The sequence below is a fragment of the Lynx canadensis genome, chromosome A2 (assembly GCF_007474595.2).
Source record: "Lynx canadensis isolate LIC74 chromosome A2, mLynCan4.pri.v2, whole genome shotgun sequence".
NCBI classification, from domain to species: Eukaryota; Metazoa; Chordata; class Mammalia; order Carnivora; family Felidae; genus Lynx; species Lynx canadensis.
This window is the reverse complement of record NC_044304.2, coordinates 116,408,639-116,654,037: the sequence shown is the minus strand read 5'-3', so window position 1 is coordinate 116,654,037 and position 245,399 is coordinate 116,408,639. Positions and strand designations below refer to the sequence as shown.

The 245,399-nt window shown below is 41.7% G+C and overlaps 1 protein-coding gene across 5 annotated transcripts; it reads left to right on the top strand.

Annotated features, from left to right (window-relative positions):
* The first annotated feature begins 67,302 nt into the window (after positions 1 to 67,302).
* OSBPL3 (oxysterol binding protein like 3) lies at positions 67,303 to 242,696 on the top strand. Of its 5 annotated transcripts, XM_030308113.1 has the most exons (24): positions 67,303 to 67,607; positions 113,991 to 114,112; positions 153,811 to 154,049; positions 175,703 to 175,819; positions 176,000 to 176,053; positions 177,020 to 177,133; positions 180,445 to 180,612; positions 181,168 to 181,291; positions 183,135 to 183,238; positions 183,427 to 183,519; positions 184,563 to 184,719; positions 195,466 to 195,596; positions 198,878 to 198,985; positions 206,589 to 206,723; positions 207,630 to 207,723; positions 211,351 to 211,601; positions 214,298 to 214,435; positions 224,990 to 225,053; positions 229,453 to 229,531; positions 230,950 to 231,094; positions 234,022 to 234,166; positions 235,857 to 235,983; positions 237,589 to 237,711; positions 241,393 to 242,696. In XM_030308113.1, exons 3-24 carry the CDS (start codon positions 153,957 to 153,959, stop codon positions 241,487 to 241,489), a joined length of 2,661 nt encoding a protein of 886 aa, XP_030163973.1. In that variant the 5' UTR covers positions 67,303 to 67,607; positions 113,991 to 114,112; positions 153,811 to 153,956; the 3' UTR covers positions 241,490 to 242,696. The 5 variants fall into 5 exon arrangements, with proteins under 5 accessions (XP_030163973.1, XP_030163972.1, XP_030163974.1 ...); XM_030308112.1 differs by lacking the exon at positions 113,991 to 114,112; XM_030308114.1 differs by lacking the exons at positions 113,991 to 114,112; positions 183,427 to 183,519.
* The last annotated feature ends 2,703 nt before the right edge of the window (positions 242,697 to 245,399 follow it).

Genomic DNA, 245,399 nt, shown 5'->3' with positions numbered 1-245,399 from the left:
CTTGCTAAATGTCACCTAGTAATTTTTTAAGTTTGCTTATTTATTTTGAGAGAGAGAGCAAGCACATGAGCAGGGAGGGGCAGAGAGAGAGAATTTCAGGTACAGTCCACACAACCCCATGGCTTGAACCAATGAACCGTGAGATCATGACCTGCCTGAGCCAAAATCAAGAGTCAGACACTTAACGACTGAGCCACCCAGGCTCTCTAGTAATTGTTTTTAAGATTTTATTTTTAAGTAACCTCCACACTCAATGTGGGGCTTGAACTCTCAAACCCCGAGATCAAGAATCATATGTTCTACAGACTGAGCCAGCCAGGCGCCCCTACCTAGTAATTATTGTTACAGGAAAAATATTAAAAGAAAATACACCAACATTTTAAGCATATTTGTTTTAGCGTGGAGGGATTCTGTTTTCTTCTCTTTTTTCTATATATTTTGCATTTCTTGGTAATGTGGTTTGATCATTGAAGATTGTGGTAAATATACATATGTACATTTTAGCTACTTTTTATTCTCTCTCCATCTTTTTACTAATACATGTTGCCTCAACCTCTTTCTTTAATGGTCTTTCTTAAAAGCATAGACTATTGTTCAGTTTGGTCTGAGAAAGTGCTGCATTACATTCTTTGCCCAGCTGGTGGCAGTATCAACACTTGATCCTTCCTGCCACCTGTATCCTCATAACCCTAGCCCGGATTAACATACGCTCCGATTTGTTACAATCTTAGAAATGTAGGCTGTAGTTATCTACTTTTTACAGACAGTATTCTATACTGCCAACATCAAAGTCTCCAGCGCCAGATTACATCTGTGCCTGTGAATTTGCACCTTTCCTGGCTCTCTCCTCAGTTGTCTCCCGGGCCTCCCAGCCCTGTCACCCATGGAGTTGCCAGAGTCATCCTGGCGCCTGGAAAAGAGGGAAGCAGAAAGTATGGGCAAGGAAAGAGAGAAGCTGATTTTTCCTTTCTTTCTTCATCTAGGGTAGAGGAAAGTCTTTAATATTAAAATTAAATTTAGCATTAGGGCTAATATATGAGATAAAATTTTTGGTTGTTTGTTTGGTTTTTGTTTTAATTAAGTAGGCCCCATGCCCAACGTGGGGCTTGGGCTTATGACCCGTAGATCAAGAGTCACATGCTCTACCAACTGAGCCAGCCAGGCACCCCTATATGAGATAAAATTTTAATCAAGGACTTGGCATTGGACATGACTAGTTGATTTTTTATTACTTAAGAATAAGGCTGAATCCGAGCCAATCTACACCAGTAGGGCTGAACCAATCATCAAAATACGTAAGTAGTCCTATACCAGAAGGTAAATATTCCAGCCTATTCTCCCTGAGGTGTGTGTGCGCGCGTGCACACACACACACACACACACACACACACACACAGAAAACATGACCCTTCTTCTGGGACCTTCCATCAGCTGCAAGATGCAGAAATTAAAGAAGTCTCACCTGGCCCAACAGAGGGGCTTCCAGAAGCCTGCTCCGGCACTTGGGCCAGCCTGAGTTTTGATAGATTTGGAGCCAAACCCAAACAACTGTTAAGGACTTTTACTATCGAAGGGTTTTTAAAAACTGAAGACTGAGCTGAGAAATCATGAGACCTACCACAGATTTTGTCCAGAGGCAGAAACAAAGAGTGATTTAACAGGTAGTGGGAGAAAGAATAAAGTCGTTTTCTGATTGTGCTTGTTTTCAGCTAATGTACCTGTTACACAACTATTTGTATACTTAAGCAAGTCAACAAACACAATGACAAAATGAAGGAAATGAAAATTAGTGAGAGTTGCAGAATATAAGAGAAAACCATGCAAGTCAATTGCATTGCTACACGAAGAAATGCAAATTATAAAATTTATAAAAATTCCACACATAACAGAGGGGAAAAAACCTTAATAACTGAAGACAGGAGATTTTGTCAAGGAAATACTTTTAAAATTTTGGTAGTGATAGAAAAATAAAAGCAAGAGCCATCATTGTGAATAAGTTTATGTCCTGTTTAAGGAAACACAATATAGTAAGATGATAGTACGCGCTAGGCTCTGGTTCTCAAAGTGTGTTCCTCGGACCAGCCACTCCACCAAGAACTTGAATATGGTATCACTTTCACTCCTCCGTAGCTGGGTAGCATCTCCCATATTTTCTAATGAGGAACAGAGGTTAGAGGGGTAAAGTGTTCCCCTCTGGAGGTCCCAGAGTTGCTGAGTAGGAGCCCCAGAGTTAAAATACAGCTGTGCTTTACTCGAAAACATGTCTTCCCCACCAAGCTGCCTGCAAATTAATAGGATGCTGTAAAAATTATTTAACATATGTACGGCCAAAGCAAGCACACACACAAAGAACAACAACGTTGTAAATAGTGCAGAGCTGCATAATAACAACCTGATGATGAAGTACGGTATGACTTGCTCCTCTGCTTCTGAATGCCAGGAAGTCCTAGAGACTCACATGTTCTATTAGCATAACCTGACATCACAGTATTTTTGGAGCAGGTAAATGGGCTGATTTGCCTGCATTTGAGCAGTAAATGCAGAATGAATAGCTACCCCGTGGCCAGTTGGATGGCTCTCACTGGAAAAAGGGAGAAAACCAAGATGCATCCCTGGATGTCCTGGAGCTGAGGAGGAAGACAAGCCTAATAAGTAACTCAGAGGAGGCTTCTGCGTGAGTTCACATGCTGGCTCCATGCAGACAAGCCCTTTCAAGCCCTGCCACGGCCCTAACACGGGTATCTCCCACTGTTCGGAAGTGCACGCGACACCACTTTTACGAAAGAGCTACAGAAGTACGGGTTTTTGCTAACCGAAAGTAATCTCAAGAGGATTTTTGCTTTTAGGAAAAAAGGGTGAAAGTGAAAATAGTATTTGGCATTGGTTTTGCAGTGAGGCTTGTAGAGGCAGTGAGAGTGACCCCACCAAACTCCTTCTCTGGGAGCTACATTTCAGCAGCAAGCCGCCTGGCTTTGAACTGTGTCCAGTGAGTATCTGTGCTTTATCTTGATTTATGCTGTGCATCTGTTAGCAAGATGCATCCTAAGGTATTAGAGAAACCTAAGAGAGGTTCTGGTTTTGGTCTGGGGATGCTCAATAAAGTTTCCATATAGATTAGTGGTAATTGCTTCAATTTATGCCATTCCCGCTTTTGGAAGTTTTCGTAAGAACACTCCAATTTCAGATAACTGGGGAAAACTACTCTTTTTGGGTCTTCTCTGCCCCTGGTGAAGCACAGAGGTAGTACAAGTTTCTCTGGTGGCTACACTTGGTGATAGTAAGCATTTAATCCCCTGGGGAAAATCCTGGAGCCCAATGTGGCCAGTTCACTGACAACACCGAATAACGAATACCTCACCCTTGAATTTTTCTCATTGATCAGGCATTAATCAGCATGATGCAGACCAGTGACATGTGGCTCTGGCAATTTCCAGAATAAAAGTTCATGCCTACCTATATATATATATATATATATATATATATATATATGTATTTTAAGGGGAATTTTCTCTTACAACATTATAACATTTATTTTTTATTTTTTTTTTTTTTAATTTTTTTTTCAACGTTTATTTATTTTGGGACAGAGAGAGACAGAGCATGAACGGGGGAGGGGCAGAGAGAGAGGGAGACACAGAATCGGAAACAGGCTCCAGGCTCTGAGCCATCAGCCCAGAGCCCGACGCGGGGCTCGAACTCACAGACCGCGAGATCGTGACCTGGCTGAAGTCGGACGCTTAACCGACTGCGCCACCCAGGCGCCCCTATAACATTTATTTTTAAAAATTACCTTAAGTAGAACCCTATGAGTTTAGCAACTAATGTATGACATTCTGTATTTCAACTCTCTAAATTCCTGTGTCTTTTGCAAAATTTATCAAGATTTGCCACAGTTAGGGTGCCTACATGGCTCAGTTGGTCAAGCGTCCGACTCGATCTCCGCTCAGGTTGACTCTTGATCTCAGCTCAGGTCTTGATCTCATGGTCGTGAGTTGAAGCCCCACATTGGGCTCCACGCTGGGTGTGAAGCCTATTTAAAAAAAAAGAAAAAAAGATTTGCCACTCTTGCCTTTGTTCAGGACTGATATCCCCAAAGCCCCTGTTTTCACTACCACTAATTATAAATGGGCTTTTCATGATTCTGCTCTTCCCCATGGAGTGAAGACAGAAAGGGCTTCCAGGGAGAAAACACATCTTCTCAGATTCTTCATCCTTTTATCCTTTGTCTTCTCTCTCAAATGTTTTTGCCTGACATCTCAAGAGTTGGAGACTGATAACCAGTAGTAAAAGTAACACCCACCACCAGACTAGCCATTCAGAACCACCCACTGAGTGAATCATAGGATTCCTAGCAGTTTTGCTCAATAGGGTCTCACCTCTGGCTTTAGCTAATAGCTGGAAGGGAGTCCAGGAACAGAATGAAGAAAGGAAAGGAAGTCTTCCTTGCAAGAACTGTCAAGCAGGTTAAATGCATCCTTAAAATTACACGTTTAAAATGATTCATGTTGGAAGAGAAAAATGTCTGATTCTTCCCCTTCTTTACAATTCTGAAATTTTTAGTCTATGCTTTTTATTCTTTTCCATTTAGATCCACGAAAAACCACACATTTATCCAGAGAAGCCTGGGACACGGGTCAAAGGCTGATGGCCCGCTTTGGGGATACAAAATAGCAGCTCACGGTCAGATATGTCATCAGCAGGAGCAGCTTAAGCTTAAGTGAGAGGCGCATCTTCCAAATCAGGACTTCCCTAGGGCCCATAAGAAACCAAGGGTAAAGATAGTCCATGTCTTAGGGCCTCTTTCTGAGCACATTAGAAATGTTGAAAATGGGGACAGGCTCTGATTTTATTAGATTTAAGGCCCGGGTGCCATCTCTGGTCTCCAGGAGATCCTTAAAAATAGGCCATTAGCGGAGAGCACTTGCAAGGCTCCAGGGGAAAAGGCACTCCAAGTAAAAAGGATTATGATACTTAACAGGCACATTTTGCACATTCCAAGAGGCTGGGGGTGAGGAGGGAGCATTGCTGAGTGCATCGGTTGCGTATATTATAGCATATAAATGTCATTGTAGTCGGGTTTCAGCCAGCAAATCCTGAATTAGACCCACAAGCATTAGCCATTGGAAATGTCTGGAGTCTCTTCACAGAAAATAAAGTGCTGCCTGTGCATATGGATGTTGGAAATGGTGATGGGTGAAATCCATCAAAGCTAGGGAGTTGGTGGGTGCAAAGGGTCCTTGAACACTGTAGCAGGTACAGTTAGGCTTCAGGGCCCACTTGAGAGGTTGTGTTATCTCACCCCATGAAAGGTAAGGGCTGACTATTGTATTTATAGTCAACTCTAGGATCTCTTCCCTTCCTATTGCTGCAATTTTCTGTACATGGTGTCTGGAGCTAGACTGCCTGTATTTGAACGGAGATTTCATTATTACAGCTTTTCTATCTCTGATAATGGAACAATCTCGCTGCTTCGTGTTGGTTTTGATAGTGTGCTACTTGAACTTGTTCTGGACTCATTCAGAAGCTTGCTTGCTGTCCTCTAGAAGCACACTGAAATGCAACATTCAACTTAATAGCTTTGCCATCCATCAATGGACATTTGGGCTCTTTCCATACTTTGGCTATTGTTGATAATGCTGCTACAAACATGGGGGTGCATGTATGCCTTCAAAACAGCACACTGTATCCCTTGGATAAATACCTAGTAGTGCAATTGCTGGGTCATAGGGTAGTTGTATTTTTAGTTTTTTGAGGAACCTCCATATTGTTTTCCAGAGTGGCTACACCAGTTTGCATTCCCACCAACAATGCCAAAGAGATCCTCTTTCTCCATATCCTCGCCAACATCTCTTGTTGCCTGAGTTGTTAATGTTAGCGATTCTGACAGGTGTCAGGTGGTATCTCATTGTGGTTTTGATTTGTATTTCCCTGATGAGGAGTGATGTTGAGCATTTTTTCATGTGTCAGTTGGTCATCTGGATGTCTTCTTTGGAGAAGTCTCTATTCATGTCTTTTGCCCACTTCTTCACTGGATTATTTGTTTTTTGGATGTTGAGTTTGGTAAGTTCTTTATAGATTTTGGATACTAACCCTTTACCTGATATGTCATTTGCAAATGTCTTCTCCCATTCTGTAAGTTGCCTTTTAGTCTCATTGATTATTTACTTCTCTGTGCAGAAGCTTTTTATTCTGATGAAGGTCCCAGTAGTTCACTTTTACTTTTGTTTCCCTTGCTTCTGGAGACATGTTGAGTAAGGAGTTGCTGTGGCCAAGATCAAAGAGGTTTTTGCCTGCTTTCTCATTGGGGATTTTGATGACTTCCTGTCTTACATTTAGGTCTTTCATCCATTTTGACTTTATTTTTGTGTATGATGTAAGAAAGTGGGCAAAGGTCATTCTTCTGCATGTCGCTGTCCAGTTTTCCCAGCACCACTTGCTGAAGAGACTCTTTATTCCATTGGAATAAATCTTTGTCAAAGATGAGTTGCCCATACGTTTGTGGGTCCATTTCTGGGTTCTCTATTCTGTTGCATTGATCTGAGTGTCTGTTCTTGTGCCAGTACCATACTGTCCTGATGATTACAGCTTTGTAGTATAGCTTGAAGACCAGGACTGTGATGCCTCCTGCTTTGATTTTCTTTTTCAAGATTGCTTTGGCTATTTGGGGTCTTTTCTGATTCCATAAAAATTTTAGGATTATTTGTTCTAGCTCTGTGAAGAATGCTGGTGTTATGTTGATAGGGATTGCATTGAATATGTAGATTGCTTTGGGTAGTATCGACATTTTCACAATATTTGTTCTTCCTGTCCAGGAGCATGGAATCTTTTTCTTTTTCTTTCTTTCTTTTTTTTTTTTTTTTGTGTGTGTGTGTATCTTCTTCAATTTATGTCATAAGCTTTCTATAGTTTTCAGTGGATAGATTTTTCACCTTTTTGGTTAGATTTATTCCTAGGTATTTTATGGTTTTTGGTGCAATTGTAAATGGGGTTGATTCCTTGATTTTTCTTTCTGTCGCTTCATTGTTGGTGTATAGGAATGCAACCGATTTCTGTGCATTGATTTTATATCCTGCCACTCTGCTGAATTCATGAATCAGTTCTAGCAGTTTTTTGGTGGAATCTTTAGGGTTTTCCATATAGAGTATTATGTCATCTGCGAAGAGTGAAAGTTTGACCTCCTCCTGGCCGATTTGGACGCCTTTTATTTCTTTGTGTTGTCTGATTGCAAAGGCTAAGACTTCCAATACTATGTTGCATAACAGTGGCGAGAGTAGACATCCTGTCTTGTTCCTGACCTTAGGGGGGAAGGTCTCAGTTTTTCCCCATTGGTGATTATATTAACATTGGGTCATTCATATATGGCTTTTATGATCTTGAGGTATGATCCTTCTATCCCTACTTTCTTGAGGGTTTTTATCAAGAAATGATGCTGCCTTTTGTCAAATGCTTTCTCTGCATCTATTGAGAGGATCGTATGGTTCTTATCCTTTTATTGATGTGATGAATCATGTTAATTGTTTTGCATATATTGAACCAGCCCTGCATCCCAGGTATAAATCTCACTTGGTCGTGGGGAATAATTTTTTTAATGTATTGTTGGAGCTGGTTGGCTAATATCTTGTTGAGGATTTTTGCATCCATGTTCATCAGGGAAATTGGTCCATAGTTCTCCTTTTTAGTGGGGTCTCTGTCTGGTTTTGGAATCAAGGTAATGCTGGGTTCATAGAATGAGTTTGGAAGTTTTCCTTCCATTTCTATTTTTTGGTTCAGCTTCAAGAGAATAGGTGTTAACTCTTCCTTGAATGTTTGGTAGAATTTCCCTGGAAAGCCATTCAGCCCTGGAATCTTGTTTTCTTGGGAAATTTTTGATTACTAATTCGATTTCCTTACCGGTTATGGGTGTGTTCAAATTTTCTATTTCTTCCTGTTTCAGTTTTGGTAGTGTATATGTTTCTAGGAATTTGTCCATTTCTTCCAGACCGCCCATTTTATTGGCATATAATTGCTCATAATATTCTCTTATTATTATTTTTATTTCTGCTGTGTTGGTTGTCATCTCTCCTCTTTCATTCTTGATTTTATTTATTTGGGTCCTTTCCTTTTTCTTTTTGATCAAACTGGCTAGTGGTTTATCAATTTTGTTAATTCTTTCAAAGAACCAGCTTCTGGTTTCATTGATCTGTTCTACTGTTTTTTTTTGTTTGTTCCTTTGTTTTTTGTTTTGGTTTTTTTTTTTTTAAGATTTTTTTTTTCAACGTTTATTTATTTTGGGGACAGAGAGAGACGGAGCATGAACAGGGGAGGGGCAGAGAGAGAGGGAGACACAGAATCGGAAACAGGCTCCAGGCTCTAAGCCATCAGCCCAGAGCCTGACGCGGGGCTCGAACTCACGGACCGCGAGATCATGACCTGGCTGAAGTCGGACGCTTAACTGACTGCGCCACCCAGGCGCCCCTGTTTACAGTCTTAATGGAATTTAAACTGTCTCCTTTCTCCTTTCTCCCTTTTTTAGTTTAGTCCCTGTGGCTGTTTCCAATTTTCCACTTTCTCTCCAGCTGATTTTGGGGGGGAAGGGTGCTTTTCCTGAAACCTACCCCCCAACCCCGTCTCCATCCTCTCTCTGCATGTAAAAGTGGCTCCCTGCCCTCCGCGCCTTCTCTCTCCCCAAGTTCATCTCTCCGCACCGTGTACCTGCTGAATTCTGTGGTTCAGGTTGTGCAGATTGTTGTGTTAATCCTCGGATTAGTTTTCTAGGTGTGCAGGATGGTTTAGTGTTGGTCTGGCTGTATTTCACGGACGCAAGACACACAAAAAACTTCCATGCTGTTCCGCCATCTTGGCTCCCTCTCGGCTTGTGCACTTCTAATGAGCAAATATTAGTTTTTGTAACTAAATTACACTTTGCGCTTTTGTATTCAATTACAAATTAGTAATTAGCAATGATTCTTTATTATTTATTACTACTTAGTAATTTGTTAATAATTAAAACATATTAAAAATTCTTTTTTTTAAGTCTTAATATGCTCTAGAAGTGAGGCCCTCAGTGGAGAAGGTCATGGATAGTAAAGAGATAATGAGTAGATTCTCTAAAGGCCTGGTAGCATGAGAAAGGCTGTAGCAGTTCTTGGAGTCACTAGTTCAGGTCCTCAAGCCCCGCCCCAAAGAGGTCAGCAGGAAATGCTAGTCACACTCTTCTCAGTCTGTATTTTCCCAGTGTCAGAACCATCCTGGGCACTGAGTCCACCTTAGAGATATGGGGAATCATCCTTAGTAGAAAGCAATAAAGCTGGATAATGGAAAGCCACATGCTAGTACTTTGGAAGAAGAGAGGAGAGGATGTGGTATATTATTTTTCAATATACAGTATGTTTTTAAAATAATTTTAATCAGACTCCATTTATAATTTTATATCCTTTTCACTTGTTTTATAATAAGCATTTCTATGACGTTATATATAATTGTAAAATTTTCTAATAAGATTTTAGTATTTTCTTGGATAGGCAAATGCTACTTTTTATTTAGGCTACATTAATTTTTCTTTCATTAATATGGATGGTGACAGAGAGATCACCTTGGTGCATACACTTTCTCATTTTTTAAAATTATTTCTTTGGGGGGCGCCTGGGTGGCGCAGTCGGTTAAGCGTCCGACTTCAGCCAGGTCACGATCTCGCGGTCCGTGAGTTCGAGCCCCGCGTCAGGCTCTGGGCTGATGGCTCAGAGCCTGGAGCCTGTTTCCGATTCTGTGTGTCTCTCTCTCTCTGCCCCTCCCCCGTTCATGCTCTGTCTCTCTCTGTCCCAAAAATAAATAAATGTTGAAAAAAAAAATTTTTTTAATTATTTCTTTGGGATAGAATTCTTATCCTACAGTGATAAAACTGAGCCACTAAAAAATATCATATTGGCCATGTTACAGAGCTTGCTCAGCTCGGTCCCTATTTCAAGAAAGGAAACCCAAAATCACAAATAATGCTTTATAGAAGTGATTTATGTACGAAAAATGAAAGTATACAAATACATTATGTACATATTATTTTATAATAGGTCAAATGAGAAGTTTCTTCAGTATTACCTATTTTTCTCAAGGGAAGTATAGTCAACATCTGTGTGTACCTTCCCAAAACACAGAGTATGACTTTGTTCTTCAGAAGGGTATTTGTGATGTTTGCAATTTTCCTATGAAGAACATCTCTATAAAAATATTATGCTGGTTATTTAAAAAGTATTTCCATTAAGGAAAAAATTTTTCATCCATCATTGTCTCTGAGAGTTATGACTGTCTCTTCTAGTTCACATTTTATGTCCCAAAGAAAGAAATGAAAGCCTTCAGGACACCTCTTTTTGGAACAGTCTCCTGCTCAACTTGGCAGAGATTCAATGGCCTGGGGTGGGGACAGCCACATCCCTGCATGACCCACCCCATTTTCCGGGGTCCTGGTGCTCTGGACTATTTGGATAATTAAGACATGCTCCTTCAGGCAGAGGTGCAATAACAGTGCAGATGAGCTCAGGGTAATAACGTCTGGTCTCGTATTTCATCAAAGACAAGAGGGATAGTAGCATCCTTTTGTCCATCCTGTGTCTTCAGTTTCTTCATCAATAATAATGCCAATGATGACAACAATGATGAAAGGTCTGTCCCAGGCAATGAAAGCACCTTCAATTTTGACAGATCATAAAATGGAGTCTTTTCTAAAACCACTAAGACATTTTTTTCTGTCTTGAGCTATACAGATGATTAAAAACCCTGGCCAATCGCAAACTAGTCCTTCCCTCATTTTTTCCAACTTCCTGAAGCAAAACCAACAGTCAGCATATATCACAAGTGTCCTGAATGAAGTTGAGTACTCTGATTGCTTTTTCCCTGCCTAACTATTGTCACAGGTAGCGTGGTCATTACAAGAAACTTCATAGCTGAATTTTGTCTTCAAAAACTTATTTAAATCAAGCATTTGTGGTTTCCAACAGTGACAGTAGGAAGTGGGGTAACCCACGCTCTGTCTACCCAACCACAACATGTTATTAATGCCCTTTGTTCTAAATCATGAAAAGGGACTGGTGGAGCACCCCAATGGCAGATTGGAGGGGGTGTCAAATTTTGAACTTGGGACATGGCTAAGACATCGCTGTTTCCTGGATTAATTGTATATTCTCGGGGAACTCTCATACCCTCCTTTTTTTTAAAGCATATGACTTAAGTGGCTTGGTTGGTTAAGCAGCTGACTCTTAGTTTCCAAGCAGGTCATGATCTCATGATCTTGAGATCAAACCCTGCCCCAGGCTCTGCACTATGCATGGAGGCTGCTTAAGATTCTCTCTCCTCTCCCTCTGCCCCTCCCCAGCGCTCGCTGGCTCTCTCTCTCAAAAGCATATGGCTTAAAAGATGATTAAAATGGTAAATTGTATGTTATACATATATTTTACCACAACAAAAGAAAAGTTGTATCAGAAAAAAAAGGTTTACTCTGAACTTCCTGTTCCCAGATGAATAGACTATCAAAGAAGGAACTTTAGAGATCACCTAAACATTTTGATTGTCAAGTGCTTACTCTTTATTCATTTATACCCCAACTTATTTCAGAAAGGATTTAAGGCAACTTAAAAACTATATAAAATATAGTAAGGCAATAGAAAATCAAAGTAACATAAGATTTTTTTTAGAAAAAGATAGAAACAATGACAATTTTCAAAAATATTGTTTTCAAAATAATTTCATAACTTCAGAAGTGATCATTTCAAAATATAATTTTCAAAATAAGGCAGAACCATGACATAAAATATAGATATACAGTGAAAATGTGTTAAAAGATTTTTTTCATGAAACTGGTAAGGGTCTTACGATGAGTTTAAGGAAGAAGTTAAAAAAATTAAATATTTAGGAATGTCTTGGTGGCTCAGTCAGTTAAGTGTTGGACTTTGGCTTGGGTCATGACCTCACAGTTTGCGAGTTCGAGACCCATGTCAGGCTCTGCTTCAGATTCTGTGTCTCCCTCTCTCTCTGCCCCTCCCCTGCTCATGCTCTATCTCTGTCTCTCTCTGAAAAATAAATAAACATTAAAAAGATTTTTTTAATTAAATATTTAAAGAGCAGGAATATTGAATGTACAAATAGAGGCAAAACCAACCCCTTTCACTGTAGGAGTAGGAAGTCCATTGAGCCTCTCCTAGACGGGATTTGCATGTCTATTCACAAGAATTATTCTGCATCCCTCCTGCATTATTACTATCAATAATCTACAGTTTGCAAAGTTACAAAATGGCTTCCATGTCATCAGAATCCTGTAACAGCCAGAGGGGTATCCTCTAGAGTATAAACAGCATACAATTTCCAACGAAACACAAATTTTTCCCTAAATATTAAAAGTGCCAAGAATGAAGCTAATATAAAAATACACACCAGGCTGGAATAGAATGGGAAGCAACCTGTTTTCACAAAGTACTTGAAAACCAAACTACTGCAAATCTAGAGAGTTACCAGCACTTTGCCTTGTGTTTTTCTTTTGCCTCAGAATCCAAATGAGAAGTTGATTTCCAAGCTCAACCCGTGAATTTTATTCATCTCCTAATCCCTGTAATACTCCCATATGTGTCATGATCTTTTATGGTATTATTATGGTAAATACTTCAGGGTAGAAACATTTTTTCAGCTGTGTGAGTTTCTTCCTTTATCATTTTGGATGTTTTCATTTATTTGCACAATTTATTCGTTTCATTATTTAAAATAAAGACTCAGAATATGATGTGCCTGTGACACTAATAAAATTGCAGGAGCTCTCGCATCTGGGGAATCGTAGATTGTTGAGGACATTCTGCAGCATCAAGCGAATGGCAAAAAAAGATGAAATTCAACCCTGCCTTTAAAATTGACTGTGGTGCTCCTCTATGTTCTTGAGAGAAGCTGTAAATGAAGAGCCAACCAAAATTCATCGGAAACGAACACCTGCTATGCCCCTACTCCATGGTTCGAAGTCGTAAGATGAGACCTGTAGACCAGTCTATTCCAACACTCAGCTCAGTTTATTTAGCATACGAGTTGTAGGTAACAGCCCAAATTATTTCTCAGAAAATTCAGGTCAGGGGAGAACCTAACCCCCCAAATTACTCAAAGAGCATTTAAGCTCAGAAGAATTTTTTCCTAAATTATGACTCTCAACCGCACCCCCCCCCCCGCACCCCTGCCCCGGTCCTATCCACCAAGTAAGTGGCTTTTTCCCTTCTCTGGGGACTTCCCTCCTCAGACGACTTCAAGAAACTTTATGGATGTTTATTCAATACACAGGGTCGGTCTCAGTTACTATTACCTGAGGAAGAAAAAAATGGAAAATTGGCTCAGTCAGGAATTCAATTCTTTTCAGCTAGAGCTACTTACTGCCACTAGGTGTCGCTATTGAAACCTGAGTTATCCTACAAGGGTCCAATTAACTCTTTTTCATGTTTTAAGAGATTTTTTTTAAAGGAACAGATTGAAGAATGTAAACATAAATGTATAATCCTGTTGTTAAATGTCAAGATATAATAAGATTATAATTTACAAGAGAAATTTGAACATTTGAGTACATGTGTTACCTATGATTACCATCTACCTGCTCTAGATCTGGGACCCTTACCAATTTATACTCTTGATGTTAGTGAAGCAGGTGGGGAAGGAAGGGAGCATACATCCTGGGATCCAAAAGCTTTGAGTAACTGGGTTATTTGTTTTGGGATTCATTTGGACTCTTGCATCATCACATTTTTTCTGTTCTACTGAATCATTCCAATCAGCAAACAAACATGCTACAATATCTCCCATTTTTAAAAAAGTCCTCCCTTGGCCCCACACCACCTCCAGTTTCTGTCTGATTTCTCTGTTCCGATTCAGAGGAAAATTCAAGAGTTTATTACACTCAAGGTGTCTACTTCCTCTTCTCCCATCTTCTTCCCCCATCAGGTTTTATGCCCACTATGTACCCTGAAAACCCCTCTTTTCTCTCTGTTGCCCAATCCAATGGTCAGTTGACTCATAGTCCTCATCGATCGTGATTGTAATTGTCAGGGTTGATCACACTCCAGTTCCTGCTGAAACCCTCTCATCTCCAGGTTGCACTCTCCTGACTTGCCTATGACTTCCCTGGCTTCTCCTTCTTAGTCTTGGCTAACTCCCCCTCACCTTCATGATCCCTCACTGAGGAGTGCTGGGCCATGGACATCTTCTCTAGCTGTGCCTCTCCCTAGGTGATCTCATCCAGCCCAGTGACTTTGGATATCATCTATACTCTGTAATTCCCAAATTAATATGTTATTCCTGACCCCTCCCTCTGCCCCAGCCTCTGTATCTAGCTGCCTGTTTGACATCTCCACTTTGTCACTGAACAGGTGTTGCAAGCTTAGCCTATCAATGACTAACTCTTACCTTTCCCTTCAAAGCCTGTTCTTCCTCAAGTCTTACCCATTTCAGCGAAGAGCATCTCTATTTACCCAGGTGCTCAGGTCAAACGGCGGAGTCATCCTATGCTCTTTTCTCTCAGATTCCATCATCCAATCCAACCCAACCCAACAGGAACTCCTTACTGGCTTCAGCTTCAAAACAGATCACTTCTCACCATCTCCACTATCACACCTCCACAAGACACGTCACCACTGTCTTACAACTAGGACTGGCCCAGCTGTCCTGACCTTACCCACCACCTGCAAGCCAATTTTTGCATGGCAAACAGGGAACTTCTTCCCGAAAACTGATTTAACAAAGTAAATTCGATCAGGTCGCTCCCCTGATCAAAATGTTCCAGTGGCTTCCATTCCACTGAAGACGACATCCAAATGTCTTACCGGGGCCTGCCTAGGTCTACCTGACCTCACTCCTGGTTCTCTCTTCCACTGTAGCTCCTAGGGCTCTTTCATGTACTCACCTCCCTCATGTCACGGGAGTTTTCTGACAGCCTCAGGAGCCACTAGGGGCCTTTCACTGGCCATGTATGTTCAAAGTCCTCTTCCCCCTTCAGGACCTGGCTCCTAGGTGGCCTCATGAGGGAGGCCTCCCCTGATCATGCTATCTAAGATGACATGCCCCTCCCCACTGCCCTGCTTTATTTCTCGTCAGAGCACCCATCACCTCCTGACATTAGGTTATATGTTAACATATTTGTTTATTGTCTGTTTTCTTCTGCTACAAATGGAAGGTACATGAGGTCAGGACTTTGCTGAGTGCTCTCTCTCCAGGACCCAGACTAATAGCTGAGATAGAAAGGCCAATCAGTAGATATTTACTACAACAATGGATGGAAGGGAAGCCAGCTATAAGCGGGGGCAGTCTGCTGGAATTGGCTCCACCAGGATATATTGATCTGGGGCGTTAACCAGAACATTACCTGGTGCTGACCTGTGTTGTGCCTGGGCCTCAGAAGCCAGCCAGTCAAATTATGTATTCCCCACATACTCGCAGTGCCACACATAAGTGCTTCCAACTATTTATTTGTTTGTTTGTTTGTTTTTAATGTTTGTTTTTTTTAAGTAATCTCTATACCCAACACAGAGCTCAAACTCACAATCCCTAAATCAAGAGTCACATGCTCTACCTACTGAGCCTGCCAGGCACCCCTAATGCTTCCAACATTTAAATCCTCTCACATGCTGACACTTCCAACAGCCAATCAGCCATCCACAGTTCTGACATCATCTTACCAAACATCCTCACAAAATCAATGAAATTTATTGCATTTAAATATTTAGTTATTGTTAATAGTCAATAGAAAACAATTGTAATTGATTTTCTTATAAATTCACAACTGTTTTTGGTATGATTTACAAACTCACTAATAATATCCCTAAACTGTCACTGCAAACATTTTCAAAGCGTCCTGTCCAGGGTAAAAATGATCCCTATATGAGCCAGCTGGGGATGCCTGGGTGGCTCAGCTGGGTAAGCGTCAACTTTGGCTCAGGTCATGATCTCACAGTTCATGAGTCCAAGCCCCACATCGGCCATCAGGCTCTGTGCTGACAGCTCAGAGCCTGGAGGCTGCTTCAGATTCTGTGTCTCCCTCTCTCTGCCCCTCTCCCACTCACGCTCTGTCTCTCTCTCTTCTCAAAAATAAATGAAGATTTAAAAAAGTAAAAAAATAAACGGGGCCAGCCAGTCACCTGATACCCTCTTTCTAGTCACCGTGTGATCATCTGTGGTGATTTAGGCAGATTTCCCACCGATACCTGTTGATAGTATAGTCTGATATGATCTCTGTTCACCCAAGTGGAGGCTTTGATGAGTTAGAACCACTGATGAGCTCATGATTGCTGGTCTACCATCATGCCTCTGAGTCCTGGGTCACTGTGGGTGCTTCAGGCCAACACTATAGCCCTTTAATGACATATCTCTTTAGGTGTAAACACACACATTTTTCCCCAAAGACATCCCATCAGCACCAAGGTGGCTGGGTCCACAGAAGGTTACCGACTGCAGCCCCAGAATGTCCTGGGGAATCCCCTCTACCCTGACCTGTGCATCTTGGGATCCACAGTCGGGGGAATCCTTTCTCTCTTTTCATCCTCAAGCCTCAGACCATTTCATATATGTAACATTCCTGGGGGGTAAGGGAATTTGCCCATTATTATGTAATCATCAGTGGTTTTCAGGCAAATATCAAATAAGCCAAAAAAGCAAAATGACAAAAAGTACAAACTACCTTTACTTGTTTAAAGACAGGGGGTCACCACTAACCTGCAAATGTGTAACTTTGAAGTAAGGTAGTATTACCTCAGAGCCAGAAGGCAAGCAACAAAAATTAACTATTATACCTGGCTTGTTCTTTTGGAAAACAAGTAAATCAAAATGTAGGTGGTTCTTAACCTTTTAGATTATATGCTAATTACACGGTTGTTAAAAGGGTAATGGAAAAAAAATATCTCCTGGGTAACGTTTCCTACCAGAGGGTGAGATGGTCTGAGGTGGGGTGGGGGTGGGTCCCCCCAGGAGAAGCATGACTCTGTGTATTGGCTAAAAGGTCAAGAAAAAAAAAAAAAGTCATAAAATGACTTTGTGAAGGGGTTGGTGCAATTAAATGTTAATCTTGCACTCTGTTCCTGGCTAAGGAGCCTGTTTGAAGCCATCCTATCCACTTGCTTTGAAACCTTTGCTCTCCTCCTTTTGGTTTAGCACAGCAACATTTTTAAAAGACAGAAGGACAATTTAAAGGGGGGACTCCTGTTAACAGATTTTATGGTGGCTTATTTATGGTGAAAGCCCCTAACATGGCCTCAGGCTCCTTTCCCCTTCGGGATGAAATGCACTCGCCCCGAAAAGCACAATCTCCAGAACTGTAGCCTGACATTATGGCTTCAAATCAGAACATCTGAGTTCTTCAACCTTTTTTTTTTTTTTTTTCCAAAGTTGTTTTCTTTGTTTTTCTAGATCCTGTGCAGTTTCATATAACTTTTGGAATCAATTTGTAGATTTTGCTTGGGATTCAGTTGAAACTCTTGATTGATGCGTAGATAAATGGTATGTTAGGGTTGATGAGTATTCCAGGGCACAGATATGACATCTTCGTTTATTTAGCTTTTATCAGTTTATCTTAACAATATTATAATTTTCGGAGTGTAAGTCTTGCACGTAATTTGTGAGATTTACACCTAAGCATTTCATGGTATTTTTTTAAATGTAAAAAGTATTGTTAGAAAAAAAATACTACCGGGATGAAGGACAGATATTTAATTATTTACAAAGTACTTTGCAACACTTTTATTTACTTTTCCTCATAGCACCCTAATACTGATAGCTTCAGATGGGGTAATGCATAGGAAAGATTTTAAAGTAGAGTCAGATGGTATTATTATATCATTATTACTACTATTATACTTCATTATATCACTGTTAGAACTATTCATCTTTCCAGAAAGCAGTGGTTGGAAAGTGGCGGCTAGCTGAGACTTGCTCCATTTCAGAGAAGAAGCTCGGAAATGGAGAACACAGCTATCTTCCTAAAACTGCTCTCTGACCACAGTGTAGACGACATAAGGAAACTGAAGAATCCCCCCCACCACCACCAACCCTCACCTTCACTGAGCATGCGCATGCATGTGCATTGTGTGCACACGTGCCCCTTCATCCACTCCTAGTCTTGGGAAGAAAGGACGAAGAGGGTCTGGAAAGTTTTTCCATTGTAGAAATCTCTTTGCTGATGTTTGCTGACTTGCCACTCATGGCCAGTTCATCATTAATTTCACCCTTAACTTCATCACTAATTTCTTTATCAGTCACTAACCAGCTCATTCCCCACACAGACTGGGTCCTTCGCAGAAATCATCTTCCTCTGGTGTCACCTGTTCCACCAACCCACGCAACCACTAATTGACATAATGGGCAACTGACAACTTGTTTTCTCTGTGGTGACAGTCTGCTTGGCCCTGGTCACCTAAGCCTCAGTGTCTGCGACTTCCTGCCACCCCACGCAGCGCAGCCCTGCTTCCTGGGGCAGTGACTGGCATTTAAACTATCAGAGTGCTCTGGGCTGAACTGTTTAATATTTCACACCCTCTGCTCAGTGTGACTCATTCTATCCAAACAGACAGCCTGAGCTTTCTCACGCCTCTGGTTTCACTCTGAGCACGTTCAAGACCACCTAAGGGACCCTTGAATGTCACTCTTTAAGACGTGTACAGGCACCCCCTTATTTGCAGTGCTTTATGGAGTCACGGAGCAAGAAAGGAGAAACTTTTGCTACCCAGGCAAAGGAAACCAATCCGCCCCCCCCCCCCATACATCTGAGAGGTAGCACCTGCAGCAGCTGGGGGCAGGGCAGAAAGGGAGAGTACTAGGCTTCATCCTGCCCACATTTCAGACAGAGGCCTTCTTCTCCAGGGACAGAAAGGGGTTGAAGGTCCTTGGGGGGCAGCACAGCAGGGGCACTCCTCTCCTTTAACCTGGGTGGGAGGGCATGCTGGGCACCTTTGTGCTTAGTGATGCTAGCCCTTGCTCTCCCGATCCTTTGGGCTGATATCAGCAGTTGAAAGCACAGGATCCACAGGGCTGAATCTGCCTCACATGTTTCAGGAGGGGGATAGTAAGCTCTCGAGGCCCCTCTGTGTCAGGGACACTGCGGCTAGTCCTTCTGGTACCTTTTTGTGAAATAGAAAGGATGTCCCTAGTTGACGGTATTGTAATAGAACTGAATGGTGATAGATGGTAGCTACACTCGTAAGCATAGTGTGATGTATAAAGTTGAGTCAGTACCGGGGCGCCTGGGTGGCTCAGTTGGTTAAGCGTCCGACTTCGCTCAGGTCATGATCTCACAGTCCGTGGGTTTGAGCCCCGCGTCGGGCTCTGTGCTGACCGCTCAGAGCCTGGAACCTGCTTCAGATTCTGTGTCTCCCTCTCTCTCTGCCCCTCCCCTGTTCATGCTCTGTCTCTCTCTGTCTCAAATATAAATAAACATTAAAAAAAAATTTTAAAGTTGAGTCAGTATGTTGTACCCCTGCACCTATACTCAAAAACAAAAAGCGTCCCTTCCTGAAGGCTCCAGACTACCATCTGTTGGAGTGTTTTTATAATTGACATGCACATGTACAGCCTCGGGGGTGTGAATGGTGCTGTAGAGATTTACAATGTGTGGTCAGAGGAGTGGGTGAGGGGACGGTAATGAGGCCTGGCTTCGGGGACCTCATTGGACACCAGGCCTGGGTGGGCACACAATCCTGCCGAACTGGCCTGTGGGTGGTAACAGCAACAGTGTAAACCCTATCATGGGGCCCCCACCAGGTAACAGGTGGAGACCTGGAGAAGGTAGGTGTTCATGGGTCCGGCTGTGACTTGGCTCAGGACGTGGCCCTAATCTCACCAGTTTCGCTGAGGCTGCCGGCACATCAGCAGAGGACGGAGGGAGGTGCTGCATACAAGGGAGCACAGGCAGGGTCCACTGCTAGGGAGTAGTGGTTAGAAATGTAATCTGCAAAAGGGATAGCTTGTGCACTGCCCCATGTCTCCATTGGGACTGAAAGGCTCTTGTGGGGATGGGAGCGTAGTTTGGAGGTCCTATAATTCTGCAGGCCGGGGCTTCCCCAGAAAAACGCCCTTTGGTTGCTATTATGGTAGCCAGTTTTGCTCCCAGGACCCTGACCTGGGAAAACACATGTTAAGCCATGAGTGAAAATGGAAGAGGCCACCAGCCAAGGAGTGCAGGCAGCCTCTAGAAGCTGGAAAAGGCAAGGAGACACAGGGGGATGGCAGCCCTGCTGCCATCTTGATTTTAACTCAGTGAGACCCACTCGCGACTTCCACCCTCCAGATACATACATTTGTTTAAGTCACCACATTTGTGTAAGTTGTTAGAGCATCAGTAAAAAACTAATATGGTAGGTATTCTTGTCTCCATTTTACAGGTGAGAAAAACAAAACCTGAGTCAGGATCAAAATCTAGTTCTCTATGACTTCAAAGGCCACACGTTCCCTATACTCCTCTGATGCCTTCTTAAATTTTTGTAACTAATTTCCTTACTGAAATCATCAAATATTTAATTGCTAGAACAACCACTTTAGAAAGAATCACTAATGGCATACCCCTGAATATATCTGCTTGCTACAAATAATTTGTTCGACAGCAAAGAAACCGTCAGTTGAATCTTGCCTGGAGAGTTCATGCAAAGAAAACCAGAATATCCACATTTTCCTGCGGAAGCCCTTAAGTCTAAGGATACTAACAAAATTATCACTCTTTAGCTTGTTTGTTCATTTGGTTGGATTTATAAATTATTCTGTATATGCTTAATAGTACATTGGTCATAATAAGATGGATTTTATTAATCATCAGCTAAATATAAATTAAAACTGTAATAAGAGAGCACTATACAGTCGCTAGATTGGTTAAAATTTAGAATACCGAGCATACAAGTGTTGGTGAGGATGTGGAGAAGCTGGAGCTCTCAAAGTTATGTATCTACCCTATTACCCATTATTTGACTCCAAGATACAACTTTTACGGTGATTTTATTTGTCAAGATTCATCGATCTATTTGCTTAAAACCTCTGTGTATAATTTATATCTCAAGAAAAAAGAACCAGGAATTGAAACAAGAACCCCACCCCCACCCCTCACACAGGGATTTTTCGAATAATCAGTGCGGCAAAATTAGGACTTTTAAAAGGGAGACCGCTAAGTGGAGTGGTAGAAAGAGCACCAGGTAAGAACCAGAAGCTTCCTTCTGGTCTCAGTCCCTTCCCTGACTTAGATATATACATGACCTTGTGGGGTTCATTTTGCCTCTCTGGGTCTCAGGGTCCTTATCTGCAAAATAAATGAACTGCGTTAGATGACCTCACAGTTCCTTCTAACTCTAAAATTCTATTATTTGCCACTTTAAGCGGTAAATCAGATAGCTTTAGAAATTTCTACTTGATATAAAACACTGCTTTTCCAACACACTCTGATTCTAATCTGTGATTCAGTTGATACTGGGTCATTGGCAACGTAATTCTCAGAGATTACATTTTTCTACGGGAAACTTGGATCGGCTTTATCAGATAGTTTCCAGGAATATATCTTTGAGCAAAGCAACCATGGGCAACATACATTCAGATTATGGGCATTTTCCATATTTAGATATAGCACATTCGTGTATATTAATAGAGATATGGGGATTACTAAAGAACACATTTTTTTTTTTAAAGCTTTAAGCAAAAGGGTAATGTGACCACAGTAATGATAACACTGGACTGAAAGGCTCTGTGGCCTCAGACAAGCCATTTTCATGTTCAGAGGACATGTCGATATCTGCACTGTCTGCTTCCCTAGGGTTGTTTAAAGATGAAGTGACGCTTTGTCAGATAGGTAAAGCACGTTTTAACTTGCAAAATGTTGTACAATTATAAAGTGACTTGTTCTTATAGAGAATGAGGAGAGGGCAGGAAAAAGTGTCCAGGAGAGACCACTCTATTAACAAGCTGAGGTCTGGTCAGTACCAATCACTGCTCTAATGTGATGTAGGACATAATGAGAGAGGTGAGCTTTTTAAATTTTCCTCATGTTTATTCATTGCTGAGAAGGGGGTGAGGGGGAGAGAGGGAGACAGAGGGTCCAAAGCAGGCTCTGCACTGACAACGGTGAGCCTGATGCAGGACTCAAACTGACGAACAGTAAGATCATGACCTGAGCCGAAGTTGGCTCCTCAGCCAACTGAGCTACCCAGGCACCCAGAGAGAGGCGGACTTTTTAAGGACACAGAGATAAAGGTATTTTAGGTAGTTTAGGATTCCCTTGGTTTCATGAACTCATGGTGATTTCAGCTGCTTCCTGCAGTCTCTCAGTTCATCCCTCAGATTGTGTCTGAAGAAAACCCAGCCTTGCGTCATCTGCAAGATGACCAGTCTTTGGTTTGCCAGGTTAGATTGGGAAGACTCACGAGAGCCGAGTGACCATAGCTGGAGGTAGGGGAAGGAAAATAGAGCGTCTTGGGGAAACTGACTGCATAAGCCCTCTGAGGCTCTGCCCAGGGTGGAGTGTGGACGGAGGCGGAAAGGTTGGATGGGAGGGTGGATTGGTGGAGGGATGACCCAAAGAAAGCACAGTGGGGAGGTTGTAAGGAAGAGGGAAGAGAAGGGAGGGATGGCGAATGACTCTCCCACAGAGCACAAACTCTCCCAACAAACTGTTGATATTTGATGGTGTTATTTCCCTCCTGCTGTAGTCCCAAGACCTAAAACAGTGTTAGCCGTGCAGGAAGTGCTTAATAAATACCCGTTGAATGGGTTGAATGGATGCAGAGTGAAAGAGGATCAGAAGGCAGCACTAGGCAGTGCCCCATCACCTTTCCTGTGCCTGGAGAATGACAGTCTTGGCTCATCTCTCTGGTCTTGGAGGCAGGCATAAAGAAGGATTCAGAAGGATAATACAGCCAGATATCAAAACATGCACCATTAATACCCTTTGTCTGACTATCCAAACCCAGGAGGCCTATTTGATTCTTTCCTTTCCTACACATCCAGTCAAGGAGCCCCATCAGCAGCACCCCCAAAATGTTTTTCGAATCTTCCAGTCTTCACCGTGGCTCTTTCCCAAACCCCATCATCTCCCACTGGGACTGCTACAGTGGCCTCCTAACTGGTCTCCCTTCTTTCTCTCTGCCCTCTCATCTGTTGTCCACCCAGCTGCCCTACAGTCGTTTATAAAGTCAGTCCTCTGCCTGAAGTCATCTAGTTGCTTCCAACGGCACAAAGAACAGTGCTCTAACTCCTCATCGTAGCCCTTGAAGCCCTGTGAGGACTGACCTCCACTTTCCTTCTCTCCTTGGTCACCCACCACTCTGCTCCTCGCTCACTTTTCCTATAGCCACACTGGACTTCCCTCTGTTCCTCAAACTTGCCAACTCTGTCTGCGTCAGGACCTTCGCACCTATTTCCCTGGCCCCAGCTCATGTGGCTGGCTTTTTCTTGTCATACTTTCCCAACTAACACGCCTTCCCCTCGTCACCCAGTACACCTTATCTCCTCATCTTGTTTTATTTTCTTTATAGGACTTATCTCTCTCTGGAGATAGTTTTAATTGTTGTTTACTTGTTTCTTGGCTCCTCAACCTTAGGAATGTGCCCCCTCCTAGGCAGGGATTTGTAAATATTGTTGCCGGTTGTAACCTCTGTTCCCAGAGGTTTCTAGTACCCCTAATAGGCACTAAGTAAATTTTTCAGAATGAATGCTTGCTCACCAAGTGACCTTCTGACTCCAGTATTGTTTTCCAAATAGACTGCTTATAGAGAATGTGCCAGCCAGAGGACACGAATATCTCCTGTTCCCTGCATTTTTCATATAAATAAATACAGGCATGCTTGTGTTTGTGTACTTTAGCTTCTGTGGGTTTAGTTAATGTGAGCCTGTCCCCAAAAGATGGATTCTCTTTTGAGGCACTAACAAATCAGGTATCTGAGCTTGTGGACCTGAGAGCGGTGTTCCACAGTGAGAGAGGCATTAACAGGAAAGGCACACTGCCTGAATGAGCCCTGACCTTCCACTCATGACCTTTATGGCCTTACCATGAGTGTTCCCTGGGCTTCTTTTTGGAACTCCTCTAGGAACAAGAGAAGAGCTCCTGATAGAGAAAAACCTCCAAAGAGGAAAGGAAGGCTGTATAGATATTCAACAGGTCTTCATGTCGAGCGTTTGTATTTGTGAAATCTTTCAACTCTATCCCACATGCCACTACCACATGGTGCCCTCTCCTGTTTTCCAACAGCATAACTGAGACAAGCCTACACATCTGAAGAACAAGAAAGAGGATAAACTAATAGTATTGAGTGCTGTACTATGTATCAGGCACAAGGATTTTACAAATATCTCACCTAAAGCGATATTTCTAAAAAAAATAAGGGAAATAAAGAAAATATAAACTATGTATAAGACTTGGATATTCAAGATAAGATAGCACAAAGGGTCAGATTGTCAAATCAGACTCACAGGAGATACGATCTTGCCCAGTAATAAGAGTTACTAATAATTTCTTTTTTTTTTTTTTTTTTTTTAAATTTTTTTTTTCAACGTTTATTTATTTTTGGGACAGAGAGAGACAGAGCATGAACGGGGGAGGGGCAGAGAGAGAAGGAGACACAGAATCGGAAACAGGCTCCAGGCTCTGAGCCATCAGCCCAGAGCCTGACGCGGGGCTCGAACTCACAGACCGCGAGATCGTGACCTGGCTGAAGTCGGACGCTTAACCGACTGCGCCACCCAGGCGCCCCACTAATAATTTCAAGAGTAAAGGTAATTATGGGGTACAGGTGAATTCTGGAAACCCTGGGTCTGTGAAAACTGCCCTGTGGGTCCTTTCTTGCTATGTTAGAATTTGCTCTGGCCCAGATTTAACATAGGAGATCTTCAAGTGATACATGTTGTCATTACTAAAGCAAAAAGAACCACACGGGGCATGAAATACCTCAGTGTTATACTCACATAGTTACATAGTTTCCATGTCATTTTCCAGAGAGCTCTGCCCTATAAATCCTTAGATTCCAGGCGTGTTTATCATAAGCCACCCTAGATTGACCAGGTACATCCTGCTAAAAAGTTTTCATAGATAAGGACTCTCTCATTAATAAGTACCTATTAGTTTCCTTTCCAGGAAGCATATCATTAGAATTTCACAAGGAGATTTGATAGAGTCAACTGCCTTTATTTTCCTTCTTTCCTTTGTTTCTTTCCAGTGGCTTCTCAAGGAAAAAGGGAATAGCCAGCTGCTAATCCTTTCCTTCCCCCAAGGAAGAGATTTCTGATCCTAAGAATTCTGTTGAAAGCAGCGCAGTGATTATTTTCCTATGCCCCTAAAGCCTTTCACCCCAAATTAACTCTGTCCCCGTCTTCTTAACCAGCCTCTTGTCCTCTGTGGCTTCCAGACCTTTGCTGCTGCAGGGTTTCTATGTCTCATCACTAACTATATTTCTACCACTAAGTTCACATTTGGTTATTTTTCCACATAGTTATTAGTTTTTTGTTGTTTTTTGGTTTTTGGTTTTTTTTGTTTTGTTTTGTTTTGTTTTTAAGTAAGGCTTATCTCATGCGGAGCCAACAGCACGGCTTGGACTCATGACCCTGAGATCAAGACTTGAGCTGCAATCAAGAGTCAGACACTTCTGGGGCGCCTGGGTGGCGCAGTCGGTTAAGCGCCCGACTTCAGCCAGGTCACGATCTCGCGGTCCGTGAGTTCGAGCCCCGCGTCAGGCCCTGGGCTGATGGCTCAGAGCCTGGAGCCTCTTTCCGATTCTGTGTCTCCCTCTCTCTCTGCCCCTCCCCCGTTCATGCTCTGTCTCTCTCTGTCCCAAAAATAAATAAACGTTGAAAAAAAAAATGTTAAAAAATAAAAATTAAAAAAAAAAAAAAAAAAAAAAAAAGAGTCAGACACTTCACTGACTGAGCCACCCAGGCGCCCCTGAAGAGCTCTTAATAGTAATGTTTTGTTTCTGTTGTTCCACTGACGGACATATACCACCACTAACCAGTAGGACCGGGGTGATGGAAGCAGTGTTAGCACGCTGAGTCCAAGTTCTAGTAAAATGTTACCGAAAGCTCACCACGTGCCTACTAGCGGATACGAAAGACGCAATTCCTGTCTTCAGGAAACTAACAGTCCCCTGGGAAATGAAAATGCGTCTATCCCCAAAGCTTCCAATGTTATGGAGTCACCTTGCTTTTAATATCTAAGTAAAAATGTCTTGTGCCCTCAAAGAGGACACAAAGACAATTCTGTCCCCAATGGTATTCTGAAACCAATTTAAAGCTAACATTTGTTCTTAATACACTGATAAATAAATAGTAGCAATGGAGTGTGTTTGGAAGGAGGAAGCAAATAATAAATCCTAATTGGAGATGTAAAAGAAGGCTCAGAGAGGTGATGGTTCAGCTGGGGCGGATGAATGACTAGGAATTTATCAAGTGGGGGAAGAGCCTTCCAAGCAGCAGGCTTAACATATACACCAGAGGTATGAAAAGGCGAAGAATATTTGGGACCTTCCCAGGGTTTAGTAGGACAAAAGCATTCTGTAAAAGAGGAGACTGAAGAGTGGCAAGGATGGTGTCATAGACAAAAGACAGCTTGCTGTCCTCAGCTAAACCTAAAAGCGAGTTGGCGATAGTATCTTAAACAATCCAGGAGTATCCCAGCCAGGGCCAGGGCTAGGGTAAGGCAGGTGAAGGCGAGGCAGAATTTAAGGGGGTGCCAAAGCCTCAGTCATCAAGATAATATTTTAACACAAAATTTTTAAAATAAAGATAGGATCAGAGTTACTGAGTTTTCCTTTTGCCTCAGGCTCTAATATGGCTCAGCAAGGTACTTCTTTATTTAAAACTTTGGCATTTGCTCATCATTTCGCACTGATTTTTATTTTTAAAAGATATTGCATTAGGAGCACCTGGGTGGCTCAGTCAGTTAAGTGTCTGACTTTGGCTCAGGTCAGGATCTCATGGTTCCTGGGTTCGGGCACCCGTCGTGTTCCCCCCATCAGGTTCTGTGCTGACAGCTCAGAGCCTGGAGCCTGCTTCAGATGCTGTGTCTCCCTCTCTCTCTCTCTGCCCCTCCCCCCCCTCACACTCTGTCTCTCTCTCTCTCAAAAATAAGTAAACATTAAAAACAATAAAAGAATTGCTGAATCACTGTGTCGCATACCCGAAACTAACATAGCCATTATATGTCAACTATACTTCAGTAAAAAATTAAAAACAAAAACAAAAACAAAAACACCTTAGCACTCAGATCTCAGTTTCTCGATAATGATTTTCCAGTACAAGGAATCAAGGCTTCTTGGAGAAGTGGTTGATTCCAGAGTTTGGGTAGGAAAAATTCAAAATGAGCTTGGAACATTTTATGGTACCAAAAAATAAAGAAGTGCCTGAAAAAGTTTGGGGGCTTCTCAAAAAAACTATAAAACCAACTGAAAGTGGGCTCCAAGAGGGCAAAGATGGAACAATTTAACCAACAAAGTAAATGATGCCACATTGATTATAATCCATAAAATAAAATGAATCCGTGATTTTAAGTAATTAACTTTTAAAAGGAAAAGAGGGGATGAGTCTTTCTTATAGAAAAATTCTCATTTAAAAATGTTGAACAAAGGAAGAAAATAGCAAATCACCATTGCAGGAAAGATCAACCTGGATGTTAAAATCAGTGGGTGAAAGCTTGAAAAAAACAGTATGTAAGCATAGTCTCAAAGCCTCTCCTCTAGGATATTGGGTAACTTTACAGTAAAAAAAAAAAAAAATCCAGCAGACATCCCCTTAACCAAGCAATCAAAGGTTTAATATCACTAGTTGCGAGACATCTGGACATCACGTGCCCTCGATACTATGCACTCAGAAAGTCCCAACATCATTTCTGGGGGATTCCTCCCCCAAGTGTGGGATCTCAATCTATTAAACATCAGACAAACCCCAAATGAGGACCATTCCACAAAATCACTGACCAGTACTCTTCAAAAGTGTAAAGGTCATGAAAGTCTCTGGAATGATCACAGATTAGAGGAAAGTCAGGAAACATGACAACTAAATATGACGTGGATCATGTATTGGGTCCTGGGACAGAAAGAAGACATTAGGGAGGAAATGGGTGGAATTCAAACACTGTGCTAATTTAATTAACAATACTATACTAATGATAATTTCCTGATTTTTATACAGGTACTAAGGTTATGTAAGATGGTAACATTGGGGGAAGCAGTTTGAATGCTATACGTGAACTCTGTACTTTTGGGAGCATCTTTGAATTTTTTTTTTCTTAATGTTTATTTCTGAGAGAGAGAGAGCATGAGCAGGGGAGGGGCAGAGACAGAGGGGGAGACACAGAATCTGAAACAGGCTCCAGGCCCTGAGCTGTCAGCACAGAGCCCAACATGGGGCTCAAACCCACAAACCGTGGGATCATGACCTGAGCCAAAGTCAGACCCTTAACCGACTGAGCCACCCAGGTGCCCCCTTGTTGAGCAACTTTGTGTGTTTAAAGTTATCCAAGAAAAAGTGTTTTTTCTTTTTTTCTTTTTTTTAGGTTTACTTATTTTTAAAGAGAGTGAGCAGGGAAGAGGGAGAGAGAGATAGGGAAACAGAATTCCAAGCAGACTCCACGCTGTCAGCACAGAGCCTGACATAGAACTCCAACTCACAAACCGTGAGATCACAGCCTAAGCCAAAACCAAGAGTCAGGGCCTTTAACTGACTGAGCCACCCAGGTCCTCCTCAAAAGAAAAAAGTTTTTAAAATTCCTAATGGACATAACTTTATGAGGGAAACCTCCACAATACATTTCATTATTTTATGAATTAACTACAAACGCTCTTCTGATATTTTGCTGAAGACACGTTTCTCAATATATAGTTATAGCCAATGTTTACATACTGGTGTGGGTTTTTTTCTCCCCTTAAATACATTTCACACATTCTTTAAATAATTTGACTAAACAGTGGTATTTTCTCACTATAAGTGGCCCTGTGCTAGGCACTGAGAACATAAGGATGCTCTTGGAAAATGTACAGAATAGTGGGGATGATAAACATGAAAAGAAGAGAACTCGGTATCATATATCAAGCTTTATAAAGGGTAGATAAGCAACAGGCCATGAGATATAGAGAAGCTACTGTCTTTCCCTTTTTAAAAAGAATTCAGAGTTGAGGCACCTGGCTGCCTCAGTTGGAAGAGCATGTGACTCTTAATCCCGAGGTCGTGAGTCTGAGCCCCATGCTGGGTGTAGAGATTACTTCAAAAATAAAATCTTTAAAAAAAAAAATTCAGGGTCTAACGTGTTGATAGCATCTGCATAATTATGTGTGAAGAACATATAATCGTCTGCAATGTAATATACTGACGTTGGCAGAGCTGTTCTTTCCTGGGAACAGAAGTGTTGGGAATCTGGTTCTCTTCCCGCTGTTTGAAGAAAGAGAACATCACCGCAGGCCGCCCTTGGGATCAGAGGGTAGAGGAGGTAGAAAGACTGTCTTCTGCAGCGGGGAGAGGGTTCCCCACCTCCCAGCTCTGTACTTACGGGCTGTGCCTATGCTATTGACAGCCATCAACTGCAACCGAAATCAATTTTCCTAAAAGGAGACAAGGGATGGCCAGAGCTCCGCTAAATGAAGGGAGAGGTCAGTGAGATTCTCATCAAGGAGCTCAGCTAATCTATCTCAGTTTTGAATTACAGCTTCCCCTGAGCTGCCTCTTGCAGGTACCAACTATCATGCCAATTTGTATAAGTGCAAGTAATTGAATAATTGGCACAATTCATTTCTGTGAGAAGACTTTCCCACCAATTCTGTCCCTAGAAGCCTGTAAGGACCTGACGCATCACTGAGGATTGCTGCTCTCAGTCTCCCATCCAGCAGACGCCCCGTGACTCCCCTTGCTCCGGTGTCTGCAGCATCCTCCTCTTTTCTGGTTCCTCTCCTCCTACTGGAAACATGCTGTCTCTATCTCCCTGCTTCCAGGCACCCATCTGAGTTTGACTGCACTCTCCTTGGACAAAAGGCAGGTGGCTGGGAGCAGAAAGGAAATACAGGAAAACCTTGGTTTGCGAGCATAATTCATTCTGGAAACATGCTTGTAATCCAAAGCACTTGCATATCAAAGCCAATTTCCCCGTAAGAGATAATGGAAACCCAGATGATTCATTCCACAACCCAAAAATATCCATATAAAAATGATGATAATACTGTAATATAATATGAAATAAAGAAAATACAAAATGTAAAGAAAAATAAATTAACCTGCACTTACCTTTGAAAACCTTCGTGGCTGGTGTGAGGGAGACAGGAGAGAGGAGAATTATTGTGTAGGATGATTTCACTATCACTAACGGAATCACTGCAATCTTTTAGCTCAATGGAATCTTTTTCTGGATGAGGGCCATTGGATATGCTCACACAGATGTTGACTACAGTACAGTATTCATAAACTTTTGTCATTTACTGTATCTAATGTAACTGGCAATAAGGCAGCAGAGAAAAATGGTCTATATCTGCAGGCAGCCTGACCTAGAAGGAAGCAAAGCATTCCTAAGCTTACTCTTGTATGGAAAAGCAAAGGACCATCCATAGGTGCTTTGAAGTGACAAAAAATACACTAGTGCCAGCTGTGGGCACCTTCCAACGTTCTGAAACATCACTGATTTCTGCTAAACACCGTGGCCTGAGACCGAGCATCCGAGTATGGGAGATGATCACCCACAATCCCACAGGGAGAGAGAAAGGAGAGAGACAGAGAAGAACCATTGGCTCAGTTGTGATCACGTGACATTTGGCATCACAAACTACGTGTATTGCAAGACATTGCTCATTTATCAAGTTAGAATTTATTAGAAATGCTTGTTCATCTTGTGGGACACTCGCAGAACAAGTTACTTACAATCCATGGTTTTACTGTATCTTGCTCCACTCGAGTAAATAAATAAAGGTAGCAAATAAATGTACAAATAGAAAAATCCCTTCCTTGATCCTTTACCCATCTATAGCCACTCCCCTATCTCCTTCCCATCTCGTAGGTAGCATTTGGTGCCTCTAAGTCATTGGGTCAAACACTGAATCTGTGGTTTATCTCCACATTGGCAAACAATCTCACCAAACTGCTCTGCCCTGGCTTCACCAGGCTTTTGGTTGCAGGACTCAACATGCCTTTCTCTCCCTTGAGAACTATGCCCATGCGGGTCTTCTACCCAGAACGTTCACCCTGTCCCTGCTGCCCGCTGTGCCCCGTTGCCTCCTGCTTGCTCTTTGGGTTATAGCTTAAATCTTGGATCCTTCAAGGGATCTTTCCTGGCTCTTCAGGCTTTCAGTGCCCCCCGACTGCACTTCTGTGCCACATTGAACTCATCCGTGAGGATTTGTTCAATATCCGGCATCCCCTCTAAATAGTATGCTTCATGACGATGGGGCCGTGACTGGCTGTTCACTGCTATCTCCCCACCACTTAGCCCAGTGCCTGGTATGGGAAGGGATTAACAAATATTTGTTTAATACTTGTTTGTTAAAACCCACCTAAGGATTTTAAGTAGGTTTAAGAGAGATGATCTTATGTAGGATTTTTAACAGAGGTTCTCAACGCTGATGTGCGAACATGTCTGGGGGCATTTCCTTTCTCACAGTGACTGAGGGGTGCCTCTGCTAACAGTGGTCCAAGGCCAGGCCTGCCAGACATCCTCGATGCTCAGGACAGCTCCCTGGAGAAACACTGTTTACAAAAATCACTCTACCTGTGCCGGGGAAACATGTCAAGCGTGGAGGGAAAGGAAGTGGAGGAAGTCAGAGCTACTGGTAGGAACACTATTGCAATCATCCCAAATCAGGAGCTGGCCAGGTGGCTGGGGAGGAAGCCTGAACTGACTTGAAAGGAGACAGGTGGAGAGGTAACTGAAAAATAGAAGCAACAAACTCTGTCATCAGTGGGATGAATCACCCTTCAAGGAACGAGAAGGGATGTAAACACAAAGGAAGGTAGACAGATAGATAGGAATTGTGCGACCTTGGGCAAGTGACTTAATCTCTCTGTGTCTAATTTCCTCATCTGTAAAATGGAGATAAAAACAATGCATCACAGGGTCGCCTGGGTGGCTCAGTTGGCTAAGCAACCGACTCCTGATGTTGGCTCAGGTCATGATCTCATGGTTTGTGAGTTCAAGCCCCGCATCAGGCTCTGCGCTGACAGCGCAAAGCCTGCTTAGAAATGTCTGTCTGTCTCTCTCTCTCTTTCTCTGCCCTTCCCCAACTCATTCTCTCTCAAAATAAGTAAATTTATAAAAAAAACAATACATCACAGGGATGTGAAGATTACAGGAACTGAGTTCATTCACATAAAGTGCACTGCCTGACATAGGGGAAGCACTAGGTGAGGATTTGACATTTTATAGCTGTAGATACATGAATAAATAGATACATAGAAATATTAGCAGATAAGTGGTGAGAAGGATAGGTGGGTGGATAAATGAAGGGATGGAAGGATGGACAGTTGGACAGATGGATGGGTGGATGGATGGATGTTGAAGAGACTGATAAATGATTTTTGGATGTGGAGGATGAAGGGGAGAGCATAATCCCCACAATTTTTTCCAAAAGCAGCTTTGAGCACAGATCTGAGTGATTCTACCGACCGAGAGTCTCTCTCGTCTTCTTCCTTTATGTCCAGTGATCAGGATACCAAGGCGTCTTTGGTTTACAGAAGAGCCGTGACGACTGACCTACATGGACCACTGGAAGCATGCATTAGGCAAAGGGCAGATGGACAGGAATGTGCCACAGGAGTCTGCTACACGGAAGAGCGAAGTCAGAGAGTTCTTGCCACTTTGGCTCAGGGTACTCACAGGGGCTCCTAAACAGCCTCGCCCTTCTCAGCTCTTTGAACATTTTGTCACTCACCCACTTTCTCTATTCTGTTGTTTATAACATTCACCACTGCACGATACATTTAGGAATTAACACATAATACCTAGAAGGACACTGACCTGGGAGTCGGAAGATCTGTGCTCTAGCATGGACATGGAAGCTAGTTTTTTGGTCTTGACCTGGTCAATGTCACCTCTCTGGCTTCAGTTTTCGGATATGTAAGATAAATGGATTGCGCTAGAACAGGTCCAAACTTTCTTGTAGCTCTAACACACACACACCTGCAACCTGACCAGCCTCTTCTCTCGTTGTCCTTGCCCCTCAACTCAACTCTCTAACTCGACCCTCTCATCTGTATCTTTGCCATTTCCTTGGTGTGCAATGCCCTCCTTTTCTTGCGCTTCTGCTAACCTCCTCAGTGTTTCAGATTTCAGTGCTGCCTTCAGTGAATCATTCCTTTGCACCCTCAAGTTTAGATATTTGCTCTTCTTTGCGTCCAGGGTACTCTGTATGCACCTGAATTACAGCAACATCCTCAGGGACGTGTTCACATGCCTCTCTTCCCAAAAGGCTGCAATGCCTTTAATGCAGAAATTACATTTCTATCAGTCAGGGCTCAATTTCAGAGAACAGAATCCACTCCAACCAGTTCAAGCAGGAAAGGATTTACTGCGGATATATTACGTGGCTTATCAAGTCATTGGGAGGGGAAAAGTAAGCTCAAGACTAGGCTTTCAGGAACCACTCACAAAGCCACACTGCAGATAGTAAGCCACTGAGAGAATTGCTACCTCTCTTGGCATCAGGAAATCTCCACCTTCACAACAGTACCACCACTAGAACAATCGGAAACTAAATTCTCTCCACATATATCTCATAGTCAAATTCTCAAAAAGAACGAGAGGCCGCGGAGCCATCGCCATCCCTGTTTAGACAATGTTTCTTACACCAGGGCCGACCCTGAACTTCTGACCAACTTGGACACTGATTACACGGGGGTCAAGTGATGCATGTGGTCCAAAGAACTGCAGCCAAAGGAAGTTATGTTCATCTGGCACAAACATGGTGAAGGGGTCTGCAGGGGATGAGGGTGTGGCCGCTACGTTTCCTCTTTCCTTTGAGGAGAGCAATTTTCCTGCTGCCAATAGTGGTGATGGATGGTGAGTGAATCACCTGGCAAGATATCAATTAAATATAAATCTGCTCTTAACTCTAGGAATCTGTTCAGCTTGTGCCTTCTACAGAAAACAAGCTGTGTTAACAAAATAGGGCAGGATCACAGAATCTTGGGACTAGGAAGAGGTTCAGGGGTCATAAAATCCGGTAGTTACCAAATAGCTTTGTAGCAAAAGGAGAAAAATCAGACAACATAGTGTTATTTTATCTAAACGTATTCAATCTAAAGGCCTGGCCTTATTCTAAGATTTTTCTTATCTTACTATTTTTTAGTGATATACAGTATTTGTAGTTCATAGGTTGTTTGTTTGTTTAGGCTTTTCTTGGCCAAATAACAATTAGGATATCACTGTTAGTCCTCCCTTTGAGTTGCCTGCCGATTTTTAATCATTCTGATCACATCCCTAGAGGTCTATACCCCAACTTCATCATGACCCCTTGTGGTACTGTCGCTTTGTCCATTTCATCCTTTATTTCTGATCATTTATCAGGATATAAAGTCCAGAGTCTCTGGATACTGAACATGTGCCTGGACATGCAGTTAAGACTTCAAGATAGAGAATCATACCTTCTATGATTCTTTGTCACTGGCCCCAATCACGTCATAGCGCAGGGAATTACTTTGACACTCTACTGTTATGAATAAGGCCCAGCTCATTTGTGAGAAAGTAAACCGTAGTGTGTAGTTTGCCTTGGCTTGTTTTCTCTGTTTCGGCCAGGGTTATTCCCCTCTCTGTCTCTTATTACTTACAAATATGTATTCTACTTTCATCTATCTGAACTCTAGCTTTTATTCCACATATATTTGTTACATTTCCGGGACCTCTTTTCCTGGAGTGCTTCTGATGATCTCGTTTCTCTTAAATCTAAACTCTTTGTAAGAAGGGACAGGCATCTATGACCTCACCTACCCATTTGCAAGCAATTTACTTATCAAAATACATATTGTTTCACTCTAGGTTGCTTTCCTGGGCCTGTGAGCCCTCAGAGCCACTTCTTGCCCTCCCTGAGGACTCTGTGTCCCTGGCAGTGGGAAGACCCTGCAGGCTGGCCTCCTCAGATTCCTGTGTCCGTCCATTTCCAGGGGGACTTGTCCGGTGGGAGGTAAGAATGGGAGAGGGTGGAGGGGCCTTGGGCTCCTGCACTGAGTCTTTCTCTCCTCAGTGGTCCCACCACTGCCCGGCAGGTGCATTGAGGTCCTTGCTTCCATCAGGTGACCCTAGACCCTGGTCCTCTCACCTACTTCCTCAGCTAGGGAGCTGGAGAGGCTTCTTGACGGTGCTCCGCTCTGGACAGCCCTGATGTAACCACTGAGAGAGATTGCTCTTTTTCAGGTTAGACCCCCACTGATGGAAGGATAAATTCTCAGAAGTGGAATTGCTAGGTACAAGACTAGGATTTTTAGAGTGAAGTTTAGGGGGCCTGGGTGGTTCAGTCGGTTGATCACCTAACTCTTGATCTCTGTTTGGGTCATGATCCCAGGATTGTGGGATCGAGCCCCATATTGGGCTCTGCTCTGAGCATGAAGCCTGCTTAAGATCCTCTATCCTTTCTCTTTCTCTCTAAACTACAAAAAAAAAAAAAAAAAAAAAAAAAAAAAAATTGAAAAAAATAAAGGCAAAGTGTAAGGACATTTATTCCTGCTGTCTTTCTTTCGTGTAAGTCCTGTCTCCCACCTATAGATCTCCATATACAGTCAGGGCCCTTCTCCTTCTGCCATCCCAATCTGTTTACATGTCTCAGCCTCTGGGCACTGGAACTATCCCTCTGATCACATTACACTTTCAAAAAAATGATAAAACAAAGACGTAAGGGGGAAAACCACTTCCTGGTGGTAATTGATATCTATGCTTTTAGAACATGCTCAGGCAAGTGGAAAGAATAAGCAATTATCTGGGTAGTTCAAACAAACATTGACTCCCCTTTGTCTGGCATGAGTGAGTGGTGGAAGGGAGGGAAAATTGGAATTAATTATTAACATCTTTAAAGTTGCTGGAATTAGGTAGAGAGTTACTGAATTCACCACTTTATTTTCTATGAGGAGTCTGGTAAAAGAAAGACATCTGCTCTGCCATTCCAACGCCAGGTTTTTAATTTTGGTAGGAGTCAGTTAAGGAGCGACATGTCCTTTGCTATCTGTGGAACTGAACCAGTTGGTGACTTTGACTCCAGCTGCTAGTTAGGAAGTCTCCAGGCACTGCATCCGGGGCAGTGGTGATGGGTCTGTAAATCTTTTCATTGCATCAGTCTCGGCTCTCAGGAGAAATGAGTCTATCACCCAAACTTGGGGAAATGTCTGACTTAGTGTTGTAATTTACCAAATAAAAGCTACCAAGTGTCTTTTACAGGCTGCTGATTTATCTTTAGCTTTCCCTGAATTTGTGGCCCTCAAAGACTCTGCGTATTTAGCAACACAACATAGTTATGAAAAATAATTATTATAGCAAAACCATCCTTTGAATGTAAAGATAGAGAGTCAGGTGCAGTGGGAAGAGCCCTGATCTTGGAGCCTCGAGGTCTGAGTTTGAATTCTGGCCTTGCCACACTAACTAGCTGAAGAACCCAATCCAGCCATGTATTTCATCATGGTGAGTTTCTTACTTACTAGGTGCTGTGAAAGTGAAGACATTAGGGACATTAAGAGTAATGTGCAGGCATGAACTAATCAATAGATGAAACAACACATGTGTTAGGGTAACAAGTGAGGAGCCATCATTAACATTGGTATATGCATTAGGGGTGGGGGACAGGACCTACAAGCCATAACCAAAGTGACTCCCTGTTTAATAGTGCGGTTTCAGAATGACACAGTCAAAGAGCCTGGAGAGGCTCCGATGAGAGCATGGGCTATTTTGTCTGCCTCCTCCCTCAGCTTCCAAGTGAGTCTCCAGGAGGTTTCCTCCCGGAGGGACGGGGTACCCTCAGCAAGCCAGAACCTGCCTCAGGCTGACACGTGAGCTCAGGGACAGTGAGAATGACAAACGTGAGCATCCTTATGGATCGGACCCAGAAAATAATATTAACCCAAGAGCAAAGTAGATGTCGTTTGCAATTTAACGTGTGGCAGCATGGGAACAAGAGTACTTTTACTGTCATTGGAGCTCTGTTTGCCCAGGCCAGGGAACTAACTAGGAGACAACAGCTGGAGATGAATTTACCAACTTTCAGTTCGGTTCATATAAATGCTGGGCCACAGCATGCTGCCTCAACTTCCCTCATGCCTTCAGTACCTGCGAATAGCAGCACTTCCCTTTGTGAAGATGCGCCAACTTTCCCCATGCCCTTCAGACATGAATTTCATCCTTAATCCAGTGGTTCTAGAATTGTATCATGCACTGTGAGACCATGAAAATAGCATGGAAGTCAGAAGCAGATCAGAGTTGTTGTTGTTTTTTTCAATGTTTATTTATTTATTTTTGAGAGAGAGAGTGGGGTGGGGGAGGGGCAGAGAGAGAGAGAGAGACAGAGAGACAGAGACAGAGAGACAGAGAATCCCAAGCAGGCTCCACACTGTCAGCGCAGAGCCCAACATGGGGCTTGATCCCATGAACCATGAGGTCATGACCTTAGCTGAAATCAAGAGTTGGACACTTAACTGATACCCAGGTGCCCCAAACAGATTGGACTTTAATGAAGTGGTTAAACAAATATTTGTTGGGTGCCTTCTGTAAGTCAAATACTATTCCAGCCAGCGTACTGAAAATATGACGATGAACAAGAGTTGATCCCAGCCAAGGAGCTTATATTCTGGTGGGAGCAGATAGAGAAATAACTATGTAACATAAATTCAGGTAGTGATAAGCGTTGGGGAAAAAAATCATAATAAAACAGAAAGAGGCTGGAGAGTGACTATTTTAGGTGAGGTTGTTAGGGTAGGTATCTCTGAACGACAATTGAATTGAGACATAAATGTGATGAAGGAATGGCCTTTAAGCCTGTTCTGGGCAGGGGGAAGGGACCCCACTAGGCTGGGCATTAGCTTGTGTTTGTAGGATAAACAGTCTGGCCAGTGTCAGCAGAGCGTGAGGGGGAGAGTGCACCAGGGTCTGAACCCCATCTCCTACCACTAAGTAGCCACAGAACTTTTCTCAACCAATTTAATCTCTAGCAACCATAGATTCCTTGTAACTATGAAGATTTTCAGCCACAACCGTACCCAACTTTGAGCTAGGCTGAACTAAAAAAGAGAATTTATAGTAAGTACACAGTATGTCATCCAGAAAGCAAGGGCAGGAAAGAACTTGAACCAAGACCTGGGAATAACAAAACACCACCCACAAAACAAGACTTTTACTCTGTTACTCACCTTTTTTTCTCTTTTCATGTCAGATTTCCTCGCTCTCTGTTATCCAGCTTTACCCATTCCCTCTCCACATGGACCTTCCACAGCCCCTGAGTTTACCCACTCAGCCCAAATAATGCAGGTTGTCCCCATGTTCACTCCCTGTTCTTGTCCCACCCCTGACACCTGACTTAGCACCACTCTGGAAACAACCTGCTCTCTGGAGTCTCTCATGAGCAACTCAGCCACTTGTACTGTGGAGTTCAAGGGAAGGACAGAGAAGGGGTCACCCTGCACACTGCCCAGGGTATTTTCCAAACCTCTCCAGTGTTCCCAAAGTTTCCCAGCAATGCGCCAATCAAGGGCTCCTCTCTTTTGTCCCTACACATCATCAAGTTTGCCCCGGAGTTTCCCCTTCCCCACCCACTTCACCTCCACCAGACTTATCCATCTCTCACCCTTTGTAAGCAGGGGCATGAACTTCTCCCAGCCTCTAGAGTTGACTGAATTCTCAACACACGACCCGACCCTCCATGGCAATCCTCCAACAACGATTCTCCAGACATCAGGACCCACTCTCAGAGAGGGTTAATTGTCTTACAAGTTCTGGTTCCCTCTCGGAATCGCAATTCCAAATTTCTGCGAGAGAATATCTGATTGGCCCACTTTGTGTCACATGCTCACACCTCTGGTCCAGTCAGAGCTGGCCAGAGAAGCCAGTCCCTTTGTGGACCAGGAATTTGACAGGACAATCCCTGGAGAACCCGGGGCTCCTTAGGAGATGGATGGACAGATACACTAAAGGTGTCTGTTACATTTCTCACATATAAAATGTTCTTCTCAGGGTTGTTGTGCCAGTTGAATAAAATCACATGTGAATGGGTCATTCCACAGTATCTTACACTCAATACATGTCACTTTCTTCCTCTTCTTAAGAAACAAACAGACCACAAAAAAACCTCTCCCGTGATTTTCCAAAATAATCTGAGCTTCAATATGTTGTCCTATTGTCGACTGTGCATATAAATTGTTCATCTGAAAAATATAGTCATGGTAGGTTTGGTTAACATGCACAAAAAATATATTAAGCAGAACTATCTAGGGGCGCCTGGGTGGCGCAGTCGGTTAAGCGTCTGATTTCAGCCAGGTCACGATCTCGCGGTCCGTGAGTTCGAGCCCCGCGTCGGGCTCTGGGCTGATGGCTCGGAGCCTGGAGCCTGTTTCCGATTCTGTGTCTCCCTCTCTCTCTGCCCCTCCCCCGTTCATGCTCTGTCTCTCTCTGTCCCAAAAAATAAATAAACGTTGAAAAAAAAAAAAAAAAGAACTATCTAGATTTTGTCCCATCTCTCATGCCTTCTCCCCTCCTGCTAGGTTTATTTTGGTGTTGTCTGATGGGATTGTGCCCTTCCTTGTCTGCCCCCTACTCCAGGGTTCCAAAGAATGCATCGGGGACAATTCATTGGGAAGAACAGAGAAGCGAGGATGGGGATTGGCTTTGGAAAGGAAGACACTAGAGAGAGCTACAGGAAGAAAGGCATTTAGGCAGACTTTTGAGAAAGATAGGTAATGCAGATGACTAGGGAAAGAGCATTTGGAGAACTGTCACCATAGGCTATGATTTGGATCCACTTTAATGATATTTGAGAGATGCCAGTAAGATTGGAATTACTCCTAATTACTCTTGACTGCTGGAATCAGTCTGCAACTCCCTGTTGAGACAGAGCCAGGTGGGTGCCTGGGTTTTATTTTGTCTACATAGAGATTCAAGAATCCTTTTCTCCAAGAAATTACCATATTTGGGGGATTCAGGGCTTAAATATTTAAATGAAATGATTGGAATATATAATATAAGACAGTATGCAAAAATGTATGGAACTGAGTATAATCAAAGATTTAAGCTATATCTAGAATGACAGAGGCAATTGTGAATCACAAAATATTCAACCAACTGTTTTCTGGGCATGAGAAATATTTACAAAAATTATAGAGAGTCCTTTGACATTTAGACAAATAATCCATTCTGTGCAAAAAGCAAGTTTCCTCAAGGGAGTTTCTAAATAATAATTTGGCTTTTCCACTGTGCAAACAGGAGTCTTTCTTGATGTAGCATTCAGTATAAGAACACCTTCCAGATCACTGATGCACCCTTTCACAAACCATCTTTGATGAAAAATTAAACAGGGACTAAAAGACTTCCTGCTTCATACCTAATGAGCTATGTGAGACAAGAACACATTCTGGAAACTTGAATCATATTGAAAATTTGCATCTAAACTCCTTTAAAATAAGATATGTGCTTTCCAAAATCTTGATTATAAAAATAATGGGTACTATGGAATGCTAAGTGGAAAAGAATGAGGCAGATATAGTGATATGCAAACATATTTATTATTTGGTGTTTTGTGGGGTTTTTTTGTGTGTTTTTTTTTAATTTTACAAAGCAATATGTTAAAGAGATGAGGGTGACAAAGACCAAAACCTAGGTAGGTCAGGCGCGTATTAAAACCATGAAGTGCCCGGTACATGACAACAGGTGACAAGCTGTTTATGTTGTAGAAGAGTACTATTTGTGTAGCTATGCAACCTTTTAAATCATTATGTCTGTCAAACAAAACACTATACTGGGAGTAGCCAGTTTCCTGAAGGCTGTTCATAAGTAATAATTTAAAAAACACTAACTAAAGAGGTAAAAGATCTATACTCTGAAAACTGTAGAGCACTTACAAAAGAAATTGAAAAGCATTCCATGCTCCTGGATTGGAAGAACACATTTTGTTAAAACGTCCATACTGTCCAAAGCAATTTACACATTTTATGCAATCCCTATCAAAATAGCACCAGAATTTTTCACAGAGCTAGAACAAACAATCCTGAAATTTGTGTGGAACCACAGAAGACCCCAAAGAGCCAAAGCAATCCTGAAAAAGAAAAACCAAGCTGGAGGCATCACCATTCTGGATTTCAAGCTATATTACAAAGCTGTAATGATCAAAACAGCATGGTACTGTGCAAAAACAGACACGGAGATTGATGGAACAGAATAGAAAATCCAGAAATGGACCCACAACTATATGGTCAACCAATCTTCAACGAAGCAGGAGAGAATAGCCAACGGGAAAAAGACAGTCTTCAACAAATGGCGTTGGGAAAACTGGACAGCAACATGCAGAAGAATGAAGCTGGGCCACTTTCTTACACTACACAAAAATGAATTCGATATGAATGAAAGACCTAAACGTGAGACAGGAAACCACCAAAATCCTAGAAGAGAACACAGGCAGAAACCTCTTTGACCTTGGCTGCTTCAAGTTCTTACTAACCACGTTGCTGAAGGCAAGGGAAACAAAAGCAAAAATGAACTAATGGGACCTCATTAAGATAAAAAGCTTCTGCACAGAGAAGTAAATAATCAACGAGACTAAAAGGCAGCCTACAGACTGGGAGAAGATATTTGCAAATGCATATCTGATAAAGGGTTAGTATCCAAAATCTATAAAGGACTTCTCAAACTCAACACCCAAAAAACAAACAACCTGGTTAAGAAATGGGCAGAAGGCAGGAATAGACACCTTTCTAAAGAAGACATCCAGATGGCTAAAAGACACATGAAAAGATGCGCAACATCACTCATCAGCAGGGAAATACAAATCAAAACCACGATGAGATACTACCTCACACCTGTCAGAATGGCTAAAATTAACAACTTGGGAAACAACACATGTTGGTGAGGATGCAGAGAAAGGGGAACCCTCTTGCACTGCTGGTGGGAATGCAGACTGGTACAGCCACTCTGGAAAACAATATGGAGGTTCCTCAAAAAACTAAAAATAGAATTACCCTGTGATCCAGCAATTGCATGACTGGGTATTTATCCAAAGGATACAAAAATGCAGATTCGAAGGGGTACATGCACCCCGCTGTTTATAGCAGCATTATCAACAATAGCCAAACTATGGAGATAGCCCAAGTGTCCATTGACTGATGAATGGATAAAGACGGGGTATGTATACACACACATACACACACACTTTGGAATATTACTTAGCCATCAAAAAGAATGAAATCTTGCTATTTGCAATGACACGGATGGAGCTAGAATGTATTGTGCTAAGCGAAATAAATCAGAGAAAGACAATTACCATATGATTTCACTCATATGTGGAATTTAAGAGAACAAAATCGATGAATATATGCTAAGTAGAGGAAAAACAAGAAGAGAGGGCAACAAACCACAGAGACTCTTGACAGAGAACAAACTGAAAGTTGATGGAGGGAGGGAGGTGGGTGAGAGTTGGCTAGATGGCTGATGGGTATTAAGGAGGGCACTTGTGATGAGCACTGGGTGTTGTATGTGAGTGATGAATCACTGAATTCTACTCCTGTATGCTAACTAAAATTTAAATAAAAGTAAATAAATAAAATAAAAAACTCCGATATGCATATTTACTTATATATGTATGCATGTTTACAAATACAAAATAAAATACCTGGAAAGATACATATAAATTTTTCTTGGTCCTTATCTTTAAGAAACCAAACTTGGGGAAGGGGGATTGGTGAGAATATGTTAAAGGGGACTTATCATGTTTTACTTTATCTTTCTCTTGTTTGACTTGTGCAATGGGGTTTAGTCACTCATGTGTGAATGAATAATTATGCTTTATAGAAATAAAAACTTAGGGGCGCCTGGCTGGCTCAGTCAGTGGAGCATGTGACTCTTGATCTCAGGGTTCTGAGTTTGAGCCCCACTTAAATGTATAGATTACTTAAATAAAGAAATATATCTTAAAAAGAAATTAAAAAGTAATTCATAAAGATTGTAGAAATTTTGAAAAAAATGAAAAGAATAGATTAAAAAATATTCATAATCTCATAAACCCAAATCTGACTATTGATCACTGCCCTAATTTGCTCTGTTAATTTGGCTGTTATAACAAAATACCCATAAGCTGGGGTGGCTCCAACAACAAATATTTATTTCTCACCGTTCTAGAAGCCAGGAGGTCCAAGATCAGGGTGCCCGCATGGTCTGGTGGAGAGAGTGAGAGAGAGAGAGAGAGAGAGAGAGAGAGCGAGAGCGAGTGAGCGAGTGAGAGAGCGAATGAGCGAGTGAACAAGCTCACACATCTCTTCTTAAAAGGGTACTCTTGGGGCACTTGGGTGGCTCAGTCAGTTAAGCATCTGACTTCAGCTCAGGTCATGATCTTATGGTTTGTGGGTTCAGGCCTTGCTTTGGGTCCTCTATCCCCCTCTTTCTCTGCCCCTCCTTTGCTCATTCTCTCTCAAAACAAATAAACTTTAAAAAAGGGGGGGGGGGGTACTACTTTCATCATGAGAACCTCACCCTCATGATCTCATCTAAACCTAAATACCTCCCAAAGGCCCCACCTCCAAATACCATGACATTGGGGATTAGGATTTGACACATGAATGTGTGTGTGCAGGTGGGGGACACAAACATTCAACACATAACAATCATATTTGGGCATGGTTCCTTCCAGTGTTTTCTTTTTGTTCTAAATGTATTTAAAATAGTTGGGATTGTATTGTGTGTACGTCATTTTAGGCATAGTTTTACATCCTGTCATAAATCTTTTTCCTTGTCAGTTTTTTGAGTGGATAATCACCTTAAGATAGATTCATGTAGATGGAATTAATTGGTCAAAGAGCATAGACTTTAGAAAAATTTATGCATATTTTTAATGTGTTTTCCAGGAAGGTAGAATCAATTTGTAGTTCTGCCAACAGTATATGAAAGTACCCATTTTCTGTTCCCTTGCCAACCTTGAGAATTATCAATTTAGAAATAACAAAAAATGCTATTTGATTATTATTTTTAACCCTTTTATTGAAGCATAAAGATATATATAGAAAAGTGTCTGATTATCACAAGGCAAACACACCTAAGTAATCAGCATCCACAACACTCACCATCTTCAGAAGCCCCCTCATCCCCCAATCCTGTTATTACTGACAAAGGGATAACCGCCATTCCGATTTCTAACAACAGATTAGTCCCATTTGGTTTCTCATTCAGGTGCAGCGTTCCATTTTATAACTACAATGTATCACAATGTACATAACTGTTCTGCTGTTAATGGACATCTGGGAGTTTTCAGTTTGGGATTAAGAACAATTCTGTACATTTCCTTTGGTGACTATATGTATGCATTTTTGATAGGCATGACCCAGGGAGTAAAATTCCTGGGCCATAGATTATGCCTATATTCTGTTTCAATACATACCACCAGAAAGCAATTTCCAGAATGGTTGTGTCAGTTTATATTTCTACCAGGAGTATATAAGAGCTCTAGCTTCTCCAAATTTTGGTTAACACTTAATACTATTAATCTTGGGGCACCTGGGTGGCTCAGTGGGTTAAGTGACCGACTCTGGATTTTGGCTCAGGTCATGATCTCACAGTCATGAGATTGAGCCCCATGCAGGCTGGGAGTGGAGCCTGCTTGGGATCCCCTCTCTCCCTCTATCAAAATAAGTAAATAAATTTTAAAAAAAGAAACAGTATCACTTTCTGACTGCTGTATCTGACTGATACACCATCTGACTCTTGATCTTGGCTCATGATCTTATGGTTCCTGGGTTTGAGCCCCATATCGGGCTCTGCGCTGACACTGGAGCCTGCTTGGGATTCTCTCTCTCTCTCTCTCTCTCTCTCTCTCTCTCTACCCCTCCCCTCCTTGCACACATTCTCTCTCTCTCAAAATAAATAAACATTTTAAAAGTAGTATCAGTCTTTTTTCGCTTTAGCTTCTTGGCTGGGCTATGTAGGGATTTATCATTGTGGCTTTAATTTGCATTTCTTGGTGATTTGTAAAGTTGAACTATTTTTCATGTGTTTAGTGACCATTTGGAAATACCCTCTTTTGTAAATAGTCTATTTGAGTATTTTGTCCTTTTAAAAAAAATGTTTTTTTTTTAAGTAGCCTTCATGCCCAGTGTGGAGCTCAATGGCTCAACTCAGAACACTGAGATGAACACCTGAGTGAGATCTAGGGCCAGATGCTCAACTGGCTGAGCGACCCAGGTGCCACGCAGGAGCCCTTATTTTGCCCATTTTTAAATTAAATTGTCTGTCTCATTGACTTGTATAAGCAATTTTAATATTTTATTTATTCTAAATGTTCATTTATTTTTCAGAGAGAGAGAGAGAGAGCATGACCTGGGGAGGGGAAAGAGAGGGGGAGACAGGATCTGAAGCAGGCTCTGCACTGAGAGAGGAGAGCCTGATGTGGAGCTCGAACTCATGAACTGTGAGATCATGACCTGAGCAGAAGTTGAACACTTAACTGACTGAGCCACCCCACAATTTTAATATTTTAGACTAAAATCCTTTGTAAGGTATTAATTATCTTCTACCTTTTGGGTTGCTGCCTTCTTCTTTAAGTGGTATTTTGATGAACAAAAGATACACTTTTTTTTCTTTTTTTTAATTAAAATTTTTTTTCCTTTTCTGTGATTGGGCAGCAGCATGTATTCAGTGTTGTTTTTTTAATTCCAATATAGGTAACATATAACATAATTCTGGTGCACAGTGATTGAACAGTTCTATACATCATTACTTAGTGCCCATCATGGTAAGTGTACTCTTAATCCCCTCGATTTATTTCACCCTGTCCCTCACCCACCTCCCCTCTGTTCTCTACAGTTAAGAGTCTGGTTTTGGTTACTTTTTTTTTTTCCTCTGTCAATTTTTTCTTTTTTTAATTGAAATATATTTGACATGAAATTGTGTGAATTTAAGGTGTGCAATATATTGATTTGAAACATTTATATATTGTACTATGATTGCCATTGTACTATGATTGCCAAATTAGCACCCCTATAGTGTCACATAATTATCCTTTCTATCCATATCTATCCTTAATGGTTGGAATAAGTATGGTCTAGTTTCTTAACATGTTTGATGATTACAATACAGTATTGTTATCTATATTCACTATACTTTGCATTAGCAAAAGATGTCCATTTCAATAGACTCATTTATCCATGTTTTCCCTTTGTAGTTAATACTTGTGTCCTTTTAAAGAAAATTTGTACACCTCAAGGTCCTGAACATATTCTCCTCTTATTAAATTTGCATCCTCTGATGCTCAATGAGACTGAACTTTTTTTTTTTAATTTTTAAAGAATGTTTGTTTATTTTTGACAGAGAGACAGAGCATGAGTGGGGAGGGGCAGAGAGAGTGGGAGACACAGAATCCGAAACAGGCTCCACTCTCTGAGCTGTCAGCACAAGGCCCGACGCGGAGCTCGAACTCACGGACCGTGAGATCATGACCTGAGCTGAAGTCGGACGCTTAACAGACTGAGCCACCCAGGCGCCCCTGGCTTGTAATTATTTTTAAAAGATTTTAATATAATCATATCATTTCTTCTTTTGTGACTATTTTCCATTTACTTTAGGTTTAAAAAGTCTTAGGAGGGGCACCTGGGTGGCTCATTTGGTTAGGCATCTGACTTCGGCTCAGGTCATGATCTCACGGTTCTTGTGTTTGAGCCCCACATCGGGCTCTGTGCTGACAGCTCTGAGACTGGAGCCTGCTTCTGATTCTGTGTCTCCCTCTCTCTCTGTTTCTCCCCTGTTCTCACTCTGTCTCTCTCTCTCTCTCAAAAATAAATAAAATTAAAAACAAAAACATTTTTTAAAAAAATAAAAAGTCTTAGGACAAATATTTTTCCTCTAATTTTGTGGTGATTTTTTTAATCTTATTTATTTATTTATTTATTTAGCTCTTAGACTCATGTAGGATTTATTTGGATGATATTGTGAGGTGAGAATCTAAATAGATTTATTTCCCACTAATACCTAAGTCAATTTCCCTTTTATTAATGGCATGATTCTTCTTTTTCTAATTGATTTATAAGGCTTCCTTTATAATAAATTGAGTCATTTTGTATACTTTGGTTTGGTTTTTAGCTATCTATCCTGATCCACTGGTTTGTATGCCAGTTCTAGTATATATAGATATAAATTAAAATTAAAATTATGTATATAAATATATATATATTTAAATTTTAAAAAATGTGTGGGCTTTTTGTGGGCAGGGCTAGGTATGTTTTCCAATCATTTTCATCTTTTTCACACACGATTTTGACTATACTAGTCTGTTTACCCTTATGAATAAACTTTGGAATCTTCTTTCTCTTTTGAGTTCCAAAACAGTCTTTTGAGATTCTAGATTCTAATACTTTAAAATTATAAGTTAACTTGTGAAGAGCTGTTTCTTTTTTGAAACATACCTTTTTTGAAGCATACCTTCAACATTTAGTCTTCTAAATACATAATTTGAGAAGTTGGTAAAATTATTATTTAAAAAAAATTTTAGGGGCGCCTGGGTGGCGCAGTCGGTTGAGCGTCCGACTTCAGCCGGGTCACGATCTCGCGGTCCGGGAGTTCGAGCCCCGCGTCAGGCTCTGGGCTGATGGCTCGGAGCCTGGAGCCTGTTTCCGATTCTGTGTCTCCCTCTCTCTCTGCCCCTCCCCCGTTCATGCTCTGTCTCTCTCTGTCCCAAAAATAAATAAACGTTGAAAAAAAAAAATTAAAAAAAATTTTAATGTTTATTTATTTGAGAGAGAGAGAGAGAGAGAGAGAGAGAGAGAGAGAGAGAGAGAGAACGCATGAGCAGAGGAGGGTAGAGAGAGAAAGGGAGACACAGAATCCAAAGCAGGCTCCAGACTCCCAGCTGATAGCACAGAGCCTGATTGAGGGCTCAAACTCAGGAACTGTGAGATCATGACCTGAGCCAAAGTTAGTCGCTTAACTAACTGAGCCACCCAGGCACCCTGAAGTTGGCAAAATTATTAAAGAGACTGCATCTACAAAATGTAATAAAGGGTCTGCAGGCAAAGTTAAGGTGCACAGAGATAGTGCATACCTCATGGCTAGAAACAGTGGAGGTCATTTCCACCCCTACATGTAAGAAGAGAGGATCAGTTACCAGAACACAGAGGAAGCACATCTTGTAGAGGCCAACCCGACAGGAGCTACACCTTTTGTGGAGACTGATGGGACCGTATGGGTGAGCAGCTGGGGAAACAAGTAACCTATGCTCAGACACCTCCTCCCTCTCACCTGCCACACGTGCTTCCTGGTTGATGAACCTAACCTGAATCCAGAGGGCAAGAGGACCTTCTGATGAAGTCTAGTGGTTCGGGCACTTGAGCCAGCATCAGAATCACCTGCAGGCAGGTCTTGCTGAAAAACAAACTTTGATTCAATGGGGGCGGATGGGGGATGGATTTTACAGTTCTTTTTTTTTTTTAATTTTTTTTTTCAACATTTATTTATTTTCGGGACAGAGAGAGACAGAGCATGAACGGGGGAGGGGCAGAGAGAGAGGGAGACACAGAATCGGAAACAGGCTCCAGGCTCTGAGCCATCAGCCCAGAGCCCGACGCGGGGCTCGAACTCCCGGACCGCGAGATAGTGACCCGGCTGAAGTCGGTCGCTTAACCGACTGCGCCACCCAGGCGCCCCGGATTTTACAGTTCTAACATGTTCCCAGGTGATGCTGATCCAGCTCATCAGGGACTCACACTTGGAGAACCATTGATGATGTCCGGGTGCAAAGGTGGAGAACGGTAAGGAGTGGCTCTGAAGGCATAAGCAGAATATGCCAGGCATAATTTTGCTAGTGTCGTTAGTGGATTAAGGAGGATGTGTGTTTAGAGTGCTTGTCATGCTGTAGGTGATCAGTAAATATCCCCTTCCCCTGACTTTGTGCCCCCAAACTAGGTCCAGAATGCTCTTAGACTTCTCCTGACCCTTTTGTCTTCTACCAACTGCTTTGCTCAGATCTCCAAGAACTGAAATAGAGGTTCACCAGGAACCTGACTCTGAAGTTAGCCTCACCATCTAGTTTCTGCAACTTTCAAGCTCCGACCCCTCCTGTGCCTGCCTCAAGTTTGCTCAAATTCTGACCCTGGGACATGTTCTTCTCTGCAAGTATCACTCTGGGCCCAGTGTGCCAACACTCTCGTTAGTGCCTGCGTTTGATGCTAACTCTCTCTTTGGTTGTGTGAAAATGAGTAGAGGAAACCTTGTTTAAAATAGAAATGGGAGGGGCGCCTGGATGGCTCAGTTAGTTAAGCATCCGACTTTGACTCATGACTGCAATTGGTGAGTTCCAGTTGCTATTTTGCAACTCTTTGTAAATTGTAGGTAACCAGTATTATGTAAATTCCATCTTGTCAGGTAGTGATTGTAACTGACTTCCTCTCCTCTGTGGAAAAACTAGTTTGTCTTTATTTGCAATTGTTATGTGAGATAATAAGTGTTTCTTATTATGTAAAGTGGGTTTTCCATCACTTGCTGCTGAAGTTCTCCTGACAGGTGCCTCCTAAATTGGGGTCAGTAATACTTCCTGCCTGTCCCAAGAGATCGTTCTTTGAAAGCACTTTGAAAGGTGTTTGACGATACATGTTCTAAAGGATGATATACGGTAGGTGGGAGGTATGACACATAGACCCTGAGGGTTCTGGATGCTTAAATATCCACTTCTCTGCTTCGAAAGATTAGAAAAGAAATTTGTTCACACGCACTCCCTCTAGGCTTTAACATAGCTGCAGTGCTTGCTTTTGATAATAAACTACAAAACCAGATCCCACGTATTTGCAGTAAATTGGAAAGTGCCTGTTGGAATTCAAGGACAAATGGTCAAGTAGGAAGGCCACCATGAGAACCACAGTGATCAATATTCAAGATTTAATTAGCTGCCACTGCCTTTCATTACCAGTGTGTCATCTGTGTTTGATCATTTGTCTCAGTCCTGCAGGTGGTTGAGTTTCTAGCTCATTGTAGAACTGAGTGCTGGTTCCTAGCAAAATATGTAAGACCCTTCTGTCATCTCTCAAGGGTGTTAGTTTGGGCAAGTTTTAGCACATAAACAAGTGACTGTTTATGAAATCCCCTTCAATGGTTAGAGTTACTACAGAACTCCTCTCCACTGTTCCCTCCCTCCAAAATAGTTGCAAGCACTTGGACATTAGAGTCTAAATTTTTTTTTCTGTTTGGCTCAGCATGTTCGGAAAATTGGGTCAGAGTTAGGGTTTATGAACATTTGGTCTTCAGACTACAAAGCCCTTCATCCCCAATGTCCTCAGTCTTCCAGCAGCATCCATTGAATGGACAGAGAGGAGGAGACACCATCAAGAACATTTTTTTTTCCTACAGGGTTTGAAATCTTGTGGTCAAAGTCACAAAGTCTTGTGATTGTTAGAGTCAGTAGGGGCCAGGCTTAGGCTAGCTAATCTTTGCTATGGTTTAGAATTTAATATTAAATCATTTTAAAAAGCCATTGCAGACTCCTCATATCTTCTGTTTCTAAGCACAAAACTCTGGCCAACCAACCCACATATCTGTGAATCTATTGTGTTGTGTTTTTGTAAAGTCTGCTTTAAAAGGGTGTGTGTGTATGTGTGCATTCACTAGTTTGTTCTGATTTTCAGATAATGTAGGTATGTTTGCTATTGATAAGAGGTTCTCATTTCCTCTTCCTCTTCCACTGTTGTGTATTTTAAAGCCAGTAGTGATTCTCAACCCTGACTGCACACCAGAGTCAGAAATATAATCAAAAATATAATCAGTATAAAAATTATTCACGGCGTATTTTACTTTTTTTTTTCATACTAAGTCTTCGAAATCCAGTGTGTATTTTATACTCAAAGTGCATCTCAATTCAGACAAGCCACATTTTAAGTGCTCAATAGCCCCATGTGTCTAGGGTGACCATATGGGACAGCACACATCTGGACCTAAGAGTGTAAATGACTTTAAGAAAATAAAGAAGTAGATGGGGAGTAAAAGCATCCTAAGAGCCTTGTCTTATTCTCAGGATTAGGTAGGTAGTAAGATACAGATCCTGACAAAAATATCAATTAGTCAACACGAATACCATGTATAAGTTCCAAAACACTGGAGAAAAAAGTAGAACCAATCAAACAAAAAGCAGGATGTGAGAAGAAAATTCAAGAAAATAAACAAGAAATCATGGCTAATAGTTAAGAAATTATAGTCTGTCCAAACTTTGGAATACTGTGTTATAACTTAAAGGAATAAGGTAGGCAGTCTCTGGTGGCCCCCGAAAATCCCTGCCTACTAGCATTCATGTCCCTGTGTCATCCCTTCTTCCTGAGTGTGGCTGGACTTATTGATTCTCTCCTAATGAACAGAATAGGACAGATGTGATGCGATGTCACTTCCAAGATTAGGTTATAAACAGGAATTGGTTTCTGTCTTGAACACACTGTCTCTCACTCTCTTAGATCACTCACTCACCCTGGGGAAAGCCAGCTGCCATGTCCTGAGGCAACCTTGTAGAGAGGCCTGTGTGGCAAAGGACTGAGGTCTGCAAGCATACGCGTGAGTCTGAGGCTCCAGAAAGTTTTGTGATGTAGTGTATCAGAGATCCCAGAGGAGCTTGAAAAGTATAGGATGTGCTGTGAATTATAGTATGTGCCCTGAAGTGCTTTAGGGCAACTTGAAGGCTTTTCATGAGGTGGGTACAAGGATTGGAAATGCTTCTTAATTAATATTTTGTGGATGAACTACATTCCTTTGAAACCAACACTATTCAGAGACTGGACTATGTGGAAAACAGACTCATCACATTGTCCAGCATCAACCCAAGGAGGTAATTTGGGCATTTGTAAACACTTCCATTATAAAGGTTACTGAGGGGAGAAGAATTAAGGGACTTACTCAAAATCAAACAGTGACCTTTTCCCCTCCCTCTCTCCCTCTCTTCATTCCTACCTAACAAATGTTTATTGAGCACTTACTATGTGCCAGGCTCTATACTAGGTTCAGGGAATAAAGAAGTTAAAAAACCCTGGCCTTCAGGGGCACCTGGGTGGCTCAGTCGGTTAAGCGTCTGACTCTTGATTTTGGCTCAAGTCATGATCTCACGGTTTGTGGGTTCGAGTCTTGAATCAGGCTTCCCACTGGTGATGCAGAGCCTGCTTGGGATTCTCTCTCTGTTTTTCTTAAAATTTTTTTTTTTTTCAACGTTTTTATTTATTTTTGGGACAGAGAGAGACAGAGCATGAACGGGGGAGGGGCAGAGAGAGAGGGAGACACAGAATCGGAAACAGGCTCCAGGCTCTGAGCCATCAGCCCAGAGCCTGACGCGGGGCTCGAACTCCCGGACCGCGAGATTGTGACCTGGCTGAAGTCGGACGCTCAACCGACTGCGCCACCCAGGCGCCCCTCTCTCTGTTTTTCTTTCTGCCCCTCCTGCATACTCTCTCTCTCTCAGGATAAATAAATAAACTTTGAAAACAAATCCAAAAAACCCAGGCCTTCAAATTTCTTGGAGCATGTAGGGGAGAAATTCCATATAATTACACAAATAAATATAAAATTATAATTTTGGTAAAGTTACAAAGGAAAACTATATCACTATGAGATTATGTCACTTCATTAAGTGGGATTTAAGTCTAGTTCGACTCCAAATTCCCTACTTCTCCTACTAACCACCCTTTGCCTTTTGCAAAGTAGACAAAATCCCATCCTAAAGACATATGACTAATCCTACTTTTGGAATTTCCATTTCTTCTTTGAGGCTGTCATGGTAGGTCACTGTGCTTGCATCATACTTGTCATTGCTGGGGTGTCCAGCATGATGTCAGGTTTCAGATTCAGAGAGCCCCAGTTTTAAATGCTGAGTTTGTCATTTCCTGTGACATGGGGCAAGTCATTGTCAGGAAACAGTCTCAGTTTCCTCAACTGTAAAATGGGAATAATAGTACATGTCAAGCACGTGGGATATGATATACATGCAATAATTGGCTGTTATTATTACTTACAACTGAGAATGTATTTTCTTTAAATCTGGACTTCTAAACCCAGGAAAATTGGGTAATATGTCCAGAGTTAGAGGCATATCTAATATCTACATTAGAATTTTGTAAGCTATGTTCACAAAATCTTTCTCAGGATAAAAAATAAATGTTGCAGGTTTGAAGACAGAAAAGCAATGGAAATATATATCCACAAAAGGAAAAGACAAGACCTTTATTACTTATGTTTATGGAGCCATCATTGTCTGTTAAAGAAACCCATTTGAGCAAGAAGCTTCTAGCTAAAGCACTTTAGCTGTTGGGTTGGCAGCAGTAAAGGGCATAGTGTTGGAAATTTTAAATACCCTAAGATTCTGAAAAGCTAGAGTCAGGGTTTTTTGTTCCTGAAAAAGTGACGTTAGATTGTTTGTCCATTTACATTCAGCAAGACTATTATTCACTGATTGCAATGCATCACCATGCTCTGGAGATACTCGGACATCAGTTCTGTTCCATTCTTGGCTTCTGGCTACAACTTTTTGTTTTGTTTTGTTTTGACACCTCAGCTTTTCCAGATGAACAAATTGTTGTCAATGGACATACAACATTGTGATTAGAGCTCAGGGAGGAGGCCAGCCGTGCAACAGGAGCTGGTCACCAACCTCTCTGAACGTCAGCTTCTATGTCTTGTTTTCCTGTGTCTGGCCCATAGTAAGCTCTTCTTAAGAGTTTTAGGTATTACTCCTGTGCCATAGGTTTTATTTGCCCGAGTTTTCATAGGGGAAGTTGGAGTGAGGTTCAGCGGGGTTAAGCTCAAGGCCATGATAGTGTTTAAACCAGGGTTTCTCAACCTCAGTACTACTGACCAAATAATTTTGGACCAGATAATTCTCTGCTGTAGAAGTTGTCCTATGCATTTTGGATATTGAAGCAGCATTTCCGGAAGTCAATTTAAGGCTAATTGTGAAGTCAGAACATCTTGTCCTAAATTCCCCCTTTTGCTCTTTGGCCTTTTATCTATTAGTGTTCCGCCTTTGACTTCAGTCTACTCCCTTCTCAGGTGGCCACTGATTTCATGGTCTTCTTTTCTCCATCAGAATCGTCTTTTTACCTTCAGATGGCTTAAACCTTTAGCTGTTAAAAGTTTGTTTGGGGGGGGGAGGGGGCGCCTGTGTGGCTCAGTTGGTAAAGCATCTGACTTCGGCTCAGGTCATGATCTTGTGACTCACGAGTTTGAGCGTTCGAGCCCCGCGTGGGGCTCTGTGCTGACAGCTCAGAGCCTGGAGCCTGCTTCGGATTCTGTGTCTCCCTCTCTCTCTATGCCCCTCCCCCGCTCACACTCTGTCTCTCAAAAATAAATAAACATTAAAAAAAAATTGGGGGCGCCTGGGTGGCTCGGTCAGTTAAGTGTCCGACTTCAGCTCAGGTCATGATCTCACGGTCTGTGAGTTCAAGCCCCGTGTCGGGCTCTGTGCTGACAGCTCAGAGCCTGGAGCCTGTTTCAGATTCTGTGTCTCCGTCTCTCTCTGCCCCTCCCCTGTTCATGCTCTGTCTCTCTCTGTCTCAAAAATAAATAAACGTTAAAAAAAATATATTTAAAAAAATTTAAAAAACACAAAGTTTGTTTGGTTGTTTAGATTTGCCTTTTGGTTTTTAAGGTGGAGTCCAACATTTTGAATTAAAAGCATGGATGCCCCACTAGCAGTTCTCAGTAGAGGTTGTTCATTCAAATCACCTGGGGCATGTTTAGAGATCATTCCCTAGACCACTGCTGGGGGCTCTGCTTCAGGTGGACAGGGGAGGTTGGGAGTTTTAAAAGCTACTCAGTTGATTCTAAAGGGATAAGTGCAGGAAAGTTCTCCAAAGGTAGCAGAGTTCATTTCCTGCATTACTAGTGCCGGTCAAGGGGCTCCTGGCTGGCTCAGTCGGTGGAGCATGGGACTCTTGATCTTGGGGTTGTGGGTTTGAGCTCCACGTTGGGTGTTGAGACTATTATTTTTCTTAATCTTAAAAAAAAAAAAAAACAAAACCCAGTGCCTGTCAATCAGAGGCACCAGGAGACTTTGTGTTAACAAACAAACAAAGATTTCTCAGGAGCAGGGATTAAGTAATTCAATAATTCTGGGTTTGGGTCCCAAACTCTTTATCCTCTCAAGTGGCTAGAATGATCCTGATGTGGCGGGCCACTGACCAAATGCGTTGAAACACTGTCCAAAGTTGAGTGTGTTGGAGCCATACTGGGTTCTGTCACATGAGAAATGTGTAACCTGGGATAAGTGGTGAAGCTTCTGAACCCCAGTTTCCTAGTCTGAGAAATGAGGATAAATTGAGAGCCATCTTGCAGAGTTTGTGTGAGATTAAATGAGATGTTACATAGGTGTAAAGCCTCAAGAAGGGTTTGTGGTCATCAATATTATTAATGGATTAGAACCTTAAGCAATCTTTTTTTTTTAAATTTTTTTTTAAGGTTTATTTATTTTTGAGACAGAGAGAGACAGAGCATGAACAGGGGAAGGGCAGAGTGAGAGGGAGACACAGAATCGGAAGCAGGCTCCAGGCTCTGAGCCATCAGCCCAGAGCCCGACGTGGGGCTTGAACTCATGGACCGCGAGATCGTGTCCTGAGCTGAAGTCAGACGCTTAACCGACTGAGCCACCCAGGCGCCCCAAGCAATCTTGATAATTACTAAGTTTTTTTTGTTTTTTGTTTTTTGTTTTTTGTTTTTTATTATTTAGTTAAACCTAACAGTATAAACTATTTATAGATACTTTTTGGGGAGAAAGGGATCCTCCTGAAAAACAGACAAAACAAAGCTGGGAGTTTGCAGGGGTGCCCGGCAGCCCGCAGTGTGTCCGCCTGGGTGTCTGTCTGTCTCTCCCCCTCCCCCTGCAGCATGCCACAGCGTGTTTTCACCCCCATGGCACCTAATTGTCTTCTCTGCCCTTTCTGGGCTCTGTTGACTTTTGTTGAATTGAATGACTCATCCTCTTAGTTTGCTAGAGCTGGTGTAACAAAGGACCACAAACACAGTGGCTTGAACAACAGAAATGTATCCTCTCGTGGTTCTGCAGACCGGAAGTCTGAGAGCAATTTGTCAGTAGGATTGGTCCTGCTGGGACTGGTGAAGAAGAACCTGCTTCACGTCTTTCTCCACCTTTTGGTGGTTTGCTGGCAATCTCTGCCATTCCTTGGCTTGTAGACATGACATCCCAATCTCTGCCTCGCTTTCCACATTGTGTTCTCCCTGTGTGTGTATCTGTGTTTGGATTTCCCCTTTTTACGAGAACACTGGTAGTACTGAACCAGGACCAATCACAATTACCTCAATTTACCTTGGTAAAGATCCTATCTCCAAACAAGGCCACAGTCTGAGGTACTGGGGGTTAGGACTTAAACACACGAATTTTGGGGGACATGATTCAATCCATAGCAATGGTCCACTCAGTTGCAAATTAAAGGCACTGCGAAAAGCCAAGATACCGATTTTTCACTGCAGAATGAAGAACATTCTATTCTTGCCACTCCCAACCTACAGCTTGAGCAACACAAATCCATCATCATACTTGGGAAAATAAATCAAACCCGCAACTACTTTGAAGGAAAGGCTCCATAGGATTGCTGGTGATCATCCTCTTCCTAAACCAGCTGCTGCACAGACTCGGCTACTATGTCCCTACCATGACACTGTGGGATATCCCTGGCATGTTGGCTGACATTATGAGGCCTTCGTTTCTCTATTATGAACATTATTTGAAAATGTGACTTCCCTTCCATTAGCGAAGGCAACGATGGCCTTATTTTCTTGCTCATTATTAAAATAAGGGCAGGTGCTGGGGCGCCTGGGTGGCGCAGTCGGTTAAGCGTCCGACTTCAGCCAGGTCACGATCTCGCGGTCCGTGAGTTCGAGCCCCGCGTCAGGCTCTGGGCTGATGGCTCGGAGCCTGGAGCCTGTTTCCGATTCTGTGTCTCCCTCTCTCTCTGCCCCTCCCCCGTTCATGCTCTGTCTCTCTCTGTCCCAAAAATAAATAAAAACGTTGAAAAAAAAAATTTTAAATAAGGGCAGGTGCTTAGAAACAATGACTACTTGGTTTGTATCTCCATGATGACCAATGACACTGATGGCAGACAAGAGAACAGACAAGATGGACATGAAGATTATATATGCCACTGAAGAGTAAGGCCCTTTAAAAAAATGATAGTGAATACGCGGACTCATTATTTTCTCATGTGGCCAAGGCCTCACTGACATGTCTTGGCTGTTCTGTGAACAGCCCTAGAAGGGCTTCCACACTACCTCCCACAGTCTAACTTTACACATTTCCCAGGAAAACGTTGCTTCATTTCGCTGAAAGCAGTTGTGTGGGTCCTGCCGTGAACACACAGCCAAGACAGAAAAGAGGTCCTTGAAAATGCACCTGCTCCGCCCACTCTTGAGAAGCAAAGAAAGTTCATGATCTTAAGGAAGTTTGTGGGTAGGTAAGACACGCTTCAAGTGTAGAGAAGATGTGCGGAAAAGAGTTAATGACAGGCCTCACACTACTATCCTGTGAAAGGCTCGCTTGCGAGGTTGACTGTTGGCCGGCATCGGGAACTTAGATGTGGGGAAAGTTCCCACAATTCCCTAACTGCAGAGTGGTTCACCGTGCCTGAAGTATTGGTACAAACCATGCGGCTTATGCTCAATACCTTCTCTCCTTCTGGGCGTCTGGAGTTGTGGCATATGCTAGGCAGGGGGTACCTATGGGACCAGCCCCCAGTAAAAACCCTGACACTTAGCTTTCCTTGTTGGTGGCCCTTCACTGGCTTGTCACAACACTCATTGCTGGAGAAATTAAGCATGTCTTGTCCCGTGTGACTCTATGGGGCGAGGATTCTTAGTTGTGCCTTGTGGCTGGTTTCCTCCAGACTTCACCCCATGTGCCTTTTCTTTTTGCTGGCTTTGCTTTGCATCCTTTTGCTGGAATAAGTCATAGCCATGAGTATGGCTGGGTGCTGGGTCCTGTGCATCCTCATAACGAATCCTCCAACGTGGAGGTGGTCTCGGGGCTCCTTGACACAGAGAAGCAGTTGTTAGCAGAAATAAAAGACTCTTTAAGCCAAATGCTTACAAAACTGGTTGCTTGACCTCATTGGAACTTTTACATCATTCAAGTGATAGTACTCCCATTGAGGTAACTATAGAATATAGTCTACTCTACAAAAAATAATTTTCTGGGTTACAAGCAGGAAAAGTCAATCAAACAAATGGGAGACTATTTTTACCTTTCGTGGAAAACACACTAAGAAAACCACGAGGGTGCTGGAAACCAGGGACTGGCCAGCTGACATTAATTAAGCCAGTTTTGTTTTCTCCTTAACCGTTAAGTGGCACCCGATCTCAGGTCATAACTCATTTGGAAAATTCAATTTTTTTCATAGATTTAGGCCAAGCTTTGTTTTTTTTTTTTTTTTTTATTTTATTTTTTTTTCAACGTTTATTTATTTTTGGGACAGAGACAGAGCATGAACGGGGGAGGAGCAGAGTGAGAGGGAGACACAGAATCGGAAACAGGCTCCAGGCTCCAAGCCATCAGCCCAGAGCCTGACGCGGGGCTCGAACTCCCGGACCGCGAGATCGTGACCTGGCTAAAGTCGGACGCTTAACCGACTGCGCCACCCAGGCGCCCCAGGCCAAGCTTTGTTTTTACTAAAGTGATAGATACTGTAGAAATATATACAAACGTTACCCAAAGCTTGAAGAGAACAAAACTTCAGAGGCGTGACATTTTAGAGAATGACCGAAAGCTCTTTAAGAAAGGGAAACAAAAATGAATAATGAACAAGGAGTATACAGGAAGCTGAGGTTGACTGTCCTCAGGGAGTTATTGGCTGAAGGTTGGACTTCTATTATGTGCTTCTCAGAGATTTCTTTGAAGTGAGTCTCTCATCCAGACTAGGTGTTTCAGAAGCTGGAACTCTGTGCCACACCCTGGAATTTCTCAGTGCACTTTTTTACCAGTTGGATCATTCTCAGGGTGCTCAGGACAGATTCAGGAACCAAATGGTCTGGGGTCAGATATGCTAATGAACAGTCCATGATTCACCCATTTCCCCTCATCTATGGTGGAGCCCACATGGCCCAGAACCTGGCAGCCCCAGGCATCGAGGGCAATTTTCTGCTGTCCAACTTTGGGAATGACAACTCCAGAATGCTTCTGGCTTTTGTGTGACTCATTTGTTTTGACTAAGGAATGGGCAGAGAGGTGACTGCAGCTGTGTTAGCCAGGAGGGCAGATCCAGCTACAATAAACAGACATGCATTGCTGATAGCCTTTGGTATACATAGCATGGTCTGAGGAAGCAGGGAGCAGTAGAGGTAGAGAAACCATTCTTGGCCTTCAAACTGTGTACAATTGAAATGTATGTAGAATAAATGTAGCCAGAAGAGAGAAGTGTGTTTTGAAGGATTGATTATCTAGTAATCCCAGCTTTCTGAAACCCAGAAAAAACTTAAAAATTAAAAACAAATGTCACTGTACAGTCCCTGTATGCTTCCCTCATGGCCTAGAGTACATTTATTATATATATATATATATCTATATATATCTATATGTATATATCTATATATATATATATATCTGTCTTTAACCTCTAAAACTGCTCTCAATAGACATCAAAGCCTTCCTTGGGAAAGTAACACTCCTTATTTTATGACTTGTTTCTCTAGGCAGCATTTTTTAAACGTTGACTCTTTCCCTGTCCCCTGACTTTTTAAAAATTACTTTATTGAGGTGAAATTCACATAACATAAAACTAACCATTTTAAGGTGAGCAGTTCAGTGGCATTTAGAATATTCACAGTGTTGTGCAACTACTACCCCTATCTACTAGTAAAACATTCCTATCACTCCGAAGTCATACCTCATACTCATTAAACAGTTACTCCCCATTCTCCCCTCCCCCTAGTCCCTGACAACCACAAATCTGCATTCCATGGATTTCTATGGATTTATGTATTCTGGGTATTCCATATCAATGGAATTTTACAATTCTTTTGGTGGTCTTTTGTAAAAGGCTCCATTCCCTCAGCATAAGTTTTCCTCAAATTTGAACCACGTTAGACATATCAGTACTCCACTCTATTTCATGGTTAAATAATATTCCATTGGATAGATATTCCAAATTTTGCTTGTCTATTCATCAGTGTAAAGATGTTTGGGTCGTCTTTACTTTTTGACTGTTATGAATAATGCTGCTAGAAACATTCATGTGTTCCCTGACTTGCCACTCTCTACAATGGTGGTGAGAATAGTACCTATCTTTTGGGACTCTTACGATTAAATGAGAATTAACCATTTAGAATAGTGCCTGGAACATGGTCAGAGTTCAACAAATTCTTATTATTGTTTTATTATTATTTTTTTAATATATAAGAACTCAAAAAGCACCAGGAATCAGTGTGCATCAGGGTGGATAACCTTATATATCCCAGTAATTCTCGAGGCCATCATTGTATCACTTCAACAATCCATGTAAGAAATAGAGACTCTGAATCATAAGTGAAAGTTTAACAGTGAAACTATGGTCAGTATTTTCTGGGTAAAAAGGCAGGGATGATTATGATACCACACTGATGCATTTCCATCAAAACTTAGTATTAGGTATGGGAAATAAACATGGCTTTACAGAGACCTGCAACAGAATGTCTTTATTATTATCATTATTTTAGAGACAGAGAGTGAGTGTGTGAGTGGGGGAGAGGGGCAGAAGGAGAGAGAATCTTTTGTGTGTGTGTGTGTGTGTGTGTGTGAGAGAGAGAGAGAGAGAGAGAGAGAGCCAGCAAGCACGAGGTGGGGGGCCAGGACCTGGGGGGGGTTGTGGGGGAGGGCGCGGAGGCGGGGAGGCAGAGAGACAGAATCTTAAGCAGGTTCCATGTTCAGCACAGAGCCCGGCATAGAGCTCGATCCCATGACCCTGGGACCATGACCTGAGCTGAAATCAAGAGTTGGATGCTCAACTGGTTGAGCCACCCAAGTGCCTTTGAGGGCTATTTCTTGAGAAGTAGAATTGTGTGTGGGGAGAAAACTGTAAATGAAGAAGAGCGTGCCAACATTTCTGAGCCCAGTGGATTTGAGTGTAAGCAGGAAGACCAGAATGGATATTTGTGCAGGAATTGCGGAGTTATCCTTGACAGGTGGCTGGGCTTAGAAGCAGCAATGTGCCTGTGAGTCACCTTTATGACAAATTGACAGCAAATGGGAAGAGACTGGCAAGAGAAGGGAAAATTCAGAACAAGTGCCGTGAACTCCGGTGAAGGGAAGGGCGGTGATGCTGTGACTGGTGACTGGAGAGTTGGGAAAGCACAACTAAGGCAGCTGCTGTGCCCAAGGGACTGCTTTGTGTCATGTCACTTCTATGTTCGTACAGGTGATACTTTCTATTAGGAATGAAAGGAAACACAGCAACCTCTGGGTTGCATTTCAATGTCTAGCTCCCACTTTTTCCTGCTATCACAGTAGGAAGGGGTTAAGATATGCTACAGTAACAATTCCAAAATTTCAATGATGTAACAACAAAAGTTTATTTCTCATTTGTGCTGAGAGAGCATTTCAGTCCAGTTGGGTCCGACTCCTGCCACTTTATCTTGCCAGGCAGATGGAGGCCCTCACTGGAATAGTGCTGGTGCCTATGGTAAGGGGACGTTTGCATAGCAAAGCAAGGACTGGCTCTTAAAGCTTCTACTGTCATTTTATTGGCTGAAGTGGGTCATGTGGCCAAGACTGAGCCTTCTTCAGTGGGTGGTAGGGATGGGGTTGTGGGTGGGAGGAAGGGGATCATAATTCTGTCTTAGTGAAAGAGGATATTGGTGAAATGTAACACATTCTACAACATTTGCTAATTGAACTCCAGTTTTTTGTTTTGTTTCATTGTTCTGGTATGAGCCTGTGGTCTAAATCAATCATGGCTGACACTTGGCCAGTGACTGCTGTAAGTGTGAATGGGCGTGTGCCCCTCTGGCCAATGAAACATGAAGATCACCTGGCTGGGGGACTTGTAGCAGAGGCTTCTTATAGAATGTGACTCAAGGAAGGGATCTTCTTTCTGCCTCTGAACATGATGTTGGTAACAGCTGCATCTGCTTCACATCCAGCCTGAGGAAGAAGCCCTCAGGGCGAACCTGGCAGAGCAGAGAGACAGAAAGAACCTGGGTCTATTGCTGACATGTTTGAGCTACTGAATAAACAGACACTGAAGTCACTATGTGTACAGACTTCCTGTTATGGGAGGTAAAACATCTCCTTCTTGTTTAAGTGATTTTGAATTGGTTTTCTCTTGAAAAAAGAGAACTTTCTGTTGAAGCCAAAGTGTTCTAGCAGACAAAAGGAATATAATTTTACTACCTTGCTAAGTGAATTTAGATTATAGTTTTGAGGAAAATAGGTCTATACGATTGTTCAATAAACAATTGTAACACATCTTTTGTGGGAGGAACACTGTGCTATGAGAAGGGAATACATCCTGGAAGAATAAAAAAAAAAAAGGGTTTATAACCCAGAGGGGAATGTAAGATGCGCACCCAATGAAATATAGGCAAGAAATGATGGTGGTTTGGACAACAGTGGTGTTGCTGGTGGAGACAGAGATGGATATTTAGGGGGATTGGTAATGGAGTAGGCCTTCTGGGTTACTCTGTAACAACTGAAACACATCAAAGAAGGTATAACATGTAAATCTTTTTTCTGCCAACACTCTTGGAGTTTTGAAGGAAAAGACACGGTGGATGCCGTGGTTTGGTTCATTCCAAGTCTTACCCAACTTCCTCCTGACGTGCCTTACTGCAGAGGCCGGAAAGCCAAAAATCCCATTTCCCAGCCTTCCTTGCAGCTACTTTTGTGACTGGGATTTGGAGTGTACCAACCAGCTACCTTTATGCAAGGCATGAACTGGGAAATGAGGTAACAAAGGAGAAGCAGGATTCGAGGCACGGGGTTTGCTGGTGTGGCTTGTAGCGGGAGGGGTGTGGTTCCAACAGTTCTGCCGAGCCTTTCTGGTTTGACAGGCGGCCTCCTGGCGGTGGCAGGAGTGACAGTCATCTCAGCAGCTTAACTGCGGCAATGGCTGCCACATAAATGCTTAATACGTGTGGGCTGTTATTATACTTAGTATTTACCAAAAAAGAATACTTACTGTTGGATGTCTGTGTGCTATGAAGATAATACCTAATGGATAATGGAACGCTCAGCCTGACTTCCGAGGTAATTCAGTCCTGAAGGAAATACTGTTCCACGGCTTAATGTATATGACGTTGATGTCCCTTCACTCTTTTTATGTTCCTTTTTACAAGTAGCCTATGCTCCCAAGGTATCAGGTGTTGAAAAACTGGTTCTGTCAGATGCTTGGGAGGAAGCTAGACTGTTGTCATTAAAGAGGAGCAGTCTTCCTCTAGAACATCCCAGAAATTTTAAACATCTGATGACAAATGCTATGAGAGTCAGAAGGAACTGTGCCTTTCAGCTGCACTGATAGGATCCACTTAAACTAAGCAGAAACTGTGTCTAAACCAGGAAGCCTAACAACATCGCAACTTCCTCTACAGGGGATAACTCGGCTGTAATACACAAGAATTTTTGGTCAAAAAGTTAAAAATGTCAACAAAGACATGCAGGAAGTGACTCTTTGCTCCCAATTCCCAAAATAATTTCTTCCTTCTCTAAACATATTTTTGGTACCTCTCTCAGGACATTTTCTATTTTTCAGCCTGTATCAGAGCTATATCTATCCATTTCTGATCTGTCCGATAGACAACACTATAAAAACATGGAGGGCAGGTCACCCACTGATTCATCTTTGGATCTCTTAAAGTGCCTGCTAAGAATGGATCCTTTTACAAAGGAAGCTGTCAATCTATAGTTAATGGAGGAATTGGTGAATTCTTGTGCCTTAGTCATGAGGACTAACACTTTTGAAAGAATGCTTAGAATGTGTTGTAACTATTCCACTAAATACTTTGATTCATACTCCAGATTAAAGTGAAGGAGAAGAAAAAATGGGTACAGGATGGGGAGGGTTGCCATACTGCTTCAGACTAGTGTTTCTTCCACCTCCCATTGACGGGGACAGTAGTAAAAAGAGGACAGACACTTTAAGAGGGTAGGGACCCAACCTCTAACCACTCACGGGCTGTATGATTTTAGTCAAGATGCTGAAACTCTTCCTCTCCCTCATAAAAGGGATTGATGAGGTGATGGTCTATCATTCCTTCTCATCACATTGGTCTCGTAGAGTCATCATTCTAGAAGATCGAAGCTCTCATCTTATAATGATTTAAGATCTTAATCTTAAAAAACTTAAAGATCATACGACCCCAGCATGATAAATCTGCATCACCTACATGCTGACACTGATCTATCAGTCGTAGCTTCTGAAAGCACAGTGTTGAGAATGATTCTGAGGCCCTTTTTGGACTCAGTGGGAAAGACAGCCTTGACTCCATAGTGATGTCTGGCTTGAGGCATGGACAGGAGTGGCAGCAAACAAGCCAAAATATGCCACCCCTGATCTAGTCCAATGCCTTTATTTCACAGGAAGAAAATGAGAAAATGAAGAAAGGTGCTCTCAGAGTCAGGAAGTGGCCATGCAGGACAGGAACCCAGGTAGTCTTGATTCGGTCTTGATTCGGTTCCCCACCATGAGCCTCTATTATCACCAGCTTCCTTTACCATCAAAATATGTATGCTCAAGACATGTCTGCTTACCTATTATGAATTTCAGAAGCTTAGAACATTCAGCCAGCTCTGCAAAATTCCCACCGTGGTGGGTATGTCTCCAAAGATAACAAGTATTTGTTCAACAGTCCAAAGGAGAAGGTCTTTAGAAGCTCTTACTATGGCACCATTGATCTCTACCAGAGTAGACCGTCAGGTCCTTGCTTTAAAATTAAACTCTGAGGAGAAAGCTAATTTAGGACATTAATGAGCTTTTTCAAGAATAATTAGCTCTGCATGGTATTCAACTTCAATTTTTTTTTTTTTTTTCCTTTTGTGTTTTAGGAGCTGGTAAGCCTGGAAGTTTGTTTAGGAGAAGAGGAAATGAAACCATGAAAAGGCACAGTACTATTCCTTTTTTTCTTGGAGGCAGGGGACAATATGAATATGAATAATTCTCTCATCCTGTCCAATTAACTGCCTCAAGTACGGATAGAAAAAAACAAATAGACACACTTGGTGAATTTGGAAGAATTTGGAAGAGAAAGCCAAGAACAGTGAGCTAGTTTCAACAATGACGCCCTATGCAAATCACTTCCTTTAGGATTTAAGGCTTCTCTCCCGCAGGGAAAAAAACAATGCTAATGAAACAGGGCGAAGAGTGGGAGGTGGAGAGAGGAAATGAAAAAAGAAAAAAAAAAAAAAAAGAAAAAAGAAAAAAGAAAAAGAGCTTGGAGGAGGAGGAAAGAGCGAGCTTCTCTGTCGGAGAGGAATCACCGAAAAATGGAGGCAGGACTGGGAAAACAAAGTCTGGGCTTCTCAGACATTCCGGGAGGGGCGTGGGCCTGGTGCCTCCTTGAATTCGGAATGAATGGCCCGGGTACCTGCCAGACAAGTTCATCCACCTGGCGTTCCTCGGGTGCCGGTGGGGGAGGGGGGTGACTTAAGAATTCCCGAGTCACTAAGATTTGAGATCTCCGCTAAGGTTCTCCGTGTGTCCGACGAGGGCAGCAGCACAGTCAGTTCGTTCTGCCGCGTGTCCGGCCTCCCAACCTCGCTCGCCGCCTGCCACATCGAAAACTGACAGTCCCAGACATTCCGTGACGGGGACGGTTCCAGAGAGCGGAAAAACCGAGAGCTACGAATGACATCTGAATAGTGTGGCTCCGGCAAGAGACTTAAACATCTCAGTTTGGGGTAGTTGGGAGACTGGGAAATACGTCGAGCGCCACAGGTCATGTGTGGCGCTGGAATTTAACATTTTGGAGCCTGTAGTCTGTGCCAAGCACGGAGCCTAGCGAGCCACACTCCTTGTTCAGCTGGGTCAGGTAGGTTAGTTACATGGGTCTTCAGGGAAGTTAAACAGCTTACATTTTCCATTTCCTTTGCCTGGAACGCTCTTCCCGGAGACTGGGGTGTGGCACCTCTTACCCGAAAAAAAAAAAAAAAAAGCCACCTCCTCCAAGAGGCCCTCAGGGCATTTCACAACTCCCTGTCTCCTACATCAACACTTTAGGAAAACTCTGCTTAGCAATTGCGTCAGTGTTCATAGTTCATCAGTACTTTCCCGTTTGTTTATATTTGTACATGTTCTTGGTTTATGGTATGTCTCCCCACCAAGACGTAAGCTCCTCGAGAGCAGGAACCTGGTGTGCCGCTATCCCTGAAGCAAGGCCACATCTGCTTCAGGCGCACATAGTCAGGCACCCCGTAACTGGTCATTCCTTTTCCACCCCGCCACCTGCGGCACTCGCACATCTTGCAGGCTCCAAACTGACCCCAGGTGAGCAGTTGCTGCATTCACGCTAGGATCAAAGGAGGCCGAGGAGCGACTGGGCAGTTAAGCCGGGTGGACTTCCTTGTCTACCAAAGGGCTCTGGCATTTTAATTGTAACGATGATGCTCTCTCTTCCTTCCCCTTTGCACAGGAACAGCATAAAACAGAACAACTACACTCCCCTCGGGTCTTCTCTTGGGGCCCCGGCACCAATCTGCGCCACTGCCTCTGGATGTTAGGGTCACCGTCTTGGGCGGAGTCCCACACCGATTCTCTGCTCTTCGTCGTCCAATGCCTGCAAGCCTCCCTTCACCACGTTTTTTCTCCGTTCTCAATCCCTTTGCCTCTGACTCCCTCAAGAGATGGAGTCCTCTTTGCCTGTTCGCACGTGTATCCCCAGGAACATTCTCCTTAAGCCCCTCCCACACCGCCCTCTCTTCTCCCTTCTTCCCTGTCCTGGAAATGCCACTCGACCAACATTTATTGAGCTCCTACAGCACGCAGGTTGCGCGCTGAGCTGCCAGTAGCCCCTCTTTGACGCTGCGGCAGCTCTCCCCTCCTTCCGCCCTTCCCACCTGCGGAAAACCAGGGGTCCCAACTGCCCCGACTGCGTCACGGAAACCGCTCGCTTTTTACGAGACCATCGCCCCACCTCCTTCCTCGGGTCGACACCCGATTGGTGGGAGTGTGGTCACTTTGCCACGCCTCCCGCGGCCCTCCTCTGTGTGGCTCCGCCCCGCAGGCTCCTCCACCTCGTCCCGCCCCTGGCTGTGCTCCTCCCGCTAATCTTCTGGCGGCGCGGAGAAGTTCTGGGCAAAGTACTGGGAACCGGCTGCGCGTCCGCAGCGCCGGCAATCCTGGCATCGCCGGGGACCCCAGCGCACCGCGGCCAGTACGCGGCGCGAACTCCGGCCCCGCTGTCCATCCGCTAGTGGCCGTCCCCGCCGCTGTCTATTGCTGCTGGCACGGGAACTGTCAGCTGCGCGTTGCAGGGGGACTGGAGAAGCCGGCTTTGCCTCCTCCCGGGTCTGCGGGCGAAGCCGGGAGACGGGCACCGGAGAACTAGGCGGAGTCCCCGACGGCGGAGCGTGCAGGTAAACGCCGGGACGCTCGCCAGAAGGGTTCTGGGGTGGTGAGGGCCAGAGGCGGTGCTGGCTCGCAAGGACCCCGGTTTGAGGGGCGCCAACAGTCTCGGTAGGACCAGAGTCTGCCTCCTGTCGCTCCTGGCTGGTGGGGCAGCCCCGAGCAGGAGAGATTGCTGTCGGGGCCGGCGCCAGCCTCCGGGGAGGTAGGGCCGGGGTGCTGCCCACCCTGGAGCTCCGTCCTGGGAGGGACGGTTTGGCCAGGATCGACGGCGAGAAGGCTCGGAGCGCCGGGGCCTGGGTCCGGGCGCCGGAGGGCTCGGCACAGAGAGGCTGTCCTGGGCAGCCGAGAGGCGCGGCGCCGGGGCGAGAGGCACAGGAAACCTGTTTAAGTGGGCCGAGCGCGCGGCCTTACCACATCCGCGGGATGGGGCGCGCTGGGGGGACGCGGGCGACGCTGGCCTTGCAGCGCCCGGCTCGCCTGGGTCCCCTGGCTCGGCCCGCCCCACTCCCGGTTTTCCCGGCTGAGGGCATCCACCCCTTCGGGCCTTCCAGCGTCCTGGGAAGCGTTTGCAGCCTCTAGAGTCATCGGAGGGCATAATGGTAGATCGTTCAGATACTTCTTAACCGGGTTAATGAACTTGCCAGCCACCTTCTGCACACTTGTATTCTTCCTCCCCCGTTTCACAAACTAACAGGCTCAGTCGGAACCCCTTAGCCGAGGGGTCTGTAAAGTTTGTGCATTTGAAGGGGTCTGCGCTGAAGTGCATCTGAAGCCTCCACCGCCTCCCCCTCCCCCGCTGATGTTGCACTGAGCCTCAGATTTTGAGAACTGGGTTGAGTCGTTTAGAAATATTTTAAGCTGCAGCTGCAAAAGAGATCCTCACACAGACAGGAAAAAATGTAGGTCTGACTTCTGATAACCACACTCTACCCCTAAGCATCATACAAGATGAAGTTCCCCCTTCTGGCCAAAGGAGACCACTCACGCAGGCCTGGGCAGAAATGCACCTAGCTAAATGACGATAACCCCTCGCCACCCCCCCCTCCCCCCCCAGCTTGCTAGCACCCACCCCCTTCCCAGTTTGGTGTTCCTCATGGCTCTGAAACGATCGCCTTGGGCTGTTTACTGTCTGGCTTCCCCAACCAGAATGGAAGTTCCAGGAAAGCGAAGACTTTGTCATGTTCATCACTGCATCCCCAAAGTCAACAACAGTGCCTGCAAGAAAAATTTATGGAATAAACGAATAAAAACTTCTCTGTAAAATATGAAAAATGGTGATTACATAGCTGGTTTTGATTTTCATGCTTTTTATCCTTTTTTTTTTTTTTCTATTCAGAAAATTAACAAATACCAGTAACTACTATTGTTTGAGTACCTACTAAGAACTGGATATGTGCTGGAAACATATTGATTACCTCATTAAACATTACTGTAATGTTATTATTAGGTATTTCTAAGCAGATGGGACGTTAGGCTCTAGCAGGTTAACCAATTTCCCCAGGATTATCCTGGCAGAACTAGAATTCCATTCCATTTTCTGTTGTGCTGGACCACTTCCAAGAAATTAAAATGTATTTTTCACCATTAAAACCAATAGATGTTTAGCTTTATTTGTTTTTTTAAATTTTTTTATTAATTTTTTTTTACATTTATTTATTTTTGAGAGACAGAGTGAGACAAAGTGAGAGTGGGGAAGGGACAGAGAGAGAGGGAGACACAGAATCTGAAGCAGGCTCCAGGGTCTGAGCTGTCAGCACAGAACCCGATGCTGGGCTTGAACCCCCACAAACCGTGAGATCATGACCTGATCCGGAGTCAGACGCTCAACGGACTGAGCCACCCAGGTGCCTCTGTTTAACTTTATTTGTGACAAAACTGTATTGCTTAGCCAAAAGAATATTTGTTGCTTTATCATTGAGGTAACAGTTTCAATAATAGCTAATAGTTATGTTGTAGGACAGATACTACCAGGCTGCAGTAGGTTGTATTATCTCATTTAATTTTTACCATCTTACAGGCAATGTTGTGAGGTTGTCTCCGTTTTTCAGATCAAAAAACCGCAGCCTAGGTTCAGGAACGTGCCCAGGGTCAATAGTAAATTGCTGAGCTCGGTTTTGTCAATGGTTTTTCTGACTCTAAATCTTTAGATCGTTCTACTACATAGAAATCTCTCCTGTTCCCACTGTTTAATTAGTTGTTAACTTATGATAGGGTCCAATGATACAATATATTAAAACCATGTGAGGTTGGGCTATAAAGTTATCACTGACGATATCAAGTGTCTAGTTGTACTATTTTCTGAATTGTTGAGACTCTTACTGCCATTGATTTTTGTGGTTGAGTTTATGGTTTTGTGGGCTTGGTAGATGGGGGACTTTTAATAATATAAAAGGGAAGGAAATTTTTCTTCCACCTAAATCTAAATTGAACCTTTCCCTTAAATCTAAAGAGAAATCTGATGGGTTTTATTCACTGTGGCAAATGAACTTTGAACGCAGTAATGCTTTATGCTTCTTTTTTTATTTTTTATTTTTAAAAATTTTATTTTCAACGTTTATTTATTTTTTTTGGGACAGAGAGAGACAGAGCATGAACGGGGGAGGGGCAGAGAGAGAGGGAGACACAGAATCGGAAAGAGGCTCCAGGCTCTGAGCCATCAGCCCAGAGCCTGACGCGGGGCTCGAACTCACGGACCGCGAGATCGTGACCTGGCTGAAGTCGGGCGCTTAACCGACTGCGCCACCCAGGCGCCCCAATGCTTTATGCTTCTTAAGGAAAGTGCTGGAAAGACAGCTAGTTCCTCTGTTCCCATATGTAGAACAGAGGAGTCAGAAATCACTACTAATTCTAAAAGCTTCTGCAGCAACCTTTTAGTAAAATAACTACATTTCAGCTCTGTACTCTTGTAATAAAACTGAGGGCAAGGAGACGTTAGATAAGAGTTTTAAGGTTACCATGCCTAAAGGGCGAATGGCAAAATAGGGTGGAAAGGAATTTGCGATCATTTGTTTTTCTTCTTCCATTCCCATTTTAGGGGGTAATATAACATTTTTCCCTGCATGAGAGTCTGGATAATCCAGTTTTATAATGTGCCTCTTGGCAGTACTATATTTTCTTAATGGTTAATTCCATTTTAGGAGTACTCCAGCGAGGGTTGGGGAACCCTCTAACCCAGAATGTCACAGAAATGATGGGGGGGGGGCGGTGCACAGGAAGATAGAGCCTTCCAGGCATAATTGAGAGCTGTCTAGTTCTCTGTGAATTTTTCTGTCTACATCTTACTCATCTGCTTTTTAACCCCTTTCTTCTGGAAAATTCCCTCTTGACTTTCCAGTCACTACTGTTCAGGCCACGTTTAAGCTCACCCCAACTCTCGTCCCTCTCTTCCTCAGCATCTTTCACACGGATCCATTCCCATTGCCCCTGCACCATCTCAGTTCGGGGTCTTAGGGACTGTTGCACTGTCCTACCATTACTTACAGGCAGATTTTCCTCCTACAGTGTCTCCTTCATATCACATTCAGGTCAATGCTTTAAGTGCTGTCCTTATGTTGCTAAAACTTCCTGAGTGGCATCTATAGTTAATAGTAATAACATTAATAACAGCAGCAGTAGTTGCCAAACGTCTTGTGCCCTATTGTCATGCGTGCCATATCTGAGTTACTACCTTTAATCCTCAGAGCAACACCAGAGCAGGCACTGTTATTATAATTCCGGGTCAGGGTTGGAAAAGTTGTGCTCCAGATGAGGCTGCTTCACAGCTAATACAGGTGGATCTGAGCCTGAAACGCCAAGTCCTTTCTCTTCCCATTTAAGTGTAGAGTCCCCAGCCTATAGTCAGGATTCTGCAGCCTGGGCTCAGGGCCCGCCTTCCCCCTTCATTCCCCAACTCTGTGCACCGGCAGCAACTGAGCACTTTATTCAGCAACTGAGCATTTTGCCTTGGCCCATACACTCTCGTTGCCTAGAAAGCTCTTTCATTGTCTCTAGCTGTGAAAAACCAACTCTTTAAAGGCTGAACTCATAAGCCACTTCTGCCACAATAATGTCTTTGAACTTAATCTCTCACAGCATTTGAAAAAAAAAATGAGCCCTCAGTTTAGTTTCTGACCACTGAATATGTTGGCTTCTTTCCTTTAGTATTTTGTTCCTTTCCTACCTCCGCCCACCCAAGCAATCCCCCCACCCCTCTGCCTCCTGGCCTAGTTATTTATTCAAATGTATTGCTTCCCTTACTAGATTGTAAATGCCTTAAAAGCACAGCTAGTACACTTTCCTCATATTTCTGTTCCTCAGATCACTAAGTGTGGTATCCTGTCCACAGCAGGTGCTCAATTAAAAAGAGAATATGAAAGGATTGTATTTGGTTATATTCTGTTAGAATATTCTGTGAAAAATGTAATTGGAATGTGGCATTTTGTTTCCTACTTTTTGATCCACAATATTGTAATGCCTTCATCAACTTATGATGAAGTAAAAGAAATCCTAGTTATTTAAATCCCTGGGGAAGTACCTATTCTGATTGTTTTCACCTTGGAGATATTGTAAGGAGATCTCAGACCCATTCACAAATAAGCATTGTAGAATAAATGCCTTTTATATGCACTATTTTTTCATATATATGGTGGTGTTATTAAAAATGAATTAAAACTTATGGAATTTGAACTATATTTTGGTCAATTTTTTATTGATAAATGAGCATTTCACATTTGTAACCTGATTTACCAGAACCTTTGTGAATCACCTCTGGCTCACAGTTCATCATTCATCACTTTGCTCTGTGGTTTCCAGTCACATTGAACTAAATGCAGCACCCTGCCTGTATCCCCAGGGCTATGCATAATGTGCTCTGGCCTCCCCGTTTTGCACAAACTTCCGTCTTCTTTGTAATCTCTTCTTTCTCACCCATATTCACCTGGTTAATTCCCACTCGTCCATCACATTTCAGCATGGATGTCACTTGCAAGAAGTCTTCCTCTCCCACCTCCAAGTTAAAGTTGGAGAACACTCTTGCCACTCTGCCTACCCATTTTATAGAGAGCCATTATCATACCGTTTTGTAACTGTTGATCACTTGACTGAATCTTCCTTGAAACCGCTGACTCTTGTTTGACTTACATTAGAATCCCTTAGGGATCTTTTAAAAAATTTTCCCTACCCAGGCCCCACTCCCTAAGCTTCTGGATCAGGTGGCTGGGGGTAAGGAGGGTTGGTCACTGGAATTATTTTGTTTTAAAGGACTATTCTCATTCTGTATTATAGCTGGGTAGTATTCCATCGTGTGTAACATACTTTATCTAGTTACTTATTTTTAAATAACAGCTTTATGGAGATATTCATATTTTATACAATTCACCCACTTAAAGTATACAAATCAATGATTTTTTAGTATATTCACAGGTGTGTAACTATCACCATAATTAATTTTAAAACATTTCGTCACCCCCCAAGGAAATCCGCCCCATCTGCAGTCTCTTCTTTCACCCTGAAACCACTAACCTACTTTATGTCTGTATGGATTCGCCTATCCAGGACATTTCATGTAATTGGAATCATACTCTGTGGTCTTGTGTGTAGCTTCTATCAGCAAACATATTGTATTCAAAGTTCATCTCTGTTACAGCATGAATCAGTACTTGATTCGGTTTTATTGCCTAATAACGCCCCCATTGTATGTAATACCATGTTTTATTTATCCATTTGCCCATTGATGGAACTATTATTGTTTATTAAAGCTGCCTTGAGTGGTCCTATTGTGCAGGCAGGAACTAAGCCACAAGTTCCTTTGAGTCTTGTTCGTGGTTGTGTCTTGGGACTAGACCAGTGTTTGACGCAAGATAGATGTGGAATAAACATCTGAATGAAGGAAGCATTTTACTAAAAGTACAACTCCTGTTATGTTGGTGTCATCAAAAATGTCATTAAAAAGAGATCCTCATAGTTGATTGTTTAGATTCCAATTTGAACAAATGTACAACTGTTAAAAAAAAAAGATGAAGGAAATTTGAACATGGATGAAATGCTATGATTTTTAGCATTTGCTTCAAAATAATCTGAGGTTGGGGAGAGAGTTTAGAGGAAACAAGGCTGTCTATGAGTTAATGATTATGGAAGTTGGGTGATGAATTCATGGGATTTTTAAAAAAATATTAATTAATTTATTTATTAATTTACATCCTAGTTAGTTATCATATAGTGCAACAGTGATTTCAGGAGTAGATTCCAGTGATTTATCCTCTATGTATAACACCCGGTGCTCATCCCAACAAGTGTCTTCCTAATGCCCCTTACCCGTTTAGCCCACCCCCCTTCCCAAACTCCTCCAGTAACCCTCTGTTTGTTCTCTATATTTAAGAATCTCTTATTTTTTGTCCCCCTCCTTGTTTTTATATTATTTTTGCTTCCCTTCCCTTATGTTCATCTATTTTGTATCTTAAATTCCTCGTATGAGTGAAGTCATATGATTGTCTTTCTCTGACTAATTTTTCTTGGCATAATACCCTCTAGTTCCATCCATGTAGTTGCAAATGGCAAGATTTCATTCTTTTTTTGATTGCCGAGTAATACTCCATTGTATATGTATACCACATCTTCTTTATCCATTCATCCATCGATGGACGTTTGGGCTCTTTCCATACTTTGGCTATTGTCAATAGTGCTGCTATAAACATGGGGTTGCATGTGCCCCTTCGAAACAGCACACCTGTATCTCTTGGATAAATACCTAGTAGTGCAATTGCTGGGTCGTAGGGTAGTTGTATTTTTAATTTTTTTGAGGAACCTCCATACTGTTTTCCAGAGTGGCTGCACCAGCTTGCATTCCCACCAACAATGCAAAAGAGATCCTTTTTCTCCATATCCTCGCCAACATCTCTTGTTGCCTGAGTCGGTAATGTTAGCCATTCTGACTGGTGTGAGGTGGTACTCATTGTGGTTTTAATTTGTATTTCCCTGATGATGAGTGATGTCAAGAATTTTTTCATGTGTCTGTTAGCTGTTTGGAGAATTCATGAGATTTTTAGTACTATTGTCTATATTAGCTGTTTACTAGGGCAGCCATGGGCCACAAATGGCTGTTGAGCGCTTGAAATGTGGCTAATCCTTATTGAGATATACAGTATGGGTAATATACAAAGTGCAAAAAAGAATAAGATTATCTCAATATTTTTTGTTTATATGTTCAAATGATAATATTTTGGATATATTATGATAATATATAATTAAAACAAATTTTACTTATTTTCTTTTACTTTTTTAAACTGGTTTCTTAAAAATTAGAATTCATATATGGGTCATATTACATTTCTTTTGAGACAGTGTTGCTGTATACTTTTGCATATGTTGGAGATTTTTCATAAGTTAAAATCAAAGACATTTGAATTTTTTTAAAAGTCTGTAGTAGGGGCACCTGGGTGGCTCAGTTGGTTAAGCATCTGACTTTAGCTCAGGTCATGATCTCACGGTTCGTGGGTTCGAGCCCTGCGTCGGGCTCTGTGCTGACAGCCCAGAGCCCGGAGCCTGCTTCAGATTCTGTGTCTCCCTCTCTCTCTGCTCCTCCCCCACTCAGGTTCTGTTTCTCTGTCTCTCAAAACTAAATAAACATTAAAAAAAAAATTTAAAAAAAAGTCTGAAGTAAAATATTTTTCAGAAATGATTCCTCTTATATGAAAATATTGATAAATATGGATTTATTCAAAGATCATTCTTTGTAGAAGCTTACAACAGGCAGACTATAGCCTTGTACAGCCCTTCCTGGGCTTCTTGTATGTGAAAATTTAAAAATTCTTTTATAATAGATGGAATAGCAGCCTAAGGGAGTTGTTCCTTTAGTTATTTATCTGATTCTTTTGTTTTAAAGTTGATTAAATATTTCCTTCATCTTGGAGAAATACAGAAAATGCAATGGTAACTTCATTGTTCTTAGTCATAGTGTTTATAGCCTGAAGTTGAATTTTTCTGGACTTGATTTATAGTCACTCTGCCTAAATTTGTTTGTTTGTGAGTCAGAATGTGATTGTTTCTAGGCTCCCCAAGACCCCTGAAATATGAGTGGAATATGATTCTTAAATAGTAATACATGGATTTACAGCTGAGAAACACATTGCCTTCATATAAAATTTTTTAGACGATTATCATGTTGCTCTCTGAATGTCTGTGTTTACTCCTGGAGAGTGGACCTGAATTGAAAAATAGCTTTACTGTAAGCAGAACAGAATTAAATCACCATGAACAGCCCAAGAGATCATCAAGGGATCTGTGACTGTCAGTATAAAATCAAGTTTATTATTTTGTTTACTCTCTACAGTTAACATATTAAAACCTGACTTTTCAAAAATGTGTGGGTCACTTTTCTCAATATAACATTTCTCCACATATGTATTAAAATATAGTGCCATTAAAGATTTCCACACTTATTTTCTTTCTTGGTATCAAATGTTATAATACAGGAAATGTAAAGTTACAGTGTAAGTCTAATAAAACAAATTTCTTTCCCCAAATCATTTGTGAGTGGGCAGTGATCTTACATGTTTCGAAGCAAGAGTTATTTTTTAAATCTCACTAAATAATATTATGTTTTTAGTCTCACAGACATTATTAAACTTGAAGTAAATGCCTCCCTGGAATGAAAACATGGAATATGATTTCTGCTCAGACACGTAAGAACTATTTATTGAGGACACACGCTGTGTCGGGTACCACATTGTGTACATAGGATATGGTGATGAATTGTCCAAACGTGGGACCTCCCCTCGAGGAGCTTACAGTTTCAAAGGGGACAGAGATATTAAACAATCACAGAGAATTTGTTTGTTACAGTGGGGATAGGTGGCTCAAAGGGAATGAGTCTGGATTTTAATTGGGGCCCTGGGGAGGAAAGTTCTATTTTTCTGTAGGTCATGATTCAGGCTGCTGATTGTCTGAAGAAGGAGGAGGGGATAGAATGGGGTTCGGGATCCTCCGAGGATGATGGTCCAAGCAAAATCTTACCCTTTTTGTGTCTTTGTACTGCTTGCCGGAGGCCAGGTGGAACTGACTAGAAGGAGGGGCTTAATGCCTGTCCTGAGCTTTTGAATTGCTTTCTTTGTTGCTACACAAGGTTTGTTTATTTGCTGCTGGGAATTGAATCCAAAGTTGAGTTTTTACCACCTTTGTAACTGAAACTGAATGAGATATAACAATCTGTTCTCTAGCATAGCCATGAAAGTAGCTTAAAATCATTTGCTGGCTCAGATTCTAGAGTTGCTCCGTTGTCTAGCATCTGGGATGCAGTGAGTGTGGGGTATTTGAAAGCCTCAAAGAATATGGGGAAGACCCACGTGGGTTTTTTCCTCACAGGTTCAGGACTGCTTCAAGCAGATTTCTGCTGTCTATAGAATTAACTGAGGTGTCCTTTGGAGTCATTGGGGAATTTGGAGCCATGCTGCCTTTAAAGGCATATAATTACAAAGAATAATGAAAATAGCAATGGCACCTAGTAACTGTGAAGCACTTAACCGCGTGCCAGCCCAAGTGATTTGCTTATACTATCTTGTTAGATTTTCAATAACTGGTAAGGTGGCTATTATCATCTTAGTTTACCAATGACTGAACAGAGGCTCAGGAGCAATTACTTGCTCTTTAGTAGTCCAACATCCACTTGCCCTTCCTGATTTCCATTTGAGGAATCACTTCTTTGTCTATAGTTTGCTGAGTCCAGAACCAGGGCTCCATTCTCCTTGGCCATGGGTGGCCCTGTGAGCCAGGCCAGTCACATGCCTCTTGCTGGACTCTGGGTGAGTGCCAAGGGCCATGGAGATTCTGCTGCTGAGGGTGTGTCCTGACAAGTCCATTCCTGTCTGTACCACATTGTTGTGGCCTGGCTTCCATTCCCAGGAAGCTATGCCAGTGCTGGCCTCTCCAGCCTCCTCTTAAATTCCTTAAACTGGTTGTAGAGAGCAAAATGGAGTCTCACATGTCAAGCAGGGGCCTTAGTCAAGCAATGACGCAAAGAGTTAAAGGTACTGCAGCTATGAGGTATCTCCGGGACCAGCATCAGCTGACAGCCCAGAACTGATAACAAACAGAAACAGAGGAGGTCTGCAGGGGCCTATGACCGATTCAATCCCTTTAAAAAGGGGAGGATTTTTGCAGCAAACTGTCAGATCCTTGAGTCCTAACCCCTTAAAAAAAGACAACTGCTGCTGAAAAGAACCGAGATCCTTCCTGCTTGAACATAATAAGCAATTAGTGCCCAGAGCTGACCTGGGCCTGCCCAAGGCCTTATCTCAACTACATGCTCGCAGATTGACTTCACATTTGGTTCGTTAACTTCCTACACCTTCTGTTGTCTCCTGTGTGGTTTGTCTTAGGTTCTGCTCTGTGTGCTGCGTAAGAAGGCAGGTTTAATCACATGGTGAAATGTCATTGAGTTTGGAATCCTGAACCTGCTTTATAATTATGATTAACTTTGCTTTAGGATTGAATAAAACCGACATCGTGGAAAGACACAAGTTGTATGTGCGCCTGCATAGCGTGCTCACGACACTGGTAGTTTTCCAAGATACTGTGTTTGGTTTCATTTGCCAGGCTGGTTTCTTTTGCTTCCACTCAACCCCTGACTGTCACAGGCCTAGAGTGGCTTAAGTAGTTTACTCACAGTCACTAAGGGAACAGTCTGGTCATTCTGCTTCTAATGCCAGGCCCTTGACCAGAGGGCCCCTCAATGCGGGGAGAGCACTGCACTGGGAGCCAGAGAATGGATCTAATCATAGCAGTGTCTCTACCTTGGTGGTCATGGGCCATTCACTACCTTTTTAGGATGAACTGGATGGACAAGAAAAAATCTACCCATATCTAAATGACACCCAGCCTGAGAAGATTTCCTTCTCCATGAGATTTTTGGACATACTGTGTCCTAGTTTCTAAAGGCTTTCAATTTGAGGTTTGTGATGTGGTTTGAGGCAGTGGTTTTCAAAGTGGGTTCTAGCAGTTGCTGTATCAGCATCACCCAGGAGCTTGTTAGAAATGTGGATTCTTGGGCCTCCCCCCAACACCTACTGAATCAGAAGTTCTGCAGGTGGGCCCAGCAATCTGTGTTTTTACAAGCCCCTCGGGTGATTCTGATATGCACTAAAGGCATTTTCATTTCATTAAAAACAATTTCTTGTGCATGAGGTGCTACGTAGAAGCAGGGAGCATGAAAAAATTAATTGGTCACAGCCACTGCTCTTAAGGAGCATTGTGAGAGACAAGGAGGGGTGGTCCTTGCTGTGAACAAGGTCTTGCCATGCTAGAGAAGCGCAGAAAGAGCAATGTGAGGTGCTTTTGCAGAGAAGTGGGCATTTGAGCCAGGCTTCAAAGGACACATAGTATTGGGACAAAGGAAGGGAACAGAGGACTATGTAGAAAGCACATCCTGCCGAGAATGCTGGATGAGTCAGGGTGTAGCATTTTTAAGGAGTGAGGAACCTTCTAGTATGATGATAAGGACTGTTTTAAGGAAAAGTGGACTGTTTTTTATGGGAAAAGTGACAGGATATGAGAATGGAGAGGTAGGTTGGGGCCCAACTGGAGTGGATCCTGGTCTCATTCTGTAGACAGTGAACAAGGAGGTGACGTGGTGGGAGCTGTCTTTGAGGAAGTATTCTATAGCTGGTGGAGAACGTCAGAGGCTAGGAGTGCTGGCACGGTGAGCCCGAACTGGGGTGGTAACAATGGAGAAGAAACAAAAGATCACTCAGAAACGCTGGAAGGTTAGGATGACGGCCCCTTGGAACTCCAGGGATCTGAGGGATGGGGTTGAGGGAGAAGGCAAATAGGATCCAATGGGAGATCATAAGCAGAGTTGGTACAATCAGGTAAAAATGTTAGAGCCTTACATCGTAACTTCCACTAAAATAAATTCCACATGGATGCAAACCTTAACATTGAAATAACTTGGAAAAAAACCAAAATGTCATTTTAATGATAATGGCGTTAAAAAATTCTTTCAAGATATGACACAAAATCTAGACCTTATAAAACAAAAGATTGAATCATTTGACTACGTGTAATGTTTGCAGGGCCAGATTTTTTTTTTTTTTTTTTTTTAACTATGTCAAGAGGTGCCTGGGTGGCTCAGTCAGTTTAGTGTCTGACTTTTGATTTTGGCTCAAGTCATGGTCTCATGGTTCATGACATTGAGCCCTGTGTCCAGCTCCACACTGGACAGCACGGAACCTGCTTGGGATTCTCTCTCTCTTTCTCTCTTTGCCCCTCCCCACCCCTCAAAATAAATAAAGTAAACTTAAAAAAAAAAAACAAAAAAACAGAACAAACAACTACGTCCAAAGGCATACATGATACGCTATGTAGAAAACCTGAAAGACTCCACCAAAAAAATTACTAGAATTGATACACGAATTCAGCCAAGTTGGAGGTTATAAAATCAATGTACCGATATCGATTGCATTTCTGTTTAATTAATTAATTTATTTGGAGAGAGAGACACACACAGAGATGCAGAGAGAGAGAGAGAGAGAGAGAGAGAGAGAGAGAGAGAGAAAATCTTAAGTAGGCTCCATGTGCAGCGTGGAGCCAGTCGGGGGCTCAATCTGATGACCCTGAGATGATCACTGGAGCTGAAATCAAGAGTTGGTCGCTTAACTGACTGAACCACCCAGGCACCCCAAGAAATCTATTACATTTCTACACACCAATAATGAAGCAGCAGAAAGAGAAATCAAGAAATCAGTCCCATTTACAATTGCACCAAAACCGTAAGATACCTAGGAATAAACCCAACCAAAGAGGTAAAAGATATATACTCTGAAAACTATAGAACACTTATGAAAGAAACCGAAGAAGACCCAAAGGAAAGGAAAAACGTTCCATGCTCATGGATTGGAAGAACAAATATTGTTAAAAGGTCTACACTACCCTAAGCAATCTACGCATTTAATGCAATCCCTATCAAAATACCACCAGCATTTTTCACAGAGCTAGAACAAACAATCCTAAAATTTGTATGAAACCACAAAAGACTCTGAATAGACAAAGCAATCTTGAAAAAGTAAAGCAAAGCTGGAGGCATCACAATTTTTGACTTCAAGCTGTATTGCAAAGTTGTAGTAATCAAGATAGTATGGTACTGGCACGAAAACAGACACTTAGATCAATGGAACAGAATAGAAAATCCAAAAATGGATCCACAACTATATGGTCAATTAATCTTTGACAAGGCATGAAAACAGACACTTTGATCAATGGAACAGAATAGAAAATCCAGAAATGGATCCACAACTATATGGTCAATTAATCTTTGACAAAGCAGGAAAGAATATCCAATGGAAAAAAGACCATCACTTCAACAAATGATGCTGGGAAAACTGGACAGCTACATGCAAAAGAAAGAAACTGGACCACTTTCTGACATCATACACAAAAATAAATTCAAAGTGAATGAAAGACCTAAATGTGAAACAAGAAAGAATCAAAATCCTAGAGGCAAACACAGGCAGCAACCTCTTTGACCTCGGCTGCGGCAACTTCTTACTGGTCTCTGGCAGTAAAGAAAACAAAAGCAAAAATTAATTATTGGGACTTCATCAAGATAAAAAGCTTCTGCACATAGAAGGAAACAATCAACAAAACTAAAAGGCAGCCAACGGAATTTGCAATGACATATCTGATAAAGGGTTACTATCCAAGACCTATAAAGAACTTCTCAAACTCAACACCCAAAAAACAAACAAGCTGGTTAAGAATGGATAGAAGGCATGAATAGACACTTTTCTAAAGAAGACATGCAGATGGCTAACAGACACATGAAAAGATGCTCAAAATCACTCTTCATCAAGGAAACACAAATCAAAACCACAATGAGATATCGTCTCACACCAGTCAGAATGGCTAAAATTAACAACACAAGAAACAACAGGTGTTGGTGAGGATGTGAAGAAAGGGGAACCCTCTTGTGCTGCTGGTGAGAACACGGACTGGTGCAGCCACTCTGGAGAAGAGTATGGAGGTTCCTCAAAAAACTAAAAATAGAGCTACCATACCATCCAGCAATTGCACTACTAGGTATTTACCCAAAAGATACAAAAATACACATTCAGAGCAGTACCTGCACCCCGATGTTTATAACAGCATTTTCAACAATAGCTAAACTATGGAAAGAGCCCAAATGTCCATTCACTGATGAATGGATAAAGAAGATGTGATATTTATATACAATGGAATATTACTTCACCATCCCAAAGAATGAAATCTTGCCATTTGCAATGACATGGGTGGAGCTAGAGTGTATTATGCCAAGTGAAATAAGTCAATCAGAGAAAGACAAATACCATATGATTTCACTTGTATGTGGATTTAAGAAACAAAAGAGATGAACATAGGGGAAGGGGGAAAAAAAGAGGGAAGCAAACCATAAGAGACTCTTAAGTGTAAAGAACAAACTGAGAATTGATGGAGAGAGGTGGGCAGGGGATGGGCTAAATGGGTGATGTGTGTTCAGGAGGGCACTTGTGATTAGCACTGGGTGTTATATGTAGGTGATGAATTACTAACTTCTACACCTGAAACCAGTATTACCATATATGTTAACTAACCTGAATTTAAATAAAATCTTTTTTTTTTTAATTTTTTTTTTTTTTTTCAGCGTTTATTTATTTTTGGGACAGAGAGAGACAGAGCATGAATGGGGGAGGGGCAGAGAGAGAGGGAGACACAGAATCGGAAACAGGCTCCAGGCTCTGAGCCATCAGCCCAGAGCCCGACGCGGGGCTCGAACTCACGGACCGCGAGATCGTGACCTGGTTGAAGTCGGACGCTTAACCGACTGCGCCACCCAGGCGCCCCTAAATAAAATCTTGAAATGAAAAAAAGAAAACTATGTCAAAGGCAATCAATAAACTTAGAAATATAATTTCAATACATGTCACAGAGATGTAATTTCATCAGGATATAGAGAACTACAGGGGCATCTGGGTGGCTCAGTTTAAGTGTCCTGCTTGATCTTGGCTCGGGTCATGATCTCAAGGTTTGTGGGTTTGAGGGTTGTGTCAGACTCTGTGCTGATGGCGAGGAGCCTGCTTGGGATCCTGTCTCTCCCTCTCTTTGCCTTTCCCTGGTGTGCACGCATGCACGCTTTCTCTCGCAAAGTAAGTAAATAAAAAAAAAAAATTTTTAAGTATATAGAGAATTACAGCAAATCAGTAAGAGAAAGAACAGTTACTATAAAGAATATGGACAGTTTACAAAAGAGCACACAATTACTCTTAAACATATGAGAACCTTAACCTCATAAATAAAAAGAGAAATGCCAATTAAAACATTCATAATATGATGCTGTTTCCAAGCTATCAGTTTGACAAATATAATGAGATGTGTTAACACTGTTGGCAGTAACCTATTTGACGACTCACTATTTAGGGTGGATGGAAGTGAAAATGGCCCTGTGTAGCGCTGTTGGCAGGATCTATCAAAATTGCAAATGCATGCACCCTTTGAACCCGCCATAACAATTCTATGAATTTTATCCTACAGATATGTGTATGTGCACAATGACCTGTGTGGAAAGTTATTTATTACAGCATTGTTCAAATAAATAAAAAATTGCAAATAATCTAATTGTCCATCAGTAGGGACTGGTTAATAAATGATGGAGCAGTTAAAAAAGAGGCAGCTCTACAGCTGCTGATTAGGAACAATCTCTGAGAATATATTTTGTATCTATCTATACATAGACATGTACATATTTATGCTTTTGTACACACAGTCCTAAACTGGTGGGCTGAAGTCAGCTTTTACCAGCTTGTGAGAACCAATTGTGTGCATCTCTTTTTAATTCCTTGGTCAATGACTTTGTATTGGTTGTTTTGACATTGGCCATGGTGGGAGTCTTTACACCATGGAAATCAGCAAAGGCAATAAATCAGGGCTTTTGTTTTTGTTTTTCCAGAGAACTGGTTGGTAAGCAGGTATTCTGATACACATACCCGCTGTGTATCAGAAATATAAATTATCTTTTGAAGGATCCGCAAGAGGTTGGTTAACATCAGATTCCCCAAGAGAAGGAGAATAGGTGGCAAAGGACAAGTGTGAGACTGAAATTGTATCTCTCAAATTTGGTTCCACATAAATGTATTATTCTGCAGTAAATATTAAAGCAAACAAAAAAAGTAACTCTAGAATTTCAGGCCTATATGACTATTTTATTTAAGGTGCCATGAACACTATAAGGGAAAATAGAAAGATGAATAGATTTTAGGGAAAAAGAATGCTTTTGGTTTTGAACAGACTAAGCTTGAAGTATATGGGTGACATCAGTGGAGATATCCAGAAGGTAACTCAGAAGAGAGGGTAAAGCTGGCCGTCACCTCTGTGAGCCTGTGGTTTTAGTTGAAATTATGGCAGTTGAGGTTTCCAAGGGAGGCCCAAGCTGTACAACCTTTTGGGCAGGTGTCTGGAGAGAATGGGGGATGGATGCATGTGGTCCCTTGGGGAAAGCCAGCTAAGAGGTAGGTAGGTTTGGGGAAGGGTAACTAGTCATAAGGTAGGAGGACCATATAATGATAATAACAGTAGCTTTCTTTAATGGATTATCTACAAAAAGTGAGACACTATTCTCAATACTTTTTGAAAAAATGTTACCTGATTTAATTCCTGGAACCACTCAATGGCGGGGGAGGGGAGTGTTACTTCCATGATTGCCAGTGAAGGCAGGAGAGTAATTCCAAAGAGTAAACTTGGAGAGAGCTCCTGGGGGGGATGTTAATAGAGCAGGTGGTAAGATTTTAAAGGTCAAGACATTTCAGGCAGAGGGAGTATTGAGCAATGGCCGAAGGAGATGCTGTCTGATGTAGCTGGAGGATAGAGATGCAGGGAAGCTTGAGGGCAGTGCACGGCTACCCCGTTTTCTGCATTCGGAGAGCCACAGAGTGTTTCTGAGCGAGGGAATATGCTTTCACTAGTCTGGCTGGTATTCAAATGCTGTGTTACTGTGTGTTCATTGGTGGGGAGGAGGGATGGTGGGAAACAGGAGAAGCTAGATCATGTAGATGGCCTATGAATACAGGTATTCTGAGTATCTGCAGGCAGGAGTTGTGATGGTTCACTCGGGGCGAATTTACCTATGAGATAGGCATGTCATTTATCTTGTTTCTTTTCATCTGTCACTAAATTATGGGATACAGTCTCTATCTTCCAGAAGACTGTCAGTGAGGAATAAGGAAAGTGGAGGTGAATGAAGGAATGATTATTGGGTGGCATATATGTTTAAGCATATGTTTTCTTTGTGAGTTGTGCTGAGACATAATATTTCTGTCTCCAGACACAAGCAAGTCCTGTGTCTGTTCTTCTGAGAGACACTGTTCGTGCCAGCAGCTCTCCTACCTTGTAAATATACCTGTGCACAAGCAGCATGAAATTCACCCTAATTAGGTGTTTAACTCCATCTTCTTTTTCTAGCCCAGTATTGTCTTACGTTTATTGTATGTGTATCCTTGGGAATAATATCAATAATGAGTTAACAAGGAAAAGGGTAATAGCTGTGGCCTAAACGTGGTTCCGGAAAGGATTGCATGGACTTCATGCAAACGTGCTAACATGCGGCTCTCTTGACTGGTAATTCCTGTTTTTCTAGTAGTATTCTAGTTTGTTTATTACTTTTCATTCTGCATTTTTTTGTGCCTTGCTTAAGGGCCTGGAAGTCTCTTTTGTTTTCTGGCATTTAAAGGTTTTGTTTTCATAGGTGCATATAGATAGGGTGGATGGATGTTTATCTACCTTTTCTGATCCACAGATTAAGACACCTTGTTTGACAAATTTGCCTGGGACCAGAAGGACAGGATGTTGGAATTTGGGTGTTTGTAAACTGGTGTATGGTCCCGAGAGGTGCCCTGATTTTCCTTTATCGCTAAGAATTTCACAGATTACTTGGGAAAAATAACCATGTACTTGTGTCTTGCTCTAGCTAGTTAACTCACACTGAGGTTTAGCATATCATGGACTTCCCTACATCCCTGTGGGTAATACTGTTTCTCCTCCACTCTCTCAGGAGTTATGAGAATTAGCCAAGTGTTAGTAGATGTGAGGGGGTTTCTGGAGAGTCGCATGGTTGCTAGTTAGGAAGCCAGCTAGAGGAATGTGGCCCATGTGAATGGGCCTCACAGTTATCACGATTATCTGTCATTTTCTCTGGGGAGGTGGGTCCAAGCTTCAGCAGCTCCAAAATGACCTTCAGGGCCTGTCAAAACACAGGTTACTGGCCACCACCCCCAGAGTTTCTGATTCAGTGGATCTGTGGTGGGGCCCGAGATACTGTGTTTCCAAGTTCTCAGGTGATACTACTGCTGTTGGTCTGGAGACCCCTTTGAAAACCCAAATACTGGTTCAGTAGGCAGAAGACTGAGTTTCAGTAACCCTGAGTCTACTCTGATTTGGGAAGGGACCAGAGAATTCTGGTTAACATCATGGTTAGGTTATCATAACCCCCATATCTTATATGGTATTCCCACATTTGTAACTCACATATGTACTTTGCTTCTCACAACAAAACAACCCTGTGAGGTAGGCTAGACAGGTATTAAACCCTGTTACATAGTTGGGGAAAATCAGACTGAGCACCTTGGTAAGTTGAGTGCGAATTGCAGAGCTGAGACTGCGTCTAGATTTTCTCACTGTAGCTTTAGAGTTCCTTCTAGTTTCACTAGCATTTAAAGCCACTGAAAAGCTTAGAGATTAGCTGCTCTGATAATCCTCAGAGTTTGTTTTAGTCACCCTCCAACTCCAAAATAGCTTTTTATTTTAGAACAGTTTCAGATCTCCAGAAAAGTTGTGAGTTCCCTTATGCCTCACACTCAATTTCCTCTGTCAATTCTGTTGGACATTTTGAAGGTCCATTTGTCACAGTGAATGAACTAACACTAATACATTATTATTAACCCAAGTCTCTACTTTGTCCAGATTTCCTTGGTTTTTACCTGCTATCCTATTTCTGTTCCAGGATTCCTTGTTTTTTATGCTCTTGACAGTTTTGAGGCATGCTGGCCAGGCATTTTATAGAAGGTCCCTCACTCGGGATTTGTCTCTTGGTTTTCTCATGATTAGATTAGTGTTAATGGGTTTCTGGGAGAAAGATTACAGAGGTGAGGTGCCATTCTTCCCGCATCATATTGAGGGTACATACTGTCAACATGATTTATCGCTGTTCGTGTTGACCTTGATCACCTGGTTGAGGTAGTGTTTGCCAGGTTTCTCCACTGTCCCGTCACTCTTTCCCCAACCCACTATGTGCAGTCCACATGGAAGGAGTGGGGGGTTATGTTCACCTCCTTGAAGGTGGAATATCTACCTACACTGTTTGGTATTTTCTGCATGTGAAGTTTGTCTTCCATTTATTGATTTATTCAGTTAAGCAATATTTATATCCGTGTGGATTCATGGATATTTATTTTACACTTTGGGCTATAATCCAATAGTACTTTATTTATTTTGTCACTATAATTGTACCAGCTTTGACTAGTAGGTGCACTTTCAGTTGGCTCTTGTGTTTTTTTTTTTTAAAACATTATTATTTTTTTAATTTTTAGATTGATTTTTAGGTGAGAGAGTGGAGGAGGGGGCAGAGTGAGAGAGAGAGAGAGAGAGAGAGAGAAAGAGAGAGAATGAATCTTGAGCAGGCTCCAGGCTAAGCATGGAACTCGACACAAGTCTCAATCCCCGGACACTGGGATCATGACCTGGGTCGAAATCAAGAGTTAGATGCTCAATCGACTGAGCTACCCAGCCACCCTTCCTGTGTTCTTTGACATAAACCCATCGTTGTCTTATTTATTTATTTATTTATTTATTTATTTATTTATTTATTTATTTTTAACATGTTCTTACTTTTTGGAACTACAAGATGCTCTAGACTCATCTTGTGTGATTCCTGCCTCAGCCCTAGAATAGTGTTTTTAATGTTGGTCTTGATCCACTAAATTGATTTCATCATCTGCTACCTGAGTCACCATCCGCGGTGAAAACACTGATCCATTTCTACCCATCACATGTGAAAAGTAAGGAAATCAGCATCTTAAACAGTGAAATGGCTTATCCAGGGTCATGCATAGTTGGAAGCAAAGCTGGTGCCAGGACCAGGTCCAGGTCCTCTAGACTTCCAGTCCTGGGTCTTTTCTATCATTTTATGTTGGCAGATTTTCCACTCAGAACCTAGTTCAGCACAGTCCCACCTCACCCACATTGTGCGTAGATAGTCAGATGTGAACTCAACCAGATGTCCTGCTGTCTACTCACAATAGATATAAGAGAGTACTGGCCAGATTCTTTGTGGAAACTGCCATGGCAAGTGTGTGTTTTCCAATTAGAATGGGATTTTGTAATGGTGGACAACTTACAAACCAATAGTATGTTACTGCTGACATTAGCACTTAGCAACTGAGGTTCAATCACACGACTGGCTTCTGTTCTCTGGGGAAGTGGAGACAGAAGGGAGGTTCATAGAATTCATGCACTCTTCAGTGGAGTTCTCCCCTTTCATTGGAGGGGGCAGAAAGAATTGAATTCAAGCAGCAAAAACCTTCAAATTTTACTTCATCCTGTGAACTCCTGGGATGCACAAAGACAGAGCTGAACAAAAAGGTTTTTGGTGTTCTAAAGGCCCAAACAACCTGTTATTAGGAGCTGGTGTGAATAATCAATTACCCTGAGAAGCTTATTTTCCTCTGTGGGAGGAAATAATCCAGTCACCAAAAGGTTCCTAAAATGTAGGGAATAATAAGGGACAAACTTATTTCATATCCATTTCTCAGAATGTTTCATTTCAAAAGGTATTTTTAAAAAATTTAATAATTGAGGGGCGCCTGGGTGGCTCAGTCAGTTAAGTGTCCGATTCGGCTCAGGTCATGATCTTGTGATCTGTGAGTTCAAGCCCCACATCGGGCTCTGTGCTGACAGCTCGGAGCCTGGAGCCTGATTCGGATTCTGTGTCTCCCTCTCTCTGACCCTCCCTCATTCATGCTCTGTCTCTCTCTGTCTCAAAAATAAATAAACGTTAAAAAAAAAAATTAAAAATAATTTAATAATTGAGGGTGAGTTCTCTGGCTGAAAAATTATTCCTACAAAGGGGTTTAAAGGACTAGGGCAGTAGTGATACATTAGGGCATTTTGTTTGTAAGTAATGAAACCCATTGAGCTTAAAGACAATTTAAAAGAAAATGTGCTGGCTTATGTTGCAAAAAGTCCAAGAGTAGGTCTACCTTCAGGCATGGCTGGATCTAGGGGCTCAAACCATGTCATCAGGGCCCTGTTTCTTGCCAACTTCCACCCTGTTCTTATCTGGCCTCATTCTCAGGCAGAATTTTTGCACCTGAGTAGCTCTTAACAGCTACTGGCTTATTTCCTACATGCCAAGCAACTGTATTCTGCAGACGTTTATTGCCCCCGATTGCCCCTGCCTTTCGTCATGCTCCTAGTTCTGAGCCAGTGACTGGAACCAGAGTTATCAGGGCTGTCATTGGCCAGGTGCATGTCTGGTGTTTCCTGTGGAACAGGGAAGGGGAAGTTTAGGTGCTGGTACCAGACAGATGAATTGGCTGGACAAGCAAAAATAATGGATGTCCATTCTTCATAGTGTTGTTAACCCTAGAGTAAATGCTTGGTGGGTGAGTAAATGCTCAGCTCTCATGCTCTCTATACATTTGTTGATTTAGTCCCTTCTCAAGCTACTCATTTATTTTGTGGACTTGTGAGTTCTTTTAGGGAGACTGCCCAGTCATTCCTTGATTAATGTACTAACTTGACTGCCAGCCCTCGTTAGGCCTTCAGCAAATACTCTTCTTGCTGTTTTTGCTCATTTCAAGGCCAGTTTCAGTTGGTCTTGGCTAGATGATGGTGATCCTCTCTTTGAACCTATGTCAAAGCTAAACAATTTATGATTGGTTTTGGCAGAATAGTCAGCATAGATGCCTGTAATAAATCTGCTTTGCTATTGGGGGAAGGGAGGTAACTTCTTATCTTTTTTTCCTTACTGCTATTTCTAGCTCAGATCAATGTAGTTACTTCTAGTCCTTCTTTCTATAAAGGGAGACCAGTTTTTATTTTTTATCATTACATGAGCCAAGCATTATAATAAAAAAAATTTTTTTTAAGGTTTATTTACTTTTTTTTTTTTTTTCAACGTTTATTTATTTTTGGGACAGAGAGAGACAGAGCATGAACGGGGGAGGGACAGAGAGAGAGGGAGACACAGAATCGGAAACAGGCTCCAGGCTCTGAGCCATCAGCCCAGAGCCCGACGCGGGGCTCGAACTCACGGACCGCGAGATCGTGACCTGGCTGAAGTCGGACGCTTAACCGACTGCGCCACCCAGGCGCCCCGGTTTATTTACTTTTGAGAGAGAGAGAGAGAGACAGACAGACCGAGCGCGAGTGGGGGAGGGCAGAGAGAGAGGGAGACACAGAATCCTAAGCAGGCTCCAGGCTCCGAGCTGTCAGCACAGAGCCCCACGAACTGCTAGATCATGACCAGAGCTGAAGTCGGACACTTAACTGACTGAGCCACCCAGACGCCCCTACATGAGCCAAGAATTATTAGTTCCAGGTTTAAGAAAAAACTTACCTGAAGGTTTGATTATGCAAATCTCTTGCTTCTTTTCCTTGTTGCTACCTGCCTTCTGCAAATTTCACTGCTTATTAGCACCTTTGCCTGAAGGTAGATAAGATAAGATCAAGGAATCTATGTAATTAAAACTTTGACAGCATCCCATCTTTTTTCTTTTCTTTTTTCCTGGAGGGCTACCTCCTTGGCAATGTTTCTGTGTAAAACCAGTTTGTACGTTGACCAACATGAACTGTGATGGATTATGTGAATTCTACTTAATCATCTTTCTCATGTCTAGTTTTACAACAGGAGTTTGAATGTTGACTGCAAAGTCACCTCCCTCTACTAGTTGCCTGGACTTCAGCTCTTTCTCTTTGCTTTCTTGAGTCCTGTTGAGGTCAAGTTAAACATGAAGTAATGTCAAATTCAGAAGAGGATAAGTGTTTGTGTCTGTTCATCAGTCTTGGAGTGTGTGTTATTTTTATATTTCACAGCCAAATAGAAAAGATTTTTCTTTTAAATTTTATTTATTTTTGAGAGAGACAGAAACAGCGCAAGTTGGGGAGAGGCAGAGAGAGAGGGGGAAAGAGAGAATCCCAAGTAGGCTCCATGCTGCCAGCACAGAGCCCAATGCAGGACTCGAACTCATGAACTGTGAGATCATGACCTGAGTTGAAACCAAGAGTCAGATGCTTAGTCGACTGAGCCACCCAGGCACCTCCAAATAAAAAAGATTTTTAAAAATCTACCTTCATTAGCACAGACAATTGAGTTTACATTTATTTTGTCTATTTCTGTGTTTACTTGAAGCACTGCTTGACTGGTTCAGTGCCATTAATTTTTTAATTTCCATTTTGAATCTCTAAAGTATTTGTATCTGGGCTATGGTCGAGATTCACAAAAACCATTTTGATTAAGTTTCTCATTCATGTATATATACTACATATGCAGGGCATGCCTTTGTATTACGAGAATATTTTTAGAACACTAATGAAGTGGAAGGGTTTGTGTTTCAATTCCCTTGGTTTTCCTCTACTCAGACACCTGCATTTGCCATTAATTACTACTCCCATGGCACTCTCTCTTTCTTTGTCTGTTGTGCAGTGTTTTAAAATAATGCTGGGACAGAAGCAGGGTTCTGAGGCACATATCTGCATTGGAATAAATAGTTGGTTTTTTCTTAGTAGCTCAACAGAAGTCTCATTTAGGAGTAATTGCTATTTTTGTGCATTTTAAGGAGCTTCTGTTTCTTTTCATCTTTTCTGCAATCTTTGCTCATTCCCTATAGCTGATCTCCTTTGGTCATCTCATTTTTTTTTTCCTTAATCAAACAATTCTGAATACCATTTGCAGCTCCTGCCTTGTTTCAGAAATAGAAAATTGCTTTTTCTGGGTTCTCTTCTTAGCAGTAGGCTCTTGGGTCAAACCGATGCACATCATGTGGGTTTCCAAGTGGCTGGTAATCACCATGACATTAAAAAGAACCCATTTATTCATGAAAGATATTTTGGGAGAAATATATTCTCTTTTGGAGGGTTAGCCTATTGCTTGTATTTTAGGTAAACTTTTTACCGAGGTAGAACACATGTGCAGAAAAGCATACAAAGCACCAATGTATAGTTTAATGAGTTTTCATAAGGTGAACACATCTGTGTAACCAGCATCCAGATCTGGAAAACCAGAATATTATTTGCTCCTCAAAAGCTCCCTCATGTATCTCCCAGTCCCTATGCCTACTCCAAAGGGCTTTCTTGATTTGTAGCACCATCAGATTAGCTTTGCCTATTTCTGTAATTTATATAAATAGGGTCGTATAGACTCTTTGAGTGTGTGAGGTTCACTCATACTCTGGTGTGAAATTGTGGTTTGTTCATTTCCATTGCTGTTAGAATTCCATTGTATGAACGTACCGAAATTTATCAATTCTATTGATAGAATTTGGGTTTTTCCCATTTTAGACTGTTATGATGAATGCTGCTGTACAGCTTTTGGTGAGCAGCATGTGTGCTTTTGTGGAGTATATACCTAGAGTAGAATTTCTGGGCTACAGGGCTGGCATATATGTAGCTTAAATTGATTTCCCCCAACAGTGTTCTAAAATGGCTGTACTCATTTGCATTTCCTCTAGTGGTATATGAGAGTTCTAGTTGATCTGTATTCACACTTGACATTTTTTGTCTTTTTCATTCCAGCCATTCTGTTTGTTGTTTAATGGTATCTTGTGATTTTTAGTTTGCATTTCCTTGATTAATAAAGAAGTCAATTCCCTTTCCTTGGGCTTATTGGGAATTAATATATTGCTTTACAAAAATACTTTGATCTTACTTATGTTCTTTAGTCATTTAAGTCACAGCCAGGATTTTGGTGTTCAAAGAAACAAACATTAAACAAAAAACTTAGAAGAAGGCTTTACTAGCATTTATTAAGTTGTGATGTGATGTTCTAGGCCAAAGAACAAGTCTCTAGATCTTTATTTTATTATCCCCATCATTAGACTTACAATGTTGTTTTGGAAGGTTAAGGATACGCATACAATTAGAAATTCATGGTTTCTATTGCTTTCTTTTTTTTTTTTTTCTTTAAGTTTGTTTATTTAAGTAATCTCTGTACCCAACATGGAGCTTGAACTCATGACCCTGAGATCAAGAGTCGCATGACCCTCGGCCCAAGCCAGTCAGGCACTCCCACAGTTTCTATTTCTAATTCAATCTTTCATCTCCCATTAGTTGAGCAAATGTGTTGGACATCATAGGGGATGCTAAGGTGGAGAATTTGGTGTTAAACTTTAAGAAGCTCCTATATGTACATAGCAGAGTGAAATGATGCTATATAAAGTTCTAACACTGCGCCCTGGGCTCCCTAAGGAAGGAGGAATTAAGTCCTGTGGGAGGAATAAACAACGAAATGCCTTTAAATTTGACTGTCAAAACATTTTGTGAGTGGAACTGGAAGGAATGGGCATTTCCCAAAATGTGGCCCATTTAGGGGTAGCAAGCAGCACAGAGTGCCTGAGTCTTAGAATGTGCAGAGGGATATAGAGGAGGAAAGTTAAATAAATTTTCTTAATATTCATAGAGCGACTATCAATCAATAAAGGACCAAAACAACTCATTAGAAAAAGCAAATTAAAACACACAGAGATACCATTTTTTACTCTCCTATTGGCTGAGACTTAACAACAGTATTCGACAAGAGATTGTATTGACAAGTATGTGGAGAAATTGTTTCCATTTATGGCTGGAAGGAGAATAAATTGCTATGAGCTCTTATGGAAGGCAATCTGGCAGTCTTTTTCAAAGTTGAAAATGTGTATACATTTTGACCCAGCAATTCCCTTTTGGAAATGTATCTTACAAATATGTTTATATATGAGCAAAAGGCTGTAACAGTAAAAGATTGGAAATAACCTAAATGTGGGAGACGGGGAAGTAAGTCATGGTTCCTCCACTCAATGGCTTCTTGTGCAGCCAGTGAAAAGAATGGCTGTCTCTCTCTCTCAATGGATATATGGAAACGAAACAATTCCCAAGATGTATTGTTAAGTTGGAAGAAAGGTGTGAAATGGTGAATAGTACAATAGCCTTTATTTAAAAATTGAGGGAAAATGCCCATGTATCTGAAAAAATAAATAAGAAGTTGATTACATTAGTTGCTCCCTGACAGGAGAATTAGGTGGGAGACTTTTTGCTATACACCCTTTGGCAACTTTTAAATTTTGAACCGAGCGAATGTATTACTCATTCAGAATAAGAAAAATTATCCCCTGCCCCCCCAGTAGGAAATGAGATCACAAAGTACTTTGAAGTGTGGTCTCAAAACTATGCTTATGTGTATTCTGTTAAGGTTTATAAACTTCTTTCTCCTGTGTTCCCTCTTTTAATCTTTACAATAGCCAAGTGAAGAAGCAGAATTTATTTTTGTTTTACAAATGAGCAACCTGAGACTTAGATCTTTAAGGGATTTGCACAAAATCTTTCAGTGGCTGATATTAGATTTGAGGCCATCAAGTATATTATTTAAGAAATGAGTTCTTTTACTAGAATTTTAATAAAAGGGCAAAAGGTGAAATGTGAAGGTAGTTTTAGGCAGAAAGAATATGTTCTGAATAATAGTAGTTGAAGCTGTGATTTGAGGAGTTTTTTTTAGCAATTTTTATCTGCATCCACTGTTAGTGCTGTGATCAGATCTCAGCTGTTCAATTTGGATTAGAGCTGGGTTTCAAACTATCTCTGGGTGAAAAAGTTGAAATTCATTAAGAAGGAGGTGGTTGAAGGCTTGATAACACTTTGCTTAATGCAACCTGTGGATTTGTTTGTTTTGGGGGTCTGGAAGTATAGTATTGTTGTATCGATGGGAAGCATTTGTTTCTCACAAATCTTAGTTGATGAGGGTGAATTTTGTGTGTGTGTGTCTGTTCTGCCATGATCTCAACAAAGACCACATGAGCGAATTATGTTGCTTCAGTAGGATTGGACCCCTTCCTTTCAGAGTATTAAATTACTCTTTTGTCAGAAGCAAAGGGCCTATTCAAGTATAAAGACAAACTTTCTAGAATGGTTTGAGAAACCATTCCTATCCAGTTGGTCTTATTTGACCAAGTGCCAGGTGCCAGGTGAGACAGATAGGACATGATTTATTCCAGTTACACTGATATGCAGTTAGAACATTCTGTTGAGTATTTAACATTGGAGCTTTGGATTGGGGGAGGCATTGATGAGGAGGAAAAAAAAATGTGAAAGGACATGCCCACGATCTCACTACTTCAGTTGGTGGAGCCAGCCATGAACCCAGGAACTAGAAATTCAGTAGAGCAGAGGGAATCTATCGTAAAAAGAAATTTCAATACCACAGGAACTCCATGAGAAGAGAGTAATAGCTGAGAGTAGAAGAGTTTTTAAAAAGTAGAGGAACAAAACAGTATGTACTCACTGAAAAATAAAATTTGATTATTAAAATGAAATTATGCAGGTAGCCTAAAGACAGTTGGGAAAACCAAAAAATTTAGAAAAAGGGCCAAATTCGCAAGGAAGAATACACAAAATCCAGAAGTTTTAAGTAGAACAATAAGACCAGCTTTGTAAACAAAACACCTTCTGTGAGAAAGACACGCATCCTGTGCACAAGACGAAGACCAAAGAAGATTCTGATTTGGTAGTTAAGAGAAGGAAGACAGGAAGAAGGCAACAGATATTCTAGTCTATGCTCTTCAGTTCTTCATAACAAGTACGTGGAATAGGCAGGTGGGCAATAAAGCCAGAGTAGAGAAAAGCTCCCAGCACATTGCAAGTGCTCAGTGTATCTTTGTTGCAGGGATAAATGAATCCCTGAATGACCTGGTGGCACCCAGTCTTACGGGAAAGGTTTAAGTGTTTTTTGCCTTGTTATTGGGGAGCTAATTGGTAAATTCATGTGCTGTTGTCTTTAAGCAAATTCACTGTAACAATGTATTAATTCAGAAGTAGTTTTTTTGGGGAGCCTCTTATGGGCCCGACACTGTTCAAGTGCTGGCGTTATGTATAGCAGTAAACAAAATAAAATCCCTATTCTCATGAAACTTCTGGTGATCAGAGGATATCATGGGTCTTTGAAGTCCTGATTATGGAGGGCATAATAACATTTCCCTTATTTGCCCAATTACTTTATCCTTGACTCCATCCCCTTTAGTACTATTGGCAAGAACCCTTGGCCAGAGTGACCACTTACCAGACGCAGTATGATATTTCTTATGCTTAAAAAAAAAAAAAAATCCTTTCGATGTGTCTTCTACCCTTACTATTTCTAGGTAACATGGTCTTGCCACCATAGTCCTGCCAAAAATTTTTCTAGGTTTGAATGCAAAGAGAATGTGTCAATGCAGAATGATTTTTTGTTTTGTTTTATTTTTGTTTTTGTTTAGGGGTGAAGTTTTAAATTCTTTTTACTATGCTATTTGGACAGAACCTAAGTTTATCTATAGGAGGTAGGGTGAGAAGGATTGTAGGACTTCCCCTTTTGCAAATCCCCTCCTCTCCTTTTCCTGATCTGTATGAGAAAATTGTCCAGGCAGCACTGAATGATATGGTTGGAATGGTGAGAGTGCTGTTTGTCTAAATACTGTCTTTGGAGTGGAAATGCTCAGGTTAAATGGGTCTCCAGGGAATGTGTTTATATGAATTCAAGTGGTGTAACATGATTCTTGGCATAAGAGTAGCTGTAACAACATTTATAATTGTATGGGACTTTTTTTTTTTTAATTATATGGGACTTTTAAAGCCATTTTGGTTTGAGGCCTTACCTTGAGGCTGAAAGATTTTGACATCCATATGGAGAAAGGATTAAAAAATAACGGTCTGTCTTGGTACAGAGAATAAATAATAAATTCATAAAAATAGAACAATCCAAAATGTTTGACTCGAAAGACTTTTTGTAACTTAATAAAGCAGCTAGTTTATTCCTGGGATTCAGGACAGTGTTTTGGCTTGAGTGACTGTATATTTGGAGCTCGTAGCTCCTTTGTTTGCCTACATGAAAACTGTAATTTTTGGGGAAGGTAGTAGAGCGGAATACAATGAAAGAGGAAGAATGGTCTTGAGTGGAAAAAAGCATCATGTGATTTAGTTGGGGCTGCTCTCCCCGGTGTTACCCAGACCCTTTCTCAGTGTGTTTCTAAAGCCTGTCCCAACGATGGAGGATGTGTTTCCGACTGTCTATCACTGTTGCCACGTTGATTAGCATGAAGATTATTTTCTTTGTGAACTGTTGTATCTAACAGTTTAGCAAGAGGTATCCTGGGCTACTTGCAGCATCCTTCTAGTTCATGCCATTGAGCATGTAATGCAGTGCCAGATGGCGTTGACCGTCTATAAAATGGAGCCTCAGCTGTGACTTGGTGTGAAGTGATGTGGGGTTTTATCTTCATTCATTCATGCAGCATTTACTGAGGATCTGTTGTGCCAGGTCCTGAAATGGGAAGTGGATATAAATCTGCAGCTTCTGTGTAAAGCAAGCTTCTGGCCATGGCCACAAAGTACTTAATCAGTGATACCATCTGACTGTTTTTTAATTCACTAAATCCTTTTTCTGTTAATCTATTTGGCTGTCATACTGAGAATAATAACAGGTGCTCAGTTAATAAACTCCTGTTTAAGGTGATGATTGAAAATTTGGTCGTAAATCAGCAGGCAGGCTATACTTCAATAAGGGGCAGTAAAACTCAAGCTCTGAGCAACCTTTCCTTCAGGGATGGGAAATTAGAACTTACTGGTGTAATTCTCCCTGAAAAACAAAAAAACAAAAAAACCCGGGGAAGAGTTGCCTGCTTTGGAGAGATACGGACTGATTCCCTGGCAAAGCTGACAAATGGTTGGGTATTGGGAATCGAGCTGTCGATGGGTCACCAGAACAGTTAGATTGATGATGCCACACTACTCAAGTGAGTTAAGGTTTTCACCTTTTAGGGTGGTATTGCGTTTGAAAAAGTGCAGAGTTATTTTGGGTGTGATGGAGGAGGGGAAAGGGAATTTGTTGGGGGGATGTTTAGATCTGGGAACTCTGACGGTATTCTTAATGGTACTCTTATTTATAGATGTAGATGGTGGTTTGCAGATTGTTAGGGTGGGGGAATCCTGGAAATTACCTAAGCATAATCTCTTTAGGGTTGAATTAAGAATAGAATTAAGAACATAGAAGTAAGAATGTTGTAAAATTTTGTCTATAAATATATGTCTGCCTGGCATGAATTACATTGAACTAGGTGAAAAATTTTAACACCTAGTAGCTTGAGATGGCTCAGGGAGGCTTTCCTTAATTAGTAGAACGACACCAAAAATGTCACCCAATTGTATGTACTGTTTAAGGATGTTAAAAACAGGGGCACCTGGCTGGCTCAGTTGGTAGAACACGCGACTCTTGTTCTCAGGGTTGTGAGTTCAAGTCCCACTTTGGGCCTAGAGCTTGCTTAAAACAAACAAACAAACAAAAACAGCAACAAAAACCAAAAAACAAAAACCACACACGAAGTGAAAAGATGTTAAAAATAATTTTTCAGACAGGGAACATTAGAGCTTATCTTCTGAGGTTTCTATCTGCTATAGTGCATCGTACTGACTGTCAAAGCAGTCACAAGATAGACCTAGATAAGCAGCTATATGGTTGCTGTCAGATCTGTCTATGGGCCTCAGTTTCCCTGCCCCTAAAATAAAAGGCGGACCTACTTATGTTTTAATTAGCTTCTTAAATTCTTTTCCTTAATTTTGTTTAGATTATTGATCCTAACCCAATCAAATACTAGCCTTATTCATAGAATTTTATGTGTCATTTTGGTACCTGGGTAGTTCAAGTGCCTCTTGACTGTTGCATTCTAAAGCTACCCATGCCTGAGCTCTGTTTTCAAAGCATTCAAAGAGTGGCTGGGAGGAGGCCCCTCCACATTCACTAATGTTCTTCCTTTTAGTTATTCGGAGATATAATCCAGTTAATAGTATCTCCAAGAATTGCTGCTATCAACAATATAAAAGCTCTCTACAGTCTCATTCATGCTTAACTAACATGACTCCCTTTTATGTTTCAAGAAAATGAAAACATTTGAGGTCTTGCGGGAAGTGTTTATTCATTCAAGCTGAAAGATGTACTGTGGGTGTTATGTCTGATTTCTGAGAGCTTTTGCAGCAGGTAGTGTCTAGAGTGTTTTGTCTCTGTTTACTTGTATTTGTTTAGACAGAAATTAATAAAGAGCTTTTCTTGCAAACCATGAGGATGATTAATACAGGTTTCTCCCCTGTGGTGTTTTTTGTCAGCCCTTACATGGGAGAAAAAAGTGAAAGAATATTGTTTCTTTAAGCTCAACTCTTACGTCTTTACCAGTAAACTAGGGAACTTGGGGGAAAAGAAAAAAAAACAGAACATGTACAATAATAAGGTTTAGGTCATAAGCACTAATAATCTTCTGGCTTTTGTAATCAGATTTTTTTTCCTGCCTCTGGGAGTGTTTTTTGTTTTGGTGTCCACATTTTTAGCCATGGGCTGTATATATATAGTTAATATCACTTTGTGACAGTTTTGGTTTGCATTTACCTTTCATTTTTCTCTTCTTTTGACTGGAAGGGATATGAAATTAAATACAAATCCTCTGTGCACAATTGAAAAAATAATTATGGTTTACTTTTTACTTGATCAAGGAGTTGTTTTCCTTTAAAAGCATTTTTATTTTTAAGAAACTTGAAAAAAGATCACCTAAGGATCCACTTATGTTAGGGCATGAAAAAAGATTTTTACATAAGATTATGAGTAATTTATTTGACAGTCAATTTCCACAATCCCAGATTTCTTCATTTTTCTCCTATCCACTTTCTATTCCCTGATGCCCCAGTTATCAGTTAATTGGTGTTAGGAAAGTCAGTCTCCCTCCCTCCTCCTCTTCCTTCCTAGAACTTTTAAGGTTTACTCTCTTAGCAACTTTTAAATATGCAATACAGTATTATGAACTGTAGTCACCATGCTGTATGTTACATCCCCAGGACTTATTTATTTCATAACTGGAGGATTTTATCTTTTTTTTTTTTTTTAATTTTTTTTTTCAACGTTTATTTATTTTTGGGACAGAGAGAGACAGAGCATGAACTGGGGAGGGGCAGAGAGAGAGGGAGACACAGAATCGGAAGCAGGCTCCAGGCTCTGAGCCATCAGCCCAGAGCCCGACGTGGGGCTCGAACTCACGGACCGCGAGATCGTGACCTGGCTGAAGTCGGACGCTTAACCGACTGCGCCACCCAGGCGCCCCAGGATTTTATCTTTTGATCACCTTTCCTCATTTTGCCCACCCCCCAATCCCCACCTCTGACAACCACCGATCTGTTCTCTGTACCTATGAGTTCATTTTTTCTTTCTTCCTTCCTTCCTTCCTTCCTTCCTTCCTTCCTTCCTTCCTTCCTTCCTTCATTCCTCCCTCCCTCCCTCCCTCCCTCCCTCCCTTCCTCCCTTCCTCCCTTCCTTCCTTTCTTCTTTTTAGATTTCACCTGTAAGTGAGATCATATAGTGTTTGTCTTTCTTTGTCTGACTTATTTCACTCAGGTCCATCTATGTTGTCATCACAAATGGCAAGATTTCCTTCTTTTATGGCTGAATGATATTCCATTGTATATAAATACCACAACTTTTTTTATCCATTCATCCAACAATGGACACTTGGGTTGTTTCCATATCTTGGCTATTGTAAATAATGCAGCAATCACCATGCAGGTAAAGATAGCGTTTTGAGGTTGTGTTTTCATTTTCTTCGGATAAATCCCAGAAGTGGAATTGCTGGATCGTGTGGTAGTTCTATTTGTAATTTTTTGAGGAGCCTCCACACTACTATCCACAGTGGCACCAATTGACATTCCAACCACCAGTGCACAAGGTTCCCTTTTTTCCATATCCTTGCTAGTATTTGTATCTTGTCGTTTTGATGATAGCCATTCTTACAGGGATGAGGTGCTATCTCATAGTGGTTTTTATTTGCATTTCCCTGGTGATTAGTGACATTGAGTATCTTTTCATGTACCTGTTGGCCATCTGTATGTTTTCTTTGGAAAAATGTCTATTCAGTTCCTCTGCCCATTTTTAATCAGATTGGTGTTTTTGCTGTTGAGTTGCATGAGTTCTTACTATATTTTGGATATTGACTCCTTGTGAGATATGTGATTTGCAAGTATCAGGACAGTCTTTTTATGAGGGTGGGTGGTGGTGGTTGGTGGTTGATTTAAATGTTAAGTGAACAAATATTATTTGTATGGTTTTTATAGAATTTCATATAGATGCAATTTTGATCTATTAATTAAGATTTAAGGCTTAACCTTATATAAATATGAAACTGTTTTTTTTAACCTCAGATTTGGTCTCTTGTGATTTTTGTAACTTGGTTTTCAGCTGTTGGGCATTGACTTTAAACAGTCCTTTGTGGTGATCTGAGTTCCATATTATATAACCACTTTAATTCTGAGCACACTTGTTCTGAATGGCCCTTTTTCTTTCCTTTTACTCTTATCTTTGGCCAAGAAGTTTTACATGTTTTATTGAACTTAATTGTCTCCGTTTTCACCTTTGAGAGCTCTGGTGAGAGTAAGGTTTTTTTTCTTGATTTACCTTCACTTCAACACCAATTATAAGGACTTAAATGAACGTGGTATAGGCATTTTGATTCTTGAGAAATCATGTTTCACCAGAATGTGTGTTTGTGGTCTTTGTGTTGGGGTGGGGTGAATATTTGTTCTGGGAGTCTTGGTTGCATAGCTAAATACTTTCTGTGGTTAAGAAATGAAGCATGGTAAAACTATGTGTTTCCTTAGGAACTTTTTTGCTGGTGCTTTTGCAGAATAAATACTTTCAATGACTTGGCTTGGGAGCCTATCATTTATAGCATTTCTGCGGGAAAAGTAAATTGCAAACGCTGAGCAGTTGATGTACAAACATACTTTTGAAACATAAAACTTCCTCTTTGTCCTACTTCAAAGGCCTGGTCCTATATTTACCAAAAAGTTTCATGATTAAGTTTCGGAATATCAGAGCTTATTGGTGTGATGATGAGTTACCAAGCTTCAGGAGAAAGTAAGAAGTAGTTTGCTCCTCTGGGTTGAAGAGGTCACCCTCATTATGATATAAAGAAGGAGATCCCTTAGAGTCTAAGAATGTGAGAGTTGGAAGGGATTTTAGTTCCATTCTCATTTTATAGATAAAGAAACAGACCTAGAGATAACCGAAATGACCGCTGCCTTAGTTTTGATTTCCCCCAAAACACTGCCTAAGGAAGAAGTTGTGTGCGTGGTAGTTTATTTGGGAGACAATCTCAAGAAGCAGTATTGAGGGAACAGGGGAAGGGGTAGGGTGGGAGGATAAGCCAAAATTAGAATGTGTAATGATGCTGATACTATAGGCAATTGGGGCTTGATCCTACCCCCTGATTCCTCCTTTGGAAAGGAAGGAGGCTAGTGCATTTACACAGCTCCCCTGCAGCCTCCTGGTTGAGGTTGTAATCTAGGCTATGAATTCCTTCATACTTCTGTCGTCAGACTTAGTTGGTGTTTAGCTTCAGAGATGGCCCTGGAAAACAAAGGAGGTCCTTGTATTGCCTGTGGTGGGAGTTGTCAGCCTGTATCTACCCCACTTGGAATTCCCTACCATGGCTATGGCCAAAATCAGAACTGGACTGGGGGAATGTGACAAGGGGCATCAAGAGTATCTGTTGTCAACACCAACACCAAAAGTAGATTGGTTGTGTAAAGTACATTTGAAGTACAGCTGACTATATCATTGAATCAAAGGCTGTTAATACTAAGATCCACCATTATGTGCCACTAAGAAAGAAAATGTACCACTAAAGAAGAAAAATATGCTGCCAAGTAAACTATGGTGGCCATTAAATGTGAGGCACACCTAATATCAGAGATATTAAAATGTAGGAAAAAGCATTTCCTAAAATTGGTGAAACACAATATATAATGAATACTATGAAGCTATGCTTTGGTCTGTATGTATCATGGAAGGATACCCAGAATGTGTTGTTAAATGAAATCTGCAGTATACATTACATACAACAATATGTAAAACATGATTCCATTAATGTAAATAAATAGATCCGTAAATTCTAGGTGGATTCCCACCGAGCTGCTAACATTAATTCTTCCCGGTGTGGTGAGATTGCCTAATCATATTTCACAGTGAGAATGTATATGGTGCCAAGAAATTGACAAGGAAGAAATGGAGCCCCAGAGAAATCATGACTGTGGTGTCTTTTGGTAACTCAATGGCAGATCATGACAGTCACGTCTAAAACTTTCTCCTGAATATTGTTCAGTTAATTACTGCTCTGTTGACTAAGTGGCGATACCGCCACTAAGAACAACTGGTTTCCTATGCTGAATCATATGCAACCGTATACTCTCCATACACATCTTAGAAAACTGTTTTCCAGAGAGTTTCCCCCATGCCCTCCCAACTAAGATGCTTTATTCAGAGTTTCCTAGCCATCTTTTTCTCTATTTTTAATACATTTTTGGAAGGATAGTGAAGTTAATTTGTAACACATTTATCGGAATTCAATTTTGCTTTTATTTTATAAATCCTATATTATGGAGTTATGGAGCTCTTGCTCAGAAAGGCCCTTGAGAGTCTTTGAGTCCAATCTCCCTGTGGTGTTTTACTCCTCTTTACACACCTTGACTTGACCACTGTCAGCAATGGGCAACTCCCCATCTTTGCTTTAGACAGCTCTAAGCCTCTCTAGAACTCAGTAGTCCAGCCTCTGTCATCCAGATTGTCTTCTTTGTTTCAGTTATTTAAAGGTATGAATGGGGCAAGAATAATGAACACTAAGTCTCTGAACACAGGTGAAAGAGCAGACCTTTTTTGGGTGGCTGCTAGATGCTGTGGGATAGAAAGAATTCAGATAGTTCTTATCCTTACAAAACTAATCACAAAGATGGAGTCTCTTCTCTGTCTCTCTCTCACTGCCTCTGCTCCCACCTGCTTCTGTAGCTCATCAGTTCCAAGTACATGATGAGAAGTGAAGGGAGCAGAGAAGAGGAGGGAGAAATCATTGCTACTTGGAGCGGGTAAGGTGGGCCTGGAGCCCGTCCTTAAGAAGTCCTTAAGAGCAGGACTTCCGTGCTCTTGTGGCCTTTTGTTGCTTAGGAGTACCAAAGTTTGAAAGCTGTTCTGTGACTCTCTTGTTAGCAAATCAATTGGGTAAGCTTAACTCATTTAACAAAAGAAGACATTTGGACTGAGCAAAGTAACAGATAATATTTCCCTCATAATGACTCATATCTAGAATGCAGTATTTTACCTAGCCACATTTTAAAAATAATTGAAACTTATCCCTTAAGAACTGTGGCAGTTTTTAAAAAGTGGCCAGGATTCTCCTGACGTTGATAGGTGGGGCCTGTGTACCCTTCTTCTTAAATATGAGTTGGCTTGTGGCTGCTTCAACCAATAGAATATGGCAGAAATGACACTATTTGACTTATAATACTAGGTCATAAAAGGCCATCAAACTTCTGCCTACTTCTGTTGGGATATTAGTTCTGGGGAAGCTAAGTGTGGTATAGAAATAGGACTACTCTGAGGTTTCCGTGCTGGAAAAGCCATGTGAAGGAGCTCCCAGCCAACAGCCAGAATTAGTTCCCAGCCTTGTGAGGGAGCCATCTTGACATCCACCCAATTGGGCCTTCAGATGACATCTGCCCCATCTAGCATCTGAGACCCTGAACTAGAACTGTCCAGCCAAGCCTTTCCTAAGTTCTTGACCCTTCTGAATTATGAGCCATATAAAATAGTTGTTCAAAGTTGCTAATGTAAATAGCAATAGTAATTGGAACAAGTACAAAGAAATAAAATTTTTCAAATCATCTGTGTCTTGCAACTCTCTAAAATGTATTATCTGCACTTTTGAACAGAGTGCAGACATAATGTGAACCTCTTATGAACCATGAACATCTGATATCTTACACTGTGACTAACGTAGTTATGTCCTTGAGCTATACAATGAGTTGCAAAGAAAGTCTAGACAGCTAAGCTTTTCAAAGTCTTGTACCTACTACTAGTTTTTTCTTTTCCCTAGCTGTCAGTAATCATGTCACTATAACACATATAAAAGTATGCCACTTTTAACACAACCTTTACATTTGGAATCATCGTGTTCAAATGCAGGTACTACATTTCATGAGAGATATTTTTTTTAATTTTTTTTTTAACGTTTATTTATTTTTGAGACAGAGGGAGACAGCATGAACGGGGGAGGGACAGAGAGAGGGAGACAGAATCTGAAACAGGCTCTAGGCTCTGAGCTGTCAGCACAGAGCCCGACGCGGGGCTTGAACTCACGGACTGTGAGATCACGACCTGAGCCAAAGTCGGACGCTTAACCGACTGAGCCGCCCAGGCGCCCCTCATGAGAGATATTTTTAAAAATAATTAGTGAGTGCTTACTTTGTGTCAAGCATTGTTCTAGGTGCTCCATGAGATGCTAAGCTTGGAGAGGGCAGTGACTTTGCCAGGGGTGTATCCCCCATTCCTAGAGTAACACTTGATGCTCACTAAGCGTTTGTTGAGTGAGTAGATACAGGACACTATGTCAGGTGGTCAGAACATGTACTCACAACAGATTCTCACCTTAGGGGAGTGGCAGGGATGGAGAAGAGACAGGAAACTGTTGTGAGAAATGAGTGAATGAAATGGAGATGCTCAGCCTGGAAAAAGAAGACTTGCTTGAAGGGAGGAAAGCTTGTCATGTGGAAGAGAAATGGTGCTTGATTTGAAATAAAGTAGATTTTCTTTTGTCTCTTTATTATCAAATAGTGCCTTCAGTGGAATTTATCAAGTAACTTGGTGGTGGCTGTTTTGGCTTATGGATGTTGCTTGCTCAAATATAAGAAATAAGCTAACCATGGAATACTTCGGGGAAAAAAAATTAGATGTTGACTCACTGGGCCAGAGTTATTGCTGGTTATTTGTGGTTTCTAAAGTATTTTTGATGACAGTGTAGATGTAGGTTGCTCATTAATTTATATGTCACTGTTAAATAAGAATGGCCACACAGAGGAGTTACGTACCTTGCCCAGATGAGAAAAATACAAATACCATTTTGTGGTACAAACCTTTGGATAAAATAGAGCCTACAGAAGAGTCCTTGGCATTCCTTGTCTTTTAGGAGGGAGAGAGGGGTCAGGTTTATTGAGGCTTTTAATTCTTTTTTTTTATATTAAAAAGATGTTTATTTATTTTGAGAGAGAGAGCATGCGAAAGAATGCCTGTGTGCAAGTGGGAGAGGGGCAGAGAGAGGAGAGAGAGAATCCCAATCTCATGAACCCTGAGATCATGACCTGAGCCAAAATCAAGACTCAGATGCTCAACTGACTGAGCCAACCAGGTGCCTTGAGATTTTTGATTCTTTTTTTAAATTTTTTTTTAATGCTTTTTTTTTTTTAATTTATTTTTGAGACAGAGAGAGACAGAGCATGAACGGGGGAGGGGCAGAGAGAGGGGGAGACACAGAATGGAAGCAGGCTCCAGGCTCTGAGCCATCAGCCCAGAGCCCGACGCGGGGCTCGAACTCACGGACCACGAGATTGTGACCTGAGCTGAAGTCGGACGCTCAACTGACTGAGCCACCCAGGTGCCCCAAGATTTTTTATTCTTAAAGACATTTTTAACACATGAAATTTCTTCTTCTTAGCATCACCATTGTAATCTAAGTAACTGAGTCAGGTAAGTTTAATGCAAATAAGAAAATAAAAGCTCTTGCTCAAAGTTTCATAAGTGTAAGTAAGATGTTACAGCCACATTTGTAACCAGAAAGTGGTATTTTAGAATATAAAGAATGTGATCACCCCATTATCCCTCCAAGTCAAATAGCTTTTTAATCTTTGGTTTCTCCCCAATAAAATTATTTTATTTATTTATTTATTTATTTATTTATTTATTTATTTATTTATTTATAACGTTTATTCATTTTTGAGACAGAGAGAGACAGAGCATGAATGGGGGAAGGTCAGAGAGAGAGGGAGACACAGAATCTGAAACAGGCTCCAGGCTCTGGGCTGTCAGCACAGAGCCCGCCGCGGGGCTTGAACTCACGGACCGCGAGATCATGACCTGAGCCGAAGTCGGATGCCCAACCGACTGAGCCACCCAGGCGCCACAAAATTATTTCCTTGAATTATTCTTGACTTCAGATTGACAAACTTTAATTTCTTCCTTTTTTTTTTTTTTGCATTTTAAAGGAAATTATTGACTACTTATAGTTTCGTATTCGTGTGGGGAAGACTGGTTGAGTAAAGGATTCTTAATTTGACTGTTATTGCCTCTTCTAGTTTGTGCTTAACCTGAAACACAAGGTAAGCATCAGACATGGATTACCCCAGAGTACAATGATGAGTGTCAAGGAAGATTCAGAATGGACCAGCCAAAGTCATATCTGTTTATAATACTGACTCTGGTTAGTGACATTTTCAGTAGTTCATCCCAATTTAGTTGTGTCATAGTGAGGATACAGTCAGCATCAGGGAACATGAAAGCTCTTCTTAGAGTCACATTTCCATTTTATTAAATTCTACTTGCCTGGTTTCTTTCAAAATTGAATCTGTTTCTTAGCATGGCTCTAATATTAGATGGGTTTCCTTGGAGATATGCATAGATATAGATTTATGGTGTTAACCCTGATCTTCTTTAATGGCCTTCTTAGAAAAGTATGTTCTTATTTAGGTCATTAAAATGTCTAGAAAAGCAAATATAGAAGCTATGAAGATGAGATTTGAGGCGCTACATTTCTCATTGTGAGTTTGGTATTTTGTTGTAGGGGTGATTTTGAAGGTGGAGGTATGGATGGGGGGAAATAATGGCATTTTTAGGTGTCACTACAGATAGGTCTTCCAAAAGGAGCAGATAATGTGGATCCATGTATCTGGCAAATCCCAAGCCCCATCCCAGCAATTTACGCAATTCATAGGACTGTTGAAAGAGAGTGAGCATTTCCTATTTATTGATATGAGAAAAAGGATTCTCCTTTCTCAGTTGTAAGCTTTGAAGACTTTAGAGAAATATAGAGAATATAGAGAAATATAGGTTTTGGTTTTGGTTTTAATATTGGGCTATGTTTCCTCCAATCTATGTCAAATACAGGTGTGCCTTTATGCCGAAACCTAATCTGTGGAAATGCAAACTGACATCACACATAAATAATGAGACAAATTGACATAAACACTTTTATTTACATCCCTGGGTATGCATGTGCCCATTTTTTTCTGGCTCATTTTTGTTTATTTCCTGTTTAAGCTTTATGCTGATGAACTTGCTGATTACTAAATACCAGGAAGCTGGGTCCTAGAAAGTTGTAAATGGGCGTGTCCTCATGCTCAATAATCTTTGGTGGAGAGGGGCCAGTTGAGAAGCTGGAGTTCTTTTTTGTGATTTTTGTTTTGGAATGAAATGACTGAATGAATGAACAGACTGAATTATTTCCTCTCTGTTCCTTGAACTTGTAGGAGTAACAAGCAGATATGTAAAGCTGCCTCTGTGACATAAGCATTCTTGCGTGGCTCACTGTGTCATGACTTGCTATGATCTGAACCAGAGCACTGTGGAATGAGTCAGATTCTCGGGTGTGAATATTGCCATACAGCACTGTGCCTAGTGCAATTATGAAAGTGGCATAAATCGGTTAAATCCTAAAACCCTGCACTGCCACAGTCAGGATACGTATTAGTGATATATAGCGCTTAAAATAACTAATAAATTGAGGAAATTTGTAAGTTATGGGGGGGAGCCCTCTGAGCATCCATCTGACCTGGAAATTTCTTGTGGTCCCTGAATCCGAGTTCTCTTCTGAGCCACAGAGGATGGCCTTTCCAGGCAGGCATTGCCATAACAGCCTGCTGTCTTTGCAGAAGGGACAATAGCAATGGTCACCTCCTTAAGCTCAGCATTGCACAGTTAGTTATAGCCCAGTCTCTTCCCACAATTGTGAATCTGGATAGCAACAGGTTTTGATTTTATTTTGTTTTGTTTTGTTTTGTTTTGTTTTATAGCTCATTTGATGGCCAAGTCTGGCCTGAAGCTATTTATGTGTGGTCTTTGTTCGAGTTAATAGGAGCGTTCACACATTTTGCTATAAAAATATTAATGTGTTGGACCATGAGATGCCACTCCAGGTCCTGCTGGAGCTGTTCTTATATGACATACATGCCATATTACCTTTCTAAAATTAAAAACAAAACCAATTCTATATATTTCTGGCCTCAAAGATTTCAGCAAAGGGACTGAAGACTTGCACCCAACAGGAAGAAGAATGGCCACGATCCTAGAAGCACAGAAACATTTGTATTTCGCATTTGTCCTAATTTCCCATTTCGGGACTTTGAATTTTCTCTCGCTGAGTAAATGAGACCTGCTACCAGGACGTTCCTATTCCGATGACCAGCAGCATGGCATATGTGGATTGTCATGCGGCAGAGTAGAGGCCTGTGAAGGATCTAAATCCAGGGAACAAAGCAGCAAAGTGTCTGGATAGGAGCTGGACGGTCATGAGTTTAGTCACCCATGGCTTCTAGTGAACTTAATGCTGTGTCAGGAGGGGCGGCTCTTCTCCTTATTTTGATCTCTGCACTCATTATTATCGTGGTATATGAGAACGTCTATACTTACCCGGACTATTTAATAAATTTGGCATAGAGTATTCCATACTCTGCAAGTTCTGTTCTTTTCAGGTAATCCATTATTTTCTTTCTAAAGTTTCATAAAATAAATTCCTGAGATTTTTTTTTTTTAATTTTTTTTTTCAACGTTTTTTATTTATTTTTGGGACAGAGAGAGACAGAGCATGAACGGGTGAGGGGCAGAGAGAGAGGGAGACACAGAATCGGAAACAGGCTCCAGGCTCCGAGCCATCAGCCCAGAGCCTGACGCGGGGCTCGAACTCACAGACCGCGAGATCGTGACCTGGCTGAAGTCGGACGCTTAACCGACTGCGCCACCCAGGCGCCCCTTCCTGAGATTTTTAAGGTAAGGTTACTTGAGTCAGGTGGACTCAACATTCATTTATGGTTGTGGCCAAAGTATGTGAAGCAGATAAGCAGCGGGCCTGCAGAGCAAAGCTTCTTCCTTCCTGTTGTGTTCTATGTGACATAGAGAAGTGTGAGCAATACGAAGCTTGTGTCCTTAGGGAGATCAGTGTGGATATAAATAACTAGGAAGCCGGTCCAGCTTGCTTTGCATTTAGGGTAAGTGGACTAAAGTGTGAGAGATAAGATTGGAAAGGGAGGTTGGTTGGGTCAGAACTGGGGAGGGCCTCAAATACCACCTGTACATAGATAGACTTTATTTTGTGTATCATTTGTTTGCAAGATTTGCACACAGAAGAATTCTATGAAATGATGTACTCATGCTTCAAGTAACTAAATCCATTATGTTACATTAGGTATCTCTTCTATTAGATGGTAATGCGGACAAGAGGGAGTTGGTGAAAAAGAGAGAAACTTAAAATGGAGGAAAAGTATCTGTTACATCTATTATTTTTTTTTCTTCTTGCAGTTTGAGAAAAGATTGCCTCATTTGATTTCCATGGTGGGAGCACGTGGAACCCTCTCAGGGAATGTAGTGGCTGTAAGAGCTCAACCTTGAAAGTCAGCGCCCTGGGCCATGATGAGTCACTGCAGATATTTGCAGGGAGGAGAGATGTGATCACAGAGCTACTCTAGGAGGACTGGTTTGGTTTGAGCGAGGAGCGCCCAGCGGTTGGCAAGCTAGGCAGGTGCTTATTATAGTCATCTAGGCAAGGATCAGTAGTTTGTACCTGAGCCTGTCAGGTGGCAGTGGGAAAAGAAAAAAGGGAAATGCTGGAAGCAGAAACTTTAAGAAACATCTTAAATGCAGTTTTCCCACTTCATTCCTCAAGGGCATTTTAAATTGGTAGGAAGGAAGACCCAATTAGGAGGACTTATCTGGTAATAGACTGGGTTTTCTAGGATTTACCTAGGGTTCATGGTCACATTTTGTATACATCTGTAAAAAGCTACCTGCCTGAAACCGTTGCCTAGGCTAGAAGAGTTCTCCTTCTTAAAAGAATCTTTGGATTTCGTAAGTGTCCAGAAACGAGAAGAAACATGAGAAGAATTGTTTGGGGCGGGTATCAGCTCTCTGTAACTGTCTCCTGATTTCCTTTGGGCTCCTGGCCTGGGCTGCACTGTTTTGGGGACTAATCTGATGTCCTCATTCACTGTGCCCCGTCTCCTTGGTGTCAGTGACCTTCCTTTCCACACCACCTCGACAACCCACTCAGTGGCCTAGGACTCTCGCTTCTGAGATACCTTTCCCTCCATCAGAGCCTCTACCTTTCCTGTCTGCGTTCTCCCACTAAACCTGTTCTTCAGACTGTCTGTGTATTTATTCCCTTGATCCCCACCCTGTTTTCTGTGTTTGGCCTTTACTTTCCCCACTCCTTCACTTTTTCCCTGGTGTACCTGGACGGCATAGTCAATAGTTTTGATTATCTGTCACTGGCAGATGACTCTCACTCTGTCAACAGCAGTTTCTTCATGATTGGCCTTCTATAGAAGTACTCCCTTCTCTTTCCATCTCTGAATTGAAACCACAGACTCTTCTAACTCTGAACTCACTCTATAACTGGCCGCTGGCTTCCTTACTCCAGTGTATGATTTTAAGGTTAACAGAAGTTAAGAGATTACTTGGAAATCTTTTTGCTGGTCCAAAGTTGCACCCCTTCCCATTTTCTGTAGCAGCTGTTCTAAACCTTTATTATTTTCTTTAAGGATGCAACTTTTGGGGTGCCTGGGTGGGTCAGTCAGTTAAGGGGCCCACTTTAGCTCAGGTCATGATGTCACTGTTCCTGGGTTTGAGCCCTGCCTCAGGCCCCACGTAGGGCTCTGCACTCACGGAGCCTGCTTGGGATTCTCTCTCTCTCTCTTTCTCTCTCTGTCCCTCCCCCACTTGCATGCATTCTCTCTCTCTCTCAAAATAAATAGACTTAAAAAAAGAAGAGATGCAACTTTCTTCCACCTCGTTCTCAGCATTTGAGCTTACCCTCATTTTATCTAGAAATAGGTCACTAAGGAGCAATTTTCCCAACTTTATATGCAGCCCCCAGAGTCATTGATACTTTCCCCCCTCAGTGACAGAACTGTGTTATTCCATTCTAAATCCCATGTCCCAGGGCCTCCCAATGACATCTTGCCCGTCTATAAGTTTGATACTGTTGACTATTCCATCATTTGGAATGATTTTGGCCTAAATTACAGGAAACCCAAACACAAGAGGCATAAATTAGAGGCTACATAAAAGAAATCTAGAAGTAGGGCAGTTTCAGATTAGCTTATTGTAATGGTTTGACAGCATCATTAGGATCCCATTTCTTTAGTCTTTCCTCCTTGTCATTCATAGCATGGTAGATGTATTTCCTCTTCAAACTGGCCCTGGGCTCCCATTGACCAGGATTGTATCACGTGCCCTTGCCTAAGCCAGTCAATGGAAGGGGAATGGGACTCACGAACTGCGAGATCATGATCTGAGCCAAAGTCGGAGGCTTAATCGACTGAGCCACCCAGGCGCCCATCCCATGACTTTATTCTTGCTGGTGGTATAGAACTTGGCTTATTGAATTGCAATTTTGACCTTGTTAAGAGCAGGATATTTGTCTTCTGCATTTTGAGGTCCGTGGAACCCTTTTGTATAAGTTAGCCCATGGTCTGTGATCATTGAAGTTTGTATCTAAAGAATGTAGTGGTTTTGTTTTGTATTTGTAAATTGTGAGAGGAAAAGTTAGCCCTAAATACAGTCTGTATTTAGTGTGTCAGGTTCCTTTGAAAAATCACGACATATTCTAACACACTGAGCTTCAGGAGGAAGGCCTTTTCAAGTTCATCTTTTACTAGAACTGATAGCCTGAGGCCCATTCATTGTAAAGTTGACTGACATTGCATTTTAGAGGAGTGATAAAAAGGATTGTATTGGAGGTATAAAAGTTAACTTTTCAACCAGGAGAAACCTAAGAATGAATTAGGTGGTGATAAAAAAAAAAAAAAAGATTCCCTCCTTGAAAATATATGCATTTTTGGGGGGGGGGGGTCTTTCCCTCTGTTTTATTAAAGTAATTCTTATACATTACAAAATAAATATTCAGAAACATAAAATATAATTTTTAGAAGATAATTAAATTTTAGCGTTTTGGGATTTCTTTTTCTGGGTACATAGAGACATATAATTATACGAAAACGGGATCCTCTCATAAAGACTGTTTTATAACTTGTTTTAACCTAATCTGAAATATTTGTCCATGTCAATCAATAAAGCTTTATCATCATTCTTAAAAAAATTTTTTTTAATGTTTATTTTTGAGAGTGACAGAGAAAGCATGAGCAGGGGAAGGGGTAGAGAGAGAGGGAGACATAGAATCTGAAGCAGGCTCCAGGCTCTGAGCTGTCAGCACAGAGCCCGATGCAGGACTTGAACCCACAAACTGTTGAGATCGTGACCTGAGCCGAAGTCAGGTGCTTAACCAACTGAGCCACCCAGGCACCCCATCATCATTCTTTTTAAATTCAGGCAACTTACATTCTAAAACACATAAATGTTAAGCATCACCCATATCACCAGATGGTGTTAACCATCACCCAGACTAAGACATGTTAACACTTAGTTGTACTTCAAAAGGCTCTCTGTTTTAGTTCCTTTGTGGTGATGGAACAATTCTGTAGGTTAGTTGTGATGGGTACATGAATATACACGTGATAAAATTTTATAGAAAACCGTGTACATGCGTACAAAATAAGTGCATGTAAAAACTGGTGAAATCAGAGTAGTCTCTAGTCTAGCTAATTGTGTTGTACCAATGTTAATTTCCTGATTTTGACTAGTTATACATAACTAGTCCCATTGATGGGAGCTGGGTGAAGGGTACACTGAACACTGCATTGTTTTGGCAACTTCTTGTGATCCTATAATTTTTTTTTAAGTTAAAGAAATCTTCCTCATTCTTGTTTTACTATTTTAATGGGTGTCTTACAGGTTACTGTATGGATATACAATAGTTTATATAACCAATTCTCCATTCATTTTCTGGAGGTTTTATTCGTACAAATAACTTTGTGATGAGTGAACTTGTACGTATTTTTCGAAAGGGATCTTATCTCAAAAAAGAAAAAGCTACTACTATGTTCTTAAAAATCACTTTTCAATGACTACAATTTTCAAGATCATGCATTACATAAAGTGAGTCAGCCCTGTGCAGTGGGGACGATTAACTCTCTTAGGAAGAAGGCATTTCAGCAAAATTGTAACTTCTGTTTTTTCCATCTGCCCAAAGCCCAAGGATATTGAACTCTGCACCAAGGAATAGAAGATATAAATGAAAGTGCATCCCGTCTAAAACATAGGTCATTACATTGCTTCTCAAGGGTGAAATTTTTCTAGAAGATTCACTCAAAGGTGAGCTGCATGGCAAACTCAGTTTTATAGTCTTTAAAGGATAAAACCATCTGAGTAGTTATACTAAGTTTTTCTGGTGTGTTCATCCTGGTTTTTTAAAAAGTAAGCTCTACCCACCCTATCGTGAGGCTTGAACTCATGACCCCAAGATCAAGAGTGGCATACTGTACCAACTGAGCCAACCAGGCACCTCTGTTCATCCTGATTTTTAATCTGATTTTAAGAAGACCAGCCTGGACACAGGTTTCTGGAAAACATAATGTACTTCTTACTCCTCAGTGCTTAGGGGGAACAAAGATATATTTTTTGGCAAAGTACCTGTTAAATGAGGGTTGTTTTCCATTTTGGCTCAGCAGGTACCTTATACTCTAATATTTGCTGTAGGTATTTTTTTCTTGTTGTTGTCTTTTGACAGTTGTTTTCATTTTACTTCTATTACTGGGCAATTTTGTCTTTGATCTCAGGAACTCAGTCATTTGTCATTAAAGCTTCCAACTCAGACACAGGAGAGGAATATAATGAAAAGATTATTGCTTCTCACATGTCCAACAAAGAAGACTTCTACTTGTCCATGAGATCAGTGTTGAGCATGCTGTGGTTATCTGGTAGCATTTGAATAAAAATGTGTTGAGGTCATGGATGTTGGTGTTTTATACCGGAGGCAGGCAGAAAAACTCATTAAAGTGGTGAGATTTACCTTTTCACATGTAAAAAACTGCTCTCACATGACCTTTTTCCTCCATCACTTCCAGACTCTTTACTTTTGACTCCAGCTGAGAAAATTGACTTTCTCTCAGAGTCCCATTTTAGAGCAATTACACATATGGCCTGCTTTTTCTCATCCGCTTCATCACATTCTGTCTCTTCCTTCTTTTAAACTTTGCTTTTCTCGTCTTATCCATGCTGCTATTTCTAGATTAAACCACTGTAATGCCAATGAATTTTAGTGTTTATTCTTTTACCCTTTCCATTTGTGCTGTATGTAACTCTTATATGTTATCTTTGCATAGGTATGTTTGACTCTCTTTGGCTGAAGTACCAAATTCTGATAGCAAAAGCAGATAGTGATTAATTTTGTGAATTACCCATCTGTGTACTTGTCTAATAGCTAATTATGTAAACGTTGACTTCAGATCAGAACTGGAAGCATATGCAAATACTTGCCTCAACTGGAATTTAAGATAGATTAATTATCAAAAAGCCAATTTTCTTTCTTTCTTTTTTTTTCTTTTTTCTTTTTTTTCTTTATTTCTTTTTTTTTTTTTTTTTTTTGCATAGCATGCTTGAACTTTTGCTCAACTGTTAGTTTTCTTTGGGAACAGAAGTATAATCAGAAATATCATTAATGACCTAAGTGTTCTGTATTGGGACATTATTCAAGTTTGGTTTTTAGACTGGCCTATGATTGTTGGTATCTTTATAATATTCTGAGTAGTTTTGTTCTCCTTTACATCTTCTGTTTCTTTTCAACTATTCATAAACATAAGATAAATTTTGAGACTAAATCAGAGAGCCTTTGAGAGAGAAGACATGCTAAAGGCTTTTGTTTGCATGGTTGCTTTTGACCTTTATGAGTCTATTGCTTTTAGAATCTAGGACAGCATTGGGGCACCTGGGTGGCTCAGTTGGTTAAGCATCTGACTTCAGCTCAGGTCATGATCTCGCGGTTTGTGAGTTCAAGCCCCGCGTTGGACTCTGTGCTGAAAGCGTGGAGCCTGGAGCCTGCTTCGGATTCTGTGTCTCCCTCTCTCTCTGCCCTTCTCATGCTCTCTCTCTCTCTCTTTCTCTCTCAAAACAAACAAACAAAGCTGTTAAACTCTAGGATGGCATTAATAAATTGTCAAGGTGAATTACCTCACATTTGATTTCCTTTTTGGGATTTTGCAGGTGGTACTAATGATCTTTCCCTCCTTGAACATGTGTAATGAATGTCCTCTTTGTTCTCTGTTGTAACCTTGAGCCATGAACCCCCCTCTCAGCTGGGCCCCAGTTCTGCAGGCATCTGCCTGCTTGGCCTGTTATTACTCCATGAATCATTGCTGGCCTTATTAAACTATTTTGGGCAGCAGCCTTTCCATTCTCCTCCTGTGAACCGTGAAGACTGGAGTGGCTGCAGCAGTGTAGGCCCAGTGTGGAATTTGAATGTGAAGGAAAGACGTTTCACTGGCTTGTGACATAGCATTTTACCCTATAGAACAGTTGGGTGTCTGCCCTCTGAGGCCACCTTGTGTCTTGAAAGGTTTCTTTTGTTTTAAAAAGTCATCCCAGAAAGTTCATTCTTGAATGTCTGGCATTTAAAATGCTTGGGTATGAGGCAGTTTAGTCTTCCCACTGCCCTGCAATGTTCTCCAGCATAACCATGCTCCTGGTTTGTGTTGGTGGCCATCAAAGACAGCACAAAACAGTGGATAAGAAGGCGGCCTCCAGTCAGACAGACCTATATCCAAATCCCAAAGATGATGAGCAAATGACATCACTTCTTTCAGGTGAGAACAGGAAATGTGTGGCCAGCCTCACAGGGTGGTAAAAGGATTCAGATAAGACATGTAAGAAGTAGGTAATGCGAAAACTTAGCCGCTGGTTAGAACTAATCAGTAGAGAAAGTCCTCTGGCCTTTGTTAAGGAGACGTTAGAATTCGTGTAGTCTGTGTTTCATTTTAAAAGTCAATCACTGAGACCTAGAGTTTGTGCTTGCCTGATGACACATAGCTGTACTTAGAGCAAGGATGAGAATCCATATTTTCTAACTCCTAGTTCAGTGTCTTTCACATAACTTTCTCATGTGTTGCTAGCTCAGAGCCACATCTGAACTATTCTTAGCCTTGTCAATGGAGGTATTTGTTGTTCATCAGAAAATACTTTTTTCATATGCAGTTTCATACTTCCCTTTGCTTCCTTACCATCTAAAAAAAAAGATGGAGAATGTATTAGTTTCCTATTGCTGCTGTAACAGAACTAAATTGTTTAGTTTCGTGGCTTCCAACAATACACATTTGTTCCCTTACAGTTCTGGAGGTCAGAAGTCTAAAATCAGTTTGTCAGCAGGGCTGTGTTCTTCTGGAGGCTTTTGTGGAAAATGTACTTCTTTGCTTTCTCCAACTTTTACAGACTACCTGCGTTCTTTGGCTCGTGGCCCCACATCAATCACATCTCAGTTTCCATCCTCACATCTCAATACATTGCTGTCTACTAACTGATCTCTTGCCTTTCTGTTGTAAGGACCCTGTGCTTGCATGGGCCCTGCGTGGATAATCCTGAATAATCTCCCCGTCTCCAGGGCCTTACTTTAATCACATCTCTAAAGTCCATTTTGCCATATAAAGTAACATTCACTGGTACCAGAGATTAGACTGTGGATATATTTGGGGGTTGTTATTCCACTTACCACAGACACTTGCCTTATGAGCCAGAATTCTCAAATTATCTTTTTTTTTCACCCAGATTTCTGAATGTCTCAACATTAAATCATATCTGTTTGTTCACATACATTTTTCTAGCCATTTACTCTCCTTCCTCTGTGCCCCATAATGAATTCCTCCTTTTAGAATAAACCTATTCTAGAAACAGAAGGCACTGACATCACCCACTCAAATGACTATGCATACTTGTTGGCTTACTCTGATGTTGGAGGGGCCATGATTGGGGAATGGATGTCCAGGAGAATCCCCAATACTCACTTTCTACCTCTGAACATATACTTCTTGAGAGAATATTCAATACTTTTTGGAATTAACAAAAAAATCTTCAGCTTATACCATGTATATATTGGGGATTTGGATTAGGAGAGGTTTGCTGCCTTCTTTTTAGATATATAGGCTATGTTTGAATTATTGTCAGCAGAAATCACACTGATGAATTTATTTCATCGGGCCCTTCTTCTAAGCTCGGGGTCCTTGAGCCTTTAAGGCTCCACAGAAGGCCTTCATGGTGCTGAACCTCTTGGGGCTATGCAAAGCCATAGGATTGTTTTTCTGGAATGTCTAATTTTCATTAGACTTTTAAAGATGTTAGTGACCCAGGAAAGGTTAATGATCAACTGAATTGATGGCAGGTGGATTATTTTCCTTTTCCCCTTGATAGATAAAAGGCCTTTGGAAGTACACTGCATACACACACACACACACACACACACACACACACACACACACACACACATGAGTGAGCAGGGGAGGGGCAGAGAGAGAGGGAGACACAGAATCCGAAGCAGGCTCCAGGCTCTGAGCTGTCAGCACAGAGCCTGATGCGGGGCTTGAACTCACAGACTGCGAGATCATGACCTGAGCTGCAGTCTGACACTCAACCGACTGAGCCACCCAGGTGCCCTGATACAAATTCTCTTTGATAACTGTGGGACATTATGCAAAAATAATGCATAACTATTTTGAAAGGAATTTGTTGCTTTTGATAAAACTCACTTATGTTCATTTTTATTTAGAGCAAGAATTTAAGACTCATTTGGGCTGACTTAACCATTTTATGGAGAGGGGGAAAAATGAGGTCAGGATGGATGGGTTTTACAGCATTATGCAACTGTTTAGGGACAAAGTTGGTGATAAAATTCAAGACTCCAGAAACTGACCCAGTGATCTTTTATTATACCATATTGCCATGTAAGGTAACATTCAGTTCCAGGACTGAATGCTGAAGGAAACAGGTTTCATACCTTGTAAATCAAACCACAGTGAGGTACACCTGTATCCACCAGCATGGCTAAATTGTAAAAGACTGACAATATCAAGTGTTGACTAGGATATAGAGCAACTGGAGAGTTCAGGAGGCATGGCTGGTAGGAGTAGAGAAAGACACAGCTACTTTGGAAGGCAGTTTGGCAGTTTCTAATGTTAAACACACTTTCCCTGTGGCCTAACAGTTCTGCTCCTATGCATTTACCCAAGAGAAAGGCCCATATACGAATATTCAATGCAGCTTTATTGTAACAACTAAAAGCTGGAAACAGTTCATATGTTCATCAGCTGGTGAACAGATAACTTGCGGTATATATTTATACAACGGAATACTAGTCCGGCAAAGAAGGGGAAGGGATTGCTGATATACCGTAGCTGGAACCCAAAACCATGTGGAAGAAAGCAGACACAAAAAGCAAATTCTGCATGATTCCATTTATATGAAGCTCTAGAACAGACAAAACTAACTGAAAGTGACAGAAATCCGAGGGGTGAGTGAGTGTGGGAGTTGATTGCATAAGGGCACTTTTTGGTGAGGGAGGTGTTCTGTAGTTGGCATAGGTGTATACCTGTGTCCAAATCATCAAATTATACACTTAACAGGGGTGGATTTTGTTGTATATAAATCATACCTCAATGTAGTTGAATTTTTAAAAAATAAGAAATAGGATCATGAGAAGCCAGCGTGTCAAACAGCAAAGCACACTTGGCATAAAGCATAAAATATTTTGACTATGCCATTGAATTTTCTGTGGTCCCATTTTCTCTCTCAAAATATCTGTGGTCCTTGTGTGGCGGTCCCTGTGGCACTTGTCTGAGAACACAGATGTAACTACAAGCAAGCCTACCGTGGTGAAAAAAACTGAACAATCCACCCATGTACATTTCCATGAGCAAGTTTCTTCTGTGCTTGAGGATATTTTGCCAACTTAAGCAGTAATCATGGGAATCATTTAGAGCTTCAGTTATTAATTCTTCTTTAGTTACCAAAATTTTACCAGCATAACTACATATGCAAATAAAATAATACCCGGAGAAATGCCAAGTGCTTTTCTGTTCTCTAGGAGGAAGTTTAGAGGATTTGTAGACTGAGTAGGTTGAATTTATAGCCATATTCTCTGCTAAAAAGTCTAAAAATAGAAATGTTGGCATCACAGTCGATGTTCTGAGTCATATTTTAAATTCTGTAAGCCTGTAGCTTAGCAAAATGCTATTATTCAGAAAAGTCTCAACTGAATATACAATATATCTTTGTCTTGCCAATTCTCCTGCAAGCTTCTTTCAGAGACTTCTTTCAGCAATATCTGAGACTAGAATTGAAGTCATCGGAGTCCCCTCGAAATGAGTTCTAGACATAAGATGAAAGCCGCATTGCTTCTAGCAGAGTCTGAGATTCCCAAGAGCTTTCCCTTTAGTGTGCTTGAGGATTATTAAGTAACTTTTAGAACCCAAGGCACCTTATGGAGAATCTAATTGAATAAAAATGTGATTTTTATTTATTGAAGTTTTCTTTTCCTCAACTGAAACAAAAGAATGCCAACAGGATCCTTTGTTACACTTTTGGTTATGTTACTTTCACAGGGGTGCGTTTATTAGTTCATTCACTAAAAATTGATTGAGTACCTATCATATGACAGGTATTTTTCCTGACAGCAGGATATCAAGAAGAAAAAGAGTGATGTGGGTTCTCCAGGAGCTCACAGTTCAGTAAGGAGGCATGCAAATAAATACTGCATCATGACAAATGTGATTGCTAGCATAAGTTATGTGCACGGGCTGTCTGGCTGGGGTATGCCAGCCTGGGGATGTTAAGTCCATCTAGTCTAACTTGTCATTTAAAGCCAATGTTTTCTTACTGATTTTCTGTCTGCATGATCTATTCATTGACAGAAGTGGGGCATTAAGACCCCCTGCCATTGTCGTATTGCTACCTATTTCTTCTTTTAGATCTGTTAACCTTTGCTCTATACATCTAGGTGCTCCTATGCTGGGTGCATAATAAATATTTACACACATTACACCTTTTGTTGGATTGACCTCTTTATCATTATATAATGACCTTCCTTGTCTCTAATTATAGTCTTTGTCTGAAAGTGTATTTTGTCTGGTAGAAGTATAGCTATCCAAGTTTTCATTTCTATTTGCATGGAATATCTTTTTCTAATTCCTTCACTTTCAGTCGATGTGTCTTTACTTGTCGTTTTTTTTTTTTGTTTTTTGTTTTTTTGTTTTTTTACCCGTTCAGACACTCCATCTTTGATTGGAGAATTTAGTTCATTTACATCTAAGGTGATTTTTGATAGGTATGTACTTATTGCCATTTTTGTTAATGATTTTCTGGCTCTTTTGTAATTCCCTTGTTCCTCTATTCTTTTCTTGTTCTCTTCCTTTGTGATTTGATGATTTCTGTAGTGGTATGTTTACATTCCTTTGTATCTTTTGTGTATCTGAAAATGTTAGGGAGGGATGGTCAGAAAGCCTCATTTGAGCTGCAACCTGGATGGTGGCTAATCTTTCATACTCACAATGGGGGCAGGGGTGGCTCCTGCAAAGGCTCAGGGACAGTTTGTGCAGAACTGCACGTGGTTTGGTGTCCTTGGAAGGTGAAGTTGGAGGTGGCTAGTTATGGGAATTGAGGCTTGTGGGTAGCATATAATGCTTGAGACCTCTTTCTGTAAACCAGTAGCCCTCGATCCAGTGTGTTTTAATCGTCTGGAAAACTTGTTTTTAAAATGTTCATACCTAGATCCCGAGACTGTTGAATTAGCATCTTCAGGAAGAGGACTTGAGCATGTTTGGTTTTCTTAAATGTGCACAGATGATTCTGATTTACAGCCAGATTGTCTGTTATTTGTAGGTCATGAGTATCCACTGAAGACGTTTGAACAGGGGCATGACACGTCCTGACATGTTCAAACCAAGTACCGCAGAGCTTTATATGAAGGGTGTCCATCTCGTAATCGCTGTTTCCATAGCTGCGAATAGTTACTATCATTTCCCTCAACTCAGAACCCTCAGAGGGTCATTGTTCTAGTCGTAAAGATGTAACAGTTTCCAGTGGCCACTCGTCCCAAATGAGAGGGGTCCACCTAGCAATCTTGTCTGCCTCTTCACCACACGGGTGCAACCCTGAAGGCTGACAAGGTTTTACTCTAGAGCTATTTAAGGATCATTTTAATGTACCAGAGTAAGTTTTATATCTTAAAACTCTGTCTTAAAAGTGTCACTCTGTCTTAAAAGTGATCCACAGAAGCCGAAACAGCCGTTCCACTCAACCTTTCTCGTGTCACAGATGCGGGGAAGATCATGGCCGTGGGCTTGTCCATGTCAAACCAGCCAGCTCTCTGGCCTCTAGCCACACTGAAGCATAAAGGAGAAAACCTGACTTAAACACACTCTTAGTAGAATCTACCTCTCTTCCTGCTTTTCTCCTCTTCTGTGCAAACCAGCTATACTGTTTGCCACAAACAGTTGACAGAGAAGGGCAGTGGAACATTCCCATGGGAGTAGGAACTGCTGAATGCATTTGTAGCCCCGAGAAGCTAGCGATTGCTCCTGCAGTGAAGTTTTCCATCCTCAGGAATTGAATCTGAAAGAAAAGCTGTCCTTGTAGAAATCATCTGTTACCTTTCAGTACTACTCGCTTCAAGCAGGCCTGCCTCCTGGCCGCTTGGAAGGAAGAAAGTTTTTGTTATTAATTGAGAGGCCCAGCAAGGAGAGGTGTAGGAAATGCCTTGGGCCTTGGAGTATTTGGGCCAGAATTAGGATATTACTTCCAGTCTTGAAAAGGCATCCGGCCATGTTATGACATAGGTAGGCATCATTTCTAGGGTTCCAAGGCCTAGATGACAAATAAGAAAGTCAGGTAAATACACCGACCTTACTACCTTCCGTCTACCCATGCTTCTGGGCTGCATGTTAAAAGGGGTGACCTACCAGGGTGATATGTTTCATCTGTTGGCTCCTTTTGCTCAGACCCCATGCTCACATATGTGGTATTTAAAATCTTGAATTCTGTGGCACTTAGTAATCTTTATTTACTTACTTGTTTTTGCCATTTAGTAATCATTAAGAACACTTTTGAATGTCTATTATATGTATAGGTCTCCTGTGCTCTTACGTTGTAAAGACCCGAAGGCATATGTAAAAACAGTAAATTACTATATGCCTCCTCCCTTGTCCCCTTTGCATGTATGCACGTATGTACATAAAAAAGAAATGAAAGAGGGGACACGAGTGACGACTATATGTAGCTACTTTGAATTGTCCCTAAAGAAGGGAAAATCAACGACCAGCCTGAGCCAGGACAAGTCTGATTCCCTGGGCAGAACTTTGAGCAGCACAGCTATAAGTCTCAATATCTGGGGGGAGAGGGGACCTTGTGGGACACGGGATAGTCTCCTGACTTCCGGGAGGTTGACAGGCCTTTCCCATAAGCCTCGGGAATGCAGATTAAGCTGGACATCATTGACATCATCAAAACATTTAAAAGTAGAATGGCTGCCTCGGAAGGTAAGAAGTCGCCCCATCAGTGTATCTGCACCAGTTAAACTCAGTTTCATACAAGGTGGGCAAGCATGTGTAGTAAATAAATGTCCACGTAACAGTATTGGCAAGAAGGTTAACTGGGCCACCCCGGTTCTTGGAGTAGCAGTTCTTTGCAGGAATCCATACCGAGACCATAGCAATAGGGGTGAGTCACAGCCTGAGAAAATCAAGTGCAAAAGTGGAAGGGAATAGATTCTCACTATTTCCTCCGCCTCATTTTAAGTGATTAGATATATCATCCTGAATATATTCTTTTTTTTTTTTTAATTTTTTTTTTTAACGTTTATTTATTTTTGAGACAGAGAGAGACAGAGCATGAACGGGGGAGGGTCAGAGAGAGAGGGAGACACAGAATCTGAAACAGGCTCCAGGCTCTGAGCAGTCAGCAGAGCCTGATGCGAGGCTCGAACTCACGGACCACGAGATCATGACCTGGGTCGAAGTCGGCCACCTAACTGACTGAGCCACCCAGGCGCCCCCTGAATATATTCTTATTAAAATGTTGAAAGTACATTAATAAGAAGGAGAAAGGGAAAAACCCCTTCAGTTTGCCATCCAAATGTAGTCCCCCATTATCTCTTTGAGTGTTAAGTATATGATCTTTATAACATATATTTTTAGTTTTCTGCACTTTTATATTTAGCATGTTTCTTTTAACATGAACTATTTACAGATTACATTCCTCACAGATGATTTTAGAGGCAGTATTACTCCTGACATGAAATAATATATTCTAGTGTTAATTTGCTTAACTTTCCCCCTACTGTTGGGCCTTAAGATTGTATCTACTTTTTTCCCTATTATAAATATTGAGTGAGAGTATTTTATAACATTTTGATAAACAATTGCTCAATAGGTTTCCCAAATATTTTTACTTATTTATACTGCTATCAGTAATAGGTGTCAAAATTTTCCAGTCCTTCCCATCATTGGGTATTGACATTTTAAATTACTTTTCTAATTTTCCATGTGGAAATAGAACATACAACTGGGTCAGGTAAGGAGGGTTTTGTTGCATGACTGGGGGGGTGACAGGTCATGCCCAGGGCAGGCCATAGGAAGCACAGCTGGAACTTGGCAAGGCCTCAGACATGGCAGCAATCCACCAAAGTCTGCGTTCCCCCGCCAGGCCTCCCACCCCGCTCGGCCTCTCCATCTGATTTGTCTCTTCTGTTCTCTTACTTTGCTCCTGGCTGTGTCTTGTTGCCTGTGTGTGTTGTCTGTCTGTCTTTCTGTGAGCCTCGTTCTGCATTCCTCTGTGTTTCTGGTCGGCCTGTCTCTCTTCGTCTTTCAGTCCCTCTCTGTCTGCCTTCCCTGCCCTGCTATTCTCTCATGTTTGCTTGGTGCCTATCGTAAGACTGTGTATAGTCATCTCTCTCTCTCTCTCTCTCTCTTTTTAATGTTTATTTATTTTTGAGAGAGAGAGAGCAGAAGTAGGGGAGGGACACAGAGAAAGGGAGACACAGAATCCTAAGTAGGCTCCAGGCTCTAAGCTGTCAGCACAGAGCCCAACACGGGGCTTGAATTCACAAACCAAAAGATCGTAACCTGAGCCGAAGTCACTTAACCGACTGAGCCACAGTCACCCCAGACTGTGTATGGTTCCGACACCATCTTCCCCCACTACCCCTGTCGTGATGAGCTCCTCTCTGCAAAGACAACTCAAAAACGTGTCTTGTGTTCTTTGTGGGCCTATCCAAGAAAGATTAGTGCACACCCTCTCTTGAAAGGTAATCTATCACAGTTGATGGAAACTATCTCTTAGGATGAAATTTGCTGTCCCTGAAGTGAAGAAGAATTTGCTGGGCTGGCCCATCTTCGACCCCATGTGTGCAGGATGGGCAGATGGGGTATACTGCAGAGTATCTTCTGATGGTCCTTTTCTCTTTTTGCTTTTCTCTTTTTCTTTTTTTCTGCTCCTAGAAGTGTTAACTCATCCCTGCCGTTTCTTTTTTCTTTCCTTTTTTTTTTTTCCTCTTTCTGTATTGACCCTAAGGTAATAAGCTCACTTTGTATTCAGAATCGACCCTGTGGCTTTCTATAAGGAGGGCAATTTGTCACTTTTACCCAAGAAGCTCCAGGTTAGTGCACGCATGGCAGGTTGTGGTTAGTGTGGCGGAGACAAAGATCCTTGACCTGAAAACCTGAAGCGGGGCTGGGGGATTAGCCAGGAGGGTGAACGGCAAGGCTGTGAGTCAGAACCAGGTGGTCAGACTAGAATGAGGTCAGACTAAACTGGGGGCTGAGCCGGCAGCTCAGGGTACATCAGAGGAGAACCAGGAGTTGGTGAGAGAAGGGCTTCGGACAGGTGGCCTTAGCTGTTCCCAGTTCTCATGTGGGGTTGTTGTAACGGTCAGTCTCCTGATGTATCCTGTTTCTTCAGTTGTTCAATGAGTGGTTCAAATTTGTGAAACCACATTCAGAAGTCACCAAGGGTATCCACTGAAAATTTAATTTCCCTCCCACCTTGGCCACTCAGCCACACAATTCCCCGAGTGAGACTAGTTCTGTGGTTGAGGAACTTGGGGCACAAAGAGGGAGCTCTTTCAAAGTCATGCCGTGGTGAGGTGAAGCCTGCCTTTCTACCACCCAAGTTTGTGCTTCCCCCAGTGTATCTCACTGCTTCCTGTTGGAATTCTTTTTTTTTTTTTTTTTTAATTTTGAGAGAGAGAGAGAAAATGTGCATGAGTGAGCAGGGGGAGGGGCAGAGAGAGAGAGGGAGAGAGAGAATCCCTAGCAGGCTCCATGCTGTCCATGCAGAGCTCGACATGAAGCTCAGTCTCACAACTGCAAGATCATGACCTGAGCCAAAATCAAGAGTTGGACACTTAACTGACTGAGCCACCCAGGCGCCCCTGGAATTCTTTGTGACACAGTCCAGACACTATAGCATTTGTGGCCAGTTATTATTTTTTAATCATTATTATCTATTTTTCACCGAAGTGGTATCTCTTCTGAGGCCAGGCCAATCCTGTTAGTCCCTGTCACAGTGTACAAACGCTAGGTATTTTAAAAGTAAATGACACGTACAATACTGATGATGTTAAAAGTACAGATTCCATGGGTGTCCTTGCGGTGTTTGCTATGTGCAGCCTCTCTACTAGGTGCAGGATACAGGAGTGATGAAAAGCGGAATCTACAGTGACCGTGGAAACATTGGAGAAGTTGCTGAAATCCACCACTTTTCATGTATCTTCTCTAAAACATGTATTTTTATTATTTTTATTTAAAAAATTTTTTTTAATGTTTATTTATTTTTGAGACAGAGAGAGACAGAGCATAAACGGGGGAGGGGCAGAGAGAGAGGGAGACACAGAATCTGAAACAGGCTCCACGGTCTGAGCTGTCAGCACAGAGCCCGACGCGGGGCTCGAACTCATGGGCCGTGAGATCATGACCTGAGCCGAAGTCGGACGCTCAACCGACAACCATCCAGGTGCCCCTAAAATGTGTATTTTTAAAAATTCAGCAATATGACTTGCTATATGAATGTTGAAGCTCAACAAAGGTTGAAAAAAACCTTGCACTGTGAGTTCTTTGGTTTGCTTTCGTTTCCAGATAAGCAGACATTTACTGAAATTAGAACTTTGGGAGAGGAGCAACAGACTCTCCCAGCCTTAGAGGTCCTTGTGAAGGACTCTTGTGTCTGCATGGGAGTAAGAAGGGGTTCCCACTGTGGACTGTGGCTTGTATTTGTCCACCAGTTTGGAACATCTGGGGAGTGATGGGACCAGAGCATTCCTACCCTATTTCTGGATGCTGCGGTTGGGGTGCTGCTGCTGAGCTGCATTCTGGAGTTGAACCTGGAAGGCATTTCCCTCCCTATAAGAAGTGCCATCGTCTCTCTACTATAAGTGCATTGCATAGGTCTCTCTAGGCTAGCCTGAGTATATGATCACAAGCTAACAGCCTCCTAGGGAAAAATGTTTTGAGTTTCAAACAGCTGAGTTACAACTGCCTTTCAGAACATAACCTCTCAAAAGTTGGAATTACTTGTGCTTGCTCAGTTTTATCCTGCTCTTTTACTGTAGCCAATGGGATTCAGGCTTTTCATTAGCCCGGCGTCCTTTAGACTGGTGATGGGTTGGCTCATGTGACTATGTGTGTACAGGTTATCTATTTTAACCTACATGGCGGTATTTCTGAGAATTAAAGTCATAGTAAACTTTTTTCTTTTTTTTTTTTGTGACGTGGGTCTGAGTCATTGCTAAATGTAAAGCAGGCGTACAGATCAAAGATCAACCGTTTCAGAGCTTGAAAGTCATTGTAATACCATATCCAGATTTGGCTTTTAATCATTCGGTGAGGGCTTTCATTAGACCCCTGATTGCTTGTAAATAGGCCCTTGGTGGGAGAGGCTGGTACTGCCTTCCAGAGAAGAATGGCTTCGAGATCTTGGAGGGAAGACCCTGTGTTTCACTTCTGGGTATGCTTGTCAGCAGCCTCTCACTTGAGGAGGCGTGTCCGTGATCTGTTCATGATTCGTAGGATGACTAATGAGGCATGCAGGGTGGGCCACTCTTGTCATTTGTAATGGTGTCTCCATGTGTTGGAGTTGACTTTGACCTTTGACTTAGCTCTTTCATTCTCTCCTTTCCAGTGCATTCACTAGAGCATCTAGATTCAGAGGCCTCATGTAGACTGATCTGAAGTGATAGGCTCCCATGTTGATATTAACATTGCTCATGTGTTTGTAATTGAATATCCTGCTTTACAGCAGTCACGGCAGGGGGTTCGTAAAACTTCCCACCGAAGCGTTGTCTCTTTCAGAATACAGAATAGTTCTTTTTTGGGTCTTAGGACTAGATCCCAGTGTCACATATCTGACTCAGCAAAAGTGGATTTACCTCGTGCCAGTGGTTGTTGTGGAGAGATGGATAACTGAGTGTCTGGTTCTGTTTCATTCAAAGGTTATTTTTAGGAGGGGGGATTATTTTATCGATATACAATTCATATACCAAAAAATTTACCCCTCTAAAGTGTATAAGTCAGTGTTGTTGTTTTTTTTTTTGTTTTTTTTTTAAGTAAATTCACAAGATTGTGTGACCATCACCATCATCTAATTCTGGTACATTTTTGTCACCCAAAAGAAATTCTGTTCTTCCCCATTTGCCCACCTTCAGACCACTGATCTACTTTCTGTCTCTGTAGATTTGCTTATTCTGACATTTCATGTAAATGGAGTCCTATGATATGTGGCCTTTTTTTTTTTTTTAATCTCTCTTCCTTCACTTAGCATGTTTTCAAAGCTCATCCATGTTGTAGCATGCCTCAATGTTTTATTCCTTTTTATAGCTGAATAATATTCCATTATATGGTATCTTAGTCAGTTTGGGCTCCTCTAACAAATGACTGTAGACTCTTTGGCTTCAATAGCAAGTAGGCATTGCTTTCTTACAGTTTTGGAGTCTGGGAAATCCAAGGTCAAGGTACCGGCAGATCCAGTGTCTGATGAGAGCCCCCATCCTGGCTTGTAGATGGTTATGGTCTTCCTATAGTTTTACGTGGCTGAGAGCAGAGAGAAGCAAGGTTTCTTTTTCTTTTTTTTTTTTTTTTTTTATAAGGGTACTAATCTCGTTCATGAAGGCTCCACCCTCATGGTCTAATTAGCTTACAATGGCCTCACCTCCAAATAACCATCACATTGGGGATTAGGCTTCAATTTATGAATTTTGGGATGACAACACATTCAACACATAACATAGATATTCCACTTTTTGTTTATCCATTCAGTAGTTGATAAGACATAGGATTTTCCGCTTTAAGTTTTTTTTTTATTTAAAAAATTTTTTTTAACGTTTATTTATTTTTGAAAGAGAGAGAAACAGCACAAACGGGGAAGGGACAGAGAGAAAGGAAGACAGAATCTGAAGCAGGCTCCAGTCTCTGAGCTGTCAGCACAGAGCCCAACGTGGGGCCTGAACTGACGAACTGTGAGATCATGACCTGAGCTGAAGTCAGACGTTTAACCGACTGAGCCACCCAGGCACCCTGTGGATTTTCTACTTTTTAATGTTTATGAATTAGGCTGCTGTGAACATTCTTGTATAAGTTTTTCTGTGGACATATGTTTTCAAGTCCCTTGGGTATATACCTGGGCGTGGAATTGCTGCCTCATATGGTAACTGTGTTTAACATTTTGAGGAACCCTCAGACGGTTTCCCAATGTATACATCCCCACCAATTTCTCTACATCCTTGCTGACATGCCGGTGGGCTTGTTGGTTTCTTTATTTATTATTGTAGCCATCCTAACGGGTGTGAAGTGGTATTTTTTTGTAGCGTTTATTTGCATTTCTCTCATGATTAATGAGGTTGAGTGTTTTTTTCATGTGCTTATTGACCATTTGTGTTGTTTTCTTTGGAGAAGTATCTCTTCAGGTCCTTTGCCTGTTTAAAAAAAAATTGGGTTGCTTTTTCACTGTTGAGTTGTAAGAACTCTTTATGTTTTCTGGATACTAGACCTGTCTCAGGTATATGATTTGCAAATATTTTCTCCCATTCTTGGATTGTGTCTTCATTCTGTTGAAATTATCCTTTGAAGCGTAAAGGTTTTTAATTTTGATAAAGTCCAACTTACTACTTTTTTCTTTTATTGCTTTTGCTTTAGGTGTCATAGCTAATAGGGCATGACCTAATTTAAGGTCAGGAAAGTTTATCCCTGTGTTTTCTTTAAAAGATTTTAGAGTTTGAGCTTTTACATTTAGGTCTTTAGTTTATTTTGAGTAAATTTTTTTATATGGTATGACATTGTGAATATCCACTTTTACATGAGAATATCCACTCTTTTTCCAGCACCATTTGTAGAAAAGACTGTTCTTTGCCCATTAAGTTGTCTTGTCACCTTTGTTCCAAATGAATTGACCACATTGTGGGTTTAATTTCTGCATTCTCAATCCTGTTCCCTACATCTGTATGCCTCCCTTTAAGTCACTGAATACTGGCTTGATTCCTGTAGCTTTGTAGTAAGTTTTAAAATTGGAAACTGTGATTCCTACAGATTTGTGAAGATTATTTCTTGATACGATGTTGATGTCCACTCTTTTACATCACACGTTTTGATACATCTTTTCTCTGCCATCTTAAAGTGCTATGAGAAATGTTGCTTTGAAGCAGGCTTGAATTCTGTTTCTGGTTGAGTCTCACTATCCACGTATGAAATGTATGGATTTGGAACCGGGCATGTTGCAAAAGTTTGACCACTAGCTTTGTCTCGGTTTCTTAACTGTAAGGATGAAGCTTAAAGCCTAAATCAAGGCAGCATTATGAGAATTAAACATCCTAACATATGTAAAAGCATCTAGCATGGTGTCTGGGAAATAAAAGTTCCAAAATAAGTATGTATTGCCTTTCCTGTCCCCTTCTCATGGATGCCAGAAAATTTTCTTTGTGCCTTATGAGATGGTTTTAAGGTCTTCCTTAAAATCAGCCTTCTTCAGTTTAGAAACTGTTTTCCCCAAGGTTATCATATGGTTAAGTTTTCTAGTCTGGTCTGTAGGATTGTTTGTAGTACGGTGTTTCAGGCTTTGTTTACTCTTTGATCCCCGCCATCTAGAATTGTCCCTGACCAATAGTAAGTGCTCAGTAAACATTTGTTAAGTAACTACTAAGTGTTGATCCCATTTTCTTCTTTATTTGGGTAAATACAGTGCAGATTACTGGAGATGTGTTTTTAAGTGAGCCTGCATAACAGTTGCATAAGTGCTTACTTTCTGAGATAATTTCCACAAGATTTCTTTTAGCAATTTGTCCAGTCAATTTACAATACCTTTCTCTGGAGTGCTACTTCTTTTCTCCAAATGATGCCATACTTCTCATTCAGATGTCTCCTCTTCGGGGCAATTTCAGACTGAAGTTGAAAGGACTGAGTCCCGAGTATAAATTTGAGAAAGCAATAGGGGAACGGGAGTTGGGAAGTTGGGTTTGGGGGAAGGTATGTGATAATGAGAGACAAGGGAAGGGCTTTTAGGGGAAGATTGGGTCAAATAGGGAACCGTGTCCTCAGTTCTGAGACTTGCCTTTGTTTTTTATATGATTGTCATGGTTTCTTGTGGTTTCTCTAGACCAAGTCTAGACATGAAATTATAAGCAAAGAATATCTAAATGTTATTTACTGGCTGTTGTGAGCCTGAATTGTAACCAAGAAATGGTGTCTGTGCATGTTAAGCTATTATCTGCATGATGGATAGACCAACCTTTAAAGGTAAAGGTTCAAATCATTTCATGGACTCAGAGGATAACTGAGTTTTAAAGCTAGACAGGATCGCCAGGCTGAGGGAATATCTTAAGTGTCACCTCAAAGAAGACATTCCATGGTCAAATAGGTTTGGAATAGGTTCAACAAAATTGTTTAACAGATTTGGTATTTGTTTTAACTGCAGGACTTCTCAGAGCCTTTAATGTGCCCACATATATTACACTGTGTCTTCAAGAGGGAAGGTAGGAGCAGTAGTTCCCAAGGTGACTGGTGTGGGGGGACTTATTTTTCTCTCCACAGAGAATCCTGTGGGTCTGGTATTTAGCAGAGCACATTTTGAATAATTATGATCCAGGGTAACACCTTAATTTTTTAGACATGAACTCTGATTTTATACTCTTTTTGAGTTGCTGTTTCTAGGCAGTCATGACTGTTGGTATACGTAGAAGCTGATTGTGTCTGTTGTGTTACTAAGAGGCCTGTCCAAAAAAGTCAGCCTTTAAACTAGGAGCTCTAATCAAACTCGTGAAACCCATATATATGTACATAAAATTTATAAAATACCTTATCTTCCAGGATCTAAATATTTATTTATTTTTAATCTGTTACATGCATAGCTTGGTTTAGGTAGTGCCTATTAATCCCTGATCTGATGAATTTGTCAAATTTAATTTCTGCAGCTTTTTTGCTCTGATATATACCCCTTAAGGTAAAGGACAGGAAGATGCAGGGGAAAGAGGACCCTTAGAGAACAAGGCCACTGACTTCTATGGCATAAACAAAGCATGGACAGCCACCTTGTTCTGGGTTGTCAGACCCAGCTTGTTACGACTGGATGCCTTCCCGGAGTTCTGGGGTAGAGCAGACTGTATCCAGTCACCAATGTGGATGCAGGCGACTCGGATCCTCCCCTTCTACCTTCCCTCCCTCCACCCAAACACCCACCCTTCCTTCTTGCTTCCAAGTCTGATGGGGGCTTATTTATTTAACTGTCTTTAAAAGAGAGGGGGTGAAGGGGTGGGGAAGAGCGGAGAGAGAGAGGGAGAAAGAGAAAGAGATAGAGGTTAGAAGAGGACTTAGTGGTATAGCTACCTTCACTTCTGGTAAATCCCGCGGGTTGGTATGTCACCCTTGTGGTGGCACAGCAGCACAGATGAGATTTCCAGTGTCAACGGTTTCCAGTCAGACCTCTAGTTAAAAGACCCAAGCACCACTGTTTTTTCTCATCTACATTCTTGGGGGTTTCTGCCTTGCCCTCCTTGATGACGGTGGAGGCAGGGTATGACACAGGCAAGTTCCCTGTCCAGGAGCAGAATGTTTTTCAAACAAACAGAGACATAACCAGAAAGAAAGAAGGATCAGAGATGAAGGACTGCTGAGGGTATTCGAGTCCAAATCTGAGGTTGGTGAGTATTGGGGAAATAAGAGAAGCATGGATTCGGTGACCATTTGGGGAAAATGGACCGTGCAAATCAGAAAAGTAATTGTTGTTTCATTTTTATATCCCCAATACGTGTTCGTTATTTTTAAAAATCAAGCAAAACAAAACAAAAAAAATTCGAAGGAGAAATTAAAACATTACCCAAAAAATCTCAACCAGAAAATAACCAGTGTTGATGTTGATTTCAGGCTTGCCTCTATGCATAGAGTGAGAGAGATGGACAGAGGGGGATGGATAGATCAACAATGGGCAGAAATAATTGTATAAGACTGAGGTCCAACTAAACAGTTATACAGGAAAACTATTCTAGTTGATCTTGCTTACATTTAACAAAAGGAAAATAAATTGCCAATCTTCTGAAAAGTTATCCTTTATCCGAAGAGGGTTAGTTCTGTTAGTTCAGAAGAAAGACGAACACCTCCAACAGCTTGGGAATCCAATGAGTTGCACACACTATGGCAATATAATAAACAATCTGACACTTTTGCCTGGCGTCCCTCCCTGATTTCAGGTGTCTGTCACTTGTTTTATTTTTAATCTTGTTAGGATTTATACTTTTTAAAATATTTCTTTTAATGTTTATTTATTTTTGAGAGAGAGAGAGAGAGAGAAAGACAAAGCATGAGCAGGGGAGGGGCAGAGAGAGAGGGAGACACAGAATCCGAAGCAGGCTCCAGGCTCTGAGCCATCAGCACAGAGCCCGATGTGGGACTCGAACTCACGAACCGTGAGATCATGACCTGAGCCGAAGTCGGACACTTAACTGCCTGAGCTACCCAGGTGCCCCCGGATTTATACTTTTAACACTCACTAGCTTTAATTCCCCTGGTTATTCCCCTGCTTCTTTAATCCTAATCAGTGCACTGTTAACCATTGGTCTTTTCTCCATGACTTTGTCGTTCTTGGTAATTTAACGTTTGGTGGGCTTCATTGTCATTAAGGTTTTTCTTTTTGGGGGGGGCGGGGGAAGGGCCTGTGGATGCCATATTTTCTGAGTTGTTTTTGGAAACTGTTACCTATTGCCTTTATTTTTGAAGGACAACCTTGCTGTGGCCACATTGTCTTCTGAAGAGGTAGTGCTGATTTACAGTCTCCTTGCAATTTGTGAGAATATGCCTGTCATGAATTGGGAACTTTTAGGAATGTCTGCTTGCCTGAAATGGTGGTGATTATACTGGGCAGTGGCTGAAAGAAGTTTAAGTTGGTAAATTAGACATCAGATTATAAAAGCCCTTGACTGTTGGGAGACTGGCTGTTTTCTTGGTGAATTTCCTATTTGCTTGCCACATTTACAGCTTTCCTGTAGGCCAGATGGTAACTACTGGACAGCTTTGTGGAACTGTTTCTAGGACCTCGTCATTTGTGCAGGACCGCTCTTAAAAGGCTTCTCACATTCACTCCCCACTCTGTGAAAAGGCACCTGGCTGGTGGAGAGTGGATTTTGATGCCTTCTGAAGATAGTAGCAAGTGGTAAATATTTTTATCTACCAAAAAAATTGGTGTCTGATAATTGTGTGAATTAACTGTTTTTGTTGTTGTTGTTGTTCCAAAATATGATTTTTTCCTATCACCGACTATTGCCTTAAAACTGAGCAGCCGTTATAAGCCATTCCTAAATGACATGTGAACTTTATACAACTTTTTGTAACATTCCTAATGGTTTTCAACTGAAGCTTTATGAGTTGGAAGATCTGATGTTTTTAATGTTTGTTTATTTTTGAGAGAGAGAGAGAGAGAGAGAGAGAGAGAGAGACAGAGACAGAGACAGAGTATGAGTGGGTGAGGGGCAGAGAGAGGGGGAGACACAGAATCCAAAGCAGGCTCCAGGCTCTGAGATGTCAGCACAGAGCCCAACGCAGGGCTCGAACTCATGAACCGCGAGATCATGACCTGAGCCAAAGTCAGATGCTTAACCCACTGAGCCACCCAGGCGCCCTGAGGATCTGATCTTTTTAAAGAAGCTCATCTCTGTACTGGCATAGTTTGAAGTACCTGTTAAAGTTGGGCTTCTTACTAAAATTCCCCACTGATCTTATGTAGAAAACTAATAGCCCATCTCACCTTTTAATTCATTCTCTCCAAACGATGGAGAGGATGGGAAGGAAAATTTCCCAGATGAGTTACAACATTTAAATTTTGGCCATCATCCTTTATGGTGATTCAGCTGTACACCAGCCATTGACTTTTCCTAGTTGGTATGGGTGAGCACACATCTGGAGGATTTCAGGAGCCAGACGTCCCGAGGTGTTCTCTCGTCTTGTGCCAAAGGAAAGCTGAGAGAAAAATCAGCCGCTCAGAATGGTGTGGTAAAGCTGTGTTTCTGACATGGCAGCTACCAGCCACATGGGACTATGTGAGTTTAAATTATTTAAAGTTAAATAAAATTTAAAACTCGGTGTCTTAGTTGCACTGGCCACATTTTAAGTGTTCAACCGCCACATGAGGGGAAGAGACTGTGGTATCAGACAGCACCTAAAGTTCTATTGGATAGCTTCGGTTTATATGCCGACCATGATTTCATGATCCTCCGGGGCTCATTATAGCCCTTATGAGTTGGTCTTCTGGGTTTTTTTCCTCCCTCCCTCTGCTTTCAGTCATTCATATGCTCCAGCTCAGATGGTGCGGCGGTGTTCTTACTGCCTCGCTGGTGCCCTCTGGGAACCCTGTGTGTGGCCCAGATTAGATCGTTGCTCCGAAGGGTCAGCTGGACAACTCTCTGGCCAAGGCCCAAGAGTTCTTAGTTCTAGTCAGGGTTCTTACCAAAGGATTCAATGGTTCTTGGGATTTTGACTCTCTAACAATAAAACCGCTCTTTAGAAATATTTAAACGTATCTGCTTAGGACTTTTACTTTGCTTTCCTCTTAGTCTCTGGACGTTTGCTCTTGATGGAGAGTACAGCCCTGGGTTCTGTCCTAATATGTCCATGGCTGACCCTATGGCCTCAGTAAGAATTTCTGTGTGGCTCATTTGCAAGCTGAGACTTTACTCCCAGCCACTCACTGCTTAAGCAGTTGATAAATGCCCAATGGTATGTGAGAAATTTTAAGGTTTGTGCTAAAAGGTATATTTAGGGGTTTTTTAAGGGTTGGTTTGTCTTCTCATCTTTGCTCCTAGCTTTAGATCCCAGTGTCCCATTTATTGTCTCTCACTATCAGGCATATACCCACCTTGATCAGCTAATTGACCCATACGCTATACTATGTACTTTGTATAAGTGACTTTCTAGGGGACGTCTGGGTTTGTTGACCAAGGAGCCCTCTTTTAAGTCTGACCTACACGACAGGAGCAGGATGCTCTGGTAGGAGGAGCCTGCTGGCCTGAGGGTCAGAAGAAGGAGACATAACCACTGAGTGAACTGTCTATTGACCCCATGTTCTCATGCTTCCCACCTGGAGGGGAGTCTGCCAGGGGTTCCCACCTAGTGTTACAGTCATCTGATGCCATGTGACAAACGACCCCAAGACTTGGTGGGTTAAAACATTGACATTTACCCCTCAAACCTGCAATATGAACAGGATTTGTGAGGGCGGGAGGGGGGGGGAGGTTGGATCCCACTCCACTCATTGTCGGTTGGGATGGTAAGAAGGCAGGGGTAGGAACCTCTGAAGACTCACTCACATGCCTCAGAGTTAGTGGTGGCTGTTAGCTGCTGTGGGAGTGTGGCTTCACTTCTTTTCAAAATGGGCCTCTCCAAGTGTTAGTCTGGGCTTCCTTATGTCATGATGGCTAAGTTGTAGAGTGAGCATCCCAAGAGAGACACAACATCAAGTGGAAGCTGTGTTAACCTTTCTTTCTTTCTTTCTTTCTTTCTTTCTTTCTTTCTTTCTTTCTTTCTTTTATTTGAGAGAGAGCAGGCAAGTGAGCATGTGCGAGCAGGCAGAGAGGGGCACAGGGAGAGAGAGACAGAGAGAGGGGGAGAGAATCTTTTTTTTTTTTTTTAACATTTATTCATTTTTGAGAGACAGAGACAGAGCATGAGTAGGGGAGGGGAAGAGAGAGAGGGAAGGCACAGAATCCGAAGTGAGATCCAGGCTCTGAGCTGTCAACACAGAGCCCGATGAGGGGCTCAAACCCATGAACCGTGAAATCATGACCTGAGCTAAAGTTGGGCACTTAACCGACTGAGCCTTCCAGGCGCCCAAGAGGGAGAGAATCTTAAGCAGGCTGTATGTTCCTCACAGAGCCTGACATGGGGCTTGATCCCACAACCCTGGGATCATGACCTGGACTGAAATCAAGTGTCAGATGTTGAACCAACTGAACCACCCAGGCGCCCCATGTGTTACCATTTCTAACATACCCTTGGAAGTCACATAGTGTCACTTCAGCCATAATGACAAGCCCACTGAGGTTCAAGGGAAGGGAACATAGACCCCAGAAATCAATGGAGTGGTGTCAGTGTTACTTTGTAAGGAATCTTTGGAGATGAAATGTATGTTTGTGTTGTCATCTTTGAAAAATATGTCTTCCACACCCGGTAATGATGAATCAGAATTGGCATCAGCTCTCTCTAAGCCATAAATAAGGCTTGAGATCTGACCTGTGTCTAGAAACTGGGGCACTTCTCCTTTTCAGGAGATGATTGTCATTGCTGGGTGCTGGAGCTGCCCTGCCTTTGGTGGGGGATTGCTATTTGCATAGCAGTGGGACTTCTTTGATGAGAGATGCTATCCAAATACAAAGTAGGGTATTGAAACACCTTCATGTGCTAACCTCCTGCACAACACAAGGGAATTCAGGATGAAGAACGGGATCCTGGCTGCTGACAATCATTTCTAATATTAATTTAATGGAATCCAGCTAGAGTTTCGATACATTATTTACACCTCACATTCTGACTTAGGTTTTCTTGTAATTTCTATTACGTACTACTCTTTCATAGTGCCTTCATAAGATACAAGCTTCTAACCAGGATCCATTCAGCCTTACATGTGTATGTTATTTTTTTAATTTTTATTAAAAAAGGTTTTTTAAAAATTTTTTTTAAATTTATTTTTGAGAGAGAAAGAGAGAGACAGACAGAGAGAGAGGGAGACACAGAATCCAAAGCAGGCTGCAGACTCTCAGCTATCGGCACAGAGCCCAACACAGGGCTGAAACCCATGAACCGTGAGATCATGATCTGAACTGAAGTCAGACGCTTAACCGACTGAGCCACCCAGGCACCCCACATTCTTACACTTGATAAATGGGGATACTTGTATCTTTTTCCAGTATTGAGATTAAAATAAATTTCAGTAAAAACCTCCTAGTGGCTAATGAAATGGGGGAGGGGACACACAGGCCATCAATTTGATAAATAACCTGCCACGTGCCAGGTTCTGTCCAGTTGTAGGCAATTTAGAAGATAAAACCAAAAAAGAATAAGACACTGCCTTCAAATAGCTTCTGGTCTGTGCACTACTGGAGAGAAAAAATAACCGTGGCATTGTCAGCATTAGTTACAGAGGTGCTTTTACGTTTTTCTTCCCTTTTTAGCTCTAGTCTCCTGATATCCACCCCAGTTTTTAAAACTCTGTTCTCTCTGCCTTTTCCATCCAGTTCTCCTTGTAATTTTGTTCAGCTTGCACAATTTAAATGTGTTGCACATTCATTTTCTTGCAACAGTCCTTCCCCTAGGAGTGTGTAAAAATTTCCTATGTCCCTTTTTCTCCCTGCCTGCATTCACTAATTTAGTGATTTCTTGCTTTCTTTCGAGCCTCTTACAAGGCATTGTTTATTTTATTGCAGTTCTGGAAGGACACCCCCAAACTGTATATCGAGAAATTCGTTTCATAGAATTTTTTTTAAAGCTTAGATTCTCCATCCTAGGGTTATTTTTAATCAGGCCGACAAAGGGACATCAAATGTGCACATCTGATACACCAGCCACTAGGTATTTAGTTTCTTGTCATTTGAGTCGGTTCGGCTAGTGCTTCTGGAACATTATTCATGTTTACGTTTAGCTTCATGTTTACATTTCTGAAAAGACAATTAGTAGATTTTTAAAGGAGATAGAGAAGTTTTTAAAATGTGTATTCACATTTCACAGTGACTCAGTTGATCGTCTTTTTAGATAAATACTGAAACGCAGCCTGTGGTTGCCAATTGTTAAAACTCTACCCCGCTTCCCCCGGCAGTTGTCAGTTAAGGATGGGATAACAACACCCACTGATAAAATTCAAACCACCAGATGTTATTTTAAGTTCTTGGGTGGCGCTCTCTCTTCTTACCCTTCAAACTGCTAAGTCACATCCTGTTTTGCATTTTAATTTGCTATAAATTAGATGCAGTAGACGTAGGTCTGGCGTTAGATACTAAAATGAAATTTAGTGCCAAAATAAAGGAAGGCAGTTCTGTGGAGTAAATCTTTCTATCATTTCTGGATGCAAGATTTAGGGCAGTGGTTCTCCACCCTCACCGTGCATCAGAATCACCTCGGGAGCTTTTCAGATGCCTTCGCCTGGGCCGAGACCTCATCCCAGAGAGCCTGCATGAATTGGTTTGAGTGGGGTGACACTGGTATTTTGTAGAAACTCCCCCAGGTGATTCCATCATGCAGCCGGGCTTGAGCACTATTACATGAGGTTTCCTCTCCGCCTCCACCTTCCCCTCTACCTGGTCGGGTCCTATTCCCATTTTGCTCCCTGCAGGCCATCTCTTTCAAGCTTTTGCTCACAACTCCAACCCCACTGAGCTGTTCACCAGTGACTGCCCACAACACCGACTTGATATCCCGCCCTGAACTGGGTTCTCATTTGTTTCATCTACACACATCTTATCTCTTTGATCAGAGTGGTTTCCTCCTTGCATTCAGCTGCAGTCACTCAGTTTCCATCATTTCGGGGTTAGCACAGCTGTGGATGTTCAGTATGTACTTTATAGACATGTACTGAGTTGGATTTTCATCAGTGTAGCCATTCTCCTTTGGCTTCTTGCATTTTTATTGTAACTTTATTAGCCCACATGCATCCATAAGTGTTTCTTCTCTTTGAGATGTGGCACGCCAAGTAAGAGTGGCCACACTGTAGGAGGAGGGAGCACAGCCCATTTCTGATTGTGCCATTCAGGCATGGAGGGGTTGACCTGTGGACTCCACCTTCTCCACACAGAACATCTTGTTCTAGAGCGGCTCTCGGGACCTCGTGGGTGAGTGGCACATACAACGTGAAGCGGGGTGTCCGGCTGGAGAAAAAAAAAAACGCTTGGGGGAGTGGATCTCTGCCCGAAAGCCCAAGAATATGGGGTTGTTCCAGGAGAAGATACCCTTAGAACTGGAAAACAGTAGCTTTCTTTACTTTGTCAAACTGTGAGGATTCTCGCTGCTGGTGTTTCAGGGGCCCCTGTTTCTGGCCCAGGAAGCTGACCAGGGAATGGCTGGTTGGTACCTTTCTGTTGACGGGTACAGAGGTGACCAAGATTCCTAATTTTTAGGTATGCTACATCATTGACATAATGATGGCATACATTATTGGCACTAAACCACCGTAACCGAGAGATCCCCAAATTCAGTGGTTTTTGACAAGATGGAAGTTTATTTCTCTCATGTAACCGTCCAGATATGGTTATTCCTGAGCTGGCACAGTGACACTACCATCCTCCACCAATGACTTTCATTTTCTGGGTCTAGTTGTCACCGTGTCTCAGCCCTCAGAAATGGGGAAAGGGCAGAGAGCGTGTGCACATCTCTTGTTAGCACAGCTTCCACGGTACCTCATTGGAAGAACTTAGTCATAAGCCCTCACCAAGCTGCAAGGACGGCCGGAAGTGTAGCTTCTATTCAGATGACCTTGTGGCCAAGTACAACCTGAGAGTTCTCTTAGTAAACAAAGAGAGAATGGATACCAGTGAGCAGTAACCCAAGTGATGCATAATAACCTGCCCAAATAGTAGATGTACCAACTATCACCCCTGTTCACTGGTTTGGTTAAAAATACACTAAACTGTCAAAAATTCAAATGAATGTCTAGTGCTGTAATGTCATGGTAGGAAATTGAAGGTCTCGAGGGGGCCATGTGGTATTTCTACCTTTCAGAGGAAGGTAGCCCGTGAGTTGGAAGAGGATATAGAAAGTGGACAAATAACCATAGCACAGGTGGTGTTGACAGACAGATTTGGTTTATGGGGAAGCCTCATGGCATCTTTGAGAATGAGCGTGTTTGGCAAGAGATTTGCCATCCTGATCAATAGAGTTCAACTGAAATTTAATGGCATGGAAAAAACATTAAAACTTGATTGGACGGAGAACAATAGGCATAGCAAAGGGGGAGTGCGGTAACAGAGGAGAACTTTAGCAATTCATAAAGACACCTGGGAAGCAGGGTGGTTGTGTATTATCGGCCTCTGTGCAGCCTATGAGGACTAAGCAAAATAAACGGGAAACATTAAAATTTGGACATAGATAAGATGGTCTGATTCATCTCATCAAGAAGGTGAGGGTGGTTCTCATGGCTAACCTATGATTCTAGAAGGGAATATTTTGCTTTAAAGAAGTAGACGAATGAGAATCCAGACCTTAAAGGTGAATTTCTGGGTAAGAGAGAAAAAAGCCACAGAAATGTTGTTGTAGTAGGACCAATATTATGGATTACTAGACAGATGATGCTTTCTCCCCAGAGACTGTAAGTCTAGAGGGGCTGCCGAATGTGCTGATAAAAGCACTGGAAGTTGCATTCCACAAATTTCTTTCTAAATTTTTTTTTTTAACGTTTGTTTGTTTGTTTGTTTGTTTATTTATTTATTTATTTATTTATTTATTTAATTTCTGAGACAGGGAGAGACAGAGCATGAACAGGGGAGGGTCAGAGAGAGGGAGACACAGAATCTGAAACAGGCTCCAGACTCTGAGCTGTCAGCACAGAGCCCGACGCGGGGCTCGAACTCACGGACCGCGAGATCATGACCTGAGCCGAAGTCGGCCGCTTAACTGACTGAGCCACCCAGGCGCCCCTCATTCCACTAATTTCTGATAAACTCTTGACTTGTTTTGATGATTGTTTAATTTTTAAGACTGAGAAAATAATGCAAGGGTTGAGGTATTTGGATTTCTGGGAACTCAGCCCAGGTATCAGCATAAAGGATGGATGAGTTTGCTCTCGAAGTAAGCAGTAGGCTTCATGTTCCAGTGACAAATCCAGGGGCCATCCACCAGGCTGTGGTCTGGAGGAGGGTGAAGATAGTAGAGTGGGTAGACAGCTGCCTTACTAAAGTCAGGGGCATGGGTGACTAAAGCTCACAGAAGGAAGTGGATGAAGGACCAAACTTGAGTCAATGCCTATGTGCCTGGAGAGAAAAACAGGAGCCAGGGAGCCACACTTGAAAGCTAAGAGGAACGAATAAGGGTGTTACACGAGCATGCTAGAATAAGGTCTGCAGAACTAATGTCAGGAAATAGCTGAGGCTTTCAAAAAGTGGTTAAAAGCTACAAAACATATATCCAGAGCCAGATGAACAAATAAAAGTAAGCTTCTGAGTGTGGAAACTCGCTCTTTGCAGAACATCATGAGTGAAAAGAATTGTTCCAATTCTACTTTTTTCCCCCCTACCTCTATTTTCAAAAGGGGAAGTACTATGAAAAGAACTGAATACACATAGAGAAGAGGAAATTGAAAACCAAGACAGGTGAAGGAATAGGAAATAGGTACCTAGCCCTGTGAAACAGGTTCTGGATGCCAGTTCAGACCAAAACCAAAACTGAATTACTTTGGTCTTCTCGAACCTCTGAGAGTAAGTAGTGTCGGATGAAAAGGATTGCGATAGGTATCAGAAGCCTAAAAATGGGTAGATGCTGTCAAGATCATTAGAAAGAGAGGAAATTTCTGGAAACTCCAGAGCAGTGGTCCTCAATCCTGGCTGTACATTGGAATCTACTGGGGAACTCTTACCAAACCACTGCTGCCCAGGTCCTACCCCTACATTTATGATTAAAGCATGCTAAGGACATGATACCACCCTGTAGGATCTTCCCACAAGCACCCAGGGGTCAGAATCCCAACTGCATACAGATGAGTTCTGTCCATCCATGGCAGAATTCTTTAATGTAGTATTCCTAATCAGGTGAACGTTTTATGTTTAGAAAAGGAGTCAGTTTGGGTTTACTTAAGACAAGTCATCCTGAATTATTCTAGTTTCCCCTTGTGGTTTGGTTACTGGATCATAAAAATGAATCAAAAATTAAAAACCTCACAGATATGATAGATCTTTCTGCCAGTTGATATGTGGGGATTGGGGGAGGGTCATTCTGAGCTCAGGAACTTGTTCTGGGAGGGTTGGGACGGACTAATACGTGTGATCTACCACCTCGGGACCACCTGGGAGGCAAAATAGTGAGAATGTGGTAGCTGGGGAGGAGGACACAGCCTCATGAAATCATGCCAGCAGTAAAAGCCACTCTCCTGATCCCTGTGAATCAGGCAGAAAACTAAGGTCTGAGTCAAAAGCTCCTCTTTTGGGAGGGGATTCATCTAGGTGTAGGGATGGGATTCATCTAGGTTGTAGGACATGGACTTTTCATAATAATCATTTGGCAGGTACCTTTACCTCCTTCCCCATATCTGTGTGCAAGTGCTCTGTCCTAGAAGCCCTGCCAGCTTTGAGTCGTCCATCTGTACACTTTGGAAAGGCTAGCGTGAGCAGCCGTGGCCACCAGGATCTCCCCCAATTGTCCTCTTCCCTTTCTTCACCAGCGGGTACCTTTGATACGCTCCTTTCCAATCCTGTGAGCTGGGGGTTATTGTGTGTCTTTCCCTCCCTCCCCGCTCACTTGTTCCAAGCATCTCGAGGCAATTGGACTGTCAGGCTGAGGCCTGCAGCTCCCCCGAAAGACAACATGGAGGCATCCTAGAGAGCTGAGTAGAAAACTGCCCACTATCAGGACATCTTGCCAACAGCAGCTTGTGTAACTTTCTAGCTTAAAATAAAAATTAAATATAAATATTGTCTTATTTCATAAAGTACTCGAAGTGGTTCCCAAGAATACACACACTACCCAGGCAAATAGTGGGAGGTTGAGAGAATTAGAACACAGTGACAATAAGGTAAGCCAGGCACAGAAATGCCCTTCTTGGCCACCGTCGTTCAGCAGCAGCGTGCCACTAACCTGACTCTGTCTGTCCTGCTACCCCAGAAAAAGAGGGGTATGTTCTCGTACATAAGTTCCCAGGGTCCAAAAGCGGAGAACACGCCTGTCATTTAGAAGTGGCACCACGACCTGGAAATTTTCTTGTGAAGGTCCTCTCTCTTCTAGAAAATCACACCACAGCCTCACAAGGGGTGGACCCCGCGGCACTGTTTCTAAGAGCAAAGAGACAACCCGAAGGAAGAGTAAGTTCAACAAGGAGACTCATACCATGAAACCGTGTTACAGGAATGAACTAGAGTGTGTGCAGGTGTAATGACTGTAAGTGAAAATAAGCCAGCTGGAGAAAGAAATGTATGCTATGATATTATTAGATAAGTTTTTTAAAAGCCAGGAAAATGGTAGATATAAAAATAAAATACTGTATAAATAAGGATGGAGACCTATTAACGTTGGGGGGATAGGAATTTGGATATTTATAAATTTTTAAAAAATGCTTTATTTTTTGAGAGACAGAGACAGAATGTGAGTGGGGGAGGGGCAGAGAGAGAGGGAGACACAGAATCCAAAGGTGGCTCCAGGCTCTGAGCTGTCAGCATGGAGCCAGACGTGGGGCTGGAACCCACGAACTGTGAGATCATGACCTGAACTGAAGTTGAATGTTCAACCGACTGAGCCACCCAGATGCCCCACAGAATATGGATATTTATAAATATCCTTTTTATTTTTCTGATGCTAAGAGAAAAGCAGCCGCTGTGATGTTGTGCACAAGAGTAACAACAACATCGTTCATACACTGGCTGTCACCTTTCATGTGTTTCTGTACACTAAGCTCCTCTAATCACCTCAACAGCCCCTTTGGGGCGACCCTTTCATTATTTCCATTTGTCACATGGAACACTGATGACATAGAGAGGCTCAAAATTTGCTGAAAGCCACTTAATACGGATGGTTGGGGACCCAGGCAGTTTGAATCCAGAGCTTGTGGCTTTAATGATCACACTAGTCCATAAAGCTTCCTAAGATCATAGGGAGGATTGTTCGTTTTTGTATATTTGACCTCTCTCATTGTAGGCCAAGGGCATAGCCCAGAGGGCACTGCTGGCAAAGAAGTTCTTCCGAGATGAGGCAGTGCCGTTTGACCAACTCCTCTATGTGATGATCTGGCATGAGCTATGTGCACACACTGTGTTAGGTTTTTGGATCAGAACTCATGCCTCTCAACTCTGGATCTGCATCAGAGACACCTGTGGAAGTTTTAGGACTTTTAAAGTCTAGCCCCACCATACTAGATCATGGATAGGGCCTGGTCATTAGCATTTTTAAAAGCTCCCCATATAATTCTAATGTGTAGTCAGAGTTGAGATCCACGGCTCTATAGAGTCTGGACAATACAGCATTCGAGGTTATGATATCTGGCAAGAGCCTCGAGCGTAGATATTTTGTGTTGAGGATCAAGGACAAATCAGTATATGGTGACTCTTGTGATCAGACGGCAGTTAGTGTCTCATGAAATGAAGGCTCCTAATCGTGAGAAAAGAGTGCAGGGGCCTCCATGTACCCCATCATGCCCATGTGGGCCTCAGCAGGATAGGATCTATCTGGCCTATTCTCTTCTTTAAGTTTTTTGAAGGGTTGTTTAAGAAAATTTGCCATGGTGAGTAAGCATGGGAATGGGGACTGGAAGCACATGTATCTGGCATTTGCCATCTCTGGTTTAAAGGAATAGTTAAGCAACAGGACAGAATCTTCCTCAGAGGAGAGCTCAGGGTCCATTCCAGTCTCCTGACAAATAGATACCAGAGGCCTCAAGGATCTATGCCATGGGTAGCATATTAACCTAGGACAGTGGTTCTTAAACTTGTGTATCAAAATCGCCTAGAAAACTTATTAAGAATGGGTTACTGGGTCCCACCCTTAGCTCCTGACCCTGCAGGTCTTTGATAGGGTGTGAGGATTTGCATTTCTGAGAAGCCCATGTGATGGTGCTGATCTGAGGACCACTTTTTGAAAACCACAGGTCTAGAGTAATAAAAGGGATTTTGGGCTTCCTATCCACTCTGCTTATCACAGACACACAAACAGAAAGATTGGCTCGGTAAAATAAGAAGGGTTAAAGACTACTGGCTGTGTCATGCACAGAATCCCATGAGGAATGTGTTACTTATATAGGTTAGCAGGCCCATCCCCAGATACTCTGATTTGATCCATCCAAAGTAGAGCTTCCAAAGTCTGCATTTTAAACGAGAATCCAGGAGACTTAGAAGAAGATGGATCTGGACACTTTGAGAAATTGGATGTGACCATACCGTTAGGGGGTTAGAGTGGGTTGGCACATTTGAACCCAGAAGTGTGAATTAAGGTGTAAATTAACATCAAGCTATGGAGAGGATTTCAGTGCCCTTCATGCTCTTCTTAGTAAGTCTTCCGGTATAATTTATTAGATGGAAGACAGAATTCACATGCCTATGCAGTCTGTGAATGCTTCCACAGAGGAAAAGCCGGCCAAATACACTGAATGGCGACTGGTCCCAGAAATGTCTTGACAGACTGGAATCATGGGTCAAAACTAATATAAGGATAGACGATAATAAAAAAGAATAGTCAAGTCCTGCATTTCAGCTAAAGGAGGGAGTCTTGTTCAGAAAGAAAAGCCCAGCTTCTCCACAGTCCCTATCACTTCAGAGTCCTGGAGAACACTGTCCAGACAGCAAGTGCCAGGAAGAGGTATAGGTATCCCCAAAGCTAAGACAAACTGAGGCATTGGGTCACAGTTGCTGTGTGCACATGGCAAGGGAAGTGAGTGTTCCCCTCTCTCCTACTCTGAGCCAGACCACACCTGGAGCTTGTTGTGAGATCTGAGCACCATTTTTGGGGAAGCACAGACAAACTGAAGTCTAATCAGAGTTGGATGTCTGATCATAATGATCTGACATACAAAATGGCGGATGAAAATGTGGCTGTGTGCTCTGGAGAGGAAAAGGTTTGTTGGATAGGATAGGGATGGTGGTGGTTCCAATGCAGGTGTTGATGAAAAAGAAATTATTCATCTCGTCCTCTGTCATGGCAGAGGGCAGGTCTAGGAACAATGTGTCCTACTGAGACAGATTTCAACTCTACATGAAAAACCCTCTAGGACAGACTTCTTTGGAGATGAGGTTGTCTCGTGAGCCTTGGTATTCATCCCTCCCCCAGGGATAGTCAGCAGCATCCCAGCATCAGGCCAGCCATCCAGGTAGTCAGATTGGCCGGCATTAAACACAGAGGTCCGGGATCAGCTATTTGAGGGCGTTGTGGTTAGAACCCACTTCCAGAAACCTCTGATCAATTTTTGGATTTTAGAGCCAAATAACCAAAGCCCTACTGTTGATCATGTAACATCTTGAAAATCAAGGTGTTTCAGTGGGCATCATTTCTAAGGATTTGGATAATTTGGATTTGAACACCCAGGATTTGAATAATTTTCTTTTACCAAAGAAGACCAGAAGATCAGAAATGGATATTCCAGTATGTATTTTTCTGGTGTTAATTCCGGAGATAATTTTTCGATATATTTTACCGGGAAATTTTAAGTTAACTAGAACTATATGCCCTCTGGTCTTCATGCGAGTTGTTTTCAAGGATGGAAGCAAAACCTGTTTCTCAGCCAAACATGACCAAGTGTGTGAGTGCAGACCCCAGGCCTAATAGAATAAAAAATAGCTGTGTTATACACCACTGTTTCAAACCCACTAGTTAATATTAAGTTGGTTTCTTGGAAAGCCAATGATGAATAATGTGGCTTTCTGTCTTTTTTTTTTTTTAATAATGTGGCTTTTATCTTTTTGCATTTATGTCTTGTTCAAAGTAAGCATGCTGCTTTGTTGATTTCAAAATCTGTTCACACTTGTGTTACGGATTTGGGGAAATGTTAATATGTTTTAAAATTCCATAGAGTCCTTATTTGTTTGTACTTATTTATTTGGTTGCAAGAAAAGTATAGGATCTAATTTGGTATTGTATATGCCACTTTCAGGGAGCCAGGAGAGGAGGAGACGGAACTAACATCTGTGGAGTATCTATTCTGTCCACACCAGACACCTCGTCCTCATTTTTCATTTAATCCTCACGATGCCCCATTTCCTCCATAAAAACCCCAAAGATCAGAGAGGTTACTACATCTGTCAGGGTGCACAGTTTATAGTAAGGGAGCACCGATTCAAACCTAGGTCTGGCTGCTTCCAAGGCACATACATCTTGCTGTGTACGTCTCCTTTGCATTTTTTCCTAAACCATGTATTCTTTTTTATGGGAAAATGGCCAAAATAAATCTTAAAATCAGCCTTGTTGCCAAAAGGCATGGCAGTGCCATGATCATTTATTCTTCCCCATTCTTGGTGGAAATCAGAATTCTGTTTTCCCTAATGGAAGCCCCATGCTTGCGTGTCTCATGCCCACTGGACTTTTAGTTGGAACGCCATTTTCACCTGGGCCTGACCCCTCTGCTCCTAAGGTGAGGAGCAATGGTGAGAGAGGACCTAGCTCATCTCAGAAGCACACAAAGGACATTTTTAAAATTGACCTAAGCACATTGAGCTTTTCACACCTGTTGGATTTGGCAACAGGTGGTTTGTTGAAATGAAAGCAGGTCCCAAACTAAAATCTGTAATGCATCACAGTTGTATGAGCAGTCATACAAGCTGTTACTGTAAGTTCGGGAAGTCCCAGCAGTCTCTCCCTGGGGATTAGACAGAAGCCCCAGCTGCCCGTCCCTGGGGCACAGACAGGTACTTGCCAGAGAGGGCAGGTACAAAGCATTCAGCAGGAGGATAGCCCCCCCTCCCCCAACTTATCAGATCAATGCCCAAGCGATGGAGGAAACTTCTGAGGAGGCTGCAGACATTCTTTTTTTTTTTTTAAGTTTATTTATTTTGAAAGAGAGTGCGTGCAAGTGGGAGACAGAGAGAGAGAGAGAGAGAGAGAGAGAGAGAGAGAGAGAGAGAGAATCCCAAGCGGGCTCTGCACTGTCAGTATGGAACCCAATGTGGGGACTGGAACTCATGAACCTGGAGATTGTGACCTGAGCTGAAGTCGGACTGAGCCACCCAGGCGCCCCTGCACACGTCCTATTTCTTGATCTGGGTGGTGATTATTTCAGTATTTGCAAATGTAAAATTTCATAGAGCTGTCTGCGTGGTTAAGATTTGTTCACTTTCCTATATGTAAGTTATGCCTCAGTAAAAAAAAATAAGGGAGGAAATAAATTATTATCCTTCACAGCATGTTCACAGCGTGTGAGCAGGGAAACTATTATATTTTATACAAACCCCTTCAGGTAGAGGTTTTCCACGGAAGGGTCATGGAGAGATGGAAGCACCAAAGCTCTTTTGTACCCGCCTCATCATCCATACACCCCTGAATCAGCAGCCCCTGGCCTATATCTGTCGCCCCTAAAGGCTTTGTCCTCCCCATTTTACTAGGTCAGCACCGTGAAGTCAGCTAATTGGAGTAGAAGACACCAACCTTCAGTATGACCCCTCTTTGTTAAGGTCCTCTGTATTGGGACTCCCATCAAGGTTTTCCCTCCGATGACCCGGGCCAGCCCTTGGGGTCCCCTAGGGGGACACAATAACGACCTCATTCCCCATGACCACTTTGGTCCTAGGGCACCTTAGTCTCAGGCCTCTGTTGCCCTCACACTTTGACCTACCGTGTTTTAAGTATGTCCTTTCCCCAGAATTTGACCTCTTTTGTCTTTTGAGCCATAAGTGAACTGAATTTTAACTAGTGATTTTAACTGAATTTCTGATGAGGCGAGGCAGGAAGGTTCTGGCTGATGAAACAAGACATATTTCCCAGGTGATAATCCCAGGCTCACTCCGGATGGATGTGGGAGGGGCTGGAGTCCCACCCTCTTATTTCTCTGAAGGAGAAAAGGAGGCACCACAAAGGGTTTCTGTACTTGAGGAGAAGCCTTACTTCTTAAGTACCGACTTAAATGAGTATGGTGGTTGGCTTGCTCACAGCCCTGGCCTTGGTAGCTCTCTCCTCCAAGGGGAAATGCAGCAGAGCTGAGAGATAAAGATGACCCTATATATCAGTTGACTCTGGGACAGGGTTATTGTGTTTCTAATTTGGCGGTTTCAGGATTCCTGTGACTCTTTTTTCCCTGAGGATTCCTTTCTGTTCTTGCTGCACCTGTTATACAAGAACCCTCATCCTGCACTCTCCCTGTCAGAACCTTTTTAAAAGAATACTGTCACACACAAACAGAAACCCTTGGTTGGTATTCCCAATCCACTGTGGAATCAGTTGTCATGGCAATGGCTGTCCCCCCCCCCCCCCCAACACACAGAGTTCATCATTTGGGCTTCCCGTCATGGTTTTTTTCCTCTTCTCTTTCTTAAACAGCAACAGCCAACATGCTATTAAACAAACTATTAATATGTCTGTACAGCCTTTCTTGGCAGTTTTGAACTCGACTGCACTGGCTTCTGACTTCAATTAGTCGTGCCCCACAAGTAAAGCTAACTTTATGAAGAAGCTGGGGTTGGTTTGGTTTTAGTTTTAGTTACTGTTGGATCTAACAAATAATGAATACAGAGATTTGGGGGGGTTTCTATGAAAGCAACATGGGAATTGAGTTCTACAGCTACAGGTACCTTTATTTTCTGAGATGTTGATATTTCTCATTGTGTTGGTTGTAGTTGATGGCTTTAGCATAATCATCTAAAACATTTTTTTTAATGTTTATTTATTTTTGAGAGAGCGACAGAGTGTGAGCGGGGGAGGGGCAGAGAGAAAGGGAGACACAGAATCCGAAGCAGGCTCCAGGCTCCGGGCTGTCAGCCCAGAGCCTGATGATGTGGGGCTCAGACCCGTGAACTGTGAGATCACGACCTGAGCCGAAGTCAGACGCTTAACCGACTGAGCCACCCAGGCACCCGAACATACTCACTTTTTTAAGCTTTTATTTAAATTCCAGTTAGTTAACAGACAGTGTAATATTGGTTTCAGGTGTAGAATTTAGTGATTCATCACTTCCGTACAACACCAGGTGCTTATTAGTATACTCAGTTTTAAAGAACTTGGTGTTAATGAAAGGCACAGGAGATTATGTACTTAATAATTAACCAAAGGTTTTTTTTTTTTTTTAATTTTTTTTTTCAACGTTTATTTATTTTTGGGACAGAGAGAGACAGAGCATGAACGGGGGAGGGGCAGAGAGAGAGGGAGACACAGAATCGGAAACAGGCTCCAGGCTCTGAGCCATCAGCCCAGAGCCTGATGCGGGGCTCGAACTCCCGGACCGCGAGATCGTGACCTGGCTGAAGTCGGACGCTTAACCGACTGCGCCACCCAGGCGCCCCTGAAGGTTTGATATAATATCTAGCTGATAGACAATTATGTAACATCCTTCTTCTAAAATTAGACTACGTGGGGGTGCCTGGGTGGCTCAGTCAGTTGAGCGTCCAACTTCAGCTCAGGTCATAGTCCCGCAGTTCATAAATTGGAGCCCCGCGTCGGGCTCTGTGCGAACAAACAGCTCAGAGCCTGGAGCCTGCTTCGGATTCTGTCTCTCCCCCTCCCCTGCTCATGCTCTGCTCTCTGTCTCTCAAAAATAAATAAATGTTAAAAAATTTGTTTTTGGATTGGATGTAATTTTTTTTTATTGTTGTTAACATGCCTGGGAAAATTGTACAGTTTATTTGAACTTAGTGTGTCACATAAAAGGCTGGCCTGCTGAAGGCAAAACCAAACATGTCCGTCACCCTTAACTCAGGGCTGTGGATGAAGGCTGTGGATGAAGGTTCACCCCTGAAGAGCGGCAGGTGGCAGGTGGCAACCCAGCTAGCTACTTGTAAGGGTGTCCCTGTGTCTGCCCTGGTCTGTCCCCTTCTCCACCGTAGACACGCTGCCATCTTAGAGATTGGTACTGTGCTGGGGGAAGGGATGGGGCAGTACTTCTGCAAAGCTGGCGTATGACATGCTTCCTCCAGAGTCTTTCCCGTCAGCTCCTCAGTTCTGTAGGTCGCAGAGTTGGGCAGTAGCGTGTATCGCCAGACCTGACTATTAAAGCACGCTCACTTCCGACAGCAAGGTTAAAGCCCTGGGGTCTAGCCTGAATTCAGTCTCTTGGCAGCTGCATGACTGGGCAAGTTATGTAACTTCTCAGAGACTCAGTTTCTTTTCTGATAGATGTCTGTGTGCTTAAGATTTGTTCACTTTACTGTGAAAAGTGAGATAATCCCCTCCCATCAAACGGTTGATTAAATGAGATCATGTTTATGGGAAACTCTTACTCTAGGATGTGGCCGTTAAGTAGTGTGGACACCACAGATGATTATCGTTTCAATTACTAGTATACTAATAGATGATACGGGAAATTCTGTTTGCCGTTACAGTTGTGTCACACAATGAAATAGTGTTTTGAGAAGATGTCTCCGAAACCCTTGGCAGAACAAATCCTCCACCCCATCCCCTCAAAAAACAGAGATTTTTTTTTAATTGTAGTAAAATGCACATAAAATCAATTTTTAACCATTTTTAAGTGTACAATTTAGTGACATTTAGTAATTCGCAGTGTTGTGCAACTATCACCATTATCTAGTTGTAGTTAATCACCCTTAAAGGAAACCCCATAGTCATACGCTGTTTCCCGATTCCCCCAGCCCTCGGCAACCACTACTTGGCCTTCTGCCTCTAAGGATTTTCCCACGGTGGGTATTTCATATAAACAGAAACATATGTATATGGCCTTTTGTGTCTGGCTTCTTTCACTTAGCATAATGTTTTCAAGGTTCATCCATGTTATATCACGTATCACTACCTCATTCCTTTTAATTCCTGAGTAATATTCTGTTGTATGAATATATAGCCTTAGTCCATTCGGGCTGCTATAACAAAATACTACAGACAGCAACAGAAACTTATTCCCCACAGTTCTGGAAGCTGGGAGCCCCAAACCTCTTCAGGTTGCAGACTTATTGTATCTGCTCGGGAGCTCTGTGTGGTCTCTTTGATAAGGGCATTGATTCCACCCATAAGAGCGGTGTCCTCAGGCCCTAGCTGCCCACCAAAGGCCCCACCTCCTAATGGCATCACATTGGGCTTAGGATTTTTAACATAGGGATTTGGTGGTGGGCAGGGGTGGGGGTGGGGGGACACAAAATTCAGACCATAGTGTATACCATAGGTAGTTTATCCATTTGTCACTTGATGGACGTTGTGTTGTTTCTGCCTTTGGCTATTGCCAATAGCATTGCTATGGACATTTTTGTACAAGTTTTTGTTTGAATACTTGTTTTCAGTTCTTTGGGGGTGTGTGCCTAGGAGTAGAATTGATGGATCAGATGATTGTGTTTAACTTAAAAAAAAACTGCCAAACTGCTTCCAGCCGTGCTGTTGTACCTCTTTATATTCCTACCAACAATGCCCGAGGGTTCCAGTTTCCTCCAGCACTTGTTATTTTCCAGTTAAAAAATGATGCTTAGGTATCTCACAGTGGTTTGGGATGGTTTGTATATACTGATTTTGTGTGGGTCTGGACCCATGTTTTTCTTACTAATGTTCGTAATTCTGTCATATCGCAAAGCTACATGACGAACCACCTATACATGATTTCCAATAAAAGATGGGTGTAAAACATCTTTTCCTTCACAGCTCCTGACATGGCTAAGCATGGCTCTGTAATCTGTAGTGTAGACAAACCACTTGTAGAGAATCAGTGGCTAATCATAGATGGTGTCTGATTCCTCTGACCTTTCTGTAATCCTTTTCTTTTGCTTTTAGAGATTTCCTCCGGGTCATCCAAAATGCTGTTAAAACATATTGGATAAGAACTGAGCCACCTGCCTGTGTGGGACTTCTGTACTCTCCTGTATTGTCTTCGGATGGCATTTTGATTTGCATCGAGGCCAAGTGACCTGCTGTTCAGGATGAGTGATGAGAAGAATCTTGGGGTGTCTCAAAAACTGGTCTCACCTTCAAGGAGCACCAGTAGCTGCTCCTCCAAGCAGGGAAGTCGACAGGTAAAGTTTAACCAGTGCAAATTTTAAGATGCAAACATATACCAAGAAATTTGCAGATTAAGATGTGTACATTTACTTGGGAACCTCTACTATTCAGTGTAATAGCATTTGCTTTCAGTCATACCTTAATTATATGAGAAGAGTAAATTTTAGGTAATTTTTAAAAATATTTGAGAGAGAGAGAGAGAGAGAGAGAGAGAGAGAGAGAGAGCTTGCATGCATAAGCAGGGGAGAAGCTGATGGGGGGTGGTGGGAGAGAGATAATCCCAAGCAGGTTCCATACTGTAGGCTGAGAGCCTGATGCAGGGCTCAATCTCATGAACCATGGAATCGTGACCTGAGCCGAAATCAAGAGTCAGATGCTTAATCGACTGAGCCACCCAGGCGCCCCAAACTTCAGGTAATTTTAATAATGCAGCTCGAGTGCTCACCAGATGGGAAGGAACTGTATTTGGCTTTTTGCGTTATTTCTTCCAATCCTTGGAACTGTCCTCTGACACAGATATTAATATCTCTTTTTTTTCCATGAGAAAGATGAGTCAGACCAACTGAGTTATTTGCCCAAGGATACACAGCTAGTAAGTAGCAGAATAAGAAACCACAGCTCAGTCTGACTCCAGAGTCCACACTTTCCTTTGTACCCTACTAACCCAAACAAAAAAACCCCACAATCACTTTTCCAGCAAGTTTAATATCCTCTTGCCCTCTTCTTCCTTCCCTTTATAAGTCATTTACGACCGCTTCCAAGCGCAGATTGCCCTGCTGGTGACTTTGAGTCTCACCTGCTTTATTTCTTCATGGATGAGGGAATCGAATCCACAGAGCAGTGGTCAAAAGGTATTAAGTAGGAAGAAGAAAGAAGTGAAGCAAAGAACTGAATCATTAACTCCTAAATAACTGTCAGCTGTAATTCTATGTTGTTTCTTGGTTTTCTTTCTAATAAATCTGTTGGCAGAACTCACGGGTTTTAGGTCAGTGGCGGTAAATGCAGATGAATCATTATAATTCTACCACCATAAGTTCAGTAGAGAGAGAAGTTGTGTCAAGAAGTTGTGGCTTCACAGTCAAAATGGCCTCTGAGCCTTTGCAGCATCTGCTGGCTGTGTTGGCATTATCTTTCCCTCATGGGAAGTGCTGGCCTAGGAATTGTCCCAGAGAGTTCTTGGTTCCAGATTTGGAAGCACCGATCAGGCGACCTCCCACGGCAGGCACGTCCGCACATTTATGACACATCATCACGGGTCTCTCCATCTGAACACTGCCTGGGCCATGGAGCTTGCCACCTCATGGTGCTGCTTCATGTCATCAGAATCTGTGATTGTAGACACATTAGATTTTGCCTGAGGCTGGACATTCACGGAGCCCTCCAAGATCTCCTGTGAGGGGTTTAGGAAGAAAAATTTTTTCAGCACAGTAATCACTTCTGTCTCTGATTAAAAAAAAAAAAAAAAAAAAAAAAAAAAAGGCTAAAATTAGTCCTTGGCTAATGCATCATGACTCCTTTTGGAGTTCCAGTTTCGTAAGGGTAGCTGTATGCTTGCCCTCCTTGCCAGCTTTCCATGGGGGTGGAGGGGTAGGGGGGGTGGTTCTTTCCCTGGCCAAAATTCTGATTGGGATTAGAGGTTGAATATGTGATCTTTCCCTCACGCTTTGCACCTAGTAGCATCCGCTGATATCTCCCTCTTGGATAAAAGGAGAAAGAACATGATTCATTTATTTTTTTATTTTTAAAGCTCATTTATTTATTGAGAGAGAGAGAGAGAGAGAAGGAGCAGGGAGGGGCAGAGAGAGAGAGAGAGAGAGAGAGGAGAGAGAGAGAGAATCCCAAGCAGGCTCCATGCTGTCAGTGCAGAGCCCGACGCAGGGCTCAATCCCATGAATGTGAGATCATGACCTGAGCCAAAATCAAGAGTCTGATGCTTAACCGACCGAGCTACCCAGGTGCTCCAAGAACATGATTCATTTCAATGGCCAGTGCTTATAACACCAGAGGAATTGGAACAGTGCAGTGACATCCTACGATTGAATACCACAGAAACTTCTTTTACTGTTTTATTTGAATTGATTAATTTTGGTTTTCAAAGGACTCTTTTGAGCTTATGCCATAAAGACTAAGAGGAGGGGCTCTCTCTCTCTCTCTCTCTCTCAAAATAAACAACAAAAAGAAATTTAATGTGAGCAATGTTGAAATCTGATAATCTGTGCAACAACCTACTTGTTTTTATTTTTTTTATTTTTCCATTTTTTAATTTTTTAAATGTTTATTTATTTTTGAGAGAGAGAAACAGAGACACAGAGCATTAGCGGAGGAGGGCAGAGAGAGAGTGGGAGACACAGAATCTGAAGCAGGCTCCAGGATCTGAAGCTGTCAGCACAGAACTCAACATGGGGCTTGAACTCATGAACCATGAGATCATGACCTGAGCAGAGGTCAGATGCTTAACTGACTGAGCCATCTAGGTGCCCCCAACCTACTTGTTTTTAAAGCCCCAGTTTAAAGTCACTATTAGCTAGTTCTGTTCTTTTCACTTCATGGGGGAGTGGTGCAGAAGTCTGATGTTGACTGTAATGGACCCTCTAAAAAGCTGGTTTTTCTCATATGCTTTGGAATTATGGTTTAGAGTGTCATCTTGAGTTTGCCTCTCCATGTTCTTTCTCTGCTACTCACCCTGCCGTATTTAGGGATCTGCTATTTCCTGCTTCTTACCTCTGGGGACCCCGGTTCAGAGCCAAGTGTTGTATTTGCAGTTTGGGGTTTCTGTTCCACATCGATGATCGAATATCCAAGATCCACCAGCAGCCAGCACACATGGGCCAAGTCTGGTGGTGGTCTGCCTCCTGCCACCTCCCAGGATAAGGAGTTTTCAAGCCCCCTTTCATTGTGGTGTGGAGCTCCCCCTCCTTATTTGCTTATTTCCAGCAGTGAGGCCAGCTCAGGTCCCAGCCTTTTCCCGTGGACATTTTTAGCCCCATTTACCCACAGAAATAGGGCTCCTGGACAGTCTGTCTACAGTATCCTTTGCCTTTCTATTTTGTGTTTGAGCGACAGAGATGTTTAATCTTGTGTTGTTGTTTTTGTTTTTTTTTAATCTCACACCCACACCCCCCCCCCCACAGACCCCCCCCCCCCCCCACATACCCTACATGCTTGTAACTTTGTATATTTTTGCTGTTTGGAGCCAGGGTGGTAATCGAGAGGGCCACTAACTGCAAACTTACAATACAGACCTAGCTGAAACACTTGGTTGTCTTAAATTCTCCTTCGTCATCACCAGGGGACATGGAGAGCCTCTATACTCCAGCTACACTGGCTTTCTTTCGGTTGCTTGCATTGGCTTTGCCCTTGTCCTTGTTTCTTGAAGTGAATTTGAACTTGTCCTTCCTGTCCCAGAGCCTCCTCACGTAAGATCTCAAGGAGCTAGGCCTTTATGTGTCTTTCATCTAAATGTCTGTTAGAAGAGCTTGCTTCCTTGAAGGACAGAATGATCGAGACCTGGGCGTTAATTGTGATTGGTGTCTTTGCTTTTACATGTGACCTAAGACAGAGTTTACAGCTTGGAACCATGAAAACCCAAGGAGAAGGGTTCTATCATCTTTTAACTTAAATACTAGGGTTTTTGATATTTTTTAAAAATTTTTTTTAACGTTTTTTATTTACTTTTGAGACAGGGAGAGACAGAGCATGAACAGGGGAGGGTCAGAGAGAGGGAGACACAGAATCTGACACAGGCTCCAGGCTGTCAGCACAGAGCCCGACGCGGGGCTCAAACTCACGGACCGCGAGATCATGACCTGAGCCAAAGTCGGCCGCTTAACCGACTGAGCCACCCAGGCGCCCCTAGGGCTTTTGATATTTTATTTGTTTTTTTGTTTTGTTTTGTTTTTAACATTTATTTATTTTTGAGACAGGGAGAGACAGCATGCACAAGGGAGGGTCAGAGAGAGGGAGACACAGAATCTGAAACAGGCTCCAGGCTCCGAGCTGTCAGCACAGAGCCCGACGCGGGGCTCGAACCCACGGACCGCGAGATCATGACCTGAGCCGAAGTCGGCCGCCCAACTGACTAAGCCACCCAGGCGCTCCAGGGCTTTTGATATTTTAAATACGGTATGCCTCATTTTGTCAGTATGGAAACAACCTGCAAATATAATCTTACCTAGATAATTTGGGGAGGAAGGTATGTGCGGTGATTAGAATCTGAACTCCCAAGTCTGAGTTCCACCCATTCATTGGTTCTCTGACCTTTAACACTGAAACTTAAGCCTCTGTTTTCTCATCAGTAAAATTGGAATAATAACAGTTCTTTTTGCATAGGATTATTGTGAAGATTGAAACTAAAGCGTTTAGGGGCACCCAGGTGGCTCAGTCAGTTGAGCGTCTGACTTTGGCTCAGGTCATGATCTCGTGATTCATGGGTTCAAGCCCTGCGTCAGGCTCTGTGCTCATAGCTCAGAAACTAGAGTCTACTTTGGATTCTGCGTCTCTCTCTCTCTCTCTCTGCCTCTCTCTCCCCTGCTTGCCCTCTGTCTCTCTCTCAAAAATAAATAAACATTAAAAAATAAAAAACTAAAAAAAACTAAGGCATTTAATCCAGGGTCAGACTCAAACTAGGTGCTGAGTTAATATTAACGCTTATTTTTGTTATTATAGTTAACATTAATTTGAACTTCATTCTTATTTATGAAAAGATAAGTGCTCATAGCAAATAGGTCTGCTTTTTGCCCCAGAAACTTGTACAGGTGTCATACGTGTGCCTACCCATACCTCTTGAGTATATAAAAGCCCACAGAAGTATACGATGTACATATGAATATATATGCTTAAAATAAAAAGTGCCTTCCTTTATACACATTAACAAAATGCTTCTAGAGAAGAATGTGATAGAATATTTAACACAGGGGCTGCATTTGATATCGTCAATACCTGGCATAATCCATACCCAAAACAAGTGAAAAGAGTTGGTGACTTCTTAACGCTATTATTCCATTCTACTGAGGCTTGTCCTTTCTGGGTGTAAATGCTTTTTGTCTCTTCCCATGCCAGCAACTGTCCATTGGTCATAGCTGCTTAGAGCATTGTGTTGAGAAGGATTCTACAGTTGAGTCTGAGTTCATTGGGAGAGAGTACCTTGCTTTTAGCTCTGGCTCCCATAGGCAGGGTGAACGGCAGCACAGGTGCCCCATTGGTCACCCCCTAGTGACATCAGAGCGTTGAAATCAAGCCATCTCTGCTATAGTCTCTGGATTCTGCTACTTGCAGGAACTTTAGGCAAGTGAAGTTTGCCTCAGTTCTTGTTGCATAAAATGGAGACAAAGCTCTCCTCCTGCTTCCTATGCAGGGTTGTTGTGAGAGAAAACGGAGGGTTTTTACTGACCAAAAAACTGTTGAAACTCTTGGGAGAAAGATCCTCTATAAATTTAAGAAGGTCTTACAATCACAGATCATCTCCCTTTGAACCCAGGCCAGCTCCAGAGCCAGAATGGAAATGGTCTTGTTTCCAGAACCCTGATAGTCTGTGGAAGAAGTGGATGTCTTTGAAGAAGAGCAGAGCATCCTTCAGATATAGTGCCTTTCTTTACCTATATGCTAGGAACCTGTTCTCCTTGAGGAAGTCCCCGGCTGACTGTCGCACTCATACCCTATTTATACAGTGTTCTACGTCAGTCTTTGCTTTGGCATTCCTTCCCTGTCTCGGGCTTTGGTTCAGCTACCCCTTTAGCTAGACTGATCCATGGGAAACTGTTCTGTCCTTTTGAATTTTGTGATTTTTTTCTGGAAAAGAATCTTCATTTATTGCTGTAACACTTTAAAAATAACTTTTATAAAAATAATATATGCTCACTCTAGATCACTGCTGAGGCACATGCAATCTATGTTAAAGTGCAGTACTTTAATTCATTTACTTTTATTTATTTAAAAAATTTTTTTTAATGTTTAGTTATTTTCGAGAGAGAGAAAGACAGAGTGCAAGCAGGGGAGGGGGCAGAGAGAGAGGGAGACAAAGAATCTGAAGCAGGCTCCAGGCTTTGAGCTGTCAGCACAGAGCCTGACGCGGGGCTCAAACTCGTAGACTATGAGGTCATGACCTGTGCCCAAGTTGGACGCTTAACTGGGTGAGCCACCCAGGCGCCCCTAATTCATTTACTTTTAAGTGGCTGCTGATAGATCACATAAACTGAAGCCTGAGAATGACTGTTGGTTGTGGAGGTCATTGGTGGCATTGTCTAGTGGGTGAGGTAGGTGTGAAAGGCGGATTAGAGCTCATTCATGACAGAAGAGGAACAGAGAAAGAGGGCACCCCAACTTTACCGGGCCTCCAGACGGGATTTGAGAGAGGCCTTCACACATGTTCTGTGTGGGAACCTCGAGCCTGACGGATGCCAGGCTACCTACCCACTGCCCTTTTCTCTCCCCACGTGGATAACCCTCTTTTGATTAATTCATTGGTTGAAAGAGTGTATAGTTTTCAGAGTCCTGGGTTTCTATTTACACATCTTTTTAGTTCTCACAGCACCCAGCACAAGGCTTTGCACATGGCAGATGCAAATTACTGAATGCCAGCAGCAAATATCCAACAGGGTAGCTTAGAATATATGGCCAGGTATACATGGGGAATGGGAGCAAAGGCCCACAAATTCCTGAGCTCCCCTCCTCCAGTGACATATTGTGAGGATCTTCAAAAATGAACAAAGGCTTCGGCATTGAGTTTCTTCTGCCAAACGATGAAATCCTTAAATGCTTTTTATACCCGTGGTCTCTGCACAAGCACTCTATTGGAAAGTATGGAACAGAAGCAAAGATTGTCTTTGTCGAAACTGACCTGCATTCCCACTCACTGGCTCTGCTTTTTGCTAGCTGGGTGACCTTGCCATGTTATATAAAACCTCTGAGTCTCCGTTCTTCAGCTGTGAAATTAGGATCACTGTGCTTACTTTGGAGAACTACATGAAATAATAAATATGAAATACCTAGGCTGGCACATGGTAGACATTAGGTAAGTGTGGATTAATGAATTGAATAAGCATGCAGTTGCTAGGTTGAAAGATGACTGTTTGCAAAGTTCTGTGGATATATTAAGTAGGTTAAGGGATACCTAAGTGGGAGAGAGAATTGCTATTTCCAAACTTGTAAAATATGAGTAATTTCCTCTCGTCTTTTTCCCACTGCCCCCTTACATTTCCTTCCTAGAACTTTCAAAATAACACATTTCAGGAGCCAGACTGAGCTAGATAAAGATGAATGAATAAGTTTTGTCTTTATCGAAAGAGGTCCTACATGCCCAAGTTTTATTTCTTCGGCCAATATGTATTGAGAAGCTATTATTAAAAGACCCTGGTCAGGGATTTGTGAAGCTACAAAGGACAGGACAGCTGAATAGACCACTATAATTAAGAAATTGCGGGGCGCCTGGGTGGCTCAGTCAGTTAAGCGTCCGACTTCAGCTCAGGTCATGATCTTGCGGTTTGTGAGTTCGAGCCCCGCATCGGGCTCTGTGCTGACAGCTCGGAGCCTGGAGCCTGCTTCGGATTCTGTGTCTCCCTCTCTCTGCTCCTCCCCAACTTGTGCTCTGTCTCTCCCTCCATCAAAAATAAATTAAAAACGTAAAAAAAAAAAAAGAAAAGAAAAAAGAAAAAAAAGAAATTGCCTCTGTGGGGAAGACTGCTTTGTAAAGAGAGCATGCTTCCTTTCTTCTTTATGTGTTGTTAGTATTTGCTGTATAATAAGCTGGAAATCAGAAAGTGAATCCTTTTAAAATACTTGGCAAGGGCTTCACTCATGATTCAAGGGGATTTGAAATGGAGAGAGCCATTACTAGGTAAGTCTCCATACAATTATGCAGTTTGCTCTTGCCACAGTCCTGCCCCTGGGCCAATCTGGGGTGGTGGTGTAGTTCTCCCAGGGTCACCGGGTGAGAGTTTATTTAGGCAGGCTATTAGATTGTGCTGTGCTTCAGGGAGCCCAGGCTGTCTGTGTTTGGTGCCAGAATCCATAAGACAGGGGGCTGAATGGGAGAGGATGTGCCAAGGGGTGAAAAGTGAGTTGAAGCTACAATGCTCAGGTGTTTATATTTTCAGCTGTCTGGGCATTGAAAATGCTTAGTCCTACTTCTTCCTTTTAAATAATCATGTCTTTAGAGACGTTGCAATTTGACAGCCGCCTTTTGTAAGTCTCAGCTGTATAAACACCACCAGGAGGGCCAGTCAAGGAGGAGGCATGTGACGATGTCATGATTGTGTCAGTTGTTCTGGGATGGTCACAAAAGGTGACAGACAACAAGCATGAACTTGCTTGGGAGCTGGATGGCCTGAGTTTAAATCTTGGGCCGTCTATAAACAGTTTGACCTTGGACAAGTTACTTAATCCCTCTGTGCCTTGGTGTCTTATAAGACTGTGCAAACTGCTTCGTTAGAAGAAAGCCTGCATTCAGTAGGTGGTGTGAGTGTCGGATACATAAACCATTCACCTTCCTTCCATAAGCAGGAGGCCCTGGAGCCCTCCAGCAATACCACATGGTGACGGCTTCCCTGCTTCCTCCTTTCAGCTATAAGGTGCAGTCAGATGGCTTGGCTGCTTCTGTCTGGGCTGTTCTGAGAAGAAGAGTATTAGCAAGGGACGTTAGAAATGATCAGTTATCTGTTAGCATTTTTACAGTTTGTACTATCCTTTCACACTGTCCCTTGGAGTCTCAAAACAACCCAGCGAGATCCATATTATTTTCTACACTTTGGGAAAAAAATATGGCTCAGAGACATTAACCGACCTGTTCATCACACCTCTCCTAAGTGGTAGGGGAGCAGGTAACCATGTATTTGGAGAAAACTGGATTTCTTTAGGTACTAGAAAGCTTCTTTATAAGTTCATTCAAGTTCCAGGTGCCTTATGTACAAATGATTGCTGTTGAAACAAACCTCTAACATCCATGAGGGAAGTGGCCTTAGGATCCCTGAGGTGTCTGTCTAGAGCTGTTTCTTTGTTTTTTGTGTTTCTGGTGGGCCCAACAGAGAAAAATAATTAGCTATATGTTTCTGTCTTAGTTTTCCAGGTTTTCGTTTTCTGGACCTTTTATGTCTTACTGCCTATCTTTCGGTCATACCTAAACAAGTCACACTGGATGTGATACACTGAAAGTAGGGAGGGCAAAGATACAAGGCTCAATTCTCATTACATTTCCACTCGAAGTCTTGGAAGGAAAAAACAAACAAACATTTGATTGAAGAGGAGAGAGGGGAAGACGTCAGCTAAAATGACATATTTGAGTTGTTGGGACCTCTTTGTTACTCTCCATGTCTGCAAACAGTAGACCGTCAGCTACATGCCACACTGAAGAGCAGGAGAAATTGAACTCTTGAAACCCTTCTGGAAGTTGCTGACCTGTCTGTGCTGTTATGCAATCCCAGGATGACTAGCTCAGCAAATATCTGCTGGCGGGTTTGAGAAACACTACTTTAGTAGAAACTACATGGGGTGCCTTAAGAAAGTCAATTTATTTATTTATGGTTGGCATCAGCCATAGTGCAGGATACATAGAAGCTGAGTGGTAACCCACAGGTTTTTGTCGAGAACGCAGCTTACTGCTATAGGTTCTAGAAGCTATACATGCAGATATGAACTGAATGGACTCAACAGCCCTTTCCTAGGAAGGAGAGAGTCTAAATCTACCTCAGTGATATGGTGATATTAAAATGCTAAAGGCCCAGAAATGACAGCATAAGAAGTAGGACAGAGGCAAAACAGAAGACTTCTCTAGATAATCTGACGTCCTCCTGAAGTCCTCCATATGCTGACCCCACGATCAAACGCAGTTGTGTCTTCCCTTCATATCTGTACACAATCCCACAGTGCAACTAAAACCCCCTTCTCTCTGTTCCACGCCAGAAGAAGCACATCCCTGGCACAACTCTGGCTTAGCAGTTCCTACTGCCGGGTAGTGGGCTGAATGTTGTCCCCATCTCCTGAATGGTATGTCCAGCCTGTTTCTTGGAACTTGTGAATGTTGCCTTATTTGGCAAGAGAGTCTTGGCAGGTGTAGTTAATTTAAGGATCTTGAGATGAGGAGATCATCCTGGATTATCCAGGTTGGCCCTAAATTCAATGACCAGTGTCCTTATATGAAGCACACAGAGGAAAATACAGACACGGAGGAAATGGCGATGTGAACACAGAGTCAGAGATTGGAGTGATGTGGCTACAGGCCAGGGAATGCCAAACGCCATGAGAAACTGGAAGAGGCAGGTCATGCTATTATGGGCTGCATGTTTGTGTCTCCCTGCTGGCCCATGCATATGTTGAAGCCTTGACCCTCAACATGATGCTATTGAGAGGTGGGCCTTCAGGAGGTAGTTAGGTGTAGACGAGGTCATGATGGTAGTGCCTTCCTGAAGGGATTAGTGCCCTTAAAGGAGAGGAAAGACACCAGAGCTCACTCTCACACACGACCACGCGAGCACACAGCCAGAGGGCAGTTGTCTACAAGCCAGAGAAAAGATTCTCACCAGGAATCAAATCTACCAGCACCTTGATCTTGGACTTCCCAGCCGCTACTGAATCTGTGGTATTTTATCATACCAACCTTAGCTAATACAAATGCAATCTCCCCTGGGGCTCTAGAATCTCTGCTGATACCTCAATTTTGGACTTCTGGCTCTGGAACTGTGAGAGACTAAATTGCTTTTGTGCTAAGCCACCCGGTTGTTAAGGCAGCCTCAGAAACCCTGCTTCTCACTCTGTGTCCATTTTCCTTTGATTGCCAGCTCAAGCTCTCCGCCTAAGGTGGGTCTGGTTCGTGTGATTGTGCTCAAGAACTCCTACAGCGTATTTCTTGGAATCTCCCATTCAGCATTTTCAGGTTTTCAGCTTCGTGGTATCTTTTTATTTTTAATATATGCTAACTTCTTAGGGGCCAGCACTGGTTTTACATCTTTTAATCTCCAGTACCTGGTGCTAAGCTTCAGACCTTTGACCAGAAGACTGCCCTATTAAATAGAAGGTCAGCGATAAACCAGAATATAACTCACTTAACAGCAAAATCTTTCCTTCCTTGAGTCATAAGGCTCTCCGGGATCTTATCCTGTCGCTAGGTTCTCGTTATGAGAACAGTTATTCTTCTACAGACTGAGGGAAAAAATCACTGATGATTTGGATCAGAACAGGAAGAGTTTATTCTGGCGCCTACTCCTGTGATTCTAAATTATATGCGCATTAGTTAGCCAAAATGTGTCTCTACTTTGATTGCAAATTTCAATTAGCTCTGAAAAAACAGTTTTGAGCACACTTGTCAGAGAAAACACTGTTATCAGCTAGCGCCACCCAGCAACGAGGTGGGTTTTCTTCAGGAGTTGTGTGCCCTGTAATTGAGGTGCAAAATGTTACGTCTGAATACAGTCTGTGATTCTCTTCAGGCTCAGACACTCTACGATATGCCAAAGACACTATGATTTTTTTTAATGAAAAGGTATAAAATATAAAGTATTAAAATGATGCTGGAAGGTATCCAACTCCCCTCCTTTGTGCCTCTGGCCAAGTTCCATTCACCTAGCAATCTGTATGGGAGATTCTCCTGGTCGTCACGTGCACCTGCTCCTGTGTGATGAGTGAGCCCTGGGGCTCCTCCATGAGGCTGTCTGCCACTGAGGCAGGGAGGCAATTCTTAGAAAGGGGCGGTGGGCAGAGCACTAGGTTGGAGTTGGAAGACTGGTCCTGGTCCTCAGAAGTCCTTCACTCATTTTTGTGGCCCTATGCAAACCATTTATCTTAGATTCCTCGTCTCTAAAATGAAAGAGCTGGGTGGGTGACTTCCACATTCTCTTTCCAACTTGGAGGTTTAGAAGAACTGTTCCATGACTCTTTGAGGGAACACAAATCATTACTTCTGCACCCTGAAAAAGAAAACGCAAAAGAGACTCTTGAGTCCCTTGAGTAGACAGAGTCTTTCTGTCCTCACTGGCTAACATGCGTGCCTATTCAGTGCAGGAACGTGCTGCCAGAGATAGACCGATTCTGCCAGAGGTAGCAGCGCTGGGGGCGAGGGGCCAGAGTGGCAGGGCAGTAGGTGGCCTTGGATGGACTCTAATGTACTGTAGGTGATCTTATCCAGGGTGGACATTGAACAGAGAGGTTCTGCATGTGGTCTGCAGCCCACAAATGGGGTCTATCACTTAATAGTTTGTAATGTTGGGTAGACTGCTTTGGAGCTTCATTTTCTTTAAAAAGATTTTTTTTAATATTTATTTATTTTTGAGATAGAAAGAGTGTGAATGGGGGAGGGCAGAGAGAGAGGGAGACCCAGAATCCGAAGAAGACTCCAGGCTTTGAGCTGTCCGCACAGAGCCCGATGTGGGACTTGAACTCACGAACCACAAGATCATGACCTGAGCCGAAGTCAGGTGCTTAACTGACTGAACCACCCAGGCGCCCCTTCATTTTCCTTATTTGTAAAATAAGAGTCATAATACCTCCATTATAAAGTCATTGGGGGCACATAGAAGATTCTCAACAAGTAGTGGTTGTTATTTGTATTACTATCATCACTACTACAGTGACGATAAATCGCCTCACTCTTTTGGTGGGCTGCACGGCCAGAGCACAGTGACATTTATGGGTTGGGTGTCTCCATCTTTTAATGGTCACTGTAGCTCTCAAGAGGCCCTCATTGACAGAGCAGAGCATTACAGAGAAAAGAGTGCACAGAAGATGCTGTCCAGAGTCTTGAATGGCTTACATACAATTAGGGGGATATTTAACAGATATTAATAACCCACAAATCTACTTGAAGATCCTAAAAAACTACAGTGTAATTGCAGCCGTAACTGCTGAGTGCTCAACGGGGTAGAAATAATATTTATATATACATTAAAGGTTTTTATTAATACTATTTTAATTATAAATCCATCAGTGGTTAGCACAGATGGATTTTTTCTCTTATTTGGACCTCAGGTGGAGTCAGCAACAGAGCTGACAGCTCACATGTTTTTTTTCTCTGCCTTGTCCATGTCATCTGCTGCCAATGACCTTCCTTTTCTTTCCCTTACCTCCTGTGCTATCTCAAAAGCTCACCCTCAAGACTGAGTGCATATGCTCCATTATCTAAGAAATCAAGGCATCAGTGTTTTGGTCTGTGACTACCCAAGTAATTAAGACTTAACACATTTGGGAGACTGAAGTCATCTGGGTGTTCCTCACCTGCCCAGGTGTGGGTTGGTGAGCTGTGTCTCTGGGGGTGAAAGGAGAGGAAAGACATGGCCATTGGCAGGTCATGACTCTATTCCCCGCGTAGCCTTCTGAGTCTGAGTGGGCTCTTCCCTTCTCAGCCTTCCCTTTTTCTTCAGCCTTCTCACTTAGATCCTAAGATCAGGGATTATACCTGAGGTTACTAGTTAGAAGCGAATGCTACTGGTTTTTTATTTGCTTTTAGTAGGCTTTATCAGTCAATATTTTTATTTTATTTCATTTCTATTATATATTTATTATGGTAAGAACACTTAACAAGAGATCTACTATCTTAATAAGTTTTTACACGCACAAGACAATATTGTTAACTGTTGGCATAGTGTTGTACAGCCGATTTTTAGAACTTTCATTCTGAATAACTGAGGCTTCGTACCCATTTTATATGACATGAGTTTGCAGTACAAGATTAGAAGGGATTTTATGGCTCATTTATTCTGACCTCCTTCCTGGTCTAGGAATCCTTCTGTAGTCCCTCTGCCAGCCTCTGATGGAGGTCTCCAGTGATTAGGGAACTGGATCTTTCATAGAGCTGCCCGTGTCACTTTTGTTATTGTTCATAGTGCTAATTATTAGATATCGGATGATCTGTCCTTGATGCAGAGGTGGGATCCGGGGCCTTATAGTTCTCACCCCATTAGTCCTGGTTTGGCCCTCATAGCCTATCAAGTGAAACCCCAATTCTTCAAGACAGCCTGGGCTCCTAGAGCGTGGCTACTCTAAGTGGCCTGTGGTCCAGCCGCAGGGGCCTCACCTGTGCTGGTGTAGAAGCTCAGAACTCGCCCCAGACCTACTGACGTGACATCTGCATTTTGACAAGATCTTCAGTGATTGGTATGCACGTTACACTTTGAGAAGCACTGCATTAGATCATCCCACCCCAACTAATTCTTTTTTTTAAAAAAATTTTTTAAATGTTTATTTATTTTTGAGAGCAAGCGAGCGAGCGAGAGAGAGAGAGTGAGCAAGCGAGAGCATGAGCAGGGGAAGGTCAGAGAGAGGGAGACACAGAATCCGAAGCAGGCTCCAGGCTCCAAGCTGTTAGCACAGAACCCGTGCGGGGCTCGAACTCACAAACCGCAAGATCATGACCTGAGCTGAAGTCAGACACTTAACCGAATGAGTTGGACCCTTAACCCAGGCACCCCTAATTTGTTCTTTTAATTGCTATTGCTATCAGGCTTGCTGGTGCTCAAAAATTTTTAGTTGAGGAAGAAACAATTGGACAAGAAGTAATAACCTCAACTCACAGCGATTGAAATATAAGTACAGAATTGATCTGGCATCAGTTAAAGCTGTCATTATATTAACTGGAAACCTATTAACAGGTATTTCCATACGTTCACAGTACAATCCTAAAAGATGATATTGATGATCCCAAGGCTTCACAAAATCAGAAATGTCCTTAGAGTCCTTAAAGACATGTGAAATTATGCTCCATATGATTTAATGCTGGGTACTGCTTTGTGAATTTTAAAAACCGGATAAGCAGATTAAATAAATAATCAGAACAGCCTACTTCCCAGTCATGCCAGATAGAGAGAGACAGCCACCAAACTTCCTTCCGCAGCAGTCTTCAGCTGCAGGAAGAATGGAAGTTTTAAGGCATTTCCTATTTCTGACATCACTACAAGGACAGTGCAGAGAATCCAGCCCTTGAAAGTTTCAGAGGAGACGTACACTGTGGAGACAGCTGTGCTGTGGGGAGGGGTGGCGGGGGAGGGGGAGCGCTTTCAACTCCTGCAGTCAGCAATATGGAAATGAACTGTGCCAGCGCGTGAGCATGGATGAATGCTTAGCTGCCTTTCCAGCCACAAAGCAGCTTTCTATATTTGGCACTTTTTTGACATTCAGTAAAAGAGACTGAATTTAATGCCGGACGACAGTGCCAGACTGTCTTCAGTTAAACTGAAGCAAAAACCTTAAGAAGCCGCTTCCCCCCCCCCCCCCCCCCCAGACCCTGTCACATTTCTCTACCTTGTATTCTTGGTGAGCTTTTAGCCTGACACCCCCAGGGCGGGAGATCGGCTCAGCTGTGTTGGGCTAAGTCAGCAGGACCTTGATCTTCGGGGGCCCAAGTCCACCCTGTGCTGCATTCAGCTCAAGGTACATATCCTACTCCTGGTCACCAGGTGTGCGGAGCACAAACAGCCACTTCAGGACACCTGGTCCCTTTAGTCCAGAGAAGCCGGCATCTTGGCTTTTTTTTCTGCCCTGAGTACCCGCTCACCCCATTCTAGCACACATGATTAAATCCCTCGCCCTGAGGGCTCTGTTGGCCCCTTTTCATACCCGCCTTGTTCTTCAGACTCATTCAATCAATGACTCATTTATTCAGGACCCCTATGTCCCCAGTAGTGAGATCTCTACAAAGAGGACCCTGTCCCTGTCCTCACAGAACCCACATTCTTCTGGCTCAAAGAGAGACTCATTTGAGATTTGCGTAAGTGCTGAGGAGGGAGAGAATTTGTGCCCTAAGGAGAAGGTTTGGGGCAAGTGAGAATTCGCAGGCTAAGAAGTAGATGGCGATGACGTTCGAAATATAAAATATGCAAAGAATTTGCTGAGTTAAAATATACAGGCTGATTTCCTGCCCCAGTTTGGTGGGACTATAGGATAGGAAACGTGGTAGCTCTGAGCAGGACCCCAGAACTTGCTTGTCTTCTATCCATAGGGCAAAGCTTTCTAACCTCTTCAAATTGCTTCAGGATCTTGGCCACTGCTTGGCATTTACTCTGGTACATCATCAGAATTTATATATTTAAATTATAGCAGAATATGCAATATATTATAAAACGTAGCAGAATGGTTAAAAATGTAGGTTCTGAAATCAGGTGGCTTTACTATTTGGTAGCTTTATAGCATTGGGGAAGTTATCTGATGCTCTCTTCCTCATTCCAAAAATTTCCGAAAGTTTCCACGTTCCAAAAATAAGGATACTAATCCAACCTCACAGGCTCGTTCAAGGATTAAGTACAATAATGTAAGTATATTACCTGGCAGATAGTACATGCTTAATATATTTAGTTATCGTGTTTCATTTATTTGTTCAACATATTGATTCATATCTACTGTGCCCTATTAGTAGTGAACAAGATAGAAAAGGTTCTTACTTTCATGGAGCTAGAAAGTGTTCTCCAGTTATTTTGTGTTATTATTGTTTATATTGTTGTATTTATGTGTTGTGTTAGTAGACCCATTTGATAGTATTTCCTGGGGCACTACCCTTTTGTGTTTTAAATGGCAGGCTATAGGGGCGCCTGGGTGGCTCAGTCGGCTGAGCATCCGACTTCAGCTCAGGTCATGATCTTGCGGTCTGTGAGTTCGAGCCCCGCATCAGGCTCTGTGCTGACGGCTCAGAGCCTGGAGCCTGCTTCAGATTCTGTGTCTCCCTCTCTCTCTGCCCCTCCCCCACTCATGCTCTGTCTCTCTCTGTGTCAAAAATAAACAATAAAAAAAAACTTTAATGGCAGGCTATATTAAAGTGTGGATACAACTTAATTCTTCCTTGTTAACCAACTACCTAGTACTGTTTACTTGGCTTGAGAACTTAATCCATTTCCTGGTTTGAAACCCCAACAATTAATAAGCCCAGGAGAATTCTTTTATTTATGCATATTTAGTTCATTGCTGGGGTTTTAAAGAGCAAGTTGAAAAGATGGTCAGGGAGAAACTATTTCAGAAACTTTTATCCTTGGGGATAAAAGTGGAAAAAAAAATGATGAATTAATTAAACCCTGAGTTATCTGGTAGCAGACAGTAATATTGCTACTGTATTTACAGGAGTATATGATTGATGTGTTTTGGATAATGTAGGAAAATTTCAGAAACTGAACTAAAATTTTGAAGCGTTTGCATAGGTGGAAAAGATCAAGAGAAGATTCCGGGAGGCTGGAACAATATAAATGTACCATAGAAGTGGAAACGAAGACAAGCGTTACATTATATTCATTTTTATATTGGATGGAGGGTAGGGCATAATGGAGCCCCATAAATATTATAGAAGTGGAGAGCCTTGGGAAACCACGTTGGATGAGGGCCTGGGTCAGGGTGGAGCCTAGGGAACAGAAGGGACACAGAAGAGACACAGAAGATAAACATTTTGAGGATAAAACCAATTGTACTTATTTATGAGAAATTAAGCCCTCCCATTTGCAAAGCAATTTCACTATGCCATGTCCTGGCCTGGCGTTTCTTCTCATCGAATTTGTGTCAGGTTTAACAGTGGTTCTTAATTCCACCAAAACAATGTCCCCTTATTATGACCATTATTTTAATAACCCCTTTACTCCCCTCAAATGAAATTTATTATTAAATTATGTTATTAATTTATTAACATCTGCACACATAATTTTGAAAATATTAATATAATGCTTTATTATAATATAAAGGAAAGCTCAAAGTGGTTCATACTAAAATATTTATTTTAAGGTATGGAAGCCCCCGTATGATTATACTAGAAGATACAATGATGTGGTCAGATATACATGTATATAAAATGTGGCAGCTACTGATGCAGACCCATACAGGTGTGTTGTGCTAATAACTTAAATACCACAAGTGGCATCGCCTTCAGTGACACAATTCTCCAAAATGGCATGTGGTGCTTGTTAAAGTCTCAAACAGAAGGAAATATACTCTTCCCTCTGTTATCTGGTAGTTGCATCACCAAGAATTCTAAGTGTATAAAAACCATGCAGAAATACTTTGGTATGGATGTGAGACAGAGTCAAGTTCTGTGCTCAAGTAATTATAAACTGGTTTCACCAACAAAAATGTCCACTGGCACTTTGGAAAGTCTTGAGTGGGACAGCTTTTTCATTGTCTAAAAGACTGAGGCATTGTGGGACATTTACCATTCCTGGATCTCGGCCATTAGACCAGAGATACCACGATAACTAAAAGTGCCCCCATGATTCCAGCAGCCGCAGAGGGGAGAGTATTGTCCTCCCCACCCCCGCCCGCTGAGAAGGCTGGCTGCATGTTGGCTCTCAGGTTTCAGCATGACTCAAGGACCGTGACAGGGAAGTTGGGAGGGGAGGAGTTGGATGGCAAGCCCAGAAAAGGAGTTGGCTACAGAGCTTTCTTCCTCAGTCAAGAAGAGTCTTCACTTTCTTAAATACTTTAAATCTGGCTTTTCCAACCTGGTAAGAGTTTTAAGTTCTGAGCCCAGGTAGAAATAAAGTGAGGAAAAAAGATCATACTTGGTTTAGAATAAATGCAAACCCTTTCTGGCTTATTTACTTTAAATGCCAACAAATGCAGTATAATTCCCTGCCCTCCACGTTGGCTCATTGGCAGGAATGTATTATGTCTGAAGATTTAGGAGAGATCTAGTTCTAACATGAATCCTTGAAACATTTTTGAAATTTAATTCTTGTTTTTCTTTCAACTACAGATATGATCTCATTCCGTTTTTTTTTTTCAGTTTTGTAAAGTATGCAATAAACGTCTAATCCCTCTCGGCACTTGCATTCTGCACAACTGAATGTGTTGAGCAGATGCGCGTGATTGTCTAGTATTATCACTGCATGTTGCCTTCTGCTTGGATATCGTAAAACAAATCGAAAGGACCTAGTCCCCCTTAGAGTACTTTCCAAAAGGTTTTGAGCCATAGATTTTCATTTCACAATGATAACGCACACGTACACCCTCTTTCACAAATATGAATGTGCTGTATTTAATTTGTAAATAGTCATTTGGCCCAAAGATACTGGGCACATTTCAAATGCATACCAATATTTGATATTCCAAGAACATAAATCTGTGTGCAGTGTTATTCCAAGACCAAGTTTACTTATTTGCCAATCAGAAGCATATTATTCACAGGACAACAGGTCAGGCATTGTGAAGAAATCAGAAGTGAACCAGACATTTGACACCCTTTAGGAGTCTGTTGTCTAGTAGGGATGATAAAATTTCACATATACTATCATAAGTAAGCACTGAACCATTGGAAAAGTAAGATGGAATGCTGATGGAGTTTCTAGGATGAAATACTACTTTCCTTTGAAGAAGGCTTCCTAAAGGAGGTAGAATTTTTAACTTAACCTTAAAAGTCCATTAACATTTTTAAATTTTGAGGAATGGCTTTTTAAGCTGAAATACATGTGAACAGAAGTTGTGTGTGTGTGTGTGTGTGTGTGTGTGTGTGTGTGCACCTGCACGTGTGTGCATGTGGCTTCTCAAAACTTAATAATATGAATTCTCCATTTATTGTCTGGATATAACTGACCTTGAATAATTGGTAATGCTATAAAGAAATCTCATTTGACATCACTACCTTTCTGAAAAAGTCCTCTAATTTAAGAACTAAAGATAAGCTTTGCTTTTTTCCATTGAAAAATTCCCTTTTACAACTCCAGATCTTGGGATGCCACTACCACATTTCAAAAGTCTGGAATGTACCTTTAACTGTACCTTTTAACTGTAAAGTGCAATCAGATATAAGGCAGATCTGCCAGGATTGTTATATAAAGAGTTCACTGGCTAAAATAGAGGAGTGTTCCTGTTATCAGGTGTTTCCCACGTGTTGAACTTGACAATACAGAAAATGAGCCAGAGCACCCAGGACCCCCTGTGGTTCCCGTGCCTTCCCATTAGACTGTTCCCTGAGACTTGAATCATAATATTTCTGCTGCCTGGTTCCGGTCCAGACTTACTGTCGCATCCCCTGATTCCTCTGGCCTCTACCTGTAATCCTTGCCTACAGTCTGGAGATTTGATGAAGAGCAAGTTAGTCAACATGAAATCTTGGCCAAAAGAACAGGTTTGTTTTTTGAAGAGAGATATTTGCACCCCACGTTCATTACAGCTTTATTCACAGTAGCCAAAACAAGGAAACAACCTAAGTGTCCATCAGTGGATGAATGGATTAAAAAAAAAATGAGTTACACAAACAAGAGGGGAATATCATTCAGCCGTTAAAACAAAGGAAATCCTGCCCTTTGCAAAAATATGGGTGGACATTGAGGGCATAATGCTAAGTGAAATAAGTCAGAGAAAGACAAATACTGTGTGTTGCCACTTATATACAGAATCTAAGAAAGCTGAACTCTTGGAAAGAGAGAGTAGAATGGTCTCTCATGGGGGTGGGAAGGGGTGGGACTGGGAAAATGCTAGTCAAATGGTACAGACTCCTGGCCCTAAGACGAATAAATCCTGGGGGATCTAATGTACAGCATGGTGGCTGTAATGAACGATGCCATATTATATACTTGAAAGTTAAGAAAGTAGATCTGGAATGTTATCACCGCTCCCCCCCCCCCCCAAATGTGGTAGTGATGGGGAGGATGGAGGTGTATCAATTCATCACATTGTATACTTTCAACTTACGTGTGTTATAGGCCAGTAATATCTGAGAAAAGCTGGAGGGTTTGGGGAAGGACATGTTCGTCCAAACTTATTTATCCTGTGTTGGAAATGTTTCTGTCTGATCTGGATGGTAGCTACTGGTGGTAGAGGTGTTGAAGGTCATCAGGCTGTACTCTTAATATCTGTACATTTCATGTATGCTAATCCATTAGTAAAATAAAAATCCATTATCTCAGCCTCTAAAGTATTGTCAATTTTGGTCTATCTTGGTAGTTTTGCAATAGTTTGTGCATTTTTAAGCATTTAAAAATAAATTTTCAGAATCTTTAGTGTTTTTCTTTAGTGTTTCCCTTTTAAATCCTTTTTCAGTCAATTAGTTGACACAACCTAGATAGCCAACAACAGAAGATTGGTTGTAATAACTGTTTGTCCCTCTTCAAAATTACAAACAGCTCAGTAGAGCAAAAATAGCCCTGCCCCCAAAAGTTTTTGAAACAAAAGAAGGGTATGGAGGACATTTCTGGGAACAAAGGGTAAAAATACTTGTTTCAAAAACACCTTTTTGATGCTTTACAATTTCCAATATTTAAATATCTGGAATTTGAAGAGATTAGCTTGCAACTGAATCGTCATTTCGACCAAATTGTGGTGTTTACCAACTTGCATTCCATCTCATACTTTTCAGCCAGTTCTTAAGCTAGTTTCCTCATATTCCCACCTGACTTATGTAGCTTTTGGTTAAAATTCAGACTGAAGTCTCGTGGCGAGTAAACAGTAAATGTGTGATGATGTCAAAGGTAACCAAAATAGAATTTAGAGTAAAAGCTTTACCATTAGCTGTGTTCAAGCACCAAAAGAGAGAGAAACATTCCCTTCTAGGCAATGTTTTTTTTTTTTTTGAAAAAAAAAAAATCAAATTTGATGCCATTAAATTACAGTGTTAAATCCATGAAGTCTAGGACCTGTATGAAAATTAAATTTTAACTTATTCTCCCCAACAAACCCAGCCAAGCTCACCGTCTTGGATGGATTTCCCACTAGGACACAGTGCTTCTGAACATGGTTATTATTTTTAAAGGTAGCCATTTAAACACGAGTCGTTTTATTGGAACAGGACAGCTGGGAGGTGGTGGAAGGGCTGAGAGGAGAGATGAGTTACACCCAGGAGCCGCCCATGCAGAAAGGATTCTTGCTGAAAAAGAGGAAATGGCCCTTGAAAGGCTGGCACAAGGTAAGACATTGGCCTTGACATTACCTTTATTTTCTCCCACATTGCCCTCATCAGTACTTAGGTGCTGTACTTAGTCGATTCTCAGGCACTTGCCTTTAATTTGAAGTTGAAAATTGGGACCCAGGGAAGGATGGATCTTTAAATGGAACATCTTAGTGAATTTTACTTTCTTCCCCACAGAGATTTTTCTATCTGGACAAAGGAATCTTGAAATATGCCAAGAGCCAAGCCGATGTAAGTCTTCTTATTAATCAAATATGTTATAAAAGTACTCTGCAGGGCTAATTGTTGTCACCCCATGGATGAAATCATACACATTTGGGGATGGCCTTTTTCTGAACTGGAAACCATAGGGAGGAATAGTTCTTTCACATGGACCAGAGGTGTGTGCTCCACGGTGTCCCGGCCCTGGGTTTTGGGTGGGCTCAGTTTGCCCACCAAGTGAAGGGTGAAGGTCTCCTCTCCACACCTAACTGCACATCCAGGGGTCTTTTCTGGTCTTAGGTTTGGGCTGAGGGGTTGTCTGGGTGGGAAAACACGTTTTCCCCCTGAGATAACCAGAGCAAAACATACAACAAGTATCACTCCCACTCTTACAGTGACCAAGGGGGTTTGGTGGAGAAGGCCCTTGATGAAGGTGATGTGAATTTCCCTGTTGTGTTAACACTAGGCAGATAGCCCCTGAGGGCTGGAATGACTGTTGGTCCTACCCCTTGTGCGGGTCCTTCTCTCACCCAGCACTTCTCTCTTCTTTCTCACTTCCCTTAACTCCTCGAGTTCTTGTCTTGTAGGGTTGCTTGTAGAAAATTTGTAGAAAATGCCTCACCCACAGTGGCCTGTCTTAGCTTTCTGCCTTTACTCCTCTTTTTAAATCACTTCCAAATGAATTTAGATACTAGAAACTAATTCTGTGGAAGGCAGTACAGCTAACTGGTGAATCCATTGCTGTGGGAGTCAGTCACTTACTTTCTCGCTTTCTCACTCACTGGCTGTGCAAGCCACTTGTTACCGAACCCCTCAGAGACTAAAACGGATCATGCATGTGCAGCACTTAATTCAGTACCAGATGCTTGATTAGTCATAGTTATTATACTTATATTAGTGGATGTTGAAAGCGAGGCTAGAGGAAAGGAACATCAGGGATGTTACTACTGTTTTTAACACCACAAACCTCAAGTGGCCCTCTCCGCGTCTCGGCAGATAGAGAGAGAGAAGCTTCATGGCTGCATTGACGTTGGGCTCTCAGTGATGTCTGTGAAGAAGTCATCAAAATGCATAGATCTGGATACCGAAGAGCACATCTACCATCTGAAGGTGAGATTGCTTCCCAGATGCTACCTCCTACTGCACAGTTTCTTTGTGTTGCAAAGGGATGTCAGTTATAGTACTGTTGGTGATGGCTTTTGAATATTTCAAATGATCCAACCAACGTGTAGAAGATCTTCACTGTGAGAGTATTTTTAACAGATGCTATTGATCTTAAATGGGACGGTTCTTCATTGTGCAGGACTGTCTCTCACACTGCCAAAGGTTTAGCATCTTTGTCCCCTATCCCCTAGGTATCCCCTCCACATACATACCATGATTGTGACAACAATCAATAATAAAAAAAATCTTCATGTTTCCAAATAACCCCTCCTTCCCCCAGATTGTACCTACTTTAGTGAAGAACCATTTACCAAAGGTTAACGTACGTTCCCTGAAACACCATAGTGAATATTTAGTCTTACCACTTCAGCTAATTAAAATTCTCATTCTACAGCGGATGTCAGGAACTTTTCTCCTTGAGTATGGGCTTCCAAGTAGGACTTCTGAAAGCTGCTTAACTACCATCTTCTGCCCTGTCCCCTACAGCTGGTGTAGATGGTTCTAAGCATGATATAAGAGCTTCTGAACCAGATCTGGACCTGGCTGCTTACTAGCTGTTGGCCTTTGGCACATTTTATAATCCCTGAAAGTCTCCGTTTCCTCACCACCCTTCCCCAGAATGGGAATTATTATAGTGCCCATGTAGAAAAGGCTGCATGTAGGAAACTTGGCATAATGCCCAGCCTTCAGTAAGCTCAATAGGTTTAGTTTTTGTGTATAATTATTAGGTGGTACCCGAATGTTAGGAATTAATTGAGAAGATATTAAGACTCTTTTGTTACTTGTGCAAATTACTTGGAATATTGGGAATTAGAGCTGGGGGATGGAAAAATGAAAGCATGAGATGATGAGTTCCACGTCTTAAGATGCCCCATACTCTTCCCGTAGCATATATGTGGTGCTTATGCCAACATATGCATAAGACAGGTGCTTGATTGACTGCACAGGATGGTCAAATCTATACTGTTTCCTAGCCTTAGCCCCTAGTTACTTGTGTAAAGGAGGGTTTCTCACCCTTGACACTACTGACATCATGGGCTGGAGAAGGTTTTGCTGTGGGGCCTGTCCTGTGTATTATAGGATGTTGAGGGGCATCCTTGGCCTCTACCCACTAGATATTGGTAACAAGCCCCATTCAATTATAACAGCCAGAAAAAGTCTCCCATTGCCAAATGTTCCTTGGTTGAGAATGACTGAAAAAAAAAATTAAGAAAGAATATCCCACTCACCCCCTGTTCCAAAGACCATTCTCCTCTAGAATAGTTTCAGTTTCTCCACGTACTTCCAGTGACTCTTACTACTGTTATGACATGGTCAGGAATTAAGAGGTTCTTGTTCACCCACTTATTTTAGTTAACAGAATAAAAGTAATGATTAATTCCTAATTTTTAAAGAACCAGAGTGCCTTAAAATAACATTGAATACTGATATCATGATAAATACAGTTTAATATTTCTCTGTGTTGATTCACTTTAAGTTCTGTTCGTATTTCTTGTTCATTTGTTTGACCATCAGCTGTGAGTGTTAGTGTGGATATGTGTGGTCATCTGAGGGTCTTCCTTAATAGCCTCAGAGTCTGGCAGTTGTGTTTTTTTTTTTTTTTAATTTTTTTTTTTTAACGTTTATTTATTTTTGAGACAGAGAGAGACAGAGCATGAACAGGGGAGGGTCAGAGAGAGGGAGACACAGAATCTGAAACAGGCTCCAGACTCTGAGCGGTCAGCACAGAGCCCGACACGGGGCTCGAACCCGCGGACCGCGAGATCATGACCTGAGCCGAAGTCAGACGCTCAACCGACCGAGCCACCCAGGTGCCCCGGGTCTGGCAGTGTTTAAATGGTGGCCATCCAGTCCCATTTTGTTATTTTTATAGATGAAGAGTCTGGGCGGCTGAGAGGTTAAGTGGGTGTCTCCCTACAGTCCTATAACTACTTGTGAGTTTGGAACAGAACCCTGAACAGTTATTTAATAAAGTACTTTTATTCTGCCTCATTTAACCAATAAAAAATGAGTCAAGATGAATACTTTGGGTGCCGATTTTTTAAGGGCCTCTAAGAGCAGATCAGTGTGCAAAGGATGACAGAAGATTCCTGTAAAATTCCTGCTGTAACCACATCTGGGAAATGAAATACATTTTGAGAACATAATTTAGGGGGAGACAAAAAGATCTAAGTCTATTTTGCTTTTTCTTATAAATGATCTATTCAATAAGCACCTGGAGGGGTTTTAAGTCTTGTATGTACTTCTAATCAACACAATAAACCTAAGAGCCGACATAACATTTCCTAAATGAGTGATGGCTGCTGACATTTATTTCCACATCCTTGCTCTCAGCAGTAGCATTAGTGATGATTTTAACAGATTGACCTGGATTTTTCTTTTTGGAAGTTAACCTACCATGCATCCTTTTGGGTGATTTTTAAGTTGCCACTTCATGAGTCTCTGTTCTAATATATAGATATTTATCATTTTTCATTTTGAAAATATTAATATACCCTTATACACACAAAGCATTAACTACTAAGAAATATCTACTGTATAGGTGCTTGTTACATTCTGTTTAGTGCTTTTATGAAATACTTTATAATAAAAGTTGCTAGTTATACACATTTTTCTTCGTGGGAAGTAAACTTTGATAGATACTCATTTATGGAGAAAATGGCTAAATGTTTGTGTAGGTGTGTTTGAAAAATCTCGGAAGTCACCAATAATACTTTTCCAGATTTTTTTTTCTATTTCCAAGGACAGAAGAAATGTGTTTCAAAATAACCTTCGCATTCCTGAGCAATGTATTCTTTGTCAGAGAAGGTTAACAAGTTAAATATTTTAGGAGGAATCTACAAATTTGCTCCAGTTCAGAGAAGATTGATTTGAAAAGTCTGAATTATAAAAGTGTCTTCAGTAAGAATACGAGGAGTGGGGACATGTGAACTTGGAAATGCTTTAAGAGACAGATAAATATGAATTCTAGTTGATTTGTTTAATATAAGTAGTAATGTTTTGCTTTTATAATAATAGCATAACAATTGGGCCCTTTCATTGAAAGCCTAAGTGAAGGTTTTGATCGTTTTTATTCTCCATTTCCTCCTCAAACTTGCTCCTATAAATCACGTAAATACAAACTAAATCAACAAACTGATATTTCTACATTTCTACATGTGCCAACATGAAAACAGAGGGTGTCTCAATTTGATGAATAATTGCTTCTTTGAGTGAGTGACGCTCTTGTTTCCCTCTTTCAATGTAATATCATTTAGGTAAAGTCAGAAGAAATCTTTGATGAGTGGGTATCTAAACTCCGCCACCACAGAATGTATCGTCAGAATGAAATCGCCATGTTTCCACATGACGTTAATCACTATTTCCAAGGATCCACGGTCACAGACTCTGCGTCTGGTGTCTTAGACTCCATTTCAAGTAGGAAGGTAATTTAAAGGAAGGGAGTGGCTTTGTGTGGGGGTGTCCCAAATGGGGGGCTCTGACTAAAGGAAGAACAGCTTGTGGGGAGATATCTGTTTGTCCAGTTGGTCAGACTCAGGGTCCGAGGAGTATCCGTTATCTCTGGGACAGTAACTGAAGAATAGCACATAAGGAGGGGTTTAATAGTCCTGATTCTTCCAGATTTCCTTTGACCATTTTGACTTTGATTTTCTTATCTGCTTGTAAAATGCAGTAAGTATGTTTATAGCCGTACAGGATTACAAAATTTCCCAACATTTATGCTATTATTTTGTCATGATTATCATTTGACAGAAGAAGAAATTAAGGACCACAGTCCAAGGCACGACAGCATGGTTTGGCCAGGCTGAGGTGACAGCCAGAGCTTAAAGTCTCTAGTGGAGCGCTTTGTGGAAGCTTCTTCCCCATTACAGGCAGATGGCTTCCATTAGCGACTAGCTTACTTTGTTGTCCTTTACCCTAAAGTGTTCTCACTGGGCTCTGTTTTCATTTATAATGTGCTTTTGTCATCTGTGCAACAGCGTAGCAGTATATCAAAGCAGAATTCAATTCAAACTGGAAGCAATTTATCATTTTCTTGTGGTGGTGAGACCCGTGTTCCAATATGGTTACAGTCTTCAGAGGACATGGAAAAGTGCTCGAAAGGTAAAGTGACTTGAAAACTCTGCTTCTTGCAGTCGTGGCTTGTAGATTGGACTTGGTTAGTATTTACACCTTGGATGAGTCTCCCTATCAGTGGTCTACATTTGAACTTGACATCCGTGCCTGGGTGTGTGTGCACACAGGTTGCTTTTCATATTCTTTAAGCACTCAGGTCTGATTTCCATTTGGACCTACTAGATCACAGTCTTCAAGGGTGCTATTTCTTTTAAGTGCCAAAAATGACAGGGGTGCACATCTAAGATTGGGAGTCACTTCTAAAGGTGAGTGGGTGAACCAAATGGAGATCCCCACAAAATAGGAGTTCTCTACCCTGGTTGTACTCTAGAATCACCAAGAGAGCTTTTTTTTTAAGTTCATTTATTTATTTTGAGAGAGACTGGGGGAGATGGCAGTGGGGAGGGCAGAGAGAGAGAGGGAGAGAGGGAGAATCCCAAGCAGGCTCCACACGGTCAGCACAGAGCCTGATGCGGGGCTTGAACTCATGATCCATGAGATCATGACCTGAGCCAAAACTAAGAGTCAGACGCTTAACTGAGCCACCCAGGTGCCCCAAGAGAGCTTTTAAAATGTAAGAGTACCCACTGTTCACAAGAGTGTCTTTAAATTGGCCTGGACTGGGGTCTTGGTATGACTGATTTTTTAAAGTTTCCCAAATGACTCTGATAAAGAGTCAGGATTAAGAACTCTTCCATAAGGAAGCTCAGTGGTCTCATCCCTAATTAGCTCAGAACCACCCAGGGAACTAAAAAAACCCAAAACAAGTCACCAGTGGGATTGGGGACACTCTGAATTAATTATCTGAGATGGAACTTGCACATAGATAATTTAAAAAATTTCCCCAGTTGATTTTAAAGCAGAGCCATGATTGAGAGTCACTATACCAGGTGGTGGCCTTGAAAATTGCATTTTCTCCTGTTGAATGCAGATACTGTCACACCTGGAGCCTAATAGGTTTGGCCCTCACAGTCAAGAACTTCACGGACTGACATTTTGGCACAGGTAGTCCTTGAAGTGCCCTCTAGGCTGGCAGCATTGGCCTGGCCTTCAGACTTATTTCAAATGCAGATTCTCAGGCTCAACCCAGATAGACCAAATCAGAAACCGGAGTGGGGGGAGGGGGGGGCGGATCTTAACGATCTGTGGTTTAACAAGTTCTCCAGTTGATTCTGGTGATGCCAAAGTTTGAAAGCCACTCTCTTAAGGCATCATCCAGTGAGCGGCAAATTAAGGACTATCTTTGGAGTTAGTGACGGAGGAATTGGTATGAGAATTTAGGTTAGTTCCTCTGAGGTCAACCTGCAGAGGATCATCAAAGTCTCATATGGGTCCCTGATCCACAGTTTTCCTTAGAGACCAATATAACCTTCATTTTGTTTTATTCATTTAGCCTGTCTGGAGTCCTTATAAGCAGATGATGTAATACTTGAAATAATGGTAATAATGATGATAGCTGATTTATTTAGTGTTCACAGTATGCCAGTACTCTACAAGCATGCTGCATATGTCAACCATTCAACATATGAAAGCAGGTATATAATTATCTCCCTTTCCCAGATGAGGGAACTGAGGCCCAGAGAGGTTACGGAATTCACCCAAGATTCACAGTTCATGAAGTGTTCAAACCGAGGCAGCCTGGTGCTCCAAATCTGTGCGCTTAACCGTGACAGTGTACTGCCTCTTTTGTAAAAAAGGAAATAAAATTTCTTCCCCGTACAGATGAAAATCAAATAGTGTAGACGAGTACAGAAAGTAGTTGGCACTAGCATAGCGAAACCTGGATGCCAAGATAAGAGCTATGAAGCTTCCTTTTGCTCCTGTCCCCCAGACCTGGCACACTGTCATGCCTACCTGGTGGAAATGAGCCAGCTCCTACAAAGTATGGACGTCCTGCATCGGACCTATTCGGCGCCGGCTATCAACGCCATCCAGGTCAGCCAGATCCCTCTTCTGTGTGCATTCTGGTGTTTTCCTGCTTTCCTCTCTCCTCCCCAGACTCGTACTAACAGTAGGACATTATCTGGCCGGTTGCTTCAGCCAAATTCAAGGGGATGGAGGTGGGCACTTTGCTTGCAGTTTTCCCTTACTTTCTGTGCTCTCTTTCCTGTTTTGAAACAAAGGGTGGAGCTTTTGAAAGTCCTAAAAAGGAAAAAAGATCACACAGGAGGTGGCGGTCCAGAGCTATTGGCAAAGATGCTAAAGGAACGCTGCAGGTAACCATCGCTTCCCTGCTCTCCATGCCGCATGCTGGGGGCTGCTTGGACTCAAATAGAATAGACAAGTGGATTTTCTATAGTTGTTCTCATAAATACCCTGGGCAGAGGGAAATTTAATCACTTAGATTTTCTGGATACTAGGATAAGCATGTAGTAGAATTGGGTAAGGGGAAAATGGTATGAGGTTGGAGGGGCTGCAGCCATTTCTAGGACTTTGGTTTCCCCTTTATATATGCTTGGCCTGCCTGCCCTCTTCCCTCCTTGTGTGTGTGCTCTGACCCGCCTGTTCTCCTGCCAGTCCATGGACAACTCATCCCTTTGAGCCCACTGACTGAGTTCTCTGGAAATGGGACATTGTGCAGACTCTCTCTTGTCTCTTGTCTCCAACCTCCCAAGCCCCCATCAGCGTTTCACTGTGTTACACTGGCCACCTACTTTCCCAGTGCACAGCCAAGCCAGAGGCCAAGATTTGCAGCTCAGCCATTGCATATTAAATTGGGACATTGTTAGGGTCAAATAAATCAGGAGCGTAATGGATAAGTGATCTGCTATACTCTTATACACTCTTTGTTCAAAGCACCTTAGGGGTGGAGATTAAGAACTTTTGAAGCAAAGAGTGATTTGTGTACAAGCATGTGAGAAGTTGCTTTTGTAGAAGCACCAGATGCAAATTAAAGAAACATTTTTAAACCTATGCACTGTTAACAACATAGATACTGGGTGATTATTGCCAGGAGGAAGGAATTGAGTATCAACGGGAAAGAGCCTGGCAGCTTTAGCTGTCATTTCAACCTAGAGCTTTAATGCTTCTATCATCTCCAAAAGCACATGTGATTTCTCACCCATTTTTCTTTTGCAAGAAGCCAGAGCAAGTTGCTGGAGAAAGTGCTTTCCTGGGTTTTCATTTATTTTTAAGTTATCTCGACAGAAAGATGTACCTAGAAAATGTTCTTCTTGCACTACTTTCTAATCTTAGAAACAGTAAATATTCTAAGCCATTTGCACCTGAAAAGAAATGTCTCCCTTTGGTGTCACTTTAGGTCCCTAAACCTTTTCCTGGCCCAGTAAGACTACATTCCTCCAACCCTAATTTGTCAACATTAGATTTTGGAGAAGAGAAAAATTATTCTGATGGTTCTGAAACCTCATCAGAGTTTTCTAAAATGCAAGAAGAACTGTGTCATATTGCTCATAAAGGTAAATGAGTTTTCTTTCTTCCTAACGTGTTTGATGAAAATGTTAGATGCATGTCTGGATGTGGGATGTCCTTGGAGAGGGAATCTTGGTTGGTTCATTTTCTGCTCTGTTAGGATTTGGGGCAATCTAATTTTTACTTTATTTCTCGGGTACTAGGGAATGTATTGACAAGAAGTGAGAGTGTTAGGTATTCTTTAAAAGCTGAGTGGTTCACATGCTGCTGATGGGGGCTATCAATTGGTACTCTTCCAGAGAGCAGTATGACATTATGTTTCAAGTTAAAAAAAAAAAAAAATCTATCCAGCAATTCCACTTTGAAGAATTCATTCATAGGAATTAATTTAAAATTCACCCAAATAGAGATACCCATTGTAGCACTGCTTATATCAAAAATTAGAAATAGATGTTCAACATCATTAGCCATTAGGGAAATGCAAATTAAAGCCAGGATGAGATTACCATACCCCGATTATAGCTCCAAAACAAGACAGTACCAAATGCTGGTGAGAACACGGAGAAACTAGATCTCTCATATATTGCTGGCGGCAATGAGAGATGGGGCAGCCGCTCTGGACAATGGTTTGGCAGCTTTATATAAAACTAAACATGCACTTACCATATAACTCAACATTCACATTCCTGGGCATTTATCCCAGAGAAATGTAAACTTAAGTCTACACAAAACCCTACACACAAATGTTCCGAGCGGGTTTATTTGTATTAGCTATTAGCCAAAGATTGGAACAACCCAAATGTCCTTCAACAGGCGCATGATTAAACAAACTATGGGACGTCCACACAGTGGGACACAGCTCAACAATACAAACGAACAGATACTGATATGCATAGTTTCTTGGATGGATCTCAAGGACATTATGATGAGTGAAAGCCAGGTTCAAATGGTGACATAGTGTATGCTTCCATCTATTAATACTTTTGAAGGGACAAAATGGTGTTGCTGGAGAAGAGATTAGTGGTTGCCACGGCTTAGGGAGAGGGAGGAGGGAAAGGGGAAAAGTATGGGTGTGATTATGAAGGGGTATCAGGAGGAATCTTGGTGGTAATGCAAAGTTCTGATCCTAATTGTGGTGGTGGTTCCATGAACCCATGCATATGATAAAATTGCCTTAACCTATATTTTACACACATAAGAGCATGTAAAACTGGTGATGGCTGAATAAGATGTCAGTTCTCCTGGGTTGGATATTGTAGCATAGTTATGTAAGATGTTAACCCCCGTGGGAACTGGATACAGGGTACCCCAGACTTCCCTATACTACTTTTGCCACTTCCTATAAATCTATGATGATTTCAAAATAGAAAGTTTTTTTTTTAATTAGAAATAACCTAAATGCCAAACAATAGGGAAATTGCATTTTTTAATGTAATATAATTACACGGTAGAAGACTCAACAGCCACAATAATAAAAATAGCGACCTCATATTGAGCACATAGCTATTATATCAGGTATTTGTTAAGCACTTTCCATGCACTGTTTCATTTAATTCTAGAAGCAACCTATGGAGCAGATGTTATTGTAATTTTTGTTGCACAGATAAGAAAGCTGAACCTTCAAGAAGCTGAAGAGCTTCCTGTGTAAGATAGCGGTAGAAAGTGGACAACCTGAGACTTGTATCCTATCCTCCCTGGCCCACAGTCTATGCTCCTTACCTGTGTGTCACCACCCTGAGGGATGGGGTGACCAGGGCTACTTTTATAGACATAGGAAGAAGTTCACAACATACCATTGTGTAAAAATACAGGTCTCAAAACGATATAGGTATGATTCTATTTTTTAGAAAAAAAACCCCAACTTTATAAATCTGGCATATATAGGCATACTAAAAAAGTCTGGAAGGATCTACACCAGCATTTTAGTGATGGAGGCTAGAGTTATAAGTACGTATTATGTTCTTACTGTCTTTTTTTTTTTTTTTAAGTTTATTTATTTATTTTGAGAGAGAGAGCGTGTGTGCGAGAGCTGGAGAGGGTCAGAGGGAGAAAATCCCAAGCAGACTCCATCCTGTCAGCACAGAGCCCGACACGCGGCTCAGTCTCAAGAACCATGAGATCATGATCTGAGCCGGAATCAACAGCCAGACTGCTTAACAAACTGAGCCAGCCAGGTGCCCCCGTGTGTTATTTTTTAAAGGAGAAAATGGGTTTAAAAGTTTTAAATGGGGGCGGGGAGACAGTGTTTGAAGTGAGAGAAAAGAAGGTACGAGATCTGCTGCCTTCTTCTCCCAGCCCCATGTTTTTCTCCCATGACCTTATTGATTCTTTCAGCTTTTTTTCCCTTACCCTGCAAACATGAAGCATGTGGCTATGAGGAAACCACTTCATGTCCTTTAAAAATTCCCACCTCAAACCCTTGTTCTAGTTGCCATTAGAACTCTGTCACTGTTTGCAATACCGTTGTACGACCTGTGAAATGGGAAGAATTGCTTCCCCCGACCCCTTCAAAGCTCTTCACACAGGCTCTTGCATGTTCTCTAGTATTAAAGGGTTGAGTGCAATTACGGCATTGCATTTTAGGCTTTGTGAGAGGGAATTCCTGCAAAAGAGCACTACTTTTTAACAACCCAAACCGTCTTCTTACTGAGAAGATAATGCCTCCTCAGAGAAGGGATATCCTGAATTTTATACGTTGAAGAAGCTGCTTCCTCAGAACAGAGAGAGGTTGCCGTATTGAGTCAATCCGCTGATCCTTTCCTCCTGCAGAGGGCTCGACCTTGCAGAAAGTCTACACTGGGCTCCAGCCAGCTGTTTTGTCTTTCAGGCTTTGTTCAAAACAGCTGGCTGCAGGGCTGCCCCATACCTAGACTAGGTCAAGGTTTGTGCTCTGAGAAAAGACCAGGTGTGTTTATTGAACAACAGCCTTTGCCCCATGGGCTTACAGACTCGAATTCCACAGGGAGCCTAACAAGCTGTGTTTCATTGCTGTGGTTCTAAAGTACACTTGCACACACTGAAAAGATCTCTGGGAGTCCCTTTTACACAGGCTGGGACTCAGAGGCCTCGTGGAATAGAGATACTTCTCAGGTTTGTCCTCAGTCCTGTGACCTTGTGTGCTTTCTCACTTCCGTGCATTCAAGCTCACAGCATCTTGACCTGTCTGCCTTGTGTGAGCCTGATTTTGTCACTGATGGTTTTTATTGCAGTTTCTTGACTGTATGACTAATCTATTGATTGTGATTCGGAGCAAGTAAACTAAACATAAGAATTCCACGGATGTTGTAACATAGTCTCTGTAACCTACTTTTCCTTTAATTTGTTAAATGCATCTGAAGCCTGTTTTGTAGAAGATTAGATCAAAGGGTAGACAGCTAATGTATACCCATCATCGTTGAAAAAGTCCTTCTTATACATTATAAACTAAATTTGACTTTTTTTTTTTTAATTTTTTTTTAAGTTTATTTTTGAGACAGAGAGAGACAGAGCATGAACGGGGGAGGGTCAGAGAGAGAGGGAGACACAGAATCGGAAGCAGGCTCTAGGCTCTGAGCCATCAGCCCAGAGCCCAACGCGGGGCTCAAACCCGCGGACCGCGAGATCGTGACCTGAGCCGAAGTCGGACGCTTAACCGACTGAGCCACCCAGGCGCCCCAACTAAATTTGACTTTTTTTTTTTTTTTTTTTTTTTTTTTTTTTTTTTTTTTTTTTCAACGTTTATTTTATTTTTGGGACAGAGAGAGACAGAGCATGAACGGGGGAGGGGCAGAGAGAGAGGGAGACACAGAATGGGAAACAGGCTCCAGGCTCTGAGCCATCAGCCCAGAGCCCGACGCGGGGCTCGAACTCACGGACCGCAAGATCGTGACCTGGCTGAAGTCGGACGCTTAACCGACTGCGCCACCCAGGCGCCCCTAAATTTGACTTTTAACGGCGTATCGTTGAAATAGTTTTCATTGGTTCATGTGTCTGGCTTTGCATGCATAATTGACACACATGTAAGCAAATAGAGAACAAAAAGTACTAAAACTTAAAAGTCCTTAAGGAATTTACATTGCATATATTAACTTTTACATCTCTCCAAATATATTTCGTGGAACACTTTACCCATAAAATGCTTTTAAAAACAAAAGAATTCCATGATTAAAAATGTTGGGAAAACACTGCTGACTATGGTCCCCTGTGAATTTACACAAGAATAGTAAATATTAAAGGCGCTGAGAAGTCCTGCAGCAAAGAGGGCTGTTAGTTTTGTTTAAGTCAGTGATTTTTCCCCCACTTCCTAGTAGCTATTGGCACTCAGGAACTAAAGTTCTTGAGAAACATAATGCAAGAAACATGGTAAATAATAAACCTTTTTGGAGCTAATCCTCTGTATTGTCTGAGTCAGAAGACAGGCATTCATTCTAGGCCAGTCTGTTATGATCAGCTGTGGAATTTTGATCTCACCAGTTAATGTCTCTGGGCCTTGGTTGCCTCATCCATTAAATGTCCTACAGCAGTTCTACTGACTTTTGGGTCTCAGATTCTGTAACTCTTTTCTCTGATTGGTTATTTTGTCCTGAATAGAAAGAATTCATGTTGTCGCTTATTGGTACAAGAAGGTTTTATGAGACAGGGTTCTATTAGTAGCCAAAACAGGAATGACTGAATATGGTGAACAGTTTTAGGGTGGGAAAGCAAGGGATAGGATAAGAACAGGGTCCAGGGTATGGAAGTGGCCATTTCTTTTTTTTTTTTTTTTTAATTTTTTTTTTTTAACGTTTATTTATCTTTGAGACAGAGAGAGACAGAGCATGAACAGGGGAGGGGCAGAGAGAGAGGGAAACACAGAATCTGAAACAGGCTCCAGGCTCTGAGCTGTCAGCACAGAGCCCGACGCGGGGCTCGAACTCACAGACCGTGAGATCATGACCTGAGCCGAAGTCGGACGCTTAACCGACCAAGCCACCCAGGCGCCCCTGGAAGTGGCCATTTCTGTTCTACTGTGGATGAAAAAGGTTAGGTTTAATGATACTTCTGCAGGTAGGTTTAATGATACTTCCCGAGGGCATTTTCAGTGAGGGAAATCCTCATTTACAAATGAAAAGGTTAAAAGTAGAACAAAATTAAACTGTATTTTATTATTTAGTATCCTTTTGTTCCTGATTCTTTTGCTGTGCTGAGTTTTTAACTGTTGAAGGATCATCTTCTGAACTGTTTTGAGTTTATGGAAGCATTGGATAAAAAGCCAAGCATGTCACAGATTAAAAGTCAGAAGATATACAGAACTTAAAGAAAAGCCAGATCATTTATCAAACATAATTTAGGATTCAGCATAAAAATCTGCTGAGCAATTGTATTTATGTAAATTATCAGAAAGTAAGTAGGACCATTCAGTCAAATTACCTACTGTATCTAAATGAAAGGACCATTTGGATAGAATATCAGTTAGATAGCCTGTGAGGTTTGAACCATGGATATCCTATGAGGTTTGAAAATTAGCGGAAGCAGATTTCAGAAGATCAAGTCTGATCTTTTAGATGTGTTATCATTTTAAAGAAAATTCGTACGTGTGCTTTTCATTAAAAAGGGAATGAAAAATTGGGTTGGGTGCTATATGATAGCATATTTTCTCACTGATTCCTTAAAGCACTCTTGAGATGTGGGCATTAGAAACATGTACAGATGTGAAAACCAAGGATTTGTCCAAAATCTAAATGGCAACAAATAGGTAGGGGTAGGATTTCAGTTCACATTTGCCTTATTACAAAATGTCTTTCCTTTGGACCACACTGCTTCCATAGAAGTGGTGTCTATGGTATTCCTGTCTTCCCCAAGACCTATTTTTTTGTGACGCTGAGAAACTCCTGGAGAAGGAACACATTAAACAATAGAGTTCAGGTAAATTAAGACGACAGCTGTCCTTAAGTACCACCTTTCACCATCCAAACGTGCTAACCATACTCTCACCATGTAACTCAATAAAAGAATACCGTGGAAGCCTGTAGAAATGGGAAAGGTAGTGGTCACCAAGAGTCAATAGTCTGAGGCTTAATGGCGTTCCATTCTGTCAAAACTCAACCTGCGTCCCACTCTCTTAGTACAGTGAGGCGGTCTGAGGAATGGCTAAAGACAGTCTGGGAAAGACGTGTAAATAGAGATGTCAGAATTGCCTTTTGATATTTGAACACCACTTGAATGAAGAGGTAGTTCGGTTTGCCAGTGAGGAGGCCCTGAGAAAATTTCGACTTGGGAACAGGAGGGCTTCCTTCCCCACATCAGAGTCTAGGAGCAGAACAGACTGCTGTAGGAGACAGCAAATGCCCTGGCAAACATGGCCCAAAACCACTGACAAGAAAGTTTGGAGACGGAGAGGAGTTGGTCATCCTATATGGCAGGTGGCCTTAGTGATCTTTGGGGTTCTCTGTGGCTCTGAGCATTGAAGACCTTCTGTGTGGTTTTGCTCGTTGTCAGATATCCATAAATGTGATATATGTATTTGGATTTTCTCTCTTTGTAAGTTTTTTTATTTTTCTCTAGCATCATGTTAGAAATTAGTAAGAAAACATTCTGTCACAGAGAATATTCCTCACTTCTGGGATCATGTGTCTTTAATGATTAATATACATATCGTCTCCCGTGATCAGCCTCTAGCAGTCCCTCTGTGTATGCTGGATCCTTATGCTGTGAATGAGTTCTGAGTGGGCCTAAGCAGTCATTTAAGAAATTCAGTGCATGGTGGTCTGGTCTTCCAAGCTCCTTTGTCAGGTGGTTTAGAAAGCCCTTCACACCTTAAAACCCAATATAGTGACTATCTGAGTTTCTTTCTGCTTATCTTATGCCCACTGCAGTCTTGTCAGCTATCCATTTTGAGCCAAGTGGTGTATATTCTGCCAACTTTAAATGGAATGTTCTCATCAGGTTGAAAGACTTGCTTTACGGCAGGCCATCTGAAAGCCAGAGGAATTGATCTGCTAAAGTGCCAGCCAGCTGAGTGCCACATTTACTTCATTTAAAGCACAACACGTGATGTGGGGGGAAAAATGTTTCCTCTGTAACTATGTGAAGTGACAGATGTTAACTGGACTTATTGTGGTGATCATTTTGCAGTGGATACAGATACCGAATCATAGTATACACCAAAACTAATATAGTGTTAATGTTAATTATACCCTAATTTAAAGAGAACAACTTAATTGTCATAATAAATTAAGGAAACTTAGGCCAAAGACAAAAAAACAGGGGCACCTGGGTGGTTCCCTTGGTTAAGTACCCAACTCTTGGTTTCAGCTCAGGTCATGATCTCGTGGTTCATGATTTCGAGCCCTGTGTCAGGCTCTGCACTGTGCTGTGTGGAGCCTGCTTCAGATTCTCTTTCTCTCCTTCTCTACCCCTGCTTTCTATCAATCAATCAATCAATCAATCAATCTTTTTTTTTTTAAATTTTTTTTTCAACGTTTATTTATTTTTGGGACAGAGAGAGACAGAGCATGAACGGGGGAGGGGCAGAGAGAGAGGGAGACACAGAATCGGAAACAGGCTCCAGGCTCTGAGCCATCAGCCCAGAGCCTGACGCGGGGCTCGAACTCACACACCGCAAGATCGTGACCTGGCTGAAGTCGGACGCTTAACCGACTGCGCCACCCAGGCGCCCCAATCAATCTTAAAAAAAGACCAAAACACAACAATGAAACCATGACAGTGAAGAGGTATTCCCCCGGGGCCCTCTCAGATGGGCATGGGTGTCTTCTGGAGCGTGTGTGTTGGGAGGCTTGTCTATCTACTAGGACGTAAAATGCTGAGTTACTTGTGGGGTTTGTTGCCCCCCAGCTGAGAATGTTCTTCTGCCGAACAGACGCGGGTCATTCCCTCATTCATAGACCCTGCACCCTGTGTGCAGTTATTTACCAGTGTTGTCCCGGCAAGAGACCCAAGGACTCCCTTAACACTGCTGCCCATATTTCAAGAGAATGCAGTCACCACTGCTCGCCTCCATGTTGCTTTTATCGCCATCACTATTATTATTGCAGCAACATTGATTATTTATTCTATGCTATCCATTGGGTCATTTGCTTTTGCTGCATTACCTTATTTAATCCCTGTGATCATCTTACAAAGTAAACACTGTTATGACCCTTATTCACAAATGAGGAAACTGGGGTTCAGGAATGGCATATATTTGTCCAGAGTCATGCAGTGAATAAGTGATAGAGCTGGGAAGAATCCAGGGCTGGTTCAGAGCCCACACTGTTGCTTACTTGGTTGTACTGCCCATTATTTTGCTCAATGAAATTGGTTAAATCAGAGTTGAGTGTGTTTCGTAGACATTGTTAGAAAACTTGATGCCTATTGGCCTTTAGTACCTATTTACCCTGTCTTCTGTTGACAAAAGAGAAGACATGAATTGTACTAATAACCTAGGAAACTGTGTGTGTGTTTAAACAAATTGCTTATTTGTACCATGACTTTATGAAGATGGTCTAAATCCAACCCTGAACACCACAGCCTCAGACAAGTTCAGCAACAACCTATAGGGAGGTGCAGTTGTCCTTGTGGCTGTGAAATGAGGAAGTAAGTCAATAATACGTATTTAGTTTCTGTGATACTAAATAGGCCACTCTTGAATGACAATGCCTCTAAAAATGCAACCCTGTGGAATTCAATAATATGCCAGGCCATCTGAGAAGAAGTATGTCTCTGTCTCTTCCTTGGTTACCTTTCTAAAACAAAATATAGTAAAGGAGACTGGAAAGATAATATCCAAATAGGGTATCCATGATCAGTAATTTAGATGGTAGTTCCCCATCCCTAGGAGATAACTCAATGTGGTCAAAATTTGACGAATTTTTTGTCATATGTGTTAGTGGTTTTTAAAAACTTTAGTTCAGGCCTCTGAGCTCCTATAGGTGCTAAGCTCTCACTAAAGTGAACAGAGTGGCTGGATGCCAGGCTTAGAGCTGGAGGATTCTGGGTCAAGCAGTTGGAAGACTGATAAGAAAGAGGGTAGGTAACACCTTAAAATAATTTCAAATTTACAGACAAGTTGCAAGAAGAATACAAAGAAGTCCCATGTATCCTTTACCCAAATTTATCATTTGTTAATATTTTGCCACATATATTTTATCTCTCTCTTTACACACACACACACACACACACACACACACACCATATGTGCACATGCGTGCATGTGTTTATTTTTCTGAACCGTGTGAGAGTGGGAATCCTACATGATATCTTTCTGTATGCCTTTATACCGTAGTGTATATTTCCTAAGAATAGGGATAGTCTGTTACTTAACCACAGTTTAGTTATGAAATTTTATGTTGAAACAATACTTTCGTCTATTCTATTTTCCATGTCCAGATGCTGTCCGTGGTCCCCATAATGTCCTTTAATGGTACTTTTCCCTTTCAGTACAGGATCTGGTTCATGATCATGTACTGCATTTTTTTTTTTTTAATTTTTTTCAACGTTTATTTATTTTTGGGACAGAGAGAGACAGAGCATGAACGGGGGAGGGGCAGAGAGAGAGGGAGACACAGAATCGGAAACAGGCTCCAGGCTCTGAGCCGTCAGCCCAGAGCCCGACGCGGGGCTCGAACTCACGGACCGCGAGATCGTGACCTGGCTGAAGTCGGACGCTTAACCGACTGCGCCACCCAGGCGCCCCGATCATGTACTGCATTAATTGTCATGTCTCTTCAGTGTCTTGCAACTGGGAACAGTTCCTCACCTTTTTTTTTTTTTTTTTTTTTTTTGTGAAATTGATACTTTTGGAGAATCAGGTCAATTTTTAAAAATAAGGTGTTCCTCATTTTGGAGTTGTCTGTCCCTGGTTGCTGTACAACAAAAACGAAGGTATATCTTTTTCAAGCTATTACACCTGGAGTCCAGCTGAGCCTCACGGGGGATTAATTTTGGTCACCTGGTTAAGGTGCTGTCTACTTTCTTGGCTGGATTGTCACCATTTCCCCCAACAAACAATGAGCTTTATTTTCAAATATTTGCAGTCTTGGGGGATACAAACAAAACTAAATGTTGATAATTGAGAATCCAGAAGTGTCCTTTCAAGTCTCAAAATAGCTTGATAAGTCATAAATTCTTGGGATTTTATAGTGGATTGGGGGGCTGGAATTGACAAATGTGTATGATTTTAAATTTTTTAATAGATTTTATTTTTGAGAGCAGTTTTAGATTCATAGCAAAATTGAGCAGAAAGTACAAAGTTCCCATATACCACCCCCCCCCCCCCCCACACACACACAACCTCCTCCACTGTCAACATTCCACTAGCATGGTCCATTTGCTACAACAGGTGAACCTACAGTGAAACATCATTAGCACCCAGAGTCCATAGTTTAAGTTAGAGTTCCCACTTGGTGTTGTGCCTTCCAGATGTGTTTCTTAAAAGTCAATTAGTGTGCATTTGCTGCATAATTCAGTTCATTATTCAGGGCTGTTACTTTTCTAAGTTCTTTTGTAAGAAATACATCTCTTGGGGCGCCTGGGTGACTCAGTCGGTTAAGCGTCCAACTTTGGCTCAGGTCATGATCTCACTGTTTGTGAGTTCGAGCCCCGCATCGGGCTCTGTGCTGACAGCTCAGAGCTTGGAGCCTGGAGCTTGCTTCGGATTCTGTGTCTCCTTCTATCTCTGCCCCTCCATGACTTGTGCTCTGTCTCTCTCTGTCTCTCAAAAATAAATAAATGTAAAAAAAAAAAAATTAAAAAAAAAAAGAAATACATCTCTCTTTATCTTGTTTTTAATTAAGCCTCTTCCTTTATTCCTTTTTATAATGATTATATCTTTATAGTTTACTTCACTTTAAGGTCAGCTTTTAATACCATATCAACGGAGAGAGAAAAACTCAAGCAGCTGATGGAACAGGACGTCTCCTCCTCCCCCTCGGCCCAGGTCATTGGTCTGAAGCACGCCCTGTCATCTGTAAGTTGCATGTCATGTGGCCAGGCTCATGATTTTATTTATTTATTTGTATTTTCCAACTCCATGGTTGTGTTGAAAATTCATGAGAAAACCAAACAAATTATCCAAATGATATTTTAACCTTTCATCAGATTTGCTAATTCTGAATACCAAAACTGAGTCTACTCAAATCTTAGTAGCTGGTATTTCATTGAGCATTAGATACTTTAAGTCTGGTTTCCTTCTATTTATCTTGATTTTTTTCTGTTTCTGTAAAGCTTTTGTTGTGTGTTTGCGTGACTCTCACAGACATTTGTCTGTTGATATAAAATCCGACAGTTTGGAGATTTCTGTACCTAAGATTTCTTTTTTATTTTTTTAATTGTTTTAAATCTTTATTTTTGAGAGAGAGAGAGAGAGAGAGAGAGCGTGAGCAGGGGAGGGACAGACAGAGAGAGAGGGAGACACAGAATCGGAAGCAGGCTCCAGGCTCTGAGCTGTCGGCACAGAGCCCAAAGCGGGGCTCGAACCCACAGACAGTGAGATCATGATCTGAGCCGAAGTCAGAGGCTTAACTGACTGAGCCACCCAGGTGCCCAATGTACCTAAGATTTCTTACGCTTAGATTGGCTTTGCAAATGACAGATAGCAGAAGGGCAATTTCGAATTCACTTTTATGTTTTCTGCTGCACAGCACTCATCCTGTTTACCACCGTTTCAAAGTTATTTGGAAGTTATTTTATTAGATTTGGGTAATATAAAACATTTAGCTTCTTTTTCCTGTACAGGCACAAAGAGATGAGTCATATGGAATGTCAGATAATCATTGTGTTTTCATAACAACGAAAATCACGGCCAAGCTTCAGATGTTTTTCACTAAGCCCTTCTGTTATTCACTCTCTCTACTTTTCCCCCTGATTCCAGTTGGGTTCCATTCAAGCACGATATCCTAGGATTTTACTTTGAATAGCGGATGTTGTCTGGTTGCTCACTCTATCTATTGAAAAGCTGGAGAAATTTTAAAATTACATACTTATTTGCTCCTGATCTTTGCTGTCCTTTAGAATTCCTAGTGTAAAGAGAAAGCGTGTGCACTTTTGAAGTGAAAATTACTAGATGAAGCAATTCTGAACTTTTTATTTAGGGTCAGGTCGGGCAGATGGACTTTAGGATCTTGTTTTCAGAGGCTAATTCAGGCTTTGAGAGAACTAGAAAATATCCATTCATCTTTTCGATTCATCATGTTACTGAGAAAAGTAAAGTAATGATTTTGGTGTGACGTTAATAGGAAATACATTAGCAGTAGTACATATTCTTGAAACATACTTGAGGAATATTTAGCCGGTGGAAGTTCCAAGTATATTACCCTTGAAAGAATTAAAAAAAATAATGTGGGCTTAGTCTATGTAGACAGTCTCAATGTCATCCACCCTGAGGAACTCTGGGTTTTCTAAGGTCAGAAATAGAAACACCCCCTTTTGGATTGTAGTGGACAGCCATACTGGGTGCTACTCTGGTTTGGAAAAAGTAAAGTGAGTTCTCTTTTGAGTTTATTTTTTAGTGCTAAAAAGCTTTTTTTGCTGTTCCCGGTAAGTTGACTTTTCGTGCATTTAAAAGGTTCCTCTAATGGGCTCCCCAGAATTCCTTTCACTGTGGTCTTCCTCTCTTCTGCCCTCCTCCCTTGGAGGTCTAGCCTCATCTTGTTAGTCTGCTTGTCTGGTAGTGGGCAGGGGTATCCTAGGCCAAAGTTGTTACCTTTGATAAGGAATTCTCCCCCATGTCCAGGATTTTGGAAACTAAAGATGTAACAGAATGATCCTTTCTTTCCTCTTTTCGGCTTGGATCCTGGATTAGATTCCAGACTTTTTTTTTTTTAAGTTTATTGATTTATTTTGAGAGAGAGAGAATTCCAAGCAGGCTCTGCATTGTCATCAGGGAGCCTGACACAGGGCTCAAACTTACAAACCATGAGATCATGACCTGTGCCAACACCAAGAGTTGCTTGGGGACTAGGAGATGCTTAACCAACTAAGCCACCCAGGTGCCCCAAGACTTGTTTTTCAAAAATGAAAATTTTAGTGCCATCTCAAGGCTATCAGAATGGATATGTTTGGGCTGTATATGCAGTCAATATTCTCCTTCTGCCCGTGGCTTATGAAGGAAAGAGAAGCTGCTAAAGTAACACATTTTTTTTCAGGCCATACTAAGATTATAGCCACTGGTATAGATTCTAGCCACTTACACTTAGATACCAGCAACATGTTGGTCAGAAATAAGGGACTACCCATAGAGATTGTTACATGTACTTGTGTGAATTAAGAACATTTACTCAGTATTTCCAAATAGCCCATTCTATTCCTGGTTATAAAAAATAAAACCAACCTCCTGTTTGAGACCCAGGCAGTAGGCCAGACAGTGCCATATCCTTCTGTGGTCTCAGCAGGTAGACCCTGTGGGCACTAATGGATGGGAAAGGATCTGAGATTCTTGGAATAGAGCCTGGAAGACAGACAGGACCGATTTTTGTACAAGCACCCAAGGAGCTGATTGTGGGAGTGTCTGGGGGTCACAGTCAGGCACATTTGTTCCTTTCCAAAGACAGATCATTTGGAAACATCTCCCTCTACCTTCAAGCCAGTTGCTTCCCACTGGGAGGTTAGGACAGGGAATCAGACCTGCCCAGGGGTGGGTTTGTGTGTGCTCACATCCCTCCCCCCATTCCCAGGACCCTGGTTCCTAGCCTTTATCCAGGTAAGTGAAAGTACATTGTTGCTGTTTTCAATAAAATGTCTTAGTCATGAAGAATGAAGAAAACTATCATCACCTGTATTGGAAAATAATAAAATTAATCTTCCTCAGAATACTGCTTTTAAGCACACTTCCCAAGATCCAGTAAAACTGGTGTGAAAATTAGATAGCATTTAAAGACATCCAATCAAAAGGGGTGGGAGCAGTGTCAGAAGCGTGGGATCATTGGGAGAGATCTGGGGAGGATGAGGGGCCACGAAACCCCTGGCCTCAGTAAGAGCTGAAGGTGTTGGTGATTTCCTTCTCCACCAAAAGGAAAGCTTCGTCAACCCTTTCTTCCATCCCCAGACGTGAGACTACAGAAGGGACATCACTACCAAAGTTTAGTATCTTTGATCCCCCTCGCATCTCCGAACCAGTATCCTGTGGGATAGCATTCAAGGAGAAAATCCAGGAAGTGCCCCACTCAAGGCTCCATCCCACTGGGCCCACTGCTGTGCTTTTCTGATACATCCATCTATTAACAGAGCCCCACTATTTTTAACATGTTCCAGGCCCTAGCACAAAACACAGACCTTAAAGAACGCTTATGCAGAATCCATGCTGAGTCTCTGCTCCTCGATTCCCCTGCTGCTGCCAAGTCGGGTGACAGTCTGGCAGAGGTGGGTGAGGCTTCTCGTCTGGGAATGTTTCCACAACCGCCACCCCCTCACCTGACATCCTCTGTCACGTCGCCCCTGTTTCCCTCTCGGGAGCGGTGCTCACATCTCTGCCCACCTCCGGCAGCTGCTGCAGGGTCTGGGAGCCCCTGAAGGCTTTCTGGAATATGTGCCTCCTGCATTGTTAAACTGCTTCCTCCCCTCCCCACCCCAAGAAGTCTTCTTCCTTTTGTATTTCTTTACCCCATTTTCCTCCTAAGTATCACCTTTTACTAGATCTTGCTGGAATGGGGAAAGACAAACATTTTCTCCTGCTACTTCTGAAGAGACCTAATTTTCTCTGCCCTACGGTAGCTTAATTCCCTGCCAGTATCGCTTGCTCCCTCTGTGAGAACCCCCTCCCCTTTCTTTGTGGCTTTCCCTTCTCCCTCTTCTGTGATTTTTTTTTTTTCTTTCAAAAAGCACAGCTGTATTTTCTGAGGGAGAAAATATTGTATTACAGTTGAAGTGTCTTGGTCCACTAATAGTATGTTAAAAATGTCTTTTCTCAAGACAGGATGTTTATCCAAAATGTTCTTTGAAGGTTTAAAATGAGAAGCTGCAGAAAAATATAAATGGATTATTCAGAAAATAAGTAAAAAAGGGATAATAAGGCCTAAAACTGCTTTTAGCTATCATATTTATATATGCCTGTCTCAGAATTGCTAAATTTTTTATTAACAAATCTATTGGACTGAGCACATTTGAAATAAAAGGGGAGGAAGGTAATATACAAGGGGTGTGTGTGCGTGTGTGTGTGTGTATACGTGAGTGTTGTCTGTAAATTTATAAAAGGAGTTTCCAACGTTGAAGCTTAATCCCTCTTCCTCCTTTTCCTGTCCTCAAAGAAAACAAAACCCCCACATAGTTCTTTACTCTGTGGGAAGCCATGTGTACAAGCAATGAGAAGACTAGGGGTTGAAATTGGTCAGCACCGAGGGCGAGGCCGGGGCATCCGCAGACACGTGGCCGCACGCCAAGGGGACCCTCTTCTCTGATAAGAGACCTACCCTCTCTCTGCAGAGGCTCCCAGGCCTGCTGCTACTTCTGAGATGTGTGTCAGTGGTGCACCACGACATTCCTCTACATACTCCCTCCCCACCAAGAGATCTTCTCAGCCATTTAAACCCATACCTGAACTGAATGGTCTTTAAAGTTGGGCGCCCAAACATGACCTGTGGTGACGTTCATTTTAGGCCTGGGCAAAGAAATGTGCTTCCCAGTTGGGCTTTCTTTTGAATCTGCACAGTAGCTGAAGCAGGGCTCAGTCTCCACGACTGGCCATCATGGGTGTTCTTTGCCACCAAACACTGGCATTCTGTGGGGTTTCTATGTCTATTGGGAGGCAATGCCTACCTTTTATTTTTATTTAAAAAAAGTTTTTTACACATTTACTTATTTTTGAGAGATGGAGCTTGAGCAGGGGAAGGGCAGAGACAGAGGGAGACAGAGAATCTGAAGCAGGCTCCAGGCTCTGGGCTGTCAACACAGAGCCCGACGTGGGGCTGGAAACCACGAACTGTGAGATCATGACTGAGCTGAAGTTGGACGCTTAACCGACTGAGCCACCCAGGTGCCCCAGTGCTTACCTTTTAAATAGCATTTCCACCAACTACATTTATTTAAGCAAGTTGACACTTCATTTATGGTTCTATGTACTTATGCTCAGTGTGCATACTTGGGGCTATTTGTGTTTTGGAAAGGAAACCAGAATCAGTCTTTTCAAAATGCATGTTTTGGGGCGCCTGGGTGGCTCAGTCGGTTAAGCAGCCGACTTTGGCTCAGGTCATGATCTCGCGCTCCGTGAGTTCGATCCCCGCGTCCGGGCTCTGTGCTGACAGCTCAGAGCCTGGAGCCTGTTTCAGATTCTGTGTCTCCCTCTCTCTGACCCTCCCCCGTTCATGCTCTGTCTCTCTCGGTCTCAAAAATAAATAAACGTTAAAAAAATTTTTTTTTAAATGCATGTTTTTAAACTGATCTCACAAGGAATGTACCTGAAGGCTTAAATGCTGTAAACTGTCCTGGAGGAGGAGCAGTAGTGTCCCCCAAATTCACACTTGCCACACTAGACTGAAGTCTTGAATTGATGGCATGTCGTCCTTGCTGTTTCCTCTTTCAGTAATTTTATATTCTCCATGTTTTATCCTGCTTTTCACTGAGTGACTCAGGCTCACTTTCCCAGAAATGGAAAAGCCATTCTTGTCTTCAGGAAACCAGAGAGTGACTGGAAGTGGCCGCCCCAAGAGCTTAAAAATTCTATTCCTGTTTATTTTTCTTAGGTAGCTCACAGACACCCCAAGCAATCTGTTAAGGAATGGCAGTTCCCACAGTGAGGTCAACCTAGGACCCTCTGTTTTCTGTACTTCCCTTCCCTTCCCTTCCGTTCGACTTGCTCAGATTACCCATCTCCCATCGAAATGACTCCCACATTCTAGTAAGTTCTCATATTTTATCTTTTTGAATGTGAATATTTAATACTTTCAGCTTATTAGTTCTTATATTATTTTAGGTTCCAAATGAAAGGCTAGGTGACTTTGGGTGGTAATACTCTATTTAATCTACAGTCCATTTCAGAGACTTAAGTAGGCAAGAACTTTAAAGATACATCTGAAAGAGAAGCAGGGAATTTAGTTCTTTCAATTGCCTATCTGTTTGCTCTATTCCATGTGCATTTGAATGCGTTAACTCACGAAAACCTAACCACAATTCTATGAGGTAGGTGATGGTAGTTTCATTTTAGAGACAAGGAAACCAGAGAGGTTAAATAACTTCCCCCAGGGCACACTGCTAATAAGAGACCTGGCTGGGATGTCAATCCACATCTGGTGAGCCCAAAGCACAGTGTTTTCTCAATAACATCACACCTGCTATATATTGAGGAAATGTGCCAGGCCAGTAGTGGAAATATGCTGGGGATGGTGTGAGAATGGACTGAAAAACTATCTCAGACGTAAACACCATTTCACATAAAAGAAACAAACACATGATAAAATCAACAAAAAAAGCAATGGGCAGGAGATGGGTGGATCATTCAACAAATTCGTTTGGCACAGCTCAAAGGCGATCTTTTGACTGAGCACTTTAAATCTTCACATTGGACACTAAAATGAATTGTAAGTGAATTGGAGTTAAATATAAAAACTCAAACTGAAATCCACTGACGTAAATATTTATCAAATGGCTAGTGTAGGGAGGACTTTCTAAATTTGGGAGCAATAGAAAAATTGCAAAAGACACATTAACTAGATCTGACCTTTGTTTTAGGAAAGAAATGGTGTATATGGAAAAATGAGAGACAAATAATAAACTAGGAAAAATATTTTCAGTGAAAATGACAGACTTAGAAAATGCTAACTAGGTGATAATGTCTTTAATATGTAAATAATTAATAAGTAATAAGCAACTTAAGACCCCAATAAACAAATGAAGAAAGGGACCCAATTCACCAAAAACCCAAATACATACAGTTCTTTTGCAACTTTTGACTTTGTGATACTTATAAATTCACAACAAAGTGCAAAGAAATGCAGAGGGAGGTCCCATCCACCCTGATGTACCCTCCCCTAATGTCAACATTTCTATAGGTTTTTTATTTTTTTAAGAAAAAAGTGTTAGACCTAATTCTTAACGAAGAAATGCAAATTAAAACAATTTGTTTAACATACAGCTTTTCTAAATTATAGTATTCTATGCCCTTAAAGATATAGAGAAAACAGAGGTTCTTTTGTTAATGTGATTAAATCATATATGTATTACCTCTAACATTTTAAATAATTCTGCTTCTGAGGACTGATTCCAAGAAATAGTGAGATACAAGTATTATCTCATTGTTTACAAGAGACATTTGCAAAGATGCTCATGATCTTTACAAATTTGGAAATGCCCTTAATTTCTACTACATAAAAGTGTCACTTTGTGACACGCATATATAACAAAGTATTATCTATGAACTAAAGTTAATGTCTCAAGAAGCTAACATCCTGGGAAAAAGTTCGTAATATAATGTTAAATGAATATAGCAGACTATATAAAGACTACAGTGTGATCTAGTTTTTCAAACTTAAATCTGTATCTTTATATAATACATATACACGCATACACATATATGTACCATACACACACACACACACACACACACACACACACGTTTTAATAATAAAAAATACACCAACAGGTTAATAGGGGCCACATCTGGGCAATGAGGCTTTAAGTGATAGGTATTTTATTTACATTTTTCTTTTTTTTCCATTTTAAACATGTTACTCTTATCCTCAAGATAAATGTTAATTTTGAAAAAAATGACTATGGTACAGTGTTGTTTAGGGAAAGTTTATAAATATATATTATATATAAATCAATGGACTGGGGAACATGTTCACTACTCAGTTCCATTTGCCCCAGTTTTATATATTTATATAAGTTTATATATATACACACACACACACACACACACACACAATTATTTTAAAGCAAAGCTATATGTATAAAAAAGATGGGAGAGGGGTGCCTGGGTGGTGCAGTCGGTTGAGCGTCGGACTTAAGCCGGGTCACGATCTCGCGGTCCGTGAGTTCGAGCCCCGCGTCGGGCTCTGGGCTGATGGCTCAGAGCCTGGAGCCTGTTTCCGGTTCTGTGTCTCCCTCTCTCTCTGCCCCTCCCCCGTTCATGCTCTGTCTCTCTCTGCCCCAAAAATAAATAAACGTTGAAAAAAAAAAGAAAAAAAAAAAAGATGGGAGAGAAATGTATCAAAATGCTTATAGTGGTTTTAGCCACAATGAGATACCATCTTATACCTGTCAGAATGGCTAACAGTAACAACTCAGGCAACAACAGATGTTGGCGAGGATACAGAGAAAGAGGATCTCTTTTGCATTGCTGGTGGGGATGCAAACTGGTGTAGCCACTCTGGAAAACAGTATGGAGGTTCCTCAAAACACTAAAAATAGAACTACCCTACGACCCAGCAGTTGCACTACTAGGTATTTGTCCAAGGGACACAGGTGTGCTGTTTCGAAGGGACACATGCACCCCAATGTTTCTAGCAGCACTATCAACAATAGCCAAAGGATGGGAAGAGCCCAAATGTCCATCGATGGATGAATGGATAAAGAAGATGTGGTATATATATACAATGGAGTATTACTCGGCAATCAAAAAGAATGAAATCTTGCCATTTGCAACCATGTGGATAGAACTGGAGGGTATTATGCTAAGTGAAATTGGTCAGTCAGAGAAAGACAAATAATCATATGACTTCACTCATATGAGGACTTTAAAATACAGAACAGATGAACATAGGGAAGGGAAGCAAAAATAATATAAAAACAGGGAGGGAGGCAAAACCTAAGAGACTCATAAATATGGAGAACAAACTGAGGGTTGCTGGAGGGGGTGTGGGAGGGGGAATGGGCTAAATGGGCAAGGGGCATTAAGGAATCTACTCCTGAAATCATTGTTGCACTATATGCTAACTAATTTGGATGTAAATTTAAAAATTAGAATTTAAAAAATTTAAAAAATAATAATAGTTTATATTTTCTTAAAAAATGCTTATAGTGGTTTTAGTGTGATAGGATTATGAGTGTTCCCTTCCTTCCCTTTTTTTCTGTTTATCTTTGTTGATTTCAAAAAAAAATGATAGACAACCATGGAGGCCTTCCAACCTCGTGGGGAAATTGTTGAAGTGAACCGAGCAGGTTGATATGTAACAAGTGCGGTCCTGTGTGTGTAAGGTAGTATGCTGAGGCTTGGGGCTGCTGCAGCCCCATTGAGTTTTTTTTTCAGTGGGTATTGATAGGACGTTTCTGGAGGTAGAACGTCAGAAGGGGCTAGCGTTAGGTATATTATTTTCATTGCTGATGAGCCAAGAAATCCTTCTGATCCATCCAACTAGGAGAAGGAAGATAGACAGCAGGAGCGACTAGTAATGAATTAATGAACAGAACAAGTAAATAAATCATTAGAGTCTTATGTGGCAGTGACACACCAAAAGACACAGGAAGATTCTGCTGTTTCAGTGAGCATTAAAGGAGCTCAGTCATTCACTATGGTGTCTCCTGTTTTGAGGAGACATTCCTTTCCCTTGAAGGTGACAGCTATGGCACTTGTTTATAGAGCCTAATGTGGTCTCTTTGTCAGGGCAGAAAAGAAGCCTGCTTTTCGCAAGGCTTTATGGGTATTAAAATGGGTAAGACCTTTGAATGACCAGGTGTCTTACCTAGGAAGAATCCAAGAGGAAGGGGTACCCATTTAAATGTGTTCCTGAAGTAAACATTTCATAAAGGGACCACTTGTCCTTTACTAATTATAAAAATCTGCTATGGTCCTTCTGTTATCGCATCCCCATCTTGGATATAATTTGTTTATGAGACTGAAGAGTGTATCCTGAACTCATAAAACTTCTGGAAAAGACATAATCTGCTGTAACTTTTGCTCTCCAAATATTCTGAGACTCCTTTATGACATATGTATGATGCAGAAGCTGTTCCTTTATCAGCCCCGTGAGAATTGTGAACTGTAGGGAAGTTCAGGGCAACAATCTTTTCTGAATCGAAGGAATTTAGACTGGGGAACATTCCTCAAGGTGTCACCTCTCCCTCCAAACCAAAGCCCGAAATAGAATCAGCCTCACCTTCCTCTTCCCTTCTGTAGTACCCTCTCTTCTACAGTCTTGGTCTCATGTGTTGAGTGCATTCTTTGCGCCACTCTTTCAGGCCAGTGCATCCTTATATCTCTCCAAAGCCAGCATAAAGCAGTTGCTCAATTTGTTGAGTTGTATTAAATTTTCACTTGCAAATTGAATAGAATGCACATTTCCAAACAAAGTATTTAGGACCTTCCCCACGGGGAAGTTTAGACCCAGTGAAGTAGGGAAGGGAGGGCCATGCAAGATGGAAAAATCATGATACCCCATTATGTTGTTTGTAGAGAGGTTTATAAAGGGGATTGGGAGTTTCCATCCCTCTCAGAGTTATTTGTGGTTGGAGAGAGACAAAGAGAATTTATCTCATTCATCCATGAATAATGAATGATCTGCCACCAGGGGCACTTCTGGACCAAAACACGCCGTGTATTTGTCAAGGGACGCCTCAAGAACAGCATATTGGCTTCTGGGAAAGCGTGGAGGCAGAAAAAGGCATTGTGGCTGCAAATCAGCCACGCAAGGACATACGTTGAGTACAATTCAGAGGAAATTTTAGGATGAAAAGAAACATCCTGCAGTGGTAGAGAATAAGAGGATATGATTCAGAGAGTGTTAGAATTTTCCCCCTCTTAACTGGAACCGAGACTGACCTTGGACAGTTTCTTTTTGCTTTGAGATTTGTTGCAGGTGCCTAAGCAGTGATAGTGCCTATAAAGTGAGGTGTCCGTGTGGCGGACACTTTTGTTTTTCATTTTGTTTTGTGTGAGGCTTGCTTCTCCTTGACTTTGGAGCTGACCTCTGCTTTGAGCTGCTTGTTTGCATGTGCCTGTGACCTTGTGTATCATGCAGAGAAATCAGTTGTTTATTTTTGCTTCTCTTGAGGCTGTTTCTAATTATATGCATTTTTGTGTTTGTGTTTCAAATAGGAAAACTCCAGAGATGACAACCGAGCTCTGGTCCATCAGCTTTCCAATGAAAGTAGACTCTCCATCACTGACTCCCTTTCAGAGTTTTTTGATGCACAGGAAGTTCTGTTATCTCCAAGCTCTTCAGAAAATGAGGTTTGAGCACTGTTTTCAGTTAGATGCCTCAAAATCTCTTTTGTTGCTTTACTCATTTGTTTAGAAATGCTAAACTCAGTGGGCTCTTTCTGCCGTTGCATTCTGAGGATCTTCTTGTAACTCCCACCCCCCCAGAGAACACGAAAAGATACAAGACCTCAGGGAAAAGGTTGCAAAAGTAGAAGGTGTTGGGTACTTCCTCACTTCTGTTTCTTGATTTGTTATACCTCTTTTCAATTAGTGGCTAATGATTTTGACTATTAGCTATTTCATAATGTAATATTTCTACTACAGGGTTGGAAATTAGTATCTTATTTTTTTAATCACTGAATTTGACCAATATTAATTTATAACATGCAATTATTTTACTATAATTATTTTAATATGGCTATTATAATAATTTATAATATATAATAATACGGTTTCATATTGATGCATAAAAATCATACTGTCCTAAATAAGCAAGTATCATAGTTGGCATTGCTTTGTGAAAATGTGAATTGATAATTTTACACCTTTCATATAGAAGTACTAATCTTATTTAATTTCCATGGAAGATCCTTTTTTTTCCCCACAAATAGTTGAAAGACAAATTATAATTATTCTGTGCAAACACTAGCAAATTCTGAAAGTGCAGTCTGAAATAATAAGAATCTTTTGTAATAACTAAGATCTTGAGTGTTTTCTTTGTGATAACTGCTCAAGAAAGTATAAAAATTTTAATAACAGGTGTTTGCCGTGAACGGCTTTCAGGCAGACTGGCGTTTGGACCTCTATGAAAGTAATCCAAAATTATTTCTGTAGGTTTTTAACATGGGATTCAAAATGTTTGATGATTTGGGGTAAAGGTTTAATGAAAATCTGGTTTGTTTATTCTTACTCAAATGTATTTTTCTTTTCCCATAGATTTCTGAGGATGACTCCTATGTCAGTGACATAAGTGATAACCTTTCCTTAGACAATCTCAGTAATGATTTAGATAATGAGAGACAGACCTTGGGTAAGATTTAAATTATTTGATCTCTGAAAGATTGCATCTTCAGTGAATACTAATAAGCATTAATAGAGTATCTTCTGCAGGTATAGAACTGTAACATGTTTTATATAAGAAAATTAAGACATGGTCCCCATCCTTGAGGTTTATATAATCTAGGTGGGGAATCAGCACTGACATGTAAATATATATTCATTCAAATAAATTTGTCTGCCCATGAAAAGTTTGATTTTATAAAGTAAGGGTATACCAGTTATCATATAAATACCAAAAATTAGTGCAATAGATACCCCTAATATGGTCAAACATTCTCTCATCAAGCACATTACAATATAGCTTTTTGCCTTTAGATATCTAGTGGTTTTCATGCTTTAGGAATTCTGTAAGGCTTATGTAATAAGAACACCTGATCTAAGTGGTAATTCAACCTCAGATTCTTTAAGATAACACATTTAAAAGTAACAAATGGCTACCTCCTAGAAGGGGGGGATGGGCCGTCAGGGTATCTAAGACATCCCTTTATTACTGTTTGGTCCCAAGAGCAAAACGATGCCGAGGAAATGTTAGTTTGCATTGTGGGGTACCTAGAGTGTCTGCCTATCCCCAAACAGCTCTGATTTAGGAGTTCAGTAAGCATACTGAAGTCTGTTTCAGAAAATGTGCTTAAGAAGAATTGGCCCATTGGACAGTTTTCTGCATGGGTACTGTAGCATCAGACATTCCCAGTCTTGGTACTCAGTGTGCCTCGGGATCTCCAGGTTGGCCTGTACCACATACTGGGTACCTAGAGCACCACCTATTTTCATATCTACCCAGAGGATAGGGACCATGTCAGGGCTTTTTGTATTTTAGTGCTTCCCAGTTCAGAAAGTATGTGTGAAATATGATGATGAATTGTTATATGAATGCCAAAGAGCCTACACTTTGGGGACCACAAAAAAGGCAGGTAATTTTACCATTTTCTGGAAGTACATCCTTTTAGCATCATATCTGCTAGAAGTCTGATGCTCATTTTGCTCTATCTTGCTTGAAATGTTTCCAGAGAGATGAACACTTTGGTGGAAAAGTCCAATAGTTCAAAGGAGAAGACCAATAATGTAGGAGCTCCTTGTTTTTCTAGAAAAACAAGGAGGTGGATTGGAAGAGAAATCAAGAAACATCACATCCCCTTGACAAACAGCACACACACTAAAATGGCACTCCCACTATGGATGAGGAAAATGGACAAACGCTGAAGTCTTTTTCTCTTTGAGGCCTGAGGGAGGGGCCAAGGGGAGCACAGGAATAGAGGGTTCAGAGGTCAAGGTTAGAAACAGAAGACTTGCCCTAAGACTCCAGCTGTGCTGAGGTGACATCAACCAGGAAAAGCATAGAAGTCAAAGCTGGTTCTATCTTATTCCACAGCCATTTGGCTGGAATGGCGATCAGTGCATTGCCTTGGCTTCAACAAACACTGGGCCAAACCCAGCTTTCTTCGTCAGCAGAATTTGGAGGCAAAATAGGTGTCCTTCAGTTTAACTGTCTCTGTGGAAGATTAGATTTCTAAACATCAGTACTCTACTGAAAAGATTGGATGTAGACCTAACCTTAGCATCATACGACACAGCTTTACCTACAAAAGGTAATAGGGATTGGATCAAGTTCTTGATAATTTATGATGTTAGAGTTTCTCTGAACCTATAGTAAATGCTAGATATTTAGAGTGATTCCTGTTAATTTCTTCCTCCCCAAATCAGGAGGCAAATATTGGGATCTATCACCATGATGGGTGCTGTGGGAGGTTCAGGGGTTAGGAATATAGATTCATGACTGGACTTCCTTGGTTAACCTCAGCTCTGCACTCACTGGTTATGTGTTCTAGTGCAAGTTACTTAAGAGATAATGTATGTAAAGTATATGTAAAAATAGATAATATATGTAAAATGCTTGAAGACTTGCTAGATAGGTATTATTCATTCATTGGTAATAGTCACTCATCTAGTGTTGTTTCAAAATCTGGATTAGCAGAATCAAAGAAACTATTTTGAGATTACATGGAAAACTGTTTTTAAAAACTACCATCATTTGCAGCTGTTTACTTGGGTAAATCAGACTTTTGCTTACACCAATTCAACAATTAATTGGATGCTTAGATTAACATGAGACTATAAAGTGTGACCCCAGTTTCATACTTTTCTGTTCCTCAAAGCAGCCTCTTTATTCAGAGTGATTGGCTTTATAATGAGTAAATGTTAAACATTTTAAATAAATAAATATGTAGAAATAAAATGCCTGTTTCTCATGTGTTGGTGTAATGCAAAAGCTTTTATTTGAAAATAGGCTCAGCTGGGATGGGAAAAGAATTTCAGAGCCTGAGTCAATGGAAGTTGTTACAGAGGAAAAGATTGATAGATGTAAATACCTAAAGTGTAAGTGTTTTATGTGTCAGCTAACCACATGGACCAAATTTAAAGATCAGTGTCAAATGGGGATTTGATTATAAAACAAATATAAAAACAAAAAATTTATGCCTTAATATGTAAATAGGAAAACAGATGACTCAGAAAAGAAGAAATATTCATTAAAGAATTACTAGGAATTTTTTAATGCAAGTTAAAGCAAGGAAATAACATCGTCCAAAATTTGCCAAAAATTCGACATGAATGATGACAAGCCTGAAAAGGCCTCAGGAGATAGATACACATATGCTGTTGATAAATGGGAAATCGATGTACCTTTTCTGAGGAGCCATCTGATCATCTGAATCAAATGTCTAAAAATGTTTATAGTCTTTGACATAGTAATTCCATGTCTATATATCCTAAGCAAATACTCAGAGATATAATCAAATATCAAGAATATAAATATTGAATACTTTTTTTTTTTGCATCATAGCAAAACACTGAAACAAATCTAAAAGTCCAACAGTAGATGAATGATTCAGTCGATTATGGCATATCTATAGCATGGAATTTTTTTTTTTACAGTCATTACAAATGATATTTTGGAAGAATTTTGAATAGCATGGAGAAATAGTTACATTAATAAGCAGAACATAAAACTAGACGTGCTATATGAGCTATATGGATGGAGAAAATGCTACATGAAAACACTCCAAAACATAAACAGCTATTATATGCAGGTAGTGGGATAATGGACGACTGTTATTTCCCTTATCATTTTTCTGTAGTAAGCACAATTGTTTTTTATCAGAATTGGACGTGATTTTTTAAAAAGAGCTTAAAAGTGTTGTTAAGCAGGGTTTCAAGTGCTTTTTAAAAATTTAAAGAGTTTAAAGGTATAAATAGTAAACTGCTGTGAGCATAGAAATCTAGTTTCCAGTTTTATCATAAGTGTATATAAGCGGTGAGTCACTAACGTCTGAGCAGGAACTTGAAGACTTCCCTTGCGAATAAACTCCGTGAGTTTTAGTGCGTGTAATTTTGGGTACTTCATTTAGCCGTGCAGAATTCTTTTTATTTTCTGACATTCGGTCATATTCCAGATAACTGAGATTAATAGTAAACTTGAGTGCTTGTCGGGTCGGGTTTTATTCACGGTTTCGTTTTTTTTTTGTTTGTTAGTTTGTTTGATTTTACCTAAATAATAAAATGAAAAGTCTTCTAGAGACAGTGAGGCTGATGTCCCTTTCAGGGCCTATGCTTGAAAGCGGTGGGGACGCAAAGTCCAAAAGAAGAAGTTGCTTGCCAGCTCCGTGTCCCAACGCCAGTAACATCAGCCTGTGGAACATCCTGAGGAACAACATAGGGAAGGACCTGTCCAAGGTGGCCATGCCGGTGGAGCTGAACGAGCCGCTGAACACCCTGCAGCGGCTCTGCGAGGAGCTGGAGTACAGCGAGCTTCTGGACAAGGCCGCACAAGTCCCCAGCGCCTTGGAAAGGATGGTGAGGAGTCACTCTTCCGGCTGTGCTGTCTGGCCCCTGCTCCGGAGTCAGCCGGCCCCTCGCGGGGGGCCCGGCAAAGCTAAGACGGGCAGGGTCAGAGCTCCCCGGCTCCTCTGGTTTTCGTTTGGATTATCCTTGAAATGGGTTCATTTCTCACCAACATCTAGTTCCCCTGTGCCTGGTTATTTTCGGTCACCTCGATAGGATTTGCCATGTGGGGGAGCTTCTCTGTGACAGTTGGTGCCTGTGGGTAGTTCTGCTCTGTGGTTTTACGCTTCCTTTTTCTCCAGAACCTTCCAAGTGATGGGTTCTGTTATGCCTGGCTGTAAAACATTGTCTTGAGGGCTGTCTGTGTGTTTATTTTTACTATCCCGGGTGGACAGAATTTAATTTCTTGTGCTGTTTTTCTTTTCCAGGGTAAATTTCCCTTGAGAATGTTTTTATTTTGGGAGTTGTCCCACTAGCAACTAGATTTTTGAAAAATAACGTTCGAGGTTTTTACGTAAGAAAGATTATTGTTCCACCCCCACTTGTATTCTGTAGAGTAAGCTTTTGTTTTGTTTTTTTTTTTAAAGCTCTACTTAGAGCCTCGAAACACTTAGTGGTGTTTCTCATCCTCCTCCTGTCTTATGGGGTGGAGGTAAGGGGACCATGGTTATAAGATGATGGCCAAATCAGCCCTTTCTGTGACGAGCTGAATTTGTTCTTTGAAAATGAGTATTCTTCCCTCTTTTTTGCTCCCTCATATGTTACCTGCTCCACAGTAAGGTCATTGTTTGGATGGGAGGCTGGGACTTCAGTGTCTTCCCCCAAATGCAGAGTCTCTGTCCTGGGCATTTACTGATGGGCCATATCGGAGTCTGCACACCCCCTGGGCTTCATGGACCTAACCCTAAGTCATCCTCTCACTGATGGAGGACACCATTCTTTTCTAAATTCTAAGCAGTCCCTAGTTTTGACCCTCATTAAAACTTCATTATTTTAGTGATTTGAAGATGAAGGGGAAATCTAACTATGGATGAAAGAGACATCCCACTGTAGGTCCACAGTCTCCAGGGACTTCTCCATCAAAAAGACTTTCTTGATCCTAATGATAATAAGAGCAAGAGAGAAAAAAACAAGCTGTGTGTCTGTGTGTGTGTGTGTGTGTGTGTGTGTGTGTGTGTGTGTGTTTTATCTTCTTTGTTACCCTTTCCCAGAGAATTTCTGCTGAACAAAGGGAGGCAAGTAGCTTCTAAAGCAAGTGTGAAAAGTCAACATTCGTGGACAGCTCTTTTCTTTAAAGAAAAGATTGGCTTTGAAGATGAAAATATTCTTCAAGGTGTTTCATTCTTGTGGTGATTGAGAGCCCCTTAGGATGTCAGCTGATTGATTGGTGGAATTGACCTTGAGAAGGAGTTTGAGGGAAGGCTTTGCATTCAAGTACAATGCATCTGGAAGGGAAAGTGCAGGAAGGCATTGTGCAGCAACCCTGTCCCTGGGTTGTTTACTGCCCTGCAGGTCAGCTCATGCCCCTGAATAGATTCTCTCTCATGTTGCCTCAAAGGAGTATGCTTCATTGTGCCTGTTCCCTCCCTCACTTCTCCCCCGACCCAGCATTATGGATGACACCAGGTTCTGTCATAAATGTTGTTACATTTTAAATTGTGAAGGTGATTCAGGGTCGATCCAACATTCCAGAGAGGCAGTGTGAACTTTCTTCAGCCAGTAGAACACATATGGGGAAGCAAAGAGAAGAGCAGATACCCGGACTTTGAGAACAAAGACAGAATTGAGCCTCCTGAACCGAGTTTTTATAAGCTAACCAGATGCTCTGCAGTATTCTTAGTGTGAGTGGTTAAGGTGGGTCCTATTGCAGAAGGCTTAAGAAAAGTTATATGACTAGTGAAAGACACTCAGCTTCCTCCCCCCCCCCCCCAACACACAATATAAGAAACCTCATGAAATGTGCTGGGAAGAGGAGACATTGAGATTGTTAACTAGGTTCAATTTCTGCACCCCACCCCTCGCCAAAAAAGGCAAAAAGAATAACGCATCTCCTTGGTGCCCCAAAAGGAGAACTTGATGGTGACAGCCTCACAGTGAGTGCTTATTTCATGTTTACCTATAGTTTTTTCCTTCCTTTATCTTTTGATTTTTCATTTTTCCTCCCAGAAAGCAAGGCACTTTTAAAGGCACTGTGCCCTGTCCTGGGACTTGTTACCCAGACAGGGAATTACTATCACAGATTTTCTTTTGTCAAAATGAGTTTGTAGGTTTCTACAGTATCAAATTAGGAGGGGTTGCTTGTTCCTGGATTTGGGGAAGTTTGGCTTTTTTTATGCTCTTCTTCTTTCTCCTTCCTGAAAATCAGGATTCTCAGATTTCGTCAGGTTTAGAGGTACTGAACTTAACAGCTCAAAAACAGGGTAGATCCCTTGATAAATATCATCCTCTTGACAGCCTCTTTTTAGGCATCAGAACAGATGGACAGTTTGAAAATGTTTGGTTCACTGGTCTCTAGGCCAAGATGGACATTATTTAAACCTGCAACTTTAAGCCAAAGTTAGTTTGGTGGTCTCTAAACCAGAGACAAATTGTTGGCTTTCCAAAACAAACCATAAAGAGAGAAATAAAGGTTTTATTTTCTTCATGTGTTTGTAAAACGATTTCTTGGAGACCAAGAAATAATAAAGTTCTTTCTTCCTTCTCCTCAGGTGTACGTGGCAGCCTTTGCTGTATCAGCATATGCATCTAGCTATTTCCGAGCTGGGAGCAAGCCCTTCAATCCTGTTCTTGGAGAAACCTATGAGTGTATCCGCGAGGACAAAGGCTTCCGGTTTTTCTCAGAGCAGGTGGATATGTACCCTTTCTGTTTGTTATGTACACCCTTTTCGTCCACTGGTGCTAGAGGAGTCGCTTACGCTTTCTATTACATCTGCTTTTGAAATATAATTGTCCACTTTTCGCTGGCTTTAAGCAACTTAGATAATTACAGTGCTTTTACACATAAAGAGAAGGAACGATTTCCCTTCACCTGAAACCTAGTTGCCCCCAGGCACATGAAGGTACTAGCAATGCTGAGCGAGCCTTTGACCATAGGCATCAACAGCACCCTTTGTGTAAAGTCACAGTGAGGCAACTTTTCAAACTGTGATTTAAGGTTTAAAGTAAGATGCCCCCTTACTCATTGACATTGTCCTTCTAGAGGATGAATGCCCCCATCAGAATGGATAGCATCAAATAACGGCATTATTCTTGATTCCATTTAAGAGGAACCATTCATTCATGTATTTATTTAATCACTGAATCTTTCCCGAGCATGTCACACATATCCAGCCTTGTTCCAGGTGTGGGGAGACTGCAGTGGGCTGGGGGCTGGGGTCAGTGTCGGTCTTCCTCTAATGGATGGACATACTTTATACTTATGTAGCCTGAGTTCCTTGAGGTTCCATGAGACTTGCCCACCTAAGCATTAGCAGGTAATAATTTTTAGAAACAAAGAGCAGGGTCTCTGGTGCTGGCCTAGGTTCAAATCTCAGCTCTAGCTCTCAACAGGTTTGTTTGTAACCCAGCGCAAATTACTTAGCTTCAGTTTCCTCCTTAAAGTGGAAATAGTAACAGTGGTGCAGACCTCAGACGGCTTTGTGACAGTTAAATGAGATATTCTCTACAATGCACTCGGAACGGTGTCTGATACATGGAGTATAAAGCCTTAGATGAGTGTCTGCTGTCATTATTATGACAGCGTAGTTGGTAATAACGGAATATTGGGAACCTCTCAAGGATCTGTCAATATGGAATTATTTCGCTAAGATAGGATGCATTGATACAGAAAATAAAAAATCCTCTCACCCCTGCTTATGACAGCGACTGGACACGTCTGCCCTCTGTATGTCCCTAAATGTTAGCCCAGGAACATGAAACACAGTTGCTTCGCTACGTTTCTCTCCTCCCAGTTCTTAGAAAACTGAGGAAAAATGGGTGGATTTTTGCTAGAATATTGCTTTCCTTCCTGTTGTCTTGCTGCCCCCTTTATCAGTGGATTTGCATTTGGGGGGTAGGAAAGGAAAGCTGGTATAGCTGACAGACTTAAGAGTATGGTGCTTGTCTCAACTAGAAATTACAAGCAGTGTTCTCTGAAACCCAAAGGAGAATGAATATACAATAATCCCAAAGCACATTTTTAGTAGATTGCCAGTTAGAAGCTAAAACAGGAAATTAAACACTGATATTGGGGATGCGGGGGGTTAAATCAGTAGTTAAAAGGATAAGATAATTAGATTCAGATTCAACTGGGTTATTTAAATACTAATGCTAAAATGGAATGAGAATAAATGAAAATATAATTTGGTTACCATGGCATTATATGCGTTCATGCGAAAAAATAAAGGCCAAAAATAGCCCGGACTACAGCAGACAATCAGGACAGGATGAGTGGTATAAGGAAAGAGTTAGTAACGTGAGCTGGTGTAAAGCTGAGCTTCAATCCCATGAGCCCCTGACAGGGCAGGGCCAAATTCCGGATCTGCTTGTGTACCTCCAGTGGTGCCATGGAGAGAGAAAGCAGAGCTCCTGGGCACATGGGCACAAAGACAGAAAGAGCATTACATAACTTAGTCTTTGGTTCCGTGAAATGGATCCCAAAGAAATAAGCAAGAAAGAGATCTAGTCATTGTTAGTAGCAGAAGGTGTGCTCGATGTAACGTAGACCCGCTTTCCAACCCTAACCCCACCACATGCTCTGTGTGTGGCCTTGTACGAGCTACTTAAACTTTCTGAGCCTCAGTAGTGTCTTTATAAAATAGGAATGATTGTGCTTAGCTGCGACTCCTAGGTCGCAGTGAGGCTCTAGTGAAATAATACACTGAGATATAAAATACTTGCACTGAAGACGGTAAACGTTCAGCACGTGGTTATTGCTCTCATATTTAGAGGCAACTTTTAAAGTGCTTTCTAATATGCAGTGTCAAGAATAGTAAATAAGGTATACTGTATCTATTCCACTAATTCAAGTGGTTTGAAGAGGGCATCCTGTCACTGGCGAGTCTCTGACAGAAAGTCAGCCACGAGGCGGCCGGGAGTCCTCACAGCTGACGTCCCTATGGTAGCACCAGCAGTCCTGCTCATGATGGAGCCACTTCACCCGTCTGGAATTTAGCCTATGGCCTCAGATACCCAAGAATGGATGAGTCTTTCAGGCACAGACTCACTCTAGCTAATCCTTTAGGAAACTGATATATAAACAAGAGTGCTGTTCTATGCATTTACTATAAAAAAAATAGACCTATTACGGGGACCAGAGGGCCTTGGTCGCATGACCCAGCATACTTTCGCCATAAACAGATCACTTGGGAACCTGGAATTTAATCACCAGGTAAGTGTACAATAAGAAGGGGAGGTGGCTGTGGAATTTGATGTGCTCTGCTGCCCGTTGCCCCAGGAGTGGAAAGGGTTTTGTCCAGGTCTCCTTTTCCGGGCCCCCAGGAGACTCTTCAGTTCAGCCTCCTGCACGCCCCCTCTCACCCTTATTTATGATGACCAGCTGACCCGTTGTGCAAGAAGACCTAATTTAACACATCTAAAGAGCGTGCCAGGGTGTTTGTTGTGTCTCATGCCGGCACCTGCCAGGATGGCCCTTTCTGCTTCCGGCCTAGGAGACAGTCTCCCTTTATGGAGACAGCGTGACTCTACCGTCATGCATTCTATATGTGTGATAATACGTCAGCTTTCAGAGTTTGGGGCCTTCTTTGCTTTATTACACCTCTCCACAGTGAGTAGAGTTTACCGAATGATTAATAAACTGGGTAGGACCTCCAAATGAGTATTTTAGGGTGGAAGTTTATTCTAACAAGGACCTTGATAGAAACCATGTATCCAAGTGAAGGACCTGGAAGGAAACTAGGGTAACTCAGCTCTTCCACTGAGTTTTCTAGATTTGAAAAGCAGTGTCTGTCCTTTTCCAGAAGCCTTTGGATGTTGTTGCTTTGTGGTTTGGTTGGGGGTGTGGATGTTCGACGCAGTCAGTGGCCAAAGAATTTGAAGTAATTGCTACTTCACAGAGTTTGGCTGCATCACAGCTTGCTCCTCTGTATTGTTTCTCACCTAAGCAACCCCCAAATGCAATATGAAAATGACTCATGGGGTCAGAAACCAGAGAAAGCATTTGCTGTTCACATTTTCCTCAGAAAAAGGAACTGTTAGGTTTGCGGAGTGCTTTATGCTTTTCGGACTTGTGCAGGATCTTATTTGATCTTCAAAGTACCCGCTGTGTGGCAGATGAGGTGAGGATCAATTCTAGGCAAGAAGACGGAGGCCTGGAACATTAGCATCTCCCAGTGCCCTGCACCAGAAATGTTGGAATGTTTCCATTCCGGTGGCCTCCCTGCCTCACCTTTCTTGGAGTCTCTTGTAAGTGTAGTTACTCAGAGCTGCCAAGGCCATTGGCTACCAATGGGAATAGAGCATTATGTGCGCCGATCAGACTCTGGGACTTTGCCTGCCATTGTCACTTACACCTTTCATCCTCCAAACCCACATAGGACTTTGTTCCCAGCTCCCACTGTGGTCTGGGGAGTGGCCTTTGTGAATGAGCAACATTCAGGAGTAAGTCATAAACATTCCTGTCTTGTGTTCTAACCCCTGGCAGTTCTACCTTCTCTGGGGAGGAGTTTGCTTTGTGCCAAGAAATGTGATTCAGCCTCGGTTGTCTAAATAAGCTCAGAAAAAGGGGAATTCAAAAATGACTTCCTTTTTCTGAAGTCCTTTTGAATTCCCCCTTTTTCTCCTCAGGGACTAAGCATCCTGCTGGTAGGTTCTTCCTTACTCAGTTCCCCTGCTGCCTGGCAAAGGGCTAGCAAGCTGGCTCAGGGCTTCATCAGGGACTGGACAGGTCAGAAAACTTGTTTCAGTTAACTTTGCTTCTCTTTTTATACCTTTGGGAGAGGTTTGGTATCTAAAGGACATGCAGTTAAGCTATTACCTAAAAGTGGCTATCCCTGATTACCTGGAACTTCAGCTGTCCGATCACTGTTCGAGTCATTTTTACCATTTATCCCACCTCCCGGACCCTCCTCCTCCAGCCATGTACTGTTGAGAGTTCATGACAGAAAAGCTGAATGGAGTTACTGAAGGTTACTAAAATGTAAGAGATTCAAATGAAGTCTTTTTTCCTTTGATCTCCAGCCTCAGCCCTTCTTGCTTTTTGGTTACTCATCAAGAGAACCCTGAACATACATTCTTGGACAGACTTATAAATACCACTCCTATCACTTCTCTCCCTGCCCGTCACCCCTCAGTGGTTCTTTGACCTACTAGTAGGCAGAGTTAGTTACTACTGATTAAAGTGGCATCTTATTTAAAGACATTATCAGAAAGGAAATTCAGGCTGTTCAAATAAAACTAGCAATAAATGGAATACAAGGCAAGTAAACCGGTGCTTTTCACGTCTGGGTCATGTCCTCGCTTCACGTGTTTTTGTTTCTGTTTTGGCAAGAAGCCATGTGCTTGTCAAACCAGGTGATTAACTCTGAACATGCGGGAAGAGAAAATAATTGGCAGTTGCATTCTCCCAAAGATCAGGCCAGCAGCCTTGGCATCAACCTTAATAGCTTTTTCTTAGAATCCATATCCTATTTATCAGCAAATCCTGGGGTCTTCCTTCAGAAGCCTTCCTTCCAAAGCCAGCCATTTTCACTGCCTCCCCCACTGGGGCTAGCCTCCAAGCCCAAGCAAAGGCAATCAGTGACTGGGATTGTTGTGATAGACTCATTCACTGGTCTCTTGTTTCCATAGCCAATTCCTCACCCAGCAGCCAGAGCGATTGCTTCAAAATGCAAGTAACACCTGCTCTAAAACCTCCAGTGATTTCCCTTGTCACTTGGAATGAAATCCAAACTCCTGGCCATGGCCCCACAAAGCCCCACCAAGATGCTAGCTCCAGAGAGCATGCCTGTCCCACCTCTGCTCATTCAGCTCCAGGCACTTTTTGCCCCTCTTCAAACATACGGAGTGTTTGCCAGTCCTGAGTAGTGCCCGTGCTGTCTGGGATGCACTTATCCCAGTTTTCCACGTGCTTAACTTCCTTATTTCTCTTAGCCCCAGACACTTCTAGTGTAGAGTCCTGCCCCTACCACCATGTCTGGAATAGCACTCCCGCTTACCATCCCCCCATCCTCACGCCTTGCTTTCTTCTTAACGCATGGCACAACTGAAAAATTATGTACTCATTTCTTTATTATCTATCTTGCAATCATGAAGGTTTTTGTTTCTTTTATTTCTCATTGTATCCCCAGTGACAAGGACAGTGCCTGACATATCATATGCTTTTTCTTTTTTTTTTCTTTCTTTTTACTGATTAGTAAATGACGAATGCTGTGGGAAGAATGGCCACTTGGTCCCTCTCTGCATGATTTCTTACCTAGCACTTGTCCTCTTTTTCACAAGCTGACCTTCAAGATAGGAGGCGAGTCAGGAGCTAGGAAGACTGAAAAATTAGGTCTCTGGACAGCTGCAGAAGTGATGTATCTAAGGGGTATTTTTCTAAATTTAAAAAAGATATACTTACAAAAATACACAAATATTGAAATATACTCTTTCCCCATCTGCCTCTCCCCATACCACTTGCCTCTTCTATAAAGTACATTCAAAACATAAATAAAAAATGGTTAGGTTCTAATCAGAAATGATTAATGATTAGGTAAGTCTTGAGATATACAGATAAATTATAAGAATTTTCAACCATTAGGGGAACTCACTGGTTTTGGGCTTGTGGAAAGAAAGATCCATATAAATACCTGCACAATAAAAACCATATATACTAATTTCCTGAATGTTTGAGAATCTTTACCAATTAGAAAGTGCTCTTATTTGATTGGGATGGTGGAGAGGGATGATAAGAACCCCTTTAAACTGGATTTATCCAGTAGCCTGACAGACAGGACAGTGTCTGCTTCAGGGCTGGGTCAGTTCAGACTCAGACTCAAAATCCAATGCCTTTCTGGGTTACATCTGGGTTAAGATATAACAGGAATAGAAACTCAACCAAATCCCATACTAAGGTTAGATTGTGCCCATCATTCTCTACTCCAGTGGATTTTAGAAAGATTGCCATCAACAAAGATTAAATTACGAACCTTGAGTTACCCCCTTTCGATGGGCCCTTTGAGTTAGTCTAAGCCTTGGTGTAATCTTTTTCCATTTGGCTGACATCCACTGATGCTGGGATTTGAAGAAGACATTGGGAATAGATGTTAGATTTAGAGCATTTTGAAGTCAGAGGGATCCTCAGACCTCCTTTTACGAAGAAATAAATGAGACTCAGAATAGAAGGTCAGACTCCAAAGATTCTTTGTCTAAATATCCTCGAGATGGGAACTTAATGGTGTGCGGAGGCTTTGGGAAGTGACCAGAGCTCAGCCTTGAGAACAGCCATAGAGAGGCAGCTAGGACATAAAGCAAAGAGCACTGGATTTGGAATCAGAAGACCTTGGTGTAAAGCACCACCCCTTGTCACTTAGTAACTGTGTAGCATTGGATGGGCCCTTTGTTTCCTAATTTATAAAATAAGGCGAATGAAGACACAAGGTTACCATGATAACTAAGTGGAAATACTACTCATGAAAAATGGTTAAAATGTAGTCTCCGCCCACTTCATACCAGTGGATGATCCTGACATGTTAATTGTGTCTTCTTTTTGTTTGCAAAGTCCCTGGCATTAGCCCTATTTTACAGATGAGGTCACTCAGGCCCAAGATGTTTAAAAACGTGCTCAAGGCCATTCGGCCAGTAGATGATGTTGCCTGGTTAGGACCTATATCTGTGGAACCCCAAAAGTGCTCCCTTGTTCCCTGACACTTAGTGTAGCACATGGCAGATGTTCCAGAAATGTTTCATGAATAAATACCTGTTGTGAGGAAATATATTGAAGAAAACGAAGACACCAATTTCATTTTCCTGAGAAGCTTTGTAAACTTCTTAAAAGAAATGTGCACCAAATAAATCACTCCCAAAGGCCTTTTTAAGCCAGAAAAAAAAAAAAAAAAAAAAAAAAAGCAAAATCATTGATACTGTGAATGTTGAGATTTACTCATTCAGGAAACATCCTTTGAACCCATGTAAAGTCATTCTGCGAAGCACTGATTCATGTATCTGACATAATAGTTTTAAAAGGTCGAGGTTGCCTTTTTATGGGACATATATATGCTTTATGGACTGATAGGGCTTCTTTTGTAATTCATGTGGACAGTGTATTTATCCCTGTTTTATGGGATTTAAAATTATTACACAAGAGGTTTATAGTTTGTATATACTGTATTTTGCTTTAATGTTTACATTTGGCCCCACCTACAAAATGCCAAATTCTTGATCAAGACTGTGAATCCTACATTTTTTACTACATTGTTTCTGCGGGAATAAATACGATCGCCTTTTAATAATTTACTTTAAAATATGCCTACGTTATGGGGGAGGGGGAACATTCCATAGCTCCTCACCTGCTACAGGGGGAAGGGAGGGGAGAAGTAGGGTGTGGGTGTTGTCTTGCCTCATTTAGTTTTATATGATCCCAAGGTTTAAAAATTAACTCCACTGCTTTCATTGATAGTCCGGAGTGGGTGTGGGGTCGGCAGGGGTGCGGAGGCAGTGGGGAGAAAAGAGGGATGGGTTTGCAACATTTTGTGATAAAAAGTATCTCCAAAGGAGTTCAATTAAAAAAGAAGACAATGGGGCACCTGGGTGGCTCAGTTAGTTAAGCATCTAACTTCGACTCAGGTCGTAATCTCAAGGCTTGTGGGTTCAAGCCCGGAGTCGGGCTCTACACTGATAGCTCAGAGTCTGGAGCCTGCTTCGGATTCTGTGTCTCCCTCTCTCTCTGCCCCTCCCCTGCTCATGCTCTCTCTCTCTCTCTCTCTCAAAAATAAATAAACATTAAAAAAATAATTATATTAAAAAATAAAAAGGAAGACAATGAAGGCCAGCAGAGCATTTTAGGAGTTAGGCTTCTAAAGCATGCTGGAAGTAAAAATTGACCTGAAAAATCCCATAGGCACAGAGCGAGGCTACATTTTTTTTATTCATTACTTACATATAAAACCCAGTGGTCATCCCAACAAGTGCCCTCATCCCCATCAACTTTGTTTGTTCTCTGTATTTAAGAGTCTCTTATGGTTTGCCTCCATCTCCATTTTTATCTTATTTTTCCTTCCCTTCCCCTATGATCATCTGTTAAGTCTCTCAAATTCCACAAACGGGTAAAATCATGGGATAGCTTTCTCTGACTGACTTACTTCATTTAGCATAATACCTTCCAGTTCTATCATTGTTGCAAATGGCAAGATTTCATTCATTTTCATACCGACTTGTACTCCATTGTATATATATAACTACACCTTCTTTATCCATTCATCCATTGAGGGACATTTGGGCTCTTTCCATACTTTGGCTATTATTGATAATGCTGCTATAAACATTGGGGTGCATGTGCCCCTTCAAACCAGCATTTTTGTATCCTTTGGATAAATTCCTAGTAGTGCAATTGCTGGGTCATAGGGTAGTTCTATTTTTAATCTTTTGAGGAACCTCCACTCTCTTTTCCGGAGCAGATGTACCAGTTTGCATTCCCACCAGCAGTGCAAGAAGGTTCCCCTTTCTCCACATCCTCGCCAACATCTGTTGTTTCCTGAGTTATTGATTTTAGCTACTCTGACCGATATGAGATGGTATCTCATTGTGGTTTTGATTTGTATTTCCCTGATGATGAGTGTTGTTGAGCGTCTTTGCTTGTGTCTGTTTGGAGAGGGGCTACATTCTTAAGAGGTCTGTGGTAACTAAAACCATCCAAGGGACAGCAAATTTGCATCTCCCACCTTGTATCAGAACTAGGATTTATGGTCACTGAGACCTGAAAGATACCTGCCCTGTTGAAATCGGGTCAAGCTGGCACAGTTGAAATGCCATCAGTTAAATGTGTATGTGGCACGGCTCTCTCCCTGAGTTCCTCACCCAGCAGAGTGGCACCTATGAGTGGTTTTCATATCATGTTCCTTGTTACAGCTGAGGGTCCAGAGCAAGGTAAGAGGAGTCACCTCCTCGCTGGAAACCACTGATACGCACCAAAACTGCTGCCTTTTACCTCTCTCTCTTCCCTCTCAATGTGTTTGGGAAATGTTACTTAGTTTCTCTGGGTTTGGTCTCCTCATGTGTGACGTGAAGGTATTAGGCTAGATGCTCTAAGTATAAGATACTTCACTGAGAACCAGCTAAGTCACAGAAATTTTGAAACATTGTTGTCGGCATAACTCTGGTTTCACTGGTACTGAATCCTAGTAACCGTACATTCGCCACTCACATGCCTGGAGTTACTAAGATAACAAGGAAATCTAACTCAGGAGCCATGTTTCCTTTAGCTTCTTCATTAGTGAATAAAACAGAAATAATGACCCCAGTGACAGAACACAGGGGGATGTGCCATAGTCTCTATTCCAGGGGATTCTCTTTCCTAGAACAAAATTACATTATTCACTGAAGATATTTTTATCTTGACAGAAAATGAATAAAATGTGTATCTTAGCAGTTGGCTAACATTTCTTCAATGATTGTTTGGCTCTTTAAAAAAAATTTTTTTTTAACACTTTGTTTTATTTTTTGAGAGACGGAGTCAGAGCAGGGGACGGGCAGAGAGAGAAGGAGACACAGAATCTGAAGCAGGCCCCAGGCTCTGAGTTGTCAGCGCAGAGCCTGATGCAGGCCTCGAACTCACGAACTGTGAGTTCATGACCTGGGCCAAAGTCAGATGCCTAACCGACTGAGCCACCCAGGTGCCCTGGCTCTTTCTTTTATAGAAACATTATTCTTTTAAAAAATTATCTTGGATCAATCAGTCTTTTAGGTGACTTGGAAAGAGGCTGGGCTTTGTGATACAGAGCTTTAAAAGGAGCAAAATCTGAGCTGGAGCATTTTAGTGTGGCTCAGAAGCAGCATTCTAAAATATCTATTATCTGACATCTTAATTAAGACATTTGCAGGTACTTTCACAACAGCTAATAGAGATTTTTGACATTGGTAGCCAGTGTCAGATTATATGGTTTATGAACAGGTGCCCTTGCATGCCCTTGCTTTTGCTTCACACTTTCCAAAACATCTCTTTATCCTCAACATTTGCCTCTTTGGCTGTTTTTCCCAGAGCTTCCAGACGCTTCCATCACCTGATTTCTTCTTAGGCCTGAGGAATTTGAGCAAATCAGGGCTGAGTGTATCAGGAGCGCCCTCTTGAGGACAGACTTGTTGAAGGAAAACTAAACTTTGCTTTGACACTGCACACTGTTACATCTCAAGGCCAAGGGTGAAGGAATGGATTTTATGAGACGTGAAAGTCAATTAATTTTTTGTTTTCTGGATTTTACTTCCATTAGGTCAGCCACCATCCACCTATCTCTGCATGTCACGCTGAGTCTGGAAATTTTGTTTTCTGGCAAGGTAATGTGCTAATATATTTGGCCTCCATCATTTTTTGTAATGTTATAGATTTGTTTTAATCAGGAACTATGGCAAGTGCTTGTTAAGATCAAAAGTATGCCCTGGACGTGGGCTTTGTCGGATGGATTTACACCACTTGGTGTTCATGCCTTCATCTCTGAACAGTTACTGATGTTTGTCTACTTCATAATTAAGGATTCAGGAGGATAATTTAAGTTGTTCCCTTAAAAAAAAAAAAATTTCCATCTATGTCTAGGCCACCACCATTTTATTCCTGTAACTTTTTTCTCTAATTCCACAGCCACTTGAAATGCCTTGTGTATTTCAAGAGACACTAAATACTTACAGGCATTTATCAGAGTCTAGACAACAGGGTTCTTTTTGCTTTTGAAAAATTTAATTTTTTTTCTAAACATCACATTTTATTATTAAAAAATTTTTTTTAATATTTTTATTTATTTTTGAGACAGAGAGAGACAGAGCATGAGCAGGGGAGAGACAGGGAGAGAGGGAGACACAGAATCGGAAGCAGGCTCCAGGCTCTGAACTGTCAGCACAGAGCCTAACACGGGGCTCAAACTCACAGACTATGAGATCATGACCTGAGCTAAAGTCGGATGCTTAACTGACTGAGCCACCCAGGCACCCCTAAACATCACATTTTATATTGCTGACTTTTTTTTAGTTGGGGGGTTGTTGTCCCCATATTCAGTTTATATTTTGGATTTGGGAGGAGGGTGGGTTGTTCTGAAGAATAAATAAGACTGAAAATATTTCCTAAATGGATTAATTAATTTTGTTAAGTTATATATTTATTCAAAAGGCAGAGTGTACTTTAGGAGGAAAATTTGAACATCCTGGGTTTTCAAACAATGATTTTCAAACAATGAGCACACATCAGTTTTTAAAGCATTTTTCTCTGCTCACAGTGATAACACCTGAGTTACCACATTGCCTTTTCAAAAAACTCTATAAAAGTTAAAAGATATATTGGGGCGCCTGGGTGGCGCAGTCGGTTAAGCGTCCGACTTCAGCCAGGTCACGATCTCGCGGTCCGTGAGTTCGAGCCCCGTGTCGGGCTCTGGGCTGATGGCTCAGAGCCTGGAGCCTGCTTCTGATTCTGTGTCTCCCTCTCTCTCTGCCCCTCCCCCGTTCATGCTCTGTCTCTCTCTGTCCCCCCAAAAATAAAATAAACGTTGAAAAAAAAAATTAAAAAAAAAAAGATATAAAAGAATATTTTACAAAAAATAATAATAATAATAATCCCCTCCCTCCACCCCAATCCCCAGCCACTCAGTTCCTCTCTCTGGAGACAATATTGCTTTAGGTTGCAAGTACCGTAGTTCCCTTTCGGAATCTTTGCCAGTAAAGTTTAGAATTGAAGCTTGATTAGAAACTTCTCTAACTTTCACTGAAATCCTCTGGGAAGAATCCTTATAAGATCTCTAACTTCCTAATTGCTTAGAGTCACTGACCACGGAAGCATATTATGATGATGATGATGTGATGTATTATGTGATGGGAAGGATTTTCTCCCAAGTAGTTTCTGTGTGCCCCTTACCTTACACAACAGTATTCTCTTCAGCCTCCATTCTCCTTTCTCATCAGCCTTTTCCTGGGCAATCCCACCTATTCCCATAGGCTCATGACTCCCAAATCTTGCCTTTTTTTTTTTTTTTTTTAGTTTATTTATTTATTTTGAGAGAGAGAGAGAGAGCAGGGGAAGGGCAGAGAGAGAGAGAGAGAGAGAGAGAGAGAGAGAGAGAGAATCCCCTAAGTAGCCTCCATGCTATCAACACAGAGCCCAATGTGGGGCTTGACCTCACAAACCTGTGAGATCATGACCTGACCCCAGATCAAGTGTCAGACGCTGAACCAACTGAGCCACCCACGTGCCCCTCTTGCTTTTTAATCCAATCTGACATTTCTCTGCCTTTTAATCAGGTTGTTTAAACCAGTTACACTTATTATGATTATTGATGAAGTTGGGTTTAAATGTGGCCTCCTATTATCTGTTTTCTGTTTGTTGCATCTGTTCTTTGTTCACCTTGTTTTCTTTCTCTGCCTTCTTTGGGACTGAGTACTTTCTATGATTCCATCATACCTCCTTTGTTGGCTTATTAGCTAAAACCTCTGTTTCATTGTTTTAGTTGTTACTTTAGGGTTTATATTATGTATCTTTAATATAGTCTATCTTCCAGTAATATGCCACTTCACATATAGTGTAATAAACTTACAAAAGTATACCTCCATTTCCCTTCTCCTAACCTGTGACCTCTGTGCTACTGTGAACATAACATTTTATTTACGTACATTATAAACCCCACAATACAACATTACTGTTTTTGCTTTAAACAGCCAATTATCTTTTTATGGTAACAACTTTATTGAGATAAAATTTGTATGTCATACAATTCCCCTATTAAAAAGTATAATTCACTGAGTTTTAGTATATTCACAAAGTTGTCCAGTTACCATCACAATCAATTTTAGAACATTTTTAAATATTTATTGTCCAATTGGCTTCCATACAACACCCAGTACTCATCCTAACAAGTGCCCTCCTTAATACCTATCACCCGCTTTCCCCTCTCCCCCACCCTCATCAACCCTCAGTTTGTTCTCTGTATTTAAGAGTCTCTTATGGTTTGCCTCCCTCCCTCTCTATTTGTAACTTTATCCACCTTTCCCTTCCCCCATGGTCTTCTGTTAAATTTCTCAGGATCCACATATGAGTGAAAGCATATGGTATCTGTCTTTCTCTGACTTATTTCACTTAGCATAATCCCTCCAGTTCCATTCGTGTTGCTGCAAATGGCAGGATTTCATTCTTTCTCATTGCCAAGTAGTATTCCATTGTATGTATCCATCCATAGTTGATGGACATTTAGGCTCTTTCCATAATTGAGCTATTGTTGAAAGTGCTGCTATAAACATTGGGGTTCATGTGCCCCTATGCATCAGCACTCCTGTATACCTTGGGTAAATTCCTAGTAGTGCTATTGCTGGGTCGTAGGGTAGTTCTATTTTTAATTTTTTGAGGAACCTCCACACTGTTTTCCAGAGCAGCTGCACCAGTTTGCATTCCCACCGACAGAACAGTTTCATCACTCCAAAAGAAACCACCCCCACCTACCTACCAGTACCTACCCCACCCCAGCTTCTAATTTCCATCATCCTCTTCCATCCTTAGGCAATCCCTTACCTACTTTCTATCTCTATGGATTTGCCTATTAGGAATATTTTACAGACGTGAAATCATGTGGCCAAGGGCTGCCTGCTACCAGCCCTATCACTCCCCTGCATCATGGCCACGGCCCCCTACCAGCCTCCCTCCTTTCACCTTGCTCCCCTATGGTCTGTGTATTGTCATGCAGCAGTCAGAGGGATCACCCTCTCTGCCATTGTTTTTCTATTCCTTTTTTTAAAAATTCTGTTTTTACTCTGTTCTTTTTCCATTTGTGTCTTCCAGTTGGTGCCACCATTTATGCAAATGAGAAAACTATGAGACCATCTACAAATTCTCCCTGTCTGTCACAATCGGCATCTAATTTGTCAGCTAGTTCTATTCCTACTTCTTTCCTGGTTTTGGGATCATTCCCTTCTACTCTGTCTGCTACAGCCTTAGGTCACTTCACCCTCACTTATCCTTGGAGCAATTACAGCAACCTTGTAACCTGTCACCTTGCTTCTCATCTTTTGTTCTCCTGGTCCATTTTCTGTATTGGTCCCAATTGCCTCTGCAAAGTCTGTATCTAATCGCATGAGTTTTCTGTCTAACCAAACATCTTATTTTCCCCCAGCGTATACACACCAGATGTCTTAGCCTGGCTTCTAGAGCCCATTGTTTTTGTACTCAGTCTGTCTTTCAGCTCGTCTCGCTGAACAATCCAAGACCTGTGGGACAGAACCACGCCATGTTCTCTTATACCTCTCTCCCTTTGAACAAGCTGTCTTCTGCCTTCTATTGCTTTTTTTCCTGCCTAGTGAACTCCTGCTTATTCTTCAGAGCCCAGTCTAAGTGCCCCCTTCAGACAGGCCTCTTCTGATGCTTTTCCCCACCCATGTTGGTCATTCCTACTTCTATGGTTCCATTTCTTCTTAAACATACTCGGTTACAGCCTGTGCCTCTCTTTGTGGGCATTACTTGTTTTCACTTTTGTCTCCCTTTCATACTGTGAGTTCTTCTAAGGGAAGGAACTTACCTTATAATTTTAGTTCCCCGATTCTGTTCCAGATACTCAATTGGTACATATATTGAATGAAAACTTATCCTGTATAATAATGAATTTTATTATGAAGAGGTTCTATATAGTGGTTGATCATTCATGCAGCCTAAGAATTCTCTGATCTGTGTGGCTCTCCTTTTAAATATGTACTAATTGGTATTTCATTTCAGATGTGAGATGGAAAAACAAATTCTGGGGCAAATCCATGGAAATTGTCCCCATTGGCACCACCCACGTGACTCTGCCAGCGTAAGTTCTTCTGTGCTTAGGAACTTTATAGAATTTAGGGCCAAGATACAGCTTTAGGAATGGGACTCCCATTGTCCCCCATGGTGTTGAGTATATGTTTTTTCCCTTTTCATTGGCCGACAGTAAGTTCAAATGTACCTCATTTTGACAAGCTCACATTTTCTCTCCTTCAAACGGAAATGCCACCTGGAAACCAAAGCTCATTGAACAAAAGCTCTTTTAAAACTCGTTTCCACTTCTAACAAAATTAAGAATGGTGGTTTGCCTTAATATTGTTGTCCTACCTCACTGTCAGAATTCCTTTAAAGAAAGATATGGACTTGATCCTACAGAGATTATTGGTACTCATTTATAAAGCCAAATGGCTGTGAGTGTGGCCTCCGGGACTGGGCTAATAGGACTCGTGTACTCACCCTGCCATTTACTAATTGCAAATCCTTGGGCAGGTTACTTAATCTTTCTGACCACTAGTTCCCTCATCTATAAAACACGAGAAATAAACCACCTACTTTGCAGGGCTTATGAAGATTAAAGGAATAATGTACATAAAGCACTTTAAAGAGTACTTGGCAAATAGTATATGCCATGTAAGTGTTTGGTCTTATTATCGTTATCCTCGTAATTATTATATGACTCTGTAAGTCTGAATACTTTCTCATTGTAAAAAGATTTAAGATATGTGTAAGATTTATATATAAAATAGGGGCGCCTGGGTGGCTTAGTTGGTTAAGCGTCTGACTTTCGCTCATGTCATGATCTTGTGGTTTGTGAGTTCAAACCCTGCAACCAGGCTCTGTGCTGACAGCTCAGAGCCTGGAGCCTGCTTCGGATTCTGTCTCCCTCTCTCTCTGCCCCTCCCCCACTTGCGCTCTGTCTCTCTCTCAAAAATAAATAAACATTAAAAATTTTTAAAGAAAGATTTATCTATAACATAGATATGTGTCTTTGCATATACATATATACATATGTATGCGTGTGCACATATATACATATATGTGTGTATGCATGTGCATATGTGTGTAGAGAGCAGATTGTGGAAGATGCCCCCACCTTCCCCATTGCCTCTTCCATTTTCTAGTTTGGTGACTTTCGGCAAGTCACCTCTGGCTCTCAGTTTTCTCCTCTGTCAAAGGAGAGAGTGGGTTGTTTGAGGACATCACCAGCTTCCAGTGAAGTCCCTGTCAGCTTCCAGAGTGGCCGTCTCTGACTGCTGCTCCCCTCTGTGACACGGATGACTCCTGGGGGAGTGGAAGTCAGAATGCCCAGCATGGCTTAGGCACCCAGTTGGTTCTGGAAATGAAGGAAGGAGTAATTCATTATGTGACTTTTTTTTTTTTTTTTTTTTAATAGCAATATCTGTTTGCATTTGCTGCTGGCTCTTCTGGGAATTGTTAATGCCACCATTTCCTCCTTTTTAGCTTTGGAGATCATTTTGAGTGGAACAAAGTGACCTCTTGCATCCATAACATCTTAAGTGGGCAGAGATGGATTGAGCACTATGGGGAGATTGTCATCAAGAACCTGAATGATGACTCCTGCCACTGCAAAGTGAATTTCATAAAGGTAACCGCCAGAAAGGCCTTGGCAGAGCAGGGCCTCCGGGCACAGGACATCCCAGGGAACTTTTCACCTTCACCCTTGTGCCATCAGGCAAGCAATGCCGGGGGATCCCTGGTGTTCCCCCCTCCCAACCCCTCTCACCTGGACCAGGGTTGTGGCCCCTTCGAGCCTCCCTCCTTCCACTCTTACTCCCCTGTGGTCTGTCCTCACTGCAGCAGCCAGAGGGACTCTTATACAATGTAATTCATCATGCTACCTTATGGAGGAAGCTTGAAGACATTATGCTGAGTGTAATAAGCCAGACACAGGACAGGTATTGTGTGACTCCACTTTTGAGGTACCTAGAGCAGTCAGATTCATAGAGACAAAAAGTAGAATGGTGATGCCCGGGGCTGGTGGGTTGGGGAATGGCAGTTAGTGTTTCATGGATACACGGTTTCAGTTTGGGAAGATGAAAAAGCTCTAGAAATATAAAATGATGATGGTTACACAACATAGTCAATGTGCTTAGTGTCACTGAATTGTACACTTACAAATGATCACAATGGTACATTTTGTTATTTATGTTTTACTAGAATGAAAAAAACAAAAGTCATGCTGTATATCCCAGAATTCCTCCAACAACTTCTGTCTTTCCTAGAGTAAAAGCCTGGCTCCTGACAATGGCCCACAAGGCCCTGTGCACTATGCACTGCCCACCCCCCCATGTTCACACGTGCACACACACACGCACACTGGCACATACACACAATGCGAACACATGTGCATGCACACACACACACACACACACACACACCGGCACACACACAGCTGGCCGCACATATATGAACACACACATGCACACATACCTGCCTGTATATGGATATGTGCACACACGCACACACACAAACACACTCATTCCTCTCCAATTTCAGCTTCCACCAACCCTTCCTCCCCTTCTGACCACACTGGCCTTTCTGTCTCTCCATTTCCTCCTGCTTGGAGCCCTTCTCCACAGATCCTTCATCATCAGCCCTATCTTGTTAGTCAGTCTCTATCATATCCCATTTTCTTCAACATTTTTATTCCCATCTATAGTTAGCTTGCTCACTGTTGGTTTACTTGTGTGTTTTCATCTTCTGTTCCCCACACCCGCCTCACCATCCGTGACTCTGGAGAAGCAAAAGCCTGGTCTAATCTTGCTCACTGCTGTAGGCTGATGTCTGGAAAGGCTCATGAACATTCATAGGGTAAATGAACAGATTGGCCAAAGGCAAAAGCGTGGAATAGTCTGCTTACCTTTCCAAGTGCCTCAATTCCCTTAGATTCCTCTTCCCCTTAAAATTATCATGTACTTAACATGGTCTTAAAGGAACATTTGCATTTAATTAAGATCAAAATCAGAAGCCAAGAGATTAGGCTCTAATTGTGGCATTTCATGCAGGACCTCTCTGCACCACCTGTAGCCTGTAGGGGATATTATGGAGAGATAGATGGAGGTCTTTATTATATCCTATAAATCAGACTAGTAATGTTTGAGGTAATATAAAAATGACTCTGCCTTGAAAACTTCATGTAGCTCAGCACCCTGAGCCAGGTGAAGGCCACCTGGTTCTCAGCACTTTCCCCAAGGAAATGTGCTTGAATCCCATTTCTACCATCTACTTAGTACTCACACACTTAGGGCCAGAGAATAGATTTCTGTGGCTACAAGAAATGAGGGGATTGGCACACTGGACGTACCTCTGGTGTTGAAAGAGAATCTGAAAGCAGATGTGGCCCTTCCCAATGGAGCACAGCCCTTCCTCTGTGGCATCCCCTTGTATTGCCAGCATTGGATTTGTCAGCAAATGTCTATAATAGAAAACCAGACTTCTGCTTCAGAATACACTTAAGAGCCTGGACGGTATCTGTTGCCACTTTCCTCCATTATTACCTGAGTAGAGACCTCAGGTTTACATTTCTGATTCAGCTGTGTGATGCTGCTGTACTCTGTCCTTCCTTCCATCTTCCTCGTAGACACAGAAGGGGGAAACCAAACCACCAGAATATGGCCCCAAAATGCCACTCAACTTTATTGGTTTCCAAATATGGATTCTGTTTTGGCTGAAAATAGCACTGGGAGTTTTGATTTATGAAGTAATGCCTTCCATTCTTTCTTAGAGATTTTTTTGGGGCAGCCAGGTAATGGGGAGATTAAAAAAAGAAAAAAAAAAAAAAAACCACACAACTCTAGGGAGTTAGACCACCCTCTGCTGGCCACCTTGTGGTACTGTGTAAAACCCACAAGGCTGCGCTGAGCTGAGCTGCTCTCTCAGACCAGGACCATTCCACAGTGTAAATAAGGTTTGCCTAACGTTCCAATGGATTGGATGAACAAATCTAGTTTGGGGGAGAAATAATCGGAGAAACTGAAAATTGGTTGCTTTTATTATGACCAATGTTAAGGAGCCTCCTTCTTGGTTTACAAAAAGCTATCTAGTTCCCATCTAGAAAAATAAAAAAAATACAAGTTATTTCTCTCTTAAATTGCAGTAGTCAGAGCCACAGTGACATCCAGGGAATGGCTATTCCAGAGGAGGGGCTTAGAGGCCAACCGCTTTATTTGGCCGAAGTGTGAGACCTGAGACTTTCCTTCTGACGTTGCATGTAGCAGAAGTAGGGAGAAAACCCGTATCTTTCACAAATGTTGCTTGTTCAGTTGCACACTGTAAATAAAGAGTTAGCTGTTAATTTCTATGAAGTAATTAAAAGTATGATTTGTTTAAAAAGCCAGAACCCAGAACCAGCACACTATATACAATGCAGAATCATTCTTTTTTTTATTTTATTATTTTTTTTAATGCAGAATCATTCTTGTGGTTTTTTTCTCTTTCCTTTGCTTTTCCTCTTAATATCTGTAATAAGTTGACCCCAAAGTACTAAACAAATAACTTATATTTGAATCCTAGGCAAAATACTGGAGCACTAATGCCCGTGAGATTGAAGGTACGGTATTTGACAAGAATGGAAAAGCCGTGCATCGGCTCTTCGGGAAATGGCACGAAAGCATCTACTGTGGGGGCTCCTCCTCGTCCACTTGTGTCTGGAGAGCAAGTTAGTATTCGGGTTAATCACTTCTGAGCCAGGGGTGGGGGACATGGCCAGAGGAACCGCAGGCGGGCTGGCAGCAGTGTCTGTCTCGTACCTCTAGCCTCTACCTGCTTTGAACTCCATTCGAGCGGTCAGCCCTTCTTTCATTCAGTAATCATTATCTCAGCCTCATCCTTATGCTTCTCAACAACACCTCAGTTGGCCTGCTAGGTCCTGGGTTCTTAATCCTGGAACAAAACCATTGGTCACTTAATCCGTGGTCACTCTCTCTGAGGAAATCTTCCAGGCCACACACATCACGCCTGTGCCTATCTTGGGCACTAAGGAGTGTTCGTGAAGCACAGGAAGTCATTCTAGAGTAAGAATGAATAAAGAGGAAACTGTCAGTAGACAAGAAGAGTGACCTGGGGCTTCTACAAAAGTCAGGGGTCTCCCGGATTCACCCAATACCATTAACCACTCTGATGTCTCTTGTAATTCTAAAAAAAATAGCCCTTGAGCAGCTGTGGGGAGAAAGGGCTAGGGAAGCCAAACCTTCATAACATGTCCCCCCAAACCTTTTAAGACGTTTGTCCATCTTTTAAGTCTTGGTCATATTATAGAACCACCATTTTGAGATACCACCACGAGAATGCTTTGGGCTGATCAAAACAAAACAAAATAAAACAAAACCATTCTAATAGTGACTTAAATCATTAGGATGTGTGCTGTTACTTAACAAGGAAGGGGTAGGATGGGCCGTGTTTGTTATACAGGCAACTTAGCTGTGTCAAGAGCACAGACCATTGAGGACACATTTTGTCACTCCCAATGTAGCAGTGATACATTGCAGGGGCCCAAGGCTCTGGGTGGTGGCAGCCTGGCAGCTTGAAACTGTGGCAGTGGCCCCATCCTTTGAAGGGTGGAGGCATCCTTCCCCTGCTGGGCCTTGTCGTCTGGGCCTGTGGTGGCAGTGGTAGCCCTGATGATCTCTGAATCACCTTCCCACTCATTCTTCCCTTTGCTTGAGGGTTAACACATGTTTGCAGCTGGGTAACTTGATGGAAGCATCCTGTAAAATACCAGTGGTCCAACAGCCTTACTTCATTTGGTCCCCTTGACATCCAGCTGGCAGTATTTCTGCCGGTATAATCCCACGTCTATTCCCGGCTTCCACTGAGTTAGTTTTAAATATAAATGTGTAAGATATGGAGGGACAAGACTTGGTAAAAGGAAGGGCAGGAATGGAAAAAAGAATAACATTGACCACTTGCTATGGGTTCAACACTATTTTAGGTACTAGACAGAGTTCCAGGAGGATTTGACATTTCTTAAATGAAAAATGGATTCTCCAGAGTGAGAGTGTTGTTAGTCAGGAAAACATGGACCCAGAGTTCTTTTTCACATGTTTATTTTTGTAACAAATTATTTTTATAGCTTGCACAGTATAAAAACTTCACAGCATTACATAAATTCCCTATCTGACCACATAAAAGAGGTCTTATCCTTGTAGGTAGAAGAAAACTTACAGAGAAAAAGACTTATGGAGGAACATTCAACACCTATTTGTTAGCCAGAATATTTTAATAGAAATGGAAGAATTTAGAGCTGAGAGAGAAACAATAATAGCTGGTTTGAGATGAAAAAGGTGAAGGAATTAAAATGTAATGTAAATGAAAGGAAGTTGGAAATGAATGATTTCTTTTTCTTTTAGATCCCATGCCAAAAGGCTATGAGCAATATTATGGCTTCACACAGTTTGCCCTAGAATTAAATGAAATGGATCCATTATCAAAGTCTTTATTACCACCTACTGACACTCGATTTAGACCAGACCAAAGGTAAGGACTTTTTAAAGATCTTTATCTCTAGAGATGTAAAACCCTTTATAAAGAGTCTTACTAACAACTCCCAGGCCATCAGAGGAGCTTGAGAGAGACAATGTCGTTAGGAGTAGAGGTCTAGGAGGACTGAAAACAATCATGTCATGGAAGGAATGGAGCCCAGCTTAATTCTATGTGTGGCCTGGCCTTTATTCATCAGTAAAGCCTTATTTCTATTGAAATATCCCCCCAAAGTGTTTATTTTTAAGAGTTTTACTGCCTATAATAATATAGAACTTATAACTGTGTATTTGAAAGAGTGAAAAACACCCAATTCCTTTACACTTCAGATTTAAATTATTTTGGTGCACAAAACCTAACTTCTCGTTCTAGGTTTGCTGGCCACAAGCTGTGTCATCTTTCTTAGTCTCAGTTTCCTATTCTGTATAATAGAAATAATTATCTCTGCCCTGGGGCCTAATTAAGACTCAAAACCCAGAAAGGAAATAGGAAAATTATATATTTGACTTTATTTAAAAAAAACAAACAAACTTCTTCATGGCAAAGTAAAAAAATATTTTTATACCCAGAGTCAAAAAAACAAACGACAAACTGGGAAATCTATATTTCAACTCATTTCATGAATTGGTTTCAAAAATCAAGATTAACTCACTAAAAAAAAAAAAAAAAAAAGACATAGGAAAATGAACTGTTCCAAAGTAGGAATGCAGACATCCCTTAAACATATGAAAAGATGCTTAGTCCCACTGAAAGAAATGCATATTTTCAAAAATTTTTAAAAAAGTTTATTTTGGGGGGGAGAAATAGAGAGCAAGCAGGGGAGGGGCAGAGAGAGAGAGAGAAGAAAAGAAAAAAGAAAAAAAAACCCAAGCAAGCTCTGCACTGTCAGCATGGAGCCCGATGCGGGGCTCAAACTCACGAACTATGAGATCATGACCTGAACTGAAATCAAGAGTTGGATGCTTAACCGACTGAGCCACCTACGTGCCCCAAGAAATGCATATTTTTAAAAAATATATAGACATACTAATTCTTAATGTATCAGTAGAAAGATTCAAAAGTTTGATGTACTCTGAGGCTACAGGCAAAAGGTATGGTGAGGAAACAGGTGGGATGAGAGATGGGGATGAAAGGGACAATTCCTTTTATAGATCTGATTTTTTGAGCCATGTATATGTCACCGGTTCAAAAAAATATATCTTGGGGCACATGGGTGGCTCAGTCAGTTGAGCGTCCGACTTTGGCTCAGGTCATGATGTTGCAGTTCATGAGTTTGAGCCACACATCGGGCTCTGTGCTGTCAGTGCAGAACCCACTTTGGATCCACTGTCCTACTTTCTCTCTGCCCCTCCCCTACTCACTCTCTGTCTCTCTCTCAAAAATAAATAAACATTTAAAATAATAATAATAATGATGATGATGATGATGATGATGATGTCGTCGTCCCTAACTACCTCAAATTACTGTTTTAAAGGTTGAAGGAGGGTCCTTACCTATAGGGAAGCATTTTGAATATCCAGTCTTAGATACATAATTCTAGAAGTAATGATTACAGTATTTTCTCGGAATTTGTGTTGCTTTATTTTTTCCCTAATGCCTCAGGTTCCTAGAAGAAGGGAACTTGGAAGAAGCTGAAATACAAAAGCAGAGGATTGAACAGTTACAGAGAGAAAGGCGGCGGGTCTTAGAAGAAAATAATGTGGAACACCAGCCGCGGTTTTTCAGGTGTGTGCACATATTGTGTGGGCCATTGGTGGATAGGTACTGGTGACACCTGATGCTTCTGGTATGAAGAGAGTAAATGGGCTGTCCCTTCCCCAAAGGAGAGCCTTCTTGGTGTTTTTCTTGCTTCAGAGTGCAGAAACTTCTCCCCTGGAAAATGGAAATTCTGAGTGGTCTAATTCTTTCTTTTTTTTATTTTATTTTATTTTTTTTTAAGAGAGAGAGAGAACACAAGTTGGGCAGAGGGGCAGAGAGAGAAGGAGAGAATCTTAAGCAGGCTCCACACTTAGCACAGAGACTGATGTGGGGCTCGATCTCATGACCGTGGGATCATGACCTGAGCTGAAATCAAGAGTCAGGCACTCAACGGACTGAGCCACCCAGGTGCCCTGCAAGTGGTCTAATTCTTGAATTGCAGAAGTTACAAAACACTTCAGTTTGGATTTGGAACACTTACTATTAATTTTAAAATAACTTGCCATTAAAGTCCTGTTAAAAATAGACTTAAAGATCTAGAAGGGGCATCAGAGATCATCAGCCCTTTACCCCCTCTTTTATATTAACTGGGCAGAAGCAAAGACCCAGGGAACATAGGAGGCCCCAGGGAAATGTCCTGGACTGGCACCTGGCTCTCCTGACTACTGGACAGGGTTTTGTAGGGTTTTAGGGGCTTTTTTATTGATTTATTAAAAAAAAAAATCAACATTAAAACAGGCGCACATAGAAAAGCCACAGGCTTCTGCCCTACCCCTTCCACCCCAGTGTTGCTTTCAGGGAAGCCAGGGTTTTTTTGTTTGGGGTTTGTTTGTTGGTTGGTTGGTTTTTCGGTTTTTTGTTTGTTGTTTTTGTTTTGTTTTGGTTGCCATTGTGTTTTAATGGATAACGTGAACACTTTTAGGAGGAATTAGCTACTAATCTGTCAGCAGCAGAAATAAAGTCTGTATTCCAAAATAGCAAAAAGTACTATTCATCCCCAAAATATAATGCTTTTTCCCCCTAGAGTCAATGTGCGTTTTGCAAGATCCCTTCTGATCATTTCCCCAGACTCATGAGATAAGCAAATAAAGATCAACCAGAGTTTCATCCCAGAATATTCATAACTTTGTTTAAATATTTTAAAAACAAGACATCTTTAACTATTTTTTAAAGGCAAGAGATAGATAAATGGATAGATTAACAGACTGATCAGTTGATTTGCTGATCAATTGATAGATATACACATATACCTTTAAGTAGGCTAATTTTTTCTTTTTCTTTCATAAATCATCTAGGGTCTTGTGTCTGGTTTTTTTTTTTTTTTTTTTTTTTTTAAAGTAGGCTTCACGGCCAGCATGGAGCCCAACATGGGGCTTGAACTCACAACCCTGAGATCAAGACCTGAGCTGAGATCAAGAGTCAGCCACTTCACTGACGGAGCAAACCAGGCGCACCTCATGTCATTTTTAAACAAGGGAAATTAGATTATTATAAGATGTTCATTGCAGTATATTCAGGATCATTAAAAACTGTAGGTAACTAAACTGTCTCAAGAACTAGGTAGGGAGATTCATCAATTTTACCTAATGTGAAAGTCCACAAAGTCTGTGGAGCTCTATGGGAAATAAATTAACATTTAAATGCAAAATATAAACCATTATCTAGGCTGTTGTTGAAACCATCTAGAATTATGTCTGGAATGGAAAAGGACAGAACATGGATGCAGCCAGGTGGCTCTTTTTCCTCTTGATTGTCTGTTAAATTATCACGCTATTAATGTGGCAATGAAGAGCTGGAGAAAAGGCAAGAATTCTTCAGCAGTAGTGGTCCTGGCAAAGAGGTGACAGAGGAATGTGGGAACAAGGGAAGTGTCCACAGAAATTCCAAGTGGCAACTACAGTTCCTATAGAACTGGGCTCCTCTGTTTCATAGTCAAGTACTAGGTATGCAGACTGGCTTATTTTAGACACATCCCTTTATTAGAATAGGGAAATAAGTGTGATAAGAATCCCTGTTCCTGGGAGGTTGGAGAAACAGGCACTCTCCACTTATGCTTTGAAGCATATGAAATATCAGTCAAAAATTATAAATGTACACCCTCTTTGACATAGTTCTACTTACTGGAATTTTTAATGTGACTATACTTACATATGTACAAAATTACATATTGTTATATGTTTATCATATTGTTATTAACATATGTCTATGATAGCTAGAGATTAAAAACAACCTTCTAAAGGCTCACCAGTAAGGTACCTGTTAAATTGTGGTCCATTTCTACAATGGAATATCATGCGACTGTTTAAAAAGAAATCAGGGTCACCTGGGTGGCTCAGTCAGTTAAGCATCTGACTCCTGATTTCGGCTCAGAGCATGATCTCACAGTTTGTGAGTTCAAGCCCCAGGTCGGGCTCTGTGCTGACAGTGCTGAGCCTGCTTGGGATTCTCTCTCTTCTTTGCTCTCTGCCCCTCCCCTTCCTCAAAAATAAACAAATAAACTTAAAAAAAAAAATCAGGATTCCCTATTGCCACAGAGTCCCCAAACTTTTGGGGACTATAAAATACAAATGGTAAATATTGTTAGTTTTGCAGGCCATAAGGTCTTAGTTGTAATTATTCCAACCCACTGAGTGGCATAAAAGCACCAATAGACAACAGTTAAACAAATGGGCATGGTGGTGTTCCAATAAAAAGGGATTAAGATTAAAGGGTATCTACTTATAAAATAAATACTTCCACAGAGATGAGAAACACAGCATAGGTATAGTTGATAATATTGTAATAATGTATGGTAACAGATAGTGACTACGCTTATTATGGTGACACTGATGTAATGCTGTGTACAGAATTGTTGAATCAATATATTTGTACACCTAAAACAAATATAACAATTTATGTTAATTATACTTCAACTTAAAAAAAAAAAAACAGCATTACAAAGATAGGCAGAAGCCTGGATTTGGCCCTTGGGCTGTAGTTTGCTGAACTTACTGTGACAACAGAAAATGATCTCCAATATATATTGTTATGTCAAAAACTCAAAAGGTAGGACACCACAGAGTGCTGTCATTGTGGAAGAAATGGGAGAGGAGTGGAGTATGTATGTGTATGCATGCGTGCTCACACATGCATGAAATTTCTCTGAAAGAATGAAGCTTATAAGATCATCATTGCCTCTGAAGAAAAGGACTGGAAATCTGGGAGATAGGAATAAGAAGAAAACTTTTAGCTATCTACCCTTTTGTACCTTTTGAATTTTCATCTATTTAATATATTATCTATTCAAAGGATAGTGAACCAAGGCTATTCTCTCCTGACTCTTAATGTCTTCCAATTCCTTTTGTTTTTAATGTTAACTTATCACTTCATTGAACAATCTAGTTGATTTGTAGCTTTTCCATAGTCACACCCAAGGTGTGGCTGTCATCCCAGCCATGTTTTATATATGACAAACTGTTCCCTTATCCATGCTTCTCTCAAGCACCATTTTTCACAGCCTCTAAGTTTGAGAAGTCAAAGTCGGAAGTGACAAAATGGCCTCCAGGCTTCCTGTTCCCTCATAGTTCCCATATGAGATTATCAGGGACATTGTATGTCTGTAAGAATGATAGCCTGGCCCAGGGTTGGGAGGAAGAAAGGAGGGAAAGGGAAGGAGAGAATATGACAGTGTTTTCAGTAGCCTTCAAGAAATTCTTTTATCCTTCACAGGAAATCCAATGATGACTGTTGGGTGAGCAATGGCACCTATTTGGAACTTAGAAAAGATCTTGGTTTTTCCAAACTGGACCATCCTGTCTTGTGGTGAAAAAGGAAAGAAGAATGATACACCTGTACTTCTGTGTTTGCTTTCTGAAGCCACAAACCTGTGTCTATATATTTAAAAGAAATTATCTAGAATGATTACCTGTGCTTAGCTTAGCATTGTATTTAAGTATGTATTTTCTTCAGTAGTTTCCTTTATAATTTCAAATGTTATCACAATTGTTTATATGAATGTAGAACACCTTGATATTTCATTTTATATATAAGCTATTTAATAAAAATGAAAGACTGAATGTTAATGTGTGGGTTAAAAAAAGAAGCTTTAACACTAATTTTCCAAAGGTTAGGAAAATTCAAATTAAATTCATGCCTTATAAAATTATGTTGGAGAAAAAAATTTATCTCTCCCAGGTGCATTAAGAACTAAGAATACCCAGGGTTACTCACTCATGCGTAAGCTACCCAAGTTTAATTTGGTAGCTCCGATATCTTTTTGCCTCCGACAGCTCTTGAATTGCTCATCCAGAACAATTCTGCTGGTGCTGGAGTCCGAAGAATACTTCCATTTTGGTGGTTGGGAGGCTGGTAGGAGATTAGTAGGATGTACGTTTTTATATGACATAGATACGGCACCTTCCTGAAGAGGAAAAGCATTTGAGCTCATCCCTCCCTAGAGTTCTTATTGCCTTATGTGCAAAACTGTGCTCTGTTACTCAGAGAAATTGTCAATCTGAGAAATGCCCATTAGTTAAACACTATAATGGCATCCCAGAGACACAGTAGGAAATCTCTCCTTAGTGAGAACCAAATTCTTGACAAGAAACTGTTTTCTGCTTCCCCCCCCAACCCCACCCCTAGATTCCCCACTCCCTACTTTTCTGTTGAGTATGGAATGTTCCAGTTTAGCATAAAACATACGGTGCATTCCACACAGCAGTTTGACTTTCTAAAAGTTTAGCAAAATAACTGATTGTTTTCAAGAACTCAACAGTTTTTTCTTAAATACTGTTTTGGTATTTTCTACCTCTTAATAACACCATATTTTAGATCTTGTATAAGAAGTTTGACCATCTGCCTTATAGACAAATGTAGAGAATTGATGTTCTTCCTTTGTGTTGTGTTCTGATGAAGCTTTGTCTTATCTCTTTCCTACACTTTCTTCTTACTCATTTCCCTCTTTTGTGAGTCTTGCAGCAGTCTTGAATAATACAGATGATAACTCCTGAAAGGGGAAACTTTGTCTTTTTAAATATGTTATTTTATTTTTTTTAAATTTTTTTTTTTTCAACGTTTATTTATTTTTGGGACAGAGAGAGACAGAGCATGAATGGGGGAGGGGCAGAGAGAGAGAGGGAGACACAGAATCGGAAACAGGCTCCAGGCTCTGAGCCATCAGCCCAGAGCCTGACGCGGGGCTCGAACTCACGGACCGCGAGATCGTGACCTGGCTGAAGTCGGACGCTTAACCGACTGCGCCACCCAGGCGCCCCAAATATGTTATTTTAAAGTACAATAATAGAATCTGTGCAGTAGTTGAAGTGTGTTATCAAAGTAGTTCCAACTTCTGCCCAGATTACGTTAAAACCAAAGCGTAATTTTTAAGTCTTTGACTCTATTGTCCATAACAGTCCTATGGAATATCAAGTATAATGGTGTGTTAAACAGTTTTCGCCAGAAAACACTTACAGATACTTAAATAATTTCAGAGCATGTAGAATTCCAGGAATGAAAAGTAGAATAAGTATCGGGAAAAAAAGAACACATGATTTTTTTTCAGTTTACACCAAATAATCAACTAGTTGGACAGTATTGCACTTTCAAAGTGTAAAGTTACTGAAAGTGAGTCATGGCCTTTTGGAATTTGCAAATGATTAGCATTTTAAAACAACAAATGATTCCTTAAATATTACATTCATTCATTCCATTTTATCAAGAAGTCAAGATGAACACAATGTGAATGTCATTTCCATTTCTAAGCAGTTAAAGGATGCAATCAGATTCTTTGGTACGTGCTTTGTTCTTTTCTTTTCAAGCATATATCCAAAGTCTGCTCGCAGAGAGGAAGAAGCAGGCTGTAGATGTAAGGATACCCTAGGGGAAAACAAACCTAGTTTTCACAATGTGAAGGAAAATGTGGACTTTTAGCCATATCGACTATGAAATAGGCCTCCTCCAGAGGCTGGCTCAAAAAAGAAACAACAACAGGGGCGCCTGGGTGGCGCAGTCGGTTAAGCGTCCGACTTCAGCCAGGTCACGACCTCGCGGTCCGTGAGTTCGAGCCCCGCGTCAGGCTCTGGGCTGATGGCTCAGAGCCTGGAGCCTGTTTCCGATTCTGTGTCTCCCTCTCTCTCTGCCCCTCCCCCGTTCATGCTCTGTCTCTGTCCCCCCCAAAAAAAAATAAATAAACGTTGAAAAAAAAAAAGGAAACAACAACAAAACCAAGATGGGCAGCCTGAATGGGTGTAGCATTGTTATATAGTATTTGGAAATTTTTTAATTGTCCCCGTGCTGTTATTTCAATTGATTTTATGCTTTATATTGGAGTCACAAAGATAAATGGACCAAATATCACCTTTGTAGTCCTCTTATTTGAGATGGAAACAGAGGTGAATTAGAAAATAGTACAGAACTATATGCAAATTTAAAAAGCTACTAGTACCAGCATCTGTAAAGGGCTTTTCTAAAATTTAAACAGCTTAGTGAGTCATACTGTTGTAATCTTAAAAGTACCTTGAGGGGGAAATGGCTTCTTTTTTCCTTTAGTCCCTATTCTCAAAAGCACCTTCCCATGTCATTTGTAGCTCAAGGGTATTTCATATTTTTAAGATAAAGAAAACAAACGTGGCATTCTTTGGGAAGAATTGAAGTAGAATCTGACTTTCTGAACTTTGAAAATCCCAATTAAACAATTGCAGTCACTGCACCATCTAAGATATGCTGTAACCAACCTCCCTTTTATTCCTGATGATTCTATCCCAAATCCATGGGGAATTACACAGATACTCTTGGGAATGGGACTTTGCACCGTCAACCACATTGTACTTCAGAAGTTCCTATGGCCACTATCGATTACCCCAAGTTGCAGGTGATTCATTCAGCAGAAACCAGCACTCTCCAGTGTATCCAGACAGCACATGGCTTCCCTCTGCTGACCCAAAGCACAGTCTGGTATTTCCCGAGTCAAATGTAATAATCAGAATCACAGGGCGGCTCTCCATGCCATTCGCCTCCCAAAAGTCAGGCCAGTTCTGGTACTAATTTAACCAGAGTTCACTTTAGGACAACAGTCCAGTTATCTATCAAGGAAAGTACCCCAATAGCCCACAATCTTTGTTTGCTTCCTGTGGGGCTCTCTGGAAGAGAAAAACAAACCTCAAAAATACTTGATTGTTTATTTGAGCTGCTGCCTTTCTCACATTCTGCTTATAATTACCATCAGTAAATCATTTACTTGAACTTCAAGTATTGTCCCTCATCCGTATTTTCCAGATTTATGATGAGTGGTCTTGTTCGACCATTAACAGTGTCAACCCTAAAAGAAAAACCATAAAGTTCTTATTTCGCTGTTGAATTTTGTTGTAGGCTTACTAACATATTCCAGAAGTTCTATCATGCCCTCAAACTATCGTATAATTTTCTCAGACCTTTTTTTTAAAGTTATGAGTAGGAGCAATAAAGTTGTTCTTGTGATGTTAGGAATAATAGTTCCAATGTATTGGCATAATTTATTTGAATGTCTTTAATTTTGATATTAACATCAGCATAAATCTATTTTTGCTACCAGATGATAGCTATTTTCATGTGCTCAACTTCCCTCTGCATATATGAATCTGTTATTCGGTGTTAGTCTTTATTTCCCTGTGTTGGAAATATGTATCACGTAAGTATCTGTAAATCATGACAAAATGCAAACCACTTCCTGAGACTTCTGTTTGGGTTATGCAATGATAAAA

What these genes read in the sequence shown, in the direction of transcription:
- OSBPL3 (XM_030308112.1), top strand. Translation starts at nt 153,957, where the DNA reads ATGAGTGATGAGAAGAATCTTGGGGTGTCTCAAAAACTGGTCTCACCT. An exon ending in CCAGCGCCTTGGAAAGGATG is followed by an intron (nt 211,602 to 214,297) that starts GTGAGGAGTCAC and finishes CCTTCTCCTCAG; the next exon opens with GTGTACGTGGCAGCCTTTGC. An exon ending in GCAAAGTGAATTTCATAAAG is followed by an intron (nt 231,095 to 234,021) that starts GTAACCGCCAGA and finishes TTTGAATCCTAG; the next exon opens with GCAAAATACTGGAGCACTAA.